General features: G+C 41.6%; 1 long non-coding RNA gene and 2 other non-coding genes across 4 annotated transcripts; 1 reads left to right on the top strand and 2 right to left on the bottom strand.

Moving 5' to 3' along the window:
• Positions 1-41,941: 41,941 nt before the first annotated feature.
• LOC112446897 (U6 spliceosomal RNA) lies at positions 41,942-42,048 on the bottom strand. The gene has a single exon (XR_003034975.1). It is a non-coding gene; the product is annotated as a U6 spliceosomal RNA (small nuclear RNA).
• Positions 42,049-73,743: 31,695 nt separating this feature from the next.
• On the top strand, positions 73,744-219,404 carry LOC101902701 (uncharacterized). Of its 2 annotated transcripts, none has more exons than XR_009494562.1 (4): positions 73,744-73,937; positions 142,492-142,550; positions 172,919-173,014; positions 217,719-219,404. It is a non-coding gene; the product is annotated as an uncharacterized lncRNA (long non-coding RNA). The 2 variants fall into 2 exon arrangements; XR_234627.5 differs by lacking the exon at positions 73,744-73,937 and adding an exon at positions 125,656-125,917.
• Positions 219,405-241,024: 21,620 nt separating this feature from the next.
• On the bottom strand, positions 241,025-241,130 carry LOC112446839 (U6 spliceosomal RNA). Its single transcript, XR_003034931.1, has one exon. It is a non-coding gene; the product is annotated as a U6 spliceosomal RNA (small nuclear RNA).
• Positions 241,131-288,358: the final 47,228 nt, after the last annotated feature.

The following is a 288,358-nucleotide window of genomic DNA, read 5'->3' on the forward strand; positions in this document are numbered from 1 at the left end:
ATGAAGTCATTTTAAATTTAAGAAATTTATTCAGAGTGCTTCACTGGGGAATTGAAGGGAACTTTTAATATGGCCATTCACTTCTTTCTTCCCTAACCATCTTTCTACAAGCATCCTACTTCAGACTTCTCAAAAATGGCCTTTGTAGCTTCTCTCTACTCCTATTTTTGTCGCTTTTATCCTACTACACTTTACTATTTACTGTCTTCAGTGTGAGGGGTGGAGAGATGATATTAACCTCTATTAGTTAAAAAATTATTTATTTAGAAAGAAAATCAATTCAAATAAAACTAAGTAGGAAGTTAGAGAATATGCTACTTCCAGTTTGGAACATTTCAATTGCCCTATTAAGTGACAGAGTTAATAGGTAACTGGATATAATAATTAAAGATGTAGACCTAGCCCACCTAGAATTCATTAAGAGCATTCTGATTTTCTCTGAAAAGTTACCCCTTTCCCACCCCAGGAGCCTCATCATTCTCCATGTCTTTCATCTTCCCATGCTTATCTCTGTTTGTTTGTTTTATTTGTTTATTGCTTATGTCTTCTTACGGAATATAAACTCCATGAGCCTATTGACTTTGTTGTCCACTGTTGCATTCCCAGAACCATGAGCAGCACTTGGCAAGTAGTAAGTGCTTCATGTATGTTAAATAAATCAGTGCCAATTTGGTCAAGGTTGACCTGACTTCTACCTTCAGGGGTGGTGATGTAGCTAAAGCTTAAGAAAAGTTGTCATATTCTACTTCATTGGTGACAACGACTAGTTTAGAATGGAAACATAAACCACCATGGCCCCAGAACTGTAAGCGTGTGCTTTTGGAACTTCAAGGGGCTTCACAGAAGAACCTGGACTACAAAGTCAACTCAGAAGGAAGCAGTGCTAAGAGGCAAAATGATGACATTCCTTAAGATCCTGGGTCAAGACAAGCACATTACACTGAGACTAGACATTCAATCTTTTGTTTGATTTTGTTCAGATTTGCTTAAGTTGAATTGCATTTTCTGCCACTTATAACCAAGAGTCCTGATGAATACAGGTTGTAACTGAAGTGTTGTAAATAGATGACATCACATGGACAGAATAGATAGTGTGAGAACAGAGCACTGAAAACACCTTATTTATGGGTGAACAGAAGAAGGAGGCTAAAAAGAAATGTCAGAGCAGTATTAAGTTCACAGAAACCAAATAAAGAATTTTAAGGAAGACAAGACGTTAGCAGTATTGAGCTCAAACTCAGCATATACACTAGAGTCACATAGAGGGCTTGTTAAAGCACAGATTGCTGAACACCACCCCGGAGTTTCTAATTCAGTAAAGTCTGTGTGGGGCCCAAGAGTTCAAGCCTTTAACAAGTTCCCAGGTAATTTCTTTTGCTGGTCTAGGGACCGCCTTTGAATAACACTGCTATAGAGATTTTGAATAAGGCAAGATTTGATAAGGGGAAAGGAAAACACTGTGTCTGCATTGTGGCAGGCACTAGAAGGTGAGGGGAATTAGGATTGCAAGGAGTGGAAGCAGTGAAGTAGATGGTTTTTTTCAAGGCATTAAATTATTAAAGCAATGAGAGAAGGGAACAGCTAGAGAGAGTGGCTGGGAAAGCCTCTTTATTTAAAGACAGGAGATATTTAGGCGTGTTTATTTGCTGAGGACAAAGGGTTATAATGAAGCCTGGACAAGCTGAAGATACAGGGAGGGAACCCTAGAGTGATGAATTGGAGAGGACCAGAGGAAACAGCTGGGGTCCTCAGGTGGAGAGGCTAGTAACTGAGGAAAGGGAATGGAAGCAGACGTGGAGATGTTTGTGGATGTAGGATCCCTGTTTGGATTGCCTCGTTTTCCTTCTAAAATAGAAAAGAGGTTAATGTGCTTAAAGCAAGGAGAAAAGTAGAACAGGAAGTTTAAAGAGGAAGGAGAAGATTTAAAAGAACTGTAGGGAAAAATGAGAAAAAGTTTACTGTGGACAAGTAGAAGTTTTATTCAGAGCATCAGGGGCCCAGCTGTGGTTGGAGTCCATGATCATAGAACAGAGGGACTTCCCAGCAGAGCTTGGCAGCCCTGGTTTAGGAGCAGACGAGGCAGACTGTGGCATTCATCCAGGATAGGGGTGACTTTCCTTCTTGTTCTTTTAAAAACAATAATACCTCCATTAATTTGTGCTCCGGGAATAAAGCTCTTTACTATGAAAACAGGCAGCCTGAAAAACAAAAACATGTCCATAAATCACAAAGGCAGAACATTTGTAGCCTTATGACAAAATTGCTCAGTACACAGCTTCTTTTTGTCCTGGACCAGACCCTTGTCTAGATCAACATGTGAAATCTCTGAAAAATATCCTCTGTCCTAGGTCCCCTTGACCTAATTCAAGGGTCTGACATCTCCTATTCTCTTCAACTCCATCCCCTAGCAAACCTGGAAAGGATGTGATCATCACTCTGCTTGTTGCCCTTTGCAGATTGTTGGATCCCTTCACTTTGCGTGTTGCTTTAGTCAAGATTATGCACATTCAATGCTTTTGCTCCAGTTGTAGAAGAATATTGGACTTAACTTTAAAAAAAAGATGTTTAGATGTCACTTTAAAAGAGGAGGGGTGCAGGTGATGGTGATGAGATGTCTGATCTCCAGGGCTCTGTATTGCATCCATTTAGTAGAGGCTTGTTGAGCATTTTCTCAGGTGGGCCTGGCACAGAAAATGCTCAACAAGCGTCTACTAAATGAATGAACAGGTGATTAAATAAACAACAAAACTACTGGTGAGTTGGAGTGGGGGTGGGATTGAGGTGAGGACGGGAAACAAATTGTTGGTGGAAGTGAAAACTATCACAACCTTTGTAGAGGGTACCTTTTAAGGGAGTTTCCCAGCAAGTCAACTCTGAGACAAAGATTTGAGGGCAAGTGATTTGAGATGTGGGTCTAAGAAATATATATACTTATGTGTGCAGAAAGTACCATTGGGAGGGTGAAGAAGAAATTGGAACAGTGATTCCTCTGGCATGGAAATTTGGGATGAAAGAAAAGGCAGACAAGGTGAAAGGGAAATGTGTATATATATATATATATATTTTTTGTTTTGTTTGTTTTGTTTTGTTTTTTTTTCCTTTTTACTATAATCTTTTGTATTGTCTGGGCTTCCCAGGTGGCACTAGTGGTAAAGAACCTACCTGCCAATGCAGGAGACATACGAGACTCGGGTTTGATCCTTAGGTTGGGAAGATCCCTTGGAGGAGGGCATGGCAATCCGCTCCAGTATTCTTGCATGGAGAATCCCATGGACAGAGGAGCCTGGCAGGCTACATACAGTCCATAGGGTTGCAAATTGTCGAACATGACTGAAGCAACTTAGCACGAAACATGCACTCACTGTCTAATTTTTAAATATGTTCATCTAGAACATATTTTAAGAAATTAAATTTTCAAGCAACTTGTAGTTGTGTGTGTATGTGTGTGTAGATAGTAGTTAATAAAATAGAAACCTCTTCGCCTACCTCCATTCCCTCATTCTAATCTCAAGGGAATTGAATCTCAAAGGATTCCAGTAATTTTCTGGGGCTCTTAGATGTTCTCATGTTGGTATGATTTCATTTCAATACCATCATAAAAGTGACTTAACCAGGCGTTATTTTTCTGTTGCATTTTTCACAGGTCTCTGCATTCCTGGGAACCAAAGAAATGGTGGTTGATGAATGTTTTTAAGACAAACGCAAACAACAAATAAGTTATGGCCCAAACCAGACTAGATATTCTTGATAATACACTGCCAGCAGAAATGTTATCATCTTTGGGAAACTCTTTTGAGTGGTCATGATACTCTTGGGCAGGGAAGTCAGTCCTTAGTGGCACTCGAATGTCTCAATATTTGGCTGGGCTGTGCCATGTCACAGAAATGTCTAATTAACATAAGTCTTCATTTTGAGGAACTGGTGCTGTTTCTGTGGGATAGGGATAGAGGAACTAGGGTAGGGTGGGATAGAGGAACTAATTTGCCCCCATGAAACTGCTGAACCATTGATGTTTCTTCTGTTTTCTCAGCCTCTCGGTGGAGAAGAGGATTAATCAGCTAATTGCTCAATTTAATCAGTGACAGGCAGCCACATTCAGAATAGACTGCCCAGATGAAATGGTTTAGCCTTTGGCAGGGAGTTGGGGAAGAGGTACAAAATTCCCATTTCTCTTAGTTGGAGCCATTGAATAATAATAGAAAAGATCATAATTTCTCATCAAGATCATAGCAACAACAAATCCTAAATGCTCTCCCTGTCTCCAGTCTTTCTACTTTTAAAATCATCTACCAAGATGTGGTCATAGTGATCTTTTTAGAATGTGGATATAGCCCACATTTCATTTCTTGAAACTTTTTCATGACTCCTATAAAGTAAACCACATTCTACTAACCAGGATGCTCAGTCTTTCATGGTCCAGCCCCTGCCAAATTTTACACCTACATCACCTACCATTTCTCACCTGTGTTTGTATTTTCAGCAGTGCCTATGGATCTTTATATGCTGCTCTTGAGAAGGCAACGGCACCCCACTCCAGTACTCTCACCTGGAAAATCCCATGGACAGAGGAGCCTGGAGGGCTGCAGTCCATGGGGTCACTAGGAGTCGGACACGACTGAGCGACTTCACTTTCACTTTTCCCTTTCATGCATTAGAGAAGGAAATGGCAACCCACTCCAGTGTTCTTGCCTGGAGAATCCCAGGGACAGGGGAGCCTGGTGGGCTGCCGTCTATGGGGTCGCACAGAGTCGGACACGACTGAAGCGACTTAGCAGCAGCAGCAGCTTGTTCTGTATTTCCAAGCCCAGAGACACCTTTCCCAGCCCTTTGGGTTCCCGTGGCCCAGTTAAGATCCTACTCTATTATAGTATTTATTATGTGATATTGTAATTTCATATTTCCTTATCTATAGCCTTTATTAGGTGGTAAAATTTTCTAGATATAGACAGTCCCTTATCTTTATATTCTCATGTAGTAGTCGTTCAATAAAATTTGTTTACATAGACTAACTGCCCTCTGTCCTACTCCCTTCAAGAGCCTCTACTTGAATACTTCAAGCTTACCACCTCTGTAGATGTTGAATTCTACTCTTACTATTTTAATGACTGTTAGGAATAGTGTTAAGGAGCGGAAAGGGAAAAGAGAGAAGATGGGCTGTGGTGCAGCAGCAACAGGGCCTTAAATGACCCCAGAGGGAGTCCTGAAGCTGGGGTGGCCCTTTAGAGTTGGCCCAAGTTGAGGGAAGGAGGCTGAGGTTTTATATCCCTGCATAAGCCAGATGTTGCATGCAGGCTGCCCAAGGAGGGAGTCATGACCTTGGGGAAAGTGACTATTTTTAGCCAAAGACAATTCCTTTAGAGGCCTAAGAGCTGAGAGCTGTTGGTGGGAAACACTCCCAGCATTGGAGTGAATATACCTTTCAGTCCTGTCAGGTGATCTGGGCAGGGTGTAACATCAATTTACACTCCCACCAACAGTGCAAGAGCGGTCCCTTTTCTCCACACCCTCTCCAGCATTTATTGCTTGTAGACTTTTTGATGATGGCCATTCTGACTGGTGTGAGGTGATATCTCATTGTAGTTTTGATTTGTATTTCTCTAATAATGAGTGATGCTGAACATCTTTTCATGTATTTGTTAGCCATCTGAGCCTGGGTTCAAATGTGAGCTCCATCATTTGCTAAGTGTTCCAATGATCTGTTGCTATATGACAGACCACCTCTGAATTTTCTTTAATTTTATTTTTAATTGGAAGATAATTACTTTATTATATTGTGATGGTTTCTGCCATTCATAAACATGAATAAGCCATAGATATACATTGTCCCCTCCCTCTTAAACCTCCCTTTCACCTCCCTACCCATTCCCCTCCCCAGGTTGTCACAGAGCACCAGTTTTGAGTTCCCTGAAACTACTCCCAAACTTAATGGCTTCAAAAGCAACCATCATTTATTTATAGCACATATCTGCCAGGTTGGTAGCAGTCAGTGGGGACAGCTTGGTTCTGCGGTACATGGTGTTAGCTGGGGTGGCCCATCTAAGGTTGAAAGTGCCATTTCCAAAATGGCTCACTTACATGGCTAAAAATTTCAGCATGGAACTCTCCACTGGGAAGTGTGGGCTTCCTTATACAATGGCGGTTGGATACCCAGGAGGAGTTTTTCAAAATAACTAGGCAGAAGATCTATCTGCTTTAACAACCTAGCTTCAGAAGCCACAGGTTATCACATTTTGATAGAGGATGGCAATGCTACACTGTAAAAGAAAAAGTGAAATTGGAGCTATTATTAGGGCTTTTTTGGGAAAATACAATCTTCCATAATCTAGCTTTTAGGTACAATATGATTCATATTCATCCTTTATGCAGAATATTCTTATACCCCTTACTCAGAATCCAAGTCTTATCCCATTATGGCATTGGGTGCAACCATCTGAGTACCATTCTGAAGACCTGTGACTAAAGCAAGTATAATTTGGGACAGGCATTGAGCATACAATTTTGGAAGGCATCGAACAACCTCATAGATATTTCCATTCAAAGAGTGAGAAAAATAAGAGACATGTAACTGTTTGGGGTCATAATAATTCTGGAATCCAGTCAGAGTCATATTCTTAGATCCTTGATTAAGGTTCATCCTTCTTCCTGGAATGATTTTCCACAGCACTTGGGTCTACCCTCTGACTCTTGGTTCCACCTTCTGAATTACCCTTTATCTTCTGTAAACTGTAGCCCATGTATATGGCTGAGTCATTTTCTTAGTCCACATCCCAGTCCAAAAGTGTCTTTTAATTTTATATAGTTACTGTCCTTTTTAGCAATGCTTCCACCAGAAAAATTATCATAAATACACTGTGGATTTTCCATGAATCACATTAATGTTTACCCACTAGACGAAAGTTACACTAAAAACCCATTTTAGACAGGTGCTTAATCTTTGGCTCCCTCTAACATTCAGAAAACTAAGATCATGTCATCTGGTCCCATCACTTCATGGCAAATAGATGAGGAAACAGAGGGAACAGTGTCAGACTTCATTTTTTTGGGCTCCAAAATCACTGCAGATGGTGACTGCAGTCATGAAATTAAAAGACGCTTGCTCCTTGGAAGGAAAGTTATGACCAACCTAGATAGCATATTAGAAAGCAGAGACATTACTTTGCCAACAAAGGTCCGTCTAGTCAAGGCTATGGTTTTTCCAGTGGTCATGTATGGATGTGAGAGTTGGACTGTGAAGAAGGCTGAGCACCGAAGAATTGATGCTTTTGAACTGTGGTGTTGGAGAAGACTCTTGAGAGTCCCTTGGACTGCAAGGAGACCCAACCAGTCCATCCTAAAGGAGACCAGTCCTGGTCATTGGAAGGACTGATGTTGAGGCTGAAACTCCAATACTTTGGCCACCTCATGCGAAGAGTTGACTCACTGGAAAAGACCCTGATGCTGGGAGGGATTAAGGGCAGGAAGAGAAGGGGTCGACAGAGGATGAGATGGTTGGATGGCATCACTGACTCATGCACATGAGTTTGGATGAACTCCAGGAGTTGGTGATGGACAGGGAGGCCTGGAGTGCTGCGATTCATGGGGTTGCAATGAATTGGATACAACTGAGCCACTGAACTGAATTGAAGTCTTCTGAAGGATATTGCCCTTAAGATTATTGGAAGGCCTGTCATTTAATGAGACTGTCTGAGATACATGACCCTCATATCCTTGTGTGTGTGCGTTAGTCACTCAGTCATGTCATGGCATTGAATACTGGAGTAGGTTGCCATTTCCTTTTCCAGGGGATCCTCCCAACCCAGGAATCAAACCTGGGTCTCTTGCATTTCAGGCAGATTCCTTACCATCTGAGCCAATGGGGAAGCCTCTTCATATCCTTCATAGTTTTTTTTATCTGAAAGGATCTCTGAGATGCCACCTTAACTGTTCCTGAAGTGTTAGTGAAAGGTCACAACTTAAACAATTATCACACCCTTTCTTTAACTATCTTTGGCTCAAAACTGTTTATAGATTTGAAAATCTCAGAAAGGCCAGCAATGAGAAGTGATTTTATTTTTCAAACCTGGCAAACCCTGGCTCATTTGTACGTATATTCTTCAGCTTATCTCTCTCCTCTCACATTTTATCATCAGCATTAAGAAGAAGCAAGATGACTGACTTGTCAAATTTTCTGCCTCTACCTAATATAGAAATTCTTTCCTCCAGTTTCAAAACATTTTATTCATTTTTTTTTTCTGATACCACTTGAGACTCATTCAGTTCTGTTCAGTTCAGTTCAGTTGCTCAGTCATGTCCGACTCTTCGCGACCCCATGAATCACAGCACTCCAGGCCTCCCTGTCCATCACCAACTCCCGGAGTTCACCCAAACTCATGTACATGAGTCAGTGATGCCATCCAGCCATCTCATCCTCTGTCAACCCCTTCTCCTCCTGCCCCCAATCCCTCCCAGCATCCGGGTCTTTTCCAATGAGTCAACTCTTCGCATGAGGTGGCCAAATTACTGGAGTTTCAGCTTCAGCATCATTCCTTCCAAAGAAATCCCAGGGCTGATCTCCTTCAGAATGGACTGGTTGGGTCTCCTTGCAGTTCAAGGGACTCTCAAGAGTCTTCTCCAACACCACAGTTCAAAAGCATCAATTCTTCGGTGCTCAGCCTTCTTCACAGTCCAACTCTCACATCCATACATGACCACTGGAAAAACCATAGCCTTGACTAGACGGACCTTTGTTGGCAAAGTAGTGCTCTGCTTTTGAATATGCTATCTAGGTTGGTCATAACTTTCCTTCCAAGGAGTAAGTGTCTTAATTTCATGGCTGCAGTCACCATCTGCAGTGATTTTGGAGCCCAAAAAAAATGAAGTCTGACACTGTTCCCAATGTTTCCCCATCTATTTGCCATGAAGTGATGGGACCAGATGCCATGATCTTCGTTTTCTGAATGTTGAGCTTTAAGCCAATTTTTTCACTCTCCTCTTTCACTTTCAACAAAAGGCTTTTTAGTTCCTCTTCACTTTCTGCCATAAGAGTGGTGTCATCTGCATATCTGTGGTTATTGATATTTCTCTTGGCAATCTTGATTCCAGCTTGTGCTTTCTCCAGCCCAGTGTTTCTCATGATGTACTCTGCATAGAAGTTAAATAAGTAGGGTGACAATATACAGCCTTGATGTACTCCTTTTCCTATTTGGAACCAGTCTGTTGTTCCATGTCCAGTTCTAACTGTTGCTTCCTGACCTGCATGTAAGTTTCTCATGAGGCAGGTCAGGTGGTCTGGTATTCCCATCTCTTTCAGAATTTTCCACAGTTTATTGTTATCAACACAGTCAAAGGCTTTGGCATAGTCAATAAAGGAGAAATAGATATTTTTCTGGAACTGTCTTGCTTTTTCCATGGTCCACTGGATGTTGGCAATTTCATCTCTGGTTCCTCTGCCTTTTTTAAAACCAGCTTGAACATATGGAAGTTCATGGTTCATGTATTGCTGAAGCCTGGCTTGGAGAATTTTGAGCATTACTTTACTAGTGTGTGAGATGAGTGCAATTGTGTGGTAGTTTGAGCATTCTTTGGCATTGCCTTTCTTTGGGATTGGAATGAAAACTGACCTTTTCCAGTCCTGTGGCCACTGCTGAGTTTTCCAAATTTGCTGGCCTATTGAGTGCAGCACTTTCACAGCATCATCTTTCAGGATTTGAAATAGCTCAACTGGAATTCCATCACCTCCACTAGCTTTGTTGGTAGTGATACTTTCTAAGGCCCACTTGACTTCACATTCCAGGATGTCTGGCTCTAGGTGAGTGATCACACCATCATGAGTATGTGGGTCATGAAGATCTTTTTTGTACAGTTCTTCTGTGTATTCTTTCCACCTCTTCTTAATATCTTCAGCTTCTGTTAGGTCTATACCATTTCTGTCCTTTATCGAGCCTATCTTTGCATGAAATGTTCCCTTGTTATCTCTAATTTTCTTGAATAGATCTCTAGTCTTTCCCATTCTGTTTTTTTCCCTGTATTTCTTTGCACTGATGTCTGAGGAAGGCTTTCTTATCTCTCCTTGCTATTCTTTGAAACTCTGCATTCAGATGTTTATATCTTTCCTTTTCTCCTTTGCTTTTCACTTCTCTTCTTTTCACAGCTATTTGTAAGGCCTCCTCAGACAGCCATTTTGCTTTTTTGCATTTCTTTTCCATGGGGATGGTCTTGATCCCTGTGTCTTGTAGAATGTCACAAACCTCCATCCATAGTTCATCAGGCACTCTGTCTATCAGATCTAGTCCCTTAAATCTATTTCTCATTTCCACTGTATAAGGGATTTGATTTAGGTCATACCTGAATGTCTAGTGGTTTTTCCTACTTTCTTCAATTTCAGTCTGAATTTGGTAATAAGGAGTTCATGATCTGAGCCACAGTCAGCTCCTGGTCTTGTTTTTGCTGACTGTATAGAGCTTATCCATCTTTGGCTACAAAGAAAATAATCAATCTGATTTCGGTGTTGACCATCTGGTGATGTCCATGTGTAGAGTCTTCTCATGTGTTGTTGGAAGAGGGTATTTGCTATGACCAGTGCGTTCTTTTGGCAAAACTCTATTAGCCTTTGCCTTGCTTCATTCCGTACTCCAAGGCCAAATTTGCCTGTTATTCCAGGTGTTTCTTAACTTCCTACTTTTGCATTCCAGTCCCCTATAATGAAAAGGACATCTTTTTTGGGTGTTAGTTCTAAAAGGTCTCGTAGGTCTTCATGGAACCGTTCAACTTCAGCTTCTTCAGTGTTACTGGTTGCGGCATAGAGTTGGATTACTGTGATATTGAATGGTTTGCCTTGGAAACAAACAGAGATCATTCTGTCATTTTTGAGATTGCATCCAAGTACTGCATGGCTACTCCATTTCTAAACTAAAATGGACTGGAATGGGTGAATTTAACTCAGGTGAGACTTGTTAGGCTTTCACTAAACTCTTTAGGTTTCTCCACACTGTCCAATCCTAAAGTCAATGCCATATATATACACATACATATACACACATTTTTTTCCATTCTCAGTACCAAACTTTCTTTATCTATTGCTCCATAACATACCATCACAAACTTATGACTTACAATAAAACCAGTTATTTATTTCATTCCTGAATCTTCTACCTGGTCAGTGCTCAGCAGGACCATTTCATCTCTACTCCTCCTGGTTGGGGTTGCTCAACTGTTTTGGATGAGCCACTTCCAAGATGCCTTATTCACATGACTTGCAGTTGGGTGCAGTCTTCCACTTTCTCTCCATATGGGCCTCTCTGCAGGATGACCTGGGCTTCCTCAGAGCACAGTGCCTAGGTTACAAAGGCAAGTATCCCAAGAGAACCTGGTGGAAGCTGTATTTTTTTTTTTTTTATGTTTATCGTTTCTCAAAAATCACCCAATGTCACTTTATATGCGTGCTCAGTTGCTAAGCTATGTCTGACTCTTCGCGACCCCAAGGACTGTAGGCTCCTCTGTGCATGGGATTTCCTGGGCAATAATACGGCAGTGAGTTGCCATTTCCTTCTCCAGGGGATCTAATGTCACTCACTGTACCATAATCATAATTTTACCCAGAGCTGAAGTTAGAAAGTGTGGGCCCCACCTCTTGAAGAGAAGAGTGTCAAAGTCGCATTGTATGAAGAGTGAGGATAATGAGAGATATTGTTATGGCCAATTTGAAAAATATAACCTACTAAGGCATGTTATATAACTGTTCTGTGCCTTGGTATTTTCTAAAGTTTAGTACCTGGGAGAAGACACATTACTAGAGTTCTGACTAGTATAGAGTAGAAGGAATTACCTGTTCCTTTTATCTTTTTTTGTCTTTTAAAGTTTTTTTTTCTTTTTGGATATGGACCATTTTTAAAGTCTTAATTGCATTTGTTAGCATATTGCTTCTGTTTTATATTTTGGCTTTTTGGCCCCGAGGCATGTGGGATCTTAGCTCCCTGACCAGAGATTGAACCTGCACCCCCTGCATGGGGGGAGACAACATCTTAATCATTGGACTACTAGCTAAGTTCCTCCTTTTATCACTTATACCAGGATTCTGCAAACTACAGCCCAAGGTCCATCTAGCCACCCCCCTACTGCCACCCCACAACCTATTTTTGTTGATTAAGTTTTCTTGGACCACAGCCACACTCATCTGTTTAGGTATTAACTCTGGCTGCTTTCACATTATAAAGGCAGAGTCTTATGCAGCAGAGACCATACGGCCTGAAAAGACTAAAATATTCACTCTTTGCTCTTTTAGAGAAAAAGTTTGCCAATCTCTGCTTTCCACCCTACTCAGTCATAGAGAGCTGGAACTGAAAGGCACCTTAGAGATGATCATGAGTGAATTCCATTCTATGGATGAGGATGCTGAAGCTTAGACAGCATTAAGTGACTAATCAGAAGTAGAGTCTTGATCATTCTTTTACTACTCACTGTGTTTCTAAGCATTTTTACAAACATTCTCTCCTCTCATCTGTCAGGAAGGGTCTATTTTCATTCCCAATTTATGCCTAAGGAATGGGAGAACTCAGGTTAAGGAATTTGTTTGACTCATTGCACCATACATGTTCTAAACTGAAGTCTTGACCCTGGCTATATACATCAGAATTACCTGAGGGGGTAGTTGAGAACACAAGTGCCTGCTAAAAATACAAAGGTTGTCTTAGTCTGTTCAGGTAAAGAGGAAACTCGGGGGAGGAAAATTTGGCAGCTTCCGTGGAGCCAGGGTCAGCTTCCAGCCAAAAACTATGATGTTGAGCTTTTACCTGCATCTCTCATCTACTTCAATATTAGCACATTTGCAGGGGATCTAAAAACGGGAAAGAAGTGCTCATTTAAGCTTCTTTGAAATAGTATAACAAGTGTATCTCCATTTTTACACGTGGAAGTTGGGTTTTATTTACAAGAGATATGATTTCCACATATATATTACAGGTCTGGTGAGTTACATAATTGGCAGGGCAGGGATTTAATCCTTGTTCTTTGGGGAAGAGAAAAGCTTTCTAATGAAGGTTTTCACATTCACAAATAATAAAGCTGTATTACAGCCTAGGAAGTGGCTTTTGAGAAATTATAGATTCTTCAAATGTGGGAATAAATGGGTTTTTTTTTCTCATTTTGCTCATTTACTCTGTTACAAAACTCAACAATGTTTTGCAAAATTTGACAGTCTCTTGGATTTTAAAAATGTATTTTGTAACCTGAAGTCAGATGAGGTCTCCAGCTCCCGTAACTGCACGTGTTGCCCTCAAGTGATTAATTACTTTGGTTTGCCCAGGACTGAGGGGTTCCTGGGACATGGGACCATCCTTTCTGAGAATGGGAAAGTCTCAAGCAAACTAGGTTGAACTAGGACAAGTCAGCCTACTGGTGGCCCCAACTTGGATACAGAACTCAGCTGTTCCATGGACTTCACATAAAGCTGTCTACTCACTATTTGTGACCAACTTTTCTTATCCATTTCCTCTTTTCTCATCCTTCCCTTTATAAAGAACAAATACAATTCTCTTTTTGCACAGAGAAGAATTGCACCCACTTTCTTGAAGCATTAGCACCAAGCATTTCATGGCCCCAAGGCTTCAGTTTCTAGTCCAAGTAAGCTTATCATAACTTTCCTTGAAACGAACACTGTGTGAGTGGAATGCTGTGAACACAGTTTCATCTTGTCCTGTTACTCTTTTTTTATATCTCACCTTATTCCAAATGGATAGATTTGTGAAGGGTCTTTCTAATTTGTGATAATCTTTTCCCATTCATCACATGAACACCTGTGTACTTGCTACATAGTGCCATGTATAAGAACATGACTAGCTCTTCAGCCTAGGACAAGTTACTTGACTCCTCTGAGCTTGGATGCCTCACCTAGAAAATGAAGTAAAACAAACTGATTTCTAAGATTCCTCCTGCCCTGACCTTCCAGTGTACTCTTCACTGTGTGTGTGTGTGTGTATGTGTGTGTGTGGTGTGTGTATGTGTTAGTTGCTCAATTATGTCTGACTCAGTTGTGTCTGATGGTAGTCCGCCAGGCTCCTCTGTCTGTGGGATTCTCCAGGTAAGAATATTAGAGTGGGTTGCCATTTCCTTCTCCAGGGAATCTTCCCAACCGAGGATTCAAACCCAGGTCTCCTACTTTGCAGGCAGATTCTTAACCATCTGAGCCACTTCACTGAGTTGAATGCAACTGGTCATGATCTTTTTTACATGTAGCCTGGAAATCTTACTACAACATCCTTTAAACATGCACTAATATAAAACATGGAAATACCAGCAAGGCTGTTTCTTAAATCTTTCATAATGATGATGTAACAGTGGCCATTTTGTCTCCATCAGTTCAGAAGTTCCTGCTCCCTGCCCTGTTCCCCCATGGTAAAGTGCGATTTTTCTTTTTTAATGGCTGTGAGGCATGTGGGAGCATAGCTCCTCAACCAGGGATAGAACCTACATGCCCTGTATGGAAAGGTGATATCTTAACAACTGTACCACACGGGACCACTGGACCCCCTAAAGTGAAGTCGCTTAGTCGTGTCCGACTCTTTGCAACTCCATGGACTGTAACCTATCAGGCTCCTCCGACCATGGGATTTTCCAGGCAAGAATACTAGAATGGGTTGTCATTTCCTTCTGCAGGGGATCGTCCTGACTCAGGGATTGAACCCAGGTCTCCTGCATTGCAGGCAGACGCTTTACCCTTTGAGCCACCAGGGAAGCTGGTGGACCCCCTAAAGTGCTATTTAAAGAGTTGTTTTTTAATTAACTACTTAGAAACAAAAAGATACATCTCTCCCCTAACCCTCTAGCTTCAAAAGTATTTTAAGGACTTTATATAGATTGCAAGAAATTTGGAAAATATAGAAAAGCACAAAGTATGACAAAAATCACCAATAATCCTCCCCTATGGACATAAGGTGGAGAAGATGATGGCACTTCACTCCAGTACTCTTGCCTGGAAAATCCCATGGATGGAGGAGCCTGGTGGGCAGCAGTCCATGGGGTTGCTAAGAGTCGGACACAACTGAGTGACTTCCCTTTCACTTTTCACTTTCATGCATTGGAGAAGGAAATGGCAACCCACTCCAGTGTTCTTGCCTGGAGAATCCCAGGGACAGGGGAGCCTGGTGGGCTTCTGTCTATGGGGTCACACAGAGTCGGACACAACTGAAGTGACTTAGCAACAGCAATGGACATAAGGACTGGTAAACTTTTGGTGTATTTGGTATTAAAAACAAAAAACAAAAAACCACTGTGCTGTGCTATTTTATAATCAGCTTTCTTCAGTTAGCAATGGATTGCACTTTCTCATTTTATTGTGAGATTTCTGAGGGCCCAATTGTATTATATTTTATAGGTAATCACACCTGATTTAATTAAGCCTCTGACTGGATATTGAGGTTTCCTACTTCCCTGGTGGCTCAGACGGTTAACTGTCTGTCTACAATGTGGGAGACCTGGGTTCAATCCCCAGGTCGGCAAGGTTCCCTGGAGAAGGAAATGGCAACCTACTCTAGTACTCTGGCCTCGAAAATCCCATGGACGGAGGAGCCTGGTGCAGGCTACTGTCCATGGGGTCAAAAAGAGTAGGACACGACTGAGCGACTTCACTTTCTTTCTCAAGTTTTTATAAACAAACATCTAATAAATTACTTTCTCACCAGATATTCATTTTTATAAGCTTTTAATTTTATATTGGACTATAGCTTATGAAGCCCAACAATGCTGTGATAGTTTAAGGTGGATAGCACATGGACTCAGACAAACATATGTATCAATTCTCCCCTAAACTCCTCTCGTCCAGGCTGCCATATAACATGGAGCAGAGTTCCCTGTGCTGTAAAGCAGTTCCTTGTTGGCTATCCATTTTAAACATAGCAGTGAGTACACATTGATCCCAAACTCCCTGACTATCCCTTCCCACCTCCACCTCCCTGGCAACCATAAGTTTGTTCTCTAAGTCCATCCCACCAGATATTCTTAATGGTGAATTTATAATATACAAGTTATATACATTTCTGAGTTTTTAATGGGACTTTTAAATTGTCTTCCAAAAAGTGTTCTCAAGTTACACTTCCTCAGGCTGGATATGAGAGGGACTCTTCCTTGCAGCTTTGCCAACGATTAGTCATGATCAGTGATAACACTAGCCAAGGGCTTTGGGCAGTGGCAAAGTCCAGTGTTACAGCAAAACTCTGACACTGCTCTTTGATATTGGTGTGTTTATACAACATCCAAAAATAGAACAAGAAAGCAAACAGAGACGTTGATCATTTGGGGTCAGAGTCATCCACCTAGTATTGAAGCGTCTAAACATACATCAGGAGCTCTTAACCTGGAGTCGATGAACCTTACCCCAGACATTTATCCAACTTAATATGTCTGTTTCAACTTGAACAAACCAATGGCCTTTAAACCAGAGGGCATAGCTGCTCTGAGGAAACTTGAAAATAAATAAACGGTTTATGAGAAAAGGAGTGAAGGGAACTTGCCCATAGTGAGTGTACTTGCCCTGTGGATCAACTTATTTCATCCTGAAAGTATGATGTGGATATATTTTTAGACCCATTTAATCAATTTTTTTTAGACCTTATTGACAAAATGGGTCTAAAAAAATACCCACATCATACTTTCAGGATGAAATAAGTTGATCCATGGGACAAGTGCACTCACTGTGGGCAAGTTCCCCTCACTCCTTTTCTCATAAACCTTTTATTTATTTTCAAGTTTCCTCAGAGCAGCTATGGCCTCTGATTTAAAAGCCATCAGTTTGTTCAAGTTGGAATAGACATAATTCTATTAATGAGCAGGGGCTTCCAAGGCAGTGCAGTGGTAAAGAATCTGCCTGTCAGTGCAGGAGATGGAAAAGACCCGGGTTATATCCATGGGTTGGGAAGATCCCCTGGAGTTACCCCACTCCAGTCTTCTTGCCTGGAAACTTCTATGGGCAGAGGAGCCTGGCGGGCTGCCATCCCTGGGGACGCAGAGAGTCAGACACGACTGAGCGATTGAGAACACATATTAGTGAGGGACTGGAGAACTCAGAGAAAGCCTGAAACTTCCCCCACAGTCATCCAGCTAATTAAGAACTCCCCTGGGAGCTGAGCCATGGGTTTTTTGTTTGTTTGTTTGTTTGTTTGTTGTTTTTACTCTAAACAAGTGCTGTTCCTCTTACAACACAAAGGCCTTCCTTGAAAGGAAGACTAAGACTGAGATTTAAAAGAAAGTGTAAAGAGAATATGAGGTTAAAAGCATAACACCTAGTGTACAGTACGACTTTAATGCATTTGTGCTGAGGGAGTGAATGAATGACCAATATTTCCTTCTGATCCTTGGTTTCAAGTGTCCTAAGCAATAGCAAAATGATTGGGAAGGCTTTCTCTTCCATCGAGTTTTGTCCCAGCCTTCACCCTTTAATTATGGTCCATATTTTCTTCACTCCAAATTAGTTCAGGACAGCTGACAATAGTTTCGTGTGCCATGTCTGGGTGGGAGAAGCGAGCCGAGAGAGGTGGGGCTGAGTGACATAAATCTTCTATTTTTGGTAGGTAGCAAACCAGCAGTTTCATGTGGTTAACTTAATAGTTCAAAGCTAAAATGCTGACATTTCTTTTCATTTAAAGTGTTTATGTGAGCAACAGACCCACTTCCTCTTCCTTTTTAAGATCTTGGGGACACCCTGCCCTGTTTCCATGGAGGAGGAGCAGAACAAATTTGCTTGTTCTTGGTGTAACAGCCTTTAACGTGACCTGTCATGCAGGCACTGGTCACTTTGGACAAAGGATCAGGGGAGAGGGATGGGCAAGACTTTGATGGGAGACATGGGATAGATCCAGAAGAAGCTCACCAGGTTGTAGCAGCAGCGTGGTCCTAGCACAGGGCCTGGGATAAGGCACAGGACTCTAACTCCTAGGGTGGGAGGGTGGGAGGAGAGTGGATAAGAATAAACCAGATGGAGAAGCAGGGAGAACAAAGCAGAGTCCATGTATGACCTGAGAAATAATATGAATATTTAGGTCCAAGAATAAGTCACAGCCTTGGGAGTTAAATCCTGGGCAGTGGTGATAGATGGTGACAGTGTTATAAAGCAAATACCCAGGTTGATGGAATGGAGTGTAACCAGGGGAGGGCCATTTTAAACAAGGTTGTCCCAGAGCAGTTGATCAGAGAGCTGAAGGGTGAAGATACACAAACCTTAGGAAGAGCTGCGAAGGAGCAGGCCAGGCAGAGGAAGTAGCAGGTGTAAGGGCCTCAGATGGGACTGGGCTGCAGGTTCTGCGGTCAGGGGAATGAAAGGAGGCCTTTGTGGGAAGAGGGAGGCTAAGAGATGAGGCTGGAGAGATGTCCATGAGGTGGGATGGGCAGGAACTTGAGGATCCCAGTTCAGAGTTTGGGCTGTATTTTAAGAACAATGGAAGGACATTTAAAACGTTTTCCGTGATAGAATGGCATGATCAGAATTTCTCTTGACAAATTTAAGCCTGGCTGCTGTCTGGAAATTGTAGAGGGGCAACAGAGCATCCAGGTAAGAGACTTCAAAGCTTTTTGGGGAGATCAAAGCCATTCCTCAACTCCTTGTGAGATATCCCAGAAGAGGCAGTTGGCAAAAGATCACACTGCTCTTCACAAATATCTAAGATTCATATTGGGATGGAATCATGGACAGAATCAAATAAGAACTATTTGGACACTCTTTTATGAAGATGTATATATGTAAAGGAGATGGAGAAACATATGTTTGGAAAAGTGCCCAAAATCCATGCATCTTTTGATGAGGTTAATTAAGCATTCACTTCATTCACTTACTCTTCCTTTCATACAGCAAATCTTTGTCAGCTGTCTGTTCTGTGCCAGGAGCTATGCTCTATCCAGGGAGTTCAGTGGAGAATTAATAGAGAAGATACCTACCTTCCTGAGGCATGTGGTCTGCTCTAGGTAACTTTCATAGTTTCCAAGTTCTTAGAGAACTGATTCATGTGGAAACATGGGGAGGACTGATGGAATTTTACATGGAAAGACACTTGAGTTCTTCCAGGAGTGGGAGCATGATGAATATTTGTTGACAAACAGATGATATTGAAGAAATCATTAAACTTCCTTGATCCTGTTTCTCCCTTTGAACAGATTAGAAAAGCTGGGTAGGGGGTCATACACTCAGAGTGGCTTCAGTCAGTGTTGAATTCCTATCACGTAGAACCTGGATGGAAGGATTGGGTGACATCACCTGAGCAATCATAACATTATTAAGAGTAGAACAGACATTACTGGCCTCCTGAATGGGCACAATGAGATCTGTGTTATACTCCCCATGAAGTCATCTTGCCAACAAACTGGACACTAGTCAAGTGTCTCCATCTACCCACCAGCTTTCCAGAAATAGTTGGAGGAACATGTTTAGTGCTCCCCAGGGAACAAGTATGAAAGTGAAGGTGTTAATTGCTCAGTCATGTCTGACTCTTTGTGACCCTATGGACTGTAACCCTCCAGGCTCCTCTGTCCATAGAATTCTCTAAGCAATAATACTGAAGTGGATCTTCCCTACCCAAGTATCAAACCCAGGTCTCCCACATTGCAAGCAGACTCTTCACCATCTGAGTCACCAGGAAGGCCCTGGTGTTCCCCAGGAAACAAGTATACAGCCAGACAAATTAAATGCAGGCAATTCTATAGGACAAATGACCTGGTTTCTTTCTCTAACAAATGAATGGCACAAAAAAGTGCTAGGTTTTGGGTGAGAGGGCACTGCTCTTTTAAGTGAAACTTATCATGTTAATGTCATATTAATTTTGTAAAGGATGAAAATAGTATTGGATTTTGCTACAGGCAAAATCCTCAGGCATTTTATGCTACAACATGGATGAAGTTTGAAGACATTCTGCTAAGTGAAAGAAGCCAGGCACGCAAGAGGACAAATGTATGATTCCATTTATTCTGGGTACCTAGTGCAGTCCACTCCAGTACTCTTGCCTGGAAAATCCCATGGATGGAGGAGCCTGGTAGGCTGCAGTCCATGGGGTCGCAGAGAGTCAGCCACGACTGAAGTGACTTAGCAGCAGCAGCAGCAGCAGTTTAGTGAAATTTCCAGAGACAGAAAGTAGAATAGAGGTTGCCACAAACTTGAAGAGGTGGGGTTGAAGAGTTGTTATTTAAGTGGTACAGAGTTTCAACTGGAGAAGATGGAAAAAATTTCTAGAGATGGATGGTGGTAATGGTTGCATAACAAAATGAATATACTTAATGCCACTAAACTGTACACTTAAATGGTTAAAATAGTAAATGTTATGTTACATTTATTTTACCAGAACAAAGTAAGTCCTAAGGTGTTAGAGATAAATGCTAGAGTAGTTACACATAAATAATATAATGATTGGGATATGCTTTGAAACAATTGAGTAAAACAAAATGAATAGAAAACTTGGAAAACAGAGAGGAAACAGGACTGAGAAAATGTGTCTAATTGTTAAGTTGGGTGATGGATAATGGGGGCTCATTATACTGTTCTTTTCCTTTTTTGTACATTAGATATTTAATACAAAGTTTAAAATATATCTATCATGTTTTAGAATGGTGGGTTTAATTTTCTGAGATGTTCTGAGCATTATACATATTTTAAGAACTCAAAGAAAAAATTCCCATTGTCCTAAGCTGTTGTGGTATGAAATTGAGCATGAAATAGACCCAAGCTCGAGGAGGCGGTGATGGGGGTGGCTTTTTAGTGAGCAGTCCTCTTGTGTTATGCATGATATTCCTGCCACTCTGGTCAGATTGCCAGGAAGAATAAGCACAATTAGATATATGGGACCAAAAGAAAGCAGGAGTAGCAATACTCATATCAGATAAAATAGACTTTAAAACAAAGGCTGTGAAAAGAGACAAAGAAGGTCACTACATAATGATCAAAGGATCAATCCAAGAAGAAGAGATAACAATTATAAATATATATGCACCCAACACGGGAGCACCACAGTACGTAAGACAAATGCTAACAAGTATGAAAGGAGAAATTAACAATAACACAATAATAGTGGGAGACTTTAATACCCCACTTACACCTATGGATAGATCAACTAAACAGAAAATTAACAAGGAAACACAAACTTTAAACGATACAATAGACCAGTTAGACCTAATTGATATCTATAGGTCATTTCATCCCAAAACAATGAATTTCACCTTTTTCTCAAGCGCACATGGAACCTTCTCCAGGATAGATCACATCCTGGGCCATAAAGCTAGCCTTGGTAAATTCAAAAAAATAGAAATCATTCCAAGCATTTTTTCTGACCACAATGCAGTAAGATTAGATCTCAATTACAGGAGAAAAACTATTAAAAATTCCAACATATGGAGGCTGAACAACACGCTGCTGAATAACCAACAAATCACAGAAGAAATCAAAAAAGAAATCAAAATTTGCATAGAAACGAATGAAAATGAAAACACAACAACCCAAAACCTGTGGGACACGGTAAAAGCAGTCCTAAGGGGAAAGTTCATAGCAATACAGGCACACCTCAAGAAACAAGAAAAAAGTCAAATAAATAACCTAACTCTACACCTAAAGCAACTAGAAAAGGAAGAAATGAAGAACCCCAGGGTTAGTAGAAGGAAAGAAATCTTAAAAATTAGAGCAGAAATAAATGCAAAAGAAACAAAAGAGACCATAGCAAAAATCAACAAAACCAAAAGCTGGTTCTTTGAAAGGATAAATAAAATTGACAAACCATTAGCCAGACTCATCAAGAAACAAAGGGAGAAAAATCAAATCAACAAAATTAGAAACGAAAATGGAGAGATCACAACAGACAACACAGAAATACAAAGGATCATAAGAGACTACTATCAACAATTATATGCCAATAAAATGGACAACGTGGAAGAAATGGACAAATTCTTAGAAAAGTACAACTTTCCAAAACTGGACCAGGAAGAAATAGAAAATCTTAACAGACCCATCACAACCATGGAAATTGAAACTGTAATCAAAAATCTTTCAGCAAACAAAAGCCCCGGTCCAGACGGCTTCACAGCTGAATTCTACCAAAAATTTAGAGAAGAGCTAACACCTATCCTGCTCAAACTCTTCCAGAAAATTGCAGAGGAAGGTAAACTTCCAAACTCATTCTATGAGGCCACCATCACCCTAATACCAAAACCTGACAAAGATCCCACAAAAAAAGAAAACTACAGGCCAATATCACTGATGAACATAGACGCAAAAATCCTTAACAAAATTCTAGCAATCAGAATCCAACAACACATTAAAAAGATCATACACCATGATCAAGTGGGCTTTATCCCAGGGATGCAAGGATTCTTCAATATCCGCAAATCAATCAATGTAATACACCACATTAACAAATTGAAAAATAAAAACCATATGATTATCTCAATAGATGCAGAGAAAGCCTTTGACAAAATTCAACATCCATTTATGATAAAAACTCTCCAGAAAGCAGGAATAGAAGGAACATACCTCAACATAATAAAAGCTATATATGACAAACCCACAGCGAACATTATCCTCAATGGTGAAAAATTGAAAGCATTTCCTCTAAAGTCAGGAACAAGACAAGGGTGCCCACTTTCACCATTACTATTCAACATAGTATTGGAAGTTTTGGCCACAGCAATCAGAGCAGAAAAAGAAATAAAAGGAATCCAAATTGGAAAAGAAGAAGTAAAACTCTCACTATTTGCAGATGACATGATCCTCTACATAGAAAACCCTAAAGAGTCCACCAGAAAATTACTAGAAATAATCAATGACTACAGTAAAGTTGCAGGATATAAAATCAACACACAGAAATCCCTTGCATTCCTATACACTAATAATGAGAAAACAGAAAGAGAAATTAAGGAAACAATTCCATTCACCATTGCAACGGAAAGAATAAAATACTTAGGAATATATCTACCTAAAGAAACTAAAGACCTATATCTAGAAAACTATAAAACACTGGTGAAAGAAATCAAAGAGGACACTAATAGATGGAGAAATATACCATGTTCATGGATTGGAAGAATCAATATAGTGAAAATGAGTATACTACCCAAAGCAATTTATAGATTCAACGCAATCCCTATCAAGCTACCAACAGTATTCTTCACAGAGCTAGAACAAATAATTTCACAATTTATATGGAAATACAAAAAACCTCGAATAGCCAAAGCGATCTTGAGAAAGAAGAATGGAGCTGGAGGAATCAACCTACCTGACTTCAGGCTCTACTACAAAGCCACAGTTATCAAGACAGTATGGTACTGGCACAAAGACAGAAATATGGATCAATGGAATAAAATAGAAAGCCCAGAGATAAATCCACGCACATATGGACACCTTATCTTCGACAAAGGAGGCAAGAATATACAATGGATTAAAGACAATCTCTTCAACAAGTGGTGCTGGGAAATCTGGTCAACCACTTGTAAAAGAATGAAACTGGACCACTTTCTAACACCATACACAAAAATAAACTCAAAATGGATTAAAGATCTAAACGTAAGACCAGAAACTATAAAACTCCTAGAGGAGAACATAGGCAAAACACTCTCCGACATATATCACAGCAGGATCCTCTATGACCCACCTCCCAGAATAATGGAAATAAAAGCAAAAATAAACAAATGGGACCTAATTAACCTTAAAAGCTTCTGCACATCAAAGGAAACTATTAGCAAGGTGAAAAGACAGCCTTCAGAATGGGAGAAAATAATAGCAAATGAAGCAACCGACAAACAACTAATCTCAAAAATATACAAGCAACTCCTACAGCTCAACTCCAGAAAAATAAACGACCCAATCAAAAAATGGGCCAAAGAACTAAATAGACATTTCTCCAAAAAAGACATACAGATGGCTAATAAACACATGAAAAGATGCTCAACATCACTCATTATCAGAGAAATGCAAATCAAAACCACTATGAGGTACCATTTCACACCAGTCAGAATGGCTACGATCCAAAAGTCTACAAATAATAAATGCTGGAGAGGGTGTGGAGAAAAGGGAACCCTCTTACACTGTTGGTGGGAATGCAAACTAGTACAGCCACTATGGAGAACAGTGTGGAGATTCCTTAAAAAACTGGAAATAGAACTGCCTTATGATCCAGCAATCCCACTGCTGGGCATACACACTGAGAAAACCAGAAGGGAAAGAGACACGTGTACCCCAATGTTCATCGCAGCACTGTTTATAATAGCCAAGACATGGAAGCAACCTAGATGTCCATCAGCAGATGAATGGATAAGAAAGCTGTGGTACATATACACAATGGAGTATTACTCAGCCATTAAAAAGAATACATTTGAATCAGTTCTAATGAGGTGGATGAAACTGGAGCCTATTATACAGAGTGAAGTAAGCCAGAAGGAAAAACATAAATACAGTATACTAACGCATATATATGGAATTTAGAAAGATGGTAACAATAACCCAGTGTACGAGACAGCAAAAGAGACACTGATGTATAGAACAGTCTTATGGACTCTGTGGGAGAGGGAGAGGGTGGGAAGATTTGGGAGAATGGCAATGAAACATGTAAAATATCATGTAGGAAACGAGTTGCCAGTCCAGATTTGATGCATGATGCTGGATGCTTGGGGCTGGTGCACTGGGACGGCCCAGAGGGATGGTATGGGGAGGGAGGAGGGAGGAGGGTTCGGGATGGGGAACACATGTATACCTGTGGCGGATTCATTTTGATATTTGGCAAAACTAATACAATTATGTAAAGTTTAAAAATAAAATAAAATTAGAGGAAAAAAAAAAAAAAAAAAAGCAAAAAAAAAAAAAAAAAAAAAAAAAAAATAGATATATCAGTGTTGCTTCCTGCTGCCTCCACCTTAGAGTCTTTAGGGAGCTTTTATTTATTTATTTTTTAAAGAATTTATTATTTTTTTTTTAATTTTATTTTATTTTTAAACTTAACAATATTGTATTAGTTTTGCCATTTAGGGAGCTTTTAAAAATACTAATGCTCAGCCTCCATCCCAAACTAATTGAGGTAGACTCTCCAAGGGTGCGCCCCAGGGAGGAGTGTTTTTAAAAACACTCCCTAGGTGATTCTAATGTGAAGTCAAGGTGAAGAACCCCTGGTCTATAAACCACCTGGTACCTAGTTGGTGCTCACAAAATGCTGATGGAAAATGAATATGGAGCTAGTTACCTGGTATTACATGTTTCAGTCATTTGAAAAAGCCTTTTATGGAAAAGAATTTATATACAAACTTTTCTCTCTCCGACCCAGGAGATCCAACTTCCAGAGGCCAGATACTTATTTCTTGATTGTCTACTTAAGTAGGAGCACTGATACCGAAAACAGTATTGCGGTGGCTGTTAGCAAGAGCCTGGAAAGATAAGAACAGTTTCAAAAATGTTTTTTGGGGCATCACAAAACCCCCATTGTAACACAATGCTCTTTGGAATAACATTAAGGAAAAGTGAATTCTGCCCGTTTATCAAAGGGAAAATGAAAGCCCCTTGGACACAAATTTTATTTTGAAGCTGAAGCCTTTAATCAAATTGACATTAAAGATAGGGTCCTTCTATGAACCGAGGAATGATAAGCAGCATTTGTGATCCCAATGTGTGGCTGCTGGTATTTAACTCTGTGTTTCACCTCTGATGGATTGAAAATGGACAGATTTTCACTAGAGAGAGTTATACAGAAACAGATGGAGATCTTCCACTGATTCAGTTAACTGAATGTGGTGGAAACAGCTCTTGCCTTCCCTTACCTCTGCATCTTGGGATTTGGAGAAAATATTTACAGGGCAAACTATTCAAACAGACTTACCAAGAAATTAGCTCTAAACTTTCATTGCTGGTAACATTCATGAAATGATAGAATAAATGATCCTTAGTCTTAAGTGTGCATGTATATAGTGTGTGTGTTTGGGAGTGGGGCCTCATCTTTATCTTTTGTCAAAGCCCACCAGGGTAAATAGAGGAGTAGGATTGTTAGATTAAGCAAATAAAAATGCACAATGTTAATTACATTTGAATTCAGACAAAAGTTTGCAACTATTGCTTGGACTGTGCTTATCCTTAAATGTTTTTTTTTTTAATTTGAAATGCAAATTAAACTAGGCATCCTGTATTTTATCCTATACTTTTACAGAAAAGAAAAGAGAGGTCTTCTTAGATATACTGAATCTAAATATTTTATTCAAGGATGCCCAGGATGTTTTGGAGGTACAGGTAGTCAAGGAATGTCCAAGAATATGGGCCAGGAGGGTGATATTGGAAGCCAGTTTAAAGAAGTCAGGAAGTTAGTGTATCAGTTAGCGACTGCTGCATAACAAGTCACCCCAAAATTATGTGGCTTAAAATTATCATTTATAATTGCTAATGCTTTTGCGGGTTAGCTGTGATTTATCCTCCTAGACTGGACTTGGGTGAGTAACTCCATCTCTAAGTGAAGGTCTGCAGTTAGATTGTGTTAGCTCAGTCTCAGGCTGTTGCAGGTACAGGAGAGAGAACTGACACAGTCTCACCCATCTCAGGGGACCAGTAGGATAACTTCTGATGATAATAAAGCCATAATAGTAAATGGAAACATGAGAGTCCTCTTAAGGCCCAAGCTTGGAACTAGCACACTGTTATTTCTGCCTACATGCTATTGGCAAAGCAATTCATAGAGCTAAAATCAAGGTTGAAATGTAGGGAAGTACATTGCGCCCATGAAGAAAACATGGCAAGGTTGTGAGTGAAGGAAGTGTGAAGAATTGGGGTGAACAATTCTGTTTACTATAGACAAGCACAGTGAAACCCCTGTCACCTTCAAACCCAGAAAGGACTCAGACGTAAGGGGAGGAGGAGCCAAAGTCAAAAACTGGGGAGCTGGGCTACAAAAGTCACAGGGATCCAGATTCGAGGATTATTTGATTTTTAATTTGACCCCATGATTCCAACATTTCCATGTTTTCCACCAAAAGTTTTCATGCACTAAAGTGGAGATTTAATGATTTCAGCTGTGAAAGTTAGAGGACAGGAGTATAGTTTGAAGTTCTCTTAAATTTTATCCATGACTCACATGTATTCCTTGCCATCATGCCCACCATTAATTACTTCTTTGGTTGAAGAGGCAAGACATTGAAGCCATTATAAAATGACAATTTTAATTTGCTTCTATCAGTGCTAGTTTGTGGTCAGTGTTTTTCCATTCAAGTAAGATAAATCTAACTTGAACTAGCTCAGGCTGAAAAGGGAAATTACTAAAATAACTAAAAAGGCTGGAAAGACTAGATTCAGGCAAGTTTGGATCCAGGTGCTCATATGATGTCAACAGGAATGTGTTTCTCCATTCCTAGGCTCTATGCTGGCATCATTCTGAGGCAAGCTGCTGCTTCATGCTGCTACAATGGTTGCTGAAAGCTCTGAATTTACTCTATCAACTTGGCAACTCAGATAGAAAAACCATACCTCTTATCCTTTAGCTCAGCAAAATCCTAGAATTGAATCTCAGGCTTAACATGGATGCAGTGCTCACCTCTGAGCCAGTCACTGTGACCAGGATAGTGATTTGCCAGACATGAGTGTCTAAACCTGGATCATGAGGTTTGATCAACACCACCTAAGTCATGTGGACTAAGAGTGGGGGAGAAGTGGGAAAATTGAAGTGTGATGACAGATGGAAAATATGCTGGGCAGGTAACAAAGCAATAGTTATCTCTGTCCAATGGCTCCTTGTTGTCCTTAGAGAGATCCTATACCATCTGCCCTCCCCATATCTCATTACCTCATCTCCCACTGCTGGCCTCCATTTCATTCGGCTTCAGCTGTACTCTCTCTTGCAGAAGTATTCCAGAGTCACCTGTCTTAAGGACTCTTGTGCCACCTGTTTGGTCTCTCCCTGAGACCTATCCTAGACACTGTATTTTGATAGCAATCTGACCTCTCCTCCATCACTTCTGATTTCTTTTATTCTGATTTATTCGTTTTTCATTTTTTCATAGTCCTTCTCATACTGTATAATTTAGCTTATTTTCCATGTTTATTGTTTGTTATCTGTATCTATCTTCACTCTTCCCCATGCTCTAGCCCAGTAGAATGTCAGCCGTGTAAGGGCCAAGGTCTTTATATCATTCACTAAATTATCTCAAAGCCAACAGTAGTGTCAAGGACATAATATGTGCTCAACAAATATGTGTGGAATGAGTGAATGAATGAATAAATGAACCCAATACAGTTCCTGAGAGTGCTAAATATCACATTAATTTGATAGGAGAAGAAAGATTTGCTAGGGTCGCAAGTACACAGAACCCAACTCTCCAGTTATGTACCCATGTCAGAAACATCAGTGTTTCCTCTTGAATATGAACAAGACTCACCAATCAAGCACTATCAATCAATGAAGGGTGTCTGGAGACTAGAAAAACACAAGATGGAACTTGGGATGTCAGTCCAGGTGTGGTACAAATGCAGAGGACCAGGTACCTTGTCTGGTGATGCTGGTGGCAGCTGGGGGGTTGAGTCTGACTAAGGAAGTAGATGGCACTAAAGTGGAGGTGATGGACGTTGAAAGAGACACAGAGCTGCTGTGTCCAAAACAAGATTAGACCTTAACATTTTCTACTGTATGGAATAAGGGAAGGAGCTGCCTTAGTTATCTGAATCAAAACCAAAGGGTGGCTTCTGGGCTCATTTTTGTTGTTCAGCTGCTCAGTTGTGTCTGACTCTTTGCTTCCCTATGGACAGCAGCACACCAGGCTTCCCTGTCCATTACCATCTCCTGGAGCTTGCTCAAACTCATGTCAAACTCTGGGCTCATGCTATGTATATAATTATGAGGCAGCTTTATTGTGCTTGTTTTGCACCAGCTTGTTGAGTCTCTTACTTGTGAGCCAAAGAAACCTCTCAGTCACTGTCCAGTCAACACAAAGTCATGGAGTGTTCCAGACGTGGGCTTAGAAGTCTTCTTCCACCTATCTGAGCTATTGCTGTGCTTTTTTCTCAAACGTGAGCATCGCTGATTGAGCTCTGGAGAGATCCACTGTCCACTGCCCAAGTTCCATTTGGCTTTCTAAAGATGAATACTTAGAGTGATGCTATTGAAAAATATTGTAGAGAGAGGGAAAGTGAGCTAAGATTAGCAGTGGGTGAGGTTATGTGCCATCTCTAGCCAGAGCAAGCATTTGGAAGCAAGTGTATTTGGAGGGCCCTGTCAGAAAGGTTACTTCCTAAAGTTTTTCTGGGAGAGCTTCACTCGAACTTGAACAGCAACAAAAATATAAACAAGCTCAGGGTGAAAGCAGAACGGGTAGCCTTCCAAACTGGGACTGCATTCATCAGGGATCTTTTGGAGAGCTTAGATCTTTGGCAGGGTCTTTCTTTGCCAGTGACCTCGTGTTTATTTAACTGTCCAGCTAAAGTTTCACTCTGACATTTCGGCAACGAGGCGGAGTCCATGGATTTGGGGTGACTACTCAGAGGGGAGAAAGAGAAAACTGCTCAACAGGGCTGCAGGGAGATTCTTCAGGAAATTTCTGCTTTTTAGGATGTTTTCTTTTTTGATCTTTCTTTTTTTCTTTCTCTCATCACAAGGTGCTCGTCTCCAAGTTCTCATCTTCTCATTCATGATTGTGTCTGAGATGACTTGACTGTATTGAAGCTGGCAAATAAGTGGTTACTGCCTTCTAGCAGGGGGCAAAAAAGCCTGGGGGGTTGAGGGGAGGTGGGAAAGACTCAGAAAAGGGCAAAGGATGGTTTGTGTCAAGAGAGTGTTGCCCTGAAAGCGGGAAAGGGGTTGGAAAATATGATTTAAGGGAAAAACTACTTTTTTTCATATGCAAAGGGAATTAAAGCAAAAAAATTTCCAGAAATTTTTAGCAGTTGTTAACCTTACAGAGCTGGACAGGACATCTAGAAAGGGACAAGCAAGTGAGGGAGAAAAGACTTCTGACTTTCATTTTATCATGCTCCACATTGTCTTGTTAGGTTATCTTATGTGTCTTCTGTTTATTAATCCAAGTCTTTAGAAAATAATTTAATCCAAACAAACTAAACCATAGGGGCTTTGTCTATCCTACCTTTATTTACTATGATCTAGGGGAAAAGGGCCTCATTTACCAGATGTGTGTATGTGTTAGTTGTGTCTGACTCAGTTCAAGTCCATGGACTGTAGCCCTCCAGGCTCCTCTGTAACCTGGAATAATTTTCCAGGCAAGAATTCCAGAGTGGGTTGCCATTCCCTTCTCCAGGGGATCTTCTCAACCTAGGGATTGAACTCAGGTCTCCTGCATTGCAGGTGGATTCTTTACCATCTGAGCCACCAGGGAAGTCAGATGTGTAGACTTAGGCAATTTATTTAGCCTTTCTGTGGTCCATTACCTATCTGGAAAATAGGCTTAATAACAGTGTCTGCATTGCACAGTGGCTGTGAGAGTTCAGTGCTAGAAGGTGTACAAAATGCTAAGCCCTGGGTATCACAAGCTCCCAGTCATCTTGGCTATCATTACTATTGTTCAAATTCTGTCAGCAATCTGGGTTAGTTTGTCCTAAAGAAAGTACCCAATGGTCATGACAAGTGACTAAGACAGCTGTGGCTGTGATGGGTGATGATAGTGATGATAATGATGGTGGTGGTGGTGGTGATGGGTGATAGATGTTTTCTGAATGTCTAGCACATCAGAAGTGGGGGAAGAAGCAGCTGTTTGGAGCTGGAGCTGTAAGAACAAGCAGAAGGCAAGGTTGATGGGATCACAAACACACCTGTCAGCATCTTAGTAAAATAAATTGTCTGCTTTCGCCATGCCCTGAATATATCTGAAATAAATCTGACAGGAATATAAATTGTGGAGAGGCCCAAGTGGTAAACAAGAAAAGAAGTACTCTTTAATGTGATGAAAAGGTACTCTTCCCCACCATCTTCTACCAGCACTCCTTAAAATTATTTACATTTCCTTTTAATATGTCCAGGGCTAGAAGGATCTTAGCTCCTTTAGATCTTATGACTTTAGAATCATAAAATCATTGAATCCTTAAGGACTGAAAGGGACCATACAGATGAACTGGAAGTCTCAAGTATCAAGCAACAAAAAACACATTCCAAGTGAACTTCTAGAACTAAGACATTTATTTATCTCATATAATAAGAAGAGTTGGACATGACTGAGCACACACACACAATAAGAAGTTAACAGTAAAGACGGGCTTCAGGTTCGGTTGATCCAGTAGCTCAATCATAAAATTCAGGTTCATTCTCTCTCTCTCTCTCTCTGCTATACCACCGTTGCTGTGTGAGTTGTGTTTTTGGACTGCTTTCTTCATGTGGTCATAAGGTGTTGTCAGTGGTAGGTAGAGCACCATGCTTTCTTGTTTCCAGCCAATGGTGAGGGAGGGGGTAAGGAAAAAAGTGGGAGAGAGAGACACTTCCTTCCAGCCATGGAAAGAAAAGTCCATCTGTGCAATCAGATTGAGCCAATTCAGGATACACATGCACAGTCTTGGACCTATCATAGTGGCCAGGAGACCGTTGTGCACTGCAGGAGTTTTAAACCAATCATGAGGGAGGGGGATGAAAGGATGAGTTAGACTAGGACACTGGCTCTATTGACTGTTGAGGATAATTCTTCATTGCAGGAGCTATCCTGTGCACTGTAGGATGTTTTCAGCATTCCTCATCTCTATCCACACAGTGCCAAGAACAAGGGGCAGAGTGGATAGAGGTGAGGCTGGGAGGAGGGCAGGGACTAGATGAGGCAGGATCTTTCAGGGCATATTAAAGATTTCAACTTATATCCTGAAAGTGCCAGGAAGCTACCAAAGGGCATTAAATAGAGGTTAATCTTAGCTGTGATCTGCAGAAAGAAAAGGAAACGCCTAGGAGGAAAAACATGGGCACCAGTTATTGCAATATTCAGTCAGTCAGTTCAGTCACTCAGTCGTGTCCAACTCTGCAACCCCACGAATCACAGCACGCCAGGCCTCCCTGTCCATCACGAACCCCTGGAGTTCACTCAAACTCATGTCCATTGAGTCGGTGATGCCATCCAGCCATCTTATCCTTTGTCATCCCCTTCTCCTCCTGCCCCCAATGCCTCCCAGCATCAGAGTCTTTTCCAATGAGTCAACTCTTCGCAGTAGAGCAGGTGATAAATTATGGCATTTCAGCTGGGGTGGTGGAAGTAGAAGCAGATAGAAATGGATGTGTGTGAGCATTATTTAAGGAGTTAAACTAGATCGAACCTAGTGCTGGAGTAGACATGGGGGTGAGGAAAGGAAGATACAAGGATGACTCAGGTTTCTGATTTGCTTGCTTCAGTAGATGATATTACCTCTCAGGAATTGGGGAGCATTGGAAAAGGATCAGATCGTAGAGGAAAGATCAGGTTACAATATGTTTGATGCCCATGTCAGTTATCCAAGTTGAGATGTCAAGTGGACAGAAAGAGGTACAAGCATGAGCCATGGGTGTGATGGGCTCACCTTGAGGGACTCTGACACTCACAGGTAGGACAGAGATCCTTGAGTCAGGGTAGGGAGGATTCCAAGAGAGGGCTCCGTTCCTTAGCTCCTAGCAGGACTTTTTGAGAGAGAGGGCCGAGGGCTGGATAAGCAGTGATATATGCTGTTGGGAGAAGATGGAAGATGAGGACCCAGAGGTTGGCCTTTGTATCGAGTAATATGGAGGCCATTGGTGACCCTAGCAAGAACCATTTTAGAAGTGGTTTGTTTTGGGGTCAGAAAACAGATTGGAAAGGCCTGGAGAGCTTATGCGGGAAGACGTGCTACAGAGTTGTTCCTCCTGGAGACATCTGGCTGTGGAGGGAGGAGAAGATAACTGAAGAAGGAAATGAGGACCAAGGAGAGTTCTTCTTTGGATTGAAAGACACTTTGGTGTGTTTAAATGGTTTACGGAGGAAGGGAGCAGAGGTTTAGAAACACAGGAGAGACGAAGATGGAGGTAGAGAGAGAAAGAAATTAGAAATGGATAGTGTACGTTTCCTGAAAAAGCAGGAGGGCATGGAAGCCAGGCCCATGAGCCTCAGAAAGGAGGAGAGCCCCTCTGCTGTTGTAACCAAAGAAGAGCAGGAGGGACATGCGTGTAGGTGGATTTGAGGGGCTGTGGCAGGAAGTTGATAGCGTTCCTGTTTGAATCCTTTATACTTACTGTGAGGGCTTCCCAGGTGACACTAGCGATAAAGAATCTGCCTGCCGATGCACAAGATGCAAGAGACAAGGGTTCAGTCCCTGGGTTGGGAAGATCCCCTGGAGGAGGAAATGGCAACCCACTCTAGTATTCTTGCCTGGGGAATCCCATGGACAGAGGAGCTTGGCGGGCTACGGTCCAAGACGTCGCAAAGAGTTGGACACAACTGAGTGACTGAGCACATTGTATACCACATAGTTACCATAAAGCAGGAAATTTGGGGCCTGTACAAAGGATGGGGGAGATTTTCTGCAGTTAATTATATTAGGGAAATGCTGTCTAAAGGTCAGGCAATTATCTTCACCAATGGACTTTTCAGGGACATTTTCACTGTGAGTATCCAAGAGGAGAATAAACAGCATTTTCCATCGGACCACAGAGATTTTTATGTGCACAGTACCTCATGAAATGTTCTAGAAAATACTGACCAGAATCAGTACCTTCATTTTATGATAGAAGAGCTTAAAACCCAAAGATGGGAACGGACTTGTAGAAAATCTCTTGGTTGGATGAGTAGGCACGTGGGATTCGTGCACAGGGAACTCCCCAGGCCTTCACTTCTGTGAGCACAGCCCTGTCATTCATGATGGTCCTGTGAGACCAGGACCCCCTGCCATACTGGGACACTCTGCTTCTACTTGGAAATATGAGATAGAGAGATGCCATTAAACTTTGATAAGTGAAATGCAAGGATACAAGGCAGGGCTTGAATCTATTGGCTCTGAGTTCAACCTGCCTGGAGTCCATTACAGAACTAGCTATGTGTTCTGGAGAAAGTTAACTTGACTTCTCTATGTCTCAGTTCTTCATCTGTATAAAGGGAGAAGTTACGGCATCCTTACTATAAAGTATCATGGTAATGATTAAATAAAATAATACTTATACAGAGCTTAGAATAGAGTCTGACACAAGTGAGTGAATAGCGCACGTGGGCACGCATGCTAAGTCAATTCCATCATGTCCAGCTTTTTGTGACCCTATGGACTGTAGCCTGCCAGGCTCCTCTGTCCATGGGATTTTCCAGGCAAAAATACTGGAGCAACTATTGGCTGTTGCTGGGAGGGGCAGCTATGTTCCCTCCCATAAACAGGGCAGCAGATAAAACTACTCTGGCAAAGCGAAGAAAGATGAATAGATGTGTCTAGCAAGGTAGAGAAGAAAAAGAGAGAAAGAATAATCTTTCCAGAGGCCCAAATCTGTCTTTGGGACCCATGAGACACCCGTATCTCTCTGATAAATTCCCCTATTAACTTAAACTAGCTCAATGACTTACAAACTAAGAGACAGAATGAGTACAGTGGCTGAGGCAGGATTTGAACCTTAGTCTTCCAGTTTCTAGTCCTGTACTCTGATTATTCTCATATGCAGTTTGTTTAAGACCTGGGTGTAACTCAGCGAGAAAAGTCTCCCAGAGGATGAAAGCATACCCTTGCAACCAGCAGCAGATTGTGTCTGAGATCAAATTAAATGTTGCTGGTTTCAAAAGAGGCAGACTTTGACCTTCCAGCTGCTTCAGCCTGTGTGTGATTGAAGAAATTAAAGATGTCACAGAAACTCAGGGTATCAAGGACTTAGAAATTATTTCAGCCCCTTGTTTAAGATTTTCAACTCAGTAGTTAGCGCATGACATCATCTAGAAATTGATGGGTAATTTTGCTTTGTTGCGGGTTCTGAGTTAGCCATGAATGTCCATAACCCCACACCTTGGCTTGCACACTTCTCCCTGCCTGGAATGTTCTTCTTTCCCTTTTCTGTCTGTGAAGGGCCTCCTCTGGTGGATCTCAAATTACTGAGGGCTGGAGAATCACCTGGAGGTGTTTGTTAAGCTGCTACTTCTCCGGTCCCTCCCGGGATTCTGACTCAATCAGCCTGGGATGGAACCCAGGAGCCTGCCTGGAGACAAGCGCCCTAAATGATCCAGATGTTGAAAATTCAGGCATAGCTTGAAAAATGCTCCATGCTATTTTATTCAGACTTTTTGAAAGAATTCGCAGAATTGAGGAACATATGGAGTGGGACTTCTAAAAACAATTCTGATGTGGGGACTAGTTTTTTTTTTTTTACTATGGGCTCAGTATCCTGGTCTGTAAATAAAGTTAATCATAGAGACATTTCTCTCTTGAGGTTGTCTTGCAGCTCAAATGAGCTCAGTGCAAAACAAGGCAGTTTGTTAGCTGTGACGTCAGTGGCAGTAATTATTTTGCATCAACACACAAATCTCTCTGGTAATCTAACGTTTCAGTTTTCAGTGGAAGGCCGCTGGGGCAGAAACATGTCTTATTTGCCACCATATCCCCTGACCTAGCTCAGAGCCCAGTGTGTAACAGCAGGCTTCGTTTTTGTTGATAAGGACCCAATATTTTTTAAGCTTTTGAATGCAAATGAGTCATCACCCAACATGCTGATTGGCTGACACCAGTTCTCTTTGGTCGAATACTGAATAATGAAGAGGAAAAAACTGGCTATTAATGCAGAGACTCTGGGAAAAGGCAGTGAATAGCAGCACAGAAATAGCCTCAATAATTATAAGTCTTGCAAACCCCGTTGCGACGTACTTTATGAGTCAAAAATGAAGTGTTTGTGACATGAAGTGAATCATGAAATGAATGGTGAATAAGAGAAGCAATCTTACTTATTTTATGTGTTTTGTCAGAAGTGATGGATTTGTCTGTATCCAACATAAAATATGTATCTAATACATCTTTACCTAGTATATGTCATATATGCAAAATAACATATCTAATATAAAATAGAATTCTTTCTGTAAAAATATCATGATAATTCAGTATTAAGCTGGCTCTAGCACCACATTAATAATGAAAAAAAAGCTACAAGACCCTTAAGTAAGTTAGCATGTATTGATCAGCTGCTTTCCCTTTGGGAATATGTGGTTAGCATCTTTCTTTGACTTTAGATTTGGATGGATGGGAATAAGAAGACCATATTTTTCCACTTAGCTTCTAAAGCAGCCTCTCAGTATTGTGATATGCTAATCTCATATATAGCTGCTTGTGTTATATACCAAAATGTTTATATTTTAATACTCATATTATCTGTAATTGTTTCTAATATTTTTATTGTAAGGGGGAATGGAAGGTGTTTCTTTGGTGTACTGGTACCCTGCTTCTGGAACAACACTGAGGTAGATATACTTAGGTTGCCACCTCTACTGATATGCTAAGGTATGTTGAAGGTATTGGGTTTCAATAAATAAATCTCTTCTTCCACATCTAATTTTGAAACAACTGGGAGCACCTCATAAGAGACAGGTCAAGAAGGTCCAGATGTTTCCTCCATGATTGATAAACTGAGAACATGGCTCTAAACCATGGCCAAATGGGCTTGTCACGATTTCTCTTACGAATTAGGTAGCCAAGACTGCTAGTGCTCTAATATAAATTCATCTTTCTTTAGTAAATGAATTCCCATACTTTAGAAATGATTCTGTGACAGTTCTAAGGCTAACCTTCAGAAGGCTTGGATACATCCATTTTTGTCCTCTTAGGAGCCCTGTGGTTTAGTCACTAAGTTGTGTCTGACTCTTTGGGACCCCATGGACTGTAGCCCCCAGCCTCCTTTGTCTATGGGATTTCTGAGGCAAGAATATTGGAGTGGGTTGCCATTTCCTTCTCCAGGGAATCTTCCTGACCCAGGGATTGAACCCACATCTCATGCATTTCAGGCAGTCTCTTATATTGCAGGTGATAAGTCTACCAACTGAGCCATGAGGGAAGCCCTTACTTTAGTGGGGCACATAGTCACCTGGAATAAAAACCATATTTCCCAGCCTCCTTTGCAGCTCAGTATGGCCATATGCCTAAGTGTAGTTCAATGCAATTTAAACAGTGTTTGCCCTTAAGTGATATGTGTTAGGAAGTGTCCTTAAAGGAAAGTCTTTCTTTAATCCTTTTGTTCTTCCTGATGACTGAAAAGTGGAGGTGCTGGCTGGAATTCAAAAAGCCATATTGCATCCTTAGGTCCTAACTATATGCTGACAATGAAAAACAATGAAACAACAAGAAAAAGAGTCTGATATTTTGATTGTTAGTTTTATGTGTCAATTTTACCAGTCCATGAAGTGCCCACATATTTGGCTAAACATTATTTCTGGATGCGTTTGTGAGGGTGTTTCCAGATGAGATTAACACTTGAATTGATGGACTTAGTAAAGCAGCTTGCCCTCCCAAATATAGGTGGGCATTATCGAATCTGTTGAGGGCCTGAATAGAGCAAAAAGGCAGAAGAAAGGAGAATTTGATATACCTGCCTGATTGATAGAGCTGGAACATCTGTCTTCAGACTCCAGCTGGGATTTACACTATTGGTTTCCTTGGTTCTCAGGCCTTGGAACCCAACCTGGGACTACATCGTTGGCTTCCCTATATCTCCAGCTTGCAGATAACTTCTCAGACAATGTTCTCTCTTTCTCTCTCTCCTTCTATGGCTCTTTGTCTCTGGAGAACCCAAACTAATACAGATTTTGATACCGAGAATGATCTAGAAGTCAAGACTGCTGCCCCAGTGGGTGTGTAAGGCAGAGCATCAAGCTGAAGATGATTATTCTTGAGTGTATAAGATTTCATGGATTTTGCCCTAAGCTTTGGTCTTGCTTGAGACGCATCATCCCTCCCTCCTTTCCCATTTCTCTTGGAATGGAAATGTGTATCTGATGCCTGTCCCACCACTGGATTTTGGAAGCACATAATTTGTTTGGTTTCACAAGTTCACAGTTAGAGAGGAATTTTGCCTCAGGATGAAATGTGCCCCAAGTCTCATCCATGTCTGATTTGAGTGATATTTAGTTGAGGCTTTGGATATTAGACTTTGGAGTTGATGCTGGAATAGACTTTGGGGGCTCTTAAAGGATGGAATGAATTTATTTTGCATGTGAGAAAGGCATGAATTTCACAGGGCAGAGGACTGAGCGTTTGAGTCCTCGCCATATTCACATGCTGAAGCCCTAATCTCCCACCTCAGTGGTATTTTGAGATGGGGTTTTGGGGAGGTAATTAGGTGATGAGGGTGGAGTCCCTCATGAATGAGATTAGTGCCCTTATAAGAAGAGACATGAGAGAGGTGCTCTCTCTCTGACATGGGAGAACATAAATGGAAGGTAAGCATCTGTAGATCAGGAAGAGAGCCTTCCCCCAAAATTGAACTGGATCTTGATCTTGAACTTCCCAACCTCCCAAACTGTGAGAAATGCACTTCTGTTGTTTAAACCACCCAGCCTATGATATTTTGTTATAAACAGCTTGAGCTGATAAAGACAGTAAAAAGTACCATGCTAGTCCCAAACTGTTCACCTCTGTATTTCATTGACTTAAAGAATCCACTTCTAGTTAACTTAAACTTCAGTCATTTGGGGTTTTCTGTCATTTTAAGCCAAACTTAAACTTAACTGACAGGTCTCTCCCTCAGAGATAAGGACAGAGGCATCCTCTGCAGACACTTCCCAAAAGAGAACACTCCAAGGGGGCTGAGCCACCGATATCCTGTTCCTTCTTCCAAACACTAATCAGATTGGTAGTCATCCCAGGGGAGAAATGACCAGAGGCACCCAGAGAGACCAAGAATGTTAACTGAAGAAGCTCCTCTACATAGAAATATGAGACTGAGAGAAGACAGGCTCTCCTGAATCCGAGAAAGAGAAATACATTTTAGATTGCAAATTCTGCAGGTCAGTGGGGAGAGGTTCAGGAAGAGGGTGGAGGTGGGAAAGGCATTTATACTAGATAACATAAGACAACATCTTATGTGTGCAAAATAAGGAGAAAAGAAGTTTGAAGGCAGGAACAGTTACTTTGGCTGAATGGGATGTAAAATCCTAAGTGTTATGAACAGCACCTTCAAGACAGCCTCTGGTCCAATAATCTTCATTTTACTGATGAGGACCAAAGTGGTTAAGAGAAACTTTTTTGCTTTATCTATTACCATTTTATTTGTTTTTGTGGGAAACATTTTTTAAAAAATTTTTTGTTAGAAGAGAATTTTTTACAAATTGGTAGCAGAATGCCATGAAACGAACCAGGACCAGAGCTCTAGTCCCTCCAAGGTCTGCAACTTCCCACTGGGACTTTGATACACTGGAAGGAGAAAAGGGTCAACCCAGGTGGGCAAGAAAGATGGGAACAAAGGCTAAAATATAGGATTGCCAAAACATGTTCCACAGACAGTTAAGTAGATGGTTGTGGTTACAGTGGGCGATTCATGTTGCTAAGGAGTGGGAAAAGCAGGGCCATGTATATGGGTTTTTAAGTACTAAATGGAAGGACTGTGAGTCTTTCTTTTGGCAAAGATGGAGCCACGTAGGATTTTGGAGCTGGTTATTGTTATGTGACTCTTAATTAGGCTCCACACAAAGAATATGTCACAGGACTCTGGGCCCATTAAGCACAAGAGGAGTTGGCAGAGGCATCTTCCCAACAACTTGCAGTCCAGAGCTCCAGCACCTGAGTACTCCAGGGCTCTGACCTGACTCCCACCTAGCTACCAGACACATCCCTTGCCATTCTCTTCCTTGATTTCAGACCCCAGCAACACCAGGATGCTTTCAGGTTGATGCAATTCATAATTCCATGTTTTAGTGGATTAAAGCAAAATTCACTTCTAATGCGTGCCACGTGTCAGTTGCAAGTCAGCAAAATGACTCTGATCAGTGGTTCAGCCCTCCAGAATGATCAAATTTCCATCTCAAAACATGTTTCATGGTGGCCAAGGCAGCGAAAGAGAGACCAGCAAACCATGAGTCCAGAGTTTTAAAGCTGCTGCCCAGAGGTACCACATTACTTGTTCACATGTTACATGCTATTGGCCAAAAAAAAGTCACATATCCAAGACTGCCTCCAGGGAGCAGGAAAAGATATAATCCTCCTTAGGGAGAGGCAGGTAACACAGTTTACTACAGCACCACCACAGCCCCTTCCCCAACACACACACACCTCAGCCCTGTGGAACTTGGGTTCTGTGCTCCTTTAGTGCCCCAAACACACTGGTATTCTCCTATTTGTCCTCTTCCTGGTCATCAGTCTATCTGCCAGGTGCCAGGCTAAATGTTTCCCATCCTCTCATTCAATCTTCAAAGTGACTTTATGGACTCAGTGTGGTTATTAACCCCATTTTACAGAGAAAAACACTGAGGTAGAGAGATTATTAGTTCTCTCTAAATTCTTCCCTCTGTCCTCTTCTTTTGGATTTGTGCCAGGTACAAGTTTGCTGGGGAAAGCATAGAACTACCTGTAGGCAGGCCCAGGAAGGGACAGGTGTTCCTTAAGTGCTCTTACATGGGAGGGGCTTTTTGTCTGCTCTTCCTTCTTTGTAACTAAGAATCTGGGCCATGCATATGATGGTGATGACAGCAAGCATCCATGTGATTTATGGCACTTATATATGGGTCAGATGTCATTTTTAGTTCTGTACATATCAATATATTTAATTCTCACAGCACTCTTGAGAGGAAATGCTATGATTATACCTACTTTACAGATAATGAAACTGAGTCATAGAGGTTAACTTGTGACTTACTCAAGGTGACACAGCTCGTAAGCAGCAGAGCCTGAGTTTGATCCCAGATAGTCTGTCTCTGAAGTTTACACCCTTAACCTCTATAACAATTATGAGTGCTTGCTATGGGCCAAGTTCTGTTCTTTTTTTTTTTTTCTTTTTTTTTATTGAAGGATAATTGCTTTACAGAATTTTGTTTTCTGTCAAACCTCAACATTAATCAGCCATAGGTGTACCCCTTTTTTTTTTCTCTCTCATCGCATTTCCCCACTTCTGGGCTTTTTTTTTAAATTTTATTTTATTTTTAAACTTTACATAATTGTATTAGTTTTGCCAAATATCAAAATGAATCCGCCACAGGTATACATGTGTTCCCCATCCTGAACCCTCCTCCCTCCTCCCTCCCCATACCATCTCTCTGGGTCGTCCCAGTGCACTAGCCCCAAGCATCCAGTATCGTGCATCGAACCTGGACTGGCAACTCGTTTCATACATGATATTTTACACGTTTCAATGTCATTCTCCCAAATCTTCCCACCCTCTCCCTCTCCCACAGAGTCCATAAGACTGTTCTATACATCAGTGTCTCTTTTGCTGTCTCGTACACCGGGTTATTGTTACCATCTTTCTAAATTCCATATATATGCATTAGTATACTGTATTGGTGTTTTTCCTTCTGGCTTACTTCACTCTGTATAATAGGCTCCAGTTTCATCCACCTCATTAGAACTGAATCAAATGTATTCTTTTTAATGGCTGAGTAATACTCCATTGTGTATATGTACCACAGCTTTCTTATCCATTCATCTGCTGATGGACATCTAGGTTGCTTCCATGTCCTGGCTATTAGAAACAGTGCTGCGATGAACATTGGGGTACACGTGCTTCTTTCAATTCTGGTTTCCTCAGTGTGTATGCCCAGCAGTGGGATTGCTGGATCATAAGGCAGTTCTATTTCCAGTTTTTTAAGGAATCTCCACACTGTTCTCCATAGTGGCTGTACTAGTTTGCATTCCCACCAACAGTGTAAGAGGGTTCCCTTTTCTCCACACCCTCTCCAGCATTTATTATTTGTAGACTTTTGGATCACAGCCATTCTGACTGGTGTGAAATGGTACCTCATAGTGGTTTTGATTTGCATTTCTCTGATAATGAGTGATGTTGAGCATCTTTTCATGTGTTTGTTAGCCATCTGTATGTCTTCTTTGGAGAAATGTCTATTTAGTTCTTTGGCCTATTTTTTGATTGGATCATTTATTTTTCTGGAGTTGAGCTGTAGGAGTTGCTTGTATAAAAATATGGAACGCTTCACGAATTTGCATGTCATCCTTGCACAGGGGCCATGCTAATCTTCTCTGTATTGTTCCAATTTTAGTATATGTGCTGCCGAAGTGAGCACCAAGTTCTGTTCTAAGTGTTTACATGTATTAACCCATTTGCCATATGCAACAAGAAACTTTCAGATGTATTTTATTAATATATTGGAGTATTGTTAGTTTCAGGTTTACAGCAAAGTGATTCAGTTACACACACACACACATATATATATATATTCAGTTTACATATTGTTATATGTATTGTTATTATTGTTGTTAATAATTGTTATTATTATACAACATATTATTGTATGTTATTGTTATAACCTGAATTGTTATATTCAGGTTTATAGCAAAGTGATTCAGTTACATATATATATATTCAATATATATATATATTCAGTTACATACACACACATATATATATATATAACCAACTCACAAAGAGTCAGTTCAGTTCAGTTGCTCAGTCGTGTCCAGCTCTTTGTGACCCCAAGAACTGCAGCACACCAGGCCTCCCTGTCCATCACCAACTCCGAGAGTCCACCCAAACCCATGTCCATTAAGTCAGTAATGCCATCCAACCATCTTATCCTCTGTCATCCCCTTCTCCTCCTGCCCTCAATCTTTCCCAGCATCAGGGTCTTTTCAAATGAGTCAGCTTTTCACATCAGGTGGCCAAGGTATTGGAGTTTCAGCTTCAACATCATTCCTTCCAATGAACACCCAGGATATTCTTTTACAAATTATTTTCCCATTTAGATGATTACAGAGTATCAAGCAGAGTTCCCTGTGATATATGGTAGATCTTTATTGGCTATCTATTTTAAATATATCCGTGTGTATATGTCAATCCTTAACTCCCAATCTATTCCTCTCCCCCCTCAACTTTCCCACTAGTAACCATAAGTTTTTTCTCTAAGTCTGTGAGTCCATTTCTGTTTAAGTTCATTTTTATCATTTTATTTTAGATTCCACATATAAGAGACATTTGATGTAGGTATTCTTATTTGCATTGGACACAAAGGAAGCTGAGGCACAGAGGTTAAGTAACTTGTCCAAGTTCACACAGAGGTAATTGGCAGAGCTAGAGGTTTAAACACAGAAAGTCAGAATCCAGAGCCAGCACTCTCAGGTACCATGCACTATTATCACAGTACTGGTTCATATAACTTACTGGACACAGAGCTCTCTATAATGGGACCAGATAGGTATAAGTCTGGATTGAACAAGGACAACACTGTTTCTTTTATCCCATGGAATAAGCTCTGTATTGTTCAGTGAGTAGATGAGTTCATACTTATTTATTAAACCCAATGAAGTACCAGGGAGAAGGCAATGGCACCCCACTCCAGTACTGTTGCCCGGAAAATCCCATGGATGGAGGAGCCTGGTAGGCTGCAATCCATGGGGTCGCTAAGAGTCAGACACAACTGAGCGACTTCATTTTCACTTTCCACTTTCATGCATTGGAGAAGGAAATGGCAACCCACTCCAGTGTTCTTGCCTGGAGAATCCCATGGATGGAGAAGCCTGGTAGGCTGCAGTCCATGGGGTCTCACAGAGTCGGACACGACTGAAGTGACTTAGCAGCAGCATTAAGTTCCAGGCACTGTTGTAGATACCCAGGATATAAAATTGAGCAGAACAGTTAGATTCTTGCCCTGTAGAGTCTACATTGTAATGGGGAGAGTCAGATAGTTCAGTTCAGTCTCTCAGTTGTGTCCGATTCTTTGCGACCCCATGAACCACAGCATGCCAGGCCTCCCTGTCCATCACCAACTCCCGGAGTCCACCCAAACCCATGTCCATTGAGTCGGTGTTGCCATCCAATCATCTCATCCTCTGTCATCCCCTTCTCCTCCTGCCCTCAATCTTTCCCAGCATCAGGGTCTTTTCAAATGAGTCATCTCTTCGCATCAGGTGGTCAAAGTATTGGAGTTTCAGCTTCAACATCATTCCTTCCAATGAACACCCAGGACTGGTCTCCTTTAGGGTGGACTGGTTGGATCTCCTTGCAGGCCAAGGGACTCTCAAGAGTCTTCTCCAACACCACAGTTCAAAAGCATCAAATCTTCTCTCAGCTTTCTTTATAGTCCAACTCTCACATCCATACATGACCACTGGAAAACCATAGCCTTGACTAGACGGACCTTTGTTGGCAAAGTGATGTCTCTGCTTTTTAATATGCTGTCTAGATTGGTCATAACTTTCCTTCTAAGGAGTAAGCATCTTTTAATTTCATGGCTGCAATCACCATCTGCAGTGATTTTGGAGCCCCCCAAAATAAAGTCAGCCACTGTTTCCACTGCTTCCCCATCTATTTGCCATGAAGTGATAGGACCGGATGCCATGCATGATATTAGTTTTCTGAATGTTGAGCTTTAAGCCAATTTTTTCACTCTCCTCTTTCACTTTCATCAAGAGGCTCTTTAGTTCTTCTTTGTGTTCTGCCCTAAGGGTGGTGTCATCTGCACATCTGAGGTTATTGATATTCCTCCCGGCAATCTTGATTCCAGCTTGTGCTTCATCCAGCCCAGTGTTTCTCATGATGTACTCTGGATATAAGTTAAATAAGCAGGGTGACAATATATAGCCTTGATGTACTCGTTTTCCTATTTGGAACCAGTCTGTTTCATGTCCAGTTCTAACTGTTGCTTCCTGACTTGCATACAGATTTCTCAAGAGGCAGGTCAGGTGGTCTGGTATTCCCATCTCTTTCAGAATTTTCCACAGTTTATTGTGATCCACACAGTCAAAGGCTTTGGCATAGTCAATAAAGCAGAAATAGATGTTTTTCTGGAACTCTCTTGCTTTTTCCATGATCCAGCAGATGTTGAAAATTTGATCTCTGGTTCCTCTGCCTTTTCTAAAACCAGCTTGAAGATCTGGAAGTTCACAGTTCACATATTGCTGAAGCTTGGCTTGGAGAATTTTGAGCATTACTTTCCTAGCCTGTGAGATGAGTGCAATTGTGTGGTAGTTTGAGCATTCTTTGGCATTGCCTTTCTTTGGGATTGGAATGAAAACTGATCTTTTCCAGTCCTGTGGCCACTGCTGAGTTTTCCACATTTGCTGGCCTATTGAGTGCAGCACTTTCACAGCATCGTCTTTCAGGATTTGAAATAGCTCAACTGGAATTCCATCACCTCCACTAGCTTTGCTCGTAGTGATGCTTCCTAAGGCCCACTTGACATCACATTCCAGGATGTCTGGCTCTAGGTGAATGTGAATGATCACACCATCATGATTATCTGGGTTGTGAAGATCTTTTTTGTACAGTTCTGTGTATTCTTGCCACCTCTTCTTAATATCTTCATCTTCTGTTAGGTCCATACCATTTCTGTTCTTCATTGAGCCCATCTTTGCATGAAATGTTCCCTTGGTATCTCTAATTTTCTTGAAGAGATCTCTAGTCTTTCCCATTCTATTGTTTTCCTCTATACCAACAAATAAGTGAGTGATAAGTGCTAGGGAGAAAAGTTAAGTAAGGAAGGGAGACAGAATTAAAGGGAAGGGGAGTTGCTTATTTGGACCGGGAAGTTAGAGATAGAGTCTTGAGAAGGTAAGAAGGTGAACTGTGCTGGTACTTGTGAGCGAGAAAAGCATGTGCAAAGGCACAGTGGTCGGGGTGAGAGTGTCAGGCTTGAGGAGTATCAAGGAAGCCAGTGTGGCCACAGCAGACTGGGTGAGACAGAGAATGCTGGAACAGAAAGGACAGTGGGAAGTGTGGCTGGAGGGATCGTTTAGGGCCTCAAAGGCCATCATGAGGCCTTTGCATCTCATTTTAAGTGAGAGGGTGCCTCTGGAGGGCGTTCAGCAGTCGAGTCACAATCTGTGAGTGGCATTTCAGCTGCCATGTGGAGCACAGGAAAACCGAATGCTCACCAAGAGGGGGTGGTTGAATAAATTATAGTACAGTCAAACCACGGATTAAGCCATTACAGAGATTGACTTAGAGCTTGCTGCTTGATTTGGAGGGAATTCCAACGAAGAAATGCTGAGTGAAAAAGCCAAAAAGCAGGAAAGCATGCACAACATCCTATTTTTGTAAGGCTTTCACCACTTTCCATATGCAATATAAACATACATTTCTCAATACAATTATGGATGCATGGAGGAAATGACAGGAGACACACATTAGATTGTTCACAGGGGCTGTGCAGTTAAGAGTGTGATATTTGCAAGGGAGAGAATAGGAAGGAAGATGCCAAGTTAAAAAGATGATTGTTTTTAAAAAACAGTATGTACAATACACAAAGCAAACAACAGGGACCTACTGTATAGCATGGGGAACTATATTCAATATCTTGTAGTAACCTAAATGGAAAAGAATCTGAAAAAGAATATATGCATGTGTATGTATACAAAACTGAATCTCTTTGCTGTATACCTGAAACTGTCAAACTTTATAGATCAACTGTACTTCAGTGGAAAAAAAACACAGTAGGTCAATGTGAATGTATGTAATGCCATCGAGCTATATATATTTAAAAATGGATAAAATGGTGAATTTCACAATTGAGAGGGGAAAGAAAAGAAAGGAAGCCCCGTGTGACTGTAAATCCACTATTCATAGTGGTCGGGGGCCCGTGAAGACTGTATCTGGGAGAACTTGCCCAAGTGTATGGCTGCCTCTCTTGGAACCCTTACTCAAAGTGGTCCACGTCTCACCACTTCAGTTACCCTGGTGTTCCCTCCACCATTCTGATCTCACAACCTAGTTAAGTGTGCCCAGATGTGGAAGCTCCCAGGGCAGGATGGATGGTGGTGGCCATTGGGCACAGAGACAAGGACATGAAGACAGCCTCACTGTGAAGCATCACCTTCAGAGGGAAACTGGCAGAGCCAGGAAAATGCTAGAAGCATGCTCTGGCAGAAAGAGGGGTGACGAAGTCTGATGAGAGCAAAGGCAATAATCCCACTGGAATTTCCAAAAGTTATCCAAGACTCCACTCCAATGCCAGTTGCATTGAACCTTTTTTTAAACTTTTCACCTTCCTTTCTTAAGTCTGTTTGAGATAAATCTGTCTCCCCAAGGAGGAGAGACACTCATCTCACTGGACCAGAAGCAGCAGCACGTCACCAAAGCACCTGAGCTGCAGTTGTCTGCCAACCTGGTCTGAGACCGTGGTCTTCAGTTAGGAGAAATCTTTCCTGGTTTCATTTCAAGTGCTTTATTAGGCACGGGGCATCCTCTTTCTTACTCATCCTTTCTCCTTAACCAGCCTCTTCCATCATGTCCTTTAAAAGAAGAGGGAGTTCCATGGGTGGCATGCGTGAGCTCTTGGCAGACACCTGGTAGCACTGACTATACTCTTGACACAGGACTTCACCTGCAGAGACCAACATGTCTCCACAAGGAACCCGTCCTCTGTCAGGGCAATCAATGCAGGAGAGGAGTTGGTGCTGAGGATCCAGGCTGATGGGAGGAGGAAGAAGCAGTATCATGTCCATAACTTGGTTCCATTCCCCCTGGAGAACTGTGTGGCTGGAAAGAAGTTACTGCTTCACTTGTGGTCGCAGTTCAGTTGCTAAGTCATATCTGACTATAGAAACTTCAAGGACTGTCACCCTTGCAGGAAAGACTTACCTGTGGGCCAGGGCAGGTGGAAAAGAGCCACTTCTAAATGTGATGGAGCAATTACAGTTACAAGTGTTCTGTCCCTTGACTATGTGGGGACTCCCAGCCCTGACTCTGCCTGGACCATGAGGATGAACAATGGGTCTTCAACTGTTCTCCTGGTTGGGCTCCCTCGTACTTCTGACATGCAGACATGTAGCTGAGTTCCGAGCCTGCTCTTTCCATGAGGTCCTGACTCTGCCTTGCTCTGTTACTCTCTCTCCCTGCCATCAGTTCCTTAGCCAGGAGCCAGACCACCTGGGTTCAAATCCCACATCCCGAGGCCTGAGGGTTGACCAAAGAGGAGAGGCTGGGTGTGCTCTGAGGCCCCCACAGCACTGGGCAGAGATGGGGCCATCTCACTGCATCATCTGGGAGTTGACCAAAGTCTGCTTGCTGTTGATTTCCAGGGTTGGCTTCGTTAATTCATCCCACATGTTTCTTCCCTGATGATAGGGAGCTCCAGTGTCAGGTTGCGCCTGGACAGAGTCAGAGCGGCTTCCTCTGACATCTCTGTGATCCTGGGCAGATGCACGTCTAGGGCAGGGCAGCATGACCACCAGGCCACAGAAAGTCTGCGTCAGAGAGAAGCATGGACATGTGGGCTGATGGGCTCGACAGGCACCTTTGGAGGGGCATGCTCTGGGTGTTAAACCTTCTAGCATTTGAGGATGGAACAGTGCAGGCCTTGTCATCCATCTGCAGCACCAGGGGCCTTTGCTCCTGGTTTCTCCCTTCTGGTAGTGAGTACGGATTTTTATGAGTCCCATCAAGCGCAAGTGCAGCTTTACACATACTGCCATCTCTACCACTATGCTCACAGAATCTTGCAAAGTGGGTGGATAATATCCTCATTCAATCAAGAAACCGACTGATATCCTGATTCTGAGAAGTCAGGTAGCTTGCATCATCACCTAGCCAGGAAGCAGCAGAGCCTTGAACTTGGAGGACTGTGCTCTTTCCTTGTACTGCAGAGATGCAAGTCAATTTTGCAGAGCCAAGAGAGGAGGAGAGAGGGAGTCAGAAACCAGGGCAGAGAGAGCACTGCAGGATCCAGGGTGGTGGTACAGAATCTCTGCCTGGCTCTTGCCTCTGTCCATCTGGCCTGTCCTCACCTGATCATGCACCAATTCCTGTAGAAACGTCAAAGCCCAGTGCAGTTTGTCACCGCTGCTGAGAAGCCTTCCTAACCACAACCCTGTGCTTTAGCTTCCCCTAAGTGAAATTCATCACACCACTATTGTAGTTTGTTGCTTTTATAGTTGTGATGTTTTGGGTTCATCTTGTTCAAGGATTTACCTTCTCTACCAATATGTCCACCTCCTGAGTGCAGGGACTAGGTCTTTATCACTTTCAATTAAATAGTACCTGGTAAAAAACTGGTATATAGCAGACACTCAATCAAGATTAGGGGGAAGAAGGAAGGAAGGAATCCAACCTATTGGCTTTTTCTGAGTTACAAACAAAGGAAATCTTCAAAATACCTGTGCCAGTCAGCAGGACTGCATCATGGTCTGATGAGATTTTTCTGGCCTTAACAATCTGCCCTCCACTTCTGCTACACACACACAAACGTATACACACACATTGTCAAAGCTTCACCTCTGAGTAACACAACCAATTTCAATAGGTCTCATTAAAACTTACAGAAATTTAGTGAAATTCCCTTTTAATTTCTCTTCATCGAATCTCATGGGTGACATTTCAGTTATTCAGGCCAATTTGTATGTGTATAACCATCACTCCTCTCTTGTTGTTTCCTCCTTTGGGAAGATGTGCTTTTTGTGCTTAAAAGCTGTGCATAAGTGTGTGTAGCATAAAGAAATAATGACTTTTTTCAAAACTGGTTTCTTAAAACATCTTTGAAACTTTTCCCTGGTTATTTATTTTCTAAAATAGAAGCTGTGGTCAAAAACTGCAAGAGAAATAAAATCCTTGGGATTAGAAATAGTGCTAGATATAAGCACATGCTGTCATTTCTATAAGTCATGTCTCAAGACAAGCTCAAATGGATTTGAATGTTTATAGAAGTTCTCATGCTGGCATTTAAATCCATCTATCCAAAAGTGAGTAGAAAATATTGCCTATTTCATGATCATACAGTTTCAACAGTCTATGTTCTGGGCATTACTATGTTTTACTGCTGTGATAAGGTAGACACAGTCATTGGGTTCATGATATTTTCATTTTGTGAAGAGAAAAGAAATATTTGCAAAAACAGAAATAAGCAAAGAAACAAATACTGGCAATAATTAGGAAGCGTGGTAAGTGCTACGAAGAAATCATTTGAGGACCAAGACAGAAATAAGATAGACGGAAGGCTGCGGTAAGCTGAGGCCAGAAAGATATGAAGAACAAGAGGAAGAGAGTTTAAGACTCAGGAACAGCATGTGCAAAGGGCCCAGGGTATAAAAGAGCTTAGTATGGTCTAGAACTTGGCAGAAAGCCAGTAAGGCTGTAACCAAATGACCATAACAGAGATGGCATAAGGTGAGGTGAGGGAAAGATGAAGTGGCCAGGTGGTGACCTTGCGGGCTGGGGCAAAGCAGCGGGATTTCATCCAAAGTTAAGTAGGACACCCTTGAGAGTCCTGAACCAAGGAGTGACATGGCCCATTTTATATGTTAAGAAGCTCAGTGGTGAGTGGAGGGCATAGGCAAGATGGAAGTTAGGAGGCCTACTAGGAGGCTGAAAAGAGAATCCAGAGGAGTGTTGACCTAGAAAGACGAATGGTGATGAGTACAGCCCACAGGTGCACAGCACTTGCTCTGTGCCCTGTGCTGAGTACGCTGTAGATACTGGTAGATTTCATCTTCGTAACGCTCCTGCGAGATCAGCTTTACTTAAGACCTCCATTTTACAGACTAGAAAACTGGGGCACAGAGAAGTTAAATAAACTTGCCAAGGTCCCACACCACTTAGTACTTTTAGAGTAGGGATATGAATGTGGCAGCCTGGCTCACAGCTCAGGGCTGAAGAGTGGAGGGGTGAGAGAGGATGATGGTTGGAGGGAGCACCGAGCCTGTGCAGGGACTTAGTGGGAAGTGGGGGGTCAGTGGTAAGGAGATGGCACCCCACTCCAGTACTCTTGCCTGGAAAATCCCATGGACAGAGGAGCCTGGTGGGCTGCAGTCCATGGGGTCGCTAAGAGTCGGACATGAGTGAGCAACTTCTTTCACTTTTCACTTTCGTGTATTGGAGAAGGAAATGGCAACCCACTCCAGTGTTCTTGCCTGGAGAATCCCAGGGACGGGGGAGTCTGGTGGGCTGCCGTTTATGGGGTTGCACAGAGTTGGACACGACTGAAGTGACTTAGCAGCAGCAGCAGCAGAAAGGTAAAGGTGGTGACTTGGACACTGGGGAATGTGGTGCTAGAGAAAGCACGAATCCATCTTTTGTCTGTGCTGCAGACAGGCCAGCAACTTAGACAGGCCCATCCTACCACTTGTGTGGCACTGAGAGAACCCGTGGAAATCTTGCTTCCCAGTTTTATCCATGCAGATCACGGTTTCCCAGCCAGGGTTGGCACACATCTCTGTAACGTGAAGATTTCCCTGGAATGTCACAGGGATTATGACCCTGTCCTTCTGACCTCCCAGGGATACTGTGAACATCAAATGAGATAATGAGAGGCAGCCTGGCAGACTGGGAAGCCAGAAGGCTTAAGTTGAAGTTCCTTTGGTGTGTTTGAACACTTGTGGGAAGTTAGCTAATGTCCTTGTACCTTGGTTTCCCCATTAGTGAACTAGGAACCAAAATACCCTATCCAAGAAACAAGAAGGCTAGTGTCTCAACTGCTGTGAGCGAGGGGAAGAATGATAATAAATGAGTGATCATATATAGACCAGATCATATACGACATGTAGAGTTTAACTTTATTCTAGGTGCAAAGAAGCCATGGGAGGCTTTGAAGCAGAGGATGGCATCATTTGAATTTACTTCCTGATGATCCCTCTTGTTACTGGCTAGAGATAGAGTTGAGGTGGAGCAAGCTTGGGGAAGACAAGACCAGTTAGAAGTCTGTCATCCAGGCCAGAAATGCAGAGGAGGTAGAAGTTTGAGACACCCTTTGAGGACAAACCTACATTTTGACCAGATATAAGAAAGCTCTTAAATGAAATAAGCTCTCTGCTTCAGATTCTCACAAGTCTGAGTTGTCTTGTGAAACTGAAATCAACAGGGACCTTTCATATGTCCACTCCAGAATAGTTCAGCATCAACATCAGCGAGACCTATTCAGATCAGGGGTTTGGGGAGCTAAAGATGGACCAAGGAAATAAGAAAAGTTGTGGAGTCAAAGTGGGGAGACTGTTCTGGCTTCTCTTCCTCTTGTCTTTTCATTGAGATGATTACTGACATCTTTTCATATCTTTAGGCAAAGCCAGAAGTAAAGAAAAAAGCCCTGAAATATTGGTCTTTACATCCATTTCAACTTCCCTTCCCTAGTCATTTCCGAGAGTACCCCTCAACCATGCGGGGTCGTGGAGGAGCGATGGTGGAGAAACACAAGGGCAAGTAGGAGAGGAAGCCAGAATTTACACTCAAGAGAGAGCAGAGGAGAGAGGGTATTGATTTCTTTATGCTCCTCTTCCAACCTCACATATCCAGCTTGGGATTACTCTTCCATCTACTACGGATGGCCAAATTGAAAGGTGTGCACCTAGAAGAAATGCTGACATGAAAAGACCCCAGAAATTCATCCCTCCAGCCTTGCAGCTCTGCCCCAAGTTAACCCTGAAACAAGAAACCAGGCTTAGTAGAGCAAGGTTTCATAATCTATTCGACAGCAGCTGGTGGTACAAAGTGTGGAGTCTACTGGATCCGATTATTCAACAGATGGTTCTGTTTTCAAATTTACTCCAAATGTTCAGAGATGCTCTTTCTCTAAATCATATTTCCCATCTGATACTACCCCTGGGGCTGAGCTTTAATCTGGGTTGTAGTTTGTAAGTTTTTAAAATTTTCTTTGAATCTCCCAATAGAAAGAGAATTCCCAAACACCAGAGGCATCCCACGGGCCAGACAATGACTGCACTTGAATACAGGAAGATTGTTTCCCGAGGCAAGTTTTTTCTCCATCCAACCTCCTGTCAGAGGTGGACTCAGATATGCCCTATTTGGAGAAGCCTCAAAACCTGGTTCAAATGATCCTGAGATTTGAACAGGGTGTTCCTTTCTTGGGGCAGCACAAGTTAGCACATTGAAATTCTTAGTAGCAAATTAAAACTCCCTTAGCAGAGCATAAAGGCACTAAGTAACTGTGTTACTGGCCCATTATGTGTCTCTAATTGTGTCACCTCGCTCCTCAGTGGGGTTTTACATTCATTATTTCCAGGTCCTTTCCCACTGCTGCACAGTAATGGTCTTCCTATTCTTTCCCTCCATTCCAGCTGCCTACAGCTGTCAGCCACCCACTCTGACTCTGCCTTTCTAGTGTTTTCATTTTCCTGCCAGCATTAGGAAATTTAATTCAGAACAAAGACATTTTTCCCTGAGCCTCCTTTTCTTTATGGATTTCTGGTTTCCCTCATCATTTAGAATCCTCCCCAGTTCTCTGGGTACCTGTACCTACACATGTCCAATATGACATTTGCTCTGCCCGAGTGCTCTTTCTTGCAGACACAGGAAAGAGAACAAAAGCTTCAGAAGGCAGGATGTGTTCCAGAGCTAGAGTGGTGCTGGGGGAGAGCGAGTTGGTTTGGAGACCTGGTTCTGAGTTATTAGGTTCTCGTTGCTAAGAACCACTGAGAGTTAGTTGCACAGTCGTGTCTGACTCTTTGCGATTCCATGGACTACAGCCTGTCCTGCTCCTCTGTCCATTGAATTCTCCAGGCAAGAATACTGGAGTGGGTTGCCATTTCCTTCTCCAAGCGACCACTATTCACAGAGAAAATAAGGTGGATATTGACTTCTGTGGCTCTAAGGTAATGAAGCTGGCCCCCTGGGGTTGAACAAGGCAATGGCCTTCCCACCAATGAGCTCTGAGCTCTGGGACCATTTACTTCTCATCTCTGGGGTTCCATTTTCTCATCTGATAAAGAAACTTTATATGTAGTGATTACTAAGGTCATTGCTGCTGCTGTTTCCAAGCCCATTGTAAGGGAAAGACCAACTCTCTGTTCCCTGTGTGTGTACTTCTTATCTAAATATTGGGCAGAAACAGCTGCATAATTTGTGGGGTGCAGTGCAAAATAAAAATGTTCAATGACTATTAAGGATATTTTTAAAGATTTCTTTTGATGTGGACCATATATTTTTAAGTTATTGAATTTGTTACAATATTGCTTCTGTTTTACGTTTTGGTTTCTATGGCCACGAGGCATATGGGATCTTAGCTCCTGGACAAGGGAGCAAACCCATTCCCCCTGCATCACAAGGCAAAGTCTTAACCACTGGACCACCAGGGAGGTCCGGACTATTAAGAATTTGAAGATGGGAACTACTGAACATTAAACGAAGTATGGTGCTCTTCTGAGCTGGGAGCCTGTGTGACTGCCCAGGTCACGCACACATGAACCTGGTCCTGATATTGCCGCTACCCTGGGACCATATATAGATTACTGGGGACAGTCATGCCCACTTGAGAACCCACTTGAGAAGGCCTGGCTTTCTCAGAAGGAGGGATTTCCTGAATCAATCAAGAGAATCCTCAGATGGAAAGCCAGATTACTAAAAGATACCCCTTAAGCTGGGAATCCCTGGTGGCTCAGTGATAAAGAATGCAGGAGACTGCCTGGAGGAGACATAGGTTCAAGCCCTGGGTCAGGAGGATCCCCATGGGGAAGGAAATGGCAACCCACTCTGGTATTCTTGCCTGGAAAGTCCCATGGACAGAGGAGCCTGGAGGGCTACAGACCATGGGGTCCTGAGAGACACAACTTAGTAACAAAACTACCACCACCACCTCCTGAGCTTCTTCATCCTGTTTGCAGTCCCCTGGGTCTAAATGTCAAGGGATTTGTGCCACTGGAAGCAGATGGTTTCTACACACTTTCCCCCAAATACAGGCAGACCAGAAGTTGGATAGAATCAGGTCTATGACCACTGAGGGCAGGCAGTATTTGCAAAGTAGATTCTCTAATTTTACATTATTTTCTGAGTTTATTTCTCTACAATGCATCAGAAGTGTTATTCAGCAGAATTATCCTTAGAAATACACTATACCATGTGAAAGGAACCCTTCAATAAATACACAGAGGTGGAGGATGAAATTCCAAGCAGACGTTCAAATAGCAGAAGGTGGTTGCTAAAGTGCTCTGCATAATACATGGAAAGGAACTTATGCAGCCCCTTAGGGGATGAAGGGTTGAGAGACCACAAGAAGGAGCAAGGAATGAGAGGTGAGTGAAGGAGCCTGGGCACGGCTCCAGGGCAAGATAGAAAGATGCCTGCTGGCGCCAAAGTGGGTAGGCAACTCGGGGATAAAAAAATGTTCAAGAAGGGATTTTTGCACTTGCTTGAAAATGTGATGTAAGCCCTCATTTCCCCTGGACTCCTGTAGAGAATCTTTAGTAGTCTGGGCAATGCTGTGCTGTGTGTATGTGTGAGTGTGCACGCTCTTTGGGGAATGTGAATAGATGCTGATTTCTGTGTTTTGTCTGATTCAATGCAAAAGCAGAAGCATCATCTGCGAGCAGGACACCTGGGGCAGAAGAGACCTGAGGCTGTAGGGTCCTGACAAGTTTCTGGACTTCCCCAGGTTGTGATAATTGGCAACGGAGCAGGCAGAGAATGCAGTTTAAAGGAATTTCTTCTAGAACAAAAGGATAGGGAGAACTTCAGCTTACATCTGCATTTTCTTTCCTTTTGTTATTCCTGAGCCTTTAGAAAAGTCTTGTTTAAACATTCCAGCATGGTTTCAAGTGGCAGAACGGACTAGAAGGGAGGCTCCTGTGTCTGCACTTGGCCCGAAAGTGAAATGGGGAAGAAGCACCCCTTTCCACCTCCTTGGGCAAGCACAGTAGTGGCAATTGTTCTTAGTGAGAGAGAAGTTCATGGCGATGGTGAACTTTGGATATAAGCATCGTGGTTACAAAATCCGACTTCCGTACTCACACTCAAATGTAGAGATTGTCACTTCACTGTCATCCTTGAATCATTTAGGGTTTTATTTTATTTTTTGGGGGGGAGTATTTTATTTAGAAAAGATATCTAATGTGCTTGGATCCATCCATTGTGTGTTCATCTACCACCTTTTTGCAGTTTTGGAATCATAATAAGGGCTATATTTCTGGGCAGATATATTTCCTAGCGCTCTGGAATTCCATAAATCTTAAATCACACCATGATCCATGTCTGAGGAAGCTTCCCCCTAAAATAGAAATGCTGTTAGAGATCTCACAGCATTAATATTTTAAAAAGTTGATAAATGAGTAAAAATGCAATTTAGTCATTAAAATTTAAGGAACTCTGCTCGTGCTTCTTATCTACCCAGTTATGTCCTCAGAACTCATTTTCACATTGTATTTAATGTGTGCTTTGTGGAAAGCTTTTTCCATTTGTGTGAGATTCTGATTTCAGGGAACCAAATGAATGGACTCTTTGGTGTAGGGAAAAGTACCTTCCCTAGTAGGCAATTTCTTAAGAAGGGTACTTCAATCAAGGTTCTCAGAATGCACAGAAACAAGTTCAAATATAAGGAGAAATTGGACGAACCTTCAAAGATAGGAAATGAGTTAAATCATTGTACCTGGACATTGGGAATGGGGAGTCACAAACTGAGAACAGACCCCTGGAATAATTCCTTCTGTCTTGCATTGGGTTGGATGAGAAGAACTACCTTTCAAGTTTCTGTCTGAGTGTCTCTATTTTTTCTCTGAATCCTCTTCTCTTAGACAGCATCATGTCTCTGTGTTTGTTCACAGCCAACAACAGCATCACAGGTATGAATTACCTATATGATGGGTGCTGAGGGGACCCCCACGCTCCAGGGTTCAGATTTGCTTGGGGTGGTTTCACCAGGAGGTGGTGGGGGCAGAGTTGAAGCTGTGCACCTTAAGAGGTAGAAGAGTTTATTAATTCTTTGGAAGATAATGCAGGAGATGCCCAAGGAACCCAAATGCCATTAGGTTGAAACTAAACAGAGACAGAAATTGGAGAGGAGAGGATTTTTGGTTTTATGTACTATGAGCTTTAAAAGGGGACTTCATTTGGGCTTTAACTTTTAGGTTTCTTCTTTCACTAGGAATTGAATAATTAGAGACAGTCTCTGTTACATAACATTGGAACAGTCCTCACTGTATCATCTGGGTTCATTGTATAAGCTCTGAAGGGCTCCATGGGATCGGGTGTCTGGGCATGACGGGAGATGGGTAATGGACTACAGGGTGATTCTTTGGCCTGTGAGGAAATTGGTCTTAGAGGTAATGTGTCCTTTTCCAGCCTAGAGCTTTCTGGGGGTAACAGCTGACTGGTTCAGAGATTCATATTAACAGTGACTGAAATCAGAAGGCAGGGTGACTAACTGTCCTGGTTTTCCCTGGGTGAGGGGGTTCCTGGGACGTGGGACTGTCAGTGTTAAATTCCTGAAATTTCCAGATAAATCAGAACACTTGGTTAACCTAAGGAAGGGAGCAGACTGGCCCAGTAACATGGCCAAGCTTTTCTCCTGGAGAGTGGTGATAAGGAAAATGGGGAGGAGACAGCCTCCCCTGGTCCACAGATCTTGCTGCCTGTCAGCATGGTGGTCTCAGGGTGGTTGGGCTTCTGAGATGGTGGCTGCTTTTTTTTAAAGGGGAAAGAAAAAGCTGCCAGTTGTCCTAAGGCCTAGGCTTGAAAGTTCCAACTTTCAAAACATGACTTCTGCCACATTCTTTTGGTCAAAGCAGAGATGTGACCACCCTAAATTCAAACGGAGAGGAAAAAGTCTCCAATTCTAGATAGATGGAGTAACATGTGCGTGCAACATGGGAAGACATGAATGATGGCCATCTCTGGAGACCGTCTGCTACAAATACGATTTTGGAAATATCGAGGCACGCAGGAGTGTACAATGTGAATGTAGGGACACACTATCTGCCAGCTCTATCTATCTGGAGGGCTTCCTAGGTGGCTCAGTGGTAAAGAATCCACCTGCTCATGCAGGAGACTCGGGATTCCCCTGGGTTGGGAAATCCCCCGGAGAAGGGAATGGCTACCCACTCTAGTATTCTTGCTTGGAGAATCCCATGGACAGAGGAGCCTGGTGGGCTACAGTCCATGGAGTCTCAAAGAGTCAGACATGACTTAATGACTAAACAACAACAGTCTACCGGGACGTAAGTGAGATAATTTGTGTCCTTAAGAACTTATATTCTAGAACGAGAGATATACACATGCAACAACATAGCACGATTTTATGTGTGTACACACACACTTATATACATATATATTTACATACCTACATGGATTTACACATACATACATGTGAGGCACAGAAGTATATAGAAATTAGTGATTTTTAAAATCTATTTGGGGGTAATAGAAAATGGCCAGATTTCACAATCTAGGGCATTTGAGGGATGAATAGGAGTTTATGTGGTACATAAGAAGGATTAGAACATACCAGGCACAGAGAAATAATGTACAAAATTTCAGGAATTCAAGAGTACATGGTTTGTGCTTTAAGACTGGAGTATGAATTTGTGCCGGGTGTGAAATGGAGATGAAGCAGCAAGTAGGGAGCATAACACTTGTCTGCCACGTTGTAGAACTGGAGAAGGCGATGGCACCCCACTCCAGTACTCTTGCCTGGAAAATCCCATGGATAGAGGGGCCTGGTGGGCTGCAGTCCATGGGGTCGCTAGGAGTCAGACACGACTGAGCAACTTCACTTTATTTTTTCACTTTCATGCACCAGAGAAGGAAATGGCAACCCACTCCAGTGTTCTTGCCTGGACAACCCCAGGGATGGCAGAGCCTGGTGGGCTGCCGTCTATGGGGTCGCACAGAGTTGGACACGACTGAAGTGACTTAGCAGCAGCAGCAGCAGCAGTGACTTAATTAATTTTAGTTATTTTAAAGTTTACTCTGATGGCAGCAAATATTGTAATAATAATAACTAATACTTAATCAGCATATGGCTTTACCCAGGCACTATTCTAAGTAATTCAAGTCATTTGATATTACAAGAATCCTAAAAGGAATGTTACCATTATTATAACCCCATTTTACAGTTGAGAAAATTGAGGCATAGAGAAGACATATCATTTGCTGAATATCACACACTTGGTAAAGGGCTGAGTCTAGATTTGGACAGAGGCAGTCCGGCCCCTTAACCACTATGTTCTACTGCATTTTCCTTATGGAAGATGGGGCTTCCCTGGTGGCTCAGACAGTAAAGAATCTGCCTGCAATTCAGGAAACCTGAATTCATTCCCTGGGTTGGAAAGACACCCCGGAGAAGGGAATAGCTACTCACTTCAGTATTCTTGCCTGGAGAATTACATGGACAGAGAAGCCTGGTGAGTACAGTCCATGGGGTTGCTAAAAGTCGGACTCAACTGGGTGACTAACACTTTCACATCATTTAATGGCAGAGAGTTTGGTGTCAGGGATGGCTGGAGATGTTCCCTACTATTGAAACAATATGGATGAGGGTTATAAAAGGGGTAACAATAGTGGAAAGAAATGACCCAGATGAATCTCAAAGCAGTTAAGGGAACACAGATCATGGAATTCAGAGAACAACTGAATATGGGGCATAAAGGAAGAAAACTCAGGGATGACTTCCAAGTGTCTGCTATGAGTGAACCAGTGGGTGGTTCATTATCAAGAGTGAGAGACAGAAGAGGAAATAGACCTGCATCTCGTTCTACAAAACTTTATAGGAAAAGAATTCTTGGCCTCCCATCTGTAAGGACTTCTTCCCGTATCTTTCACAATGGGCATATTTTTTCCTTCAGATCACACAGATTTTTACCATATCCTGGAATGCTTTCTCTGGAGCTCAATACTTAATAGAAATGGAATGGGTAATAAAGTTTACATTTAAAAGCACTTTTAAAAAAGAAATAGGACAGTTTGGTTTGGAGGGAAAAACAACGAGCTCGGTTCTGACACTGATTTTGAAGTGCTCATGGGGCAGCAGAGCAGAGGCGAGTGGGAGAGAGCTGGACGTGAGGACAGAGTCAGTGGAAGAGGAGGGCAGGAGGCAGAACTCCCTGGTGCCAAATGCCTGAGGAAGGTCAAGTAAGGTGAGGCATGTGGAGCTTCCATTGGGTCTGTAAATACAGAGGTCAGCGTGACCTTGACAAGAAGAGAGTGAGTGGAGAGGTGGCTGGACGCCAGCCTGCTGTGGGTGAGGAAAGGAGGAAGTGAAATCAGCAAGGGGTGGCCTAGATTTCCAAGAACTTGCCTGGGAAGGGAGTGGAGGGAAAGAGCAGGAGCTAATGGAGATGGAGGGTGGAGGGGGCATTTTGTTGGCCTGTTTGATTTTTTTTTTTTAAGTCTATGTTTATTTTCTAAAGTGAGGGAATCAGAGAGAGAGAGAGGCTCAATATTTAGGAAGAAGAGATTCAGGAGTGACGGATGTCAGTGCCTGAGCAGACCAAAGGCAGAGATAAACAGAGCACAGGTGGAAGGGTTAGCCTCTGGGGACGTTTCTCCTTTTAAAATGGGAGGGGAGAGAATAAGAATATTGAGAGAAATGAGCATATTTTCATCTGTGGGGGTAGGATGGGAAACTGAGAAATTTCATCATAATCTCTAATAAGTATTAGCAAAAGTCATTTGCCCAAGGAGGAAAAGAGGGCTAGGGACCTGGAGGAAGACAGAGGTGGGTAGAAGAGCACTTTGGTAAACAAGGTGATGGGAGGAAAATCACCTACATGGAGAATTCATTATTTGCCAGCTATGCACTGGATCTTTTTTCACAATAATAGCGGTAATAATTAATAAAGAATAGCTGGAGTTCGATCCCTTTAAAGTTGTACAAAGTTGGTATTCCATAAATACTTTGACGATTGCCTTTTGTGGTTCAAGTTTGCACGTAGATTCCCTCCTCTAATTTGAATTAAGGAATATTAATTAACATCAGGTGTAAAAACCTGATGCTTAGAAACAAGGGGAGATCTCAGGAAGTTAAAGAGAGCCCCTGTTTTAAGGGGCCCCAAGTCCCTCTCTTGGAGAGCTTCCAGGCTAAATGCTGAGTGAAGTAATTGTATTAGAAACATTAGCTGTCTCTCTCCTTCCTTTCCCAGCGTCTCAAGAGCCTGCGAGCCATCTAGCATCTGGAATGGAATCCCAGAGGACTTAGACTGCAGTTCCACTCTAGTGGCTCCCGGTTCTAAGATACTAGCTCCCAGCCATGGTTGTGGTGTTGGCAATGCTCCTAAGCCTTAGCCCATTGGATCTCAGTGTGGCTCCTGAGGCCCAGCATCAGGATCTCCAGAGAAATTATTTGCAAGGCAAATTCTCAGGCCCCACTCAAAGCTCTGAGGGTGGGACCCAGTTATCTGTGTTTTGTTCTTCCTTGTTTAAAAAAAATATGGTAAAACATGCTCATAACATAAAATATACCATCTTAACCATTTTTAAGTATATAGCCCAGTAGTGATAAGCATATTCTTATTGTTGTGCAGCCAATCTCCACAACTGTTTTAATCTTAGGAAACCAGCATTCTTTACCCATTAAACGACTTCTCGTTCCCTTTAGCGCCAGCCCCTGCTAGCCATTCTATTCTCTGTCCTCTAAGTTTGAGGACTCTCTCTCACACATATTCTGCATTGTGTTTATCTATTCATCTACCCGCGGACACTTAGTTCAAAACTGTCTCCACCAGTTGGCCATTGTGAAGAATGCTATCAATACTATGACCATGGGTATGCGAACACCTATTCTAGGCCCTGCTTTCAAATCTTCGAGGTATACACCCATGATCCACATTCCCCACGCTCTCAGGTGGCTCCGATGCTGACTCAAGTTTGAGAACCACTTCTGTGGAGCATGGCTGTCACACTCTTGTCCTGACCCCACCTCACTATAGGGACCACTCTCAAACTTTGGATTCCAGTATTCGGCAGTCCATGTTCCTCAGAATCACTATACTTGGTCAGAGTGAGCATATGGGTGTGTAGGTGTTGAAAAAGGAGGTACCAAGAGGAAGACCAGAGGTGGGAGTAACTCTCTCTCTCTTCTTAGGTACCTGGGGCTGAATGCAGATCGGAAACTTGGGCTAGGAAGGTGCACACACTACTCAAAGTGGGATTGGTCTTGGCAACTACCTGGATCAGTGGTTCCTAATTTTTTTGGACTTCTAGACCTCTTTGAGAATAATATCATTAGTAATAATTTTATTATCACAGTTATTTATTGAACAATTATGATGTCCCCAACACCATGTACTTTACATATGTGATCCCATTTAATCCTTATCAGTTGGTTTTAGTTGATACCCATTTTCCAAATGAGAAATATAAGATTGAATAGCTTTCCCAAAGTCACTCAGCTAGTAAGTGGTTGTGCTAGGATTCAAACTGAGAATTGTTTATCTCTAAACTCTTAAGTCACTAAATTAATATATTAATTATATATTTTTATTATATATAATAAATATTTATTATATAAATATATTAATTATAATATTTTATATATTATATAATATAAAATAATTATCATAAATATATGATAATCGATTGTCTTTCTATCTCAGAAAATGCCCTGCTTCCTCTCTCTCTCTCTCACACATACACACACACAATTTTATCAATGATTTAAATATTGGCCTAATTGATGGCCATTACCTATCTTAGTGGGGCTTCCCAGGTGGCACAGTGGAAGAGAATCTGCCTGCTGATGTGGAAGACACAGGAGACTCATGTTCGATCCCTGGGTCAGAAAGATTCCCTGGAGTAGGAAATGGCAACCCACCCCAGTATTCTTGCCTGGAAAATTCCATGAACAGATGAGCCTGGAGGACTAGAGTCCATGGGGTCACAAAGTGTTGGACATGACTGAGCGACTGGGCATATATGTACCCATCTTAGTGGGATTCCCAGGTGGCTCAGTAGGTAAAGAATTTGCTTGCCAGTGCAGGAGTTGCAGGAGATGTGTTTGATCCCTGGGTCAGGAAGATCCCCTGGAGTAGGAAATGGCAACCCACTCCAGTATTCTTGCCTGGAAAATTCTGTGGACAAGGGAGCCTGACAGGCTATAGTCCACAGGGTCACAAAGAGTTGGACACAACTGAGTACAGCACAGGGCAAGGCTGTGGGATCTCTGCTTCTTCTGCTTCTTCTACCCATCTTAGTAAGAGATTCCTGTCAACTTAAGTACACAAAGGCTGTTTCCTAGAACCCATTCTTCCTCTAAGTACTCTCCACATTTCCAGCAAAATGCATGAGTGTCACTGGAAAGCACAGGTTACAAGACAGCACAATGCATCCATTTCTCTCCAAAAGGTTGCTCTCATCTCTCTCTTTTTCTCTCCCTCTCTCTCCTCCTTCTCTCCCTCCCTCGTTCTCACTCTCCTCTTCCTCTCCCCTTCTCTCTAAACAGTTGTCCCACTCAGTTTCTTAAATGGGCCCATCACATTTCACTGTCAGTACAGTTACTTTTGCAAGAAGTGAACTCGTGAACACGCTGTGAACTGAGTACAGTGGAATTCTTCTCCACAAAGAAAGTGGGCACAAATCAGCTCTGTGACTACACTCTACACTGGCCTTGCTGGAGGGAAGATACTTTCTGGAAAAAGCAGCCAGATAAAAAGCAGTTTATCCCACTTTGGCAGCTTTCCTTTCTCACCAAGCCTGCGGTTGGGTTGCCAGAGTTCAAGGACCACTGTGAGCCTTCTGTGCATCTGTGACGGTGGTGGTACCCGAGGAAGCTGGGGGCTGCAGTCAGCACCTGCGCAGAGTGATGCTCTAAAGCAACTGGGTGGCTGGTGGGGTTGCTGGCTGCCCAGGGCTTCCCAGGGCTCTCACTTCTCTCTTGGGCTGGAAGTACATTCAGGGCAAAGGGCTTGGACTTTTTTCCCCTTGTGGTGTTTGGCTGTGCTGAGCTCAAATCCTAGTTTGGCCCTGGCAGGGCTGAGGACTGTATAAGTGAAAAATAGTGGAATGAAACCTCAGAACACGTTATGACCTTCAGGAAGGTTTGGTTTGGATTGGGTTCTAGAAATGGTCTGAGTTTTTTGGTTGCAGATTTTTTTTTCCAGAACACATTTCTAACCTCTTCAGAAAGCTGTTCATGATCTCTGAGAGGCAGCTGAGGCCCTAATGGGCCTGACCTAGCCCCTTCCCGAAACCCCACCCTCAACATTAACACTGGGGATAAAGGACGGATAATACCAGGAGTTATTAAATGAATGTCATATATCAGGAACTCAGCTAAAGAACTTTACAACCATCACTCCCTATAATTTTCATGTCTCCCAGAAGAGAGGTATAGGGGGCTCATTATCTATGATGAAACTAACAAAGACTCAGGGTATCTTGACTGTGTTCTCAAGATAATGGGATGTGTGATGTGATCATCAGGACATTTGACTTCAGGATATGGCATTATGAGCCTCTGTATCAGGCTCCTTTGCTTCCCTTTTCCATCCTACTTCTTTCTACTGCCTCACTCCTCTTCTCTCCCTGTTTCCTCTCCTCTACTGCATTCACCAATGTTTTTGGAGTCCCTGCTATAGGCAAACTACGCTATCATGCTCTTTAGATAGTACAAAGACAAAGAAGACACATCAGTGTCAACTGAGGAGAATCTGAGGGGTTAAGAAGATGAAATTGGAGCTTGGCCAGTGACCCAGTTCTTCATAGGATATGTCCTTCAACTCAGTTGAGTTTAGGAATATTCCTGCTCCCTTTGATTTGTGGTGCTCAAAAATGTCTAATTCTTAGACCCTAATTAATTGACAAGAGAAAAGAGTGATGATACTATTGTACATGATTGCTTGTGATTTCATGTTTGTGATGGTCACTGTGTAAGTCGGACAATGTGGGACTGAAATTTGTTTTATTCACTCAAGGTTGGTGATGTGAGTCCAAGTGAGGCCAATCAGAGGTCTCCACTGAACTCTTACTGTCATTTTAATAAAGATGCTTCCTCCTTCTCTTGGGAACAGGCACTGTAAAGTCATGGTAGGCTTAGGGCTGCCAGCAATCATCTTGCCACCATACAAAAAATACCTGTATGAAAGTGAGGCCAAAAAGAGGTGTCCAGAACTGAGAGAGAGAGAGAGAGAGAAAACTCCTTAAAAAAAGCATTGGAATGCTGGATCTAGCCACGCCTGAAGCTGACATGTTACTTATATGAGCCAATAAATTCCAAATTTTGCTTAAGCTGGCTTAAATTGAGTTTCAGCACTTGTAAGCAAAACATTCTAAACAGGTGTAGGCAGAAGAAGATATAGACTAAAAGATGACAGGAGAAAGGAACCTGGCCATGGACTTCCCTGTCTTGCTCCCCGGTTTATACCCAGCACCTACGACAATGCTTGGCACATAATACATACTCAGTAAATATTGGTTGAATGAAAGATAGAACTCAGGTTGGATCAGACAACTTGCAGATCAGATTTAGCTATTTTCAGCTCAGAATACTATAGTGGTATGTTTTGCCAATTGCCATGTTTTTGTATATTTCTTTCTGTCTCCCCTTAGTAAAGTTCTTTTTAAAAATTCAAACTTGTCTCTTTTGACAAAGGGACAAGATGAGAAGATTTATCGAGGCTTGGGATATAAAGAACAGAGTGGAGGTTGTGTATGGTAAATGATGTAAAGAAAGGATTTATGATGACACATGAGAGAGATGGTGTGGAAAGATGGTCTAAGATCAGGAGAGAAGCTCTCCCTCTCCCTTTCTCATCTTTCCAGTGGAAGGTTTTGTGTTATTTGCTGGGATGATTCTCCCTCGGTGAGCCCTATGTAGTTCTCTTTGTCCTCCTTTCTCTTATTTTCTGCTTCTCTCTCTTCTTTGGACTGTCTTTATTCTTATCCATTAGCCTTTTCCTTCTCTCTCTGCTTCCTTTTTTCTTTCTTCCATTTTGCCCAATCATTATTCCTCAATTATTGATCTCAAAGCTACATGACTTTCAAAGGCTGGTCCCTGTGGCTATACCTCTCCAAGTTTATTCCAAGCCCCTCATCTTCCCTCTACCCCACCATTATTCCAGATCTTGGATATGTTATGGAAAAATGTGACAAAGAAGCACATGTCATAGAACAGAAGGACAGAATCCCTGGAGAGGGTACCAAGATTTGTCAACTCTCCAACAGCAGTCCAGTTGTTTCAGGGCTGAAAGGACTTGAGCAGATGGCCAGAGCATTCTGCACAGTTTGCCACCAGCTGCCTCTATAAAGGCCACCAGTGTCCACCCACTAGGCAATTAGTTGGGGGCACTGTGGGACAATGCAAAAGGCATAGTGGATCTCACAGGCAGAGAAGTGGTGTGAGTGCTTGCTCAGTTGCTTCAGTCTTGTCTGACTCTTTGGAACCCTGTGGACTGTAGCCCACCAGGCTCCTCTGTCCATGGGATTTTCCAGGCAAGAATAGTGGAGTGGGTTGCCATGTCCTCCTTCAGGGAATCTTCCCCACCCAGGGACTGAACCTGTATCTCTTACATCTCCTCCATTGGCAGGTGGGTTCTTTACTACTGGCACCACCTGGGCTAAGACAGAGCAACATGTGGACTCCTTGGAGTCTCAGATTTTCAACCTAATTTTCATCTACAGAAGACTGGATTTGGCCAAATGGCTTAACTTCTTTTTGAGTCTTAGTTTCTTCATTTGTACAACCTAGATAATTGTGATATTTACCTACCAGGGTTTTTGTGAGGATGAGAAGATTCAGCATATTTAAATTGCTTAATATTAATAATTATTCTCCTTCTCTTGCTGCAGAAACAAAGCATAACCCTTGTCTTCAAGAAAAAATTGCCTGCAACCCCCAATAGATTCCTTCAAGAAGAAATTACCACCGCCAATAGATCTGTCATAGTTTCTCAGCCTTATAGCAGGGGTCACATGAAAGGTAAATGAAGGAAACTGGTTAGGTTCACTCAGGGGGAAAGGGAGTGGTGGGGACTGTGGGAAACTGGAGAGTGTGTGCATCACACAAGAGGCAACCTTATCCATCTCCTGTCAATTGTTTCCCTGTGGTGTTGTAGATGCAGAATCGCCACATTGTGTTTACTTATTTTTAAGAAAAGCTAAAAGTCTGAATGAGGTCTGCTGAATTTTACAATGTTGTCAAATTCATTTAGATTGAAAACAACAAGAAATGAAAATAACAGAAAAACCCTGTGATTGATCAAAATACACATAAAGCACATTTCTTGGCTGTTTCTTGGCTGTCTCTTCGGGAACTATGGCTTATCTATTGGGGACCCTTTCCACTTGGGTTTCTGCATACAGAAGCTGCTCCTCCACTGATTTCACAAGTCCAATAATCTCACTGAGCATGAAGTGTGATGAGAGATTTAGATGGGAAATTGATGATCACAGAAAAGTCACATCACACCACTTGTTTCCCTTGCCTCTTTCACCTACATTGCTCTCCCTTTCCCCTCTATTTCTTCCTCCAATACATTAGGATCAATTACATTCTTTTTGTCTTATATGGATTTGCAAAACTCCTTTCTTGCAAGCTTTGGCACCAGCTGGCATGTATGCCCCCTGGAGACTGATCTATTGTAAGATGATTTCTCAAAACATTTTCCTACCAAAGATTGTCCTTCCTCCTAAGGAATCCTCTGACCAGCTCCATATAGGAAAAAACCCTCCATCTTATTACAGATGACTAGACCAATCAGCAGGGAAAGCATGGTTTAGTAAGTGTCAAAGGATGTAGTCCATGCATCGAGTGTCATTCATTATGGAAACGAGGGTTCCTGAGTCTGCAGGTGGGCTTCTCTCCCAGAGGATACTTGATCTTCTGCGGCCAGTCCACAGTGACCCACAGAATACTGGCTGAAACACATCATAGCAAGTGGTTTGCCAAGTCTGTGTGTGAAGAGAGATTTTCTAAAAGTTTTGCAGAGATGCGAATGGCAGACCTAGGGACTAAGGATGGAGGCTAACACCAGAGATGGCAGACTACAGTGGTTATGAGCAGAAGCTTGGTGTGCTATGCCTGCTATTTGCAAGTTAACACATTTTGTGTGCTCTCTTTAAGCCTGTTTCCTTATCTACAAATAGGAGAAGATGATAATGTTTCCCTAGGGTTGTTGCAAGGATTTCATGCAAAACCATGTATAGCACCTGCTCATTTTAGACACTAAGAAAGGCAAGTTTCCTTCCTTCTTAATTCCTACCCACTCTTCAAGGTCCAACTGGGGCATCACCCCTTTCAGGGCGCTTTTCTTGCACTGCCCTTCGTTCCTTCCATGTGGGGCCGGGTTTCCGCTCTTCTCTGCGTCCTAGATTTTCAGGCATACCATTTGTATCATCCGTATTGCATAGTACTGAATGGCCTGTTTTTATTTCTGGATCTCCTTGAATGCCAGGAACCGTCTCACATTTACCTTTGTCTCTCCAGCTCCTCGTACCGTGTTCTATGAATAATAGGCTCGACAAATGGATTTGTTGAACCTGGGGCTCTGAAGTGAGACAAAATTGTCTTAGGTAATCAGATCAACTTACAGGTTAGAAAAGCCTTCTAAAAACTCTAGTTCTGAAAAGATTTCTTTTCAAAAAAGGCACTATATTTGTATCTTTATAGCTATACATTTTATTACACAACATCAGTGCTCGATCAAGCTTTAGCACTTGACAAAGGTGCTAAAAGGCAAAGCATAAAGTTTAACCCGGTGTCAACCTAAATGTTGGGTCGAGATCTCAGAGAGAGAGAATTGAGTGGGAAGAAGAATGGCTCTTTCCCTTGTGGAAAACGTCTTTGAGGGAAGGCGATTAAAGACCCAGTGTACTTGAAAGTGTCTCTTCCAATCTGAAAATAAACTGTGCTTCCTGAACTGCTGTTGGAAAACCAAGGCTTGGAGGATTTTTCTGACTTTCGTCCTGCCTGCATCAGCATTTGGAAGAGAAACAAGGAAAAAATAACAATTAAAAGAAACCGACTGTATTAGCAATCGGTAGATTGAGGGGAGAAGGAGACAGAAAGGCTAATGACTTGAACTTTTTAATTGCGTGAAGCCTAAAAAATTAGGGAATTACCTAGAACTTAAGCTTTTCATCTTTTTTCATTTGATCTCTAGCCAAGTAACTACTGTAAAATAGTTTAATATTCGCTGGGTCGTCAATAATAAGGCTTGCAATGTGATAGTTAAATGCACTTGAAATTTTGATGAGATCATTAATAATATCTCTTGTCAGTGACTTAACTCTAGTTAATAACTTCCTTGTGACTTTCGTCAAATAGATTTTCCTGGGGGATATTAATTTCCAAAGGTTTATGGATGTCCTTCAATTGTTAGCCAGTGACAGAAATAGCTTTTCTGCTGTGGCATGTTTTGAGGTTTTGCCCTTACTTCTAAGAAAAAGGCGATAATTGTGTAAACCAACTACTCATCTGTGTTTGGCATCAAGCTTTAACCTAAAACTTGAAGTAATATTTTCTAAAAAGAATACTTTCATGTAATTTTCACAATAGCATGCCAACACCAACTATTCTAAAATGGCAGCCTGTTATTTTACCAGTTATATAAGTCTAATAGAGGAGAAAAAGTCCTCTTACCACCTCTCTTTGGGAACAGTTTCTTAGAATTTTCCTGACTAATACGGGATCACGTCAGTTTGCTCATTTCTCATCTTCTGTAGCTCATGCCACACAACCAATCCAAACCCACTCCCTTTCTAAAGCCAACCCAAGACTCTTCAAAGTGAACTGTATTTGTATCTGCTCTGTGGTGGAGAGGAAACGCTTGGGCAAGGGTCAACAGAGAATTGCTCATCAAATTCTAGAATGGTTGGGCAGTGAGACACTCTGTGAAGTTGGAAGGAAGCATCTGAGGGTAAATAAGAGAGAACGGCATCGTGTATTGAATAGTACTCATTTGGAATTGGTCACTCCTCATGGAAACCTGGAACCCCAATGCCAAACCCATACACGTTTGTTGAATGAATGAATGGAATAAATAGGGTGAAACAGAGTTTGGATAAACTCACAGATGATTGATATGTAACTGATTAGAAAAGGAGATTCTATTTCTTTTAGGCTATGGACCCTCTACTTCTTTCTCCTTTCCCCTTCCTCTGTTAATTATGTGAATGACAAAGAAAGAGATACTCTTACCCCTGAAAACAGGAGAATCTCTTTCACTATTATATTCTTAGAAGACATAAACATATTCTTTGAAATTTCTTCTTCTAAAAAATGATTGAAAGAGAACTTTATACATGATCTTGAAGATCCTTTAACCCTAAAAAGAGGTCTTTTCCACTGTATGTGTCAAAAAGGGCTGGATTAAGAGATCAGAGCCTCCCTGGACTTCATGGTCCTGTTGGGGGACAGGACATATTCAAAAATTGAGAAATAATGACACAAATGAGTTTATGCTGAATTCCCAACAACTGTCCTCAGGAGACAAGACATTCTTTAATTAAGGGAGACATTGGCTCTGGGCTCCTGCTCCATTCCACCCCTTTCTTCTAGGCCATTATTCCACCAATTTAATCCTTTCTCTGTGAACCTAGAACTTACATCCTTTCTCTCTTAATATTCCGCACCACCCCCCCACCCCCGCCCCCCGTCTTGGAGATTTCTCCTTGGCTCATAAGTATTTCCTATACTCAAAATTTTTATATTCTAAACAAACACCCAACAACCTCAATTTGAGCAACATCTCACTCCAACTACTGGCCTTCATTTATCCTATCTTCTCCAAACTTCTACATTTATTACTTCTACTTTCTCATCTGTCTTTCATCCCTTAACCCTCTCAACCCCTGGTTTTCACAACTCCCTGTCCTTAGAGAAATTCCCTCTATGATCTACGATGGCCTCCCTACAGCAGGTAAGAGCACTAGCCCAATCTTTTAGACACTTTCAGTCCCTGCTGTATTGGGTGGACCACTCCTTTTCACTTGGTACCACTTCAATGATCCACCTGTGATCCCTTTAATATTCTTTGCTCCCTTGGTTCTCTGCTTTCATTTTCTCCCTCATTTTCATTCTTTTCACCATCTCCTCTGTGAAATATGCATTCCTCTGATCTTCTTTTAGATGTTGGTGTTCTTCCCTCCTTTAGTCTACTTCTCTTCTCTCTTGGGCCAGTTAAATTCACCTTATGGTTTTACCTAGAACTTACATATTTTTGCCTCATTAACCTGTATCTTCTTTGAACATGAGACCTATATGTTCAACTGTCTACTCATAATGTAGTTTTATATCAGGTGTGATTGGCGTGGTGTTATAGCCTACGGGCTTTTCAAGGGCCTATGACTCCTATGAGACCTAAATAAATGAATAATTAACTCCCAAATATGAAAACAACACTGAAAAAGCCAAGTTAATATGCAATTTAAAATATAGAAGCATGTCAATTTCATTACAAAAGTAAATTTACTACTTTAAAAGGTCAATTTGTAAACAACTAAAAAAACATAACCAGTCAAAAATTAAATGAATTGCAAATAACTTAAAAAATCAGAATTATAAAAATCCTCTCACATTTTTATTGAATAGTTAGATCTAATGTGGGATGTGGGTAAAGTTTAATGTATTTGCTATGATGTGGGATGGGGCTTCCAGAAATAAGAGTGCCTGGGACTTTGAAGATCTTACAAACAGCCCTACTTCCTGTATTATCTCCATCTGGATATTCCACAGGCATCCAAAACTTGGCACGTCCAAGGCCAAATTCATCTTCCCACTCTGGTATCCCCTATTTTAGTTGGCATCACCCAATCACCCAAGCTGGAAGTCATCCTTGGCTTCTTGATCTCATCCAAGACTCCTCATATTCCCCCACTCAATCAACTGCCACATCCTATTGGGTTTTATCTACTAATTATGTATTAAATCCATTCATTTCATCCCTTTCTCTCGCGCTATGGCTCCAGCCCTGATCAACCCTCATCTTAACCTCTGCAATAATTTTGTAAGTGGTCTCCATACAGCTATTCTGTCTGCTCTTTCCTTACAGTTGACATAAAATTCACATCCGACTCTTATCACTTCTACTTAAAATGCTTTGGTAGCTTGCTAGTGATTACAAAGGAGAATCTGAGAGTCTGAGCTTCTGAGCAAAGCCACAAAAGGCCCTGGTGACCTCTTCTCCAGTCTCATCTCTCACCTCTCCCTGCTTGGCATTTGGCAGCTAGTCAGTTGCCTTCTAGGCAACATCAGGGCTCTCCTGTCTTCTGGGTTTACTCAAAATGACCTCCTTGCCTGGAATGCACTTTCCCACTTTCGTCACTGGATCACAGTCAGTTTATCCTTTAAGATTCAGCTCAGGCATAACCTGTTAAAGGAAGCCTTCCAGTTATACCTCAGTCCTGGACAGAATTCCCTCCCCTGGATCATCCATACCTACATCTATCACAGGCTTACTACACTGTGTTGCAGAAATTTAACACGTCCTTCTCTGGTCACTCAATGGTAGGTCACAGGATGTCAGGGAGGCTGCCATTCTTCTTTTCTTAATATTTATTTATTTATTTGGCTGAGCTGGGTCTTAGTTGTGGTATGTAGAATCCAGTTCCCTGATGAGGGATTGAACTGGGCCCCCTACATTAGGAGCATGGAGTCTTAGCCACCGGACCATCAAGGAAGTCTCTGCCATTCTTATTTTCAAATTTCCATTCCATACTGTAAGCCCTGAAACAGTCTTCTGTTAGGGAAGCTCTTTCCCAAATATTAATCTGGGAACCCACCTCTTTACTGGATTGTTCAGGTAGAACCTAGTCCCACTTAGCCCAGAAATCTATCTAAGATAGTCCCTGTAAAGTGATTCTTTAAAGTTTAATGGAGAATGAATGGCTATGTTCTTTGGAGTGGGAACTACATCTAATTTATGTAATGCTAAACACAAACAATCATATATGACCAGGGAGACTATATTGCAGATATTAATTTATAATTACTCCTAAGAATTAGCTAAAATCCCTTGACTAGGTGTGTCTAAGAATTTTCTCTGTTCTAATCTGGTCCACATATATTTTTCCTTAATTTTCTACTTTCTGCTGATTTTGTTATGGTGTTATATGTTCTTATGGTCTCTGATATTTTCATGCAAAACTTATTCCCTCTAGTGCTAAGTTCACTATTGAAAAGAAGCCTCATTCTCCTCATCTTCACTTGTTCAATGTCCATGTCCAAGTTGAAGGAGGTTCTTTTTCTCTAGCACATTGCCAAACGCTCTCAAATAGTTTCTGATTCTCAGGGCTTTTCTACCCCTTTCCTACACAACCACAGCAAAAAGTGGACAACAGGTAAAGGAAATGAGTGAGAAGACATTTGTTTTCTAATGGCCTCTTAAGTGTGGTTGCTGAATCTAACAAACAGAACCCCAGATGCCCAGTTACATTTAAATTTTAGAGAAACTATAATTTTTTTTTAAGTATGTCCCGTGCACTATTTGGGATATATTAAAAAAAAATCTGTTATTTATCTGAGATTCAGATTTAACTCATGTCCCATGTTGTATCTGACAATCCTACTCATAACTTGTCCTGTTAAATCCAGACACACTTCACTTGCATATTCAACATATAAGAATGGTTTTCACTTACACAAGGAAATGCCCTCATTCCCACTTTTCCTAAAGCAAAGGTGACTTATTGTCTATCTCTAATTTCTCTGCATGGAACATGTGTCCATAACATAGTTGTTTTCTTTAGAACTCTACAGATAGAAAATGACATCACAATTACTACTGGTACCTGGCATCCAGCTCCATATCTAGATGGTAGGGAGTTAGGAGTGTTGCTGTTTGTGGGAAATCAGAGGATACGAGTTTGCTTGACCTGAAGGGGTGCCACATTGCTCAGCTCGTGTCGCCATGTGGGAATACATTTTCAGTATTTTTTGAGAGTTCATTTTTTTTCCTCCCAAAAGAAATACCAGATTGGTTGATTTAACATGAGAACTCCAGAATTTTAAACATCAACAATTTAGGCAAATCGTCACTTTGTTCAGCTCGTAATGAAAACAAAACTAAAACACGAACACATGCACATGCACATGGGCACGCACATGCGCACACACAGGCACTTACACGCACCCGCGCACGCAACAAGCGCATGCGCACACACGCTTCTTGGCCCTTCCGGTGTCCCGCGTGCGCGCATGCTTCTTGGTCTCATTCGGGTGTTCGGCCTGCTGCTGCTGCTGCTGCAGCCTTTCACGTTTATCATGGTGTCTGAGTGTAGGGAGGGAACCCATCATCTCTGAAAGAGGCAATTTTGAAGAGATTCTGATGGCAGTGGCTCCAGTTCTCGGTTGGATAGAAACACAGGTGCCGCGGCAGCGAGGTAATCTTCTGAGTTTTCTCGTTTGCTGACCCTCAGTTAAGGCAGGCGGAGAATCTTGCTTCCCAGGACTCAGGCAGGTGTGTGACAGGGAAGAAAAGAATGCAAACAACGACCTTTTCCTGGCTTTTGTTTTCAAAATTCTGTGCCCTTGAAGAAATTTTCTAAGGCTGTAGTTTATAGCAAGTTTGAGCAGAGGGGGAACGGCCCTGAGGAAATAGTAAGGCGTGAGATTCTCCCAGACTAAAAGAAAAACAGTTCTCAGACTGGAGGAAGGGGTAGAGGCTTGTGGTTTCTGTAAGTAGGCGCTTTCTCGCCATCACTCCCTGGCAGTGCTCCAAGGAAGTGGCCTGATCCCAGAGGGGACAGCGGCTGAGGAGGCCAAGAGTAAACACCGAGCTCTCTGGATCCCACGACCTGAGGGGACCATCTGAACAGAGAAAAGACAAGTCAGGACTAACCGATCTCCACAGTGATTGGTGAATAAAGGGGCTTCCCTGTGTCAGAGTGCTCCTTAATGACCTGGAACCCACCTAGTGCTGGTTATGAGGGGAGACCCCAAAATGACCATGATGAGTACACCAAATTCATAGTGTAATGGAGACTCAGAACTGAGACTAGTGGATTTTGAAACACAAAAGAAGAGGTACAAAGGAATAGGAATATTCACCTGAGAGTATATAGATGGAGGTTCCTACCTGCTCTCCCTTAGTACTTCCCCTACACATGTTGTTGTTGTTCAGTGGCTGAGTCATGTCTGACTCTTCGTGACCCATGGACTGCAGTACTCAGGCTTCCCTGTCCTTCACTATCTCCTGGAGTTTGCTCAGGTTCTTGTCCACTTAGTCGGTGATGCTATCTAACCATCTCATCTGCTGCCAGCCTCTTCTCCTTTTGCCTTCAGTTTTTTCCAGTATCAGTCTTTTCCATGTATATGCATGTATAGAATGCGAATAATATTTGTACCTACTCCTGTGGCAGCAGCTCAGAGATTTATTGGTTAGACATTTATTCTCTTTTGGCATATTGGGTACACTTAGTTATGGTTGGGCTTTTTCATAGACTGAAAGATAAACATAGATGCTCTTGAATTACTTGGTATAATAAATGTTTGTGCTTTTGTCCAGAAAATCCTAAGTAGCCACACTAGGCAACTCACCTAGATTACTACTTGCAAAATGCCTGACCTCCTATTGCATATTTTCCCAAACCCCTAGGTAGTGTTGGCTGTTTTTAGTAGGTGCTTATTGCATAGCACTTACAATTAATCTTTGTAACAAAGGAAACTATTATACACTAATATCAATAATTACTATAATGTGATGGTAATAACAAATATTATTTTACAAGTGAGGAAACTAAGGCACAAGAGATTAAATAACTCATACATAGTTACATAGTTTATAAGGATTTGATTATTTTCTGTCTTCCCTTAAATGGTGAGCACGCATGGGATACTGTGAAGGCTTTGTCACTGAGGCCAAGATGGCTCACTGTTTTTCCAGGCCCATTCTTGTCTTTTCCACAGTGATAGGCTCATAGCCAGGCACGTGGCTGACCAGCTGTCTTCATTGTCCAGCCTCCTTTGTAGTTACATGTGGCCAGCCTCCCTTGTAGTTACATGTGGCCACGTGATGAAGTTTCTACAAAGAGAATGCAGGCACAATTGATGGATATCACTTTTATTCCTGCTTCCTGTTCCTGCAACTGTGACCCAGTGTCTACCATGCAGAGGATGGATGCCAAAGTCGCGGTGGACAGCAGAAAATGAGGGAAGAAATCAGAGTCTCCAGACAACCAAGTGGAGTAGAGCCTAAACCTTACCTCGAATTGTTACAAGAGAAAGGAATTCACTTCAGTTTTCTTCAAACCACTGAATTTTTTTTTCAGTCCTCCTTGTTACAGTAGCCTAGCCTCACTCTGACTCACCAGCTGCATTTCTGGACTCTGGCGCCGAGCAGGGACTTAACATCTGTCTGTCGGGTAACCAACTGAGTCTGTTGAGTGACCAGTGTGAGCAAACCTCCTCCTCTCTAGTCTGTGCTAAGAACTCCTTGAGAGTTGGAAATGTGTCTTCCACTTGTTTTCTTCTACACCAAGCACAACATTGAACGTACGGTAGCTGACGTTCCTTATAGGAAAAGCAGTTCTACCTGAAGTTCATGTATGAGGTACCTATATGTAGATTGTCAAGTCAAAGTAATTGGAGAAAGGCAGAGCAATGTGCTATGCTTAATAGACATGGAGTTGGGGAATCTAGGTTCTAGTTCTGTGTTTATGTCTGTGGACTTGGACAGATCAGCTAGTTCTCCAGACACGTGTTTGCCTGTTATGTTAGCTGAAACAGATGAAAAGACTTCTTGGAGTTTTCTTCCTTTCTAAAAGTCCATGATTCTATATATGCCAGACTTTTTATTTTCTGCAGTGTCTCGACTCATGCTCCTTAGGTGCCAATTCCTCTTAAAGATTGTTCTGTGGTTCATAGGAATGATTATTTTCATTTTTTCGTTGCCACATGTGAAGCCTTACTCCATCTAGCCCAGACACTGCTGTGCGTGTCAAGTGCATTTAATGTTCAGTCGCTCAGTTGTATCCGACTCTTTGCGACCCCATGAATCGCAGCACACCAGGCCTCCCTGTCCATCACCAACTCCCAGAGTTCACCCAGACTCATGTGCATCGAGTCAGTGATGCCATCCAGCCATCTCATCCTCTGTTGTCCCCTTCTTTTCCTGCCCCCAATGCCTCCCAGCATCAGAGTCTTTTCCAGTGAGTCAGCTCTTCGCATGAGGTGGCCAAAGTACTGGAGTTTCAGCTTTAGCATCATTCCTTCCAAAGAAATCCCAGGGCTGATCTCCTTCAGAAAGGACTGGTTGGATCTCCTTGCAGTCCAAGAGACTCTCAAGAGTCTTCTCCAACACCACAGTTCAAAAGCATCAATTCTTCCGTGCTCAGCTTTCTTCACAGTCCAACTCTCACATCCATACATGACCACTGGAAAAACCATAGCCTTGACTAGACAGACCTTTGTTGGCAAAGTAATGTCTCTGCTTTTCAATATGCTATCTAGGTTGGTCATAACTTTTCTTCCAAGGAGTAACCCTATATAATGAAGCATTGCTATCCCATTTAATGGGATAAGGTGAGCAAACTAAGGCTCATGAGTTAAATATTTTCCTAATGTCCCATAACTAGTGAGTGCTGGGTATAGGTACCAAATCCAAACCCATTTTTCAGTCACTCATTCATCCATCCATTTATTCAGCAGCTGTGTATTGAATATCTATATGTTAATATGAGTCACTGTTTGAACTGGTAGAATTCAACAGTGAACAAGATACACATGGTCCTGCCCTCCTGAAGCTTAAATACTAGATTCTTAGCTGGAGGTGGTGCAGATAATGAACAATTGAAGACATAAATAAAGAAATTTCATATAGTACTAAATTATATGAAGGAAATAAAATGCATCAGTATGATAAGGGTGTGAGAAAACCAGAGTAGAAATGAATTTTAATAGGAGAACCAGAGTTCTATTTTAGGGACATTAACTTTGACTCTTTAACATGACTCTATGATGTCTAAGAGAACGCATTCCTATTGCTATTATTGGTAACAATTGCTATCATTATTGAGTATCCATCATGTTCTTAAGGCTGGTATATATTCCTTAAATACATCAAATTATTTAATCTTCAAAAAAATCCTAGGAGGCATTATCCCCATTTGAAGGGAAAAATGAGGAAAGAGGCTCTATAAATTCTCAAAGTTTTGAAGCACAAAGGTAGCGGAGTAAGGATTTGAACTCAGGCACTCTGGTTCTGTGGGTCCCATGCTTCCTTCTATGTTACATTATCTCTCTGGCTAGAGAACTGTTAGGTAGGTGAGTGAAAAGTCCACAGACAAAGCCAGGACGGGAAGAGTCATCACCCTCTCTATTAAAACCACAGGACAAGACCCAGTGACCACAGGACAAGACCCAGGACAAGACAGGAAGGCAAAGAGAGCTTGGCCTGAGTCTTGAGTCATGCCAGGATTGTGAAGCCAGAAGGACAGCCCAGGAGATGGTGGAGAGAGATAGCCTGGGAGACAGTGGGGTGAATAGCAGCCCAGAGATACTTCAAGCAAGGAAGTTGGTCCTTATGTGTGGACTTTAGTGCTGAAATGTCAAATGACAGGGAGGTGACCACGTGCAGGATGGGGTGAACTTGATGGAAGTGACCTCAGTCTGAGGGGACAGAGACTCACTGGGGTTCTGGAGAGAATGTGAGATGAGGAAGTGGGGTGTATGTGTAAATACCTGTCGGTAACTCTTGAGAGAGTCATGCTGTGAAGAAGATTTACAAAACAGATGAAAAGAGGATGTGTGGCCCAGAGAGGCACATTTGTGCTTACATATATTCCTACCTACTCACAGGCGTGTTACAGATGGTGTCACCAGAGCATGTTTGGTTTATCCAATTCCAAAATCGATACTCACCATCTCCATGCCACACTATCCCCACAATTACGTTAAGTGGGAAGTGAGTAAGTGGGCTTATAACTTTGAAATGGACTCCAGATGTGATCAAAAAGCAACAGAGCTATAAAGTTACTTCACTTATGTAAAAAAGCAGTCCTCAGGGCTGTCAGTTTCTTCATCTCTTCACCTCACTTACTCATCACATAGACACAGAGGAATTCAGGGAGGGGCCAGGGCCTCCAGTGCATTGGAGTCAGTTTATCTCTAGGATGTTTGTTTTTGAACCAAGTCTTCAGCTTCAGCCTTCTCTTAGCTGTGTGACATCTGCACTTGGGTAGTTTGGAAAGCCAAGAAGTTGCCTCATTATTTGAGAACTGGATTCTGTGTATGCACAGTCAAGCCCTAGTCAAAATAGAAATAAGGCTCTGTTTATGTATACATGGACATTAGACTGTTCATTCAGTCATTTATCCAGCAAACATTTGTCGAGTGTCCACTCTCTGATAATCCTTGATGATAAAAAAAACAAAGAAGACACAACCCCTGCCCTAAGGACCCCTCAAGAGTGGACTTGGGAAGAAAGTTGGTGATGTTACAAAGTTGTGAGTGGATGCAATTTATGTGGTGTTTGTATGTGTGTTGTCTGAATGTACCTAATGAGGAAGGGAGGTTTGAGCAGGGTCCTAAATGGTGATTACAGATACACCTGGCATAGGACACAGCATCAGCAGAGACACTCAGTTGCATCAGAAACTGAGACTGGAAAATGTAGGTTGCCTCAGATCATTCATTCATTCATTCATTCATTTCCCCATTCACTTAACAATGATTTCTGAGGGCCTAATAGGTACTAAGGACCTGTGTTTGTTGTTAAGGACACAGTGGGGAGGGAAAATGCACACAATCCCTGTCTGTATGGAGCGTTCAGTCCAAAAGGTAAAGGCCGTTGGCTGCTATGCTAAGTTAGGACTTTGAATTTTTAAGAACTGTAGTAAGATGATCAGATCTGTGTGTTGAAAAGACATGCTAATAATCATATGGTCTTGAGAAAATAGAAGTGGTACAGGGACAGTACTTGTGAGGCTGGTGCAGTGGGCTCAGAAGGGAATGAGGAGGAGGGAAATTGGGGTACTATCACTGAACATGCTGGCATTCTGCCATTTTTGATTATTTTATTCATTCATCTGGGAAATATTTTTTGATAGACAGCTAAGTGTAGCAGTTAAGAGCATGGGCTTTGGAGCTGGATCTTGGCTTTGCCATCGATTGTCTGGGCGAACTTGGAAAGGGATTCCATCTCTGTGTCCATATCTTCTCATCTCTAAAGCTGATACAGTAACAAGCTGGCTTGCTTTGTGTGCCCCCAAATTCATGTCCAGCCAGAACCTAAGAATGTAACCTTGTTTGGAAATAGGGTTTTTGCAGATGTACCTGATTAAATTAGTGAAAAGTGAAAGTGTTAGTCACTCAGTGATGTCTAACTCTTTGGGACCCCATGGGCTGTAGCCCGCCAGGCTCCTCTGTCCAGCCGGGCTCCTCTGTCCAGGGGATTCTCCAGGCAAGAATTCTGGAATTGGTAGCTATTTCCTCCTCTAGGGAATCTTCCTGACTCAGGGATTGAACCAGGGTCTCCTGCATTGGCAGGCAGATTCTTTACTGTCTGAGCCACCAGGAAATTAGTTAAATTAAGGGAATCGTGTGAGCTTTAGTCCCATGACTGGTGTCCTTACAAGAAAACAAACGCTGTGGGTGTGGGGAGACAGAGGGGGTACCATGTGACAATAGAAGAAGAGACTAGAGTCATACAGCTGCAAGCTAAGTACAACAGGAATTGCCAGCAACCATGAGATGCTGGAAGAGGCAAGGAAGGATTATCCTTTACAGATGTCAGAAGGAGCATGTCTCAGCTGTTGATCTTTTGTGACTCTGTCTGACTGTCTGACTCTTTTTTGACCCCATGGATTGTAGCCCACCAGGCTCCTCTGTCCATGGGATTTCCTAGGCAAGAATACTGGAGTGCGTGCTGTTTCCTTCTCCAGGGGATCTTCCTGACCCAGGAATTGAACCTACATGTCCTGCATTGGCAGGCGGATTCTTTACACCTGAGCCACCAGGGAAGCCCTCTATTGACACATTAATTTTGGGTTTTTCAGCTTATAGTCTAGCCTCTGGACTTGAGAACTGCAAAAGAATAAATTACTGTCACTTTAAGCCACCCAGTTTGTGGTAATTTATTATTGAAACCCTAGGGAATGGTGCATAGGTGATAGTGAAGGTTAAATTCATTAGAACATGTTACGTGCTTAGAGCAGTGGCTGTCCTATAGTGTGTGCTCAGTAAAATACAGTATTAGATGCTTGACACCTTTCTGTTGCAGACATCTGGCTGGGCTCGCTGGAACAGGAAAATATCCCATTGGAAAAATTGTTGATAATTATGTGTGAAAAGTGCTTGGATGGGTGAAAGTGATGTTGGGCAGTATCCTTGTTAAGCAGAACTTTTTAGAGAGATGGCTCATTTCACTGGGCATCACATGCTTCTGAAATTAGCCTCAATATTGTCTGTCATTTACTCAACATACTTCTGTCCCCTCTCTGGCACAAAGGTTCCTATTTCTCTACTGTATCCCCTACTTCTTGTGAGTTTGAGCAGGCTCCGAGAGTTGGTGAGGGACAAGGAAAGCCTGGTATGCTGCAATCCATGGGGTCACAGAGAGTCAGACACAACTTAGCGCCTGAACAACAGTCTCCTGCTTCATGTAGGAAAGCAACAGCATGAGTTTGTTAGGGCTGCCACAACAAAGTAGCACTGCCTGGGTGGTTTTAACAACAGACATTTATTTTCTCACTATTCTGGACGCTAGAAGTTCAATATCAAGATGTTGGCAGGTTTGGTTTCTCCTGAGCCCTCTCTCCTCAACTTGAAGATGGTTGCCTTTTCACTGTGGCCTTTTGTGCACACATCCTTGGTGTTTTGTTTTTTATGTCTCCACATTTCTTCTTCTTAGAAGCACCCAAGTCAGTTTGAATTGTTGCTGTTGAGTTGCTGAGTTGTGTCTGACTCTTTGCAACCGCATGGTCTGCAGGACGCCAGGCTTCCCTCTCCTTCACCATTTCCTGGAGTTTGCTCAAACTCATATCCATTGAGTCAGTCATGCTATCTAACCACCTCATCCTCTGCTGCTCCCTTCTCCTGCGCCTTCAATCTTGAATTATGGCCTACTTTAAAATGGTTGGGTTTCTGTGGTAAAGAATCCACTTGCAATGCAGGAAACCCACCCAGGTTTGATCCGTGGGTCCTGGAGAGGGGAATGAAAACCCTCTCCACTATTCTTGCCCGGAGAATTCCATGAACAGAGGAGCCTGGCAGGCTGCAGTCCATGGGGTCATAGTGTTGGACACCACTAAGCAACTAACACTTAACTTTTCACTTGAAATGGTAGGTACCTCACTGTAACTTAATTGCATCTGTACAGGCCCTGTCTTCAAGTTCAGTCACACTCTGAGGTACTGGGGGTTGTTGCTGCTGCTGCTGCTGCTGAGTCGCTTCAGTTATGTCTCACTCTGTGCGACCCCATAGATGGCAGCCCACCAGGCTCCCCCGCCCCTGGGATTCTCCAGGCAAGAACACTGGAGTGGGTTGCCATTTCCTTCTCCAATGCATGAAAGCGAAAAGTGAAAGTGAAGTCGTTCAGTCGTGTCTGACTCGTAGCGACCCCATGAACTGCAGCCTACCAGGCTCCTCCATCCATGGGATTTTCCAGGCAAGAGTACTGGAGCGGGTTGCCGTTGCCTTCTCCTACTGGGGGTTAAGACTTCAACATATGAATTTTGAAGGGGTATAACTCTGTTTACAGTAGCAGCCTAGGACAGGTCAAGTTCTAAGACTCAGTTGGTTGGAAACTGCTCATCTTCTGAAGCTCTTGTGACCCAGGAAGGCTTGGGGCAAATATGTCAAATCCTCTTCGTGGATTGGCAGGAAGTGGGATGTGAGCCTGAGGGCCTGGTGTAGTTTCTGGGGTGGTGGGAGTTGGGGAAATGCCCGGGGGCTGTGTGTGAGAGATGGGACCCTGAGCAGACCGCTTGTTGTAACTGCCTGTTTCTTTGTCTGCATGCCATCTAGACTGTTAGCTTTTAGAGGGCGAGGACCATTTCTATCTTGTGTGTGTGTATTTAGTTGCTCAGTCATGTCTCACCTTTGTGACTCTATGGACTGTAGCCCGCCAGACTTCTCTGTCCATGGCATTTTCCCAGGCAAGAATACTGGAGTGGGTTGCAATTTCCTTCTCCAGGGGATCTTCCAGACCCAGGGATCAAACTGGCATCTCTTGAATATCTTGCAGATTTTTTAACTCTGAGGCACCAGGGAAGCCATTTCTATCTTACTTGTCTTCAAATTCCCTATTGCCTGGCACATAGCTGGCATATTTGTGAAGTGAATGATTCACTTTTGCAGCCTTTTCCTTGTGTGAAAGTTACTTTCCATGTAATGACAGTAAACTCTTTTTGCATCTAGAAACTTTCAGCATCCCCCAATACTGACCTCAAGAGGTCCTGTCTTATTTTTCCTCTTTGGAAATTCTGATGCCCATAGATGTAGTTGGTGCCATTTATGGAAGGTTTACTATGCCCTGGCACAGTGCTAAGAACTTCACAAATCTCTTGTTTAATCCTTTTGGCAACCCTGTGAGTTACTCCATTCATGTTATAAGTGAAATATTCATCACTCAGAGAGGTGTGCTCCATGTCCCATGTTATTCAGCTGATTCAGGTGACTGCTATGTTGGGTTTCAAACCCAGGTATTTTGGCTTTAAAGCTCAGGTCCTTAACCTGAGCTTAATCTTCAACTAAGATTAAGATATATCTGCCTCAGATACAGAATTTCCATCTCAAAGTGGATAATTCTTGTAGTTCTTCAGAATGGATTTCGAAAGAGACACAGGCCTCCAAAGGATTTAGGTCATGTGACTTTGGAAAACTACATTTCATTCATGAATGAGTCAAGAAAGGAGATATCAATACATTGCTCAATCATATAATAGTAACACTTTTATAAAAACCTTTGCTTGGTAGAAATGAAATCTCCAAATTGCATCAAGCTTCATCTTCCCTTTTTTTCAGCATTTGGTGCAGTGTGGGGGTCGGACAGAATGTTTAGGTCCACACTGAGATGAAAATTTACAGAAGAAATGTCAACCAGACTTGAGCTACAAGATTCTTTCCTTTCCTCTTCTTTTCTTTTTCCTCTTCTTCAACGAGTTTGACTTACTGTCTTGGTATTGTGCAGCCACAGCCCTGGTGATCCCCTCTGATGAGCTGGGCATTCTTCAAGATCTAAACACAGTGGGGTGACTTAAGGACAGAGGTTCAGCTTTGCTTCTGACTCTCCTCGGTTTTGTGGGTTTAAGTTAATGTTATTTGAAAGTTTTTTTGTGTGTGTGGTTGAATATATACTATAACTTGTTCTTTTGTGACAACAAGATTTATACTGGCGGTGTCTCTCATACCACTGGAAACTGGAAGGAAATCTACCATGTGAACCTCCGACAGTTTTAAAAAGACAGCAGCCATTATTCAGTGGTGATGGCTTCAGGCTGCCTTCAAGCCTTGTTACAGGCTTGTTCTGCATCCTGGCTCCCTGGCAAGGTCAGCAAGCAAATGGTCTCTCAGGTATTTAATACATCACGTATGCATGTAGACCAATTCCCTGCCTTCTCCTTCATGAAGATTTCTTCAGTGAGTAAGACGTCAGGGGAGAAAAAAGGAGCTGATGGAATTGTATTAAATACCAGTTTACTTCCCAAGTTTCTGATTTTTTTTTTTTTTTTTTCACTTAAGATATCTTGGCCTGAAAGGCGAGGGAATTTGAACAAAGTATAGAAGCTGGCACTGCATTTTGTATATCATTTTGGCTCCAGGGAGCTGCTCCTGGTAAAAATGAGCCTGTGAGATGTAGCTGTTTTATGCAAGGGCTAACAATGCTGGCCTTTTATAAATCATAAATCCTCTTAACCTCAAACAGTTTGGAGCCACCAACTGTAATCTATAAGGTTTCAATTCACAGGGGTTTCATTTCTTCTCAGTGCCTTTCAAGCCATTAGGCAAATATTTATATGAAGTTCTCAGCTATTAGGGGATTTAACATAATTTTGTATGGAATAGAAATTTCTTGTCGATACCTCCTCGGTTAAACGGTTCAATATAAACTGTATGCTTTTCCTTTTGTTAAATACTTTCCATAATTGTTGACAGCCATTTGATTTAGTCTCTTTTAGTACAATTTGTGATAAACAAACCTTAGCCGTCGTCGTTTTTTGGATGGAGAGAATGGTGCGGTAGGCAAATTATCATTACATAATTCTTACGTTGGTGGTGTTTTTTTGCACCATGTCTGTTTCTTTTCTTGAAAATAAATAGGAATCAGAGACAACAATTATTTGATACTCTGCGGCAATTAGGATCCTTTGGCCTAAACAGTAATAAACAACTGTAGGCAACTTTGTCTATGAGAAGAAAAGGAATTTATTAGAGGGATACAGAAGGACACAAGGTACTCACAGAATCAGAGAGAAGTCTGGGATATTGGACTCTGAGGAGCAGAGGAATCTGAACCAGTCTGTGGGGTGAGTTGTAAGAGCCATTGAAGGGATTCATCATGCCACTGTTTAATGAGACGACCAGTGAGCACCAGCTGTTTATTTCCTGTCTGTGTCCTGTTGCTATCATTCTGATCAGTTTCACAGTAGTGATCTTGCCTGGGAGGCAGGATCTGATCAGCTTGGTCACATGCTTCATCCTTGTCTAGGGCAAGGTGGCACCTGTGTTTTTGGTACACCCCAAATCTCCAATTATCCATATAATGGAATCTTCGTGAAAGGAAAGAGGACACTGTTAGGAAGGAGAACTGGATGCTGGGCAGCCAAAAACAATACCCATTTCTTGCTTAAAATCACACTTAGAGAAATAAGCAAAAAAAAAAAAAAAATTCCACTCTCTTTTCCAACCTAATGCAGGAATCCCAAGGGATTCAGTGAAGTCTCTGCAAATTAATTTTATGTCGCTGAGCAGAATCTGATCATCTTAGATTCGATTCAGTGAAACAATTGTGAAATCTGTTTGGCTTCAAAATACAGAGAATCCTGGGAACAATACCCTTGATTCAATTCCACACTGTAAGCTGGGCAGTTTGAAAGACTGTCCTGAGTTTTTCTCCAAGTCTTAAGGAAAATTAATGACGGAGACCTGAGCTACATACTTTTATGTAGTTGCTTATTATGAGCTATTTAACTTTTACAGCTTTATTAAATGTTTTATGGAAAGGTTTATTTCATGCTTTAGTACAGCTTTGTAGGATGGCCATGTTTGGCCAAGAAGCTGAACAGATGAGCAAAAATGTTTTACAAATATCACTGGTGAGCGGTTTCTGGGTAAAATCGTGTTTCCTTTGGATATTTTGTGGAGCTGGGGTGGGAATGGTTCTATTTAATAAAGCACAGTAGAGCTAGGTGATTATGAAAGGAGAGGGGTAGGGAGCAAAAAGGAAGAGCATACCCGCATTCTACTTTTTCAGATGTAAAAACTAAAAAAAAAAAAAAAATTTATAGAAATCCACTTTGGCTGAAAGTGAATTTATGAGTTAGGAGCTGATATTAACTGTGCTTTGTAAAACTAAAACTAATATTTTATAATGTATTTATTTCACCTTTAAAATAAACCTATGAGTTGGGTAAAAATAGTAGCTCTCACTACTTGTGTTATAAGCCTTGTTCTAAGCACAGTATGTGCCATATCTCGTTTAATCCTTATAATAAGACATCGTATTTGTGTTAGTTTCTCAGTCATGTCTAACTCTTTGCTACCCCATGGACTGTAGCCCACCAGGCTCCTCTGTCCTTAGAATTCTCCAGGTAAGAATACTGAAGTAGGTTACCATTCCCTTCCCCAGGGGGCTCTTCCCAACCCAGGTATGGAACCAGGGTTCCATCCTGAATCACAGGCAGATTCTTTACCATCTGAGCCACCAGGGAAGCCCACTAGGTGAAAACAGATAGCAACCCCATTTTACATTTTGTGGATGGGGAAACTTAGGCTTACATAAGTTTTCCAAACATTCTGACTCCAAGTCTAATTTATTTTACTCTCTCATAAGGACCTCACTGCCTGGTGGTATGATGTGTAGACCATTCAAGTTACTAATATCAATTGATCTTTGAAACATCCTTTTCTTATATTTCTATGGGCAACATAAGACATACACTGGCTGTTTGTTACCACAGTTTGCCTTGTGAATACTCCTTATGCTCTCCCCTAACTTCAGGTTTCTAAGCACTTGTGTCTCCAGATTCTTGGATCCCATTTGTTATCTTTGCTGGGAAATCTGGGATTATTTTTTCAAAACTTAAATGGATAAGTTCAGTCTCTCTTTTTTCCCTAGCTATTTGAAAATCAAAGCCTCATGCAAAGAATTCTGAAATCGTTGACTCCTTTTGTACTAAGAATCCAGTATTTGTTTTTTCCTCCCATTTAAAAATACGTTGCAATGAGGAGTACAGTCGAAATGCCATATATGGGTGAAAGCACCCATATATTCTCTTAGACAACTTGGCTTTGTGTAACATCTCATGTGTTTGAGTGTACACTCAATTATTAATTGAGACCTACTGTGTGTCAGAGACTGTGGGTAAGTACTTTATATATGTTGTCACTCTTTAATTTTCATTGTAACACTCAGTGGTATTATCATCTCATTTTTACACGTGAGGAAACTGAAGCCCATAGGATTTAAGAGGTAGATCTGAGCTTTAAATTGAGGTCTGCTTCCAATGTTCAGTGGTTTCTACTCTAGGTAGACTTTTTCTCAGGTGAAGAAGAACCCTAAAGAACCCTAAAAATGTCCCTAAGCTTGCAAGGGACATTTTCTGAAGTATGGTGATATCTGAGTCAGGGAGATATTTGTGAATGGGTGCCCTTGATTGCACTGTTTTCTGGCCTTTGACTTTATTAATAAGAGAGTCTCCTCATCTTACATTCGGACTTGCTGGCCTGGTCTCCCTACTGCAAGGTCTAAAGTCCTCCCTTCTGCCTTGCCTGAGGAGCAGTCTCAGTCCCTAGAGTGAAGTTCAGAGAATTCACCATGCACATTCAGGACCTGACAGCTGACAGGACTCTTGATCATTGTGAAACCTGGCATTTGTGTGTGAGTAAAAGTGTATTCAGTTGAAGGGGTGTGGGATAGGAAATGAACAGGAGAGACCTCCAGAGGGGTATGGATGTGTCTTAAGTGTCCATATGTACCTTCCTGTTAGGGAAAGTAAGTACAATAAAAAGGTGTGTGTGTGTGTGTGTGTGTGTGTGTGTCTAAATATAAAGTTTGTGTGTACATGGGATGATTATGCAAAGTCATATGTGTATTTATTTGTTGTCTGTGTGCATAAGTATAGAAGCATTGGAAAAGACTAATTGGAAAAGACCCTGACACTGGGAAAGATTGAGGGCAGGAGGAGAAGGGGACGACAGAGGATGAAATGGTTGGATGGCATCACTGACTCAATGGACATGGGTTTGGGTGGACTCCAGGAGTTAGTGATGAACAGGGAGGCCTGGCGTGCTGCGGTTCATAGGGTTGCAAAGAGTAGGACATGACTGAGCAACTGAACTGAAAAGATAACTGTTTGAATTCTCCCTGTTGTTGTTCAATTACTCAGTTGTGTCTGACTCTTTGCCACCCCATGGACTATAGAATGCCAGGTTTCCTTGTCCTTCATAATCTCCTGGAGCTTGCTCAAACTCATGTCCATTGAGTTGATGATGCCATCCAACCATCTTGTCCTCTATAATCCCCTTCGGCTCTTTGCATCAGCTGGCCAAAGTATTGGAGCTTCACTTTCAGCATCAGTCCTTCCAATGAATATTCAGAACTGATTTCCTTTAGGGTTGATTGGTTTGATCTCCTAGCAGTCCAAGGAACTCTCAAGAGTCTTCTCCAACACCACAGTTCAAAAGCATCAATTCTTTGGTGCTCAGCCCCCTTTATGGTCCAACTCTCACATCCATACATGACTACTGGAAAAAGCATAACTTTGACTATGCAGACCTTTGTTGGCAAAGTAATGTCTCTGCTTTTTAATATGCTGTCTAGGTTTGTCATGGCTTTTCTTCCAAGGAGCAAGTGTCTTTTAATTTCATGGCTGCAGTCACCATCTGCAGTGATTTTGGAGCCTGAGAAAATAAAGTCTCTCACTGTTTCCATTGTTTCTCCATCTATTTTCTATGAAGTGATGGGACCAGATGCGATGATCGTATAGGACTTCCTATTCAAGTAGAAATGCATCTTATACTCAACATTAAGGTGCTGTAGATTGAGCATCATATGGAGTATTACAGGTCTGTTTTGGATACTCCCCTGAGGAATTAGGACAAAAGGAACAGCATCATAGGGTGTTACTGCCATTGAGACAAGTCTAGAGCTGTCTAGACATGAGCTAATTGTATCTATTTATCTTTCCTGATTTCTCAAGAGTGGGTTATCTCTCTGATAACTGTTGAGCCTTTTAATTGCTGTTAAGATACTGGTTAACAAGGGAAATGGCTGGAGCACAGAATCAGGAAGCAGGTCTCTCACTGACTAATTTTGAAAACAAAAACAAGGAAAATCACCTAGACTCTTTGGACTTCAGGCTTCTTGTCAGCTAAACAAACATAAGGGCATTTGTCCCACCTACTTTCAGGGCTGTTTTATGAAACAAATGAAAGGATGTGAAACCCTCTGAATAGCACATATAATGTAAACCAAATAAATTGTTACCAATAATGTCGTTGTCCAGGAACCAAGTATTTGAATGTATTTGTTTCATGGGTTTCTTTGCTAACGGATAAAGTGAAATGAGCACCTGATTTAAACACAGAAGGTGAAGATTTGAGCTTGAGTATTACGTTCATGACCTTTTGGCATTCCATAAATGCTTGATGAACAGATCTATTAGTGTCTAGATATTAAGTTTGATGATATAAAGACAAATGTACTTAGATTGGTAAAAAATGTACTTAGATCACTAAAATTGGTGATCATTTTACTTCTTGAGCCTTAAAAGTGTCTGTAAAGTAGGTTTATGATACTCTGACTCACAAAATTGTGTTAAAAATTACATGGGATATGAAAGCACCTTGTAAACTTTAAAATGTTGTACAGAAGAAGAGGGTATTTATTAGTATTTCCCTCACGGGCTACTGGAAAAATCCATTTTCTCTTGTTGCATGTGACAAAGAGAAGGCTGAAAAGCTTTGCCAGTACACACACATTTAATTACCTCTCTGTCTCCAAGCACATAATTTATAGCTGACTGGTATTCATGGATCCAGATGTATTATTGTGAGTTAGGATTAAGATGCTGTTTAACTCCTCAGGCTTCCTGAAAATTAGTTGATCGTGTTATACCAAACAGTTAGCTAGTGGATTAATTAATATTTAAATAATGACTTTCAGTTCTTTTACTAATCTAACTACATTTGTCTTTATATCATCAAGCTTAATATCTAGACACTAATAGATTTATTCATCAAGCATTTATGGAATTCTTAACTCGGTGCCTAGTAGAAGCTAGATTTGTTGTTGTTCAGTCACTCAGTCATGTCCACCTGTTTTACCCCATAGACTGTAACCCGCCAGACCCCTCTGTCCATGAGATTTCCCAGTCAAGAATACTGGAGTGGTTTGTGGTTTCCTTCTCCAGGGGATCTTCCTGACCCAGGGATTGAACCCAGGTCTCCTGCACTGCAGGCGGATTCTTTACAAAGATGAAAAGTACATGGTCCCTGTCTCCACAGAGCTCCCAGTCTAGTAGAAAACAGACAAGTGAAAAACAAAAAAGGAATTCCACCAAGATGCGTTAGGTGCATTAATAGAGGTGCTTGGGGGAAGAGAGGATGGGAATCTGACGTTGGAGATTTTGGTGGACCTGCAGCTACCAGGCCAGGTGAGATTTTATCATGCAGACAGAAGGAGGAGGGGGAAATGATTTGAGGGAGAGGGAACGACACAGGTCATGCAGACATGGTAGTGTGAGGGTACACACATACAGTGGAACTGCAGGTAGATTGGCATGACCCATCAGGTGTCTATGAGGATATAGTTAAAGTTTCTGTCCTAAGAGTGGGAGAAGCAGGGGCCAATTTATTAAGGTCTTGGACTTCCAAACTAAGAAACTTGAATTCTCTCTGCATTCAGGGACACGTTAAAGTATAGTCAGCAGGCAGGTAGATGACATGGTCAAATTGGCATTTTAGAAAGAGTCAAATTAAAACCTTTACTGAACATCTACTGTATACTGTATGAAGCTCTGACAAATTAAAGATAAAAATAACTTGAGGATTCTGATCTTCTGGAACTGTGCGTGTTGGGGAGTATAAATGTTTCTCCCCTTGACTAGTTTAAGGAATAAGTGGGGAAGGCACTAGGGTGGATAAATTCATCTCTCAAACACCAGAAGAAAGCCAAATAGACAATGATGTTTGGGCAAGAACTTGTTTATGTCAATTCATGCTCCCTCCCGTAATATTTTGATAAGGGGGTTCCCTTCCACACCTTCATGAATAGACACAAATGTAAAACATATGTCCTCTATTAGCAAACACTGGCTATAGATTTGTCCTCTTTTCAGGTGAAGAAAAGAGAAACTTCTGAAGAGTATGAAACTATATAAAAGAGAAATCCTCCAGGCCTGTGAAAATTTATTATAGAAAAAAGGGAACATGCTTTGAGGATTGGAAGATACAGATCATTATCTTCAAAAATTATTTTTCATGGTAACCAGAATAATTTTTAATAAGATGCAAATAAACACTGGCTTTTTAAAGATAAGAGTAGAGAATCATGAGAAGAGAACATTCTGAAATCAAAATATAATAAAATGAAAGATAAAGACAGTAAGTTGAGCAGAAAAAGGAACTGGGTAACATGAGGATGATGAAACAATTCAGTTAATTTACCTGCCTGTTCCTCTTCAGAGTGGGCTCTCCTGCACTCTCCATTCTCAGAATGAAGAAAGAGCACAGCGTTTACCCCCACTCACAGCTGATTGGACTAAGAATGGACACATGGTCCAAACTTGGCCAATCAGTTTCTTTCTCCTAGAAAATTGGAATAGAGATCCGGGAGTGCTATGTGGGCTCAGATGATGCTGAAAGAGAGAGGGTAGGAAGAACTGCCTTGGGGGCCATTTTCATTCCTGTTCACAAATAGAGCTCTAGACTGAACAGAGGAATGAATTAAGAAGATGAACAAAGAAAAGCAGAGACTAGAGACCACAGAGTCTGGAGAGAGATAGACACAGACAGAAAGTAGCTATCTTGGTCTCTGACAACTTTCCAGTTCCTCATTCCAGTTTCCCATGAGGCCTCACTAGACTTCCTGACTTTGGGTTCTATGAATTGCACTTGTATTATTTTAAAAACATTCTACTTTTGGCTTACCCCAATTTGAATAGGATACTATTATTTGCAACCAAATGGTCCTTGACCAAAAAAGAAGGATTGCAAGAACGCTAAAAACAAACCAAAACAAAAAACCCAGTTCTAGTGTAGACTTCTGTTTTGAAAGTCAGCTGGAGAAGAGCTTCTACTGCAGAATTTCTTGATTTCCCACAAAGATACATATAAATTAAAGGATTTAGAAACAACTCAGAATAACATTGAGAATCTAGGCTGGTAGTCAATGTAATTCCAGAATCAAGAGGGTTGATTTAAATACTTACTTGGCTTACCCTCTGAAAGGACATTTGTCTCGATGGGCTATTCCCTCTTCCTTGAAATGGTCTCTTCCTTTGATTCCCATGATTATATGCTTCTGATAGTTTTTATATCTCTCTAGCAATGTCTTCGGATAAGGCAATGGCACCCCACTCCAGTACTCTTGCCTGGAGAGTCCCATGGATGGAGGAGCCTGGTGGGCTGCAGTCCATGGGGTCGCTGAGAGTCAGACATGACTGAGTGACTTCACTTTCACTTTTCACTTTCATGCATTGGAGAAGGAAATGGCAACCCACTCCAGTGTTCTTGCCTGGAGAATCCCAGGGACGGGGTGCCTGGTGGGCTGTTGTCTATGGGGTCACACAGAGTCAGACATGACTGAAGCGACTTAGCAGCAGCAGCAGCAATGTCTTTGTCCATTTTCCCTGTTCCTCCTTCTATACTTGACCCTTTAGTAGTTTTTTTTTTTTAAGGATTATTCCTGGGCCTTCTCTCTTAGTCTGTTGATGTTGGTCCCACTCATGACCCTGGTTTCTGTTATTACCCTTATACTGATGATTCTAAAATCTATACTCTTACCCATAGCTCTAGAGAATACAAACATCTTCCTACTAGAAATTTTTACCTGGATATAAGAATACTTCCATGTATGTTACCCAGGTCATCCTCTTTCCAGCCAAATCTGCCCCTCCTTCAATAAATACTACCTTAAGTATCTCCATCTGAATCATCCACATTAGAAAAATTTGGGAATTATCCTAAAGTATTGCCTCTCCCTTTCTCTTAGTGATTTCCTAAGATGATTGGGGGAAAAAAAAAACCTAGGATCCCCACTGACATTTGATTTAGTGCCAGAACCTTTAAGCTTCACCTTTCTCCCATGTTCCTCACCTCTGGTGCAATTCCCATAGGTTGGTACTCTTCTCCTATTCAACACACACATTCTGGTAAAATGAAAAGTCTGTATGTGGTATGTGTGTGTATGTATGTGGCAGAGGAAGCAGATGCTGAAGTAAAGAACTCTAATACAACAGATGATGGACATTGAGATTTAAATAAATATGAGTTCAGAATATCAAAAGCAAGGTGATAAGTATAGGGGAAGAGATGTGTTACGTGAAATTGTGATAGAACCTAGGGATTGGATAGGAATGAAGCTCACTGACTTAATCTCACTACAGCTTCACCTTCTCTCTCATACCCACACACTGTATAGATGCAAAGGAGGTTTTTCCTTTAGATGACAGAGCATAAGCCCAAGACAAACCATACACTCTGTCTGAAAACACCTTTCCATTTTCAAGATTGAATAAAGGAGTGGGAGACCACTATGGAGATTTATGAAAAAGGATTGTTGTTGTTCACCTTTTTTTTGTATAGTTCTTCTATATGTTCTTGCCATCTCTTCTTAATCTCTTCTGCTTCTGTTAGGTCCTTACCATTTCTGTCCTTTATCATGTTCATCCTTGCATGAAGTGTTTCCTTAATATCTCCAATTTTCTTGAAGAAATCTCTACATTTTCTCATTCTATTGTTTTTCCTTATTTCTTTGCATTGTTCATTTAAGAATGCCTTCTTGCCTCTCCTTGCTATTCTCTGGAACTTTGCATTCAGTTGTATATACCTTTCCCTTTCTCCCTTGCCTTTTTCTTCTCTTTTTCCTCAGCTATTTATAAAGCCTCCTCAGACAACCATTTTGCCTTCTTGTATTTCTTTTTCTTTGGGATGGTTTTGGTCACTGCTTCCTGTAAAATGTTATGAACTGCCATCCATAGTTCTTCAGGCACTCTATCTACCAGATCCAATCCCTTGAATCCATTTGTCACCTCTACTGTATAATCATAAGGAATTTGATTTAGGTTGTACCTGAATGGCCTAGTAGTTTTCCCTACTTTCTTCAATTTAAGCCTGAATTCTGCAATAAGGAGCTAATAGTCTGAGTCACAGTCAGCTCCAGGTCTTATTTTTGTTGACTGTATAGAACTTCTTCATCCTTGCCTGTGAAGAACATAATCAGTCTGATTTTGATATTAACTTTGTGATGTCCATGTGTAGCATTGTCTCTTGTGTTGTTGGAAAAGGGTGCTTGCTATGACCAGTGTGTTCTCTTGACAAAACTCTATTAGCCTTTGCCCTGCTTCATTTTGTATATCAAGGCCAAAGTTTCATTCAGTTATCTTTTGACTTCCTACTTTTGCATTTCAATCCCCTGTGATGAAAAGGACATTTTTTTTTTTTTTGGTGTTAGTCCTAGAAGGTCTTGTAGGTCTTCATAGAACCATTCAACTTCAGCTTCTTCAGCATCAGTGTTTGGGGCATAGACTTGGATTACTGTGATGTTGAATGGTTTGCCTTGGAAATGAACAGAGATTGTTCTGTCCTTTTTGAGATTGCACCCAAGTACTGCATTTGAGCTCTTTTGTTGACTATGAGGGCTACTCCATTTCTTCTAAGGGATTCTTGCCCATAATAGTAGATACAGTGGTCATCTGAATTAAATTTGCCCATTCCTGTCTATTTTAGTTCACTGACTCCTAAAATGTGGATGTTCAATCTTGCCATCTCCTTCTTGGCCATGTTCAATTTAACTTGAATCATAGACCTAACATTCCAAGTAACTATGCAATATTGTTCTTGATGGCATCAGACTTTACTTTTACTGTCAAACACATCCACAACTGAGTGTCATTTACACTTTGGCCCAGCTGCTTCATTCTTTCTGGAACTGTTAGTAATTGCCCTCCACTCTTCCACAGAAGCATATTGGACACCTTTCAACCTGAGGGGGCAGTACTTATCTTCTGGTATCATATCTTCTTGCCTTTTTATACTGTTAACAGAGTTCTTGGTGGCGAGAATACTGAAGTGGGTTGCCATTTCCTCCTCCAGTGGACCACGTTTTGTCAGAACTCTTCAATATGACCCATTTGTCTTGGTGGCCCTGCATGGCGTGGCTCATATTTTCATTGAGTTATGCAAGCCCCTTTACCACAACAAGGCTGTGGTCCATGAAGGGGATGCAAAAGAATACTGAAGAAAAAAAAAAAGAATACTGAAGAATAAAGGTAAGGGACAAGTATCAAAAGACTCAAAGGGAGAGCCTATTTCAGAAAATGATCTATTACAGTATACTACTTAAAGTATAGGCAAAACTGCTAGAAAAAAATACAACTGAAAGTACAGTGTTTCGAGAAATTCATTCATCTTTCGTAGACATGTCTAAAGGCTGAGTGTTAAAGGACAGGAAAGGAATAAGGAATGCTGAGGGCTGCAGTTTCCTTCTGTCCTGTTACCCTGCATACATTTAGAGCAATGAGAGTGTGGTTCAGAACAGCACTAATTTGGGGACTGCTTATCACCAGTCAGCAGTGAAACAAGTACAGAAGTAGTGAGTGTTTCTCTTATCTCATTGTGTACTAATAACAATTTAGAGGAAAGCTACTCATCTTATTGCTGACAGGTAACAAAGTTTTCAGACTGTACCTGCGTATATACCACACTTCAGGTGACACTGCCCTAGGGTGCTGTCCTCATTGTTATGCTTAAAACTGGCTAACTAGCACCATGCTGCATCTAAAGAGACACAATAAAATCCTTCTGGAAGAGCAGGCAGCAATTAAAATGTACCAAAGTGAAATTAACAGGATAAAGTGAAATATAACAGGATATGATAATAAAATTAAAAAGAGAATAGGACATGAAAAAGGAACTGATGAGATAAAGATTGAAACTACATTAAAAACCTTAAAGTCTAAATTAGAGGGAGTAGAGAGCATAATCAATCTGTGCAAAATCCAGTAAGTGATTTAAGAGTTAAATTTGAGCTCTTTTCCTAGACTGTAGGAATAAAGCTCAAAGGAATCTAAAAATTGAAAGAGAAGATGACAGACATGCAAACCAAAACCAGAGAGCCAAAAATATAAAAATAAATTTTTCTCCTGAAAAAAAAAAAGAAAAAACCCACAAATAGAATCAAATTATAAATTAAAGGTGTAAGACAAAATAACCTTAATTGAGGTGAAGTGAGGCATGTTTAATGATTTAAAGGCTCACTCCTTTCCAGGAGAAAACCAGTGAAAAGCTAAGGTTTCTGGACTAGGAGGATAAAGAAAAATTCATTGACCATCCAGGCAGCAAAAGCAATAATGGAACAAATCTAAGCTTATTCTTCGTCATAGAAATAAATTTTATATTTGAAAAATTTTGAGGGAAAATAACTATTGACAAAGAATTTTATGACCAACCAACTTACCTTACTCTTTTCATATGCTGCTGGTGGTTAGTCACTCAGTTGTGTCCAACACTCTGTAGCCCCATGGACTATATTCTGCCAGGCTCCTCTGTCCATAGAATTTTCCAGGCAAGAATACTGAAGCAAGTTGATATTTCTTATTCCAGGGGATCTTCCTGACCCAGGGATCGAACCCGCATCTCCTGTGTCTCCTGCATTGGCAGTCAGATTACTTACCACTACTGCCACCAAGCAATCTTTCATACGGGAAAGTACTAAAATGACTTTGAATTAATATGTTGTGTAAATATAGCCATGCTTATTAGATGTCAGGGCTTCCCCTGTGGTGTAGCCTGGCAGGCTACAGTCTGTGAGGTCACAGTCAGATGCAACTGAGTGACTGAGGATGCATGCATTAGATGTTAGGATAAGCAAGATGTGTGTGTGTGTGTGTGTGTGTGTGTGTGTGTGTGTGTGTGTATGTGTACACACTGGGAAAATGGACTAACCATGCACCCTCTTGAATATTTATGTATGAAAATATTCTCTAAGCTACTGATGATGGCATCACAGATTCAATGGACATGAGTTTGAGCAAACTCCAGGAGATAGTGAAGGACAGGGCGGCCTGGCCTGCTGCAGCCCATGGGGTTGCAAACAGTCTGACACTACTGAGCAACTGAACAATAAAACTACTGAAACATGAAGCAAAGCAAAATTATCAAGTCTGTTAAAGTAAATATATGAAAGTTTTGGGCATAGGAATTGAAGCCAGTGAAAGTAGAAAGCAGATAAGACCAAAATATTGTTAAATATAAATATGACTATAGTCAAAGTCAAATTCAAAGTCAATTTCAAATTTTTTTCAGAATTGAAAATATGAAATGACCAGTATTATTATGTTACAAATAACTTAGATTTGAAATGCAGGATTTTGTCAACAAAGACCATGAAATGGTCTGAGATAAAAAAACTGAGATAAAAGAAACTAGTGGTTACAAAATCATTTTGATAATCTTATAAGTATTAATTTATAGAATTAATAAAAGAAAACCAGAATAATACAGTATAAGATTATATAGTTCATACATGTATGTTATTTATGTACACAGGTATTTATGAAAAGAAAATTATCCAGTCCATCCTAAAGGAAATCAGTCCTGAATATTCACTGGAAGGACTGATGCTGAAGCTGAAACTCCAATACTTTGGCCACCTGATGTGAAGAACTGACTCATTTGAAAAGACCCTGATGCTGGGAAAGATTGAAGGCAGGAGGAGAAGGGGACGACAGAGGATGAGATGGTTGGATGGCATCACCGACTCAATGGACATGAGTTTGAGTTCTCTGGGAGTTGGCGATGGACAGGGAGGCCTGGTATGCTGCAGTCCATGGGGTCACAAAGAGTCGGACATGACTGAGCGACTGGACTGAACTGGCCAACAAAATTGTGGATCATATATGATAGTTTTAACTGAAAGCATCCATGGGCAAATTTGCTTTGTTAAAAGACAGCATGTCAAGCTAAATTTTATGAAGCTAATTATTTGTTTCTTGATAGGGAACGTATGTAGCACATCTTTTAAATTGTAAAAGCAAAATTATAAGCACTGGTAGATGTTATTACATAAGAAAGAAAACAAGGAAAAGCATTACATGTTACAAATAATTGTTTTTAACACACAAAAAAGATATCTCATGAACCTTTTCTAGCCAGGTACTTACTATCATATTGAGCTAGATAAGGTGAATATAGAAATACAAATAAATTGAATAATAAACTGAAATCTTCTTGGCCTAAACCTAAAAAAATGAAATAGAAGACATACTTAAATGTTAGAATAATACAATTGTATTTCAAAATGAGGGAAAACATTAATAGTCCAGAGGCCAGTCTGTAGAAGAAAACAAGAGAGTGGAGGTGCCAGCACTAAACTACGACTGCTTTCTCAGTAAGAACCCAACTTACAAGCCACAGCCGGATGGACAACACTTAAACCTGGGGCACAGGGATAAGGGTTCTATTGCAGAGGTTGAACCCACAACTGGAAACTACCAAACAGATGAGAAACAACTGTACTTCAGCAGGGAACAGCAAACCTAACAAATAGAAATACTATCATCTTAAGAAGTAGAGTTAGTAAACCAAAAAGAAAAGAAATTCAAATAAACAAGATCTTTTAAAAGATGTAGGGAGAAATCTTGAGATAAGAACAGGGCTTTTAAACAGGGACAGATGGAGAGATACCTGGGAGGAAGTGTGTGTGTGTGTGTGTATGTTGATGTGTGTTTGTGTATACACAAAATAATTTATTTGGTATAGTAAATAATGTACTAGGTAAAACTGAAGCATAAGCCAACAAATTGAGATAAAAGCAAAATTTTATAAATTAGAAGAAATTCACAAATACCAAAAGTAGTTGATTAACAAAATCAAAAGCTACTTCTTTGAAAAGTGCTGTAAAATAAACAGTACTCTAGGGAAAAATCAAAGAAAGAAAATACAGATACACAGAATCTGAAATGAAAATAGAGACTTAAACAAAAATGCTTAAATTATTTTTAATTATGAAAATTTTATGGGCAACTTAGTAACAAGGAATTTGAAACCTAAATAAGTAGGGTGTTTTAGGAAAATATAAATTATCAAAATAAGCTTAATAAAATAGGTGAACAAACAAAAAAAGTATGAGAAATAGAAGCCAAAGATTTTTCTAAGAAAAGGCACCAGACCCAGATAACTTTATGGGTGGGTTCCAGCAAACCTTCAAGGAACAGATAATTCCCATCTTATGTAAACTGTTCCAAAAAATATTGAAAGGTAGGAAACCATCCAACATATTTCGTAAGGCTAGCTTAATAGTGATATCAAAACCAGGCTATGTTCGTAAGTGTGATTTGGTGTATACTTTTTGTTGTTTTTGTGTTCATTCATAGGTAGTTTAGAGTTTTGTTTTTTGCTAATGTGAACGGAAACTTTCATCCTATTACTTGTCCTAATTGGTTATCACTGCTTCAAATAAAATTCCATTTAAAATAATTCTGAAATCAACACAACGTAGTGGAGTTCGGTGAGAAGGGGCTTTGTCCTTGAAAGAAGAAAGTGAAAGTGAAGTTGCTCAATCATGTCCGACTCTTTGCGACCCCGTGGACTGTAGCCCACCAGGCTCCTCCGTCCATGGGATTCTCCAGGCAAGAATACTGGAGTGGGTTGCCATTTCCTTCTCCAGGGGATCTTCCTGACCCAGGGATCAAACTTAGGTCTCCTGCATTGCAGGCAGACGCTTTAACCTCTGAGCCACCAGGGAAGCCCATTGTCCTTGAAGGGACTTATTTGTCCTTGAAGGGACTTATTTAATTTCATGTATGATTTCAAGAATTCTCTCATAACTTCAGGTTTATAGTAATTTATATAGTGCAGACATACTGATTTATGAATATCTTATTTGGAAAGGAAAAAAAGGATGAGAAGACAGCCTCTAAGGTCCAAACCATCATACATCAAAATTCCCTTTCATCTTCCTACATTTTACAGATACCTCTGTATATAAGCTATTGAGAACTATACAGATGTTAGCCATTATGAGAATAGTTACGCTACTATGACAGGGTTGGGAAACAATTTTCTCTCTCATCTCAGGGAAATGTTTTCTCATTATAGTTCCTTCTGTTTACTAATGTTTTCTGAGGGCATTGCTGGAAAGACAGCAGATATTCAAGTTGTCACATTTACTGCTTCTGAGTTAGTGGGAGATTGAAGTGGCTGTAGCCGGGGGCACACACATTCTCTGAGCTCCCACCACCTTTTGTTGCCATTTATTGGCATCCACTTTCCTATGGGGGTTTCCCAGATGTCTCAGTGATAAAGATGCCACTTGCCCATGCAGGAGACATAGGTGTGATCCCTGGGTCAGGAAGATCCCCTGGAGAAGAAAATGGCAACCCACTCCAGTATTCTTGCCTGGGGAGTCCCACGGACAGGAGGAGCCTGGCGGGGTACAGTCCATGGGGTCACAAAAAAAGTCAGATGTGACTTAGCGACCGAACAGCCAAACTTTCCTATAGACTCAGTGCTATAAGTGGTGATGGAGACTGCATACACTTGTAAAGTAATAAAAAGAGTATGTAGCACCACTCCTCGGAGAAGGCAGTGGTACCCCACTCCAGTACTCTTGCCTGGAAAATCCCATGGTTGGAGGAGCCTGGTAGGCTGCAGTCCATGGGGTCGCTAACAGACATGACTGAGCGACTTCCCTTTCACTTTTCACTTTCATGCATTGGAGAAGGAAATGGCAACCCACTCCAGTGTTCTTGCCTGGAGAATACCAGGGACGGGAGAGCCTGGTGGGCTGCCGTCTATGGGGTCGCACAGAGTCGGACACGACTGAAGCGACTTAGCAGCAGCAGCAGCAGCACCACTCCTAGTTCAAACCAACTCCTGATTCCACTGTTGTAATTGTGTGACTTCAGGCAGGTTAGTTAACTTCCCAGTACCTCAAGCTTCCCATTTGTGAGATGAGATTATTAGAACTTTACACTCCAAGGTTGTGAAGGAGAGTGTATTACATAGCATATACAAAACTAACGACTTGGCACAACTTCTGTTATTTTATAGCCAATACTCTATGTATGTTGGTTCCCTTATACTTGATTTTTAGGCAAACTTGAACCCATATCACTTGATCATAGTGTTCTTTTGAAAATTTTGCTTTAAATTTCAAAAAACCCATTGGCAAGTGAATTTTAGAATGTTAAATAACCAGGAGTTGCCTGTAAAGTGCTTAGCACCATGGCAGTTAAGAATTAAAAAAAAAAAAATGTAGTTACTAACCTTCCTGTTCTTTGAGTAGCAGCTAAGTCTCCATTTGTTGGCTGTTTACATAGTAGCATGGTAAATCGCTTCGGTCATGTCCAACTCTTTGTAACCCTATGGACTATAGCCTACCAGACTCCCCTGTCCCTGGGATTCTCCAGGCAAGAATATTGAAGATTGCCATGCCATCCTCTGGGGAATCTTCCTGATCCAGGGATTGAACCTGCATCTCTTACATCTCCTGCATTGGCAGGCAAATTTTTTACTACTAGTGCCACCTGGGAAGCATATTTACAAAGTTGAGACTCATATTTAATGAATGAAGGTGACTGATTTATGTGTGTCTGCTTATTAAAAATAATTAACACAATTCAGCACTTACTAGTTTTTAAAGCTCATTAGTTATCACAATTTTATTTGTTCACTAAAGCCCAGGGAATAAAGTAAAAAAACAAAGTGCTATCATTCCTATTTTACAGTTGAGGAAACTAAGACTCAGAAATTTTCAGTGGTTATCTTAAAGCCACAGAGCTTAGAACACTGGTTTGCTGACTATTTCTTGCAAAATCTTGTTATTTTTCTCATGTCTCGTGCTTTGGGAAAGTGTGTGGAGTAAGCAGAGTAAGGATAAGAAGGTCATTTGAGAGTAATTTGGCACTATCTTGTGAGATTGAAGATGTGCAAACTCCATGACCCAGCAACTCTGCTTCTAGGTATATACCCTCAGGAATCTAGCTACAGGTGCATTGGGACACATGAACAAGAAGGTTTATTGCAGCATTGTTTGGTAACAGCGACGTTTGGAAGCAATTTCATGTCCATCTGTAAGAGAATGAATAAATAAACTGTGGTCTATTCATAAGATGAAATGCTATCCAACAGTTAAAATACTAGGTTAGTGCACATATATGTATTGGAGAAGGAAATGGCAACCCACTCCAGTGTTCTTGCCTGGAGAATCCCAGGGACGGGGGAGCCTGGTGGCCTGCCGTCTCAGGGGTTGCACAGAGCCGGACACGACTGAAACGACTTAGCAGCAGCAGCAGCACATACATGTGATATTGAGTGGAAAAGGAAATTTTACAGTGACACATGTAGCATGATAATATTTGTATAGCATTTTAAAAAGTGAAATACTAGGTACAGTTTATCTAGATATCAGATACTATTTATCTAGATAAATGTTTATGCTGGATACTATTGGTCTAACTTTTATAGGTAATATGTCAGTTTTAAGGGGCAAATTGTCTTCAATCTGGAAAGGGTCTCCCTTCCTCTCCTTTTGGTTTCATCAGACTGTCTTCTCTTCCCTACTCCTGTTATCGCTAAGCTCCCTTTCTTTGTGAAGTCAGGACGTTCTGTATTTATTTATTCTCCTCTTCAGCAAAGTGGCTATTAAGACAGATTCTTCTGAATGGCTGCAAAGTCATCAAATACAGATAGGCTCTGTCAAGACCAGCAAGTTTCATTTGATGTGTGCACTTTCCAAAGTCCTTTAAACAATTCTATTTATTTTTCAGAAGAATTTGTCATTTCCAGTTTGGGGCAATATCTGTGTCTGGTCATAGTGTTAAAAGCATGAACATGTCAGCGTTCATGCCTTATACCAGCATGAGGATCTGACTGGCTTAAGTCTTCCTAAGAGTATCTTAAGCCATGGTTTCCACTATACCCACAGTGGCTTGCCTATCCCTAGGAATTTCCCCAAGAGCCACTTCAGAGGGTGTCATTCATGTCACATAAATGCTGTAGTCTCATTTTTGCCCCTCTAACTCATCACATCCTATAAATCAGTTGTTTGAAGATGGGATTTCTGTGATTTCAATGAACTTGTTTCATTTTACTGAAGTTGTACAGATTTCTGATACAATGCTTGTTTTAGCCTTGGATGTAATCCTTAACCTGGGCTTTGAGCTATAGCCTGCAAACTGGGAATTAAGGGTTCTATTCCAGGTCCTGTCTCTGACCTTGGGTAAATTCAGATCTCCTGGACGGCAAGTTGTCCAGACAGAGAACATTTAGCTATGGTTTACCTTGGATTTGAAATGTTTCCCCCAGTGATTTATGTTCCTGACATGGTCTGATTTTATATAACCCCAAATAAAGCCTCGTTTGTTTCCCTTGGCCTTTTTGGAATCACCAGAGCTGCTTACTCCATATATTCAAATTTTGCAAAATTCCCCGGGATGTATCCCCTTATATATACCAAAGCCAGATCTGCTTTGTCGATTAGCTTGGTAATCTTCTGGGACTCTTTTGGGATTTCAGAACTTGTGTTCTCACAGTAAAATGTGCCAAAACTGACAGATAGAAAATATTAATCAATTTCTTAGAGCAGAGAGGGCTCCTGTACTCACTTCTTAGAAGTTGAGCTTTGAGCTCTAGGTCTTGCTGTAATGATCTAGGAATATGGCTTGAGCTATAAAATATTAGGGCTCAGAGCTGCAGTGACCCCATCCAAGGATACATAATTACCCTTGAAGTGCCAACTTCTTAGTTACAAAAGATACTGTTAAACCTTTTGTCTTTTCAGATTGATTTGTCTGATTGGACCATATTGTAAACAATATGTTGGTTCATGCCGTAAACAAACATGTTTGCATGTGCACAAGTCAATTCACATGTAATTTTCATCAAGCCCATTCCATTACCCATACTTTGCTATAGAGGAAACAAACAGAAGGTAGAACCCCAGTCTGTGTTTTCTAGGAAGTTTCAGTAAGTTTGGAGAAGCTTAACCACAGAAGACATTTAGAAGGTCAGTTAATATTATTTAGTGTTGAGATTTGATATGAAGAGAATTGTGGAGCTGCCAGGCACCTGAGGGTCCAATCTGAGTGTACCTTTAGTCTTTAGGTGACAAAAAATAGTGCTATACTTTGCTATAATCCATTAACAAGCTTCAAAAGAATTTTAACCGCATTGTCTGGTGTGTGTGTGTGTGTGTGTGTGTGTGTGTGTGTGTGTGCACGCGTGTGCATGTTCTCAGTTGTGTCTGACTCTTTGCAACCCCATGGACTATAAGCCTGCCTGGGTCCTCAGTCCATGGGATTTCCCAGGCAAGAATACTGGAGTGGGTTGACATATACTTCTCTAGGGAATCTTCTGACCCAGGGATCAAATTGACATTTCTTATGTCTCCTGAATTAGCAGGCAAATTCTTTACCACTAGCACCAACTGGGAAGCCTACTGTGTGTCCGTATTTGTGCATGGGTGAATATACTTCTGAGGTAAGCTAAGTATGGAAGAGATGCAAGAAAACTAGGTAATTTGGACCATTATGATACCTTCCCAGTACCTGGGTGACTGTCCATAAATGATGTATGTTTCTCAGTGCAGTGAAATTGTACTAAAATGTTGGGATATTTTAGTGACCCAAGACACAGAAAAGGAGGAGAAAAATGGCTAACATATTGGCTTTAATCATTAATTTCAAAGTTGATGTCACTCAGTTGGATTATCTGTTCTCTGAAAATTCAAATCCATTTGTGCCTTCTTGGCTGCTTTTAGAGAAATGCTTCTAAGATCGTTAATACACTGTGACCGGCTCCATCGTAGCCTCCTTCAAAAACTCCATCCTTGTTTGATTTTGGATGACTTTCTTCTCTAGGCCCAAATGACCAAACTCATTATTAATATTCTGGCAGATGCATTGCTCTCATTCTTCCAGATCAAATGGGATTTAACTGTGATCATTCAGGTAGTCTGATTTGAATTTGAAGGAGCTTGTTTCTACTTCATGGAGGTGGGGAGATCTGCACATCCTCAAGAATGACAGTAAAAAGCATTTCATATCACCCTTTGCTTAATGGTTGATGTCTCTGAATCTTTTAAAAATATATATCTTGGGTTTTATTGAAGAGGCCCATCTCTTTCCTCCAATGTCAATCTGTTCTTTCTCAAAGCACTATTTCTTGGAAAATTGTAATTCAGAACTGTTATACAGTCCACTGAAGTGGAGCATTTCAGATAATTCAATTAATAAATGCTATTTTCCTCATTTATCCAAATATTTTAGGTGAATATGCTCAAATGTTGGCTGTAATCATCTGGAACCCCACAAATTCCACAAAGAGCTCCACAAATTCTCCACATTATTTTGTATAAACACAAGGTGTATATATTTATTGTTAGGAGTTATTAACCATGAAAACCCCACAATGGAGTTTCAATTCACTTTTATTCTAGTTTCCTGTAGAAGGAGAATTTAGCAAAACTTTCTGTGTTCCTTCTTTACACTGTTATGTTCTCAGAAGCAGCTGCTGTTGCCTTGGCCACAGAACAGCATTTATTTGCTGATTTTGGGACATTTATGTGCAAAGTTGGCTGAGCTGTGGGGATGCTGAACTTCTTGGAATACGAGGCTACAAGTCATGGGTCATAGGTCTGTGAGGCACCTGTAAGTATAATACCCTTGCTGGTCTGTAACCTCACAGCCCTGACTCTCTACTGACTATAGCCTAAACCCAGAGGAGGCTCTGGTGCTTTTACCTGAGATGCGTAGACTAAAGTCCGGCCTTCACACACCTCCCATGAAGCAAAGGTTTTCTACTGGGCTTCCTCAGAGATCTCAAGACTCACTACTTAACACATGCTTATTTGTCTGACCAACTTTTTTTGCTTAACTGAGAAAAGAGGGACACAGTCCAAGTCAAGTGGACATTTCTGGAATCTTGCAGTCTTGAGAGTTTTGACCCAAACTCAGTTGACTTCCAGAGACTTACTGCTGGCCTCATAAGTTCAGAGTAAATGGTTTTCTATATCCCCGGGCCTAGGCAACTGCCATGGTTCAACATTATACTGTCCTGAGAACCTTGCTAAAGAACAGGAGAACTCTAATAATGATGTAGTGGTCAGTGCCACTTCTGATTTCCCTGTCCGTTGAAAGCCTTCAGAAGCTTGTGATCTAGGGGCCTAGTCCCTGCTGACCACCTCCATCGTATCTCTTATGACTCCTTACCCTGTGTCTTATATTCCAGCAATTCCAAGCCATGTAAAGTCCACATCCTCACCAAAGACAGCCATGCTCTTCTTACCTGTCTGTTTTTAAGTTTCTTTGAAATGGCCTCTTCCCAGTAAATGCTCATCACCCCCCTCCTGCACCCCACCCCTTTGTTCCCTGGCTTATTGTTAAGACCCTACACTGGTATCATTTCCTTTCTGAGCCCGGTCAGTCCAGTTAGAGGCTGTGCACACACCACACTGTTTCAGAACTGTACCAGTCATGTGTCTGCCTCTCCCATTAGATGGCAGCTTCTTTAGAGGAGATACCAAGACACTTTATCTTTATTTTTCTGATGCCTGACTCATGGACTACAGCAAAGTAGGCTCTCAAAATAATGCTGACTAAATTAAATGAATCCATAAGGGTTTCTGGATGGGTAGGAGATTATGGTTTTTTTGTCTAGAGTTTTATTCAAAGGCAGACAGAAGAAAAATGTCACAATAATAATAGTTATAGTGTATCTGAAAAACTATTATCAGACAAGTATTTTCAATATATGGACCCCTACAGTAATAATCTGAGGTAGATACTGTGATTATCCCTATTAAAATATAAGGGAGTAATTATGATGATGATAAATACTGCATATAGCAAAAATCAAGAATTTAGAATTAAGAGATCCACACAAGAGAGAAGTATCTTTTTCAGGCCACACATAGATATACACATGAAACCTAGGATTGCTATCCAGTGCCATTTGGAATATGCTTAATACATGACATCTTATTATTTGGAGGTGAATGTAGAAGCTGGCCATGTTGAAGACCAACTGAAATTGCCCCAAATTCCATGAAATTGAACTACTCTACTGGGAAAACTCTGACAGCAGAAGAATCAAGAAATACTCCATTCAGTCTGGGGCTGGCAGAATCTGTGTACACATGTACTCCAAAGGCAGGAACAGCTTGTTAATCTGGCATTTAACTACCAGAAATTACTATTAATCATTATTACTGGGAAGAGTTATTGATACATAATGATGGCCCTAGGGTATTGCTTAGTCATGAAGTACCTTCTGAATCATCAAAGAAAACTGAAGTTCTGTTCCGCTGAAGTTTAGTATTAAGTCTGCTTTATTGTCTTCAATTTTTTTAGGTGTTAGTAATCACTAAATAACATAGATACATCAAACTCTCTTAAATATTTTCTTAATAGTAACCAGAACCTTCCCCTAAAGAGAAAGTTTGATATTATTTCACATCTGTTTATTTTACTTGCAAAGATATGTAAATGTCTGTGTAATTTCAGAAATGCATATTTGTGAGAAAATACCAATTCATAGTAGCTTTTGGTTATTACAAAATTTTCAACTACTGGGTATAATTTGCTTATTTAATAGATATTTGCCAAGCATTTACCATGCAGGCAGGAGCTGTATTGAGTACTGGAGTTGCAGATGTGATTAAAATGGGTACAGTCCCTGTCCTCCTATAATAAGGAAATCCATGAAAGTTTTTGATGTTAAGGTAGGAATTCTGATTCTCAAAGATGAATGCTATCACTAGTAAGACTGAGAGTCCCAGGTTGAATTAAATAAGTATTAAAATTGAACTATAAGCACATTTCTGAGCATAGAAAAGAAGTGATCTGTATTGGGAACTGAGAAATAAGAGTGTGGTGATCTCTTGGGGGTGGACAGATAAGCAGGAGGCATATGGCCCTGTAAATGGAAACATTCTTTGGTCAGATTGTTGGAACCCAAGGAGTTTGGACTTTATCCTGTAGAATAAATGGAAAATAGACTTTGGTCTGTATGCAAATTCATTGGTACTGTCTACTTGAAGCACTTTTTGGGGAGCTTTATGAGGTCCCCTCTGCCTTTCAGAAAAAGTGCTATGAATGAATTTTGAGGTCCACTGATGATATTGCAGGAGGAATGACTACTCCAGTGCAATGAATGCGTTTGTCACCCTGTCTATAGAAAACAGGCAACAATCAATCATTCCATATTTATGGGTCATCTTCCATCCCTTGGATAAAATATTGCTTCAAACCAGACTCAGCACCTTGAGAAGGAAAGAGTTCTAAGCATCTAGGGTCTAAGTACCTCACGTATTAGATGTTGCTCTTAACAACGTAGCTACAAAGAAGCATATTCATGGTATAGTCAGTTTTCAGTACAGGCTCAAGGAGATATGAAATCCTGACGTTTCTTCATGTACCAGACTTTGATATATGGAAATGTGCTATTTTCTTACAGGACAATTCATAGACAAGGATGGAGAACTAGAGAGAGTGCTTGCATCTTTCCCTAAATCTCTGATGACAAGACACAATCAGGGCATAGGGGAAGGAGGTTAGCACCCTGAAACGATCATCCAAGCAGGGCCTCAGTAGCGTGCTAACCAACCAAATGCAGATGAAGTAGTGTGGGCGGTGAATTACAGTTTTAGGTCCCCAGTTCCCTTCTCACTAAGAATCTCCAAATCAAGTGTCCACTGCTTGAATTGGCTCTAGCTGTGGATTGGCAGTCCTCTTAGACTGCTGCAGTGCTGGGATTTATTTGCTTTAAAGTTTTCTCCAAAACATCTTTAATAGGCAGATGTAAACCTATATGTTCTCCTTCCAACAAGTCTTGGATCCCTGTGTTCCTTGATGCTTGTACTGCTTTCCCAGGGTGTCTTTAGCAACCTAATCTTCACTTTGCTGAAGGAGAAAGGCCTTTGGCTTGTATGTTTTCCCACCACCCTGTCAGTTATGACGTCTGTTTTCTTGAAATGGCTTGCTCCAGCTTGTTTATTTATGAAGGGCCTTGTGGTCAGCTGCAAACTTAGTTCTCAGTTTTTGGGTAACATTTATTGTTTTCAATCTGATTAAAGAAAAATACATGCCAATGTTTGAAAAATTTAAAACTACAGGGAAGTGTAAAAATGAAAATTGAAATCACTTATAATTCTGTCACTCACAGTTAATCACTGTTGACATTTTGGAATATTTTCTCTCAGGCATTTTTTCTTTTTTTTAAATGCATATATGTGGTAAGCATGTCTCTGAGTCTTTCAAAATAAAAATTTAATAGCTATATAATTTTGGTCAATTCTGATTTTTTTTGACCATTTTAACTAACATAGGCACCTACTTTTTTTCCATATTTCTCATTATTTATTTAGGAATAGATTCTTAAAAAATAGTTTCTGTTATGTAAATATATTTGGTAAGTATTGAAACAAATATACTGATTTAAATCTCGACAAGCATGATAATACTAGAGTTATTTCACTATAACCTTGCTACCATTGAATATTATTAACTTCAGTTTGATAATTTAGTAGACAAAAAATGGTATATTCTAATTTATATCCCATTTATAACTGGTGAGTTTTATAACCTTTGATAGAAAAGTGATTCCAGAAGACTTGGTTCTTATTTTTTTGCACTTACCATTCTATTGATGTTGGGTTCTATTTATGTTCTATTGATGTTGAGTTCCTTGCTTTTCTAAGTGAGCCTCTGTGTCTTTTTTTTGATCCGTAAGACATGTTAACCCTCTGTACTATATATTTTGTTTTTACTCAACAGTCATGCACTCAAAATATTTATTGACTATCATATTTCAGGCTTCTGAATCCATAGAGATAAATACATGAAAATTGAAAATCCTTGACCTCCAGAATTTCAAAATATAGAGACAACACACAGATAACAAGAGAAATAGAAAACAGTGTTCTGATGCTATGCAGTCAATAAATATTTACTGTTTGCCATCTACATTTCATGGATTAGGCTAAGCATTAAAGATACCCAAAATGAGTAAGTTAGACATAGTTCTTTTCTTTACAAATATTATTGGCTATACAGAATAGCATAAAGATTAATTATAATACAGTGGGGTAAGTTGAAAGCAGCTTAAAATAGTGGCTAAGGACATGGCTCTGAAGCTGACTGTCTGGGTCAAATCCTGGCTCAACCACTAATTAACTATACTCTGTGATTATGGGCAGATAAATTAGCCATTCTGTTCTTCAGTTTCCTCCTTGGGAAAAGAGAGGCAATAACTGAATTGTTTCATAGACTCTTGCAGAACATTTAGAACAAGACCTAGTATGTAGTGTGTGCTCAGTACCCGTTTTATTTCGTTGTAAGAATAAGATGTGGAAAGCACAGTCTGTTATTGAAATGTATAATAAGGGGCTGTTAATATAAAGTCATGAGAGCTACTTTTGGAGGAAGAAACCCCAAACAGCTGAAAAGTGAGGAGATAGTATGGCTCATTTGGGAGGGTGCAATGGAGTGTGAACATGTGTGAGGGCATAGTTTTCACAAAGAGGGAACCACATGTGCAAAATCCCAGAAGAAGGTGAAGGGCTTTCGAAGAACTAAATGACCTTCAGTGTGGATTGTAGGGTATGAGTATCTTTGTATTGCTGTGTAACAAACCACCCGAAAATTCAATGCCTTTAAAATACAAAGGTTAAGAGAACAATAGGTCAATTAACAGTGAAATTTTCATCAGAAACCAGAGTGACTAGAACAGAATGGAACAATATCTTTGCAGTGCTGAAAGAAAAGAACTATCAACCCAGGATTCACTATCCAGCAAAAATATCCTTCCAGAATGAAAATAAAACCTTCTCAGATGAAAGAAAATTGAGAGAATTTGTCACCAGCTGACCTACTCTAAAATAAGTGCTAAAGTAAATTCTTCAGACTGAAGAAAAATTATACCAGAAACTTCAAGAATAAAGACCAACAGAAATAGCAAATAGCTCAGTAAATATAATAGACTTTTCCTCTCATCTTAAAATTATTTAAAAATGTGTTGGAGAAGGCAATGGCAACCCACTCCAGTACTCTTGCCTGGAAAATCCCATGGACAGAGGAGCCTGGTGGGTTGCCATCTATGGGGTTGCACAGAGTCGGACATGACTGAAGCGACTTAGCAGCAGGAGCAGCAGCAGCATGACTGTTGAAAGGAAAATGTATAGCATCGTCTGATGAGATTTTCAATATATATAGATGTAACACATATGACCATATACATATAGTCAGATGTAACACATATGACTATATATATCAAAGAGGAGACTAATGGGATCTACTTGGTTGTAAAGCTTGTTTTACTTGAAGTGGTGATATATTAACTCTAAGCATACTGTGTTGGGCTTCCCAGGTGGTGTTAGAGGTAAAAAACCTCTCTAACAATGAGATGTGGATTTGATCCCTGGGTTTGGAAGATCCCCTGGAGAAGGGCATGGCAACCCACTCCAGTATTCTTGCCTAGAGAGTCCCATGGACAGAGGAGCCTGGTGGGTTACAGTCCATGGGGTCGTAAAGAGTCAGACACTACTGAAGCAACTTATTGTGCATGCATGCTGAAAGGTTATGCATGAATATTATAATCTCTATAGAACAATCACTAAAAGATAATAATGTCACACAAAGACAAATATCCAGGAAGCCAATAGAGAAATTGAAATAAGATAATAAATATTCAAAATTTTAAAAGGCAGGAAACAGGGAACTGAAGAACAAAAAAACTAGAGAGGACTCACAGAAAACAGATAATAAAATGGGAAATGTAAATGTGACCATATCCATAATTGCATTAAATCTAAATCAATTAAAGAATAGAGGCAGATTTAAAAATAAAGTTGCAACTATATGTTACATACACAAAACTTACTCTAAATATAGTTATGTAGATCAGTTCAGTCGCTCAGTTGTGTCCGACTCTTTGCGACCCCATGAATAGCAGCAGGATAGGCCTCCCTGTCCATCACCAACTCCCGGAGTTCACTCAGACTCACGTCCATCGAGTCAGTGATGCCATCCAGCCATCTCATCTTCTGTCATCCCCTTCTCCTCCTGCCCCCAATCCCTCCCAGCATCAGAGTCTTTTCCAATGAGTCAACTCTTCGCATGAGGTGGCCAAAGTATTGGAGTTTCAGCTTTAGCATCATTCCTTCCAAAGAAATCCCAGGGCTGATCTCCTTCAGAATGGACTGGTTGGATCTCCTTGCAGTCCAAGGGACTCTCAAGAGTCTTCTCCAACACCACAGTTCAAAAGCATCAATTCTTTGGTGCTCAGCTTTCTTCACAGTCCAACTGTCTCATCCATACATGACCATAGGAAAAACCATAGCCTTGACTAGACTGACCTTTGTTGGCAAAGTAATGTCTCTGCTTTTGAATATGCTATCTAGGTTGGTCATAACTTTCCTCCCAAGGAGTAAGCATCTTCTAATTTCATGGCTGCAGTCACCATTTGCAGTGATTTTGGAGCCCCAAAAAATAAAGTCTGACATTGTTTCCACTGTTTCTTCATCTATTTCCCATGAAGTGATGGGACCAGATGCCATGATCTTAGTTTTCTGAATGTTGAGCTTTAAGCCAACTTTTTCACTCTCCACTTTCACTTTCATCAGGAGGCTTTTTAGTTCCTCTTCACTTTCTGCCATAGGGTGGTGTCATCTGCATATCTGAGGTTATTGATCTTTCTCCCGGCAATCTTGATTCCAGCTTGTGCTGCTTCCAGCCCAGCGTTTCTCATGATGTACTCTGCATGTAAGTTAAATAAGCAGGGTGACAATATACAGCCTTGACATACTCCTTTTTCTATTTGGAACCAGTCTGTTGTTCATTCCATGTCCAGTTCTAACTGTTGCTTCCTGACCTGTATATAGGTTTCTCAAGAGGCAGGTCAGGTGGTCCGGTATTCCCATCTCTTTCAGAATTTTCCACAGTTTATTGTGATCCACACAGTCAAAGGCTTTGGCATAGTCAATAAAGCAGAAATAGATGTTTTTTTCTGGAACTCTCTTGCTTTTTCGATGATCCAGCGGATGTTGGCAATTTGATCTCTGGTTCCCCTGCCTTTTCTAAAACCAGCTTGAAGATCTGGAATTTCACAGTTCACATATTGCTGAAGCCTGGTTTGGAGAATTTTGAGCATTACTTTACTAGCGTGTGAGATGAGTGCAATTGTGCAGTAGTTTGAACATTCTTTGGCATTGCCTTTCTTTAGGATTGGAATGAAAACTGACCTTTTCCAGTCTTGTGGTCGCTGCTGAGTTTTCCAAATTTGCTGGCATATTGAGCGCAGCACTTTCACAGCATCATCTTTCAGAATCTGAAATAGCTCAACTGGAATTCCATCACCTCCACTAGCTTTGTTTGTAGTGATGCTTTCTAAGGCCCACTTGACTTCACATTCCAGGATGTCTGGCTCTAGGTCAGTGATCACACCATCGTGATTATCTGGGTCATGAAGATCTTTTTTGTACAGTTCTTCCATTTATTCTTGCCACCTCTTCTTAATATCTTCTGCTTGTGTTGGGTCCATTCCATTTCTGTCCTCTATCGAGACCATCTTATGTAGATAGATTAAAAATAAAAGGATAGAGAATATATATTATGTAAACTGATAAAAAGACAGCTAGAGTGAGTATATTGCAGAAGGCAATGTCAACCCACTCCAGTACTCTTGCCTGGAAAATCCCATGGACAGAGGAGCCTGGTGGGTTGCAGTGCGTGGGATCGCTAGGGGTTGGACATGACTGAGTGACTTCACTTTCATGCATTGGAGAAGGAAATGGCAACCCACTCCAGTGTTCTTGCCTGGAGAATCCCAGGGATGGGGGAACCTGGTGGGCTGCCATCTTGGGATCACACAGAGTCGGACATGACTGAAGTGACTTAGTAGCAGCAGCAGAGTGAGTATATTAGGTATACAGTCTACTTTAGAATAAAATTACTAGAAGTAAAGAGAAACATTACATAATGGAAAAGGTCAGTTCACCAAAAAGATATTACAGTACTAAATGTGCATACACCAAGTAACAGAGCTCTAAGATGCATGAAGTAAAAGTTGATAGAACTAAACGGAAAAATAGAAAAATTCACATTCTCTTTATCAATAATAGATAAAACAATTGGAAAGACAATCAACAAGACTAGAGTAGACTTGAACAACACTATCAAATGACTTGATTGACATTAATAGAACAGTCTACCCAGCTAGTATGGAAAATTTCAAGTGGACATGAAATAGTCACCAAAATAATATATTCTGGGTCACAGGAAGAATGAAAACAATAAATTAACACATTTAAAAGAATTGTAATCATCCAGAGTACATACTGTGACCATAAATAATTAAACTAGAAAATCAGCTACATAAAGATACCTGGACAATTCATAAATATTTTGAAAATCAAAACATTCTTCTAAATAACTTGTAGGTTGAAGAAGAAGCCACAGGCGTAATTAGAAAATATTTTTTAGCTGAGTAAAAGTGAAAATACAACAAAATTTATGGAATACTGCTGAAGCTAGTGCTTTTAGGGGAATTTTTAGTATTAAATAGAATTCCCTGGAAGCTCAGATGGTAAAGAATCTGCCTGCAATGCAGGAGACCTGGGTTCAGTCTTTGGGTTAGGAAGATCCCCTGGAGAAGGGAACAGCTACCCACTCCAGTATTCTTGTCTGGAGAATTCCACAAACAGAGGAGCCTGGAGGGCTGCAGTCCATGGGATTGCAGAGTCAGACATGGCTGAGCGACTAACACACACACACATAGTATTAAATGCTTATATTAGAAAAATACCAATTTTTGGTAATCTAGGATAATACATTAAAAATTAAAATTGAAGGGCAAACTAGACTCAAAAAAATTAAGGAAATTATAAAGAGCAGAAATTAATAAATTGGAAAAAATAGAAAAAAATAAATGAGAAAATTTTTTTCTTTAAAAAGTTAATAAATTTGGTAAACCTATAACTGAAATGGCCAAGAAAGTTGCACAAATTTCCCACATCAGGAATAAAGGAGGATATCACTACAGACCCTACAGGCATTAAAAAGAATAAGGATGCTATGCCATGAAATTTGACAACTTAGATAAAATGGACCAATTTCTTTAAAAAACACAAACTGCTGAAACTCATACAAGAACAAATATAAAATATGAGTAATTCTAAATATGAATAATTCTAAATCTGTTTTTAAAACTTGAATTTGTAATTAAAAGTCTTCCAGCAAAGAAACCTCCAGGCCAGATGGTTTCACTTGCAGATTTTACCAGACATCTCAGGAGGAGATAGTATCAATTTTATACAAACTTTTCTAGAAAATTGAAGATAATGAAACACTTATCAACTCATTTTATGTGGCCATTATTACTCTAATACCAAGATTAGACAAACACAACAAGAGAACCTGTTATAGATAGAACCTGTTATAGATCAACATCCCTTGAACATAGATACAAAAATCCTCACTAAGACATTAACACACCAAATTTATCTATCTATCTATGTTTCTGTACAAGCTGTTACTTGGATTAAAAAGCTCTGAGTTCTACCGTTTCCCAATTTCCATGAGATAAATGTACTCCAACCTTGGCAAATTTAATTTCAAGTGACCCACATAAGTCTATTAGTTACAGAGTTGGGAAGAGGTGCACAGTCAACTCTCATGAGCCAGTGGCACTGAATCAATTCTTCATAATTCATGTTTCAGAATTTGGTTTTTATCATAAGGAAAATGGGAGTGTTTGAAGTTTTTAAGCTGAAACAGTTTTGTGCCTTAGAATGCTCCCTCTTGCTTTAGACCAGAGAATGGATTGGAGGTAGGTCAGAATGAGCACCCATGAGCTGCTTATTGATATTACTAAGAAACAGTGGTGGTCTAAACCTGGGTTGTGGCCTCTGGGATGGAGAAGGTGGACATTTTAAAAATATTTTTAATATGTAAACTTGCTGAGGGGTCAAATTGGCTGTCAGGTATAAGACAAAAGCAGAGAAGTCACTCATCCCATCTAGGAAGGCCCTTATTGTTTGTTTGTTTGACAAGTAGGGGCATGCACAGTTGCTCTTTATGGAGCAATTTTTTTTTTTCTGGAATTCCTCAGTTCTATGACAATGAGTAGTTATTAGTCTAGGGAACAACATTAGTCATTTTTAAAGTTTCACTCAAAGTGAACTATCAGATCCTTATGCTTTTTGAATTAGTTGCATCTCTAAAATTCATTATTGAATGCCTTCTTGTGCCATGCACTGTTCTAGGTACTTGGACTATGTTGTTGAATGAAAATAGACCCCTATCTTTGTGGAACTTTAGTCTAGCTACAGGTTGAGGGGAAGGCAAGAGAGAGGCATTAAACATAATATAAAAGCAAGTTATATACTAATAGTATGGCAGAAAGTGAAGAGTATTTCATAAAATTTTTAAAAAATGTGGAGTAGGGTAACAGGAGTTCAGGAGTGATGGTAAGACAAAATTTTATAATTAAGTATGGTAGTTATGGGAGGATGCATTTAAGAAGTAACATTTGAACAGTCTTGAGATGGAAAAGCTACCAGCAGTGACTTCATTCCTGTCATTGGAAATAAATATATTCTCTCCCCGAGTATTTGTCCCAACCATATTTCTGGTCACTGTGCACAAAATCAAATTTCTTTCCTCAATCTCCCAGTTTTCCCTGACCTACTTGGGGAGGCAGGCATGAGGTACCTTTCCATGTTTGTGGTATTCTGAACCTCCCTTGACTAAAGCACTTGCCCCCAGGAGATTGTAAGTGCCTCTTACCTTGGTTTTTTCCCCACTGGACTGAGAACTCCTCAAAGATTTTGCTGATGCCACTTGCTTTTGTATTCCAGTGCCTCTGGCATGCCTGGCATAAAGGAGGTACCCTTTGTTGTTGTTCAGTTGCTAAGTTGTGTCGACTCTTTGCAACCCCATGGACTGCAGCACACCAGGTTACCCTGTCCTTCACTATCTCCTGGAGTTTGCTCAAATTCATGTCCACTGAATTGGTGATGTTATCTAACCATCTCATCCTTTGCCGCTTTTCTCCTTTTGCCTTCAGTCTTTCTCAGCATCAGGGTCTTTTGCAAGGAGTTAGCTCTTTGCATCAGGTGGCCAAAGTATTGGAACTTTAGCTTCAGCAGCAGTCCTTCCAATGAATATTCAGGATTGATTTCCTTTAGGATTGACTGGTTTGATCTTGCAGTCCAAGGAACTCTCAAGAGTCTTCTCCAGCACAACAATTTGAAAGCGTCAGTTCTTCGACATTCAATCTTCTCTATGGCCCAGCTCTCACATCCATACATTAACTACTGGAAAAACCATAGCTTTGACTATATGAACCTTTGTATACCTTTAAAACTTGATAAATCTAATATTCTAATGAGTTTCTCCTTAATGGGGAATTCCAAAATATGAAAACACATCTAATCATGGAGTGTGATAGGAGCTGAGAAGTTTAATTATCTGATTTCATTATCATCTCTTTGTCTTCTTCATGTGTTTTGGCTACTTCTGTGGGAGTAACTTTGAAAATGCAGATTAGAAATAGTATTCGACTCTCTACCTGTATGTAAAAAGCCCATTGTTGTGGATGTGTGCTGCCCAAAACAGCTTGTATATATACTGCGTATATATAGTTTCTTTGGCAAGAAAAAGATGAAATAAATAATTCTGAGTATCTGGGACACCAAAGTGCTAGGCGCTTCATAAATACTTTGATGAGAGGTAGGCTAGACCAGCTAAAAGTTAGAAACATTTTATTTTTATTTTCATTTTTTGTCTCATGACATGCTGCTTTTATTTAACACCAAATCTTAAATACTAATATTATTCATAATCAACATGAGTTTCTTTCCTCTCTGTTACAGATAATGCTACTCTAAACATCTTTGTATATAAATTGTTTTGCATAGCTCTGATCACTTCCATGGAATAAATTTCCAAATTGCATTTGTCATTAGGATAAATTCTTTAGATTAATTTTTATTGGAATATAGTTGCTTTACAATGTTGTGTTAGTTTCTGATGCTATGTATAAAATAGATAACCAATGAGAACATATAGTACAGGGAGCTCTGCTTAATGCCCTGTGGTGACCTAAATGGGAAAAGAAATCCAAAAGAGAGGGGATATATGTATATGTATGGCTGATTTATTTTTCTGTACAATAGAAAGTTAGAAACATTTTAAAACTAAAGTAGGCAGTGATATTTTTGTTTATTTTGTATGGTTTTTTAGGGGGGAGTTAGAGAGGAGTAAATAGCTCTTCAGCAATCATTGAACTACTTAGAGTATATAGGGTTCATTTTTGTATTTTGACTTTCAATGGTAGAAATCTAGCAGTGCTATCAAATGTCAGTGAAAACACACATACATGCATTTACACATATGCACACGTACTAGCAAGGACTAGGGAAGAAAATGTGAAAACAGGACAGCTTGAATGATAGCCACCACATACAAGTACACTGAGCAGAGTAACTGGATGACTGCGGGTCTGGTATCCGTTATCAGAGCATTTTATAGCTCTTGAGAAGGCATCCCTGAAGGATTCATGAGAGGCCAAGAAAGCATTTCTCTTGGAAGCAGAGATGGCATTCACTGAACACCTCTTGTCTTGTTAGAGTTCCAAAGGGATGAAAGCAGTATGAACAAATGAAGGAAGGTCTAGGAGTGCCACAGAAAATGATTCTGAATATTGATCTGAGGAATCAGTTCCAAGATGAATTCTGGAGTATTTGTTCTTGGGACTTTAATGGAGTTTCCATATCAACACTGTGACAGCAATTGAGATATCCATTCATTCAATCAAGCAGTCCTTACTGACTGATCTGTATTATCAGGCGCAAGGAACTGGGAAACACAGAGATGAACAAGACACATCACTGTCCTCTTGGCGTTTGCAGTAAACTGATGACTTACAATATAACAGTAGAGAGTATGAGCAGAGTGCATTGGGAACACCAAAAGTGGTAACCGCCTTTGGCTCAGGGCATCAGGGAAAACTCCAGGGAGGAGTCTGTACATGAGCTGTGTCTTGAAGACTGAGTAGGGATTGGCCAAGTGAAAAATGGCAGGAGGGTTTGAACTGACATTCTACACTGAAGCCACCTAGCTAAGGGCACAAAATGGTGAGAAATCCTATCCGGATCAAAAGAGTGATATGACATTAATAATGTCTTAAGACAAATGAGTAGCTAAGGGAAAATGGGATGGGAAAAGAGCAATGGAATTTAAAGGCCAAGGAGATGGACGGTATGATTGAGGAAGTCTAGTTTTACCACCCAAGGGGGTTGGAGTCTTACATGCTTTTGAGGCATTTCCATATTGACAGTTACCATTTAGTGAGCACTTATTTTTCTAAGCTAGGGCAGAGTTAGGTATGAAGGTAGAAGCAGACTAGGGAAAGGAGGGTATCAGAGGTCTGGAACCAGATAGAGTGATACCCACAGCCTGAAAGGTATTTGTGGAAGGGAGAGTACAGGAAAATCGGTATTGCCCTCATGAGCAGGACAGCAAGAGGCACAGCAAGTGGAATTAGGAAGCAATTGTAAAGAACAAGGCTGTGGTTCTTATTCTGTCAGATTTTTAATTTTAACTCCTTTGCCCTGCCAGGAGAGCAAGTTCTTGTTACTTTTAAAAGCTCTGCATCCTGGACTTCCCTGACAGTTCAGTGGTTAAGACTCTGTGCTTCCAATGCAGGGGGCATGGGTCCTAGTCGGGGAACTAAGATCCTGTGTGCTGTGTGGTGTGACCAAAAAAACACTCCATCCTTAGCATGCGATAACTGATAGTCATCAGAATGTGTCAATTACGAAGAGTTCAGGAATGGTACAGGTAAGAAAACTATGACCAACAAATGGAAGATTCTCTGCTTCTCCCCCCACCTGCCCTGCCCCAGTGGACTGTTCTCTGTGGCACAGATCTTATGCGCCATGCCTCCCAGAAGTGACTGAAGCCAGGTTGGTGTCTATGTGTCTGCGCCCTCTTCTCTCCCATCCCCCAGAAGGTGGGAGAAGGGAAATCACTCAAGATGGTGCTTGTCCACCTGCAATCAGAGCAACACTGAGGGATACAAGAGAATTTTTGTTTCCTTCATTTCAAGGATAACCTTGAACAAAATGATTTCACCAGTTGTAAGGAAAAACATCATCTTGTCATTGGTAAATCGGAAGTATGTTCATGAGAACAGAATTATCTCAAGTTCAGATTTTTGAAACTCAAGACCCTAGATTTTGAGGATCCTAAAAGAAATCCATGGGTATCTCTGTTTTCTCACCAGTGAAATGGAGGCAATAAAGTGTGTGCTTGATAATAAATATTGTTCAGTTGCTAAGCTGTGTCTAACTCTTTGAGACAGCAAGGACTGTAGCACAGCAGGCTTCCCTATCCGTCACCACCTCCCAGAGTTTTGCTCAAATTCATGTCCATTGAGTCAAGTCGGTGATGCCATCCAACCATCTCTTCCTCTGTGGCCCTCTTCTCCTCCTGCCCTCAATCTTTCCCAGCATCAGGGTCTTTTCCAGTGAGTTGGCTCTTCACATCAGGTGGCCAAAGGATTGGAGCTTCAGCTTCACCATCAGTCCTTCCATTGAGTACTCAGGAATGATTTCCTTTAGGATTGACTGGTTTGATCTTGCTCTCCAAGGGACTTCCAGGAGTCTTCTCTAGCATCACAATTTGAAAGCATCAGTTCTTCCATACTCAGCCTTCTTTATGGTCCAACTCTCACATCCATACATGACTACTGGGAAGACCATAGCTTTGACTATATGGGCCATGATTACTCACCTCATCAAGTTTGGATATTTGGGGATCTATTCTTGGACACAGGAGTTCCAGTTGTCTCTACAGCCTCTTTCTAAGCTTGAAATAGAGCAACCCTGTGCTTTACAAATCCATTGCCTTATTGCAAGATTAATAATTTTTCCTATGCCTGGCACATAAAAAGGACTCAAACATTGTAAATCACAGGTTTATCTGTTACTGTTATTACCTCCAAGACCTGCTTCTCTTTTGTACAGTAATCCCTCACTGTCTAAACTCTCATTACTCAAATATTTACTGCCCTCCTCCACAAAACATCCGTATATACATGGAAGCAAAATGGCTTAAGTCACGTGTGATTGTAGGTGAGAGAACACCCACAAGTGTGTTACAGCTGCATCTTGACTGGTTGAATGTAACTGCATCTCATTATTTCACCATGTTATGTGTTTCATTGTCATGTTCACCACATTGTGATGACGTTGCCTAAGAAAATGGAAAAGCTTATAAGAAGAGTTGATGGACCTGACATGCTTCAGAAAGTTCATTCATTGGGAGAAAGATTAGATCGGAAGATAAGAAGGATATTGAAAGAGGTGACTGTGTAAAAAACATATGTGTCTCACAGTTTTGTCCTTGTCTACGGCTCACTCAGTGCTTCCCTGGTGGCTCAGATGGTAAAGAATCTGCCTGCAGTGCCGCAGACCAGGTTTGATCCCTGGGTTGGGAAGATCTGGAGAAGGGAATGGCTATCCACTCCAGTATTCTTGCTTGGAGAGGTCAATGGACAGAGCAGCCTGGCAGGCTACAGTCCATGGAATCCAAAGAGTCAGACATGACAGAGTGACTAACACCAACATGAGAAAATTAGAAAACTTATTAAAATACTGTTGGTTTATTTGTGCCAAAATCCTTAACAGATTGCAACATTGCTACATAATGATGTTTGGGGAAACTCTTTGGGGTTTAAAGAAGGATACAAATTATTGTCTTTCAAAATAAGGGATTAGAGGCTCCTATAATCTGAATGTCTGTTATGCGGTAGGTTTTGAGGAATGGGCTGAAATCAGGTAAAGGAGTAGCTTCTCCTGACCTCTTGGGAATCGGAGTCCCAACTTGTTGCTGTGGGTGAGTCTCTCCCTTGTTAACCCAGCCAAGCTGCAGACCTCGCATTGTTTCCAGTCGCCTTCCAAGAACTATGGTCCTTGTCTCTGGTGGGTGGGCCTCTGCTCCCCACAGGCCAGCTGCCTCTTGCCTGTCTGCTGGGTTTCCTGGCATGGCCTGCTCTTGTATTCTGCTAATTCTTTTCGCTTCCTGTTCCAAATGTGTTTCCGTTGAAGCTGAGCGTGCCTAGGCAGAAGTCCCATCCGTTAGTCAAGCAAGTTCAAGTATGCATGCTTGTCCTTTCCCAGCATCCCCTTTCAATACGTCCCTTCCCTGGGTCAGGACATGCTGTGTTTGCCCTTGGACTTCGCCGATGCCCACTGCTTCACTGACTCACCGCCTGTGCCTGCTGCCATTCCTTCCATGTGTGGTTCTGCAGGTGGAACTGAACACCCTCACAGCTCCTGCATGTGGGCCTGTTCTCCCACCTGCCCTCCTCTCAGATGCCGGCTCTGATTCCAGGTCCCTGCATGCCCAACTGTCTGGACCACCAGCTGCAGTGAACAGAGCGCGGCCTAAGCAGGTTCAAACACACACAAGACTGCCCTTTTGGGATAGTGTTCATCTGCTGCCCTTTGTTGGAACATTTTAACCTGGTTTGTCAAATATACAACCTTGGATAGAGAAACAGGCAACCAGTGGGTAGCAATATGTGATGTGACTGTAATAAGCCACATGCAGTGAACTCTAGCATGACTAACTCCAGTCGTGGACCCCAAAGCATCTGTGATCTGAGGAGATGAGAGATCTCCTGTAGCCTTCCCTTTATACTTACTAGGTGTGTGATCTCTCTGAGCCTCAGTTTTCTCTTTTGTAAAGTGAGGAAGGTAACTCCCACTTTAGAGGTTGTTATGAAGATATAAAGAACCTAAAGTAGTATCTTGATTCGATGACAGCACAGTACCACATAACCAGGCCCATGCCTCTCACTGGCCCCAAGAATTGCCTTTGCAGCCCTTCCTTCCTACAACTGCAGTGGGCCCCAGGTTTGCAGAGGTGCCCTGTGGTTCTACCTTGAAGTTGCAGAAAGGAGATACAAAATGGAGCGCAAAGATGTGTCTGAACTAGAACTTATTCATAAGTAGGGAAAAGTTACCCCTGCCACCTCATCTAGATTTCTTTCCCCAAAAAGGACCTTTTCTTTCTCTTGTCTCCCTACTGGCCTCTCCCATATCCTGGTGTTATATGGTCAGTAAGCAAACTCTTGGTTTCAGCCTTAGCTTTTCCATCGCTCTCTAATTAATTCCTGTTTGGCCATCTTACCTTGCCAACTAGAAAGGATTTTTCTTGCCTTTCTACATAGGAAAGAAAAAATGAAAATGGGCTTCTAGAAGGAATACAGATATCCCCTGCTTTTCAAAAGTTCGCTTTATACCACTTCACTTTTACCTACATTAGTACCTGTTTTCACCAATGGAAAAAAATCTGAAGAGGATTTGTGGTTTTACAAAAACAAGGAGAAAGAACAGCATTTAATGTTTGTGTTATGGGAGCCTGAATAGAGGGAGCTCACACCCCCAGTAGCGAGAGTGACACAGCCAAGCTCTTTGCGGGGGAACCACACTCAGCATCTTAGCACCAGGCTGCCATAACTGCATCTGAGCTTCATCTTGATTTATTTTGCGCATCTGTTAGCAAGATGTGTCCTAAGATAACCGCTTCTTCCCTTTATGCCATCTCTGCTTATGAAAGGTTTCATAGGAACGCTTGAATAGCTGGGGAAACCTACACCAGAATCAAGGTCAGAAAACCTGATCCAGTCCAGGATCTACACTTTCACTAGTCACGTGATTCTTGAAAGGAATTTTACTTCCCTGTGTGCCGTTTTCCTCAACTCCCAAATTTTGAAGATTGAAGAATTCTGTGTAATTCCTAATTACTCCAAGTTATTTCACTTAATTGGCATCAGAATCTTGGGCAACCCTAAAAAAACAAACTCAGTTTACTCGTTGATAGATGAATTGAAGAAAACCTGTGATGTTCTAATCTACCTTAAGTAATTCAAGTTGAATTTTCCACATGAATGCGTGGACTGAAGAGGGGGCTAAAACATGAGTAACATGCCAGATTCAAGGAGTCCTGTCTGTTCATCTCAAAAAGTTTTCCTGGCTCTTTCCTTCCCTTTCCACGCACAGCTTCTTAAAAGTGGGTAGGACCTTTAGAAGCTTTGTTCTGTCTTTCTCATGATAGCTGTTCACCGCTTGATGTTTTTAGACCTCTGAAGTCTGGAAGGTGGGGCATGGTTTTCCAAGTGCCATGGACCAAGTGAGCCTTTTCAGTGACCTCTGTGGGTGAACATTTCAACTGCCTTTGGTCCTTGCCTGAGAAAGCCCCCAAGTGATCAATGTCTCCGAAAGGGCCACACCATTCTCCCTGAGCCCGTGTCCTTCCTCTAGCCCACAGCTCACTCTGCATCTACTCTGTCTCCTGCCTCTTCCATTCCCCCAGTCTTTTTCCACTTACCACGCCATTGGTGGTCTGGGGGTGTGCGGCCCAGATGTTTTCCCCAAGCGATTAGAAGATTACTTTTTCAAGTCTCTTCACAGAGCAGATGTTCCCCTCCAGCTCCCCCTCCCTCGCCCGGCAATTGCTGAAACCTTTCTCTGTCCCAGAGAGCATATGGTGTGGCTGCTGTGTTTGATCAGGGGAGCCTGAACAGAACAAGAGAATCCCACACTGATGACTGTTTGGCAGGCAAGCTTCTAGGTGTGTGTGTGTGTGTGTGTTCCTCCTCCCTTTGTTCCTACTTAAGTTGTGAGCAGATGTTCTCTACTGGCTGAGTGGCTGTCCTTTCTCTGGTCCCTGACACCAGTGCTTCATCCTGTTCCCCTGCTTCAGGCCATTCAGTGTGCCCGACTCTAGCATCTTTCTTGGCTTGCATACATCTGTCTTTACTTCATCCAGAGCTTTGCGCTCTTAGCCTGGGAAACCTGTTAGAAAAATAAGTTTGCTCCTATGCCTAAACTTGATTTATAGGTTGCTCCCTACCCTCTCCCTCCTTGAATCTATTATTTACCCATCCTCTGCTTCCCTTTTCATCCCACCCCAAATTCTGGGCCCACTCAACTATTGCAGACCAGTCATTCTCTCTCTCACCTCTTAGCCTTTAGGTGTGCCTTCCCTTCTTTCTGAAGCATCCTCCCTTTTCTTCTTTTCCTTTTTTGCCTGGCAAATTTCTGTTCATCCTTTGTGTCTTTGTTTAAGCATGATATTCTCTTCGACCTCCACGTCCCAGTCATAAATTACCATTGCGCTCCTATGTTAATACCAACCCTTATTTCTCTGTACTACGGTTGTGCTTTTACTTGTCTCTTCATTTTGTCATTAATTTATTTTTATAAATCTGAGCAAGAATGTTTCCACACTGTCAAACAAGAGTTAGATTCCAGATTCTTCTCTCTTCCTCTTTTTCTGACAGTATTCAATGAGCATGTACTCTGTATGAAACCCTCTATTAGATCTTGGAGTCATAAAAATGAGGGAGAGATTGTTCTTTCCCTCAACTAGAAAGTCCCCTATGTAGACTTCAAAAGTGATGCTATTACAGTGGTGAGATAGCCAAGACCACATGGAAAGCAGATATTTAGATAATTATCCAGCCCTGAAAACAACCCAGAAGGGATATGGAAAAGCCAGGTTAGTGTTGAAAACAAACTGAAAGTAAGAAATAGTTAAGAGCAAGGCAAACTGCTGGCTACCAGCCAAATCCAACCTGCTGCCTGTTTCGCAAACAAAGTGCTAGTGGAATATAACCAAGTCTGTTCATTTACATAAAACAATTTGCATATTGTTTACAACTTCTTTTATGCTACATTGGTGAAGTGAAGTGAAGTGAAGTCGATCAGTTGTGTCCAACTGTTTGCGACCCTGTGGACTGTAGCTGACAAGGCCCCTCCATCCATGGGATTCTCCAGGCAAGAATGCTGGAGAGGTTTGCCATTTCCTTTTCCAGGGGATCTTCCTGAGCCAGGGATTGAACCCGGGTCTCCCGCATTGCAGGCAGATGCTTTAACCTCTGAGCCACCAGGGAAGCCCCAACTATGGTAAAGGTGAGTAGTAAAACTGTAAACTACATGCCCTCAAAGCCTAAAATATTGTCTGCCCTTTTATAGGGAACGTTGTGCTGACCCCTGGCTTAGAGAGTAAATAATAAAAGTGGATAAGATGATTTTAGAAAATAAAAAAGGGTGAAATTTCTCAAAACAGATTTTAAAATGTAGTACACAGCTACCGTAATCAAAATAGTATGATACTGGTTTACTAAAAGACAAATAGCTCATTGGGAAGATAGTAAGAAGTCCAACATGAACCATGTATATAAATTTGATATGTGATGATATTTCAGTTCTATCAAGAACATAATATATTTAATAAACAGTATTAGGAAAATTAGCTATTTCTTTGGGAAAAAAAAAATTCCACTAGACTTTTTAACATTCTTCACCCACCTGCCTCTCCCTCCACAATAAGAAATATATCACTGTTTTTGATTAATACTTTTTTTTTTGGCTTACCATTGTATTTGGTTTCCATGTCTTCCTCCTAGATTTTATTTCTGGTTGCTGCATTAGAGTCTTCAGTAAATCTTTCTACTATGATATGTGACTAGTAAATTATCTGTTTTTATGTGTAAAAAAAAAATCTTTATTTTACCCATACTCTTGAATGATAATTGAGATAAATATAGAGTTTTACTCTCGCCAATCATTTTCCTTGTCACTTCAAAGACATTTCACTGTATTCTGACAAATTTAGTGCTGGTGAAAAAATTTTCTCTAAATCTAATTATAGAGCTCATTCATCTATAGAAAATCTATCTTTTGGTTTTAGTATTTTTTAACATGTTTTCTCTGTCTTTGATGCTGTTGTTTTCCACAGTGTGTTGGGATGAGTTTCTTATGTCTTTCTTCAATTCTAGAAAAACTTTAGCTGCTATTACCTTGATGATCACATTTTGTCCATTTCCTCAGTTCTCTCCTTATTGAGGTCTTGTTAGACATTTGTTAGAGTTTCTCACTCTTTATTTCATGTATTTTAACAGCATTGAATGGTTTCCAACTTAAGGTGATTTGCTCAGGCCTGTCTTCCAGTCTACACTGTTCAGTTGTGTCTCTTGTGTCCATGCTGTAGGTTTAAGTTCAATGACATTTTCCACTTAAAATTTTTATATCTTTCAAGAGAGTGAGAAATCAAGTCAGAGACTGAGAGAAAATATGTGCAAAAGACATACCTGTTAAAAAACTGTTATCGAAAATATGTAAGAACTCTTAAACCTTAACAATAAGAAAACAAACAGCTTGATTTAAAAATGGGCAAATGACTTGAACAGGTATCTCACTAAAGAAGATGTAAAGACAGCAAATAAGTATATTAAAATGTTTCACATTACGTATCATTTGGTTTTCATGTAAATTGAAACAATGAGATACCACCGCACAACTGTTGGAGTGGACAAAATGCAGAACACTGACAACATCAAATGTTGGTAAGGAAGGGGAACAATGTGAATTCTCACTGATTGGTGGGAATGCAAAATGGTACTACAACTTTGGGATATAGTTTGGCAATTTCTTACAAAAGTAAAAATACTCTGAACATATGATCTGACCTTACTACTTACCCAAAGGAATTGACAGGTTATGTCCACACATAATTTGTAGCAGCTTTATTCATAATTGCCAAAACTTGGAAGTAACTAAAATGTCCTTCCGTAAGTGAATGGATACATAAACTGTGGTAAAGCCATAAAATGGAATATCATTCAGTGCTAAAAAGAAATAAGTTCCCAAACTAGGAAAAGACATGGAGGAAACGTAAAGATTAGGAGCAAAGGAGATGATTAGGTGGAGCACAGAGAATTTTCAGGGCAGTGAAACTATTCTGTCTGTGCATGCGTACTCAGTCACTCAGTTCTGTCCAACTCTCTGTGACCCCATGAACTGTAGCCCACCAGACCCCTCTGTCCATGGGATTCTCCAGGCAAGTATACTGGAGTCGGTTGCCATGCTCTCCTCCAGGGGATCTTCCCAATCCAGGGATCAAACCCGAGTCTCTTAAGTCTCCTGCATTGGCAGTGGGTTCTTTACCACTAGTGCCACCTGGGAAGCCAGAAACTATTCTGTTTGATCCTATAATGATGGATACGTGTCATTGTATATTTTGCAAAACCCATAGAATGTGCAGCATCAAGAGTAAACTCTAATATAAACTGTGGGTGATAATGATGTGTCATTGTGGGGTCGTTGATTGTAACAAATGTACCACTCTGGTGCGGGATGTTGATAATGTAGGAAGCTTGTGCGTTTGTATGTGTGAGCAGAAATTTTTATTCAACATGATAAGAGGTTTCAGGGTAAGAGGTGCAGGGCTGTGCTGCTACTCAAAAATGTTCCCAAATATCCAGGTCTATTAGGTCTTCTTGCTCCATAAATTTTTGTCCTCATTTCCCAAGATGGGTGTGTGCTTCGAAGCATCATGCAAGCATTCCAGACAAGAAAATGTGTGAAAGTCAAAAGGGCCTTCTGTCAGTGAGGTTTTCTTTTTACTCAGGGGAAAAATGTCTCCCCAGGAACTTCTGCTTTAGTCTCTTTGTCCAGGAGAGTGCCACATGGCCTCCTGTCGCTGTAAGAGAAGCTGGGAGAATATTTCTTTTTCTAGCTTCCTTAGTAGAAGAAGGAAAGTAAAAGGGAGGTTAAGGAAGTCAATCTACAGTATTTTCTACAGTGGTCTTGCACATCATTAGATTTCTTTAAGTATTTTGAAATACTGATATGTAGGTTCTTTTTGAGTGGATTGATTTTTTTTTTTTTATTTTAGATTTTCATCTTGGGCCTTCATTGCAGAGTGCAGGCTTTCTCTAGTTGTGGTGTGTGGGCTTCTCGTGGCACAAAGCTTTCTCTTTGTGGCGCCCAGGTTTCCCTAGTTGCAGTGTGCTGGCTTCTCTGGTTGCCACACGCAGGCTTAGTTGCCCCACAGAATGCAGCTCTTAGTTCCCTGATTAGGGATTGAACTCATGTCCCCTGCATTGGAAGGCAGATTTTAAACCACTGGACCACCAAGAAGTCCCAAGTTTGGGGGGAGGGTGGTGTTTTATTTCTCTCTCTCTCTCTCTCTCTCTCTCTCTGTGAAATCACTCCTCCTTGTCAATGGCCTCAATCTGTTCCCCAGCCTACAACTTAAAAGAAGTGGGTCTTCGAGTGTTGGGACAGGATTCTATGTTGCGGTATTACTGCAGTCTTCACTTATCCGTCACCAAGCTTGGATGGCTGTTTAAATGTTTGTACCAAAGTTATGTCTATGCCCTCTTTCTTCCCTTGAACCTAAACATCCTATAAGCCTAGCACAGTAGACAGCAGTAGCCAGCAAGTTTCTTTGGAGTAACTATTATATTATGAGCTGGAGCCTAACTTTAGTTCCTCCTTTGACACAGTGCTTTTTTCTCAATCTTAGCCTGCAGGTGCCACACTTCTGATTACTGTTATCTGTTTCTAGACCCAGAACCAGTATATCTGTTTGTTATTCGGTGTTATTGTTCCATTTCAAGTTCTCTGAAATGATTTTCTTGTTTAAAAACATTTTTTTAAATTATTTTTTTGCCATACTGCATGGCATGAGGGATCTTCTTTCCCCAACCAGGGACTGAACCCTCACCCCCTGCAGAGGAAGTGCAGACTCTTAACCAGTAGACCACTAGGGAAGTCCTGCTTTCCTTTGTTAAATATACAGTTTAACCACATCTCTTTGGTTTTTCTCTTCTTGTATTTTGACCACCATGTCAATGTGTTTGAAATAATGTGTTAATGTGTGAACTAACCAAGCCAACTGTGACTTAAGTTCTTGATCACAAAACTCTTTTGTATGGTTTTCTGTTTGTTTGTGCAATTAAATCATCATAGTACATTTATGAGATATTTAAAGATGCAGACAGTGTACTTTTATATTCCTTAAAAGGCTTAATGGTACTCAGTGCTGAACTGTAAAGATAGATGCATAGAGGTGACAATCACTGAAATTATGGGTAATAGAATATTGGGTTCTTGTTAACTCTATTGAGAGTTTTAGAGAATTTCCAAAATATCTCAATAATCACCTGACCTAGTGATTTAAAGAAGCAGCTGTGGAATCAAACAGACCTGAGTATAAAGTCTTGTTCTGCTATTATTAGCCAGTATGAATGTGGAAAAGTTTCTAAAATTCTCTAAACTTCTGATTCCTTACCTAAAAGAAAATGGATCTAATAATAGTACTGACCTCATAGAATTGTGACAGAAATAAATGAGACACAAGTAAAGCTCTTAGCACAGTGCCTGGCGTGTAGCAAATCAGTTACAGAGGCTACCTGTTACTAATTTACTAGAATTAATAAATTAATAGTAATGTATTTATAACAGGTAATCTCTATAGCTGTTATTTTTCTGGCCATTCACAAAAAGTTAAATTATATTCTTTTCTAAATTTCTTTTTTCATAATGTAGATCCAGTATAGCCAAGGTCAACATGGCTAACCCAAGATAACCAGCAAGTCAACTTTTAATTATAATCTGCGCCAACAGCACATGCCTTCTTTGTACTTTTGACTATTGACTATGACTTTATTGCAGGATTTTCTGAGAACTGCTACCCACCTAAGGTCAAATTCTTATCAGTGTTGTGCAATTAATAAGTCCCATGATCATCAAATTAGAAAGGCCAGTTTTAATTTCTTTTAACTTGTCAATCATTGTAGACTCTCTTCTCCCATCTCAGCTTTGCCAGTTCTCTGGTTTCTGGCACTTTCCATTCTGTGTCATCTGAAAATGTTGGATGCCTGGTCAAGAAAAACAAGTCTTCACTGAATAAAAAAAAAATTAATTGTACTGAAGCTGAAGATTAATGTCTTTCTTCTCCACTGTACTCCCCCTCCAAAGTGTTCAAAACCTTAGTTAGTCACTTCATGCACAAGTCATGCATTCTGATCAGAGACATGCAGTGGGCTGCAGGACTTTGACCATGATGTCATCCCATAATTCTAAGCAACTTAAAGAAGCATTATTATGTAATTTGCCTCCTAGCTATCACAATAACACTTTACTAAGAAGCAGAAATAACCATTTGTTTCTTTTTTCCCCATCATAGTAGCTATCATCAAAAAATCACAGTAGTTATGAAATAATTGGCAAGTTATTTCTGTCAAGTGTGAAAACTGAGTAGGCAATGCAAAATGAATCTTTTGGGGGAATTTTTAATTTATTTTTCAGTTAAAATATATGAAATGGTTTTGAATTGATTTTGAGAATAGAAAAATCTAGCTAGGTACCTAATAAAGGGATAAAATAATTTCACTATTTTTTTTTTTTTTGACAGGTTTCCCTACATCTGAGTTGAATTAATCCTTTTGATTATTTTAACCAGTTACATCAGAAAACTTGTCTTTGCCATTCTGCCTTTACTCATTCCCACCCCCACCCAACTCTGTGATGACTGTCCATGTACAGACTAGGCTTTTTTAAAATGGTGCTGTCATCTGCTGCATTCGTCTGTTCAGTGGGTTTTTCATATACATATTTAACTTTTTGAACCCAATCCCAGTAGAGGGACTGGGGGTATTTCCAGCACACCAAGCAATTCACCAAACACACCAACTGGATGTCCTACAGTTCAACAGAATTCTGACACAATCTACCTGGAGATGGCATCAGGCTCCACGAGTTCAGGGCTCAGTCCCACCAGACTGTCCTCCACTTCAGGTGCCAATTGCAAGTCCAGCCTTCTGACGTACAGGCTGTAAATCTGAATTTCCCACAAGGCCCTCCTGGGGGTTGATTAATTTGCTAGAATACCTCATAGAACTCAGATAAATATTTTACTTATTGCATTACCAGTTTATCATAAAAGTCATGTGTTAAAAATGGCTATTCTTATCCCAGCCTTGGAAGTTCTAGTTTAGTACACCTGGAAGCACCCCTGAGTGAATTTGAGCCTAGAGTCTTCATGCAACCCTTTGAGAAACACTGTCATGGTGTCCATCAAGAGATTAGCAAAGGATAAGCCAAGGATAATTCCCAGGGAGAGATGACTTAGTGGACTGTCAGCAGAGATGCTCGTGGCCATTGTAAGACTACTGAAGGGGAGATCCGGGTACCTCAACAAAGCAATTCACCTCTTAAAATATCAGATCCTTTCACTTCTGCTAGTAAGTTCTCCTCATATGGGAATAGCTCCTGTCAGGATTCTGTTTTGCCTTTTATTCTGGGAAAATTTACAAGAGGAACATCAGTGGGATGAAATTATAACCACCCTGCATCCTGCTTTAGCTAGTCTTGACACTGCATCCAAGTACCATCTCCCTCCTCTATCAGCCTTTCGAACTGAATTCCTCTCACTTTGCACTTTTGCAAGTCTAAGTAACTTACCTGGAATGGTGACTCAGACCATCTTCTTTGAGTGGTCTGATCCTCTGGCCATAATGTCCCTCTCAGGCTTTGCTTTCCCCATCTGTTTAATGACAAAATTGAATGAAGGAACCATGAGAGATGCCCTAGTGGATCAACTAGATTGCCAAATCTGTTCTTCCTGGTCTCACTATATAACTGTAGTTCTTCCTCTTTCTAATCAGGATAATTATTCCTGACAGTATGTTGATTCCTGTATTTGACTGCAGTTCTCTTGGTACAAGTGTGCTGAAATGACTAGACAGCAGCCATAACTTAAAGTTTAGTGGGATTCAAGTCACATCCCCTGGTGGGAGCCTTCTGATTCTGGTAACAGACTCCTCTAGACACAAAGAACCTAAAATTGGAGTGTTAGAAAGCACAGAATTCTGGGGAGGGATCAGTGGGAATGACAGTAAGTGGGGCTGTTCCTTCTTCCATATCCTGGTTCTGAAACCTTGTATTCTATCTATTGGAAACATAGCGCCATACAATAATTGATATTTTTGATTTAGGTTAGACACTATGATAATCACATGCACCACCTGGAGTTCTGGCCCTTGAGGGGGGTTTCTTTTATCACCGTCTTTTAGGACTACTCCTGAGTGGAGCTGTTATGCAATCACAATCATTTTGGCTTGCACCCACATATAAAGTTGACCAAACCATGAACCTAGTTTGGCATTTTTTTCCCTCCATTACTTGGTCAAAATGAAAGCATCATTGTGAGCTGAGAGAGAGGCACTGGAACAGTTGATGCTGGCCATTCCTGGGAGACTATCAAGATGAGCCATCAGCAGCCACACTTCCCGCAACTGGGGAGTCTAGAATGATAAGCCATACATAGCATTCCCTCTGCCATCATTCTCACCAAATCTGTTCCTCCTTCATGCCTCTTCTTTTGGTGACACCATCATCCATCTAAGTAAAGTGGAAGTCATTCTTGACTCTTCCATAAATTTTGCCACTCCATCCTAAATGCATTCAACCACCAATTGCTTTTTAAAAATTATTTTATTATTATTTTTATCGGAGTATAGTTGCTTTACAATGTTGTGTTAGTTTCTGCTGTACAACGAAGTGACTCGGCTCTGTGTGTACATATACCCCTCCCCCTTGGCCCTCCCTCACATGCCCCCCCCATCTAGGTCACCACAGATCATCCGAGCTGAGTTTCCTGCACTCTACAGGAGTTCCCACTAGCTGTCTGTTTCACACATGGCAGTGCACATATTTCAGTCTCAGTCTCCCAGTTCATCCCACCCTCCTGCCCCGGCCTGTGTCCACACTTCCATTCCTTCCTTCTGCATCTCTATTCCTGTCCTGCAGATGGATTCATCTGCATCATTTTTCTAGATTCCACATACATGCATTGATAAGAGTCTATCATGCAGAGTAAAGTAAGTCAGAAAGAGAAAAGCAACCACCAATTATTGATTGCTATTTCTCTAGATGTTTATACACTCTGTCCCTTCTTCTCTGCCTCTGGCTGAAGCAGTTGGAATGTACAGATCTGAACTTAAAAAAAACACTACATCCTCATTTTAAAAAGCAGATTAATGGGGGGGGCGGGGGGCGGCGCGGGGGGAGGGCGGGGCAAGACAGGCAGTAGAAAAAATTTAGAAAATTAATGCAATAAGAGAGATAGTAGAAGCTTGAAGGTTGTTACAAGTTGGAGTATAGGGAAGTGGCTAAAATACAGCAATATTAATAAGGCAGACTTGACAACCTGGGAGTGAGTGGTAGAGGAATGCAGAATGACTAACTTCTAGGTGTCAACTTGAACAAGGTGGAGAAGGAAAATAACGCTTACTGAATTCTAGGCTCTGTGCTAATTATTTGCACATGTGATCACAGGTGATAGCTAGAGACTTGTATTTCTTGTATTTCACTCATTTTAGGAATTAACTGGCTTGGCTTTGGATTTCTGCATCTAGCTGTCTATCTGGAAAAGAGATGTTTAATTTGGCTGTGAATAAGTATCAGTCTTGCAGATAGCATTCTTTAGTCAACATACATTTTGATTTTTTCATTTATTCTGTATCTGTAGAATCTAATCAGTACCTGGCACACAATAGACACACAATAATTATTTGCTGCACTGAGTTAAACCATTTTAAAAAACCAGTGTTTTAATTGAACTATTAAATATTTACTAACTGATACCATGGACCATTTGCCTCTATGAACCATACATAGGCTGTTAGGAAGCTGAATAGGCAATGTGATCAGGGTACCATTTGGTTCATATCCATCTCCACTTTCCACCATGTTTTCTGGGTTGGAATAAACTCTGAATGTCCAAAGTGGAATCTTAATAACAGCAAAACAGTCACTTAGATTGCTTGGAAATTAGCTTGGATAATTCATCATTGTAGAAGACTTGGTCAGAACAGGCGAAGAGAAATGGAATTTGGCTCCAACAGTTCCTAATAATCTTCCTTAGTTTAATAACATTGCTTAAGTAGAGCCATGGAATGCTAGAATTGGAAAGGGCCTTAGAGACCATAAAATCCAATCTCTTCCTCTTACAATGAGGACACTGAGACCTGGTAAGGCTAAGAAAAGTTATCCAAGGTTTCATAGCTACACAGTGATAGTGTGGGACTCAGAAGCCAGTGCTCTATCTAGGTCAGGAAGCATAAATTGAATGACTAATGCATTTCAGACACTTTGCTACTTTCTGTTGCTACAGAAATCAATCCCCTGACCACTAGTCTCTTATCTGATGGGAGAAAGACACACAATCAGATTTTAACACAACAGATTAAATGGTAGAATATAGATGCAATCATATCTAATTGTTATCATTTGTTGAGCACCTACTAAAATCAGGAGTTGGCCAATTATTTTCTACAGCTTTGTTCATTTAATCTCCCCATGAACTGCTTTATCTATTAATTCCTTTCCACCTCCAGGCTCTGGACTGGAAATATACACTGAGAAGATTTCTTCAAACCAAAAATTCATGTTCAGAGTCCAGGCTGTTCCCTTTGACCCCAAATCTGAAGATATGTACTGCCCAGATTGTGGGAGATCACCAGACCTTTCTCCCATAAATAAGGCCATATGGGAATAATAAACAGCTCTGGGAACCTTCAGTAGGCCAGTATTAGGGGAAAGATCTGCGATCATCCTAGTAGGTGGAGGGACAGCTCACCATGTTTATGATTTCTTTGGGGATCATATAGAAGCATTGTAAGACCAAAAGTTCACATTTAAAGCTATTAAAAGGCCTTTTAAGGTTTACAAGGCACACATTGGTTGGGGTTTCTGACACCCAAGCCATGAACACTGCTTTTACTGCTTCATGGGGATTGACTGCTGAAAACCTATGACAACAGCAGTTTACATTTTGACAGTTCCCTAAATACATCATCATTCCCATGTCCTAAAATGCTTTACAGGAAGGCTGGGCAAATTGGCTGTTAAAATCAAGGAATGTCAATGAAAACAGAATCAAAAAGCCAAGATTTACTCTGTGATTTTTACTGATCCACATGGGGAAAATGTCTTCCTTGTATCCTCAGCCATTCCACTGAACTGATGTCATCTCAAACAAGAAGGTCTCAAGAGGTTGCTGTGTAATGGTTTGCATAATTTTAGTGCTTATCTCCCTAAAACTTTTGCTACCAACACAAGAAATTTATTATATAATTAGCTAAAATGAGTAGCATCTTTAAGAACTTTTATTGTAAGTTCTCCCCTTTTTCACTTGATCATTTATTGTTTCAGTTCAGTCTCCCAGTCATGTCTGACTCTTTGTGACCCCATGAACTGCAGCATGCCAGGCTTCCCTGTCCATCATCACCATTTATTGTTTACTAAGCACTATTTTGGGGCTCCTCAGGTGGCCCTAGTGGTAAAGAACCTGCCTGCAATGCAGGAGACATAAGAGACATGAGTTTAATCCCTCAGTTGGGAATATCCAACTGAGGGATATGGAGGAGAGCATGGCAACCCACTCCAGTTAGTCTTGCCTGGAGAATCCCGTGGATTGAGGAGCCTGACAGGCTACAGTTCATAGGGCTGCACAGAGTCAGACATGACTGAAGCAACTTAACACACTCGCACACAAGCACTATTCTAGGTCCTGAAGAGAAGAAGCAAAGAAGAAATAGTCATAGTTCCTAACTGCTGCTAAGTCACTTCAGTCGTGTCCAACTCTGTTCGACCCCATAGATGGCAGCCCCCCAGGGCTCCCCCGTCCCTGGGATTCTCCAGGCAAGAACACTGGAGTGGGTTGCCATTTCCTTCTCCAGTGCATGAAAGTGAAAAGTTAAAGTGAAATCGCTCAGTCGTGTCTGACTCTTAGTGACCCCATGGACTGCAACCTATCAGGGTCCTCCATCAATGGGATTTTCCAGGCAAGAGTACTGAAGTGGGGTGCCATTGCCTTTTCCAGTTCCTAACTAGACGGTACTTAAGATTCTACTTATGAAAATGAGTGGGTATGGAAAACAAACAGTGATTCTGGTAGTAAGTAAGGTAATGAAGAAGAGAGAAAGGAGGGTAATGGAGTAAAGAGAAGTGTGTGTGTGAATGTATGTGGGGCAAGTGGTGGTGGTGGCTTAGCTGAAGTGATTAAGGAACACCTCTCAGTGATGGAGATTCTAATTCAGAGGAGGGCACAGTTCTATGAGATCTGGGGCAGAACACTTCAATTAGAAGGAATAGCAAGTGCAAAGGCCCTGAGACTAGAAGCAGGAAAGCATTCTTTGACTTTTAATTTTAAGATTGTAGGTTCTTTTTCAACAATAAATATTTTGAAGTTCTAAAGATGTATTTTTGTATAAATCTGACATCTGGAAAGAAGTCATATATAAATAGAAACAAAACCAGAGTAGCTAAGATGTATTAATGGGTTGTAGGGGAGGTGGGGCTAGAGGGCAATTAAGAAAGAAGCAGCCAAAGCTGCATCATAAGGCTATCTAAGGAATCAAGATTTCACTCTCGTTTCACTCAAAAGACATTGGAGGACTTGAGCAAAGAAGACATTGACTTGTTTTATAAAAATCATATGGTTGCTATGTGGATGCTGTGGGGTGACAAGGGCAGGTCAGGGAGGCCATTGAAAAGGCAGGTGAAGGTCCTCAAGTAAGAGATAATGGGAGGTTGGGGTTAGTAGATGCAAACTATTACATATAGAATGGACAAACAACAAGGTCCTACTGTGTAGCTCAGGGGACTATATTCAATATCCTGGAATTAAACCATAATGAAAAAGAATATAAAAATGAACGTATATATGTGTATAACTGAGTCACTTGGCTGTACATCAGAAGTTAACACAGTGTATAAGTCAATTGCATGCATGCTCAGTCACTAAGTCCTATCTCTTTGCTACCCTGTGGACTGTAGCCCACCAGGCTCCTTTGTCCATGGGATTTCCAAGGCAAGAATACTGGAGTGGGTTGCCATTTCCTTCTCCAGGGGATCTTCCCAACCCAGGGATTGAAACTTCATCTCCTGTGTCTCCTGCATTGGTAGGCAGATTCTTTATCACAGAGCCACCTGGGAAGCCCTATAAATCAACTATACTTCAATTAAGAAATGATATCTGGAAGTTAGTCATGAGTTGTAGAACAAATCATTTGGCTTTAATAATAATTCAAATATATTGAACTATATATACACTTTAAAAGGGTGAGTTGTATGGCATGTGACTATCTCAAACTATTAATAAAAATAAAAGTTCAAATGCTAAAAATAAGGTTAATAATAACCCTTTAATAAATAAATAATGATTACTTCCTCAGTGCAGCTGTCCCTGACACTGCCTTTCCCTCCCCCTTCCCTACCAGCAGATAAAACCAATCCCTTCCCAGTGTTCGTGAAGCACTTTGCAGGTGCCTCTCTTGGGAACTTATCAGTTGAGTCATGATTAATGATAAGTTTACTTGCATGTCTCCATGTAATTTACAAGTTATTATAACACAAAGATGTGTCTTATCTGTCTGGGTCTCCTCAACACTTAGTTGTGGACCTGATTTATAACAGGTGCTCAATAAATATCTTAAAGTAATAAATGTGTGGATAAATGAATGAATAAATGTAGTGGCACTGTGTTCAGTATTCTACAAACATGATCCCATAGCTGATTTTAATCCACATACTGTGTAGACTGTCCCAGATTATTGTGGCAAGTCTTTTATTAATTTATTGATTTAATTAATGCAGAATGAGAAGGTGGCAATATAAAGCAGTTGGATATGTATGTTTCCTAAAGATATCATTTTGTCTGAGGGATAATTTTGTAAGCTGAATTTTAAATCTCTGATTTATGGGGTAACAAAAATGCTGTATATAAAGTTATGGATCACCAAAGCAGAACATACTCATCTAACTAGCTGCTATCCCATTGCCAGCAATCATTCTGGAATCCTAAAATGCATCCCTGTGTCACATCCTTGTGAAACCCAAGGTGGACTCTCAGGTGAATGGGTAGCCCAGTGTTGGAAGTGAGACTCAAACCCAGAATTCTCAAAATCTCCAACTGTCTTCAGTCATTTTTAGAAATGGGGATGCTGGCCAAATTCATGCCTTGTTGTAATTCTGATCATTCTTGACAGTATTTAAAAAATAAAACTTTTTATAGTGTAAAACTCCCTATCTCCACTTCTCAACAATAAAAGGGAAAAAAAATCTCATGGGTTGGATTTAAGCAATTCTAGATAAGAGTGGGGTTCCCCAGACATGTGTTCTTATGCAAACCACTTCACAGTGCTGAGATTCATTGCTTCACCTGCAAGGTGAGAATAGTAATGGCTATCTTATAAATTTCAGAGAGGGTTAAAAAAAATATATAGAAAATACTTTGGCTATTGCCTGGCTCTTGAGAGAGAGCTAGTGAATGTCCATCTTCCTGCCCTGCTCTCAACACTGCACATCATGGAAATCTCTCCACACACCTCCAAGCGTAAGCATTCCCTGTGTCCTCAGTTGCATCTTACTCTTGAGCCTGAGAGACAGTGTGGGTTAATGAAAAGGCAATGGACTAGAAGTGGTAACGTTTGACTTGTAGTTCTAACTCTGCTGCTAACCAGTTCTGAAACATTGAATAATTCACTTTGTAAAAGTGAAAGTCGCTCAGATGTGTCCAACTCTTTGTGACCCCATGGACTATACAGTCCATGGAATTCTCCAGGCCAGAATACTGGAGTGGGTAGCCATTCCCTTCTTCAGGGGATCTTCCCGAACCAAAGATCAAATTGGGGTTTCCTGCATTGCAGGTGGATTCTTTACTAGCTGACCCACCAGGGAAGCCCAAGAATACTGGAGTGGGTAGCCTATCCCTTCTCCAGTGGATCTTCCCAACCCAGGAATCGAACCGGGGTCTCCTGCATTGCAGGTGGATTCTTTACCAGCTGAGCTACCAGGGAAGCCCAATTCACTATAAATTTATTTCCTCATTTGTTAAAAAAAAAAAAAAAAGTGTATTGGTGATGGATGGAAAGTAAATTTTTGATGCTGAGCTCCTTGTAGGGTCTATGGAAGTAGAAATGCAGTATTGTATATATGAAACTTATATGATGTTATAGCTCAGTGTTACCTCAATTTAAAAATTATTTTTAAAATAAGTTTATGGGGCTGAATTAATTCTAAGGCCTCCTCCTTGATCTTAATAAGTGTCTGCATTTATGACTACAGTGTCTAACAGAACTAGGCAGCAAAATTTCACTGGAAGTTGTTGGCCATTCCTTTGCTGATCTTCACTGAGAAAATTCCTTAAGAAACTAAACAAAGCAAAACAGAAACAACAGAAAATTATTTTTTTTGCCTTATTGATCATTAAATTTTGTGGTTCAGCTAAGTAGGTTTCCCTTTGCCTAAGTATACCTACAGGCACAGACATATTTATTAACAATTTGAAGTCACACTAAGATTGGATTAGGACTGGCTTATTATTATGCTTGGTTTCACAGTTGCTGACACTAAGTAAGCAGGATTGATGACATCTAAGGGCAGGGTGAGTCCTTGAAATCCAGTTGTGATTCATTCAGATGCCATGTCAGTGTGCTGATAATGGCAGGGAGAAAATTAAAATCAGGAATTTATTCATACTTTAGTTACCCATGGAATTTTTTTTTTCTTTCTTAATATATTGTGGCTGTAAAACTTGTGGAGAAAATAAAATCCTGCTTTTATTTTTAATTTTTCTTCTTTTTTATTGAGGAGTAGTTGATTCATAAAATCCTGCTTTAAAAAATTACTAGAATTAGAATCAGTAAGTTGAATGCAGGAAGTTATTGAAAATAAGGTCAATACATAAGAATTAATTATATTTCTGTATTTAAGATACAAACCAACTGGAAAATGAAAAAATTCAAAAGATATTATTTGGATAACATGAAATCAGCAGTCCCCAACATTTTTGTCATCAGGAACTGGTTTTGTGGAAGACAGGTTTTCACAGACAGGGCAGAAAATGTTTCAGTGGATTGGTACCAGTCTGTGGCCCAGGGGTTGGGGACCCTTGCATTAAATGACATCAGATGTCTAGAAATAAATCTAGCAAAAGATGTGCAAATATTTTTAAGGGATTTTAGAGAAGACCTAACAAAGTAGAGGGATACATTCACAGGCAGATAAGTAGGTAAAAGGAACACAAAGAGAAGCTCCAGACAAAGACCCACACATACATTACCATAACATATGACAAATGTAAATACTGTATATAGTGCAGAAATTTTCAATAACTGTCACTGAACCAAATGGCTATACATATGGAACAACTAAATTTTGACTTCTCCACCTCACCCAATACATAGATATCAGTTCCAGTTAAAATATGTATCTAATTGTTAAGGATAAAGTATGAAAAAAAATGAGAAAGACTAGAGATCTCTTCAAGAAAGTTGGAGATACCAAGGGAACATTTCATGCAAAGTTGGGCACAATAAAGGACAGAAGCAGCAAGGACCTAACAGAAGCAGAAGAGATGAAGAAGAGATGGCAAGAATACACAGAAGAACTTTACAAAAAGATCTTAATGACCCGGATAACCACGATGGTGTGATCACTCATCTAGAGCCAGACATCCTGGAGTGTAAAGTTAAGTGAGCCTTAGAAAGCATTACTACAAACAAAGCTAATAGAGGTAATGAAATTCCAACTGAGCTAGAAGATAACTGTTAAAATGGTGCACTCAATATGTCAGCAAATTTGGAAAACTTAACAGTGGCCACAGGACTGGAAAAGGTCAATTTTCATTCCAGTCCTAAAGTAAGGCAATGCCAAATAATGTTCAAACTACCATACAATTGCTCTCATGTCACATTCTAGCAAGGTAATGCTCAAAATCCTTCAAGCTAGGCTTCAGCAGTATGTGAACTGAGACCTTCCAGAGGTACAAGCTGGGTCTGGAAAATTGTGTCAGAGATCCAATTGTCAACATCTGTTGAATCATAGAGAAAGCAAGGGAATTCCAGAAAAACATCTACTTTTGCCTCATTGTGCTAAAGCCTTTGACTGTGTGGATCACAACAAACTGTGGAAATGTTTAAAATAGATGGGAATACCGGATAACCTTACCTGTCTCCTGAGAAATCTGTATGCAGATCAAGAAGCTGCAGTTAGAACATTACATCGAACAGCGGACTGGTTCAAAATTGGGAAAGGAGTATGTCAAGGCTGATGTACAATCCAAATACATACAATAATATAAGAATGGATAAGTTACTTGTGTGATAATATTATAGTATATTATTCAATAATGAAAATAAACTACTGCTCTGTGCAACAGTATGGATGAATCTTATAAACATAAGTTAAATCCCAACACTTAGGAGTACATGAAGTTTAAGAGAGACTGAACTAATCCATGTAGTTAGACTAGTGCCTGCCTTTAGGAAGAAGAGATAGGTGATGACCTTGAGGAGAAATGAAAGGAGCTTCTAGGGTGTTGATAGCATAATACTTCCTGATCTTGGTGGTAGTTGTCTGGATGCATTTGCTCTGTAGAAGTTAATCAAAATGTCCACATGTGATTTGCCTACTTTTCTTGATCTATGTTATGTTTCCACTAAAAGTATATTTAAACTACTGGAAAAAGACCGCTTTTTTCAGGGAAGCTCACATAATAACTTACCAAAGCAATTTATGGTTGAAAAGAATCTTGGAGATTATCTAGTCCAGGGATCAGAAAACTATAGCTCTGTTTCTATACAAAACATTTGCTAAGAATGTTTTTTTTTTTTTTTTATATTTTACAGATTGTAAAAGAAGAAAGAAGAGGAGGAGGAGGAGGAATGAAATGTGCAACAGAGACCAAGTATGGCTTTCAGAGTCTAAAATATTTACTGTCTGTCCCTTTAGAGAAAAAAGTGACTGCACCACCTCTGGTTCAACACCTTTCTGTTGTACAGATGATGAAACTGAGGTCACACAAAAAAATGACATGTCCAAAATCATCCAGCAAGTTGGTAGGAAAATCAAGACTAGAAGTTATTATTATTTTATTATTATTATTGGATTACATGGTACTTACTAATGTGCTTAATTTTTATCTTCAACCCAGACCTCTCACTAGACCTAGGTACCCAACTTCACAAGCAACTTAAACTCAACTTAGCATCTTCCTTATCTATACTTCCCCTACCACCAGCCTTCTCTTCATCCTTTATTCCTATCTTCACATCCACCTCCCTATCCAGTCACCATCCAGGAACCAATGGGGTGTTTTAAACAACTCTTTCATGTTCCATAGCCCAAATTTAATTGATCGCTAAATTTAATTAATCACTGAATTGTCAGTCCTATGTGTTAATATACCTCAAAACCACCCTCTTCTCTATTCCAACCACTACTGCCTTTGATTAGAACTTTATCTTCTCTTTTCAGAACAATTGATTAGTCTTTACATTGGTTTTCCTGTCTTATTTTCTTTCAGTTTATCCACAACCAGGATAATCTTCTTAAAGAGGAGATTTGGTAACCTATTTGTCTGTTCAAGCAATGGATTTTAATAGTGGATTAATATCAAGATCTCCCTCCTATTTTTTGATTTAAGCCAGAATTAAGCTTCAAGATCATGAAGGATCATTTCAATATATATAATGGCACCCAGCATTGTTCCTCTTGGTGGTAAAGTTTGAAGTATTTCACTCCTATCAGTTTCTGGAAGTATGTCCTTCCATACTCATTTATTCATTCATTCTATTCAAAAACATGTACTGAGCAAGGTATTATGATCCTTTCTGACCAGGGGCCAGAAAATGATGTGCATGAAAAGACTGTCCATGCCCACTCATTTACATATGGTCCATGACTGCTTTCACTCCATCTCAGTGTGTGAAAATCAGTTCACTTTCCATCACTTAAAGGAATTCAGTTCCGTAGTGATTAGCCACATGTGGCTATTTAAATTAATGAAAATGAAAGAAAACTAAGAGTTCAGTGCCTTGGTTATAATAGCCACATTTTAAGTGTTCAGTCACCATGTTGGAGGGTGAGTATCATATTGGCTTTACAGCTGTAGAAATTTCCATCATCCTAGCAAGTTCTTTTGGATGGCACTGCTGGTAACTATGGAAGAAGAGTTGTGCTCCTTAACATGACACATAACTTCTTTTAGGGTCTGATCCTGCCTTGTTCTTCAGTCATCTCCTGTCACTCCCCTCTAGAGCTCTACATTTCAGTGATAGTGAAGTGTTTATAATTTCCAGAACATAATGCTGTTTATGTCACCCTACCTTTGATCATGTAATATTGTTATCCAGTCCAAGATGTCTCTCCTCACCACATGTCAGGCCAATAAATCAGAGACGAGGTGTTGAGTCAAAGAATAGGAGTTTATTTAGAAAACCAGCAGACGGAGAAGATGGCAGACTAATGTCTCAAAATGACCATCTTGTTGGGGTCTGGATGCCAGGTTCTTTTATAGAACAGAGAGGCGGGGAAGTGAGTAAGTAAAGTAAAAAGCCATTAATCTTGCAGATATCTCCTGGAATGACCAGCCTTGGGAAGGCATGTGTTAATTTCTTCTTCCTGGAGCAATCCACAGGTGGACACGGTCTAGAACAAAGGCATTTTGGTTTAACATTCAGACAGTGGAGTAGAGTTCCCTGAGGCAGGCCATTATGTCTGGACAGTATTGTTTTAGTGAACAAAAGCAATGGGAAGCAAAGTTAAAGTAAAAGAAACAGACCCAATATGGAGTTAGATTTTGTTCTTCCCTGTAACAATATCCTCTGCCCAGAAAGCCGTCACCTATGATAAACCTCTATTCTTTCAAAATGGAACTCACATGTTACCTCTTCTAAGAAACCTTTCTTACACCTTACCCTTCAGTCCTCTCTCAGTAATTTCAACACCTTAGACATATTTTTGTTGGTGCATAATATTGCACTGAAATTTGTTTTTATCTTTTTTCTCCTGTGGACTATGAAAAAATCCTTAAGAGTAAGGCCCATGTCTGGTTCAGGAGTCAGTTAACTTTTTCTGTAAAGGGCTAGATACCAAATATGTTTGACTTTGAAAGTCATGTTGCATCGAGTGTGATTATTTTACTCTGAAGTTATCATGTGGAAGCAGTTACTGACCAAATGTAAATGAGTGGCCATGGTCAGCTTTATCCAAAGCACATCATTTTCTGACCTCTGGTCAGGAATGATCATAATACCTTGCCCAGTACACATTTTTTAGTAGAATGACTGAACTAGCGAATGAATGAATGTGAAAGAACAAATTATTACAGTGGTGGAATGCTTAAAACTCTACAGGAACAATGCTGGGTGCTGTTATGGTAATTATTGAGATTAATTTTTCTGATCTTGAAATTTAATCCTGGTTTAAGTAAAAATGGGGGTGGTGAGACCTTGTTGTTTAATTCACTGTTAAGCACGTATATGACCCCATGACAAATTTGATTTTTCAAATCTTTGATAACTATTTAAATATTACTGGCCTTCTTTGTAACCTTATGCAATTTATTTTAAGCATTTTTAAAAGGGGACAGAGAAGTGAAAGGCCTCTGCCTGTCTCTGGGTACCGCGTTCCTGGAGCGCACAGAGGGAGGGACTGTCTAGACTGGAAGGGATGGTGGTGCAGCTGTAGTTGGGGAGTCCCAACTCAGCCAGAGGAGCCCCCTGTGGTGCCGGAGCAATTACCAAACTAAGAAGCTGCCTGCTGGAATCCTCCCCACCAAAGAATGCTTGGCGGCTGTCTGGGTGTCTGTCTGGATCCAGATCCTCCAGGGATGGGAAAACCTGCCATCCCAAACACTTTCCCCTTCGTTTGCCACAGAGTGAGCTAATGGGACCAGGGCTCTACCTGAAGGCTCTTTTTAGCTCCATTGTGTGTCTGAGCCAGCGGGTGGGTGAAGAGGGAGAAGCTGTGGAGCCTCAGGGTTGTGTACATTGGCCAGAGCTAAATGTGCATTGATGAATACCAGGGTAAGAAGTTGTGGCCTGAGACTCTATGCCTGAGTGGATGCTAATTATATTTTTTCTCACACCCTGCCTCAGGCCAGAGCTCAGCCTGCCAAACCTAAGTGTGGGCTGGAGAACCTTTTTCTTGTTATTGTTTTCAAAAGCCTTTGCATGTTCAAATCCTTTATAACACAATCGAATGCACATTGGGTGAATTAAATCAACAAGGGACTGGCCAGGGATGAATCTCCAGAAATTCAGTTACCCGATCCCCTATAACCAAGAAGGCTTAAATTGCTGCTCAGAGAAGACAGACCCCCATGCTCTCAAGTCTACATATGCCCAACCCATCAAGTTATCCAGGCCATGCTTGTGGATTGTGTTAAGAATCAGGCTGAACTGGGTTTAAATTCAAGCTCCACCATTTGCCAGAGATGTGACCCTTAAAACGATGACCTAATCTCTGTGAACTTGTGTCCTCATGGGTAAAATGAGTGTTATAATACTTGCCTCATTTACCAAAGACACAGGAGAGCAGAGGTGACACATGCCAGGTGTAGTGTAGGTTCTTAAATGTTTTATGTTGGGATCTTCAGTTTTTGCTAATGGAGGCCCATGGCTTTCTGTTGGGCAGGTACAATGCAGGAACCTCTCATCCTTGTCCTCAGAGCATCAGACCTGCAGTGGGGCCATCTCATAGTAAACACACAGTAGCTACTTGATCAAGATTGCTTTCAGTTCAGTTCAGTCACTCAGTCGTGTCCAACTCTTTGTAACCCCCTGGATTGCAACACACCAGGCTTCCCTGTCCATCACCAACTCCCGGAGCTTGCTCAAACTCATGTCCATTGGGTTGGTGATGCCAACCATCTCATCCTCTGTCGTCCCCTTTTCCTCTTGGACCAAGAAAGGAGCCTTGTAACCAAACAGACCCTCCTTGTATCATTTGTCCTTACTTACCACATATTATTTATTCATATTCTGCTACTGGCCATTTTTATCATGTAGGTTATCTTCCTTGCCTCTCACCTCTCCTCACCAGTTCTGGAGACATGCAGGTCTCTTTCAAGCAGAGTGGCTTTGAGTGCATGTTAATATATTCACAGTTTGGTTAATTTCTTCACCAAGGTAACTGCTTCTTATCACATTCAGTGACATCATAAGATATCTGGACTCTTGATTAGGCCAGGAGACTTCCAAGTTAAAAACATTTTTAAGGATTCTGTGAGTTTTCTTCCTTGTGCTTGAAGGAGATTGAAATACTTAGGTGAATTACTGGGTTCCAGGAGCATCTCCCAAGGTTGGGTTTAAAGGTGAAATTGTAGAAGTGTTTAACCATTTATACAGCAAAAAAGTTACTGAAATGTAAACCCACACAGCCCGCTAGAATGCAGGCACTCCAAGGACAAGATTTGTGTGGTTCATTCATTGCTGTGTCTCCACTGCTTTGAACAGTGACCAGCTCAAGGAATTTTTGGTGAACCAATAAATGAGATCCCTGGGGTTCTTATTTATTTATGTAGCCATGGGGCTACAGATGTACAAATAACTATGAAAAAAATGGAAGCATGGAAGAAGGAAGATCTTAGACAGCATGAGGGGGTCACAAAAACCTCCATAAAGAAAGTGACTCTTGAGCTGAGGCTTGAAGAAAGCTCAAGAATTTTCAAATGGATAAATGATGGAATTTCAGAGAGAGAAGCTAGTGGGAACAAAGGAGACACAGAAGTAAGATAGCATGGTATGTTCCAGGAATTATAAATAGTGGTGGCTAGGGAGTGTAGGAAATAATTGGGCAAAATGTCAGAAATCAGATCATGGATAATAACTCTCTGTGACCTGCTAAAGAGTCTAGACTTCATCCTTTGGGCAATAGGTGAGCCACTACAGAGATGTGAGTAGGAAAGTGGCAGGAGAGGTTTAGAGAGGTCTCTCTGGAGGACAGATTTGAGAGGGTAAGATCGAGGCAGGAAGACATAGGTCATTGTAGTGGCTTAGTGAGTGGGAAAGGAGAGGTGTGTAAGGCAGGGCAGTGCAGTGGAATGGTGAACAGGTGGTCTTGATATATTTTTAAGAAGTAAAATTTATATAACTTGGGTATAAAAGAGAGTGAAGGGCTAAGAGTTTCTCTTAGGTTATTGATTTGAGCATCTAGATCAATGGGAAGGAAGGGGTTTGCTGATGAGAAGATGAGGAGATTAATTTCCCATGTCTGCAGAACATCTAACTGTAGATGTTCAAGAAGCACTTGAGTACTCAAGTCCAGAACTGGAGAGAGCTTGGGATGGAGGTGTGACTGGGAAGAGATCAGCATGGTAGTGACATTACATGGCTCACCATGGAGAATGGGAAGCAAAAGGGCCTGTGAACAGAACCCCAGGAAACACCAAGATTTAAGTGACAGGCACAGAGAAAAGAAGGACCAGGAAAGAGGAATACCATAAACCAAGGAGAGGAGGTTTTGAGAATGTGTAAGCCCTCATCAGTGCCAAGTGAATATAGAGATCATTGGATTAGGAACCAGTTGAAGGTAACAGGTGGTAAAACAAGGGACACCAGACAGGGTCCAGTGGGTCACAAAGGAAATGAATGGTTTTAAAATGAAGGCAGCAGGTATAGACTCTTTGTTGTAGATATTCAGTTGGCAACTGTGAAAGCAGAAGATAGAATGGGACTTAGAGAAATACATAACCTTGAGAATTTTTTGTTTGCTTTTTGTTGTTTTTCATTAAAGGTGGAACATACCTGTGGGAAGGGAAAATAATTAGGAGAGATAGAGAGTAAAGATATAGGCAAGAGAATTTTTAAAAGTTCTTTTTAATGGAAACAAGTTATAGGATTTAGTTTAAAGAGAGAGGGATTAGTCTTGGAAAGAAGGAGGATCTGAGGGCATGATGAAGGTTGATGTAGATAAGTAGCCTAATGGGATTTGAAGCAACTAGATTTGTTGCCTTAGAGTAGATGGCTTTTCTGACACGATTCAGAAAAAAAAAGAGAAAATGTCTTAGGAACCACAGATTCATGAATGTCTCTTCATCCTCTTCCTTCTTCAGCCTAGAGATGCCAGCAGAAAGCATGGGCTTTGGAACTCGACCCCTTGGGTTTACAAGATGGTTATACTATTTACTGCCCATGCAACCTTGGGGAACTTTCTTCACTTCTGTGTACCACAGGTTGTTTCATCTGAAAAGGGGATATAATAAGCAACACTAATTACTGTATAGAGTTGAAGTGAAGTGTTAGTCACTCAGTCATGTCCAACTCTTTTCGACCCCATGGACTGTAGCCCACTAGGCTCCTCTGTCCATGGGATTCTCCAGGCAAGAATATGGAGTGAGTTGCCATGCCCTCCTCCAGGGATCATCCCGACCCAGGGACCAAACCCAGGTCTCCTGCATTGTAGGCAAATTCTTTACTGTCTGAGCCCTGGTGGCTAACATATAGAGTTGGGTGAGGGATAAATAATATACAGGTAAAACACTCAGATCAGTGCTTGGTAATTGTGGGCACAAAATAAATGCTAGCCCTTATGATCTGGGGAACGCTAGTAGGCTCCCCAGGCATGGAAAGCAAGCACAACTCAGGGAGGAAGACACCAAGATTTATAATATAGAAAGGAAACTTCTATAAAGCAAAGTCAGTGTTAAGTGAACAGAAGTCTAACTTGAATCGTAAAAACAGAAAGTTGCAGCCTCTCAATCAATTCCAATTCTTGAGTCAGTTTACAGAGATCCTTGAATGGTGGGGGTGGGAGGGACACTGGGTCCCAATGAGGAAGAACCACAGGACACCACCCAAAATTTTGCTGTTAATCTTATCCCAGTTTTTCTTAAAGGGACCTACAGCTTTTTACCACGGTAACTACACCAGGGAAAATGAAATATTCAGAGGACTTAGGGACTATTGGATACTGATTGATTCCAAGCTGACACTAATTCCAAGAGACCCAAAAGGTTACTGTGGTCCACCACTCAGAGTAGGGGCTTATGGAGGCTAGGTGGTTAATGGAATCTTAGCTCATGTCTACAGCGCTTGGGTCCCTGAACGCAGCCTGTGGTTATTTCCTCAGTTCTGGATACATAATAGTAATAGACATGCTCAGCAGCTGGCAGAATCCCAACCCCTACCCTGGTTCCCGGCCTGTGGAGTGAGGCTGTTATCATGAGAAAGGCTAGGTGAAAGCTGCTCATACTGATTCTATCAAGGATAGTCGTGGTTTAGTTGCCAAGTCTTGTCAACTCTTGCTACACCATGGACTGTAGCCCTGCCAAGCTCTTGTGTCTGTGGGCTTTCCCAGACCAGAATACTGGAGTGGGTTGTCTTTTCCTTCTCCACTACCAAGGATAACTGTAAACCAAAAGCAGTACGGTATTCTTGGAGGGTTTCCAGAGATGAGTGCCACCAACAAGGACCAGAAAGATGCAGAGGCTGTGAGCCTCAGCACATCCCCATTTGACTTGCCCATTTTGTCTCTGCAGAAGACAGATGGATCTTGGTGAATGTGGATAATAGTGCAAGCTTAACCAGGTGCTGACTCCAGTTATAGCTACTGAATCAAATGTGTTGTCATCACTTGAGCAAGTAACACACCTCCTGGCCCCTGGTGTGTGGCTGTCAACCTGCAGGTGCCTTTGTGTCTGCCATCTCCACAGACATGCCAGAATCCCAGAATCAGTGTGCTTTCAGCTGATAAGCCCCACAGCACACCTTCACTGTCCTACGTCAGGGCTTCAGCGGCTCCCCAGCTCTGTGTTTTATGTAGTTTGCCTTTTCCTTCCACAAGGTATCATTACCTGGATGACATTATGCTGATTGGACTTGGCAGACAAGAAGTAGCAACTACTGCAGACTTATTAGTAAGAAATGTATATGTCAGAGGATGGTAAATAAATCAAACTAAAATTCAGGGGCTTTCTATCTCTGTGAAACTCCTAGGGATCCGGTTGTATGAAGCATGTCAAGGTGAAAGATAAGTTGCCATGTGGCCCCTCCCACAACCAAGAAAGAGGCACAATGCCTAGAAGGCCTTTTTAGATTTTGGAGGCAACGTATTCCTCCAGCCCCATGGTTGAGTGAATTGAAAAGTTGCTTGTTTTGAGTGGGGCCCAAACAAGAGAAGGCTCAGCAATGGGTCCAGGTGGTTAGAAAGCTACTCTATCATTCAGACCATTTGAACCAACAGATCCAGTGGTGCTTGAAGTGTCAGTGCCAGACAGGGATGCTGTTTAGAGCCCTCTTCCTAGGTAGCACTAGTGGTAAAGAACTCACCTGCCAATGTGGGAGATGTAAGAGACACAGGTTCGATCCCTGAGTTCGAAAGATCCCCTGGAGGAGGGCATGGCAACCCACTCCAGTATCTTTGCCTGGAGAATCCCATGGACAAGAGGAGCCTGGCAGGCTACAGTCCATGGGGTCGCAAAGAGTTGAACACAACTTAAGTGTCTTAGACACACACATGCACGCAAGCCTCTACAAGTGCATCACAACACAACGTGGCTATTCTCTGTGGTCCTTCTGGGGAACAGCTCTTGACCTCCTACCTTAGTAGAGACTGAACAGTCAACCATGGCTCACCAAGTTACCATATGACATGAGCTGCCCACCATGAACTAAGTGTTATCTGACCCACTGAGGTATAAAGCTGAGTATGCTTGAAAGCACTTTATCATCAGATGGAAGTGGTACCTACATGATCAAGTCCAAGCGGTCCCTGATGGCACAACTAAGTTACATGAGGAAGTGGCATATGTTCCCGCAGTCCCCACTCCTGCTGTCCTGTCTCGTAGGAGTTCCCTACCATCAGCTGACAAGACTCAGGCCTGGTCCACAGAAGGTTCTGCACGGTATGCAGTTACCACCCCAAAGTGGACAGCTGCAGCACTCCAGTCCCTTCCTGAAATCTCTCTGAAGGACAATGGTAAAGAGGAATCTTACTGGTGGAGGAACTCTGAGCAGCGCACCTGGTTGGTCCCTCTGCTTGGAAGGAGAAATGGCCAGGCAGACAATTAAATACTGACATATAGGCTGTGGCCAGTGGTTTGACTGGATGGTAAAGGACTGGAAAGAATTCAATGGGGAAATTACTGATGAGGAAATTTGGGGATGAGGTCTGTGGAGAGACCTCTCTGAATGGGCAAAACACAAAACCTGAAGAAATTTGTTTCCTAGCCTAGGGTGAATGCTCACCAAAGGATGACCTCAGCAGAGGAGGATTTTAATCATCAGGTGGATAGAAATACTCATTCAATGGCTACTAGTCTGTTTTCCCAAATAGCCTGTCATCGCCCAATAAGCTCATGAACAAAGGGGCTCTGGTGGCACAGATGGAGGGTATGTGAGGGCTCAGCAACATGGATTCACCAAGGCCAGCCTGGCCACAGCTGCTACTGAGTGCCCATCTGCCAACACTGAGTCCTGGCTATGGCGCCATTCACCAGGGTGATCAGCCAGCTGTCTGGTCAGCTGCAGGTTGATTACATTGGACCTTTTCTGTTATGGAAGGGGCAGCATTTTGTACTTACTGGAATAGACATTTACTCTGGATACAAATTTGCCTTCCCTGTGTGCAGTGCTTCTCGTAAAACTACCATCTGTGGACTTACAGAATGCCTCCCCACCATCATGCTGTCCCACACAGCAGGGCTTCTGATCAAGGATCTCACTTCACAGCCAAAGAAGTGCAGCAGTGGGCCCCTGCTTACTGGTGTTACCATGTTCCCCGCTAGTCTGGAACAACTGGCTTGAATGTTGAAATGGTCTTTTGAAGACTCAGTTATGGTGTCGGCTGTGTGGCAATATGTGGCAGGGCCAGGGAAAGGCTATACATGCTGTGAATCAGCAGCCAATATATGCGCTGTTTGTCTGAGACCCAGGATCCACAGGTGGAATAAGTGGTGGGAATGGCAGTGGCAGCACCCCTAGTGATCCACTAGCTACATTTTTGCTTCCTATTCCTACATCCTTATGCTCTGCTGGTCTAGAGGTCTTAACTCCAAAAAGAGGAAGGCTTTCACTAAGAGATGCAACAAAGATTCACTGAACTGGAAGTTAAGACTGCTGCCCAATGCCTCCGAATCAACAGGCAAAGAAGAGAGTTGCTCAGCTGATTTGGGAAATAATCCTGACCACCAAGAGGACATTGGACTGGTATTCCACAATGCAGGTAAGGAAGAGTATGCTTGGAATTTCAGAGATCCCTCAGGCCATCTCTTAGTATTACCGTGCCCTATGAATAGGTCAGTGGAAAACCAGGACAACTCAATCCAAGTAGGACTAGTAATGGCTCAGACCCTCTAGCAATAAGTTTAGATCATCCCACCAGCTGAAATTGGTGCTGAAAGTAAAGGGAATATGATATGGGTACGGGATAAAGGTAGTTATAAATACCAGTTACAACCGCATGACCAGTTAAAAAACTAAGGGCTGAAATTGTCATGCATATTTACTCTTTATTTTGTTATAGTTATGTGTGAGTGAATTTGTTTTCTTCCCTCTCTTATCTCCTTATCATTAGTATAAGATGCATAGACTTTATATCATAGTGTTTTAAGTGTTGTTAACCTAAGTCATAGTATTTTAGTTATGAGCTATCAAGGGGAAGAATAAACATGACCCAAGGATTTTGATCTCCTCTTCGAGGGAGGGGATTAGTGCATTTTAGGTTGAATGCAGGATAGTTACATTGGGTGGAATTATGATTTTGTTACTGATTTCATTTGGAGATTGTATGGTTTAAGGAGATGCATGTGGATGCCGAGTTGACAAAGGGTGCAGCTGTGATGATTTCACTTGATCGGGCCACAGGATGCCCAGATATTCAGTCAAACATCCTTCTAGGTATTTCTTTGAGGGTGTTTTTGAATAGGACTAACATTTAAATTGGTAGACCGAGTAAAGCAGATTGCCCTCTCCAATGTGGGTGAAATTTGCAAATTATCTTTTATCTGAATTTGCTTTGCTTTTTCCTCTCTTGGATCTTACCTTGGGTAAGCTGTGTCTCTCTCTGTCATGTATCAGTGACTTCAGGCTAGCATTCATGGGAATGTAACCAATACATAAAACATTCAGGAGACTTCCCTGTCAGCATAAGATTGTCCAAATGCATGCAGGGGTCCCCCCAATAGGCACACTGTCCTCACAACACCCATTCAGCTGTTGGCTGGCGACAATGTTCAGATTCCTCTCTTGACCTATTCCCAGATGGTTCTAACCAGTCCTTTTCATTTCATTTGTATATTTGTATAATGCAATGAAGCATATCCTTGCTGGGACTGCAGAGCAAATTGGTGGCATGCCTTCTGAGAGTTCCAAGGTTGTCATGGGCATGATACTGTGCTATGCTATGCTATATGCTAAGTCACATCAGTCATGTCTGACTCTGTGCGACCCCATAGACGGCAGCCCAACAGGCTCCCCTGTCCCTGGGATTCTCCAGGCAAGAACACTGGAGTGGGTTGCCATTTCCTTCTCCAATGCATGTAAGTGAAAAGTCAAAGTGAAGTCGCTCAGTTGTGTCTGACTCTTAGTGACCCCATGGACTGCAGCCCTCCAGGCTCCTCCATCCATGGGATTTTCCAGGCAAGAGTACTGGAGTGGGATGCCATTTCATTCTCCGGATAGCAATACCCTGCTGTAACTAAAAGTCAGTTCTAAACTCCCCAGGGAGTTCCAGAGGATGCATGTTCTTCATTCTTTTGGATACATAGCAGACACCCAGAGTGTCCTGAGGTGCCCTAATAACAAAATCTCATTCTCTTCACATACCAGGGGGAGAAGAGGACCAGGTTGGTTCTGTATCTTTAGTGATTCGATGAAATCACTAAAGAGAGCTCTGATTGAAAGTCATCTTTTTCATAACACTGAAAAGATGTAATATTAGCTTAATCATTCCCAAATGAATCCTGAAAAATATTTGGAAACAGTACATTTATACAAAATCATTTCAGTGTTACTAGAAAGTTTCAGCCATTTGCTATAAACTTGTACTTTTAAGTGGCGACCATGTGGTCTGCCTTCAGAACATCCAGTTCTTTCTTTTTTATAGAATTAAAACCCCTGACACGTGTTTTAAGACCTTAAGAAAACCTTTAGTGCTTAGCAAAATGCAAAACCTGGCATGGCCATAAAGAAGATATATTTGATTTTACCCCTTGAAGGCATTAAAAAAAAAAAAAAGACACAAGATACTGTCTGTAAGAAAACTAAAATGGCAGCTGGAACTTCTTCCCAGAAGTCTCTGGGAAAAGACATCTAAGGTCACTCCTTATTCTCCCCCAGGGTACCAAGAAAGCAGCTTACCCACCCTCCCCCTCCCCCCTCAACTAAAGCTAAGAGCCGTGGGGAGAGATCGAACTCCCAACAGAGCCTGTCTTGATTGAGGAAGTTAACACTTCAAGAAAAGGAATTCTGTCTTCTTGCAGGGCTCTTGAAAAGGATCCTTGCCAAACGCAACCCCAAATTAGAAAAACTCCTTTTCCTAAGACTTAGGAATTAGTCACCAACTTGTATTAGCATTCGGACCTGTGAAGAATTGCATCAAATCATGCAGCCTAAGAGGCCTACTTTCAAAAATACAACCAATTTCAAAATGAGAGTCTACACGGGAAATCAAGAAGGTTCAGGTGCCAGGGAGAGATGGTGAAATTCACATTGGATGTACCACACTGGAATCTAGCACCTGTGAGATGATGAACAAGAGATGCTAAGAGGGTAATTCTCTTTTGGGAACATGAGGGAGATAGATTTTCAGTTCCAGGATTAAACTCAGGGTTTAATCCTACATTGAAGGGCATCATTGATGTGTCATTAGCAACATATTCCTACCAGTCTGGCCTTAGCTTCTCTGGATTTGGGGAAGTGTTTGAGGAAAAAAAAAAAATGGTTGTTGGGGTGGGAAATAGTTGTAGAATGATTTAAACAACCTCCCTTCACATAACCTCTGTTGTGTGTTGGTTTTTGTGTGTCCAGTAGACTGCTTTGCACAAAAGAAACACTCTACACATACTCAATGAGAAGACTCTTGAGAGTCCCTTGGACTGCAAGGAGATCCAACCAGACTATCCTAAAGGAAATCAGTCCTGAATATTCATTGGAAAGACTGGTGCTGAAGCTGAAACTCTAGTACTTTGGCCACCTGGTGCGAAAAACTGACTCACTGGAAAAGACTCTGATGCTGGGAAAGATTGATGATGGAAGGAGAAGGGGACAACAGAGGATGAGATGGTAGATGGCATCACTGACTCGATGGACATGAGTTTGAGTAAGCTCCAGGAGTTGGTGATGGACAGGGAAGCCTGGCATGCTGCAGTCCATGGGATGGCAAAAAGTCGGACACGACTGAGTGACTGAACTGAACTGAATTTTGTATTTATATAGGCTCATGCATTGGCCAAAAGTATTTTAGTGCAATTTGATTCCTTTCAAAGAAATTAAAAATGAGCAAATGTGAGAGGAAGATTGATCTAATTTGGACACATGATATCATTTTAAAAGTATCCATGCCTTTCTTAATTACTAGTCAATTTAGTGATCCAAGGGACAAAGGAGCTGTATACCGTGAAATGAAGCAAAGGCGATTCAGGCTGTAACAGGATGTTGAAATTGAAGTTATGACCAGGTCCCAACATTCAGTCAATGGAAAAATTCCAAAAGGAGATACCACCAATTGAATGTTTACAAAGGAAATGATCCTGAAGAATGGTCAATGAATTTTTTACCTCTCAGCCAGATCAAGACTATGAAAAGGGAGGAGTGGCAGGTGATCTATTATTTCTTTGCCTCTAGAGAGAGACTGGGAGGAAAGCATTGTGTAGCTGGGAGCAGAGTCTGACCCTTTCCCAGGGAACCTGTAAGATGATGAAGGTTGTCCATCATTTTCATGCTGGGTAAGGAAAGAACTCCCTAATGGGATTAGCCTGTACTCCCAGGGCATGTTGGCGGAAAGGAGGCAAGAGGATTTTCTAAGGACCAAACATTCACTAACCAAGAGAAAGAGATGGGTTGTTTCTGATCCTAGAGGTACAGGGGGATCCCAGCAGCAAGAATCTGGAGGTGGGCACTTTGGTGAGGGAGGAGTTAAGAGCAACCACTCAGTGAAAGTCACTCAGTTGGGTCTGACTCTTTGTGACCCCATATACTATAGAAGAGCAACCACTCAAAAGAGATGTATATTGTGTCCACATCTGCCAGAATCAAAGGAATTGCAGGGAGAGGAACCCAGTGCAAAACATCTTGTGAACCTATTGAAATACCTCCATAGAGACAGAATCTGCCAGGCCCAGAGAACAGGAAGCCACCCAATGCAGTTCCATTAAGGCTTTTCTTCACCACTCCTTTCTAACCTTCGAGGGGGCAAAAACGGATGGCCAGCTAGGAAGTGGGTGGAGAAGAAATGCATACGGTAGAAAAATATAGAAGAAATCAACCAACCTTCCCCTATCTGATTGCAGTTTTCCAAATATACTCAATATATATTTCTGAACTATATGCACACTAAAGAAAGAGGAAGCAGCCCTATGTCACTTTAGGATGTGTTAATGATACCTTAGACTTATTAAACTTTCTAATCTGAGACTATGTTCTCAATTTAAAGTAGTGGTACAACTGCTCATTACCTAAGTGTGTACAGAAAGTTCATGGGGCGTAACCACAGGCAGATTTTGGTTTGGGGGAGATGCTCATTAAGAAAAATATAAAATTGTGCTTATAGGAAAAGAAATCACAACAAATCACAGATTTTTAAAAGTTGACAAATAACACATATATCACAAAGAAAAATTTTTGTTAGCTGGCTGGCACATTGATATAATATTTTTTCTAACTGAGTTTTGATTGAATATTTTTTGATAGTTTCTTCATATGACAATGGTAAATATTATTTATTTTCTGAAAAGAGAATGGAAAAAAAATGTACTGATAAGCTTTATTTATAGTAGCAATACAGGTTTGTACTTAACAAGAAAGAGGTGTAATGATAAATATTATTTCCTTTGTTTTCCCATTTATAAAAAAAAGAAAAATAATAAATGCATGTGACATTTATAATTATATAAACTGCATTTCCAAGTTTGTTGTGAGTAAGGATCTCTGAGAACTGAATCTTTTGCTTACAGCCTTATGTGTATGTGATGATTAGAAAAGTTTTCAACAGACTAGTTTCTGGTTCTGTATGGTCATACCTAGTTAGCTCTGTCCTACCCAGGTACTGTATGACATATTCCTATCTAGATAATGTCTGGTTTGAGTCATTGTTGGAACACCAGTTAGTCAGCCTGGCAAGCAGTAGAAGCAAAATTCAGACACTGTCCTGCCTTCATGGAGCTTTCAGCCTGCTAGGCAGAGACAGAAGAATCAATTGACCACATGAAAAAGATGGGAGATGTGTTTCAGAGGCAGGGAGAATTGCTCTCTAAGAATGCACAAGGAAGGAATTATTCTTTGATAATCATTATGTAATGCATGGTGGATTAAGTGTGAAACAAGAGACCCAGGTCACACGGGCAGTCACAGAAAACCTGTCCAACTCTATCTTAAAGCCCTCGATTGAATAATGGAGGCCCTCCCCTCTTCCTGAATCTCATTTCTCTCTCTGAACTTTGTATTGGTCTTTTCTCCTTAGTGTCTCATTGTCAGGCACTACTGGGATTTACTCTGTTCAGCTAATAATGTTGTAAGCAGGGGGAACACAAGAAAGACAGAGCCCCATCTGGCTTGGGTCTTAGAAGACTCCGTTGAACTCAAGCTACTTCTTGGCATCTCAGAGCCCTCTTGCTGGGCTTCTTTACAAATTGAACAAGCTTTCACAATCACCTTCTAATTCTGTGCCCTTATCCCATCGCTAAAACAACTTCCACCCCATAATACATCATGGGGGATGGGCATCATCAAGAGAGGCAGGATGAATGAATCAACAAAGGAACATTTGCCTTAAATTGTGGTGTGTTCCCACCCACCCCCACCCCCCGCCGGAGAATGTAGCTTGCTCTTGTGAGCCCTTGGTACACTTGACATTCTGTAATTCCAGGTAACCAGTATTTACAAACCTACTTCTCTGTGTGCAGCACATCAGCTGCTTCATAAGTATCTGAGGTGCTTGTTTAAAATAGATACCGAGCTTCACTCAGGAACAACTTCTCAGTGAATCTGGGGACTGGGACCTGGGAATATGATGCTTGTTTAAAATACAGATACCAAGCTTACTCTGAAACAACTTCTCAGTGAATCTGAGGACGGGGACCTGGGAATATTAATTTTTACTTAGTCTTTCAGGTGAATGTTTTGTAGATTAAAGTTTTAGAATAGCTACCCTAGGATAGTGCATAGATGACCTTCCCAACGTCCAGCATCAAGAAGGCACTGGATACCCAGACCATATGACACCAACATGACAACTATAGACAAGGGAGAAATCTCAGCCCCATAAAATAATCCATGGAGGAAACTATAAAATATTCTAAATTAAAAAGGCAGCAGCATGAATAAAATGGCACAGGTACAAGTTGATTCTTTACAGTGTTTTTGAAATAACAAGTGTCCACATACAAGGTTCGGATGAAGCAAACTATAGCAGTCATGAAAAGAAATACTGTGCAGTTTTAGAAAAGAATAGAAAAGTAGATACTGTTTAGATTTGTTATTAAGTTAAAAAGGCAAAATCCCAAGTATATATATGGCATATATATGATATTCAGTCTTTCACATGAGAAAAGAGGGAAAGTAAAATATATGTTCATATTTGCTTGTGTTCCCATAAAGAGGATAGAGAAGAAATCAACAAAAGTGCCAAGGCACATTGTTTGCAGTAACAGCCTTATCTGCTCACACTTCTCTTTATCTACTCTCCATGAGTTGTGCCTTCCACACTGTCTCTGGACGTGGCCATATAATTTCCTTTGGCCAATATGAAGCAAGCAGAATTTGGGAGCTGCCTTCTCTAGCTGCTCGTGCAGTACCGAGTGCTATGTGAAAAAGCCTGGGCTAGCATGATGGATGGTGAAAGACATATGACCCAGCTGCCTACCTCATATCCCAACCCCTAAACTAGCTAGCAACATGTCAACTGCAGAGTGGCATAGAATGAGAGACTTACTGTAGGGTTTAAATGTTGTAAAACTGGAAGTCATTAGTCAAAGACCACAAAGAAGAGCTAATAAACACTATCGAATCCTGCTGCTTTTCTATCTGATGCTATTCCTGAAAGTCATCCAAGGTCAGCAGCGTAGATTATTCAAAAGAAAAAGTGAACCCAAAGCAAGAGAGATGGAGGCCAACCTGGAAGCCGTGTCTGTCTTCCATTCCATCTACTCCCTTTGCTGTGGAGCCATGCGTGTGCCTGGCCCAGGCCTTAGGGAGGCAGAAGGAGGGGATCCATGGAAGCTGTAGGAGCTGTGGGTCTTGCTGCTGCCTCATAGCAGAAGGCTGAGCCTGTGGATCTGTGACAAAGCACGTGGGCTAATTGGTCCCTCAGGCTCTGTACCAGTGTTCCAAGCATAATGACTCCCACTTCACTTCCACCCCCAAATATCTTGCAAATATCCTGTGTTGTCACTGGGACGACCCAGAAGGATGGTATGGGGAGGGAGGAGGGAGGAGGGTTCAGGATGGGGAACACATGTATACCTGTGGCGGATTCATTTTGATATTTGGCAAAACTAATACAATTATGTAAAGTTTAAAAATAAAATAAAATTAGAAAAAAAAATAAAATTTAAAAAAAAAAGAATTATACAGGGAAGGGAATTCTAAGACATGTAGTTGCAATTCACCTAAGCGAATACAGTATGACCACACTAGCCTAGATCACCACTTTCCACCATGACCCCAGAAGCACGGAGGGTACTCAGGTCCACCAAGGTCACCAAGCCCCCAAAAAACTGTTTAGTTCACAACAGAATCACAAGCTAAATTGTTGCTTTAAGCCAATAAGTTTGTTGCACAGAAAAGCTGATATAATCGGATATCTAAAAATGATGAGATGAGTGGATAACTGTAGTTAGAGACAGGGTAGGAGCTAGACCTCTCAATGTATGCCTTATTCTATAAGACATCATTTAGGTTTTTGAACCATGTAAATGTACGTGAGAAAAAAGTTAATTTTAAAACCATCTGAAGGGACTGTAGGATGCCAGTGGGTACCTGTTGCACAAGACACTATTTAAAGGGGTGTAGGTGTAATTCAGAGAAACAGAAGAGGTGTGTATAAGTCAGTTGAGGCCCGCCAGTCATGTACATCTCAGATACAGAGCAACCATCCACCCAGCTCCCTGTCAGCAGTCTTCTCAGAATCAACCTGTAATCTCTTTTTCGTCCTTTACTCCAACCTGTGATCAAGGCTTTGGTTCCATCTCTGAGTATCTCTGAAATATGCTGTCTTCTTTTTGTCTCCACCACCATCACTGCTGTTGTTCAGTCACTGAGTCATGTCTGATTCTTTGAGACCCTATGAACTGCAGCGCATCAGTCTTCCCTGTTCTTCACTGTCTCCCTGAATTTGCTCATTTCCTACTCACACTGACTCATGTCTATCGAGTCACTGATGCCATCCAGCCATCTTATCCTCTGTTGCCCCCTTCTCCTCTTGCCCTCAGTTCTTCCCAGCATCATGGTCTTTTCACATCAGTTGGCCAAAGTATTGGAACTTCAGCTTTAGCATCAGTCCTTCCAATGAATATTCAGGACTGATTTCCTTTAGGATTGACTGGTTTGATCTCCTTGCTGTCCAAGGAACTCTCAAGAGTCTTCTCCAACACCACAGTTTGAAAGCATCAATTATTTGGCACTCAGCCTTCTTTATGGTCCAACTCCCAAATCTGTACATGACTACTGGAAAAACCATAGTTTTGACTACACAGACTTTTGTCGGCAAAGTGATGTCTCTGCTTTTTAATACACTGTCTAGGTTTGTCATAGCTTTTCTTCCAAGGAGCAGGTGTCTTTTAATTTTGTGGCTGCAGTCACCATCTGCAGTGATTTTGGAGCCCAAGAAAATAAAATCTGTCACTGTTTCCACTTTTTCCCCATCTATATGCCATGAAGTGATGGGACCGGATGTCATGATCTTTGTTTTCTGAATGTTGAGTTTTAAGCCAGCTTTTTCACTCTCCTTTTTCACCTTTGTAAAGAGGCTCTTCAGTTCCTTGTCACTTTCTGCCATTACTGTGGGCCAGACTATTCCAACAGCTCATATCCCTGCTTCCATATTGCCTGTCTGCAGTCCATTCTCTGTATTAATAGGAGGAATAGCCTTAAAATAGAAACTGAATCATGTATTGGGTATTTAGCAGTGAGGATGGCAGTGTCCTAAGCTCTTTCACATCCAACTGGAGAGGGGAGGAGACAATATATCAACAAACAAATCACACAGTTTCAGATGGTGATATGTGCTGTACAGAATATAGAAAAGCGAAGTCACTCAGTCGTGTCTGACTCTTTGCAACCCCATGGACTGTAGCCTGCCAGGCTCCTTCATCTGTGGAATTTTCCAGACAAGGATTCTAGAGTGGGTTGCCATTTCCTTCTCCGGGGGATCTTCTCACCCCAGGGATCAAACCCAGGTCTCCTGCACTGCAGGCAGACTCTTTACTGTATTAGCCACCAGGGAAGCCCACAGAATATAAGACAAGGTGATACAATAGAGAGTAACTGGAAGGGTATCTGAGTGGTCAGATAAGGTTTCTCTAGATTGGACTGTGGACTAAGTGAGAGAGGATTCCCAAGCAGGGGGAGAGCAAGTTCAAAGGCCCTGGGGTACACAGCCAAGGGACTGAAAGGCCAGCACTGCTGGAGCAAAGTCCTCAATGAAACCAGGAAGATGACACCTGCCCCCAAATTATTATACTGTTATGTTGCAAAGATGGGCGAGGTGCATTTGGGAAAGAAAAGCCCAATAAAAATACCATGGGTGTGCTGTTTGATTTTTGTTGCACCATCCTAATGTAATTCAGTGACAGAGACCAGATGAAGCCCCATGACATCCTACTGACTTGGCTGTGGACCCCAATCACTACACCATGGTACCCTTGGAGAATCTAGGCCTGAACTTTCCTGGTGAGTACTGGATAGACTTTGCATGGATGCAGTTCCTGATACCCTGTAGGCACTCAGGATTATCTTTTGAATACATGAATAAGTGGTGTCCCAGAGTGTGGCCTATAGTAGTGATTCTCAGCCCTGGCAGGCTCATTGGAATCATCTGGGGCTTTCCTGGTGGCTTAGCAGTAAAGAAACTGCCTGTCAGTGCAGGAAACACAGGTTTGATCCCTGGTCCAGGAAGATCCCACATACCTAGGGGCAATTGGACCCATGCTCGACAGCTATTATTCAGCCTGTGCTCTAGAGCTGGGGAACCACAACTACTGAGCCCTTGGGCCACCACCACTGAAGCCCTTATGTCCTAGAGCCCATGGAGCAGCAAGGGAAGCCACCGCAATGAGAAGCCCAAGCACCATGACTAGAGAGTAGCCATTATGCCACTCTACTAGAGAAAAGCCTATGCAGCAACAAAGACCTGGCACAGCCAAAAGAAATACACAAAATGATTTAAAAAAACAAAGAAAAATCATCTGGAAGGCTTTTTGAAAAACAAGGCATTTTGAAAAATGCCCAAGGCCACCCTCCAGAGATGCTCATTTAACCATGTATCAGATCTGGGGTGGGGTCCAGGCTTTTGTAGATTTAAAAGATACCCAGGTGATTCTAGTGTGTTCAGGACTGGGGACCCTGGACTTTCCAGTCCTTTCTGATGCAATTGCAGTTCTCCAGGAGGAAGATTATGGTGATGAGCACCATAGTGATTACAGAGGAGGTGGTGAGATGTGGTTGAACTTGAGCTAGACAGGATATACAGCTGAGGCCAGCCTAGTGAGAATGTGCCTGAGATCATAGGCTTTATCAACTTACTTAAACAACACACATTTTCTAATTGCAAAATAGCATAGCTCTCTCTCTGGGCTTTCCTGATGGCTCAGATGGTAAAGCGTCTACCTGCAATGCAGGAGACCTGGGTTTGATCCCTGGGTTGGGAAGATCCCCTGGAGAAGGAAATGGCAACCCACTCCAGTACTTTTGCCTGGAAAATCCCATGGCCAGAGGAGCCTCGTAGGCTACAGTCCATGGGGTCACAAAGAGTTGGACATGACTGAGTGACTTCACTTTACTTTCACTTATAGCTCACTTCTTAGATGCCTCATCAGTCCATGATATTATAAAAGACTCTATAGAAATCAGTGCATGAGTTTTCACTAGCTCCTCTCTGAACTTAGCATTTTATTTAAATGAAAGATCTGCTCAAAGATAGATGTTTCTGGACATAGGCCTCTTCTCATTGTTTTCCTGTCTTCCTCTGTTCCTTCTGCTTCAGTTCTCTTCCTTTCTCCATTTCTTTTCCTCTATAATCTTACCACTTTCTCTTCCCCCAGTGCTTTCTAAAATGCTTCCTCAAATATTTGAAAGTTTTTTGTGTGTTTTGTTTTGTTTTACTCCAAAACTTGGACACTTCTCTGCATAGCATTGTGGGCAATCTATGGATAAGAAAAAAAAAAAACCTGTTCATCCAAACATTCCATCTCCTCCTCATGCAAAGAGGCCACACAGATTACGCTTGGCCACAAATCCCAGATGATACTCTTGTCTTCTCAGACCAGAGAAATGGGGAGAAAATTGGAGTTCAGGCATTTGACCCTTCTCCAGACCTTGGAAGCTGCAAAGTCCCTGTGAAAACAATAGACTATCAAGGTATTCTGGGCATTTGGGGAAGATAGGTCATATGAAATTTTGAGTTTTGAGAGCCTCTAAACAAATCCCCTCTTCTGTCAATTAAACAATTGATTTATGAGGAGTGAAGTTGCCACGTGGTTTGGATACACCCTGCTCTGGGGATGAAAAGAGAAGGAAATGTGATTTTTTTTGGAAGACCTTTTAAACTGTTGGCTGTCTAGCACGGAGAATGAAATCTGGGTGCAGAAAGGATGGGGAGGGGATGGCGCTGATGCAGAGTGAAAGGATGGATTGGCCAGGATGCAGTGTCTGGCCCTAAGTAAAGCATTACATTGCTTGCAGCTGTGGGATGGTTTGGAGGTCCCATTTTCCTAGATTCCTTCAGGGTCTCCTTTCTTTCTGATGAGGTTGTAAGGAGCCACGGGGGCCTTCTTGGCATGGGGGTAAGGTAAGGAGCCTTCTTGGCACGGGGGCGTGCGTTTTGTGTTTCTGGGTGTAGATGTGAAACTCAGCAGACCTGACACTCTTCTGTGAAGGGAGGGTGAAGGGAAAAGGCCAGGTGGGACATGGCATGGCTATTACAATGACCACACAGCACACTCTGTCCTCCCCTGATTCAGCACTTCACATTTCTCCAGTGAAAAATTAGTGGGAGATGCTCACTGTGTCTGGCTTTCCTCATGATTTAAATGCTCTATGCTTCACCCAGGACACCTGTGTTTGTTGAGCAATAATAGAGGAGGCTTTTGAGAGGTTTGCCGAAGACCAGGCAGTGAAAGGGATGAGTAATGTAATGGAGGTTCCCCGTGGGGTTGAAAAGAGCATGTGGGAAGATGTCTCTGGGAGGAGGGGATAGAGAAGGATGGGCAGTAGGAAGAGCTAGCCTCTTTATTCACCCATTCAGTGATACTATGTCTATTTATTGAGCACCCTTGTGGCAAGGTGCTTTCCTTGCCTAGTGAGTACAGCACAGTGAATTCGGGAGACCTTGCCTTCCCCATTTTGCTCATCATATTCCTACTTATCTTCCTTGGAGATTTCCTGACTCCTAGGTGGGCATATTGCCCCCTCCTTTGTGCTCCAGTGGCCCTTCATGCAGACATCCCTCTGGTGTGTGCTAAGTTGCTTCAGTCATGTCCAGCTCTTTGCTACCCCATGGACTGTAGCCCACCAGGCTCCTCTGTCCATGGGATTCTCCAGGCAAGAATACTGGAGTGGGTTGCCATGTCCTTCTCCAGGGGATCTTCCTGACCCAGGGCTTGAACCCACATCTCTTGTGTCTCTTGCGTCATCTTCTTTACCATTAGCACCACCCGGGAAGCCCCATCCCTCTGGTACCCACCATATTTGAAAGTGAAAGTGTTAGTTGCTCAGTCATGTCTGACTCTTTGCAACTCCATGGACTGTAGCCCACCAGTGTCCTCTATCTATTGGATACTCCAGGCAAGAATACTGGAGTGGGTTGCCATGCCCTTCTCCAGGGGATTTTCCTGACCCAGGTCTCTAACTCGTGTCTCTTGTGTCTCCTGCATCAGCAGGGGTGCTCTTCACCACTAGCACCACCTGGGAAGTCCCATCCCTCTGGTCCCCACCACATTTATTATACTCTCATGTTCTGTTCACACATCTGTCTGCCTCATGAGATTCTGAGTTCTTCAGACAAGAATCAAGAATGCAAGAATCATGCATGTCTCCTGCTGTAGAAGTTGCTCAATAAATAACTTGATTAGTGGATTTGACAAACAGTGTTTAATTTGGAAAGGTAGATGGGTCTTCACATATTTATAAATATGATGATGATGATTTAATTCTCCACTCTGTTCCAGGCACTGAGGAGGCAGGTTTGAAAATGATATGTTTAGATGCATAGATTTTCTATTTTGTTCTCCAGTCAATCCGTGATGTCAGAACTATCCCATGGAGTATTGGCGGGTGGGTGAAAATCAGTGGTCATTATTTAGACATGGTCGATGCACTTTTTTTTTTTTTATTTAGTGTGATCCTTCCCTGATTCATTTTTCTCTCTTTCAAAGAGAGAGCCAAACCATGCCCTCAGCATGTGCCACATCTGGGAAGTACTCAACTGCGATGACAATGATAATAACAACTGGTATTTGGTCTTTCCATGTGTCAAGATTTATTCTAAGAGCTTTGCATATTTCATTTCATTTATTCCTCATGCAATCCCATGAGGCTGATAATACTATTATTCTAAAATGAAGAGACTGAGACACAAAGAGTTTAAGCCACTTATTCAAGGTCACACAGCCTAGGGGTTGGGTAGAAGCAGGATTCCTGCCAGGACAGTCTGCCTCCAGAGATTCTGCTCTCAACTTCCCTGCAAACTGTGTCCCCTATTTGGCTGTTGACCCTACGGGGAGTTTTTGCACAAGGAGGAATCCAAACACATCACCTCTTGTGTTGAAGATCTGTTGTTAAAGACATTTCTTGAATTGACTTTCCCTCACCTACTCTAAATACTTGGCATCACCCCATCTCAAAAGTCATCTTTGATCTCTTCCAGACTTAGCCAGATGTTGCTTTTGTATTTTCACAAAACCCTTTGCTCTTATTTTTCATGTGGCATCAACTGTGATGGTCTAATTTCTCGTCTGTTTCCCCCTAGAGTCTGTGAGTTCCTTAAAGACAGAAACGTATCTGTCAGTGCCTAGAGCCTATTGCTCAACAAATATTTGTGTAATTAATTAAGAAAAAACTGCAGTTTACTTACAACTTCTCAAGAACCTTACTAAAAAGAATGCTGATTTCTAGCTGTATTTTTTCATTCATTATTTTATCCAATCATTTATTCATTTTTCAATAGGTGTTTATTGAGACAGAGTCTTTCTAGGGGTTGAAGTGATAAGATATACATGATTCCTGTCCATAAAGGGCTACTACAGGAGGTCTGGACATTAATCAGAATTGTCTAATTACAAAATTAGGATATTTCTGTGGGAGATAGGCACAGAATGCTATGTGAAAATATACAAGTAAACATAGAGGTCCCTGAGAATCAAAGAAAACCCATAATCCTACCAAAGGATCAAGTGGGTCATCCTTTGACTCTCTGGGTTGTGCCCCTGAGTCAGAAGCCACCACTGATGATTGCAGGACAGTTAAGTTCAGTTCAGTCACTCAGTCGTGTCCGACTCTTTGCAACCCCATGAATCTCAGCACGCCAGGCCTCCCTGTCCCATCACCAACTCCCAGAATTTACCCAAACTCATGTCCATCAAGTTGGTGATGCCATCCAGCCATCTCATCCTCTGTCATCCCCTTCTCCTGCCCCCGATCCCTCCCAGCATCAGGGTCTTTTCCAATGAGTCAACTCTTCGCATGAGGTAGCCAAAGTATTGGAGTTTCAGGTTATTAGCATCATGCCTTCCAATGAACACTCAGGACTGATCTCCTTTAGAATGGACTAGTTGGATCTCCTTGCAGGCCAAGGGACTCTCAAGAGTCTTCTCCAACACCACAGTTAAAAAGCATCAATTCTTTGGCACTCAGCTTTCTACACAGTCCAATTCTCACATCCATACATGACCAATGAAAAAACTATAGCCTTGACTAGATGGACCTTTGTTGGCAAAATAATGCCTCTGCTTTTGAATATGCTGTTTAGGTTTGTCATAACTTTCCGTCCAAGGAGTGTCTTTTAATTTCATGGCTGAAATCATCATCTGCAGTGATTTTGCAGTGATTTTGACCAAAAAAATAAAGTCAGCCACTGTTTCCACTGTTTCCCCATCTGTTTGCCATGAAGTGATGGGACCAGATGCCATGATCTTTGTTTTCTGAATGTTGAGCTTTAAGCCAACTTTTTGACTCTCCTCTTTCACTTTCATCAAGAGGCTTTTTAGTTCCTCTTTACTTTCTGCCATAAGGGTGGTGTTATCTGCATCTCTGAAGTTATTGATATTTCTCCCAGCAATCTTGATTCCAGCTTGTGCTTCTTCCAGCCCAGCTTTTCTCATGATGTACTCTGCATATAAGTTAAATAAGCAGGGTGACAATATACAGCCTTGGCATACTCCTTTTCCTATTTGGAACCAATCTGTTGTTCCATGTCCAGTTCTAACTGTTGCTTCCTGACCTGCATATAGGTTTCTCAAGAAGCAGGTCAGGTGGTCTGGTATTCCCATCTCTTTTAGAATTTTCCACAGTTTATTGTGATCCACACAGTCAAAGGCTTTGGCATAGTCAATAAAGCAGAAATAGATGTTTTTTCTGGAACTCTCTTGCTTTTTCCATGATCCAGCAGATGTTGGCAATTTGATCTCTGCTTCCTCTGCTTTTTCTAAAACCAGCTTGAACATCTGGAAATTCACAATTCACTTATTGCTGAAGCCTGGCTTGGAGAATTTTGAGCATTACTTTACTAGCGTGTGAGATGAGTGCAATTGTGTGGTAGTTTGAGCATTCTTTGGCATTGTCTTTCTTTAGGATTGGAATGAAAACTGACCTTTTCCAGTCCTGTGACCACTGCTGAGTTTTCCAAATTTGCTGGCATATTGAGTGCAGCACTTTCACAGCATCATCTTTCAGGATTTGAAATAGCTCAACTGGAATTCCATCATCTCCACTAGCTTTGTTGGTAGTGATACTTTCTAAGGCCCACTTGACTTCACATTCCAGGATGTCTGGCTCTAGGTGAGTGATCACACCATTGTGATTATCTTGGTCATGAAGCTCTTTTTTGTACAGTTCTTCTGTGTATTCTTGCCATCTCTTCTTAATATCTTCTGCTTCCGTTAGGTCCATACCATTTCTGTCTTTTATCGAGCCCATCTTTGCATGAAATGTTCCCTTGGTATCTCTAATTTTCTTGAAGAGATAGCAGGACAATTAAATGCAAATTTGAAAAGTCTGGACAAGTCAGTGATTCCTACAAAAAGTCTTAGAATGGTTGAGTTAAAGAAAAACTATAACAATCATGGAAGCCAACTTCCTGTACACTGGAAAACCTCATTTTAAGATTCCAGGTAAACTGATTGTGCAAGAAAAATGTGAACCGGTCCCAGTTCATGGGGATTTATTCAATGTCCTAACACTATTTCTGGTAATAAATAGAGACCTGTGTCTACCTAGAAATTTTATGAGGCATTTAGGGACTTATTTTGATGTTCTCAGGTACTGATACTTTCACACAGAATTCTGAGTAAATCATCCTGAACCAAATTTGAATTTTGTCAGGGATTTATTACAAATTCGTTTTGGTGCTACCCTCTGGTGGGTAAAACCAGATAGCAAGGATCAACCGTCTAATCCCAGGGAACATTCTGATAGAGTGAGTTTTTGTTTTATTTAGAGGAGGGCTCATAAGATATTATTAAAACAACTTGAACATCTGGTTTGGGGATAAAGTCATTTTCTTGTGTGACTGCCAAGCCACAGAGCCAGGCTTACCAAGAAAGCCTCCTTCTCTCTCAGCCTTCCGAAAAGCTTAATACCCAACTATAATAATGTGCCCCCTCCAACACAAACGAAGAGTACAGGGGAGCAGAATGAGGTCTTCAAGACACAGGGAAACTTCACCTGTGGTTGGAAAATCTGAGCAATAAGGAGCAGCTAGGATCCATTTTAAATCTTTTCTCAAGCTGATGGCCTCCTATTCAAACTCTCAGTGAAAGCATTCAAGAAAGAAGCAATATCCAAATGAAGTGTTCACTGAATCCCAGGGAAATTCCTCTTCCCATCATTGCTGTACTCTCCTCTATCAAGTTAAGAGCTGACATTCAGTCTCAGAGAAAATAAAAACCAGTGTTAGCAAGTACCCTTAGACAACACGTGAAATAGGACTGTTCTCTCTATATGAGTCCAGTGCTATTGCGGTCCTCTCCTTTGGTTGTGCTATCGCTCTAGACAGGCCCTTAGTATACAGACCCATATTCATTCATTCAAAAAATGCTACTGAGTACCCGTCAGGTAACAGGCTTTGTACTGGGCATGGGACTTTATGATCTGATGGTACTTGTATTTTAGGCAGCCTAGATGCAATTAAAAGTTTCACAGAAGGATTATTAGCTGTGAAAGAGCAGGAAAAGAGACAAATGAGGCACTAGGGATGTAACTGCCTGCCCTCCCATGGAAGATCTTGTAGTCATTTACGCTACCCTTTCCCACATTTCAGGCAATCAACACAGCTAGAACAGATTGGTAAACAAAGTGAAGTCTACTTGCTGTCCCCAAACTTGAGTTTTCAGACAAGGGCAATGCAGCTCCCAAATAAGACATAATTATGTTCTGTCTTTCTATTCACAGTATCAAACAGTTGGAAAACAGCCCAGAGATTTGTTTTGCTCAAGCCCCTTGTTTTGCAGTGACACCCAGTGGGGCAGTAACCTGCCTCAGCCTCGCAGCTCACCAGTGACAAAGCCCTGGCTGGAGACCCAAGTCTCATGACTCCAATTCCAGGACCTTTGCCTGTTGTCTTCAATGGAGATTGTTAACATTCTTATCTTATCCTACTCGACCGTCTCTCCATTCACTCATTGTGCTTTCATAACTCAAAGAACCTAGAAGAGGGAGGAAAGTAAAGCCGAAGGTTAGCAGTTAGCTACATTTTGTGGTTGGCAAAATGAAGTCATGAGCAGTAGGTTGTAGAAGCTTAGAAAGGAAAAGCATATCAGAACCCAGGAACTGAACAGAGATTGGGTTCTTTCTTTCTTAACTGTGTGAGAATATCCAGGTGTGGAGAAGTCATCCTTCTTTTGAGTCCTTTAGGTTGTCTTTTCATGGTGGGAATCTGGGAAAGAAGGGAGGGGGTGGTAAAGGAGAAGTGGGGCAGGGACTAGATTCTTCCTCTTGTATTTGCTACCTGCTGTTGCTTGACCACCTACCTAATGCAAATGCTGAGGATAATTTAGTATATGCCAAACCTATGACACTTTTTTTTTTTTTTTTTTTGCATCTGATAGCAGTTTGCCAGAGGCAGTCAACTATAAACAGGCTTTTAGGCTGACAATCCAAGGCTCCTCACAGAATTGACTCAGCGGATATTTTGTCCAAGGTACATAGAGCAAGTTTGCTAAGTCTAGGTCATTCTGATAAATTCTTGAAAACAGGGACCCCAGACTGCAAGGGGAGAACATCAAAGATCTCCTGGGGCTGTAACTAAGAGCTGGCAACTGGCCTATGTCCTCACTTTACTCCAGCCTTGGAGCCTGTAGCAAAGGAAGCTTACCAGGCAGAAGTTCTCTTCTGTCTTCTTTTTTTATAATTTAATTTTTATTGAGATAACACTGGTTCAAAACATTATATAAGTTTCTTGTTGTGCACTGTTCTATTGGGTTGACCTAAAAGTTCATTCAGATTTTTCTATAAGATATTATGGAAAACCCTGAATGAACAACCCAATATTTTTATTTCTGTGTACACTACAGCATGCTGCTGCTGCTAAGGAGCTTCAGTCTGACTCTGTGCGACCCCATAGACGGCAGCCCACCAGGCTCCCCCGTCCCTGGGATTCTCTAGGCAAGAACACTGGAGTGGGTTGCCATTTCCTTCTCCAATGCATGAAAGTGAAAAGTCAAAGTGAAGTCGCTCAGTCATGTCCAACTCTTAGCGACCCCATGGACTTCAGCCTACCAGGCTCCTCCATCCAAGGGATTTTCCAGGCAAGAGTACTGGAGTGGGGTGCCATTGCCTTCTCTGACACTATAGCATGCTTACCACTAAAAATTTAGTTTCCATCCATCACCATGCAATTAGTCCCTTTACTCATTTTGCCCTCTCTCTGGTCGCTCCCCCTCTGGTAACTACTACTGTTTTCTGTTCTCTGTCTACATGTTTGCTTTCATTTGGTTTGTTCATTTATTTTTTGTTTGCTTGTTTTTTATATTCTACATATAAGTGAAATCATGATATTTGTCTTTCCCTAGCCGAGAAAGACAAATATAATAATAGAAAGACAAATAATAATATCTATTATTTATCATAATACCCTCAAAGTTCATCCATATTGTTGCAATGGTCAGATTTCATCTTTTACGATGTCTGAGTAGGATTCCTTTGTAATATATATATACACCATATATTCTTTATCCATTCCTCTGTTGATGGGCCCATATCTTGGTTATTGTAAATAATGCTGTAAGGATGGTTCAACATCTGCAGATCAATCAATGTGATATACCACATTAACCAAAAAAATAATAAAATCCATATGATCATCTCAGTAGATGCAGAAAAGTATTTGACAAGATTCCATACCCATTTATGATAAAAACCCTTAACAGAGTATGTATAGAAGGAAAGTACCTCGCCATAGTAAAGGCTACAAATGATAAACCCAGGGCTTCCCAGGTGGCAGTAGTGGTAAAGAACCTGCCTGCCAATGAGGAGACGCAGAGACATGAGTTCAATCCCTGGGTCAGAAAGATTCCCCTGGAGGAGGGCATGGCAACCCACTCCAGTACTCTTGCCAGGAAAATCCCATGGACAGAGGAGCCTGGCAGGCTAAACTCCACAGGGTCGTAAAGGGTCAGACACGACCCAAGCAACTTAGCACACAATGCATGATAAACACATAGCTAACTTCATACTCTTCTTCTTTAAGGCCATCTGCTTAGCTGTGACTCCCCTGAAGAATCAGAGCTTCTTGACTTGAAAAAAATCTCAGAAGATTATCTAGTCCACCCCTTACTCCAAGGAGGTAAGTTAATAATGTCATTAATAAGACTATATTGTAGGTTTTCATGTGGAGGGAAGAAGAATTAAAGAACTGAGTGGGCAGAGAGTCCCAGAGCACCCATTGGGAATACAAGGTGTTCCTGGCTCAGGCAGGAAAATAATAGGATATAATGGATTAGTAGCCATCACCCTTTTATGTGCACCAGGATCACCTGGAGGCCTTTTAAAATAGATCACTGGACCCCTCACTCTAGAGACTCTGACTCTAGTAGGTTTAGGACTAAAGATTTTATCATTCATAAGAGGTTCCGATTCTACTGATACTGCTGGTCCAGAAACCACACTGCAGGAACTGGTAATAGGTAAAAAGAGGGAAAAGCCATGGCCACTGCCCCTTGCCTTTTGGAGGCCCTAGAGAGGGAGTTCATGAGTAGGAATTGTCCATAGTTAGATAGGCTAATGTTATTCTTTAGAGTCGTGTTATTCTTTTCCGTCTATTAAATGTCATACTTGAACTTTGTAAGAAAGGGAGTCCTGAGCCAATTGATATAGGCTACAAAAATCATTCCCTTAAGTAATTTTACTTAAGTTGTTTACTTAAGGGGAGAATTCACTTAAAAATGAAAAGATGTAAAGCTAGCGCTACATGCAGGTGGTATGGCTGAGGTACAGGAATAATGAGGGACTTCCCTGGAGCTGGTGATCTGGTGAATGGAGGTGAGCGTGGGGAAAGAAAGAGGGAGAGGGAGACCAGGTCTCCTGTGTGCTGCTACTCCTTCAGTGTCAGCCTAAGTATGCGGTAGGTTGCAAATTGTAAGTTGTTTTGTTTCCAGTTATGCTAACTTGTATTCATATTTAGGAGACACTGCCCTGTGGGAGAAGGAGCCCCAGACCAGGAAGTTGGCAGGGCCCAATATGGTTGGTTTGTGATGCAGGCAAACCATCTTAGCCCTCTGCATCTTAGCTTCTTCATCTGTAAATGGAAATAACAATGTTTGCCCTGTAATCCTGCTGAACTTCTTGAGGGTCCAATGAGAGCAGGTGTAAAGGCTCTTTTCAAGAATATAAAGTGTTGTAGAAACGGGAGAAATTATTATTCATTCATTCAACCAAATTGCATTGGGTGTCAACCATGTGTTAACCCCCAGGGGGTACCATGAGGAACAAAATAAAACAAGGTCCTTGCCTCTTTGTGGGGAAAAGAGGAAATAGAAGCTTTCTTTTCAGTCGGTTGCTTCTTCACTCCTTCACTCCCTCCCCTCCCATTTTGCCACTACTGAGAAGACTTTTCATGGGAACAGCAGAGATTAATAAATGCAACTTGAGAAGTTCTCTGGGAGAGAGTCTTCTGGTGCCCTTGCATGTCCTCTCCAGAACACTGCATATTTTCATCTCTAAGCTGGTGGAGATCAGCCCTGGGATTTCTTTGGAAGGAATGATGCTAAAGCTGAAACTCCAGTACTTTGGCTGCCTCATGCGAAGAGTTGACTCATTGTAAAAGACTCTGATGCTGGGAGGGATTGGGGCAGGAGGAGAAGGGGACGACAGAGGATGAGATGGCTGGATGGCATCACTGACTCGATGGACGTGAGTCTGAGTGAACTCTGGGAGTTGGTGATGGACAGGGAGGCCTGGTGTGCTGTGATTCATGGGGTCGCAAAGAGTCGGACACGACTGAGCGACTGAACTGAACTGACTGAACTGAAGCTGGTAAATGTGGGAGACCTGGGTTCAATCCCTGGGTTTGATCCCTGGGTTCTAGCCCTGGGTTGAGAAGATCCCCTATAGAAGGGAACGACTACCCACTCCAGTATTCTGGCCTGGAGCATTTTATGGACTGTATGATCCATGGAGCCACAGAGTCGGACATGACTGAACAACTTTCACGTATCATATATGTGAAATATATATATATATATATACACACACACACACAAAATGACAAAGGAAAGAGGGCAGAGGGCCAGCAAGGTGGGTGGAAAAGACCCTCCAGTTGAGTCACTGGGTCCCAAGCCTATAATCAATTTGTGGTTTGGGGGTGAAGTATTTAAAACCTCTATGGACCCATTTTTATCTGTGATATGGTGATAGCTCAGGACCAAGATTCAACAGTCCTTGTTGTCTAAACATTGAAATAATTCTGTTCCAGTTGATGAAAGTTCCACACTCCAGCAACTAGGAGGTAATGCCTAGCATGGTGAGTGCCTCTCATCCTGGGCTCCAGTGCAGCTTCCATATCATTCTGTTTGGTTGGTAGCTGTGCCAAAAAAGTAAAAGTAGTGAAAGTGTTAGTTGCTCCATCATGTCTGTCTCTTTTGCAAACCCGTGGATTGTAGCCCGCCAGGCTCCTCATTCCATGGAATTCATCAGGCAGGAATACTGGACTGGATAGCCATTCCCTTCTCCAAGGGATATTCCCAAGTCAAGGATCAATGCCAAATCAATCATTAAATATATGTGACCATCACTTGACTATCCCTTGTCTATTCAGGTTTTGTGATGATCACATAATGGTCCAGTAAATGAATGCCTTGGTTGCTACTATAAGTGGATGCTCAGTAGTTTGATTTCCTTCTGGGCAGGTTTCTTCATGATGAAGGATGGGTGGAGGTGGTCAGAAAGGAAAGGAAGGCAAGAAGTTGGTAGGGAAGGAGCAGAGAGTGAGACTGTGGTAAGTGGGTGGGGAGGCACACTTCTCTCTGGACCTGGGATGCGCTTAACCAGTGCCCTTCCCCACCCCCGGGGTGAAGTCCAAAGAGAAAGCAAGAGTCTTGTCAAAGGGCTTGGCATCCCTTGAATGGAGCACAGAGTGTTATTGTTATGTAGTAACAACTCAGGCCCACATTGCTAATTTAATCCATTCTAATCTCCCCTTCAGTGGGGAGACAAAAGTCGGATAGCTCTCCCTTGCACAGCCCTGCAACCTGCCACTGGGAGAATAGTTTCCTTGTTTCCATGGGCTCCTCTCACATTTGCTCTTTCTTGGCAAACCTGCTCAAAGGTATCAGAATCTGCAGGCACACCCCACAAAATGATATGTTTGGAATTTAATCAAGCGCCCCACAAAATGGGACTATTTACCTTGCCCCTGGAAGCGCTCACTTTAAAAATATTTAAAAGTGATCAAAATACAAATAATGAGGGCTCTGCCCTTCACAATAGGCTTTTTAGGATTTATGTATTTTGATACACATACCTCACTCTTCCCAAGAAGCGAGGTCAGGCATTTCTCTGGTTCTGACATGTTAGCGGAGAGAGAGGTAGAAAGATGGCCGGGGTCCAGTCCTATTTTTTTTTTTAGTGATACTTCTTTGCCTTGCTCCTTGGCGTCTCTTTTCTTTCATGAGGGACCTGGAAAAGCCTTTCACTGCAGTGTCGGGTGGCATGGTCCAAATGCTTGGAATTACCAAGCTACAAGTGCCAACCCTGCAAGTGGCTTTGAAGTCTGGTAGGGAGCAGTTTCAGGCCTAAAAGTGAGGGCCCACAGGAACCCAGAGAGAAAAAAAATCTTTGCCACTTAGCAGTCATTTCGTTCCTTTATGTTTTCCTCCCATTGCAGCCCCCGACCCGCACCCAAGGGGTTGCGTAATGCTTCTCTGTGATTCTCAAGCCCTCACTCCCACCCTCCCAGCTGACTGTCAACCGCTTCATTGAGAAGATTCATCTTCCTCACTCACTATTCCTCTCCTCCTTTAAGATTTGTTCTCTTGTCTCTGTTTTTATCTACTCTCCTCCTTTCCTTCAGCTGACAAAACCTTTGCCCTCCTTGCTAAGTGGAAGGCAACCCCTGGGCTCATGATCACCCAATGGTCTCCTCTCTTGGGTAATTAATTTATCCTGTCTTGGGCAGCCTCATGCTTTCCAAAAGCTCCTTTCCTCATTTTTAAAAAGGACCCTCACTCCCTCTCAGCATGTAAAATCAACACATATACCTCTTAACCTGGAAACTGGCACCACAGTCCTCTTGTTTCCTTCCTCATTAGAGTTGTTGAACTGATAGTCTCCACTGGTTGGCTCCTCTTTCTCAATCCCCCAAACCATACATCCTTTCAAACTGACTTCTGCCCAAATGACATCATTTGAATCTGTCTTAATAATGCTGCCATACTGACTTCACTTTCGAATCAATTCCTCAAACAAACTTTTTCTTTCAAAAAAAAAATTATTTGTCTGACTGTGCTAGATCTTAGCTGCGACATGCAGAATCTATGATGTTTATTGTAGTACGAGGAATGTTTTAGTTTGTGGCATGTGGGATCTAGTTCCCTGACCAGGGATTGAACCCAGGCTCCCTGCTTTGGGAGTGTAGAGTCTTAGCTACTGGACTACCAGGTAAGTCTCAAACCAGCTTTTTCTTCTGTCAAATCTTACCTTCACCTTTACCCACTCCAGGGTTTAAAATGACCCTGTTGACATCCTCTTCTTCTTGAAATGACTCCTGTACATTGTAATAGCAGTAGTTCTCCTCCTGCAACAAAGAATAGTCTTTCTCAGGTTTTCTAAGTGACTCCTCCTCAGCTGAGGAAAAGAAAAAGAAAAACATTCTCAAAGAGTCTTTCCCTCGGCTGTCTTTCTCTCCTCCCCTTCCCCCACCTCTTCTTCTCTCTCTCAGTAGTGTTATCCACTGCTGTGGCCTCAGTGACCACTCCTTACCTCTATAGAGCTTCCCTCCAGGACTCTCTTGCCTCCTGGATTCCATACCTTTAATTCCAACAATCTGCTGGACTTCTCTCTTTGTCTGTACTGCTGGCATTGTAGCATAAATGAGTTTTCAAAACCAAAATCACATTTCCTTTTTGAAACCTAGTCAGCCTTCTGACTTCTTTATTCTTATAAGTGCTACAAATATTACATTAGCAAACTGAAACTATATGACTGTCTCACTCCATTTATTTAACTCACTTTTTATATTTGTTCTCTGAGTTTTCTCTTGCCTCTGCCCCCTGCATTTCCTTCCACATGTTTTCACCTCAGTTTACATTACATGATCTCTTCTTGCTTGGATTCCTGCAATACCCTGTTAGGCGGTTGTCTCCTTGATTTTGTGTTCTTGTTTTGTTTTTGTGATTTTGTGTTCTTGTTTTGTTTCTGTCTTGTGCTCCTCAGCCAAATCAATCTTCTTGAAGCCCACTTCTGAGGACTCTTTCACCCTTTCACCTCTCTTCTCAATTAAATTTGCAGTCTTCAAAATGCCATACAGGTCTTTCCACAAGTTGATCCTAAAGATATTTCCAGGCTTAACAGTAGTGTCCTATGCGCTCGTGCATGCTTAGTCACTCATTGACTAGTCACCGACTGTTTGACTCTGTGTGACCCCTCAGACTCTAGCCCACTAAGGCTCCTCTGCCCATGGGATTTTCCAGCCAAGAATACCAGAGTGGGTTACCATTTCCTTCTCCAGGGGATCTTCCTTACCCAGGGATTGAACCTGCATCCCGCATCTTCTGTATTGGCAGGCAGATTCTTTACCACTAGTACCATTTGCAAAGCCCCTACAGTCCTATAATTAACCTATTTCCTAGTCAAACGAGATGGAAGTATTTCCTAGTTATGCCCAGAGTGATTTCTAATCTCTGTCCCTTTGTTTATATTCTTTCTTTTGCCCAACACCCTCAAGAGCATGTTCACTCAAATGCAGTAAGGGCTGTTTCTTCCCTGCTGCTGCTAAGTCAGTTCAGTCGTGTCCGACTCTGTTCGACCCCAGAGACAGCCGCCCACCAGGCTCCCCCATCCCTGGGATTCTCCAGGCAAGAACACTGGAGTGGGTTGTTGTTTCTTTCTCCATGTCTCTTCCCTATATTCCTACAAAGCTTAGTCTGGGCTTTGTTGTGTTCCTGTCCACTGTCAGCTTAATATTGCCTATTTTGAGAGCTTGACATCCCTGCTTCTCACTTCTCCAGTTCCCAAGAACTTTAGGGGGAAAGAATATATCATAGACCTTTTTAGAATCTTGCATAGCACCTGAGCCAATATCTTCTACATAGTTGTCTCTGATACACATTTTGGAATGTTGAAGGTTTTTTTTTTTAAAAAATCACTGTAATTTTATAAAACTTTAAAATCAATTTCTTCTGTTTTGGAAAGTTTTTTCTTCTATTTATTTTTTATTTTAATTAATGACCAGAAATGCTAGAAACTAGTCACCACACATAAACATTCTCACCACAAACTCATTTATACTCAAAAATACCACTCTCACCAACATTTTTAGAGTGATCATGAATTCCTATTTAAATAAGTAAATGGAAAAAGAAAATATAAAAGTACAATTGTAGTATACCCAGAAGCTTTTAGGGCCAGGATGTTATGGAACTGATACTTCTTATTTAAAAAAAAAAATGCCCAAAGCTTTGTATGGAGAAGGAAATGGTAACCCACTCCAATATTCTTGCCTGGGAAATCCCATGACCAAAGGAGCCTGGCCAGCTACAGTCCATGGGGTCACAAAGAGTTGGACATGACTTAGCAACTAAAAACAACAAAGCTTTGTAATAATGAGACTTCCAAGGTGACAAGCACAAAGTCCTCTAGACTCTCTCCCAGCACCCAGTTCTCTTCCCCTACATTCTGCCTGTAAGAGGATTTAAGGAAAGACAAATAAATGAAGTTTCTGTACCTCACTATGGAACCATCAGGAGATCCCTTACTGGTCTTTGTTTTTTCATGACCTTATACAACCAGAAGCAAACAAATAAAATTCAGTCAACTACCTGGATATTAGTTCTCTAAATTTAAAAAAATAGAATATTTGGAAAATATCCTTAATAACTAACAAAAAAGAGTTGGCTGTTGAGTGTAGGAACTGTGTGTCAGTCCCTTGTTTGTTTCTCCCACAAGATTAAATCCTGTTCTTAGCACATAGTGCCTGACCAATCAATTCTTGTTGATTGATTATAGATGGCTGAGGCGATGGCACTCCACTCCAGTACTCTTGCCTAGAAAATCCCATGGATGGAGGAGCCTGGTAGGCTGCAGTCCATGGGGTCGCAAAGAGTTGGACACCATTGAGCGACTTCACTTTCACTTTTCATTTTCTTGCATTGGAGAAGGAAATGGCAACCACTCCAGTATTCTTGCCTGGAGAATCCCAGGGATGGGGGAGCCCGGTGGGCTGCGGTCTATGGGGTCACACAGAGTCGGACATGACTGAAGCGACTTAGCAGCAGTAGCAGATTTACTTTTAGGGGACTCTTTTGGAAACTTTCCTTGATCCCTCAACTCAGGTAAAAGTTGATGACCTGTATATCTGTATCCAGTTCACGCATTGGCTGAGAACGACAAAAAATTTTGTCAAATGGCTGTTGACAAAATTATATCTTTATTAAATGGAGAAAAATGTGGTTGGCTGGTAGGATCCAAATCTTTTAAAACCATGCCTTAAACCACATATTTGTGTGTGTGTGTGTGTGTGTGTGTGTGTGTGTGTGTGTGTGTTGTTTCTAGATGCATTTGTGTGTAGTTCTTTTCCCCTGACCGCACAGTGGAAACAATAGTTCGATCTCACTCTTCAGCAGGTAGACTCCTCTAGCCATCTTGGACCACTTCTGTGCCACAGGCAAAGTTTTCTTCTTCCCAAGCTCTATTTTGAAGCAAGTTCAAGGAAATTCAAAACAGCAGGGTTGGGTGAAAAAAATAAGAAGTCTTTTGTTCAGCATGTACAGTTTGAATCGTGTCAGGAAATATTGCTACTTCCATTTCATTACACTTTACTTTGGAGGAACCACTTTTTTTTTTTTTTTTAACAAAGTCAGGAGAACTCTAAGTCAGGAGGCTGTCCACAACTGAGTCTCATGGACAGATGGCCGGCTCAAACACATAACAAAGGTTCTGTTGTGATGTTGCCAGTTCTATTTCATGAAATCTTTTTTGGTATAAACTGGAGAAAGCACTTTGTTCAGTTAAAGATTTTTTTTCCTGCCAGCTGTCTTTGCCAAGGTCAATGTTTCTGTTACATGGGGGAAGTATACACTCCCTCTGGCGGCTGATTTAACACATTTTTCTTTACCAAAAGACCCATGGATCTCAGTAGCTAGAATGTCTTGGTGTGATGTACATTCATTTAACAAATATTTATTGAGGTTATGCATCAGGCACTGTACTAAGTGGTGTAGGAAAACCCAAGTCTTGCTCTGGGTCTGCCCATGTTAACTCACTGTTGGACCTGTTCATGAGACAGACACTTAACCTCTCTCTGCTTCATTTTCTCAGTGCCATATATCAACACACTGCTTATCTCAAAGCATAGTATTGAAGATCCAAAGAGATAAAATAATGGTGAGTGATCATACATTGTAAATTAGAGGTCACACCATGCTGAAAATAATTTAGTACCTTCCTGTTGCCCTAGAAATAAAACCCAACCTTCTTTCATGGACTCAAAGACCCAGAATAATCTGGTCTCTGTCTTTTATCCCACACCATTCTTCCTCTGGAGAATATCACACAACCATCCTGGCCAACCAACATTTCCCTGAAAGCACAATTTCCCCCCCAAAGCCTTCATATGTATTTCCTCCTCTACCTGATAAGCTGTTTCTCCTACTCTTTACCTGCCGAAACTCTTATTTATTCTCATTTTAAAAGCCACTTTTTCAGAAATTCCTTTGCTAATCACCAGCTCTAAAAGTGATTCCCTTTGTTATTTTCTTTCATAGAATCCTATTTTCCTTCATAACATTTATCCTACATAGAAATGTATTTATTTGTCTTTTAAAAAGTTACTATCTTCCCTATTAGAATAAAAGCTCCAAGAGAGCATGTGCAATGCCTGTATAATACTGGAGTGGGGTGCCATTGCCTTCTCTGTCATTTGTATACCTCACATCATTTGGAATTTGGAGAATGAATGAATGAATGAATGAATGAAACTTGTGAAGTACCGTAGAAATATAAATTTGTTATTATATAAAAATGAAATAATATGTAAAATTTAAGAAAAAAGGATTGTATATTTAATAAGTATTATTGGGATATGATTTTTTAAAATTATTTTAATTGTGTACTCAGTTATGTTTAATGCCATATATTTCATGATTGCCTAAGCAAATAGGATTCTAGAAATTCTAAACCCTCATGATAAAACTGGGTCCAGAGATATGAAGTGATATGTATGAAGTCACAAAGGGGCAGACACAGGACTAGAATGTGTGTCTCTGGTTCTTGATCCAGAGTTCTTTTCACTACATTGTGCTTATTCATGTATATCATTATTATTATAAAACCTCATTTCTTAAAGCTTAATAGATTTATTAAACTCTTGTATTATTTCTAGGCCGTACTGTGCTTAGTTGCTCAGTCATGTCTAACTCTTTTTGACCCCATGGTCTGTAATCCACCAGGCTCCTCTGTCCTTGGGGATTCTCTAGGCAAGAATACTGGAGTGGGTTACCATGCCCTCCTCCAGAGGATCTCCCCAAGCCAGGGATGGAACCCAGGTCTCCCTCATTGCAGGCAGATTCTTTACTGTCTGAGCCAGCAGGAAAGTCCTAGGCTAGAGCAACTATAACCAAATTGTTTAATATTTATCAAACATATTAACATATTATCTTTCATCCTGAACTCCTAGGACTAAAACAGACATAGCTCTTAGCTCAATCCCTCCCTCCTTTTTTTTTTTTTTGTATGTTTCCATTACTGAGGGCATTTTGTCATCCTTTGTGCTCAGAGGGTCTTTTGCATCTGAAACTCATATTCTTCAGTCCTGGAGAATTTTCTTGAATTATTTCTTTTATTATTTCTCCCCCTGCCCCATTCCCCATGTTTTCTTTTTCTATAACTGTATTTTCCCTTAAAAAAGAGACACTGGTGTATAGAACAGTCTTATGGACTCAATGGGAGAGGGAGAGAGTGGGAAGATTTGGGAGAATGGCATTGAAACATGTAAAATATCATGTATGAAACGAGATGCCAGTCCAGGTTCGATGCACGATACTGGATGCTTGGGGCTAGTGCACTGGGATGACCCAGAGGGATGGTATGGGGAGGGAGGAGGGAAGAGGGTTCAGGATGAGGAACACATGTATACCTGTGGTGGATTCATTTTGATATTTGGCAAAACTAATACAATTGTGTAAAGTTTAAAAAAAAAAAAAACCTTCTATTGAGTTTTTCATCTGCTATCATAACTTTAATTAGCAATAGCTCTTCAGTGTTTTTTGACTCTTTTTTTAAAAAACAAGCTGATCCTATTTCAAAGGTACAACATCCTTTCTTAAATTTCTGAGAAAAGAAATGGCAGAATTTTTGAAATTATTATTTTCTTTGCATCCTTTTTTGGTCTTTTTGTCCCTTTTCTCCCATTTGTGTGATTTAGTCATTGTCTTTGTGTTGAGGCTTTCCTCAAATATTTGGTGATTCTTGGCTGCCCATTCTCATTTAAGAGAGGATAAGGTTGCCAGATGAGATACAGAATAGTTTAATTTGAACTTTTCATAAACAATGAATACATTTTCAGTATATGTTAAATATCACATTTTTTATTTGCTAAATCTGGCCATCTTAAGAGAGAAGCACAGAGCAGCTGAGGAAAGATCTGTGTACATGGATAAGGCTTGTTGACTCCTATGTGTCACTAAGCTGATCTAAATGGATCAGCTGGATACCTGGCCATCAGTATCTTTAAATCTTAATGTTGGGCTGGGTCAGAGTTCCCAGACCAGAGTCATTCAACCTTTAGCCTAGGGGATTATGGCATGGCTGTCAGTTCCAGGAACTAAGCTGAGACAAGAGGCTGAGATTCTCATCATTCAGAATGTGTGCTTGTAATGAATCCCTTGTTGTCAGTTGGATATTCCTAGTTTCAGTCATGCCTGTCATTCTTTGGTTTGGAATCTTACTGATAACAGCCTTACTGGAGAGTCAGTCTTCAGTCTTCTGCCAGAGGGTGAAGGGACCACTTCTCAAACGCAGTTAGCAAGTCCTATATCAGCTTCGGCTGCACACCCACTTTCAGAGGTATTTCTTGCTGCTGCTTTCTGAGACTTTCTGGTATTTTGCAGTGCAAATCAGGTTGCTTCTGGGCTTCCCCACTGTCAACTTAAATTTCAGCTTCATGGGTCTGCTAAGCCTGTTGCCCCTCAACCATCTGCTTTCTATCTTCCAAAATGTTGTTGTTGTTGTTTTCCTTCTTATTCTTTTTGTCCTTATGGGTTAATGTCTTTAAAATCAATCCTTTTATTGTCTTTTTTAGTGAGTTTGGGAGATGGAGTGTAATGTAAAGCATATGTTAAATCTGCCACCTCTACCTAGAAGCACAGCTATGAATTTTCAAAGTGACTACAGGAGAGTCATTCAGTTGCTCTTTTCTCAATGTTCTTTTTGTAAAATGAGAAGACTAAGAGAGATGATTGTTGATGGGCCCCACACAAAATTTTATGATTGTATAATCTCCCACATTATCATTCTTAACTGAGACTGTCAGGTTACAGCTTCCTAAACCTTCAAAATAAATTCTGTGTTCAGTCTTTTAAGGAATAGACAAAGACATTGTCTACATTTTCAATTATATTGAGCCTCCCAACTCTGCCACTTGCTATGATGGGAATTTCTCTGAAGCCTGGACTTCTGTGAAATTTATTTCCCCTCAAATGTAGACAATAATAGAAACTTCTTCATAAAGCTGCTGAGATGAGCAAATGAGTTAATCCATAGGAAAGTGCTTCACATATGGAAAACTGCTACACAAATATTAGTTGATGTTTTGGGGGAGGATAGTGCATCTTCTTAACATAATAGTTCTTGGCCTTTAAAGCCTTCTGATTGGGAAATCATAGTATTTATCTTTAGTTGCCTGGACTTAATAGGTGATGCTACTAGTCCTTGAATGTTGCCAGTGAGTTGGTTCCTATAGAGCACTGAGTCCTCCAAGACATTAATAATACTATTAATACAGGCCATTCTTAATGGAAAACTATTAATATGTTAGGTAATCCACAAAGTACTTTATATAAAGTCAGTCCTCTGTATTCACAGTGCAAAACTACAGTTCAGGAGGGTGGAATGTAAGGGACTTAGGATCCAGTGGATTTTGTTGTCCATGGATACCTGGTATCCTGGAACACTGGATACCAAAGGACAACTGTATCTGCAGCATCTCTAATCTTTATAGCAGTCCTGCAAGATAAAGTCCTATTGAACTCGTTTTGCAGATAAGAAAAAATGATGCTCACAGAAGTTGTCATCTGATCAAGTTCACTTAGTAAATAGTGGAGTTGGGATTCAAACCAGGTCTGTCTGGCACCAAAGTCCATGGGCACTCAAAAGAATGCTCTTAACTCTTCAGAAGCCACTAATAAATCTTATAACATTGTGAATGAACTTTGAATAAGAGCTGTAATTTGGTTTCTTCTAGTCTCATTTCTGGCATGGTCTGCTTTCTCATCTCTATTGGTCTATTGGTCCTGCTTTCTCATCTCTCCCCTTTTGTATTCAGTGACTGTCTACTCAGCCTGCAGGATTCCATCAAGGTCCAGCTTCTTCATGAAGTTTTTCTTTACTTCTCCAAGCAAAACCAACTGCTTCTTTCTCTGTGTTCTCTGACCACTATAATTTGTATCAAACAAAACTGCCTCTTCTTAACCATTTTTGATTGACAAAAATGACTTCAAATGACTTCACATTGTTTGACCAAATATCTCTTTATCCCATTGCATTGTAGTTGGGGACAGGCTCTGTCTGTCCTCACCCCACCCCACCCCCAGATTATAAGGTCCATGACAGTTAATTATAATAAGAACTGTCCTTCTGAGCACTTACAATGGGGCAAAACTGATCTACACACTTTACATGAAAAAGCTCATTTAATCCTCAGAGCAACTCCATAAGAGTTGCATATATATGCATTATATGTAAAAATATTATATATTATAATATATAATATAATAGTATAAATAATATTATAATACTAGGTAATATATAAAAACAGTATTATCTATACTATGATACAATATATTGCATAATTGGAAAAGACCCTGATGCTGGGAAAGATTGAAGGCAAAAGAAGAAGGGGGTGGCAGAGGATGAAGTAGTTGGATAGCATCACTGACTCAATGGTCACGAATTTGAGCAAACTCCAGGAGATAGTGAAGGACAGGGGAGCCTGGCATGCTGCAGCCCATGGGGTCACAAAGAGCTGGACACGACTTAGCTACTGAACAACAACAAGAGCAAATATTATATATAAGCTAACGTGCTCCCAGATGTTATGGTTGTAGGCACGAACAAAACTAAAGCTCAGCTCTTGCCCTTGTGGAGATCAGGGCACTGCGAGGCCCTCTGGCAAACAGCACAGAAGCGATAATGAGGAGTGATTGCTGGACTGCAGTGATGAACCTTAGGGGAGGTATGAATGAATGACCTGCTGAGCACCTGGTGGAAAGGAGGAGGTGACAGAGGAGACAGTCCAGTCCTGGGGGAGAAAAGGGGTATTATCCAAGTGAATAGGTATTCAAGGTCAGTGCACATGTGTTCCAGGCTGACAAATCTGCTTATGCAAAGGTCCTGAGTGGGGATGGAGTGGAGGGGGAGGAGCAAAGCAGCTGGTGAGCTTTCAGAGCAGAGCAGAGTGGGGCAGAACTGGAGGCTATGGGACCAGTGGGTTGGATGTGAACCCCAGCTCTATCATATATTACCATAGTGATGTTGGGCAGATTTCTTAACCTCCTTGCACCTCAATTTCCTTTCCTGTAAAATGGGTGTGGTAATAGTACCCACTTGGTAGGGTGGGAAGAAAGATTACCCAGGTTAATACTTGCAAAGCACTTAAAATAGTGCCTGGTTTGCAGAAAATGCTGAAAAATAATTGTTAAGTAATTAATTTTCCTATGTGTAGAGTTAATGAAAGAAGTTTTGCTTCAGAAAAGTGAGAAGGTTATGATTAGAGCCGTAACTGGGTTCTTATAATCATAAAATAATTAGAATAATAGCCAATACATATTTATCGTGTGATTAATATTCATCCCATGGCATGCTGACTTCAAAACAACCTTGGGAGAAAGGTACTGATGTCATATTATTCATGAGTTCACTGAGGCACAGAGAGGTGAAATAACATTCTCACACTCTGAACAAGTTGGAGAGACAGGTTTTTAAACCAGGCATTTGCCTCTGGAGTCCTTGAGCTGAGCCCCAATGCTGTAATGTTTTTCTGGCATTACACAAGATTAATAAAAGTAAAATGTGTTAGGTCGGTAGATTATTCTTGTTTTAATGGGGTTGGCTATTTCAAAACAAAAACAACACAAAGGAATGAATATATACTTACATGACATATTCTTGTTGGTTTCCATCTTTTTAAGCTTTTTTCAGTGCACTGATGATGCCTCAATCCCCTTGAGAAAACTAAGACCATGCATAGAGCTCAAAGTGGCCCCTTTGAGATGCCCAAGAATTAATGATAAACCAACTTAAAAAAGCAAGACAATAAAAAGGGATAATCGATGGAGTTTTCTCCCTTCTCCATCTTTCATCTTCTCCTTTAAAAATTTTAACCTAAGCCAAAGATTTCATCTAAGGTCTTGATTAAAGTCTTCAAAAAAATATTTTTAAAAGGGAAAAAAAAATCAGAAAACCTGAAGTCACTGGTGGAATTATACATAATTTTAGAAAACAAAGCGGTAGGGTGTGTCTTCAAAAGTAAAGATTTTGGAAGCTTATACTAGTGAACCTATATGAGACTTTCCAGAACTTCCAGTGGTAAAAAAAGAAGTTAAGGGCAAGGACCTACCTTGAAACCTGTGACCTTTGGTAACTTATTTAACTTCCCTGTGCATCAGATTCCCTTATCTCATGAGTGGGGATGATAGTAATACTTGCCACAAAGGTGATGACATGAAGAGTAAGTGAGTTAATTCATGACAAATGGTTTGTACAATGGCTGGCAGACAGTCTGTGCACAGAGTTACTTTCCTGAGGTCATCCAACAAGTGAATGTCCAAAAACAGAATTCTCACCCTCAATCCTGTTTTCCAGGCAAGCATTTGTTTTTTTTTTAAACAACGGATTATTATGAACGCTCTCAGCATAACTAATATTGAGTCCCAGAGTGTGTGTTTGCTTCTAGGAACTGGGTTCATATTCATTTCCTCCTATTCCCTTTTCTTCTGGTATTGTAATATTAACTCCTTAGGTAAGAAAGCCCTTTGATAAAGTTCTGAGCAATAATAATAGCCTTAGGTCAAAGCTGGGCAGCTGAATTTATGGTAAGTATCATTTTAAAAGTTATCATAATTTACAGGGAAAAAAAGCAACACCTGATGTTAAAGCTCAAACGTTTGTTTTAGCTAAAAAATCCAGACAAAATGACCAAAATATTAAAAAAAACTTCAGAAATTCTTGTAAATGGAGCTATTAAAGTGACAGCGATGCTGGCATCTCAGAGTGATATAATTACTAGTCTTTAAATTTAGCATCTTTTTGTTTTTCAAATTAAACCATTATAGAAAAACACAGACTCAAGTTATCCAGAGCTTGTAGAGTCAGAAACAAGAGAAAAACTTGTCTCTTGCTCATTTTGTGTTATGGAGGACAAAGTTAATTTGTGAAATTTCGTCATGGGTTGGGGAGATGTGGCCATTCCTCCCATCTTTCTCTTCTGAGGGGCTGACTGAGGGGCTTAGGAGAGATTCACAGTGGAGGGAATAAGGATTAGGGGGCTAACTGTATTATGAGAAAAAGCATGTAATTCGAAGAGGTCATCAGGAAATCATTTCCCAAGGAGGGCCCTTGTCTTTGAAATCCTTTCTCACTCCTGGTCTAACAAAGCCCCAGTTCATTGAACCTCAAAGGATGATCTTAAGCAGCTGGTTTTGGCTGGCCCGCTTTGATGGCTGGGGTGTTTGAACTGCAGTGGGGGTTAAAATGGTCTATTTCAGTTTAATTATTTGTGTATCTGCTCAGGATTCCTCTCAAGGAAAAATGGGCTTCATCCTGTGGGAAATGAACCTTTGTGACTACTATAAAGTCTTAAACAAAACGAAATAACTATTTCAGGAGCTCAAGTTGATGTTTTGGTGAATTTATTCATCCTATAACTTGATGCTTCTGTGGTCCATTTGGTTTGAGGGAGAAGAACCTACACTTTCACATCTCTGTGATTTTTATCTTCTGCAATCGAGAAGACTCCTTCACACCTTCACACTTTACTAAGTCCTGCTCTTTCTCCAGAATTCCCTTCTGTAAGCTTTCCAAATCATTTAACTTAAAAGTTCAAAATTCAAATAGGATTTGAACATCCTTTGGTGTCCTGGGGAAGGAGCAGAGGGACCAGTGCCCTCTGGACTTGGCTTCCTTTAAGAGAATATTATTAAGAGAATATCACAGGAAGGAGTTTTCTAATTTTAGCCTTGTCTTTGAGGAGAAGGGTTAATTTTCTTCTATAGTTTATGCCTTCCTCTCTGGGCTGAAGAGTTGTTGAATTAGATCTCACTAGATTCTTCCACTAGTGTCTAAGTTCCAGGAAGCCAAGCACTGGCCTAGTTGTATTAAGAGGGCCTAAGACAGTGTCTGGCACAGAGTGGGTTCTTATTCATTTAAATGAGTAAGTGACTGACCCAGTATAACAGTCAGGGTAGGCTGGGTTGTGCTGCAATAACAAGAAACCTTCAAATCTTAGTGGTTTATTTCATGTATATTGCAGGTCATCTGGGGGCTCTGCTCCACACTATACCTCCTCTCTGTGGAACCAAGGCTGAGAAAGCAGTTTTCATCTTGAATGGTAGAAACAAGAGAGTTCTAGGTTTCTAAATCACAATGGCATATTCTGGCCTGGAAGTAATATGTGATCCTTTCACTTACAGCACAACGGGCAGATTTAGACATATGGCACTTTCCAAACCACATGGGGGTAATGTTTACAGTCTTAACTGCATGCTCCAAAAGCATTGGTAGCAGTAATGACTACTACATTGAGAGTGGCAAGATTTAACTGAAGTGTTTGGGGGAGGGATATTATCCCTTATTAGAATTTTGGTGACACCATGAAGCAGTCCCATTTCTCAGAATGAGTTTTAAAGTCGTAAGTCTATCACTTTAAACACAGGCAGTATTACCCAAGGATGTGAAAATTGGTCCTGCACTTTCATTGCAGGCCACGTTCATTAAAGTGGTCCTTTCTTTCACTGTATCTACTGTGCTCTGCAATGTCCTCAGACCTGTTGGTATAAAAGGTCTATAATCAGGACATTACTAATATTAGTTGTTGTGTTGTTCAGTCACTCAGTCGTGTCCAGCTATTTGCAATCCTGTGGATTGCAGCACACCAGGCTTTCCTGTCCATCACCATCTCCCAGAGCTTACTGAAACTCATGTCCATCACCATCTTCCAGAGCCTGCTCAAACTGATGCCATCGAACCATCTCATCCTCTGTCAGCCCCTTCTCCTTCTGCCTTCAATCTTTCCTATCATCAGGGTCTTTTCCAATGAGTTGGTTCTTCTCATCAGGTGGCCAGAGTGTTGGAGTTTCAGCTTCAGCATCAATCCTTCCAGTGAATATTCAGGACTGATTTCCTTTAGGATTGACTAGATTAGGATTGATCTCCTTGTGGTTCAAAGAACCCTCAAGAGTCTTCTCCAACACCACAGTTCAAAAGCATCAATTCTTTGGCACTCAGCTTTCTTTATGGTCCAACTCTCACATCCATACATGATTACTGGAAAAACCGTAGCTTTGACTAGATGGACCTTTGTTGGAAAAGCAACGTCTCTGCTTTTTAATATGCTGTCTAGGTTGGTCAGAGCTTTTCTTCCAAGGAGCAAGTGTCTTTTAATTTCATGGCTGCAGTCACCATCTGCAGTGATTTTGGAGCCCAAGAAAATAGTCTCTCACTGTTTCCATTGTTTCCCTATCTATTTACTGTGAAGTGACGGGACCGGGTACCATAACCTTCGTTTTCTGAATGTGGAGTTTTAAGCCAACTTTTCACTCTCCTCTTTCATTTTCATCAAAAGGCTCTTTAGTTCCTCTTTGCTTTCTGCGATAGGGTGGTGTCATCTGCATATCTGAAGTTATTGATATTTCTCCCCTGCAGTCTTGATTCCAGCTGGTGCTTCATCCAACCTGGCATTTCGCATGGTGAAAGTTAAATAAACAGGTTGACAATATACAGCCTTGATGTACTCCTTTTCCAATTTGGAACCAGTCCACTGTTACATGTCCAGTTCTAACTCTTGCTTTTTGACCTACATATAGGTCTATACAGTCCACTGAAGTGGAGCATTTCAGATAATTCAATTAATAAATGCTATTTTCCTCAATTATCCAAATATTTTAGGTGACTATGCTCAAAAAATGTGGGCCGTAATCATCTGGAACTCCACAAATTCCACAAAGAGCTCCACAAATTCTCCACATTATTTTGCATAAACACAAGGTGTATATATTTATTGGTAAGAGTTATTGACCATGAAAACCTGCATTGGAGTTTTAATTCACTTTTATTCTAGTTTCCTGTAGAAGGAGAATTTAGCAAAACTTTCTGTGTCCCTTCTTTAACCTTTACAAGACTTGTTGGAAGGAGAACATATAGGTTTCAGTTCAGTTCAGTTGCTCAGTCGTGTCCGACTCTTTGTGACCCCATGAATCACAGCATGCCAGGCCTCCCTGTCCATCACCAACTCCCAGAATTTACCCAAACTCATGTCCATCAAGTTGGTGATGCCATCCAGCCATCTCATTCTCTGTAATCCCCTTCACCTCCTGCCCCCACTCCCTACTAGCATCAGGGTCTTTTCCAGTGAGTCAGCTCTTCACATGAGGTGGCCAAAGTATTGGAGTTTCAGCTTCAGCATCAGTCCTTGCAATGAATACCCAGGACTGATCTCCTTTAGGAAAGACTGGTTAGATCTCCTTGCAGTCCAAGGGACTCTCAAGAGTCTTCTCCAGCACCACAGTTCAAAAGCATCAATTCTTCAGCGCTCAGCTTTCTTCACAGTCCAACACTCACATCCATACATGACCACTGGAAAAACCATAGCCTTGACTAGATGGACCTTTGTTGGCAAAGTAATGTCTCTTCTTTTTAGTATGCTGTCTAGGTTGGTCATAACTTTCCTTCCGAGGAGTAAGCGTCTTTTAATTTCATGGCTGAAATCACCATCTGCAGTGATTTTGGAGCCCCCCAAAATAAAGTCTGACACTGTTTCCACTGTTTCCCCATCTATTTCTCATGAAGTGATGGGACCAGATGCCATGATCTTAGTTTTCTGAATGCTGAGCTGTAAGCCAACTTTTTCACTCTCCACTTTCACTTTCATCAAGAGGCTTTTTAGTTCCTCTTCACTTTCTGCCATAAGAGTGGTGTCATCTGCATATCTGAGGTTATTGATATTTCTCCCGGCAGTCTTGATTCCAGCTTGTCCTTCTTACAACCCAGCGTTTCTCATGATGTACTCTGAATATAATTTAAATAAGCAGGGTGACAATATACAGCCTTGACGTACTCCTTTTCCTGTTTGGAACCAGTCTGTTGTTCCATGACCAGTTCTAACTGTTGCTTCCTGACCTGCGTATAGGTTTCTCAAGAGGCAGATCAGGTGGTCTGCTATTCCCATGTCTTTCAGAATTTTCCACAGTTTATTGTGATCCACACAGTCAAAGGCTTTGGCAGTCAATAAAGCAGAAATAGATGTTTTTCTGGAACTCTCTTGCTTTTTCCATGATCCAGCAGATGTTGGCTATTTGATCTCTGGTTCCTCTGCCTTTTTCTAAAACCAGATTTACATCTGCCTATTAAAGATGTTTAGGAGAAAACTTTAAAGCAAATAAATCCCAGCACTGCAGCAGTCTAAGAGGACTGCCAGTCCACAGCTAGAGCCAGTTCAAGCAGTAGACTCTTGATTTGGAGATTCTTAGTGAGAAGGGAACTGGGAAACTAAAACTGTAATTCATTGCCCACACTACTTCATCTGCATTTGGTTGGTTAGCACGCTACTGAGGGCCTGCTTGGATGATCGTTTCAGGGTGCTAACCTCCTTCCCCTATGCCCTGATTGTGTCTTGTCATCAGAGATTTAGGGAAAGATGCAAGCACTCTCTCTAGTTCTCCATCCTTGTCTATGAATTGTCCTGTAAGAAAATAGCACATTTCCATATATCAAAGTCTGGTACATGAAGAAACGTCAGGATTTCATATCTCCTTGAGCCTGTACTGAAAACTGACTATACCATGAATATGCTTCTTTGCAGCTACACTGTTAAGAGCAATGTATCATATGTTAGGTACTTAGACCCTAGATGCTTAGAACTCTTTCCTTCTCAAAGTGCTGAGTCTGGTTTGGAGCAATACTTTATCCAAGGGATGGAAGATGACCCATAAATATGGAATGATTGATTGTTTTCTATTTTCTATAGACAGGATGACAAACGCATTCACACTGGAGTAGTCATTCCTCCTCCAATATCATCAATGGACCTCAAATTTCATTCATAGCACTTTTTCTGAAAGGCAGAGGGGACCTCATAAAGCTCCCCAAAGAGTGCTTCAAGTAGACACTACCAATGAATTTGCATACATACCAAAGTCTATTTTCCATTTATTCTACAGGATAAAGTCCAAACTCCTTGGGTTCCAACAATCTGACCAAAGAATGCTTCCCATTACAGGACCATATGCCTCCTGCTTATCTGTCCACCCCCAAGAGATCACCACACTGTCTTATTTCTCAGTTCCCAATTCAGATCACTTCTTTTCTATACTCAGAAATGTGCTTATAGTTCAATTTTAATACTTATTTAATTCAACCTGGGACTCTTAGTCTTACTAGTGATAGCATTCATCTTTGAGAATCAGAATTCCTACCTTAACATCAAAAACTTTCATGGATTTCCTTATTATAGGAGGACAGGGACTGTACCCATTTTAATCACATCTGCAACTCCAGTACTCAATACAGCTCCTGCCCGCATGGTAAATGCTTGGCAAATATCTATTAAATAAGCAAATTATACCCAGTAGTTGAAAATTTTGTAATAACCAAAAGCTGCCACGAATTGGGTATTTTCTCACAAATATGCATCTCTGAAATTACACAGACATTTACATATCTTTGCAAGTAAAATAAACAGATGTGAAATAATATCAAACTTTCTCTTTAGGGGAAGGTTCTGGTTACTATTAATAAAATATTTAAGAGAGTTCGATGTATCTATGTTATTTAGTGATTACTAACACCTAAAAAAATTGAAGACAATAAAGCAGACTTAATACTAAACTTCAGCTGAACAGAACTTCAGTTTTCTTTGATGATTCAGAAGGTACTTCATGACTAAGAAATACCCTAGGGCCATCATTATGTATCAATAACTCCTCCCAGTAATAATGATTAATAGTAATTTCTGGTAGTTAAATGCCAGATTAACAAGCTGTTCCTGCCTTTGGAGTACATGTGTACACAGATTCTGCCAGCCCCAGACTGAATGGAGTATTTCTTGATTCTCCTGCTGTCAGAGTTTTCCCAGTAGAGCAATTCAATTTCATGGTATTTGGAGGAATTTCAGTTGGTCTTCAACATGGCCAGCTTCTACATTCACCTCCAAATAAGATGTCATGTATTAAGCATATTACAAATGGCACTGGACAGCAATCCTAGGTTCCACGTGTATATCTATGTGTGGCCTGAAAAAGATACTTAACTTCTCTCTTGTGTGGATCTCTTAAATTTCTTAATTTTAAATTCTTGATTTTTGCTATATGCAGTATTTATCATCATCATAATTACTCCCTTATATTTTAATAGGAATAATCACAGTATCTATTTGAGATTATTACTGCAGGGGTTCCATATATTGAAAATACTTGTCTGATAATAGTTGTTCAGATAGACTATAACTGTTATTATTGTGACATTGTTTATTCTGTCTGCCTTTGAATAAAACTCTAGACAAAAAAACCATAATCTCCTACCCATCCAGAAACGCTTATGGATTCATTTAATTTAGTCGGCATTATTTTGAGAGCCTACTTTGCTGTAGTCCATGAGTCAGGCATCAGAAAAATAAAGATAAAAGTGTCTTGGTATCTCGTATCTCCTCTAAAGAAGCTACCATCTAATGGGAGAGGCAGACACATGACTGGTACAGTTCTGAAACAGTGTGGTGTGTGCACAGCCTCTAACTGGACTGACCAGGCTCAGGAAGGAAATGATACCAGTGTAGGGTCTTAACAATAAGCCAGGGAACAAAGGGGTGGGGTGCAGGAGTGGGGTGATGAGCATTTACTGGGAAGAGGGCATTTCAAAGAAACTTAAAAACAGACAGGTAAGAAGAGCATGGCTGTCATTGGGGAGGATGTGGATTTACATGGCTTGGAATTGCTGGAATATAAGACACAGGGTAAGAAGTCATAAGAGATACGATGGAGGTGGTCGGCAGGGACTAGGCCCCTAGATCACAAGCTTCTGAAGGCTTTCAACAGACAGGGAAATCAGAGGTGGCACTGCCCACTACATCATTATTAGAGTTCTCCTGTTCTTTAGCAAGGTTCTCAGGACAGTATAATGTTGAACCATGGCAGTTGCCTAGGGCCGGAGGTATAGAAAACCATTTACTCTGAATTTATGAGGCCAGCAGTAAGTCTCTGGAAGTCAACTGAGTTTGGGTCAAAACTCTCAAGACTGCAAGATTCCAGAAATGTCCACTTGACTTGGACTGCCTCCCACTTTTCTCAGTTAAGCAAAAAGAGTTGGTCAGACAAATAAACATGTGTTAAGTAGTGAGTCTTGAGATCTTTGAGGAAGCCCAGTAGAAAACCTTTGCTTCACGGTAGGTGTGTGAAGGCCGGACTTTAGTCTATGCATCTCAGGTAAAAGCACCAGAGCCTCCTCTGGGTTTAGGCTATAGTCAGTAGAGAGTCAGGGCTGTGAGGTTACAGACCAGCAAGGGTATTATACTTACAGGTGCCTCACAGACCTATGACCCATGACTTGTAGCCTTGTATTCCAAGAAGTTCACCATCCCCACAGCTCAGCCAACTTTGCACATAAATGTCCCCAAATCAGCAAATAAATGCTGTTCTGTGGCGAAGGCAACAGCAGCTGCTTCTGAGAACATAACATACAGGTTTCTCATAACATACATGTTTCTCAGGAGGCAGGTAAGATGGTCTGATATTCGCATCTCTTTAAGAATTTTCCACATTTGGTTGTGATCCATACAGTGAAAGGCTTTAGTGTAGTCAATGAAGCAGATGTTTTTCTGGGGTTCTCTTGCTTTTTCTGTGATTGAATGGATGTTGTCAATTTGCTTTCTGGTTCTTCTGCCTTTTCTAAACCCAGCTTGAATATCTGGAAGTTCTTGGTTCACATACTGTTGAAGCCTAGCTTGGAGAATTTTGATTAATATTATGAGCAGCAGTAATTTCATAATCAAGGCAAATTTCATCCCCAGGACCATCATTTAGGATAACCAAGCCAAATCAAATGGGCTCTTTGCTAAATAATGGACCTATTGGTGTTCTTACTCTGGTATTTTTTGTCACATGACTTTTGGAAATTTAAATCCCCAACTCACATTGGTTAGTTAAACACTTGTTGACTTTCAGTGAAAAGCCTTATTATTAATAGAAGGTAAAAGAAGCAAAAGATCCCTTTTTTAATTTCTTAGTAAACCTAGGTTAAAATTGTTCTTCCATCTGTTTCAGTTGCACCTTGAGCACTTATTCACCAAGAGACTTTCTTCAAATTGCATAATTTCTTTGTGCCTTCATTTCCTCATAGGTAAATGAGAATAATGATAGTACCTATCTCATAAGGTTGTTTCAAGTATTGAAGAAGTAATTAATGAAAATGCCTCTTGGACAGTGTCTAATATATAGTAAGTCCTAGATAAATATTTGTTATTGCTAGCTATGTTACATTATTATTATTGTTAATACTCATACATAATCCCAGTCTTCTTTGGCATACATTATCTCTGTCTTTCTGCAGCTCCAGAGACTTTGATTAGGTGTGTGTGTGACTCAGTGAGCTCTAAATGGAAGTTGCTGAATGGGAAAGCTGTTTCAAAGAACTGTACCCAGAAAGCATGGTTCTTTAGCATTTATTTCTTCCACCTTCTGTTAATCAGCTGAAATGCTGGATTTTATTCCTGTTGGTGAAACAGCCACCCACCAGGACAGCAATAATGATGCTGTTCCTTTAAAAGCAGTGCAACAGAAGGAGAGAAAGAGGTTAAATCTATGACAGCATTGTTGGGCAACTGCATCACCCTAGACAGACTTCCTTTCTGCTTCTTGATATGTGAAAAAAGCAAATGCTTATGTGTTGAAATGACTGTTTTCTGTTTTTTAACAAAGGAAAGAAAGCACTTGAAGTTGATATAATATTTTACCTATTTGAAAATGTTTGTGTAAATCTGGACACTTCATAAAAAATGAATGGAAAATGAAAAGTATGTATACATTTATAAATTACTGATAAGAGTCATATTACTGGAACATAGTAGAAATGAAAAACATTTTTGAACCCAAAAAAGAGGAGAGTGAAAAGTTGGCTTAAAACGCAACATTCAGAAAACTAAGTTCTGGTCCCAAAACTTCATGGCAAATAGATGGGGAAACAATGGAAACAGTGAGAGACTTTATTTTTGGGGGCTCCAAAATCACTGCAGATGGTGACTGCAGCCATGAAATTAAAAGACACTTGCTCCATGGACTGTAGTCTACCAGGCTCCTCTGTCCATGGGATTTTCCAGGCAAGAACACTGGAGTGGATTGCCATTTCCTTCTCCAGGAGATCTTCCCGACCCAGGGATTGAACCTGGGTCTCCCACATTGTAGGCAGACACTTTACCATCTGAGCCACCAAGGAAGGCCTATCTAGACTGCATATTAAAAAGCAGAGATGTTACTTTGCCAACAAAGGTCCATCTAGTCAAAGCTATGGTTTTTCCAGTAGTCATGTAGGGATGTGAGAGTTGGACCTTAAAGAAAGCTGAGTGCCAAAGAATCGATGCTTTTGAACTGTGGTGTTGGAGAAGACTATTGAGGGCCTTTGGACTGCAAGGAGATCCAACCAGTCAATCCTAAAGGAAATCAGTCCTGAATATTCATTGGAAAGACTGATGCTGAAGCTGAAACTCCAATACTTTGGCCACCTGATGAGAAGAACCGACTCATTGGAAAAGACCCTGATACTGGGAAAGATTGAAAGCAGGAGGAGAAGGGGCCAACAGAGGATGAGATGGTTGGATGGCATCACCGACGTGATGGACATGAGTTTGAGTAGGCTCCGGGAGTTGGTGATGGACAGGGAAGCCTGCTGTGCTACAGTCCATGGGGTCGCAAAGAGTTGGACATGACTGAGAGACTGAACTGAACCCAAAAATTATAAAATATATGGATCACTCCATATGACACTATGCAAATAACAATTTACCCACATTACTGTTTTTTTAAATAGTGTTTATGTATTTTATTTTTATATAGCATGACTGAGATATAATTAACATAAAATTGTATAAATTTAAGATGTACATGGTAATGATTATACACACACACACACAGTCTTCATTATCCATGAGGTATTGAATTGATGCTGGGAGGAGCTCACATAGATAAAAAAATTCACCAGTGCTTAAGTTCCATGGCTCCAGTCCTCAATCTAGGGCTGCTTTTATCCAAGGATGTGGAACCTAAAGATAAGGAGGGCAAGAACACTGGAGTGGGTTGCCATTTCCTCCTCCAATGCATGAAAGTGAAAAGTGAAAGTGAAGTCACTTAGTTGCGTCTGACTCTTCGCGACCCCATGGACTGCAGCCTACCAGGCTCCTCCGCCCATGGGATTTTCCAGGCAAGAGTACTGGAGTGGGTTGCCATTGACTTCTCTGGATGTGATGGGACCAGATAACATAACCTTAGCTTTCTGAATGTGGAGTTTTAAGCCAACTTTTTTGCTCTCTTCTTTCACTTTCATCAAGAGGCTCTTTAGTTCTCCTTTGCTTTCTGCCATAAGGGTGGTGTCATCTGCATATCTGAGGTTGTTGATATTTCTCCCGGCAGTCCTGATTCCAACTTGTGCTTCATCCAGCCCCAACATTTCACATGATGTACTCTGCATATATGTTTAATAAAGAAGGTGACAGTATATAACCTTGATGTAATCGTTTTCCAATTTGGAACCAGTCTGTTGTTCCATGTCCGGTTCTAACTGTTGATTCTTGACCTAAATACAGATTTCTCAGGAGGCAGGTCAGGTGGTCTAGTATTCCAATCTCTTAAAGAATTTTCCACATTTTATTGTGATCCACACAGTCAAAGGCTTTGGCATAGTCAATAAAGCAGAAGTAGGTGTTTTTCTGGAACTTTCTTGCTTTTACTGTGATCCAACAGATGCTGGCAATTTGGGTTTTTTTAGATTCCAAATATAAGTGGGATCATATGGTAAAAAGTTCTTAGCTAGGTTCTGTTCCTTACTTCTGCTGGAGGAACCATTTGCAGCCTCCTATCTCCGTGTGAACAGCACAGAGTTTTGGGGAAAATCACCAGCTTCTTTGGGCTGCTTTCTTCTGGGGCCAGCTAGGAGGTAAGGTGACTGGCTCGATATGTAGGTTTAGGGGCTACCTGTGGGCCCAGTTCTCATTACAGTAAGTTTCAGGTATGGATTTAGAAACAGAACAGAAATCTCCTGATTTCCATGGGCTTCCCTGGTGGCTCAGTGGTAAACAAAATCTGCCTGCAATGCAGAAGCTGCAGAAGATGAGGATTTGATCCCTGGTTAGGAAAATCCCCTGGAGAAGGGAATGGCAACCCACTCCAGTTTTCTTGCCTGGAGATTCCCATGGACATTGGAGCCTGTGCTACAGCCCATGGGGTTGCAAAGAGTCAGACACAGTGATGCAACTGAGCATGCTCGCATGTATCTGATTTCCACATTTATTGGGTCATTGATAAAGTCAATATTTTGGTTACGTAGAAATAGTCTTATGCTCTGAGGAGATGTCAAGTCAGCATGCCCGGGCTCAAATATATTGGCTTAATGTACTTAGCAAGTCATTCAGCATGCCTGAGCCTCACTTTCCCCAACTGTGAGGTGGGGATAATATATATCATCCTCCTCCATAAGGACTGAAAGATACTCTGTGTGTTTAAAGTTCACCTGGCCAGACCAGTAGTAGGTTCTCAAGCCATATGAGCTGAAAAAGAATTATAGAAAAGCCAGGGACTATTTACCTCTTAAAATAAGAACCATTGAAAAATGATAAAAGAGGAAATCAGTGCAGGTCCTCATTTGTTGCATTTAGAAAGGGCAGCTTATTTAATTGAATGTCATTTGTTCCTCCTTCAGTTCAGTTCAGTTCAGTTCAGTCACTCTGTCGTGTCCGACTCTTTCCAACCCCATGAACCGCAGCACACCAAGCCTCCCTGTCCATCACCAACTCCCAGAGTCTACCCAAACTCATGTCCATTGAGTCTCTCTTGCTTTTTTGATGATCCAGCAGATGTTCACAATTTGATCTTTGGTTCCTCTTCCTTTTCTAAAACCAGCTTGAACATCTGGAAGTTCACGGTTCATGTATTGCTGAAGCCTGGCTTGGAGAATTTTGAGCATTATTTTAATAGCGTGTGAGACGAGTGCAATTGTGTGGTAGTTTGAGCATTCTTTGGCATTGCCTTTCTTTGGGATTGGAATGAAAACTGACCTTTTCCAGTCCTGTGGCCGCTGCTGAGTTTTCCAAATTTGCTGGCATATTGAGTGCAGCACTTTCACAGCATCATCTTTCAAGATTTGAAATAGCTCAGTTGGAATTCCATCACCTCCACTAGCTTTGTTGGTAGTGATGCTTTCTAAGGCCCACTTGACTTCACATTCCAGGATGTCTGGCTCTAGGTCAGTGATCACACCATCGTGATTATCTGGGTCGTGAAGATCTTTTTTGTACAGTTCTTCCATATATTCTTGCCACCTCTTCTTAATATCTTCTGTTTCTGTTAGATCCATACCATTTCTGTCTTTTATCGAGCCCATCTTTGCATGAAATGTTCCCTTGGTATCTCTAATTTTCTTGAAGAGATTTCTAGTCTTTCCCATTCTGTTGTTTTCCTCTATTTCTTTGCATTGATCGCTGAGGAAGGCTTTCTTATCTCTTCTTGCTATTCTTTGGAACTCTTCCCCCTTAGAGTATCTATTATTAATTGAAGACTTTGTGTCAAATACCTTACCCACATGATCATATATATTTAACCCTCACAAAAAAACCCTTCTGAATTCAGTGCTATTTTAAGCAGTCTCATTTTATAGATGAGAAAACTGATGAGGAAGTTTAGAGAAGTGGTTAAACGTCAGGACTGGAGTTGGACTGGGGCCTGCCTGGCTCCAGAATCAGTCCTCGTAACCACTGCTCTGTTTGGTGGGTACAAAGGAAAACTGGCTCAGTCCCCCCACCACATGACTGGACTTTCCCAAATGGTGGAGGTGAGCGAGTGAAAGTGAACTTCCCCTGTGAGCAGTGGCTCAGAATTCAAACCAAGTCTGTCAGCTGCCACACCTGAAATCTGTGATGCTGGGCACCACTGCCTCCCATCCTAGATTCTGGCTAGCTTTTCCGCATGGTGGGTGTGGTCCACATTCTGTCATGGAGGTCAGATGGGGCCCTACCTGGTCAGGCCACCTGGATATGAAATGACCCCCAGACCTTGTCAGGGTGCCTCTTTTTGCTTACTGTTAGTTGGCTACATATGTGGTACTGAAAGTGGGTCAGGGTCCTGGTTTCATTGGGTGAGCCTGGCCTCTACCCAGTCTGCTGAGTGTGATGATACCTCTTCTGGGACAGAGCTCTTTTGAATAAGCAAGCTGTATTTCACCCCAGCTTAAACACAGGTCACATACTCAGAATCTCATCTCTTGGCAATGGCGGCTCCCAGCATTATTGTGATTGTCATGCATTCTAACCCTTTCTTTACCAAGCCAGGTAGTTTCCCATGAAAAGAAATCTTGGTCTTGTCACTGGAAGTTGTTCCAGTAGAAGTTTTCCTAGTACTGGCTACAGGAACCGAGTGGGAAGATAACACTCACACTAGAGGGATCCTGGCAAGGGTGTGAGGGTGGGGAGGAGGAGGGCTCAGCCTAACTGTGGGGCCTGCACAGGGCTGCCACAGACATGCTCTCCTGACCATACACTGTGGGCCTGGCAGGGATGCATCTATAAGGCTAGGGAGGAACTGTATACCTTGTGTATTTGTGTGTGTGTGTTGGGCGGGGGTGGCGGGGGTGGGGTGGTGATGGAGGTGTGCTCTCATTAGATGCCCTTTTAGAGAGTGTTTTAGACCCCAGATGTCATCCTATGAAGAACTTAAGCTTCTCTCCAAGTTGTCTCTCTTTTATATCACTCCTTAAGTTCTGACTTCAGACTTTTTGGTATCTTAAGAACTGAGTTTTCATTAAATTGGTATGTGAGGATAATGACAATGTCAATTAATTTATAATCATTCATTAGAAAAGGACCTGATGCTGGGAAAGATTGAAGGCAGGAGGAGAAAGGGACGACAGAGGATGAGATGGTTGGATGGCATCACCGACTGGATGGTTGTGAGTTTGAGCAAGCTCTGGAAGTTGGTGATGGACAGGGAAGCCTAGCGTGCTGCAGTCCATGGGGTCACAAAGAGTTGGACATGACTGAGTGACTGAACTGTACTGATATTCACTCATTTATTAGGAATTACTGGTCAAATGCTTATCATGTAAAGGCAGTGTGCTAGGTATTCCAGGGCAGGGCTGCCATGCACAACCTGCATCCGTCTGCAGCATTCCTGCAGTAGGGCACATAAAGATATCTATGAGGTATAGTTCCTGCCCTCAGGAGACTTACAGTCCAGGCCCTAGAGAGGACTTAAATGACAGCTGGGGGGAGTGAAAGATTCTTTTTAGCCTGGGGGGTTGTGACATTTGAATTGGGTGTTAAGGTGGATGTAGGTTTGGGACAGGTGGGAAGTGGGTGCAGGGAGTGGCCTTTGAAAAGGAAAACAGAGTGACCAGTTGTAAAGGGACATGAACTGGCTGACTGTGTATAGAGCAAAGCTTATGTAAAGAAAAGTCGTAAGAAATAAGGTTGGAGATAGACTAAGACCTTGAAGTCCAAGCTAAGTTTGCTTTTCATGCTGTAGGAAGTCATGTGAGTGAGTGATGTGGTCTAAGTATGTTTTAGGTAAATTAATCTTGCAGGAACATCAGTAAGGAAAGAGAGTATGGTCAGGGAGACTGGGTAAAAATGTGTCATTTGACTGCTCTTTATGCTTTATTCAAGTTCTCAATTTTGTATATTTTTACATAACACTCATGCTTTTTAAAGCAAATAGTTCCAAGTGAGCCATGCTTGCTGTTAAGCAATTTCATGTACGAATTAAGGTTCAATCCCTTATGAGTGAATTTATAGATAACTGACATTTCTTACCTTGTCCTTGCTTTTTAAAAAAATAAACAATTAAAAATAAACACCATGCCATGTTTGAGGAATTCTTAGCAATGTTGTTACCAGTCTCTTGATTCAGTGGTAACAGTCTTGGGCTACTCCTTAGCTATGGCCACCTGTTTGAACTGAGTAGGAAACTGATGGTGCTGGAACTTCCTTCCAACCATGCTGAAGTTTTCTGGCACTAGGGCGGAGCTCTACTAAACGGAGCCCTCCTAGATCTTGTCCTGTTTCTTTCTTCCCATGATGGAAGTGGAGTAATTATTCTTATTGGTGAGTTTGGGAAAGGAGCTGTATATTCATAGTTCAACCAGGCCCTTTTGGGTGTGAGCTGCCTGGAGAAACAGGTGTTTCATTCGCTCTGTGCCTCTCTGCCCTAAGTTTTCCTTGGGCAACCCCCCTCCTGGAGAGACCAATAGAATCCGTACTGCTTGGACAGGTGGATATGTGACTGCATGCTCAGTCATGTCCAACTCTTTGTGATCCTATGGACTGTAGACCACCAGGCAGGCCCTCTATCCATGGAATTCTCCAGGCAAGAATACTGAAGTGGGTTGCCACACCTTCCTTCAGGGTATCTTTCTGACCCAGGGCTCAAACCCATGTCTTCTGCATCTCCTGCATTGGTAGGCAGATTCTTTACCACTGAGCCACCTGGGAAGCCGTACAGGGCAGATAAATCCATCTAATTATGGAATTTAGTGGTAGAAAGCCCATTTGCTTAGTGCCTCAAGCTAAATTCTGAAGTATAATGATAAAGGTGATGTTTTGAGTTCTCTTCTTCCTTTCTTGCTGGTCTACTTTCTTCACTGGCTCAGAATTTAGGCAAAGAGAAAAGGTACTCTCCTTATCAAGTCTGTGTAAACTTAACAACGTTGTTAAGTGAGGGGAGAAGGAGGTTAATTGTATTTTCATGGCAAGTCTGAGGGTATTCAGATTTCGCACAGAAGGGAGTCTGTTTCTGTCTGCAACTCCAAGGAGAAAAGTACTGACTCTGCCAGATAAGTTCTAAGATGCACATCCCAGCTGAGCATGCCCATGGAAAAGACCAGGTCCTGAAAGTACACACAGCCATTTCAGAGAACTCAGATTCAGAGTGGACTTGTGTGAGACAGAACTGGAGCATGATACAGCCCCTCTCCTTAACAGCTAAAGCTGGCAGTCAGCTTTTGGAGAGAAGAGCAGTGTCTTCTATAGGAGCTCTTAGTGATTAGTATCAGCTACTGTGGTAGGCTAAGTCATGGTGTCCTGAAGATGCTCATGCCCTCACCTTCAGAACCTATGAATTACCTTACTTAGTAAAGGAACTTCAAGGATGAGCTTTAATTAAGAAGGCTGAGATGAAGTGATTATTTTGGATTATTCTGGTTTTCCCAATGTAATGATGATGTAATCCTTAAAAAAAGGAGGCAGGAGAGTCAGAGTCAGAGAAAGATGTGATGCGCAAAGCAGAAACCAGAGCATCAGAGAGAGATATGGAGATGCTATGCTTCCGGCTTTGAAGATGGAAGAAGGGGCCATGAGCCAAAGAATGCAGAAGGCCTCTAGAAGCTGGAGAAGGCAAGGAAGTAGATTCTCCCCTGAAGGCTCTGGAGGAACCAGTGCAGTCTATACCTCGATGTTAGCCCAGTGAGACTGATCTTTGACTTCTTGCAGAACTATACAACCAAAAGTTTGTGTTTTTATAAGCTAGCTCAACATTCAGAAAACGAAGATCATGGCATCTGGTCCCATCACTTCATGGGAAATGGATGCGGAAACAGTGGAAACAGTGTCAGACTTTATTTTTTGGGGCTCCAAAATCACTGCAGATGGTGACTGCAGCCATGAAATTAAAAGACGCTTACTCCTTGGAAAGAAAGTTATGACCAACCTAGATAGCATATTGAAAAGCAGAGACATTACTTTGCCAACAAAGGTCTGTCTAGTCAAGGCTATGGTTTTTCCTGTGGTCATGTATGGATGTGAGAGTTGGACTGTGAAGAAGGCTGAGCACGGAAGAATTGATGCTTTTGAGCTGTGGTGTTGGAGAAGACTCTTGAGAGTCCCTTGGACTGCAAGGAGATCCAACCAGTCTATTCTGAAGGAGATCACTCCTAGGATTTCTTTGGAGGGAATGATGCTAAAGCTGAAACTCCAGTACTTTGGCCACCTCATGCGAAGAGTTGACTCATTGGAAAAGACTCTGATGCTGGGAGGGATTGGGAGCAGGTGGAGAAGGGGGCGACAGAGGATGGGATGGCTGGATGGCATCACTGACTTGATGGACGTGAGTCTGAGTGAACTCCGGGAGTTGGTGATGGACAGGGAGGCCTGGCGTGCTGCGATTCATGGGGTTGCGAAGAGTCGGACACGACTGAGCGACTGAACTAAACTGACTGAAGTTCACACTAATCATTAGAGTATCATTAGGGAACTATTACAAGTACCCTAAGCAAGAATTATAACCTGACAGAATGTCACTTTTAACTTAATTGTTTCATCAACTCTGTTTGAATAAGATAGTTTGATTTATAACTCACAAATCCATAGGATGGGTATAAGTTTGGTTTGATTTTCCAGGCTGCCACAAAATATTAGGTACCACACCCACTTGTTTATGTGTTGGCTACTTTTACATTATATTAATAACAGCAGAGTTGAGTCGTTGCAGCCGAGATCATATGGCCCACAGAACCTAAAATATTCACTATCTAGACCTTTACAGAAAAAAATTTGCTGACCCCTGTGGTAGATGCTGAGGCTGTTTAGTCACATCATTTTCCTGCTCTCAAAGAGCTTGCAAACTAGGGTAGAGATTGGAAAAGAAAACCACCTAGTGCAGTGAAGATATTTTTTCTAATTGTGTAAACCATGGGAATGAGATTATAAAGAAGGAAATGATTAGTTCTTAGCATGAAAAGTTTTTTAAAAGGCTTTGAAGAAGAGATGAAGTTTAAGTCGAACATCATAATATGTATTCACTCAGTGGGTAGATGAAGATTCAGTGTGATAGAAGGAGGTGGGAAGTAAACAGAAAGCCTAGGAATCACTCATTAAATTGCCCTGGTGGCTCAGATGGTAAGCAGTGCAGGAGACCTGGGTTTGATCCCTGGGTTGAGAAGATCCCCTGAAGAAGGACATGGCTACCCACTCCATTATTTTTTCCTGGAGAATCCCCATGGACAGAGGAGCCTGGCGGGCTACAGCCCATGGGGTTGCAAGAGTTGGACGTGACTGAGTGACTAAGCACACAGCACAGCACAAGCAATTGTAGCATCTGGTGTGTGGGGGGAACAGAAGGAGTAAGGGAGGCTAGTGGTGGGTGGGTCCTGGAGACAGAGAGAGGGAGAAAACCTCCCAAACTCTTTAACTGTAACGTGGGAATCCCCTTGCTATCTCATTGCAGTCTTCATCAGAGCTGCAGCTTTCCAGATGAGTCATTTTTTTTTACAACTGATACTGTCATCTTTAACCACGTAAAGATGGAGAGAGTAGCAGGGGCGGATCAGGTCATTGTGACATTAGCTTCCTAATTGATGTCTTTGTAAAGATGTTTTCATAGCAAAGTTAAGTTTTATAATTGGGAAGATATGAAACGCTTCTGAAATTGCTGGCTAGTCATTGTATTGAGAACAAGAATCCCATTTTTCAAAGCACAGTGTGGACAATACATGAAAGAGAGTACAAAGGTTAAGGGGAGAGATATCTTGAGAAGCCCCCCTCATAGTCATATAAAAATGACAAGTGTGTGAAGGTGGGAAAGAAAATTCTTTTTGTAGAAAAGGTCACTCCAAAAATGGATTTTTCCCTGGGCAAGCTGTGCCAGTTGCCCCTCACACGGTGCATGGTGCATGGGGAAGGTGCTCTCCTTTTCATCATTCTTTTGTCATTGAAATCTGCCTTCTTGATTGCCCCTTCCTCTAAGTCTGGATTCAGGTAAGGGATGAATTCAAACTCTACCATGTTCTGTTGAGAGAAGAAAGGTTAAGTGAAAAGTGAGTGCACTGAGAGAATGTGGGAGAAACTTTTATTAGGGACCATAAAATTATAAGCATAATTATGCCTCATAGAGTTCCAGCATTTTGTATCTAAACTGCATTTGACTAGTTCTTCGTATTACTTATATTTTTTATTACAAATTGATCCTGAATAATAGCAATTTAATAAAGAATTGCAGAGCTGGATCTATTTCATTACCTAGCTGTGTGGCCTTTGACAAATTCTTGTGTCTTTCTGAGTACAAGTTTCTCTAAGTGCAAAATAACAATGCTTGAGACGTGGTCACGGAGGGGTGGAAGAGCATTGGATCTGAGGCCAGAGAAACCTGGGCTTCCCGAGACAGCTTTAACTCAGTTGCCTCTAATTTGCTACTCATTTATTCTGTGATCTTGGACAAATGGCCCTTCTAAACAATAGTTTCCTTATCTGTAAACAATGAGAATGATATCAGAATGCCAAAATGTGGTTTGGGTTTTTACGAACTTTTTGGCCAGCTGACATAGACATCTTACGATGCTACTAAAAAGATTAAAAAGTAAAGGAGAATTAAAAACTAGTCAAGAAGACTTCATCTACTTCTGTAGTTTGTAAAAGATCCAGAAGAATTTAAGAAAGGTAAGATTCTGAGTTTTAAATATGCTTGATCAATTGTTTTTAATATATATTGAGAGTTTTAATCATAATCCTACCTCCTACCCAATAATCTCCCTCTTGTAAATCTTTCTTAAGAAAAATAATATTTGGGATTATTTTTTGATAGCATAAATTATAAATATTTTATAGTGAATATTTAACTAATGATTAATAAAATAGGCTGCCATTTTTTGGATTATTATGGGGTTTATTTATATGGGTTTATGATTCTATAGCTCCTGATGGAGTCTCTTCCAACTTGTCTTTAAAAACACAATGACAACTTATACAATGTATTTAAAAATCACAGCATTAGTATGTGATATGATTTTTCTTCCAGGAAAAAGACATGAAAGTTTTATGGTATTGTACCTGGAGGGAAAAAAATCACAACACTAAACATTCCTACTGACACACAACCTAGAATCTTTGATAATTTTCTGATCAGTGGAACTGGATTGATAAAAATCAATCAGTGGCATACCCATGCATCATCCAGTCAAGACTAAGAAAGCCTGGACTAATATGGGGCAAGGTGGGATAATATTTCATTCCTTTCCCACTCTCTACCCTCTGGTTCTGTGACTCAGGATCTTTCTTGTGTTGTTCAGTCACTAAGTCATGTCCGACTCTGCGACCTGATGAACTGCAGCAGGTCAGGCTTCCCTGACCTTCACTATCTCCTTGAGTTTGCTCAGATTCATGTCCATGGAGTAGGTGTTGCCATCCAACCATCTCATTCTCATTAGAAAACCAGGTAGCCATGTTGAAATCAGATAGGTTCTGTGCTTTGAGGAGGCCATAGTTGTCTTCTACCTTGTCAGCTCTGGACTGAAGATTTGTCTTTTCCCCAAAATTCAAGTTAAAACCATAATATGATGGAATTTGGAGGTTGGCCTTTGGGCAGTAATTAGGTCATGAGGGTGGAGCTATTACAATGGGATTAGTGCTCTCTCCATTGGAGAAGGAAATGGCAACCCACTCCAGTGTTCTTGCCTGGAGAATCCCAGGGACGGGGGAGCCTGGTGGGCTGCTGTCTATGGGGTCACACAGAATCGGACACGACTGAAGTGACTTAGCAGTAGCTGTGCTCTCATAATTGGCAGGTGGGTGGCTCAGATGGTAAAGAATCTGCCTGTAGTGCAGGAGACCCATGTTCCATCCTTGGGTCGGAAAGATCCCCTGGAGGGGGAAATGGCAACCCACTCCAGTATTCTTGCTTGGAGAATTCCATGGACAGAGGAACCTGGTGGGCTATAGTCGCAAAGAGTTGGACATGACTGAGTGACTATCATATTACTTTCAGTGCCTTTATAAGAAGATAGAGAGTTTCCTCTCTCTTCTGTCTACCATGTGAGGATATACAGAGGAGATGGCCATGTACAAGTCAGAAGTCCCTCACCAGACATTGCTGGCACCTTGATCTTGGACTTCTCAGCCTCCAGAACGATTAGGAATGAATGTTGGTTGTTTAAGCTACCCAGTATGCAGTATTTCGTATAGCAGTCCAAGGTGTCCTCTGCTCCATCTTTCAGTATCATTTTGCAAAGTGTTCTTTCCAGAAAGCAGGGTCGGACCTGGTGGGACAGGGATGATGGTGGTGGTCATCTGGTTACTGTTGTGCTTTTACATTCTGGGAGTAGAATTCCCTCAAACAAAGTACTCTAGAGGAGATGGTAACAGATACCCAGCGGTTGGGGTGACAGCTCGAACTGTGCAGTTCAGAGTTTCAGAGAACCGTGCCATAAAGGTGGGACACATTGTGGACCAGGAGAGCTATCCTAGATGAATTCCTGCTCAGCGCTTGCCAGTAGCTCTGCGAATTAACTGCAGTCCAGTTCTGCTTGAAAGTGAAGATGATGGATACAGAGGGCAGTGAACAGTGGGCAAGCTAAAAGTAATTAAAACTTTCTTTACCTAGAAAAAGTCTTAAGCCCTTGATTCCAAAAAGCCCACTAAACTCCAAGTAAGCAAATATAAAAATAAACTCCAAGGGAGTGAACATTTTTAAAAAAATCATGTAAATAAAAATCTGACAACTATTGACAATAAAAACAATTACCTACTGACTAGTCATGAACTTGTTTGACTACCTAAAACAGAAAATCCAAATATTTGGTGATGGCCTAAATAAGATAAGGTTTATTCTTCTCGCATATAAAAAGAAGTTCAGTGACAGGCAGTTCAGAGCTGGAGAGGCAGCTCAAGGACCCTGGTTCCTTCTAGCTTTCTCCACTGCAGTCCTTAATGTGACCCTCTCAAGATGCTGCCAGGACTCCAGCCATTGCGTGGAGGCAGGAAGATGAGGGAAAAGGGACACTTGCCTACTGATTCTTCCCCATTTGGTGGCCTTTCTGAGAAGCCCCCCTGGTGACTTCTGCCTGTGATTAGTTCATTGATCAGAACCATGTTACACAAGCAACCTCCTCTGCAAGGTAGGTTGGGAAATTTAGTTTTAGCTGTGACTATTTCTACACCCAACTAAATCAAGACTCAGTAAGAAAGGAGAATGAATCAGCATTGGGCCAACAACTAGCAGTGTCTGCCATGCCTACAAAAAATAATAAATAAAGTCTATTCCAAGAATCAGAGCTGTAGATGGTTCCCAGTAAACCTCACCTGTGCAGCTCTAGGAAATCAGAGAGTAGTTCTGGTAGACAACTAGATCTTATAGAGAATTCCCAAATCAAAGTTAAAACCATACTAGCCACAGAATATAGGAAGTGGGTTGAGTGTAAACATTATTTACTTAACTTCTATTCTATAATTAGGAATCTAGTTATCATTCCATGTATACTGTCTGAAATTCTAAAAATTATAAAATAAAATAAGAATCATAACATATTAACTGCTTGGGTGGAAATGGCCAAGGGATTAACTGATTAAATAATGGAATTGTTACCTGTTCCTCTCCTTTCTTCATAATGGAGTGGAATTGAGGTCTACTCCCTCTCTCTTCCTTTTTTTTTTAACCCAATCCCTCTGTCTCCAGCCCTGAGTTTATAAAAACTCAGACCCTCGCAAGTATTTCCTTTGTTGGGCCACAAACCCTTGTAGGCAGGGGTTAGGGGCCAGGGAACCAAGCTGGGGGCTGGCCCCTCCCCAGTGTTTGGGGGAGGAGACGGGGCTTCCTCTTGTTAGAGTTAACTCCATGTGTGCCTGCAGGTTGCTCTGCAATTCTGTGCTTGGTACAGAATAGGCGTTCAATAGATATGCAGTTGAATGCAGCTTTTCACTGATTTGTGATAGCTTTACTGTTTTCTCACAGATTCTTTGTCTTAGATTTTATAATAGTCCACAAATGAGCTAAGCCACTGCAGGTAATAGAAAGTTGCATACAAGACAAAATCACTGAAAGAGCAAAATAAATACTATGCACAGGAAAAAATAATAACAAGCAAAGGAAGTAGTTCATCAAAGCCATCACCGTGGATGAGGTTCACTGGTGGAAATTTTCTGTATTTTCTAAAATGTTTAACCAATACACACTAATTTCATAATAAAAAACAGCTCCTTAAAAGTATTTTCAGATGTGTTTGCACTTTTGGGTGGATTTAGGATTTTGTTTATGTGATGCCATAAAGCTCAATTGATTTGGTAGTTTCTTAGACAACCAACAGATTTAATAGCAAAACACAAAACAAACAAAAAACCCACTCAGACTTGGAATTTGTGCCTAGTATGACTGAGGTCTTTACTTTATAGTTGTTCTATTCTCATATTAAGATGGTAGACAATCTGTGCATGACATTATCTCATGCATAAGAACAGTTAAGAGAACAGTAAACAGTGGTCACCAAACATCAATTGTGTGTCCCTCCATGCTCCTTGTGTTTCTAACTTATGATGCTAGTACAGAATTTATCCTTACTGTTGTTTGAAGAGTCTCTCTCCTTGTGAGTTAACCTGCAAACTACCTGAGACTAGGAACCATACCTTGCTCACACACCCTCCCACTTGGAGTAAGTTAAGTCCTCAACTGATGTCCTCCCATGATACCCTGGGCTTCCCCTTCTGAAGCGCTCATCAGAATAGTAAGGAATAGGTATGTGCTGTGTGTGCTGTGCTTAGTCACTCAGTCATGTCTGACTCTGCACCTCCAGGCTCCTTTGTCCATGGGGATTTCCAGGCAAAAATGCTGGGGTGGGTTGCCATGCCCTCCTCCAGGGGATCTTCCCAATCCAAGAATCAAACTGGGGTCTCCTGTACTGTGGGCAGATTCTTTACCAGCTGAGCCAACAAGGAATAGGTATAGTCCTCATCGCTTTGACTTTCTGTGGAAGGATCTCCACTAGAGTAATCAAGCTGGTCTCTTATACCATCTGGCTTTTTGTTCTTAGCCAATTGGGCTTACCCAGGGAATGGGCTCTTTCCTTTGGTGGAGAAGCCCAGAGAAAGGGCAGGGCCATCCTGGGTTAGCTCCTGGTCAGATAGGAGGTGAAGGTGGTCCCAGATTGTTGGCAGGGGGTTTTCTCAGGTATTGCAGTTGGTAAAGAATCCACCTGCCTGATATAGGAGACCAAGAGACATGAGTTCAATCCCTGGGTTCAGAAGATCCCCTGAAGAAGGAAATGGCAACCCATTCCAGTATGCTTGCTGGGAGAATCCCATGGACAGAGGAGTCTTGTGGGCTACACCATGGGGTCATAAACAGTCAGACACAGCTGAGCATGCATGCTATTGGCAGAGGATCTGAATGATTTTGGCTCTGTCTTCCTGCAGGGATTCTCAGTTAGACGATTAAACTACTGTACTCGCCTGTGAAGGAAGCCTGCAGTTTCATGAAAATTCAATTCAGGGGCATATTAGCAGGCTTAGGTGATTTAGCGAACCACATGCTCCAAACAGCTTTACCTGTCATAAGGCAGTGCATGGACTTTACCTGTCTGACTCCTTGTCTCTCTTAGGTACTTTAGAACTTGGATCTGGGAAAAGTGGTATAATAATGTGACATCCTAAAATGATAAAGTCATTTTCAATCTAATATCTGTATTGCCTACTAGACTGACAGGTTCATGGAAAGTGTAGCTCCTATATTTATTTGTTTCACCATTGTCCTCCCAGTGCCCATCATAGTGCCTGGTATACAGTAGGCAACAAATATATATTTTAGAGTACATAAGTGAATGTGTCTTTTAATTATTCTTTTAGTACAGCCCTTGTTTTACTGTGCCTGGGATGCTGTGACAAATCACTGTAGACTGGGTGGCTTATGTAACAGACATTTATCATCACAGTTCTGGAAGCCAGTAAGTCCAGGATCAAGGTGCTGGCAGATTTGGTGTCTGGCGAGGGCCTTCTGGATGGTTTGCAGACAGACACTGTCTTGCTGTATGCTCATGTGGCAGAGAAGGACAGACAGACAGAGGCAGAGAGAGCAAACTCTCGTCCTTTCTTCTGCTTATAAAGACACTAATCCCATCCTGGGAGCTCTACTCTCATGATCTCTGACCATCTTTAAATCTAATTAGCTCCCTAAGGACCCATCTTCAAATCCCATCCCATTGGGAATTAGGGTTTCAGCATATGAATTTTGAGGAGACACAATCACCAAGTCCAAAGTAGTCTCTGACGTGGAACTGGTGCTTATTAGCAAATACTGATTTGAATCAGAGCTACGATTTCAAAGATGGGGATGGTGGCAGGAGGCATATTCTGGTTCATTCTTCCTGGTGCTTTACCCCAGCACTCCCTGTTTCTGAGTGAGTACAAACAACCACTGAAGCCCACCCTGCATGTGTGCTACGTTGCTTCAGTTGTGTCTGACTCTTTCGACCCTATGGACTGTAACTCTCCAGGCTCCACTGTCTATGGGATTCTCCAGGCAAGAATACTGGGGTGGATTGCCATTTCCTATTCCAGGGAACCTGCGTATGTTATGTCTCCTGCATTGGCAGATGAGTTCTTTACCACGAGCGCCATCTGGGAAGCCCTTGAAGCCCACCAGAACTGGTTTGTTAGTTTGCTTTTGGTAGGGGATCTTAGTTCCCTGATCCTGTGCCAATAGCTCAGTTGGTAAGGAATCCACCTGCAATGCAGGAAACCCCAGTTCAATTCCTGGGTCAAGAAGATCCACTGGAGAAGGGATGGACTACCCACACCAATATTCTTGGGCTTCCCTCATGGCTCAGCTGGTAAAGAATCCACCTGCAATGCAGGAGACCTGGGTTTGATCCCTGGGTTGGGAAGATCCCCTGGAGAAGGGAAAGGCTACCCACTCCAGGATTCTGGCCTAGAGAACTCTATGGACTGTATAGTCCATGGGGTCGCAAAGAGTCAGACACAACTGAGTGACTTTCACTTAGTTCCCTGAGTGACTTTCACTTAGTTCTCTGACCAGGGGTGGAACCTGTACCGCCTCTGCAGTAGAAGCTTGGAGTCATAACCCTGGACTGTCAAGAAAGTCCCCCTACCTGAACTTTTCTGTGTTGCTTCTCAGCCTGGTGCCTGTGGTGGGGGTGGGGGAATTAGAGAGAGATGGGAACCCACTGATTTCCTGTTTGCATGCCTCACCTCAAGAACTGTGGAAGAGAATTTATATTTTATTGAAAAGTGCAAAATTTGAAGTGAAAGAGGAAATGAGGGCATCTAACAACAATAGTAATAAGATTGAGAATCTGTTCCACATTCCACATAGACAAAGAGCATCCATTTCATTTCCTTGCATGAGTGATTCTGTCCAGGCACTGGCCCACCTCCCACATCCATGGGTTTTTTTTGGGCCATGCCTCCTGCAGGGTGACTCCACCTAGATTCTCAATTAAGAACGGAACATTTTCTTCACTTTCACCACACAGAGGAATGATACTGTGTGTGGAACATCTGCAAATCTCAAGTGTGGGCCTCATGCAGTACCAGTTTCCCACACATAAATCTTTCTGTGAACTGAGGTCCACTGATACTTGCCTTTATAGGTGAGTGTGAGGCCAAGCACACATTGTCCTTTGGAGCAGAAAACCAAGACCCCACTTTCCAAAGGAAAAAAGTCTACAGTTTTAGGAGATTTGAACAATAGCTTACGATCCTGTTGCTTGTCTGCCTTTTCCTCCTGCCCTGCTCCACTTTAGGTGCCTGGGAGCTCACTCCTCAGGCAGCTGTAATCTGAGACTCTCAGAGTTGGAAGGTGTGGCCTCTTCACCCATCCAGAGCTAGTATTCCTCCTCAGCTTGTTCAGTCCAGCCTGTTTTCCCTTCTCTGTGGGCAAGGAGGTGGCGATGTCTTTGAGATCTATCTTCACTTCATCTTCAGACAGCTTGTATTACTCAGTCATGTTCGATTCTTTGCAACCACATGTACTATATGGCCTACCAGGCTCCTCTGTCCATGGAATTCTTCAGGCAAGAATACTGCAGGGTTTGGCCATGCCCTCCTCCAGGGGATCTTCCCAACTCAGAGATCAAACCCAGGTCTTCTGCACTGCAGGCAGATTCTTTACCATCTGAGACACCAGGAAAGCCCTGCTTAAATCAAGTGAATTTGCTGCTTAATGCCCTAGATGCCCAACTAGGGAATGGCTAAAAAACCAAGCAAATGAAAAACTGGTGCTTCCATGTGATAGAATGTAATGCAGCTATTAAAGATCCCATTTTAGGGAAAAATATTGAATCCCCTGGGAAGAGGTTTATGATATATTATTAAATAAAAAGAGCATGTTATAGGGTGATATGTATAGCACAGTCCAGATAGATAGATGATAAATAGGTGACTGAGTGAGTGAGCAAGTGGACTTGAAGAATGATGAGTCCTTTGAAACAGTTAACTCCACCCTAAGGAACTGTGTTTCTATAATCTTCCATTTTGCCCTTGTAGTGGTAGCCACTCAGTCATGTCTGACTCTTTGCAACCCCATGGACTATAGCCCACCAGGTTCCTCTGTTCATGGAATTCTCCAGGCAAGAATACTGGAGTGGGTAGCCATTCCTTTCTCCAAGGGATCTTTCTGACCCAGGGATCAAGGGTCTCCAGCATCATAGGCAGATTCTTTACCATCTAAGCCACCAGGGAAGCCCATATTTGGTCTTACACTATCTAGAAAGATTAGTAGAGACTTCTAGAAGGAAAACAATCTTATAGTTATTCAAACACAAAAATGCAGAGAATTCAGGGGATGGTGCCACACCATTGTTCCTTTCCAGTCCATCTACTGAGTCAGCAGTAATCACCAGGAACCAGCCCTTCCTCCACTGGTCTCCCTTCCCCATTGTTTCCTCTCTCTCTCCATGGTTTTTCCATCCTCGGACATTTCTGCAGCATCTCAGCTCCATCCTAACATGAACAGATCCTTATAGTCCTCTACAGAAGCAGGTATAGGGCTTCTAGAAGTATCAGAATGGGGCATTATTGAGATGAACTCTTCTTGCTGATATTCAGTCCATCACATATAATTTAAGGTATGATCTACATTAAAAAAAAAAAAAAAAAACCCTATCAAGATTATGGAGAACAGAAAAACTCATTAAGTTACCATTGACTTTTCCATATAATTAGGCAGATGTGATGATAAAATGTATTCACCTCGAAGAGAAAATTTCCGGTTTTTATGGAAAGCAGATGAGTTACCAAATCATAACCATGGTTACACTTGAAGTAGCATTTTCTATATCTTAAAGTACTCTCCTCTCTCTTTTAATGGTCTCTTCACCCATCTCTGTATTCCTTTACCTCCTGAAAAAAAAAAAAAAAATTCACCGCACCCTCTATTTGCATCACTTCTTAGAGAACATTTGACACATGAATGCTTCTTCTGTGCAAAGCAGGAGCTATGGGGTTTCTGATTCAGGTCAGAGTTACTGAAGCTGAAAAGAACAGACAGACAAGAAACTGGAGGAAATCAACGGGGCAGTGAGGTGAGCTCTCTAGCTTAGATCAGAGGAGGCCTTTGGGGGAGTAGGGAATATGGAATGGGTAGCTCATATGACCATGGAGGGCTGAAGTCTTGACCTGGTTCTGGAGCCCACTGGAAAGGCAACCACAAAGTTGGGACAGTAGGGGCTCCCCTCCTGCCCCTCTGCCATTATCCTGGCCCAGATTCTGTTCCTGGCTCATCTCCCTCTCTCTTTCTTAGGTGGGGTGCTCAGCTGTTCTGGACAACAGAATGGGAAGTCGCTTAGATGCCCTGGAGCCTTGCTTTTGTGGTTCTGATACAGAGCATTAGACCTAATTTAATTTGAAAATAATACAGAAAGATGAAAGGGAATCCCACTTGAGCTTCTCATTTTAAAAAGAGTTTAAAAAAAAAAAAAAGATGATGTGAGCCCAAGACCTGAACCTCAAAGGAGGCCCTCTGGTCAATGGAGGCAGACAGGCCCAGATGTTTTTCCCATCTGTGTCTTGTCCCTCTGGCATGAGGGCTGGATGAGGAAGGGAGGTTCACAGCAGAGGATCAGGCCAACTTGCTGATGCTGCCCTCTTATTTAGCTCATGGAAATTTCATAGCATCTAAGGTCTGGCTTTCCCCATGGATTTGAGGGGAAACCTCCTATAGCCCTCTTGAACTGGTTTCATGGAAGGAACTTCGATACTGTGAAAAATTTCACCCAAGATTAATTGAACTTGACATCCTGAATGTCTTTCGCATGATGTACTGAGGTAGTATTTTCGAAAATGTCAGTATCTGATACTCGGTGTGTGGTTTTTAGATGTCTAAAGTATTCCCACTTCTCAAATTTCCTTTAAAAAGTTTGGAATGCAATACATTTCTGGGTTTTCTTTGTTTCAGATGAAACTCCACCTTGCTACAACAGAGCTAAATATACTCCAGATCAACAGTTCATTACACACACACAAATACTGAAGGACATCCAGAGTGAGCGGCTGACCTCAACTGAACACAAACCATTCTCTACTTTCTGGGAAATTAGAATCACAGGCCAGCTTTACATTAAATGGAAAGTGTACGCTACCATCTTGTGGACAAAATATAAATAACACCGAAATCTGCTGAAGACTACATAACTGTTCTCCGTATTATGCTGAACATCTGTCTTGTCCTGGGTTCCCCCATGCCCTCATGATGACCAGCTCTTGCAGTTTGGAACTTTGGTCTTGAGTGATCTCTATCAACAAAATCAGGTATAATACAACATGAAGAAATGGGAGTTTGCTGAGAACATTGTGGAACGCAAATGCCTGAGACCTGGGTTCTTGACTCTAGCTTCTTCTCGTTTCCATTTTTCCAACTGTAAAATAACTCTTGTCACCTCACACAGCACACCCAGGTTTCTGGGTGAGGTTGACAGAGTTAGGTTTGCACAGTGTCCTGTGGAGCTGAATGATTTAAACCAAGATAAATTAGTTTATTAATCAGTTATTTTCTAATGAATGTAAAACTTGGTTATTTTTCTCCTGAATGGTTTTTATGCATACACTAACTCATTCAGTTAATCTTAAAGGAAATCAACCCTGAATATTCATTGGAAGGACTAATGTTGAAGCTGAAGCTCCAATACTTTGGCCATCTGATACGAAGAGCCGACTCATTGGAAAAGACACTGATGCTGGGAAAGATTGAGGGCAAGAGGAGAAGGGGTGACAGAGGATGAGATGGTTGGATGGCATCACTGGCTCAATGTATAGGAGTCTGAGCTAACTCTGGGAGATAGTAAAGGACAGGGAAGCCTGGCATATTGCAGTTCACGAGATTGCAGAGTCGGACATGACTTAGTTATTGAACAACAACAACTCACTCACAGACACACATTCCCACTTCCCATGCACTAAAGAAATGACATTCTAGAATGTGGAAACATGAATGGTGTCATCACAGCTGAATAAAGAAGAAGAGGAAGATGCAGAATTCCAGTGTCTTAGGGTGGACAAGCGGAGAAGGCAATGGCACCCCACTCCAGTACTCTTGCCTGGAAAATCCCATGGACGGAGGAGCCTGGTAGGCTGCAGTCCATGGGGTCGCTAGGAGTCGGACACAACTGAGCGACTTCACTTCCACTTTTCACTTTTATGCACTGGAGAAGGAAATGGCAACCCACTCCAGTGTTCTTGCCTGGAGACTCCCAGGGACAGGGGAGCCTGGTGGGCTGCCATCTGTGGGGTCGCACAGAGTCGGACATGACTGAAGCGACTTAGCAGCAGCAGCAGCAGCAGGGTGGACAAGAACCTCCAAGCTCATCACACCGTATCACTTTTATAATACTTGCATTACTTGTACAATGTTCAGCCACTCTATGAACATAGTCTTCCAGAATATAAGAAAGTACTGGCAATGGTAACCACATAAAAGACAGAAACAAATTCTGGTACAAATTTACATGGATAGAGGGGTGTTCAAGAAGGAGGGGACATAGGTATAGATATATATCGCTGATTCATGTTGATGTTTGGCAGAAACCAACACAATACTGTAAAGCAATTATCTTTCAAAAATAAATAAACTTAATTAAAAATTTTACATGGATACATTTTTGGTTAATACACAGAGAGAGATGACTGAAATTAAGCTAGGCACTAGAAAATCTCTAGGCTTCCCAGTTGGCACAGTGGTAAAGAATCTACCTGCCATTGCAGAAGATGCAAGAGACACATGTTTGATCCCTGGGTCAGGAAGATCTCCTGGGGTAGGAAATGCCACCCAACTCCAGTGTTCTTGCCTGGAAAATTCCATTGACAGAGGAGCCTGCTGGGCTATAATCCATGGGGTAGAAAAGAGTCAGATATGACTGAGCACACACACACACACAGGTTGTAGTCTATTTATAGTAAGCAAATGGCTCTCATGCCTGCTAGAGCTTAAAAGATCTAAAGTTAGAGGTTTCCAGTGTTAAAGGTTCTTTCATCTAGGGAAGGTCTTTCATTAGGAAAGCAAGACATCTACCATAAGCTGAAGGTGTTGTATCCCATTAATTTTTCCTTTAAGCATCATGTCTAAGTTAAGGATATATGTGTATATGTGTTCTATGTGTTTTTCTTACTCATAGGAAAATCACGGCTTTCAGATTGATCCTAGTGGAAAAGTACCACTTAGGAAGACATCATAATATTCATTTTTGTTGTGATCACATACTGTAACTGGTCTTTCATTGTTTTCCTAATTGTATAAAAGAAATAATGTATGTCTTCTCTGTCTCCCTTAGAGAGATTGCTAAGAATATAATATCGCTATCCCTGATTCATTTCACTAATCTCAGTATTTATATTTCTGTTACAACTTTGCAATAGAAGGCAGAGCCTATTTCTAAAGAAATATGTTCACCTTAACTTTATTTACTGTCAGTGTTGAAGCACTGAGCTTCTACAAATAGAAAAGTTCTGAAACCACAAGAAAATGACAACAACAGTAGCAAAGACAGACAAGGCCTAGGCGGGAACCTGTTCCCAGCACTGGCTCTAGGAAGGTCAGGGGAGAATTAAAATTTTACTCACCCTTCGAGAGTTCCAAGCCTTCTTGATCAATTCCACTTGTCTCTGCATTTTTATTTATTTTTTTGACCTCTCTCCTTGGGATAGGGAGTCTAGTCTGTTTGTTTGTTTTCACCTTGTCACCAAAAGTATAAATGTAGTCTCGGAGGGGAGGTTGTTACTTTAAAAGGTCTGCGGAAGCTTTAAAAAGAAAGGTGAAATAGACCATGCCTTGACTAGCTATGAAACCACCAGTGCTAAATAAAGTACCTTAAAATCAACAAGAAAATTTCCTGATTTGATAAGAAGGAACCTTCTGTATTGCATTGTTTTCCACAGTTTAGACATGGTATTTTCAATTTCTGTATATTTTTATACAAATAATGAATTTTTGAATGTTAATACTAGCATTTTATCACAAAAATTTCATGGTTCTTCTTGTGCTTCAGAAACTGCTACATTCCTAAATGTATTCTTACATAGTATTTATTACATATATCCCTACATATTTGGTATAGCTTCAAAGTTATTCTTGTCTCCAATGGAACATGTCTCCAAATTAATAGTGGAACTCAATAATAAAGCAAGGCTCAATGTCCAGAATGTTACCGGAGAGTCAGCTCTTTATGTGCTTTGTTCTGTATTTGAAAACTTTGTGTAACAGACATAAAAGATAATCTGAGAGTTGAAGGTGTTATATAAATTCCAAAAGAGCTCAAGGATAGGACGAAGGATGTTATTTATTGAGTGTCTGCAATGTAACAGGTAGTCTGCCAAGAGTTTTCCATTTCCAGTCTGACCGTCTCCATTCCAAGCTTGGTATGTACGAGTGGCTCACGCAAGTCAGAATTAGAAGTACTAGAGTAATATTCAAAGCCCACACCCTCTTTAGGCCGTGCCTGTGGTTCCTATATAAAGATTGAAGTGTGCCCTGGGTGAGTTTGGATAGAAGAGTAAATCTCACAAAGCAAAGCATCCACCTAGAAAATTTCCAATGAATATTTTGGCTAAATTAGATTGGATCTTGAGAGAGAAGTTGATACGGATTTCGTGGATCCCTGCAAAGATGCCAGGCCTAATGCTATGAGGAGGTGTGAGACCTCTGATACCGTGGAAAGAGCAGGTCACAAATCCTGAATCCAAGAGAATGCCCACCAGTAAGTGGGCAGGATGAAGAAAAGAGCCTTGGATTCACAACCAATCCAATAGGCAAGGTGAGGGGTAGTCTCATGACTCTTCCCCATTTCAAGTCAGGAACATGAAACCCAGTGAAATAAATTACTTATTCAAGGTCACACATCAAATCAGCCTCCAACCCAAGGTCATAAACGAGTCCCTGTCACCCAGCCCATTGTTTTTTGCTCCACAGTTTTAAAAGTGCAGGCTTTCTGTCTTTCCTAAGCCCTTTATTTCTCCCCAGTGGGTGTGAACAAATAAACAAATTCCAATGAGAGCACCCAACCCAGTCTGGGCTTCCATCTCTGTTGGTCTGACAGCTTTCTGGTCCCTAAATGAAATGATCCCATATTAAGCCTTGGTGCACGTGGAGGGAGGGAAAGCAGACAGTGTGGGAGAAGCAGGAGTCAGTATTAGTTTTCTCATTTAATTAACTGCATTCAACAGAGTGAATGCCATAGGCAAATAACTACAGGCCAGTAACACATCCCTTAAGGAATACTTGGGGCCCATTTTTTTCAGCCCATTAGTGACCAGAACAGCCTCATAACTCAGGTCTGCCAAAGCCAAAAGAAAAATGTGTATAATTGGAAAAAGGTTGAAAACAATCCTGGATAATAAATTACACTTACTCAGTTCCTTTGTCCTTCCAACTCTACAGCTAGCATCACATTTCATAAGGGAGCCACGGAGAAGAGGCAAATGCCGAGAGGGAGCCTGTACTTATTAGACACCAGAGGGAGGCCTCCGAGATTAGTGGAATCAGTTGTTTACTTAGAGTCTGCTAAGCTGAAGGGTGCATCAGGCCAAGGAGGCTTTGGGCTGCCTGCTCCCCTCAAGATCCAGAGCACACATGGCCCCACGGCTTGACCATTATCTATAGGAAAGTTGGCAGGAAGAGCTTAACCAAATCTCTTCCAATTAGGTGTTCTGATAATCTAAATTCCCCTGTGCAAATGCCAGCTACCTACCTCATCTCCTTGGACCGCCGGAGTTATAATCTTCCCTGACATTTCATGGATCTTCCTCTCCAGGAGATTGCCGTTCAGTAAAAGGAAGATGAAATGGAGGTCTCCTGCTTACTAAGTGCATTTTCTGTAATATGCAGATATATAAACACGCGTGCGCGCATACACGCTGGTGTCTCGTGTGGATCAAAACCAGCTGGAGTGCATTTGTCAGGGAGTGCCAAGCTTCAGTCGTCTCAGAACTTGAAATGGATCCTCCCTGTTTCCTGGGATGCCTCTTCTGGATGTTTGCTTATCCTGCTGCCAGTGATGCATGAATTTGATCATTTCGATCCTTGTCCATAAAGACATTGGTGGACTCATATTTTGAAGCCCCCCAAACTCCTGAGAGAGGCAGGGGAACCAAGGCAGCTTGACCTCCCTCCCTTCTGAGAAGCTCCCATTACTGTCCCCTGCGTGGACTACCACTTACTTATCCCGTCTAGCATGTAGACTAGCTTTGCCTGCCATTGTCCTCACAGGAACATATCCAACAAGAGCTGCCATGCCCAGCGGCATGGGTTGTATGGTGAGGGATGCTGGGGAAAGGATTTGCTCACAAGAAACATCCTCTAGAAGTGGCCCCTTTCCAACATTGTTAAGATACCACATTCACCTCACATTTACTATTATCTATTGAGATTGAAAGCAGGAGGAGAAGGAGATGACAGAAGATGAGGTGGTTTGATGGCATCACTGACTCAATGGACATGAGTTTGAGCAAGCTCCAGGAGTTAGTGATGGACAGGGAAGCCCAGCGTGCTGCCATCCATGGGGTCACAAAGAGTCAGACACAACTGAGTGACTAAACAACTGATTGTGAAAGCAAGGGCTTTCCAGGTGGCTCGAGTGGTAAAGAACCTGTCTGCCAATGCAAGAGACATAAGAGATGCAGGTTCGATCCCTAGGTGGGGAAGATCCCCTGGAGGAGGACTTGGCAACCCACTCCAGTATTCTTGCCTGGAGAATCCCATGGACAGAGGAGCTGGCAAACTACAGTCCATGGGGTCACAAAGGGCCGGACACGACTAAAGTAACTTAGCACAGCATGCACATTGTGAAAGCAAAGGTCAGTCTATTGGTTATTCTCTTTTTGAAAGATTCAGTAGTCAGACCATGGAGCTAGACAATGTCTGTTTATGCAAGGTCAGCCCCGTATACCTGTGGCAGATTCATTTTGATATTTGGCAAAACTAATACAATTATGTAAAGTTTAAAAATTAAATAAAATTTAAAAAAAAAAGAACCAAGATTTATTTCTGATTGTCAGAAAGTTGTTCTAATGTGACTTGAACAATCTCTGGCTCTTCCAGAATCCCTCCCACCAAAACCCTCCCAACCTCACCCCAGCAATTTTCAAAGCCCTGCTAATAAAGTAATTTCCTTGAAAGCGAGAATTTTACCTGTTCTATTCATCTCTGTGTTGGCACATCATATGCCCTAGACATACACTGCAGCAAGTTTAAAAGGAAGAAATGAGTAGAGAGAAAATTTTGAGCTACAGTCAGTGTTCAGAGAAGGAGAGTCTGTCCCTTTGACCATGAAGTCACTGGGGACTAAGCAGAGAGCAGGTCATGGGTGGGTAAGGTGTGGAGTATTGGATCTCTGGTGAGAGTAGCACACCCTACCTTAGTGTGTGCATGTACACACACACACACACACACACACACACACAGCCTTTGGTTTAACCAGTGGCAACATCTTACTGCAAGCATGGATGTTGTGTTTAGATCTCTATCGGGGTGGCCAGCTTATCCCAAGAATTTCTTGTAGGTTCTGCATCCAGGGAACTCTTCCATTTCCAGCACATCATAATGATAGGTCACTCTATAGCCTCCAGATCTTCCTAAAGGGACAAATGGTAGTTGCCTTCAACGGTAGTTTCAATGGGAGTTTCTGAGTATCTGCCTCTATTTTTCTTACCTGCAAAACAAAGATAGCAACTTCATATGGTAGTCGTAGGATTAAATTAGAAGCTATAGACATTAAGATTATCAAGACAGAGAAAATTTATATTCTAGCTCAGTAGCCCTGAATGGGGCTTCCCAGGTGGCTCAGTGGTAAAGAATCTGCCTGCTAATTCAGGAGATGAAGGTTCAGTCCCTGGGTCAGGAGGATCCCCTGGAGAAGGAAACGGCAACCCACTCCAGTATTCTTGCCTGGAAAATCTCATGGATAGAGGAGCCTGGCGGACTACAGTCCATGGGGACCACAAAGAGCCAAACACAACTTAGTAACTAAACAACAACAAGCCCTGGATGAGTGTTTGTGAACACACTTTGTGAAGAGATGTAATTGTGCATCCGAAATGCTGCTGGAATTAGGAGAGTATCTTTTTCTTGAATACCTCTCTGCCCAGTTTTGCTGAGTCTATGCAGCTCTGGGTGAATCAGTGTCTCTTCTGTGAAGCCCCTCAACTCACTCCAGCCACAGTGGTTTCCCTTGCTTTCTAAGAATCTTAAGTCATGTGAAGAAAATTGTTCAGAATCACCATCATTAAGAGTATGTGCTCTGGAGTCAGTGAAGTGAATTTTGGCTCCACCTCTTAATATTAAGGTGACCTTGGGCAAATTAGCTAACCTTGTGGGGTTCTATTGTTTTCCTTTACTAAGTGGGAGCAATTTGAATAGTATCTGTCTCATTTGTAGTTGGGTGTATCGAATGAGGTAATGTTAAATGTGTGCCTTACATAGGCTAAATGATTAGATATGTTAGTTGCCCTGCCTTGAAATATATTTAATATTTACATGCTTAGAATCTTGATTCTTGTAGGATCTCCAATTTGGAGAAGGATCCTTTTGTAGTCAGTCCTAAAGGAAATCAACCCTGAATATTCATTGGAAGGATTTATGTTGAATGCTGTAGCTCCAGTACTTTGGCCACTTGATGCAAAGAGCGAACTCATTGGAAAAGACCTTGTTGCTGGGAAAGATTGAAGGCAAAAAGAGAAGCAGGTGACAGAGGATGAGATGGTTAGATAGCATCACCGACTCAATGGACATGAATTTGAGCAAACTCCAAGAGATAGGGAGCATGGCATGTTGCAGTCCATGGGGTCGCAACATGACTGAGCGACTGAACTATAACAACCCTTTGTAGTTATAATCTTTCATCTTCCCTAAACTTTTTATGTGCTTAACTGTGTTTCCTTCTCCTGAATTGTAAGTTCCTTGAGGCTAATAATAATAATGTTATCTGTACCACTTCCACCAAAACCACAGTAGTTACAGCATTTGGAGTGCTTTTTATTGTACCAGGCACTGTGCAAAGCAAATTGCCATCAACGGGGGAGCCCTAACTATGAAGCAGATACTTTACTGAGGTCACTTCATTAATCCCCATAACATCTCAGTGTGGTAGGGATTATTAGCTCCTCTTTACAGATGATTTTAGATAAGGTAGATATTAAGTAACTTCCCTATCAGCTGGGACTCACTGAAAACTGTCTGGTTCCAAAGCTCGTGCCTTTCTATATTGCTTAGGTCCTAGGATCACCTAAATTATCTGGTGCACTTCCCCTCACACACAGAACAAAGTGATGCTTCTCAAACTGTTCTGTGGATACAAATCCCTTGGGGGTCTTAAATAACTTCAGATACTGGTTCTGGAAGTCTGGGGCGGGCCTGAGGTTCTGCTTTGCTAACAGCTTCCAAGTGCTGCTGCTGCTATCCAAGGACAGCAAGGCCACATAGCTTGGTAGATTAGTAGGCGAAGTCTCTAGGATCTACATTTTCTGAAATTCTTGGGGCTGGAGATGGGCATGGTGAGGAGGATGGCAGGAAAAGAATATTGAGTGAAGCTGAATAAGTGACCAATCATATTTAGGTATTATTCCTAACTAGAGTGATCATACCTTGCTGTTCAGTCCCTCAGTTGTGTCCGACTCTTTGCGACCCCATGGACTGCAGCATGTCAGGCTTCCCTGTCCTTCATCATCTCCCAGAGCTTGTTCAAACTCATACCCATTGAGCCGATGATGCCACCCAACCATCTCATCCTCTGTACTCCCTTCTCCTGATCATACCTTGGGACCACTTTTATCTGTTTCTCTTAAATTCTATGATATTTGCTATTCCTCAGACTCCTCTGATGATCAGAATCAACTGGGGCTCTGATGAACCATGCAGCTTCCCCCGGTGCTTTACCAGGGTGGTCTCCAGAAATTTTTAATTTTAGCATGTTCTTTAGGTGACTCAGTATCAGAGAATTTTGGAAAATGCTATTAAGTGCTAAAGAAATTGCAAAAGCAGGCAGTGAATGAGTGGTGATGGAGTGAAGGAAGACTTGATAGGGAGGTAGGTAGGAGATGAAGTTTGTCTTTAAAAAATGAAAGGCCAAGCCAAAAGGAATTCTTGCACATCGGTTTAGATTGGTATAACCATTTTGGACAATTGCTTAATGATATCTTCCCATGTTGAACTACATCTATCCTATAAGCCAGCACTTTCACTCCTAGATATAGACCAAATAGAAATTCATGCACAAAGGTACCTAAAGTCTGAACAAAAATTTCATAGCAGCGTTATTTGTAATGGCCCCAAGCTTGAAATAAGTCGTATCTTCATCAATAGTAAAATGGAAAGATTGTATTGTAGTCATATGGTAGAATATTACACAGCAATGAAATGAATTGACCATTGCAATAAGCAGACACAAAATATGCATAATATGGTTTCTGTTATATGAAGTTCAAAAATAGGCATTTTTAAATCTATGGCATTAGAAATCGAGATGTGACTATATGTGGGGAGTTGGAGGGCCCCATGTCTGGAAAGGGACTTAGTAGGGAAACTTAAGTACTGATAGTATTCTATTTCTTAGCCTGGGTAGTAGTTATATGGATATGTTCATTGTGTGATTATTTATTCAGAGGAACACTTAACAAGTGTGTACTCTTTTCTATACAAATATATGAATACCATGTTTCAAGAAAACACACACAGTCACACCCACAGGGTTTGAAAAAGAAGAGGAGAGACCACAGCCCAGGTATGCTCTAGGAGAGGTTTGCAGGGACTATATTTCTCAAGGCTCATCTCAGGGATATGACATTGAACTGGCCTTCAAGGATTTCATTCTCCCCAATCTTATCATATAAAAATAATGTTAGACATTGGTTCTTCCTAAACCAGATATTTCTGAAGAAACTAGCCAAGGGCCACATCCATCTTTCTCTTGGAGAGACACTTAAACATCACTTACCCTGTGGACTAGTTTTGTTCCTGATTGAAAGGAACAGCCAAGATTCATTGCTGCTGGAAATTTGCCGTAATCATTGGGCATTACAGAGAATTATCAATAAAGTTTGATAAATCCTGTGACTAGTCAACCCAGTAATCACATGTTTCCGCTTTCCATCTCTCCACCCCCTCCCGAGACAAACAGACATGCCTATTCTTCTGGCTTCTGTATCCAACCTTGCAAAATTTACCTTCCACAGCTCCCAAGGCATGAGATTTGCTTTTTCTGATTACCCAGCTGGCCCTTAGTCCTGGCTTTATCTTCAAGCCAGAGGCCTGGGTGGTCTTTGAGAAACCTGACAAGAAGGTCATTAACAAAGAATCATATTCCCAAGTTGACCTTTCATGAAACCTCAAACTAAAATCCCCTTGGAGCCTTGTCTTCTCCTGGTTGAAGGTGGTACCATGGGAACTTGGGCAAGAAGTTGGAAGGATTCTGAAATGATGCAAAAGCAGAGCAATCCAAAGTGAGTAACATTTTAATAAGTTAGTCAATAGACACCAAATGGGAGGCAGGCGGTTACTATGCAAATAACTAGAGTAAAAGGAAATGAATTATAATAAGGGGCCACTTGCTCAGAGGTCATTTACCTAACTTTCAGGCGATCTGCCTCGGGACCTCAGTTTTTAAAGTAGGAGCTGCAAACTGACAGCTGGAGGTAACAGTGGCCCTCAGATCAGTTTGGTTTGGCTTGAACAGATAAGTTTGGCTGAGCTTTAAACTCAGGAACTTCACACTAAAATCCATGCTTACGGCTTCTCTTTAAAAATGGAAAGTTCTGGCAACATTTCCACATGTTAACAATTGCTGGAGCCACCATCTCCCATTGCTCTGCACCAGCCTGCTGTACTCATTTATACTGCTTGTCTGTAGGAATCAGGTTTTCTACCCTGCTATGACAGTGTCTGTCTTCAGAAACAAGTCCAATGTCCAATGAAAGGAGGTTTATACCTGCCCATGGGCTCTGCTGACAGGGTGGGCTTAGGCTGCCGTATTTTCTCTGATGTCCCCTCTCCCTCCAGCCCACCCACGTCTCAACCATAGCTGACTTCACCCTGGATGGTACCTGAATCAAAGTTGGCCCGTCTTGAAGCTTGCCAGGGACTTCTGGCCTGACAAGGAAAAGCAGGCAAGGATAATGGCATCCTTCACTCACAGTGTTGGAATTAGAAAATTGAGCAACCCTTGCCAGCTAGTGGGGGAGAAAACTGAGAGATTACGAAATGCATTTAGCATCACAGCAAGACAAAGCCTGAGTGAGCTGAGCTGCCTGGTGGAGAAAATCCACTTAGGGAGGAGACTAAATTGTGTACCAAAGGAGGCAATGATGAGACATGAGGTGGCCCTGAGAGGTTGAGAGCACAGACTTGCCCCTTGATGTCACGCTCAGTTCTAGTTCTGGTGACCTGCTGTACTTGGTTTCTCCTCCTTGGGTGTTGATGAGCTAGGAGACAGTCACCCCACTTGTCCTATATCCACTGTGCTTAGGGAAATAATACCCTGAACTTCCTCTGGGGAACCACACTAGCATGAGAGAAAAGCCCATGTGAGAATGAAGCCAGGCACAGGAGAGAGAAGACCCCCCCAACCTAAATGTTTCAGATCTTTCTTATTTCTCCAGAAATGACTGGAGAAATGAGAAATGGCTCCCAGAAAGGCTCTCTGAGCCTTCATTCAGCATATGCCTATATTTAAGGCACAGTGGAGTAATGCAATCATGATAAAAATATATTTCATAAATGTTTATTGAGTATTATTTTCATAAACATGTATTGAGTACATCATGTATTGAGTACTGTTGGAGGCACTGAGTGGGAAACAGACATGGCTGAATCCCTACACTCAAGGAACTTATGATCCCTTGGAGAAGACAGAAAGCGTACATGAATTTTTATAACAAAACAGTGAAATAAACACTATAGTCAATACTTGCCCATCCTGTCATCCTTAGGGAAGAGAGGTGAGGAAGTGACTCTCTCACACTGGGGTTGGGGGCAATTTGGTAATCTGGCTTCCTAGCAAATGAGAAGGAGAGATGACAGATGGAGACCAGTTTACAAGGAGGCACTGACAGCTGGGCAGTGTTGATGGGCATGAAGGGAGGAGACCAGAAAGGAAAGCCCAAGAAGTGGAAGCATAGCAGGACAGAGAGATCTCCTTCCCGGGGACTTGAAGCGTCATTGAATGACAACCTGTAGCCGCCTATTCATGCTGGTGCTGCTGGTAAGTCGCTTCAGTCATGTCCGACTCTGTGCGAACCCATAGACGGCAGCCCACGCCTTCATAGTGGAACTAAAACTGAATATCATGAAGGGGCAGAGAAGGAAGAGGTCACTGTGGATTTGGATGGTCAGAGAATTCTTCCCAAGGAGACTGGCCTTCAAAGTAGGGCTTTGAAGTTTACATAGGGTTTAGAAGAGGGTGAGTTTTAATGGAAGCGAGGGGCACTCCATGTGGAAGGAATCTGGGACCAAAGGCATCGGAAGCTGAAGCAGCCATCCTCTCAGCAACTGTCCTCTCAGGGCCAGTACATGTGTGTCTTGGGGTAGGAAAGAGGGCGCAGACCAGCTTCACTGGACTTGATAATTCACAGTGGAGAGCGGTGGAAAAACACTGTTGATAAGGCCGTCTGGAGCCAGCCTGTGGAAGGCCTTGGATTTCAGGACAAAGGGTTTGGACTTGATCCTGGAGGCAGTGGAGCCAGAGAAGACTGGGGAAAGGGGTTGACTTGATGAAAGAGTTCCTCATTTGCTAAAGAAAAGCACCAACACAGCTCATTTTTCTCCTTAGAAAACAATCACAGAATTTAGCTTTAAATGCACCCCCCAACTCTATGAAAAGCATATACCAGCCCCTACAGGGCTCCCGGGGGGAGTTCATGAGTTCAGACTCAAAGCACAAGACGTGTTTTACTTGGCATTTAAGTCTGTCTATGGGTGATGCATGTCCTCAAATGAGGACAGACTGATATGATTAAACATTTTATATCAGTTACTTCGATTCTCCCAGTGTGCCTTCCCCCTCTGACTCCTCCAATTCTGGATATCCAGAGAAAAATAGCTGTAAGACAGATTGTATAGTTCGCTAGTAGCGTCTGTGGTGTAGATGCTCAGGATAAGGGCTTTGGTGACAGTAACTGAGGCTTTTGTGGACTTTGCAGGTCTCACTGGGGCCTTAGCAGTGCCTAGGAGCACCTAGTTTGGCACATGGCCGACACGCAACTTGAACCAACTAGTAACAGTATTTTTGATACATATGGTTTTCAATGGAAGCTTTTGATGTATTTCTTTTCTCCTTTCTTTCCCTCATCCTTCCTGCTCAGTGTCTCCTGACTATTTCATTTCCTTCTTCCTTTTTTAAAAAAAGATTTTCTGTTCAGCTCACTCTTTTCTCCCCCTGCCCCTTTCCCCCTTTTCTTTATACTTTCTATCTCCTCGTAACTTTCTTTTTCCTTACAGGAACTGGGAAAGACAAGGGTGTGTGGGCGGCCATGGCTTCCCTCCAAGGAAAGTGTGAGGCTTTGGGCAAAATAGATCTCTCATTTCTTCCAAACATAGGTCTAATCTGAACTGTCTCCAGGCTCTAGTCTCCAATCCAACTTCAGTGGTTTCAGTTGGACTCCACGAGAAGGGACCCTAGGGATGCCGTGTCGTTAGTCTTGTCTTAGAGAAATTCAGCTTTCTATGCGCCTACTTGTCTCAAAGATTGGGGCACCCACATTCCCTTTCCTCAAGTCACCAGAGCCCAAGAGAGACTTCTGAGTAAAATGCCTGGCTGAAGAGAAGCAGGACTTCATTAAGAGTTTGATTTATCCCCAAATGATCTATTGTTATGCATCAAATATGTTTTCCCTACAAACCAGTTGGCAGGGAGCATGCAGATAAATTACTACAAGATGTAACCAGACAAGCTGTTCAAAAGGGAAATGGCTCTGTGTGTGTGGGACGCAGGAGAGCACATCCATAAACATGTGTTGGGAAATCAAATCCATCTAAGTCTGCTGGAAGAAATAAGCTACTGCCCCCAAACTACCAGTTTGCTGTGATAGCTGACTGTTCTTTTGGGGTCATCTTCCATTGTCTCAGTGGCAAGAATCAAAAAGCAAGGTCAGGACCTATTCTGAAGTCTCTTCAGAGAAAAGGGGCTACTGGGTTATCCATAGGCAATTGTGAATTCTTTCCTTCGGTACATGTCAAGTTTGCTAATCTTGTTTTGCTAGAGAGAATGGGTTAGAGTATATTTTATCTCCATATAACAATATTTAGTTGTAATGATAGATTTCAAGGGAATAATAGTAAAATATAACATACTGTAACATAACATAAGAGCTTCCCTGGTAGCTCAGTGGTAAAGAATCTGCCTGCCAATGGAGAAGTTACAGGTTTGATCCTTGGCCTGGGAAGATATTCCCTGGGGAGGAAAATGGCAACCCACTCTAGTATTCTTGCCTAGAGAACCCCATGGAGCGTGGTGGGCTACAGTCTATGAAGTCGCAAGGAGTTGGACACGACTTAGTGACTGAACAACAACAACAACTTAACAGAATACAATGTAATATAATACAGTATAATATAATACAATATAGCACAGTGCTATATAGTTTGATGTGGAAGAAGAACCCCTGGGCATGACATCAGAGAAACGGGGATATGGATTCTGTCTGACCACATGCCACTTGCTAGCTCTGTGACTCTTAGAAAGTTCCTTAACTTCTCTGAGATTTCACCCTCTTTTTTAAAGGGGGAGGGCACATATGACTTGCCTTACAAGATTGTTTTGTTTTAACACATGCAACATGCCCTGCACCATGGCCAGTGACATTTAAATGATTTAGACTGAAAATAATTAAAACTTTAGTTCCTTACTCACACTGGCTACACTTCAAGTACTCAACAATTCCACGGAGCTTGTGGCTACTGTGTTGGGCAGCACAGATATAGAACATTTCCATTATTGTGGAAAGTTTTACTAGACAGTACTGTCTGAGAATAGGCCAGAGGCAAAAATAGGTACATTATATATAATTGTTGCTTCCTGCTTAATAGTTCAAAGCACATTTGCACATAGGACCTGATTAAAGGGCTGTCTATCCAGCAAAGCTGCCCTTTCTCTTAGATATCACTCTCTCTCTCTATAGTATTCTAACCTGACTCAAGTCTGCAAAGCATGGTGATTGCTGGAAAATCAGAGTGTACACAGAGAGAGGATTTCTGGGTCTTTAGTTGAAAGACACCAAATGCACACTTTGGCCACCCGATGCGAAGAACTGACTCATTGGAAAAGACCCTAATGCTGGGAAAGATTGAAGGCAGGAGGAGAAGGGGATGACAGAGGATGAAATGGTTGGATGGCATCACCGACTTGATGGACATGAGTTTGAGCAGGCTCTGGGAGTTGGTAATGGACAGGGAAGCCTGGAGTGCTGCAGTCCAAGGCGTCACAAAGAGTAAGACACAACTGAGCAACTGAACTGAATTGAACTAGGCCTTAACTCCAACCACAAAACACATCTCAGTAGAGATAACCGGAGTAGAAATGAAGTGGAATCAACAAAAATAACAACAAGAACAAACAAATCTCTAAGAATATCCACCAAATACTCAATGTGGTCTTAATGCTGATATGCATATGACCCTCTTAATGTTTCATTTAACTGCCTTAGAAACATCCCAATGTAGATGAAAGCCACCCCAAGGTGCATAGCTGAAGCTTAAGAAATGTTCTCAAGGTCAGAGCAGAGGGATCACAAATTGACTTTCATTTGGTTGAGGACAATTTTAACTTTCCACAGTAAAACCAACACATCGTTGCTGCACCTGATGGGGTTGCAGCATGAGAAGAAGGTCCCCATATTTCTTAGTAGAGACAAAGTAAAGTAAGCCCAGGGTAAGGTCACGCTTCACATTCAGGAATGAAAAGAACAAAAGCAATAGCTACGTTTGTTGGGTAAGCTTACTGTACACATGTTTTCTATTTGTATTATGCAGTTTACCTGATAATCTCCACCATAACCTTATGAAGTAGGAACCTTAATATCCCCATTTTATAGGTGAAGAAATGAGGTACTGAATGGTTAACAACTCACCCAAGGTAACCAGCTACTAAATGGTGAAACCAGAATTGGACTGGGTGGTTTAGCAAAAGTTCACTTTTGTAACCACAGTTCCCTGAGGCCTGTAAAGGTAAGTGATGTCTCTGTAGTTTCCTCATTTAAGTTTCAAAAAAATGTTGAATTCTCTTACAATGCTTAGAGTTTTCCTTCTGAAAATTTTCTGGTCACTGTAAGAAACAGCTCTAACTATTAGAATTATCATATTCAAGACAAAGATGAAAACACTTTGTTTTCTAGATATATCAGCTTACAGATTTATGTAAATAAGCATTTCATGAGTAATGAAGATAACAGATGCAAATGAGACAGTGAGACCATTTTATCTTTGAAGGTGAGGAAATACTGTTTCCCAGTGTTTGAGTGAGGAATATGTGAAGTGAAAAATGGGCACTTAGGTTGAAAGATCAACAGACCAAGACCTCCAGGCCAACTGCCTGCTTTCATCAACAGTTTTATTAGAATACAACCCCACCCAATCATTTATGGATTGTCTAGGAGTAGAGACAGTGAGATTATGGCCCACAAAGTCTGAGATATTTACCATCTGGCTCTTTCCAAAAAAAGCTTGCCGACTCCTGATTTAGATGGCAGTGAAAAAATAGCATATCTGACGTTGAGTCTTATCTTATAACAATCATTTTCAGTGGACTGAAAACATATGACTTCAGTGGTACAGTATTAATAAAATTTTACATTGTTGAATTTTACATAAGTGAAAACTGCAGATAAGGAGTTTACGGGTCAAATGGTAACTCTTTATAATAAAACACTGTTGCAGTCCTGAATTTGAAAGCCAAAGGCAGTCATTAAGTAAGGCAAAAGGAGGGGCTGTTCGGCGATCCTCCAACCTCAGTCTGTTCCTGTCTGACAACTCTGATCACAAGAGATCATCATGATTCTTGTTGCTTCACCTTTGCTGCCTGAGTTTCTTGAGGGCAGAAGGTGTGTCTTCTGTGGCCTGGTGCTTAGCACAGTGGTTAGTATTAGTAGGTACACAGTAGTAGCTGAATGCAGAGCCATGTGGCAAAGAGTTGAATGATCTAATCATAGGAGATTCAGGGGAGCAGCCACAGACAGAGGAGTTTGGGCAGAGTGCTCTCAAAGATGGGGTGAACCAGCAGTGAACTCACAAAAATCACAGTCTGTACCTTACAAAGTGAGAATACAACCAGGGTAAACCAGGTAATCATGGCCACCTTTTTATGATCATGTAGGATGTGATAAGAAAGAAAGAAAGGGAAGTCGCTCAGTCATGTCTGACTCTTTGTGACCCCATGGGCTGTAGACTACCAGGCTCCTCTGTCCATGGAATTTTCCAGGCAAGAGTACTGGAGTGGGTTGCCATTTCCTTCTCCAGGGGATCTTCCTGACCCAGGGATCGAACCTGGGTCTCCCACATTGCAGGCAGACACTTTACCATCTGAGCCACCAGGGAAGCCCAGGATATGCCAGAGACACACTCTTCTCAGCTCCTTGCAAACATTGATTATGTTAACTGTCACAACAACTCAAGGAAATAGGTTCTTCTCTTTATTTCATAAATGAAGAAACTGAAGCAGAGAGGTTTATTACCTGGGCCTGGAGTACAGAGTTAGAAAATGGTAGACAGTTTTAAACCCAAGAAGTCTGAATCCAAAGATTAAAATTTACGATTATGTTCTGTTGATTTCTCTGTGGATGCGTCTCTGGCCTCTTCCTCCTCAGTGCTTTTCAGGACATTCCATAAGGAGCTGTTTCCTGAAAATGTACATTTCCACTTTTGTAATGAAGACCAATAGCTCAAACCTAGTTTGTTGTATAGCTCTTAGTTTTACAGCAAACTTACTGGCCTCCGTAAAACAAAGCTCAGCATTCAAACAGGGATGGTCATACCATACCCCGTTGTCTTTGAGGAGTATGCTTTTCTGTTGTGCTTTTCTGTGTAATTAAGAAACATTATTTCAAATTTGGAAATACTGGAATGGTTTTAGATATAGGTCCTTGCTACTCAGGTTCCAGTCTGAAATTCAGTATCATCAACATCTGGAAGCTTTTTAGAAATTCTCTCAGGCCCCAGTCCAGACCTACTGAATCAAAATCTGCATTTTAACACAATGACGAGGTGATTCCTATGCACTAAAGTCTGAGTAGCATGTACTCTTCCACTTCAGTGTGATTATCATTGACTTCACAAGAGAGAATGCGGTAGCCCCTTGGTATCTGTTGGACAGTTGATTTTAGAACCCCCCATCCCCCCCCAACCCCGCCCCACAGACACCAAAATCTATGGATACTCACGTTCCTTATATAAAATGGCATAGTATTTGCATTTAAGCTCTGAGTGTCTGCCATGGACTTCTCTTTCTTTCCTTTCTTATTTGGCTGCATCAGGTCTTAGCTGCCGCACACAGGAATGATCCCTTGCATCATGCAGAATATTTTGTTGCAGCACATGGACTCTGTAGTGGCTCACAGGCTCTCTAGTCGTGTCACCTGGGCTCTACAGCGTGCGGGCTTCAGTAGTTGGGGCATGCGGTCTTAGTCACTCCGTGGCATGTGGAATCTTACTTCCCCAACTAGGGATCAAACCAATGTCCCCTGCATTGCAAGGTGAATTGTTAACCACTGGACCACCAGGGAAATCCCATGGACATCCTCCCATAGACTTCAGATCAGCTCTTTCTTAAAGTACCTAATGCAATTTAAATGCTATAAAAATACTTGACATTGTGGGGAAATTCAAGTTTTGGTTTTTGGAACTCACTGGAATTTTTCCCCCCTGAATATTTTCAATTTGAGATTGGTTGAATCTAAGGCTTTGGAACCCGTGTATATAGAGGGCTAACTGTATTCTGTATCTCTGGAGGTAATGGGTCAATTTGATAAGAGCTTGATATGCTAGGGGCAAAGGCCCCATCCTGGCTTTGAAAAGACTTAGAGGTTCACAGTTCTGATTGAACATAGGATCACCAGGGGAACTTTTAAAAACCCCAGAGCTACTCAGGGTCCTTTGTGGTTCTATACAAATTTTAGAATTGTATTTTCTATTTCTGTGAAAAATGCCACTGGAGTTTTGATAGGAATTGCAATGATTCTATGGGTAATATGGGTAATTTGGTAATATGAGTAATATAGACATAATAATATTAGCTTCTCTGATCCATGAACACAGGATATCATTCCATTTATTTTTATCTTCTTCAATTACTTTCATCAGTGTCTTATAGTTTTGGTGTTTGAATCTTTCACTTCCTTGGTTAAATGTATTCTTGTTTTATTGTTTTCAATACTATTATAAATGGGATTGTTTTGTCAGATAGCTCATTTTTGGTATACAGAAACACAAGTGATTTTTATATTTTGATTTTGAGTCCTGCAATTTCATTCTTTATTTATTTATTTTTTAGTTTTAACAATTTTGATGGGGTCTTTAAATTTTTCTGTAAACAAGATCACCTCATCTGTGAACAGACACAAGTTGCTTCTTTCCCAATTGAGTGCCTTTAATTCCTTTTTCTTTCCTATTTGCTCTGGCTAGGATTTCCACTACTGTGTTGAATAAGAGTGGTGCATGTGGGCATCCTTGTCTTGTTCTTGATCTTAGATCGAAAGCTTTTAACTTTTCATCATTAAGTATGTTGTTAGTTGTGGGTTTGTCATATACGGCCTTATTATGTCAAAGTATAAAGTATTATGTCAAAGTATTCCTCCATACCCACTCTGCTGAGTTTTGATCATGAAAGGATGCTGAATTTTGTCAAATACTTTTTCTGCATATATTCAAGTGATCATATAATTTTTATCTTGCATTCTATTAAAGTGGTGTGTCACATTTATTTATTTGCATGTGGTACCATCCTTACCTCCCAAAGATAAGAACTGGAGGCATCACACTCTCTGATTTCAAACTATATTATGAAGCTATAATAATCTAAACAGTGCAGTACTGGTGTACAAACATATAGACCAGTGAAATAGAATTGAGTGACCAGAAACATTTTTGACAAGGAAACCAAGAATACTCAATGGGGAAAATATGGTCTCTTCAATAAATGATGTTTGGAAAACTGAATATTCACATGCAGAAGAATGAAGTTTGATCCCTATCTTACACCACTTAAAAAATTAACTCTAATGGGTTAAGAATTTAAGCATCAACCTGATATCATGAAACTTATAGAAGAAAACTTAGGGGAAAAGCTCTTTGGCATTGGTTTTGGCAGTGATTTTTGAAAAAATATGACAATAAAAGCACAAGCAACAAGAGCAAAATATAAACAAGTGGAGCTACATCAAACTAAAAGGCTTATGCACAGTGAAAGAAACAGTCAACAAAACCAAAAGGCAATCCATGGAATGTGAGAAAGTATTTGAAAATCATATATCAGATAAGGGGTTAATATCCAAACTATGTAAGGAACTCATGTGACTTAATAAGAAACAAAACAAGATGAAAACACCCCAAGTGATCTGATTTTAAAATAGAGGACCTAAATAGACATTTTTTTCCAGAGAAGACATATAAATGGCCCATAAGTACATAAAAAAATGTTCAACATCACTAATCATCAAGGAAATACAAACCAAAACCACAACAAGCTATCACCTCATATTTGTTAGAATTGCCATTTCTACTAGGCAAGAAATAACAAATGCTGGCAAGGATGTGCAGAAAGGGGAACCGTAGTACACTTTGGTGGAACTACAAATTGGTATAGCCACAATGGAAGACAGTAAGGAGATTCCTCAAAAGAACAACCATATGATCCAGTAATTTTACTTCTGGGTATTAATCCAAAGAAAATGAAATTACTACTTCATCGAGATATCTACACCCCAAGTTTGTTGCAGCATTATTCACAATGTCCAAACATGGAAATAACCTAAATGACCATTGATGGATGAATGGTTGAAGAAAATATCATGCATGTATATATGCATATTTTCCCTTCACAATGGAATATTACTCAGCCATAAAAAGCAATCCTGACATTTGTGACAACATGGGTGAATGTTAACTTCATCATACTAAGTCATATAAGTCAGAGAAAGACGAATGCTGTGTAGAATCTGAAAAAGCCAACTCAGAAACAGCAGATTGGTGGTTGCTGGGAGCTGAGAGGTGGGGGAAATGAGGAGATGTTGGTCAAAGGATACCAATGTCCAATGTCCAGTCATAAGAGCAGTGAGTTCTGGGGATCTAATGTGCAGCATGGTAACTGTAGTTAACAATGTTGTGCGTTAGTTGCTCAGTCATGTCTCTTTGTGACACCATGGATTGTAGCCCACCAGGCTCCTCTGTCTATGGGATTCTCCAGGCAAGCATACTGGAGTGGGTTGCCATTTTCTTCTCCAAACAATATTGTGTAACAGCAATAACAAAATGGTAATTACGTGAGGTGAAGGATGTGTTAAGGAACTTTAGTGCCATGAACATTTCACTATATATATATATAGATAGATAGATCAAATCATTGCACCTTATACACCATTATATGTCAATTATATCTCAATAAATCTGGAAAACAAACAAAAACCCAACCCAGAGCTCAGACTGCTTGCCATACCAGTTAGTTCAGAACCTCTGGGGGTAGGACCTAGGCATCAGTGTATGTTAAGATCCCTGGGTAATTCCATTGTGCAACAGAGGTTACTCCCTCTCTGGAAATGGGGTGTTCTTTGTAGGAGAAGAGAGAATGTGTTTCTATTTGCCTTTCTAACCAGGCTTTTGTTGGCCTCCTCTGAGCCTTCTACTCAGCTGGACTGGGCCCTGGGCTTTGGTCTCTATCCTCATAGAGTCCAATTTTAGCTGGAATCCTCTGAAGTTGATTTAGCTGTACTCCCTCACCCTCGATATTTGATCACCCTCAATATCTGATCACCTCTCCTCATCCCCTACCCACCATTTCCCAGTGGTATCTAATCCCTCTGGCCTGCCCTCATCAAGAATCCTGTTTGGTTAGTTTAGCAAGAATTATCCTACCCTCTTCATGATTTTCCATCCTCTGCCCCCTGTGCTGCTCCTTGGCTATAAATCTCCACTCCCATGGTATTTAGAGTTGAGCCTGAGCTTTCTCCCCTTCTGCCAATAGATCCGCTTGAAGAAAAGTCTTCCTTACCATTTTTAACAAGTACCAGAATAATCTTTTCTTTAACACTACTACTCACCCTTAATGTCTCAGTTTAAGCCTTAGATGTTTTTCCCAGGAAGTCTGAATTAGGTGTCTCTTTTATGTGTTTGCAGCACTCCCTCTGCTCCTTCTATCAGTTGCTACTATAATTTCCTGCATGCTTTTCTCTGTGTCCCATTTGACTCAAAATGCCCTGATGGCAACACTGCGTCCATCTTGTTCCACGTGAACAGCAGCAGTGAACACTCACTGCATCACATCCGGACTGTGTGTCACTCCCTGTGCGTATTATCCTAGTGAATACCTGTCTCAGCACAGTGATCATCTCCATTTCACAGGCAACAATCTGAGAATGGGAAAATCAATTAACTTGCCTCAGGTCACACTGCTAGGAAGTCCTTAGCTAAATTAAGTTCCTGACACATGGTAGGGTGTTCAATAAAGGCTTGCTGAGTGAAAAAAATTAACACATGAGTTGCTTTCCTCTCTAGTTTGTCACAACCTCTCTGGTGGGATAACAACCACAGTGAGATTCCCTTCCCTAACTCTCATCCTTACTAGGGTTCAGCTTTGACCTCTTCCAAGTTTTCGGCCCTAAAGTAGATGGGCTGAGAGTTCTGACCTATTTATGACTGAACAGCAATAACTTCTGACCAAAGGGGTAGTATCCCAGCTCTTTTGACAGAGCATACTAAGAAAAAATGAAAATAAGAGAGGAGAGACTCTATGGGTACCATTTCCCGAACTTGTACTTTCAGCTTGAGGACCCAGTGTGGGAGGAATAGGGCATGGAATTGTTGCAAAGAACCCTTAAATCCTTAGACATGTTGTGCATTTTCTGAGAATGGAAATAAGCATGGTTTTCCACTTCTAGACATACTATTGGATTTATTATTGTTGCAACCAATAAAGTGTGAGCTCATCTAAGATTATTATTGAATCCATATTAGCTTCCCATCATCTTATTCAGTAAGTACAAACTGAAGCAATAAAATATTTTGTGGGGTCCAGTGGGATATTTTTCATTAAAAATATGGAATGCTTTACCAGTTTGTGTGTCATCCTTGCACAGAGGCCATGGTAATTTTTCTGTATCATTCCAATTTTAGTAGGTGTGCTGCCGAAGTGACTACTGATAGAATTTTTTCAGTTATTAGTAGTAATAAAAATTCTAAGCATTTATTGCCTGAGCAGTGTATTGTGGATGCAGAATATCTCATTTAATGCTCAATCAACCCTTTGCAATGGCTACTGTTATTCTCATTTTGTATATAAAGAGCACAGGATATCCTAGAACATTGATAATATTTCCTGCTTAATACTATGATGAAGACAGAACACCTGGAGGACTGCCAGGACACTGCCAAAGTGGCAGAAACAGGAAGGGTCCATGGAGGTTCAGATGCTTGGGTGGTTGGAGGGAGGATGCTAATACTTATATCTGGACATGGAGGAGGGGCCTCAGATAGACTGACCATGTCTAAAATTTAGGAGCCCATGATGATCCAAAAAAGAAGTGGTATATACCTAAAGATTGTATGTGTGCTGTGCTTACTCGCTTAGTTGTGTCCTACTCTTTGTGACCTCATGGACTGTAGCCTGCCAGGCTCCTCTGTCCATGGGGATTCTACAGGCTAGAATACTGGAGTGGGTTGCCATGTCCTCCTCCAGGGAATCTTCCCAACCCAGGGGTTGAACCCAGGTCTCCCACATCGAAGGTGGATTCTTTACCATCTGAGCCATCAGGGAAGTCCAAGAATACTGAAGTGGCTGGCCTATCCTTTCTCCAGGGGAACTTCCTGACCCAGGAATTGAACCGGGGTCTCCTGCATTGCAGGTGGATTCTTTACCAGCTGAGCCACCTGGGACGCAGGGGCTAACGTGGTTACCTTGGAAAACAGCAGTGTTCTGGGGTGAGATAGGGAAGATATGTAAGGATCTGGGACCTCCAATGCTGAGAAGAGTGGTGCATGGATACTCAGGCATTCATTGATCCCCTCCCATGTTCCAGACACAATGCAAGTGGCTGCAATACAGTTCTAAGCAAAAGAGATGTGGTTTCTCTCTTAATTCGAATTGTTTAGAGAAAAGTATTCAAATATTAGCATAATACACAATTTAAAGCTGTGATAGATACAATGAATGAAAGGTACAAGGTGCCATATAAGTGTACAGTAGGGGAATGTAGTCTCATTAGGAGGATCAGGAAAGGCTTTCTTGAAGGAAAAACTGGAGAGAAGGAAGGAGAGGAGACATCCCTGGAAGAGGAAACAGCTTGTGCAAAGGCCCTGAGGTGGAAGGAAAGGGATGCATTTGAGAAAATGAAAGAAAGCCAACATGTCTACAGCCCAGGGTGCTGAGGAAAATACCTCTGGGACTCTGGGAAGGCTGGAGAACAAGAGAAGGAGCAAGCCATTGAAACGCGCCTCCAAGCTAAGACCAGCTGGACTAAGGTTATTGAACTGTAGGTCTGAGTTTCCTCCACTGGCCCCATGCTAGAGATCTAGGTAGTCCCAAGGCAGCCTTCACCATGTTTCCTGGCAGTTTCTCAGATGACAAGTGCCCTGGTTAGGGGAGGAAAGTTAGGTTTGGCTATAGATCTGCAATACCTTTTTCAATTTGAAAATTCTGAAACTCTGCTGAGCCCTGTGGGATTGTGTGTCCAGTGGCTCTTATACTGGTTAAATCTTTAGTAGCACTGGTTTAGAGCAGTGGCCTTCCCTACCTTAGCTGCACATTAGACTCACCTAGTAGTCATGTATGGATGTGAGAGTTATACCATAAAGAAGGCTGAGAACCGAAGAATTGATGATTCTGAACTGTGGTTTGGAGAAGACTCTTGAGAGTCCCTTGGACTGCAAGGAGATCAAACCAGTCAATCCTAAAGGAAGTCAACCCTGAATATTCATTGGAAAGACTGACGCTAAAGCTGAAGCTCCAATACTCTGGCCACCTGATGCGAAGAGCCGACTTATTGGAAAAGACCCTGATGCTGGGAAAGATTGAGAACAGGAGGAGTGGGCAACAGAAGATGAGATGGTTGGATGGCATCACCAATTCAATGGATGTGAGTTTGAGCAAACTCCAGGAGAAAGCAAAGGACAGTGAAGCTTGGCGTGCTGCAGTTCATGGGTCACAAAGACATGAGTGAGCAACTGAACAATAGCAAGAGCCACCTGGAGAAATTTTAAAATCAGTGCTGCTATTATTCACAATAGCCAAGACATGGAAATAACCTCTGAGCCCATCAATAGATAAATGAACAAAGAAGTGTGGTAATATATATAATGGAATATTAATATTATTTGACCATAAAAAAGAGAGGCTCATACTATTTGCAGCAACACGTATAGCCCTTGAAGGCATTATGTTAAGTGAAATAAGTCAGATGGAGGAAGACAAATACTATATGATCTCACTTACATGAGGAATCTAACTCAATAAAAAGAAAAAACAAACTTATAGAAAAGAGATCAAACTTGTGGTTACCAGAGACAGAGGGTGGTGAAAGGGGAAAGTTGGATGAAGGTGGTCCATAGATACACACTTGCAGTTAGAAGATAAATAAGTACTAGGAATGTAATCTACAGCATGACGGCTATACGTAACACTGCTGCATGAGATACATAAAAAAATTTTAAGAGAGTAAATTATATGAGTTCTCAATACAAGGAGAAAAATTTTCCCTTTCTTCTTTTCTTTTTATTGTACCTATATGAGCAGGTGGATGTTAGCTGAACCTATGGTGATATGTAAATCACAATATCTATAAATCAGACCCTTCTGCTGCGTGCCTTAAACTTATATGGTGGTGGATGTTAATTATTTCTCAATAAAACTGGGGAAAAAATTACTGCTGCCTCAGCCTCATGCCCTTTGTTTACGATTTCATTATTCAGAGTAAAGCCTGGGCATCAAGACTTTTCAAAGCTCCCCAGGTGATTCTAATATTCAAACAAGTTTGAGAACCATAGGGTTAGACACTAGTTCCCAAATGCCAGTCCACAGATCAGCCAAATCGTTAAGTACCTGCTATCAAATCTGCTGTGTCAGCATTTAAGAGTGGCAGCACCTGGTGATTTTTTTTAACTTATCTAGGTTTGGGAGAGCCTGATTAGATGCTGGCCTCTCGAACTTTAATCTGAGTCAGTACGGGGTAGGGCCTGAGATACTGCATTTTTAACAAGCTCCAAGGTGCTGTTGCCTTCCGAGGACCACCCTCGAATAGCAGTGGTTCCAGGGGATGCAAATGAAAGAATGAGTGGCTTTTCTCCAAAACCTGCCAAGGGCTGGACCCTGAAAGTTATTAGCATATAAGAGAACTTATTTACATGCCCTTGCCTCCTTCCCAGATGGCTTTCTTCAGAGCAGGGATTGAGTCTTTGCCATGGCGCCATCTTTAGCATCTAAGCTCAGTGCTAAGCACAGTTAGAAGCACAATAAATGGGATCTGAATTGAATAAATACCATGATGTCCTCAGGGTCCAAGCTGCAGAGCCAGCTGAAGGTGAGATATTGCTCTAAAGCTCGGGCCTTCTGCCACTTCCAGTCATAAATTCCAATTGGATGGGATCCAATGCGAAGCTGTGTATTACTGAAGCCTGCTCTGTAGGGGGTAGGGTCAAAGCAGGCCTTTGGAATATTAATAATCCTGAGCAGTGACCACAGCTATGATATTTACAGACCCATGAAGCACAGGGGACAGCCTGAAGCTGCGCACACAGCTATAGACTCCAAGGATTTACTCTGCTCCAAATGGAGCATGTATATTGCCCGACACTGCCAAAAGCCATATGGCTCATTAGCTTTTACTATACCGAGAAATGCGCCAGGCCTGGTGCTAAGAGGACATGACAAAGCACATTTGACAGCAGTGGTCAAAGGAAAAAGCACAGTGGGAGCGGAACCTCTCTGTGGGCTGTGGCTCTTGTCTTTGGAACAGGAGACAAATACCTCTGCCTCTCCGTTTGGAGGCCCAGGCTGGTTGGAGTCTGACAAGGACTTATTACTTTAGAAACTTTTTTCAGGCGTTTGGTTTCTTCTCCTGGATTCTCCCTGCATAGTGATGGATGTTTTGTTCCTGAATTGCTATCACTATTTGCATTGTTTGTGAGTTACGTATTAGGAGGAGTTCCAGAAAGAGAAAGGAACAGAGAGAGAGCAGAAAGAGACAAAGAGACACAGAGAGACAAAGAGATAGAGAAGGGAAGGAGAAAAAAATCATGTAAGTAGATGGAAAGGAGTAGAAAACTGTAGAGAAAAGGGTAGGAAGTCAGAGAAGGCCGGAGGCTGGGAGGACCCCAGGCCAGGGCTCCCCCTTCGTTTTGTTTCTTTATAGGATGGTCTGAGTGGGCTTCCCAGCTGGCACTAGTGGTAAAGAACTAGCCTGCCAATGCAGGAGACGTAAGAGACGCAAATTCTATTTCTGGGTTGGGAAGATCCCCTGAAGGAGGGCATGCCAACCCACTACAGTATTCTTGCCTGAAGAATCCCATGGACAGAGGAGCCACGGGGTCGCAAAGAGTCGGACATGACTGAAGCAACTTAGCACGCACGCGTGTACACATGGTCAGAGTATCCTTCAAAGGGAACTCACATGCTACTGTTGTAGCCACGCGTTCCAGGAAACAAACTCACTCAGAAGGACAATGCAGATAGTGGAGTGCAGTTTATTACACTGGCGGGCCCAAGGCAGAGTCTCCTCTTAGCCAAGGACCCCGACCAGCATTTGTGAAAATCTTTTATATCCCGTGTGTGTGTGTGAACCCACCACTCCAAATTCCTTGAGACTTATGTAAACAAAGGAAGGGTAAATACAATCCCAATAACCCCATCATTCACGTGTTGTGTGCTCAAACAGTTAAACAATTGGCCAATGATCAATAAGCCCGAGGTTACACTCCGATAGTCACAGAAAAATTTATGGCCTGTCCGGAGCGGGCCTTATCCTTCTGTTGTCGTTTCCATAGGTACTAAACACAGAGTTCAGAGTCCACTGGAGAGGTGGCCGAGCATGATCAGCATGAACAGGCCTAAGATGGAGTCTAGGCTCTGTGAATTCCCTCTTCGCTACCACTCTTAAGTCCTGCAAGAGACACAGAGGGTGACGTTTTTTTGGTCTCATCTTTCAGCCTTGATAACTCACTGCTAACACTTACCATGATCTCTCACCCCCTGGTTTTGTTTTGTTTTGTTTTTTTGCCACCATCACTCTTTTATTTTCTATCAAAGCCTAGACTACCTGCTTCAGGGCAGTTACATTTTATGGGTTAAATTTTTTTTTAGTGGTTGGAATGATTAAGATCTAGTCTCTTAACAGGTTGGATGAGTATAATACAATACTGTTGTCTAGATTCACTATACCATGCATAAGATCTCCAGGACTTTTTTACTACTCATTGTAAATTTGTGCCCTTAAACAATACCTGTCTGAGCCCCCCACCCTGCATCCCCTAGTATTATAATTACCATATTACTTTCTGTTTTAACAAGTTTGGCTAAAAAGAAATGATAATTGTATAATGTAACGGAGGTGCTAATTGTGATGCAGTGACAATCATATTACACTCTATGAAAGTATGAAATCAACATGAGAACCCTTGCCGTTGCGTGTGCACACTCAGTCGTGTCCAACTCTTTGTAACCCCGTGGACTGTAGCCCTCCAGGCTCCTCTGTCCATGGGATTCTCCAGGCAAGAATACTGGAGTGGGTTGCCATTTCCTCCTCCAGGGGATCTTTCTGACCTAGAAAGAACCCACATCTCTTGTGTCTCCTGCATTGGCAGGTGGATTCTTTACCATGGTGCCACATGGGAAGCCCTGAGAACACCTTAAATTTACACAACATTATATGCCAAATATATTATTAAAAAAAAAAAAAAAACTTTCTCATGCTATTAGAACCCACCTTTATACCACATTAAAATCTCTGTACTCAACTTTCCATATGTCTCTGACCCTCTTCTCTGCACACAGACTGTGATGAGATATCGTTCTGGGCTTCTCACCTCAACCTCCGCATACTCCATCCCGAAGTATAGATTCCACATGGAATCAATGTTTCCCAAAGTGTGTTCCCTGGACCACCTGCTTTGGAATCACATGCTGCTGCTCCTGCTGCTAAGTCGCTTCAGTCGTGTCTGACTCTGTGTGATCCCATAGACGGCAACCCATCAGGCTCTACCATCCCTGGGATTCTCCAGGCAAGAACACTGGAGTGGGTTGCCATTTCCTTCTCCAATGCATGAAAGTGAAAAGTGAAAGTGAAGTCACTCAGTCGTGTCCAACTCTTAGCGACCCCATGGACTGCAGCCTACCAGGTTCCTCTGTCCATGGGATTTTCCAGGCAAGAGTACTGGAGTGAGGTGGCATTGCCTTCTCTGGAATCACATGGATGGGGGTAAAGTAGGAGGAAGAAAGGAAGTTTATGTTACAGATGGATTCCTGAGCTGGGTCCACCCAACCTACTAAACTAGACTGGGGAGTTGACTATGGAAAGCTACATCGAAAATCTTTGACCCAGTGGATTCTGATACATAGGACAGTTTACGAACCTCAGCAAAAGCAAGACCGCCTTCGGGGGTCTCAAATTCTTTCTCTTTCAAGACCCTGTTCAAAGGGTCAGAGACCACCCACCCCCAACACATGTCCTGTCCGGAGCCTGGGTCACACACTTACACAAATCATGGAAACTCTCCAACCCATCACTTTCTCATCTAAAAGCAGGGGGTGTGTCTTAAGTCATGAGGGGGAACAGGGACAGGTAACACACATGGAAGTACAGCTGGCTCAATGGAAGTTAGGGGAAGCTGCAGGCCCCATGCTCTGGTTAAAGGGGCAGCTGCTTCTCCATAGTAGTCAACTGTGGCTGGGAACTTCCCTGGTGGTCCAGTGGTAACGATTCTGCCTGCCAATACAGGGGATGTGGGTTTGATCCCTGGTCTGGGAAGATCCCACCTGCCACGGGGCAACTAAGCCCTCAGGCCACAACTCCTGAGCTCTTACGCCCCACCTACTGAAGCTCCCGTGCCCTGGAGCCTGTGCTTCACAAGAAGCCACCCCAAGGAGAAGCTCAAGCACCACAACTGGAGAGCAGCCCCTGCTTGTTGCAACTAGACACCCAGCACAGCCAAAAATAAATAAATATATATATTTAAAATTTTTTTAAAAAGTGCTCCAGTGGGGAGATCACCCAGAGGCACCAAATATTCTGAATTTGTGAGGGATGCTGGAAATCTGGACTTTAATGTAAATTTTTCTGTATATAAATTTTTCTGGCTTAATCTTTCTGTTGCTCACTGAAGCTTCTCTGCTGTTCCCTCACCTTTCCAGGAAAACCAAGGTTCTCAAAAGTTAGCACACATCAAAATCACCTGGTGGACTTGTTAAAATACACATTGCCAGGTCCTGCCCCCCAAATTTCTGATTCAGAAGCTCTGAGAATTTGCACTTCTAACAGGTTCCTGAAGGATGATGGTGCCACTGGCCCAGGATTAACACCTTAAAAATCACTGCTATAACACACCACTCACTACATATGATGTTTTTCTTCTTAAATCAGTACTCACTCCTTCCTTAGCTTCTCTCTCATTTCTGAGTCACTTCACACAGCAGTCACTTTGGGCCCTTCTAGGGTTGCTCACGTGATTGAATACATTTTGACAATCATGACTGTCATTTTTGAATGTTTACTATGTGCCAGCTATTCATCTAAACACATATAGTCAAAGCTATGGGTTTTCCAGTAATCATGTACAGATGTGAGAGTTGAACCATGAAGAAGGCTGAGTGCTGAAGGATTGATGCTTTTGGACTGTGGTACTAGATAAGACTCTTGAGAGTCCTTTGGACAGCAAGGAGATCAAACCAGTCCATCCTAAAGGAAATCAACCCTGAATATTCATTGGAAGGACTGATGCTGAAGATCCAATACTTTGGCCACCTGATGCAAAGAGCTGACTCATTGGAAAAGACCCTGATGTTGGGAAAGATTGAAGGCAGGAGAAGGGGATGACAGAGGATGAGATGGGTGGATGGCATCACCGACCCAATGGGCGTGAGTTAGAACAAGCACCGGGAGATAGTGAAGGACAGGGAAGCCTGGTGTGCTGCAGTCCTTGGGATTGCAAAGGGTCAAACACAACTGGGGGACTGAACAACAACAGCATTAATCTTCATCACAGCCCTATTCGGAAGGCATTGTCACCCCTGATTTCTACATGGAGGGAAGTGAAGCCTAGAGAAGTTAAGTAACTTGCTTGAAGTCACACGGTTAGTGAGTGGAAGAACCAGAATCCAAACCTGAAATGTCTGAGTCCTTAGAACTTCTGGACCAAGCTGGGGGTGCCTTTGAGAGTGAAAGGAGGCATTGTTAATGGTTACGCCCCAATGACAGATGCAAGAGTCCTTAGAACTTCTGGACCAAGCTGGGGGTGCCTTTGAGAGTGAAAGGAGGCATTGTTAATGATTACGCCCCAATGACAGATGCAAACCAGGACTATCATAGGCAAACCTAGAGGTAAGGTCACTCTGTGTCCTGCTGTTTCAGATGCCCTTCTTGGATGATCTACAACTTTGTGAAAAGGGCACTGATATTATAGCCAGTAGAAATCCAGTTTAATTGAGTCAAAGCATGGAAAAACCTAAGTCAGGGCCTGTTACATAGTAGAAACTCAGAAGATGTCTGTTTCTTTCAGTCAAGCTTCTGAGTCCTTACAGGGGCATAGAGGCCCTACAATATAGTTGATAAAATAGAAGAACATAAGCAAAAGCTCTTAAAAGGTCACACGAAGATGTTAATAATCCAGGGCTAAGCATAAGAGTTCAGGGCTAAGCATAAAAATTTAGATATGGAAACTCCTCCGGTTTTAATTTTTAAGGAGATACAGAGTTGGGAGTGAATCTTGACAACTGAGTAGAAGATGAGAAGGCCATAATTGGGCCTAACTAGGGAGACACATAGAATTCATGCAGAAACTAAACAAAGGCTAAGAAGCATCTCTGTGACTAAACTCTGTTGCATGCTTCAAGTCCACTCCAACCTTTGTAAGACTGAAGATAGGCTACAAGAAGGCAATCTCTTTATTTATTCAGTTCATTTTGTATACTCTGTCATGATTTTGTCCTCACCCGCAAACCTCTAGAGAACCCGGCTGAAGACTTGATCCTCCCAGGCACGCAAGTCCGGACAGAGAAACTTTTAAGAATTGTTGGCCTGGGGTTTTCGAGAACTTTTGAATTTAGGGATTTTGAACAAAATCCTGCCCATCACAATGGTTTTCACAGTAAGAGCAACAGCTGCTGGGTGCTTAGTCCCCCTGATTTATGTGAAAAGGAAGGCCAATTTCATCATACTTTTTCTTAGTCCCCAGTGTGGGAAATTCTAAACAGGCTCAACGCTGCCCTCTAGTGTGCAAAATGGACAGACGCGGGGATCAGAGAGCATTTGTGACAAAACCTCTGGAAGAAGATCGGAGAAGGTATGGGGAAAGAAACATTCCCGTATTTACAGAAGGTCCATGAATTAATAAGTATCCAATGACTGTAAAAATTAGACAAATATTTTTCTAATGATAAGGTCTAATATGGTACTTCTTGTAGAATATAAAGTTCTATAAATCACCAGTCCTATGTCATATTCCATTCACATACCCCTCCTAGGGCCCATGGTTAAAAAATTAGGAATTCTCTGTATGCCATGTTCCCCAAGCCCCCTTCGCAGAAGCAGTGTTAATGAAGGCTTCTGTAGTAAAGGCTCTGGGAAGTTATGCAATGATGAAATTCCAGTTCCCACACATATTTGACTGCTGAAACCTTTTCTGTTTTGTTTTCTCACAAATCCATGACGTCCCCTGGGACAACTGCTCCTGCGGCATACATTGGCCAATGTTAGTGGGCAAAACACACAGTTCTTACCTTAGGCTCTCATATGATGAAAGAAGATCTGTCTCATAGGGCTTGATTACTCCACTTTGCTTGCAAAGATAGAACTCAGTAGTAAACCAGGAGAACTAAACAAAGCACAAAAGGGCAAAAGAACAGGGTGATGACTGAAACAGAGTATCTGGTTCATGGCACCAAGGACTGGAAGATCTCATATGAGGCTAAGAGGTCATCCAGCTCTGCCCCACCCCACATCTCAACCCAGTCTTTAGGCAGGACGTGTGGTCTTCTTACAGTTCCCCTAATACATCATTCACACTCACTGTTGATCAAAGTTCAACTGAGGCTTTGTTCAAATGGCCCCTTCTTCAGATTTTCTCATGACTCTTAGTTCCATTGAGCATTTCCATTTCTGACCTTCAGTTAGACCGTTCTTTCATTTATTCATCAAAAGTATATTGAACACCTGCTCATAGGTACAACATGATGCTGGGAATGCAGACCTGAATAAGACAAAGAGCCTACTTTTGAGCAGCTTGTAATTTCTGCCACTGAAAGAAGATGTGAAGAAGGGACAATACAGGCTCCCCCGAAACAAGATGAAGATACAATAAGCCATAAAGACATTACCCGAACCATCCAAGAGGGTGTCACCACAATCTCATGAAGTTCCTCGAACAAAGCCTGGCTCATGGTAAGCATTCTGTAGACGTTATTACTACCGCTGCTATTGAAGATTACATTTATTTTTCATTACTTGGTTCTTATTTTAGTTAGTATGCAAGAAAATGGAAGGGTTAGATGCCATTTCCCCCAGGAGTGGTTTACTTGGCAAAATTACTCCTTTACTCAGTGGCTAGTAAATACCAAGGCCAGTGACGCTTTATTTCTTTGCCTGTAAAATGATGCTACTACTCTCTTTTCAGCTTATTTCATTGATTCATCAATTCCTTCCTTTATGTTTTTCAACTAATACTTACAGAGTCCCCATTATGTCCCCAGACTCTGTGCTAGGGATAGGGAATGTGGTAATCAACAAGACAGACATGGTTTCTGCCTTCCTGGAGCTGCTATATCCCAGGATTTGGGAGACAATTTAAATGAGATTATGTTATGGGAATGTATTTGTGACACACAGGGCAGGGGCTAAATGTAGAGCATTATTACAATTTAACAACTTACCAACAGGACTGCTGTCAAGCTTGATTGTTAGTTTCTGTAATGGAGAATATCATTGTGCTTACTTGGCACTGTGCCTGGTTTCATGACCTTCAGAAATGTCCGCTGAACAAATTAATAAGTGGCCAAATTAATTAGAAGCATTATTACTAAAATTCCATTTGTTACATAAATAATAATCATGATGAGAAAAAAGGGGTTGACGAGAATATATATGAATTAATGAACTCCTAGTCTGTGATAAATGACATGATGTATCCTCCTAGCATCCATGGTATTTGGTATTGTATTCTCATTTTAAGGGTGAGAAAAAAAATGAAGTTCAGAGATATAAAGTAACTTGCCCAAGGCTTCAAACCTGTATGCACAGATAGTAAAAAAATCAGTGGCCTGAGAACACACATTTTTCTTCTCCTTTAAGGGGAAGTTTCATTCTTTCCCCAGATCCTGTTTTTATTATTGGGGAACACGGTCTTCTTTTCCAGACTAAACTAAGTGGGGATGGATGAGGTGATGACTTCCCCCTAATATGTCACAGCTGGATATGGGTACCATGGCTATTAGCTGAAATTAATGCCCTGAAGGCAGTCATTACCAGCCCGTCTAATAGAAACCCAGAGCATCTCTGATAATGCAGTCTTGATTTCCTCCCAAAATTTTCCAAATAAAGTGAAACAAACAACAGATTTCCTTAACACCAAAAGGCCAGGAGTCTCTGTGCTGAGTGAACTTGATAGAGAACTCAGTCCCACAATAACAGGCCCAGAGGGGGCCTGAAAGTCACCTAGTTCAGCTGTTTACTTGACTGTTTAATCTCCCCTGCTCCATCCCACCAAGTGCTCTCTAGCCTGTGGGTTGGAGAGCTGCTTCACGTTTGTGGTAACCCATTGGAATGAACTGAGTCAGATCAGATCAGATCAGTCGCCCAGTCGTGTCCAACTCTTTGCGACCCCATGAATCGCAGCACGCCAGGCCTCCCTGTCCAACACCAACTCCCGGAGTTCACTCAGACTCACGTCCATCGAGTCAGTGATGCCATCCAGCCATCTCATCCTCTGTCGTCCCCTTCTCCTCCTGCCCCAATCCCTCCCAGCATCAGAGTCTTTTCCAATGAGTCAACTCTTCACATGAGGTGGCCAAAGTACTGGAGTTTCAGCTTTAGCATCATTCCTTCCAAAGAAATCCCAGGGCTGATCTCCTTCAGAATGGACTGGTTGGATCTCCTTGCAGTCCAAGGCACTCTCAAGAGTCTTCTCCAACACCACAGTTCAGAAGCATCAATTCTTCGGCGCTCAGCCTTCTTCACAGTCCAACTCTCACATCCATACATGACCACAGGAAAAACCATAGCCTTGACTAGACAGACCTTTGTTGGCAAAGTAATGTCTCTGCTTTTGAATATGCTATCTAGGTTGGTCATAACTTTCCTTCCAAGGAGTAAGCGTCTTTTAATTTCATGGCTGCAGTCACCATCTGTAGTGATTTTGGAGCCCAGAAAAATAAAGTCTGACACTGTTTCCACTGTTTCCCCATCTATTTCCCACGAAGTAGTGGGACCGGATGCCATGATCTTCGTTTTCTGAATGTTGAGTTTTAAGCCAACTTTTTCACTCTCCACTTTCACTTTCATCAAGAGACTTTTGAGTTCCTCTTTACTTTCTGCCATAAGGGTGATGTACTGAGTGGAAAGTACTATATGTTGAGCTAAAATCTGCTTCAGGCAGTTTCCACCCATTTGTTTTCACTTTTCCCCCTGGGGTCACCCAGAAATCTGATCTGCTTCCACATGGTTCGTGTTTCTATATTACTTCTATAGTACTCACACCACACATGGTGCTGTGTGCTCAGTCGCTCAGTCATGTCCAACTCTTTGCGGCCCCATGGACTGTAGCCTGCCAGGCTCCTCTGTTCATGGAGTTTTCCAGGCAAGAACACTGGAGCATGTTGCCATTTCCTACTCCAGGGGATCTTCCCGACCTAGGGCTCGAACGTGCTTCTCTTGCATCTCCTGCTTTGGCAGGTGGATTCTTTACCACTAGCACCACCTGGGAAGCGCCCCCCCCACCCACCCCGCCACACTCAACACTGTTACAAGGTTACTGTTTTCTCTTTCAACTTATTGTAACTGAAACACCTATTTTAATCTCAAAACTGAGCAATAATATCCATGAAATCATAGGTTTGATATGGTTGTTTTCTATTTTTTCTAATAAATATTAACTGCATTATCAGTATGCTATTAATGATATGAATTACTTGCATTAGCATATTACTAAATAACATTATTATTAATGTATTATTAATGTTTTGGTGATGGTATGACTATCCCATTCTGGGAAACACCTTACATGTTCCCTCTCTATATATGGTATTTGAAAAGAATGACAGCCTTCAAACATTCCCAGTACTTTCAATCATATAATATTATGCAAAATTAATTTACCATCCTATTTTTTTGCCTCTGATTTGTCTATATGCCCACTTAGGTTTGGGGACACCAGTTTCATATAAAATTCTCTCATTATATCTGTTCTGATTTTCCTAATACAATCTGTGTTTTCATTAGCTTTCTGGGCAGTTGAACTACTGTATGTGTTTCTAAAGAGCTCACTGGTCCTTAAGATCCATAAGCCTTTTTTATCCACATGAGCATTATAATATCCTTTCCCATCTTGTTCATTCCTTTTTTTTTTTCTTCCTAGTAGAGAATGTTGTTCCTACTCCCCAGCTCTGTTGAGACAAAACTGATGCATAATATTCTGTAAGTTTAAGATGGACATGTTGATATGACATACGTATTGCAAAATGATTACCAGCATAACATTAGCCAATCCATCACCTCACACACCTATCATTTTTTAACGTGATGAAAACGTTTAAGGTCACCATGAGCAACTTTCAAGTATATAGTTTGGTATTGTTAACGACGCTCATCATGTTGTACAGTAGGTCCCCAGAATGTACTCCTCTTATAACTTTATAAATGAAAGTCTGTAGACTTTGATCAACATCTTCCCATTTCCCCTCATGCCCAAGCCCCTGGAAAACCACCATTTTTCTCTCTGTTTCTATGAGTTTGGCTTTTTTAGATTCCATGTAAGTGATATCATACAGTGATGTTGTACACTGTTTTCCCCCTTCTTACTTATATCACTTAGTATAATGCCAAATGATACTAAGAACACACAAATCAATGGAAAGGTTTCTTGTATTCATAAATTGGAAGAATTAATATTGTTAAAATTCCCATACTAACTAGAGCCATCTATAGATTTAATGTAATTCCCATCAAAATTCCAATGGCATTTTTCACAGAAATAGAAAAACAATTCTGAAACCTGTATGTCAAGAGACCATGAACAGCCAAATCAATTCTGAGAAAGAACAAAGTTGGAGGAATCACTTCCTGATTTCAAATTGTACTACAAAGCTACAGTAATCAAAATGTTATAGTACTGGCATAAAAATAGGCTCCTAGACCAATGGAACATAATTGAGAGCCCAGAAATAAATCCTGGCATGTACAGTCAACTAATATTTGACAAGGGAGTCAAGAATACTCAATGGGTAAAGCACAGTCTCTTAAAAGAAAGGTGTTAGGAAAACTGGATATTCTTATGCAGAAGAATGAAATTCTACCCCTCTTATATGAATGAGTGGAGAAAGAAATGGCAACCCACTCCAGTATTCTTGCCTGTGGAGAATTCTGTGGGCAGAGGACCTTGGTGGGCTACAGTCCAGGGGGTCACAAAGAGTCGGACATTCAAAAAATGAGGCATTAACAAAAATTACATGGAAAGAAGTTAAGGATTTAACATAAGACCTGAAACTTCAATACTCCTAGAATAAGCTATAGGGAGAAGATTCTTTCTATGACACCAAAAGGCCAAGCAACAAAAGAAAAAAAAAGTGGAACTCATCAAACTAAAAAACTATCATCAAAAAGACAATAGATAACAAGTGTTGATGAAGATGTAAAGAAAGTGAACCCTTGTGCACTGCTGGTGGAAATGTAAATTAATACAGCCACTGCAAAAAACACTATGGAGTTTCCTCTAAAAGTTAAAAATAGAACGGCCATTTGATCCAGCAATGCCACTTTTGATTATATATCCAAAGTAAATGTGATTACAATCTTGGAGAGATATCTGCATCCCCATGTCCTTTCTAGCACTATTCACAATAGCCAGGACATGGAAACAACCTAAGTGTCCATAGACAGATGAATGGATAAAGAGTATGTGGCATATGTGTTAACAATGGAATATTATTAAGCCATGAGAAAGGAGGATATCCTGCCATTTGCAATAACATGGATGGACCTTGTTCATTCTTGGTTCCAAAAGAACTTGGTTCTTTGGATTGATTGCATTGATCTTTACTATATTTCCTCTTGGCCTGTCAATTTAACTGTCAACATGCTTGTTGATTCTGATTCTGTTACCTAAAATATTCACTCTCTGTCTTAACCTCTAGCCATCTGCAGATATGATAAGCATGCATTCTGTATCTTACTCCAAATCATTGACTGGAATGTGGTCCTTGCTTCTAGGTTATTAATTCAGTCATCTTACCTTGGGTACTACTTTCTATTATTGAATCCATGTTTCTTCATTATTAATCTTCTAGAGACTTTTGTCATTTAATGTGGCTATGTAATATTCTGGTAATTACTTCTGACATACTTAAATAATGTTCCATATGCACATTTTTACTTTTGTGGCATTATTAATGAATTTCTTAAAGATCGTTCACTTCTGGATGCCATAGTAAGGTTTAGTTGTTGCTTGCATGCTCAGTTGTCCAACTCTTTGTGATGTCATGGACTGTAGCCCACCAGGCTCCTCTGTCCATGGGATTTTGCAGGCAAGAATACTAGAGTGGGTTGCCACTTCCATCTCCAGGAATCTTCCTGACCCAGGGAACGAACTGCATTGAGTATTTATCTACTCACTGAACAAAACACTTGACATATGCTGAGTATTTTTAATGTAATCAACTCATAATGGTAGGCATAACTGTCTCTGAGATACAGAGGAGGAGTTTCTAAAAGGTCATAAAACCATCAAGGCAACCCATCTAGTAGTTAGAGAAGCTGAGATCCAAATGCAGGTCTGTCTGACATCAAAGCACAGTCTATTTTTTTAAGATTTTTTTTTTATTTATTTGGCTGTGCTGTGTCTTTGTGGTGACACTTAGGATCTTTGATCTTAGTTGCAGCTGGGAAACTCCTAGTTGAGGCATATGGAATCTAGTTCCCTGACCAGGGATCAAATCCAGACCATGCCCCCTGCATTGGGAGCATGGAGTCCTAGCCTCTAGACTGATAGGAAGTCCCACAATCTATTTTTATTCTAAGATGGTAGACTCAGTATGGGAATTGGGTTTGGACAGATAGACATGTCTGTTCTTGAGTTTGCTCAGTAGGGTAACTGCATTTGCGAAGATAATATGTTAAAAGTTATCCTGGGAAAATATCAAATCTTCTGCTAAGGGCTTCGATCTGGAAAGACTGAAAATCTTAGTTACATAATGTGCACAGAAGAGAGGTTCATGTAGAAGTAAAGATGAGGCATACTTCATGGGAGTCTCAGTATGGAAGCTAGGAGCAGAGAACAACATCAGGAGGGGCGTATGCTTAATTTTGCCTATTACAGTCATACTTCTGAAGGTTGGTGAATTCCAGAAACTAGAAGTTTAAATGAGTTTATTTATGGTCTCTAGTCATGGCACAATTCCATGGGGAGAAGAAATAAATATCGTCTAGATTGATTCTCCTGGTCCTGCCACTGCTGTCACTATAGCTACCAATATTTTGCTTCCTCTGGATGAGTAACACAGTAATGCCATCTCTCCGGACTTCTCCAACCACATTCATGGACACAAAAGCAATTCCAGGTCCTTTCCCTTAAGAGTTTCTGTTCTAGAAATGGCATTGCATTCTTCATCCAATCCTACACAGGCTACAGAAGTCCAGGCAACATGGGAACCATTTCAAAGGAGACTAATGGCTCCCCAAGGAAAGACAGACCAGTGCTGTGCCACATGAACTTCTGTTCCTGGACATTCACCCCTTTGGGAGACAGTTGAGATGGCTGCTTTTCAATGGGTACAGCCTCTCTGCAACCTTGGCCCTATTTCTTAGCTTTTAGAGAGTGGGTAGCAAGCAAACTTTTCCAGTAGAAGGCTGTGTTTCCAGGTGCCAAAAATGCACTTGGCCACAGAACTGTTGCAGAAGGCCTCTAGGGGAACCTCTGTGTTTTTGCATGGTTGTGGGTTGCTAGGTCTGGGATAACCTGGGGCAGGCTGCATTGCTCACCAAATCCTGAAATGAAGTGCTTTAGCATGGGAACATGGGGCGAGCGTGCCTGGCTTTTCAGTCGGGGTTGGCAAAGCCAACTACGTAGCTGCCATGGTGAAGACCTCATGGAAGGTATGTCCAGCTGAAAGCATGGAATGGCTTGGTCAGACCAGATGGCTAGGCAGTGTGGGAGGGAGCCAGTCATCTGCCCATGCTTGTTTAAGGTAATCTGAAACATTTTAAAATAGTAATTTAATTAAAAAGACCTTTCCACCTGCCTCTCAGTAGCAGAGGAGCCAAGTCTATGTAATGAGAATTTCATTACAGTGGAAACTGTCTTGTGAATGTTGTTTTCTTTTGTGGTCTGGTCGCTATGCTCCCAACTGAGACCAGGCTAGGACTTCCCAGGGTGTTACTACATCAATGATGCCAGTGCCAACCTGATCCCCAGGGAAACTGAAATCTGACTTGATCTGTAATGTGATCTGCTTGATTGCTGAAACAAAGAAGGCATGCCTTCTCCCCCACAAGAGAAAGGCTTGAGTTGGCATCCCTCGGGTGTGCAGGGCATCTTCCCTGCTTTGAATGGTGCCACTGGGTTTCCCAGGCGGCCCTAGTGGTAAAGAACCCACCTGCCAATGCAGAAGAATAAGCGATGTGGGTTCAATCCCTGGGTCTGGAAGGTATTTTGGAGTAGGACATGGCAACCCACGCCAGCATTCTTGCCTGGAGAACCATGGATAGAGGAGCCTAGTGAGCTACAGTCTATAGGGTCGCAAAAAGTCAGACACGACTGAAGTGAAGTGTTTATTTCTGGCTGAAGTTCCCAGAATATTTTAACAGTGGCTAGCTGGCTCAGAGAATGTTCTATAGTTGGCCTATGGGGGTTGGCGTCTGGTGTTCCATGTCTGGTCCCAACCAAACAGCAAGGGAAGTCTGTCTCCACAGCTGCTCAGTATACCTTGATACACAAGAAAACACTAACGTGTACTTAGCGGGTGTCCACACAGAACACTGTGGGAGAATTGTGTTCCTTTTCAGAGTGACTGCACTAAGGCTCTTTCCCGTCTCTGGCTGGAATTTTTACCACAGTCTTCAGTGGCCTTCCTGCTTTCTCTCTTGTTCCCTCAGTCAGTTCCCCACACAGCAGCCAGAGTCATGCTGTTCAGACCTAGGTCAGATCACATCACTGCTCTACTCAGAGCCTCCCGAAGGCATCACACCTCACTCAGTAAATTAAAAGCCAGAGTCCTCATGATTACCTGTAAGACCTGATTGTAACGTCACCTACTACTCTTTACTTTTATCCACTCTGCTTAGCCACAGTGACCTCCTCACTCTTATGTGAACACATTTCTGCCTCAGGACCACCCCTCTTACTTTTTCTCTGCTATCCACATAGCTTGCTCCCGTATACACTCTAGGTTTGCTCCAATGTGATCTTCTTAAAAAGACCTTCTCTGACCCCTCCTAACCTACCAGCACCCTCTCCTTCACTTCCTTATCTACTGTTTCACCCTAACATTTATCAAAGTCTAACGTAGTATATGATTTACTTATTTATTTTAGGGCTTCTCTGGTGGCTCAACTGGTAAAGAATCCACCTGCTTTATTTATTTTTAATTTTTATTTATTTATTTAGGCCATGCTAGGTCTTCGTTGCTGCATGTGCTTTTCTCTAGTTGCACCAAGTGGGGGCTTCTCTCTAGTCATGGTGTGCGGGCTTCTCGTTGTGGTGGTTACTCTTGTTGTGGAGCACAGACTCTAGGACAGGCGAGATTTCAGTAGTTGTGACGTGTGGGCTCAGCAGTTGTGGCTCCCAGGCTCTAGAGCAAAGACTCAGTAGTTGTGGCTCACGGTCTTAGTTGCTCCACTGCATGCGGGATCTTCCAGAATCAGGGATCAAACCTGTGTCTTCTGCATTGGCAGGTGGATTCTTTTACCATTGAGCCACCAGGGAAGCCCTCACTTATTTATTTTATTTATTGTTTGTCTCTGCTGGACAATCTCTGGAAGCAAATATTTTTGTCTAATTTGTTCCCTACTGAATTCCCAATATCTGCTGCTGCTCCTGCTGCTGCTAAGTTGCTTCAGTCTTGTACTAGTATCTAAGCGTCTATAATAAGCACTCAGCAAATATCTGGCCAGTAAATGAATTATACCATTTAATCCTTTCAACAAACATGTGAAGCAGATTTTGCTGTATCCCTTTCACAGATGGAGAAAAATAAGGCTTAGAGATGTTAAGTGACTTGCCCAAAGTCACACTGACAGTTGTCAATGTTCCTTTGACAGTCACCAGTGATCACTTACTGCAGGGCATCCCTGTACTGCTTCTCCTGCATAATACGAAGTCTCCTCAAATCAGTAGCTTTCAGGTGTAGTCCAACCACTTCTATAATCCTTAGTCTCTTCCACACCAATTCCTACAGACTGAAGTTGTCGGCATTTACTGCATAATTTCTCTTAGGCTTTCCAAAGTAGAGAGCCATACTTTTCCATATTATAAATCATTCTCTGTCCACAGTGGTACCATGAGATGAGGAGTGCTCCTTTAGCCCAGCCTCGTCAGATACTAAAAAGAAATCCTGCAAATGAGAACACTGTAGGTAGATTTTCTGTAGCATTTTGGATATGACATGCACTTTATAATGCCTTATTATTGTGTGTTCATATTGTTCATGGGGTTCTCAAGGCAAGAATGCTGAAGTAGACAGACTTTATTTTCTTGGGCTCCAAAATCACTGCGGCCAGTGACTGCAACCATGAAATTAAAAGACATTTGCTCCTTGGAAGAAAAGCTATGACAAACCTAGACCGCATATTAAAAAGCAGGGACATTACTTTGCCGACCAAGGCCCATATAGTTAAAGCTATGGTTTTTCCAGTATTCATATATGGATGTGAGAGTTGGACCGTAAAGATGGCTGTATGCTGAAGAACTGATGCTTTTGAGCTGTGGTGTTGGAGAAGACTCTTGAGTGTCCCTTGGACTGCAAGGAGATCAAACCAGTCAATCCTAAAGGAAATCAATCCTGAATATTCCCTGGAAGGACTGAAAGATTGAAGGCAGGAGGAGAAGGGGATGAAAGAGGACAAGATGGTTGGATGGCATCACTGACTGGATGGACATGAGTTTGAGCATCTCTAGGAGATGGTGAAGGACAGGGAAGCCTGGCATTCTGCAGTCCATGGGGTCACAAAGAGTCAAATACAACTGAGCAACTGAACAACAAAAAAATGGTATGTTCTTCCAGGCCACTCCAGGAAAGAATGTTGACCCTGAACTCAGAAAGTCCTCAAAATTCAACTTTGCTGTGTGACCAAAGACAAGTGACTTAAACATCTCTTTGACAAGACTTCCTGACCACCACCAAATAGTTCTTACTGTAGAGAGTGATTGTAAGGAGTGGATGAAATTGTGTTTATGAAGCACTGGTAAATACTATGAGAATGCATAGAACTTAGATATGATAAGGAAATGGTAGTATAATTAATAAGGATCTAAAGAGGCCCACATGAGGTGAGTTGCTTGTCACCATCCCATCAACCCAAGTTAGAATTTGTGAATTAATCCATCACTGTGGCTAAAACCAATAAGAAATCTTAAAAATCCTCAATCAGTCAAAAAGCTTTAGTTAAAAAACTTCCTCTATGTTCTCTTCATTACTAGGTCCTGAGTTAAGAACAATTTCCATTTTATCTTGCCAATATATTAGTAGACTTGTGAAGATAAACATTTCTATGGGGAAGAAGAACTAAGAGTACTCTCCAGTAAGCAAGGAGGGCCAAAGACAAGGTAATGGTCATCAGCAGTAGAGGATTAGGGATCTTTCCCAGAAAACGTAGTCAAGGACAACTCAGAATGGAGATGGTACTTTGGGCTGGTCTTACATGTGAACTGAGTCTGAATAGATGGCAAGAAAGCTTCCCTGCTGGCTCAGATGGTAAAGAATCTGCCTGTGATGCAACAGACCCAGGTTCAATCCATGGGTTGGGAAGATCCCCTGGAGAGGGGAATGGCTACCCACTCCAGTACTCTTTCCTGGAGAACTGCATGGACAGAGGAGCCTGGCAAGCTACAGTCCATGGGGTCACAAAGAGACATGACCAAGCAACATAGGAAGAGGCTAGCTTAAAATATAAGGCTGACAAGACAGAATGGAGTCAGAAGCTAGAGGGCCTTGAACAGCTTGTGAAGGACTCTGGCCTTGATCCTATAATAAACGGGGGAGTGGATCAATGTTTAAGAATATAAGAAATGTTTAAGAGTCAAAGAGGGAAAGACACTTGGAATGCTGGAGCTAGGAGTTACTTCATCCAGTTCAGCCTCTACCTGGGATTGAGGAGGAAACCCAAGGTCCTAAGAAATGAAGTGACTTGCCCAAAAGACTATGTCAGTCAATCCATGATAAAACCAAGACTTCAACTCAGGTCTCTGGCTCCTGGTCTGGTATCCTGCCCAACCAAGGCCTCTTCAGAAACAGACAGCACATCTTAGGATCATAGAACCAAAAAAAGCCTTATTACATGTTTTATCCCATCTCCTCTTATGTGAATCAACCACAGTGCACACTTCCTATTGATAAATTTTAAAATCTGCATTAAATGATCTAAGAAAATTAATTCCAGTATTGTAGTGAGCAGACAAGAGGAACAAGAATTAACACAGGCATCTACACTTGCCTTTGCTACAGCCTGAAACCAAAAGACACCTGCTTTTTTTCCACATTTGCTCCACTTTCCCTTCAAATTCCACTTCTTCCTTTTGTGCCTGCTAGTTGCTTTAGTTGTGTCCAACTCTTCACAATGTCCTGAACTGTAGCCCACCAGGCTTCTCTGTCCATGGGATCTCCCAAGCAAGAACACTGGAGTGGGTTGCCATGTCCTTCTCCAGGGGATCTTCCCAACCCAGGAATTAAACCTGCATCTCCTCAGCACCTTGCATTGCAGGCAGCTTCTTTACCACTGAGCCACTGGGGACATCTACTTCTGTTTTATTGATTATGCCAAAGTCTTTGTGTAGATCACAACAAACTGTGGAAAATTCTTCAAGATATAGGAATACCAGACCACCTTATCTGCCTCCTGAGAAATCTGTAAGCAGGTCAAGAAGCAGCAGTTAGAACCAGACTTGGAACAATGTACTGGTTCCAAATCAGAAAAGAAGTACATCAAGGCTGTATATTGTCACCCTGCTTATTTAAATTATATGCAGAGTACATCATGTGAAATGCCAGGCTGGATGAAGCACAAGCTGGAATCAAGATTGCCGGGAGAAATATCAATAACCTCAGACATGTGGATGACCCACCTTTATGGCAGGAAGTGAAGAGGAACTAAAGAGCCTCTTGATGAAAGAGGAGAGTGAAAGAGTTGACTTAAAACTCAACATTCAGAAAACTAAGATCATGGCATCTGGCTCCATCACTTCATGGCAAATAGATGGAGAAGCAATGGAAACAGTGATAGACTTTATTTTCTTGGGCTCCAAAATCACTGCAGATGGTGACTGCAGCCATGAAATTAAAAGACGCTTGCTCCATGGAAGAAAAGCTGTGACCAGCCTAGACAGCATATTCAAAAGCAGAGACGTTACTTTGCCAACAAAAGTCCGTCTAGTCAAGGCTGTGGTTTTTCCAGTAGTCATGTATGGATGTGAGAGTTGGACCATAAAGAAAGCTGGTCATTGAAGAATTGATGCTTTTGAACTGTGGTGTTGGAGAAGACTCTTGAGAATCCCTTGGACTGCAAGGAGATCCAACCAGCCCATCCTAAAGGAAATTAGTCCTGAGTATTCATTGGAAGGACTGATGCTGAAGCTGAAACTCCAATACCTAGGCCACCTGATGTGAAGAACTGACCCATTGGAAAAGACCCTGATGCTGGGAAGGATTGAAGGCAGGAGGAGAAGGGGATGACAGATGATGAGATGGTTGGATGGCATCACTGACTCATCACTGGCCATGAGTTTGAGCAAGCTCCGGGAGTTGGTGATGGATAGGGAAGCCTGGCGTGCTGCGGTTCATTAATGAGTGACTGAACTGAACTGACTGGGGAAGCCCGTTCTCCCTCTCACCCATTATTTAATCAGAAGGTCTTCATTCCAGGCCCTGTCCACACCTTATCTGGGCCTTATGACCAGGTCCTGGCTTGCCAACAGTCAAGTATTTCCTTAAGAAACTAGAATTGATTAGGCCTTGATTGCAATGAAATTTGTTTTTATAGTTCACATCTTAAAAAAAAATTTAAACTTCTGTTGACGTATTGAGAGGAGCCAAATAATATACTGATAGAGAAATTGTTGTGCCTCCATACAGATCAGGAATCACTTGTCAGTGTGATTTGCCTGGACCAAGAGGTGATGATGTGCCTGACAGCGTGATGGGCTGAATGCTGGATCAAGCTCAGTCTAGTATGTTTCTCCAGAAATTGTTTCCTGGAAATAGAATTACCTCACTGTACTAACCCTTGGATTTGCCTTTGTTTGAATGTCTATAACATTAGGGTGGGTAGGTATGTGGACAAACTAGATGACAGGTTGAACTTTGAGATACACTGAAGTCCTATAATCATTTTATTCAATTTTAATCAAAATGACTCAAAGTCAGCTTTTCAGAATTTTAGTTATTAACAGAAAAAAATATATGCATTCTTGTACTATTCAGTGTCTTATGCCTCATGCTATATTCCATACTTAGAGATCAAAATATATTAGCTTATTAAAGGCCCCAAGAAGATTTGCAGTAAATAAACTTCTTAAACTTATTTATCATGGAATCTTTTCTTTCCTCTCAAGAAATCCCTAGCCTCAGTTCAGTTCAGTCGCTCAGTCGTGTCCAACTCTTTGCGACCCCATAAATCGTAGCACGCCAGGCCTCCCTGTCCATCACCAACTCCCGGAGTTCACTCAGACTCTTGTCCATCAAGTCAGTGATGCCTCCAGCCATCTCATCCTCTGTCGTCCCCTTCTCCTCCTGCCCCCAATCCCTCCCAGCATCAGAGTCTTTTCCAATGAGTCAACTCTTCACATGAGGTGGCCAAAGTACTGGAGTTTCAGCTTAAGCATCATTCCTTCCAAAGAAATCCCAGGGCTGATCTCCTTCAGAATGGACTGGTTGGATCTCCTTGCAGTCCAAGGGACTCTCAAGAGTCTTCTCCAACACCACAGTTCAAAAGCATCAACTCTTCGGCACTCAGCCTTCTTCACAGTCCAACTCTCACATCCATACATTTCCTAAATTTATTAGCAAGACAATAATGACTGAAAAGAATAATTACTGGTGAGAACCAGGCAAATCTCCTATCTGCTAACACGAGAATGAAGTGAAAGTGAAAGTTGCTCAGTCGTGTCTGACTCATTGCAACCCCATGGACTATATAGTCCATGGAATTCTCCAGGTCAGAATACTATTGTGGGTAGCCTTTCCATTCTCCAGGGGATCTTTCCAACCCAGGGATCAAAGCGTAGTCTCATGCATTGCAGGTGGATTCTTTACCAGCTGAGCCACCAGGGAAGCCCAAGAACACTGGAGTGGGTAGCCTATCCCTTCTCCAGCAGATTTTCCTAATGCAGGAATTGAACTGGGGTCTCCTGTATTGCAGGCAGGTTCTTTACCAACTGAGCTATCAGGGAAGCCCTTAACATGAGAATGTGATCCAGTAATTTGTGACAGCAGTCTACCTGCTAGTTTGTTAAAATAGTGTTGTCTCCAAAAGTCCAGCTATTAAGATAAATTACTGTATAATAAAAATACTGCAAGTAGGTTCAAATATCATAAAGGTTTCATGGCAGAAACACTAAAGTCATATAAACTCCTTGCAATATCAACAATCCCCATTTGCATAATCACATTGTCAGTAAATGCGATTTATATAATTCCTTATACATTATCCTATTTGAGTCACTCCATTATTCCAGTTTTTGTCTCCAGGTTATAGATAAGGACACGAAAACTCTGAGAGGCTAAGTGTAGTGGATGTTGTAGTGTGCTACCCAGATTCCCCTTAGCACTAAGACTTCCCCTTCCTCCTGCCAAAACTATAGGCTTTTGATGGTTCACCTCTGAGTCTGTCCCCAGGGAAGGGAGTTATCTTGCACAAAGTCAGACCTCCCTCTGGGGATAGTCCACATCAACTGACTTGTCAAGAAACTGGCACAAAGTTTCAGCCCCTTGCCTCAATTCAGGGTATCTCTGAAAAGCTACCCCAGATTCACAGTTTCTCAATCAGCATTAACATGTTCATCACAGTTTCTGAACTGCTGCCTTTTCCTAGTCCATGTTCCTTCCTTTCCCTTAGGTGTGGATCCCTGGGGCCTCTTCAGTTAACATTTTGCATGCAAATCTCAACTTCAGAGCCTGGTTCCCAGGAAACCAACCTAATGACTCTAACTTGACCAATGTCACCCCACTAGCAAATAACAGAACCAGAACTTGAATGCAAATTCCATGCTCTAGTCAGCACACCAATATGCCACTTAGCAGGTGGACCTCTGAATGGTGACCTCTATATCCACATCCCCTGCCACTAGGCGTCTCATATACTAGCTTCAGTCACAATGGCCTCCTCTGCCTTCCTGAACACACCAAACTCAATCCCATCAGAGCTTTGCACTACCACTTCCCTCTGTCTGGAAATTTCTTCCTCCAGATCATTACATGACTGGTCATTTCTTATCTATCAGAGCTCCACTACAGGGTCATCACCTCAAAGATACCTCCCCTGACCATACAGTGTAAGGTTACCTTCTTATTATAGTCTCTCTTCTGTAGCACACCATTCTGCTGTATGGTCATACATGTGTGCATGCTAAGTCGCTCAGTCGAATCTGACTCTTTGTGACCCTATGGACTATAGCTGGCCAGGTTCCTCTGTCCATAGCATTTTCCAGGCAAGAATACTACAGTGAGTTGCCATGTCCTTCTCCAGGGGATCTTTCCAACCCAGGAATAGAACACACATCTCTTATCTCTCCTGCATTGGCAGGCAGGTTCTTTACCACTAGTGCCACCTGGAAAACCAGTATACGTTCATAGTAGCACTTAATTCTCTGACAGTTAGCTTATGAATTTACTTGTGTATCATCTTCTCCCTCAAGGCTTGGCCTCCAGAAAAATATAATCCCCATGATAGCAGGTACTTTATAAATATCCTCAGTGCTTTGAACAGTAGTTCTCAAAGTATGGTCCATGGACCACAGATGAAACTATTTTCATAATAATCAGTTCAGTTCAGTCCTTCAGTCATGTCCAACTCCTTGCGACCCCATGAACTGCAGCACACCAGGCTTCCCTATCCATCACCAGCTCCCGGAGCTTGCTCAGACTCATGGCCGGTGATGAGTCAGTGATGCCATCCAACCATCCCATCCTCTGTCGTCCCCTTCTCCTCCTGCCTTCAATCCTTCCCAGCATCAGGGTCTTTTCCGGTGAGTCAGTTCTTCACATCAGGTGGCCAGAGTATTGGAGCTTCAGCTTTAGCATCAGTCTTTCCAATGAATATTCAAGACTGATTTCCTTTCAGACTGACTGTTTTGATCTCCTTGCAGTCCACGGGACTCTCAAAGGTCTTCTCCAACACCATAGTTTAAAAAGCATCAATTCTTCACCACTCAGCTTTTTTATGGTCCAACTCTCACATCCATACATGAATACTGGAAAAACCATAGCTTTGACTAGACCGACCTTTGTCAGCAAAGATCTGCTTTTTAATATGCTGTCTAGGCTGGTCATAACTTTTCTTCCAAGGAGCAAGTGTCTTTTAATTTCATGGCTGCAGTCACCATCTGCAATGCTTTTGAAACCCCCCAAAATAAAGTCTCTCACTGTTTCATTTTTTCCCCGTCAATAGATGGGAAATATGCCATGAAGTGATGGAACCAGATGCCATGATCCTAGTTTTTTGAATGTTAAGTTTTAAGCCAGCTTTTTCACTCCCCTCTTTCACTTTCATCAAGGGTCTCTTCAGTTCCTCTTCGCTTTCTGCCATAAGGGTGGTATCATCAGCATATCTGAGGTTATTGATATTTCTCCTGACAATCTTGATTCCAGCTTGTGCTTCATCCAGCTCGGCACTTCACATGATGTGTTCTGCATAGAAGTTAAATAAGCAGGGTGACAATATACAGCCTTAATGTACTCCTTTTCTGATTTGGAACCAGTCCATTGTTCCAAGCCCGGTTCTAATTGTTGCTTCTTGACCTGCATACAGATTTCTCAGGAGGCAGATAAGGTGGTCTGGCATCCCCATCTCTTGAAGAATTTTCAAGTTTGTTGTGATCCACACAGTCAAAGGCTTTGGCGTAATCAATTAAGCAGGAGTAGATGTTTTTCTGGAACTCTCTTGCTTCTTCTATGATCCAACGGATGTTCACAGTTTGATTTCTGGTTCCTCTGCCTTTTCTAAATCCAGCTTGAACATCTGCAAGTTCTCAGTTCATGTACTGTTGAAGCCTCGCTTGTAGAATTTTGAGCATTGCTTTGCTAGCGTGTAAGATGAGTGCAAATTAGAGATACCAAGGGAACATTTCATGCAAAGATGGGCTCGATAAAAGACAGAAATGGTATGGACCTAACAGAAGCAGAAGATATTAAGAAGAGATGGCAAGAATACACAGAAGAACTGTACAAAAAAGATCTTTACGACCCAGATAATCATGATAGTGTGATCACTCACCTAGAGCCAGACATCCTGGAATGTGAAGCCAAGTGGGCCTTAGAAAGCATCACTATGAACAAAGCTAGTGGAGGTGATGGAATTCCAGTTGAGCTATTTCAGATCCTGAAAGATGATGCTGTGAAAGTGCTGCATTCAATATGCCAGCAAATTTGGAAAACTCAGCAGTGGCCACAGGACTGGAAAAGATCAGTTTTCATTCCAATCCCAAAGAAAGGCAATGCCAAAGAATGCTCAAACTACTGCACAATTGCACTCATCTCACATGCTAGTAAAGTAATGCTCAAAATTCTCCAAGGCAGGCTTCAGCAGTATGTGAACCGTGAACTTCCTGATGTTCAAGGTGGTTTTAGAAAAGGCAGAGGAACCAGAGATCAAATTGCCAACATCCGCTGGATCATGGAAAAAGGAAGAGAGTTCCAGAAAAACACCTATTTCTGCTTTATTGATTATGCCAAAGCCTTTGACTCTGTGGATCACAATAAACTGTGGAAAATTCTGAAAGAGATGGGAATACCAGACCACCTAATCTGCCTCTTGAGAAATTTGTATGCAGGTCAGGAAGCAACAGTTAGAATTGGACATGGAACAACAGAATTGGACATGGAACAACAGACTGGTTCCAAATAGGAAAAGGAGTATGTCAAGGCTGTATATTGTCACCCTGCTTATTTAACTTCTATGCAGAGTACATCATGAGAAACGCTGGGCTGGAAGAAGCACAAGCTGGAATCAAGATTGCCGGGAGAAATATCAGTAACCTCAGATATGCAGATGACACCACCCTTATGGCAGAAAGTGAAGAGGAACTAAAAAGCCTCTTGATGAAAGTGAAAGTGGAGAGTGAAAAAGTTGGCTTAAAGCTCAACATTCAGGGAGAGAGGAGGGAGGAGGGTTCAGGATGGGGAACACATGTATACCTGTGGCGGATTCATTTTGATATTTGGCAAAACTAATACAATTATGTAAAGTTTAAAAATAAAATTAAAAAAAAAAAAAAAAGCTCAACATTCAGAAAACGAAGATCATGGCATCTGGTCCCATTACTTCATGGCAAATAGATGGGGCAACAGTGGAAAGAGTGTCAGACTTTATTTTTTGGGGCTCCAAAATCACTGAAGATGGTGACTGTAGCCATGAAATTAAAAGACGCTTCCTCCTTGGAAGGAAAGTTATGACCAACCTAGATAGCATATTCAAAAGCAGAGACATTACTTTGCCAACAAAGGTTCGTCTAGTCAAGGCTATGGTTTTTCCTGTGGTCATGTATGGATGTGAGAGTTGGACTGTGAAGAAGGCTGAGCGCTGAAGAATTGATGCTTTTGAACTGTGGTGTTGGAGAAGACTCTTGAGAGTCCCTTGGACTGCAAGGAGATCCAACCAGTCCATTCTGAAGGAGATCAGCCCTGGGATTTCTTTGGAAGGAATGATGCTAAAGCTGAAACTCCAGTACTTTGGCCACCTCATGGGAAGAGTTGACTCATTGGAAAAGACTCTGATGCTGGGAGGGATTGGGGGCAGGAGGAGAAGGGGACGACAGAGGATGAGATGGCTGGATGGCATCACTGACTCAATGGACGTGAGTCTGAGTGAACTCCGGGAGTTGGTGATGGACAGGGAGGCCTGGCATGCTGCGATTCATGGGGTCACAAAGAGTCGGACATGACTGAGCGACTGAACTGAACTGAACTGAAGATGAGTGCAATTGTGCAGTAGTTTGAGCATTCTTTGGCATTGCCTTTCTTTGGGATTGGAATGAAAACTGACCTTTTCCAATCCTGTGGCCACTGCTGAGTTTTCCAAATTTGCTGGCATATTGAGTGCAGCCCTTTCACAGCATCATCTTTTAGGATTTGAAATAGCTCAACTGGAATTCCATCATCTCCACTAGCTTTGTTGGTAGTGATGCTTCCTAAGGCCCACTTGACTTTGCACTCCAGCGTGTCTGGTTCTAAGTGATCACTCACACCATCATGGTTATCTGAATCATTAAGTTTTTTTGTGTAGTTCTGTGTATTCTTGCCACCTCTTCCTAATATCTTCTGCTTCTGTTAGATCCATATCATTTCTGTCCTTACTTAGACACTAAATGTCTTTTTCATTATGTTGATATTTTGCAATGATTGTATGAAGGCACTGGTGGGTAAAGCTGTTGGCTCCACAGCACAAGTCAAGCGGTGCCATCAAACTCCATGAATAAGTCATGTGTTCCTCGCTATAATGTCCTTGTAGGGGCGGGGGCCAGGGGGTGCAGAAATCCAGTTTCATTAAAGAATGTCCTTGATGAAGCAAGAAAAATTATTGTTTTAAAATTGTGACCCTTGAGTACACATCCTTTTAACATTCTATGTGGTGGAAAAAAAGCAACCTTAAAGTATTCCCCTTGCATGACAAAGAACGTTTTTGCTGAAGAAAAGCATTTATGTGATTGTTCGGTATAAGCTCAGATGGTAAAGAATCTGCCTGCAATACAGGAGACCTGGGTTCAGTCCTTGGGTTGGGAAGATCCCCTGCAGAAGGGAATGGCTACCCACTCCAGTATTCTTGCCTGGAGATCTTATGGACAGAGGAGTCTGGCAGGCTATAGTCCACAGGGTCACAAGAGTCAGACATGACTGAGTGACTTTCACTTCCACTTAGGTTTTTGGCATGAGCTGTACTAGGTGCGTTTTTCATGAAACACCATTGTTACTTGAAAGAATGACTGATAGTCAAACTATGGTTATTTATATCTGAGGATCCAACAGACATCTTCCCAAAAATGAATTAAAATGTCACTTCAAGGAAAACAGCTGATAGTGTAGTTGCCCTGTGATAGAATTGAAAAGTGAAAATTAGAATGTTGGAAATTTTGCGTCTGCCATCCTCATTTTGATAGTTTCCCAATACTTTGAGACACGTTCTGATGAAATTGGTGATACTAACAAATGTGTGATTTAAAAAAAAAATAGAATATATCATATAACGCAATGTGTCAACTTTTAGTCTACCTGAATAACACAGGGAACTGTCATTTTCATGGTGGACAATGCATGAAGTTACAAAATGATGTTAAAGGATACATTCTAAGTGCAAGATAGACCAATGGATTTTAATGAAATAGAGTATGAAAAATCAATTGATATGGTTTCAAAATCTGCTAACTTTTAAGAACTTACTACTAATTGAGTTTTAGTTTAGCATCAAAGAAGATTATACACAGTTATCCAAAAAGGCTATCATATCAGTTTCCCTTTTCCAATTACATAAGTATATGAGGAACAGATTTTTAAAATATACTTTAACCAAAACACATATCCCAACAGGCTGAATGCAGAGTGAAGGTAAAACTGTCAGATGAAAACAGGTACTAAATAACTTCACAAAAAGGTGAAACAATATCACTTTTCTCACTAGTTATTTTTTAAATAGAGCTCTTTTATTAAATTTTATCATTATTTTTGTTAATATATAATGGACTTTTTAACTTCAATCAACTTTTAATTGTCTTCATCTTAATTTAGAAATTGGTAAATGCTTATAGATATAACCCACATAAACAAAAGCTTTTGCAGGGTCCTCAAAATTTTTTGAATGTAAGGGGGTTCTGAGACCAAAATGTTTGGAAACTTTTGGTCTAGAATTAGTGCTGGCATAGATCTGGCATTCAAAAACTATTTAATGAATGTTCCAATATTTATAAAAGGAAATAGGTAATAAAAGCACTCCCAGTTGGGTTAAAGATCATGTCTCTGCATCATGCGAAAATAGAATAGTGTATCCATTTGAGTGAATGAGTACATTTTCCTAGTGGCTCAAAGTAGGTAGCTGTCAGGAAAGAGAGTATCCATCTCAAGTCTGATGGTCTTGTAAGGAAATCTCCATTTCCTACACACAGCCAAAATCTCAGGTATTTTTAGAATGCAGGAAGTCTGTCGGCTTAAAATTAGTTTTCATAGGCTTTGCCTTGTCTAGTAGTAGTCTTTACTTGTGGCCAAAGAACGTTTATAAAAGGGAATAAATCAGTCCAGTCTCAGACAGTTAATGAGTTCATCTATGCTCTACCCATCAGGCTGCCCACAGACATGGCGGCACATGCCTTTTGAACAGAAAATCTGCCTTGGAAACCTAGACACTTAAAGGAGCACCAAGCTGCTGCTCTTCCTTAAGCTCTCCTCTCAAGCCAGGGCATGACAACCAGAAAGAAGCAAAAGAAAAAACAACACTAAGATTATCAACTGAATTTGGCACCCTTTGGTAGTGCCAGTATTATGAAAGCTAAAATTAAGAAACACTGAAGTGAGAATTCTCAATACTGAAACTCAAAGATGACAATGAGGTTCTCCGCCCAGCATTTTCTGGAGCTGGCTCCAGGATTTTCAACAGTTAAAAAGCTTGTTCTACGTCTTGTTCTACGTCTTGCCAGATTTTGAGCAATAGTTCTGACCAGCTTTCGTAAGAAAAGTACAGGAGGTTTGCCTCAAATTTTGGAACAAGAAGATTGCTTATATCTGAATTACAGCAACATCTTGATTAAGTAGAACCAAAGTAATAGGACCTTTTCCATTAGACAGACACTTTTTGTCCTACATTAAAAAAATGACGTGATAAGAAAACCAAATGACATAAATATTTTCGTAAGGAGAAAAGACTACTTACAAAGAGTATCCAGGGCCAAACATCCTTTCAGCTCAGTCTTTTCTGTACTTTCAGCCTTCCATGCAATTGACATAATTAATAGCAACTATGGTTCAAAACGATGATTCAGAGCCATCGGAAATGCAGACACTCACCAACTCCTCATGCATCTTACGATTTATTGTTGAAACCTTTGCATCGTGAATTGAGTAACTGGGAAGTCTATGAGGTTTTACAAGGCTAGATTATAAACTACCGTGACACATTGCCCTGGAATGATATGGTCACATTATAGATACTACCAGTTAATAATTACTAAATAATAGCTGAAATATTGAAAGGGGATACAAGATCATCTTTATCATAATGAAACAGCTATCCCTGGACACCCTGAACTTCAGGTCCCCTCCTTGTTCTTCTTTCACTCTCTATGGTTAACTGTGTTTGCAAGTGGTTCATGTCTATCGTTTTTCTGTCTCCATGAGAAAAGAAGCTTCAGTCATGGAGGGTCCTGGTCTCATTTCCTGTAGTTTCCTTGTGCCTAGAACACAGCCTGCTGCATTTTGGGGGGCTGGTAACTTTTGCTGAATGAATCAATCTTGAACATTCCTCAAGTGCTTGCATGTTTGACCATAGGTGATAAGTTCCAGTCTCTCTCTTCCTTTCCCTGTCTCTGTCTGGGTCTGCCTTTCTCGCCCTCTCTTTCTATTTCTATTCTCTCTTGCTCTTTTTCTTGTATTCTGCTGTTTGTTCAGAGCCTAATCAGGTGCATGGCACGTATTGTGCTGTGTGCTTAGTTGCATATAATAGGAATGTCTCAAATACTGAATCGTCTTAGTTTGTTCAGGCTACTATAACAGAATACCATAGACTGGTAACCTATAAACAATAGAAAATTTTTTTTTACAGTTCTAGAGGCTGGAAGGAGAAGGCAATGGCACCCCACTCCAGTACTCTTGCCTGGAAAATCCCATGGATGGAGGACCCTGGTAGGCTGCAGTCCATGGGGTCGCTAAGAGTCGGACATGACTGAGTGACTTCACTTTCACTTTTCACTTTCATGCATTGGAGAAGGAAATGGCAACCCACTCCAGTTTTGTTTCCTGGAGAATCCCAGAGACAGGGGAGCCTGGTGGGCTGCTGTCTATGGGGTCGCACAGAGTCGGACACGACTGAAGCGACTTAACAGCAGAAGCTGGAAAGTCCAAGATCAAAGTGCCAGCAGATTCTGTGTCTGATGGAGACCCACTTTCTGGTTCATGGATAGCACCTTCTCGTCATGTCCTCACATGGTGGAAAAGCCTTCTTTTATAAGAGCACTAAATCCTACTCATGAGGACTCTGCCTTCATGACCCAGTACCTCCCATCCTCTAAAACCATCAACTTGAGGGTTAGGACTTTAACACATGAATGTTAGAGGAACATAAACATTCAGACAATAGCAGTGATGAAGGAATAAATGAATAAATTGCAGAGAAAGTTCTGTCTAATTTTAAGCATTAGCAAGTGGATAGAGAAAGGAACATTTCTGATATCCTTGGACAAATTTCCTAGAGACTACCTCTTGTTCTGCCCATGCTTGGGGCCAGGGATGATATTCAAACTAGTTAACAACTGCTCTGGGCTTCCCCGATGGCTCAAGTGGTCAAGAATCTGCCTGCAATGCAGGAGATGTAGAAGACTTGGGTTCAATCCCTGGGTCGGGAAGATCCCCTGGAGGAGGGCATGGAAACCCATTCCAGTATTCTTACTTGGAAAATCTCATGGACAGAGGAGCCTGGTGGGCTGTGGTTCATGGGGTCACAAAGAATCAGACATGGCTAAAGCAACTGAGCACACAGACATATTGATGGTGTCCAGGGCTTCCCAGGCAGTACAGTGGTAAAGAATTCATCTGCCAATACAGGAGACACGAGTTCGATCCCTGGGTTGGAAAGATCCCTTGGAGGAGGAGCTGGCAACCCACTCCAGTATTCTTGCCTGGGAAATCCCATGGACAAAGAAGCCTGGCCGGCTGTAGCTCATGGTGTCACAAAGAGTTGAACACAACTGAGCACAAATATTGGTGGAATCCACTCATGAGTTCTGATATCAGTGGTAGACTGGAGCAGGTCCCAGGGCCAGGTATTAACTCTCCAGTAACTGGATTCTAGAATGTTCTGGGACACCAGGAGAGCGACTGGATCATAAGGGATCATGTACAAAGCTTATAGCAGCTGCTCAGATTATTTATGAATTTTAACAACCAGTATGTCTGTATCTTGGCTCTTGGCTGAGTCACAGCCCTGCCTGGTGCTGCCATAAGTCAGGAGCCCTTCCTAGGAGCATTCACAGACACAACCTTGGGGGCTCACCTGGAAGGATGCACAACATCTTCTCTCTGAGCCTTGGGTTCTTTCTGTAAAATGGGAGCAGCTGCATGTGCTTCATATAACGCTTGGAAGACATGTAGCACCATTCCTGGCACATTGTAAGAACTCAGCAAATGTTCACTTACATGACGGCTCTTATTATCTCCTTCCTGACTCTGGGATATTTTGGTTGACTTACTCAAAATTTGCATACTGAATGATGAATTTATTGGTTGAGAGCTCAGACCCAAGTCTGTGCCTCTCAATCCTCTGTACACTTTTTCTATGCTGGCCGCATGTAGCTCTGCCACTGGGCTTCTGAAAGGACAGCTGACCTCACCAGAATTACCCACTGTTACCTAAAGTTACTAGATCTTGAACCTAGTGCTTGGAGGAAGGGCTGCTCCTTTTAGCAGTTTTCTGATAAACTAGGAGATTCACCAGAGAAGCCAGCACTGCCAGTCTTATAAATGATCCTATCAGGGGTCTGAGAGTCCCCTCCCCCTGCTTTGGTGACACAGAAGATGAAAAATGCCACTGAATTGTGACAGTTCTGAACCTGCAGTGCCAAGGAGAGTTACCCTGAACTTAAAACCATCACCATTCTACCCAACTGTGGCCGAGATGGACCTGTTGACAGGATCCCAGACATTGTGATACTAGGAGGTTAGCTGTAAACACTGTTTATCAAGCCCCGACACCAGCCACTTCCTTACTGTAATTTCTTTAGCCTAAATGTAAGGGAAAAAGAGAAAAAAGGTGTCTAGTTAAATAAAGGCATTTGCTTATCAAGTTTTACTTTTAGAGACTTACACTCATTCATACCAGGCAAACCACCCCTTTGTCTCCTTTGTCTGAATCGGCCTGAAAGAAGGAGTCTGTTTTTACCACTTGATTTTCACTGTGTGTGGTGACCTGACTTTTTCATTGATCTGTGAACCCCTCCCACTCTATCTGTACCCAAGGCTCTGGGTGAGAGACACGTGTGCTAAGTCGCTCAGTCATGCCCAACTCTTTGCAACCCCGTGGACTGTAGCCTGCCAGGCTCCCCTGTATGGGATTCTCCAAGCAAGAATACTGGAGTGGGTAGCCATTTCCTACTCCAGGGTATCTTCCCAACCCAGGATCAAACCTGTGTGGCTTAAATCTCCTGCACTAATAGGCAGATTCTCTACCACTAGCACCAGCTGGGAAGCCTTGCGAGACTCTTGTTGTTGTTCAGTCACCCAGTCATGTCCAACTCTTTGCAACCCCGTAGACTGCAGCATGCCAGGCCTCTCTGACCCTCACCATTTCCCAAAGTTTGCCCAAGTTCATGTCCATCAAGAGAGACTTTTAAGTTCATTTAAAACACTGGCATTTTTGGATCCCAGCTTGATGAGAGGTAAACGTTCCCATTGTTGAGCTACACAGTTTTCCATATTACTGGCACAGGCCAGCCCTGCTTGCCAGAGAGGACCTAAGCAGACTGATAGTTTATGAAAGAGGCTTGGAGGAGAGAGGGATGAGGCCAGGTGGCCAGAGGGTCAGTAAGAGGGCAAGGAGGGCTCTAGAATACAGCTCATGGCAGGGCTGACCAAAGCTCTTGGCTGGGGACAGCAGCAGCGTGAGCACAGAGTTCACCCTTGGCCTAAGAAAACCTTCACGGGGGCCTAAATAAAACGTTTTCACTTTAAAAACTTCTGCAGTAATGACTTCCAGCTGTGTGGCAGAGCAAGCTCCCAAGTCTGAATTGTTTCCCTAGAAAGAAACAATTGTGCCTGTCCCTGGCTCCTTAACTCTTTCATCCCCATCCTTGAGGGAGACATACCCCAAGTCTGTTCTCTGGTTCCTCGGAGGTGGGCTGGGCTGGGCAGCTTTGGTGGCCTTTGTGAGGTGGGGCTGGAGCAGGGTCCTGGAGCCTCTCTTTTCCCAATGAGATTCCTGCAGCCATCCTCTCCATCAGGTTGTAAACAGAGTCCTGCCTGTGGCTTGCTTTCTTAGAGTCCTGTTGGGACACAGCCATGCCTATTTGCTTATATACTGTCTATGGTTGCTTTCTTGATGGCTTAGAGTTGAGTAGTGGTGACACGAACACTATGGCCTGCTAAGTTATGTTTCTGGGCCTAACTCTAATGTGTGCACGTGTATGCACACGTGCTTGTCTGTATGTGTCTGTGTCTGTGTGTATGTGTGGGCTTCCCCATACCAGCAAGCAATTCTTGGACACCAGCAGGGTGTCTGAGGATTCAACTCAGTTTTGACACTGTCCACCTGGATATACAGACAGACTCCACAGGTAAAGGGTTCAGTCCCACAGGAGTGCCCTCCACTTTAGACACCAGTCACAACCCCAAGTTGCAAGTTGGAGGTTCCAACAACTCAGGAGGCCACTTGCAAGTCCACACTGTCACCTATACTTTTGAATGACAGGCTGTCGATCAGAGGCTCCCATGACACCCTCTTTGGGTTTTGAGTAATTTATCAGAACAGCTCATAGAACTGAGGAAACCTGTTTATTCCCTACATTACCAACTTATTACAAAGGATATTAAAGACTATGAATCAACAGCCAGATATAGAGATACACAGGGCAATGTCCTGAACAAAGACGCTTCTGTCTCATGAAGCTTGGGACCTCCCATGATGGGACATGGAAGTTCTCTGAGCCCCATACTTTTTGAGTTTGTATGGAGACTTCATCACATAGGCATGATTGATTAACTCACTGACCTTAGGTGCAACCTCTAGCTGCTCCCCTCTCCCCAGAAATCAGGTGGGTCTGAAAGTTCCAACCTCTTTTTCCATTTGGTTCCCTTGGCAACCAGCCTCTATCCTTAGGCACATGGCAAAGTCATTTCATTAGCATAAACCCAGTTATAGAAAGGGAGTAGTTATGAATAACAAGATACTGTTGTTTTACCTGTATGGCTCTGAAGCATTTTCAGGAACTGAGGACAAGAGAGCAAACATCATAGCAAAAGATATTCCCCTTGCTTTTATGGCTCAGGAAATTCCAAGGGTTTGGCTGGCAACCTGTGAGCCATTAACTGTAGATGAAGATTATGTATGTATGTATGTATGTGTATATATATATATATATATATATGTACACATATATATAACAAAACACAGTGCTACATCTGCCAAGCCTAAAATATTTACCACCTGGTCCTTTACGAAAAAAAAAAAAAATAAGTTTATAAAACCTGATTAAATATAATGTAGGCTTACTTGAGGCTTGCCTATCTATATTAGTATCAAAGTTTTGGTCTTATTTCCTCAATGAAACAAGAGATCATAGCATTCAATCCATTTTAGATAAGAAACTGATGTTCCCAAAGTAAAGGGACTCTTCAGGGTTGGGTAATGGTAGAATGGGGTTAGTATTGAGTTCTCCTCCCCACTCCCCTGACCCCCAGACCAGTGCCCTCTCCAACAAAGGGGCTCATCCAGGCAGCCGTGGATCAAAGGGATAGTTCTTAGCTTTCCATGTGCTGTGCTTAGTTGCTCAGTCATGTCTGACTCTTTGCAGCCTCATGGACTGTAACCCGCCAGGCTCCTCTGTCCATGGGATTTTCCAAGCAAGTATACTAGAGTGGGTTGCTATGCCCTCCTCCAGAGGATCTTCCCAATCCAGGAATCAAACTGGAGTCTCCTGCATTACAGGCAGATTCTTTACCAACTGACCTACCAGGGAAGCCCTTCACTTTCCATGGTCAGTAGCAAAATACCCACTTTGGTTTTCAGAGGGACTTTTTCTTAAGCTCTTTTTGCTATGTTTTGCATGGAAATACTTTAGTGTTTGGTAAAATAAGTTTTGTAACTTGTGTGTGCAGTGACCTGGTGTTTTAATAGTTGGAGTATTTATATCTGATGGTTGAACAATTGTTGAACCCAGGATAGAGCCAAAAAAATAAATTAAGTGCTCTCTGTTCATTCGATCAAACCCTCGGAACAGTGGCAAGAACTTGCATAGTGATTTTAATGGACTATTACACTTAGGACATGTACAGAGTAAGTTATTTTTCAGTTAAATTTTAATCTTATTTTTCTCTAATAATCTCTCAAGGATAAATTTTGACCCTGACAAAAAGTTCTGAGAGAGCAAGTAACAGATTTTTTTGAAATGTATGCATTCCTTTCAGCTTTTTTGGAACTTGAGTAATGCAATAACCCAATAGAGTAGACTCACAATTAACTGGAATCAATCTAAACCAGAGCCCTCCAAGAACTGAAATTTGGTTTTCGGGTCACCCTTCCCATCACTCAACATTTAGGGGAAAAAAGCTTCATAGCAACAAAACAAGAGATGGAAATTTAGTTAAAAATTGACAAAGCAACTTCTGGAAAATGTCTCTGGAGTCAGTACAGACATAGAATGGGGAAGATGAATCATTTCCTGGGGTCCTCACAATTTGTTAGGTATGTGCCTCTTGGGGGACTGGGCAGTGGATTCCAGGAAGCAGCAGGAAACAAAGGCGAAGTCACCAGCTAGAGCTAAAGAAGACATAAGGCTCATGTTCTTACAGGCAGCCCTGAGTTAGACCACCCAGGCCATGAAGGGTCCCCTTAACTCACATCCCAGGAGTCCTCCAGCTTCATATCTTACCACCTCCAATGCTCAGCAATTGCCAAACTGGGTTCTCTTAAACACAGAGTCAAAGCTATGATTTTTCCAGTAGTCATGTATGGATGAGAGATTTGGACCATAAAAACAGTTGAGCACCTAAGAATTGATGGTTTTGAACTGTGGTACTGGAGAAGACTCTTAAGGAAATCAGTCCTGAATATTCATTGGAAGGACTGATGCTGAAGCTGGAGCTCCAATACTTTGGCCACCTGATGCAAAGAGCCAACTCGTTGGAAATGACTTTGGTGCTGGGAAAGATTGAGGGCAAGAGAAAAGGGGAGCAACAGAGGATAAGATGGTTGGATGGCATCACTGACTCAATGGACATGAGTTTGACCATACTCCAGGAGACAGTGAAGGACAGGGAAGCCTGGCATGCTGCAGTTCATTGAGTCACAAAGAGTCGGACAGGACCTAGAGACTGGACAACAAACAATAAGCACCTATGGTGTCTCTCGACTGTGAACTCTGTAGATGGATTCTCTGGGTTCGAGCACTATGTCTGGTCTTTATCTTCCGTGGCTCAGATCTAGGACTCCTTATTGCCAAATTCAGACTGAAATTGAAAAAAGTAAGGAAAAGCACTAGACCATTCAGGTATGACCTAAATCAAATCCCTTATGATTATACAGTGGAAGTGAGACATAGATTTAAGGGACTAGATCTGATAGATAGAGTGCCTGATGAACTATGGACTGAGGTTCATGACATTGTACAGGAGACAGGGATCAAGACCATCCCCACAGAAAAGAAATGCAAAAAAGCAAAATGGCTGTCTGGGGAGGCCTTACAAATAGCTGTGAAAAGAAGAGAAGTGAAAAACAAAGGAGAAAAGCAAATATATAAGCATCTGAATGCAGAGTTCCAAAGAAAAGCAAGAAGAGATAAGAAAGCCTTCCTCAGTGATCAATACAAAGAAATAGAGGGAAACAACAGAATGGGAAAGACTAGAGATCTCTTCAAGAAAATTAGAGATACCAAGGGAACATGTCATGCAAAGATGGGCTCAATAAAGGACAGAAATATTATGGACCTAACAAAAGCAGAAGATATTAAGAAGAGGTGGCAAGAATACACAGAAGAACTGTACAAAAAAGATCTTCACCACCCAGATAATCACGATAGTGTGATCACTCACCTAGAGCCAGATATCCTGGAATGTGAAGTCAAGTGGGCCTTAGAAAGCATCACTATGAACAAAGCTAGTGGAGGTGATGGAATTCCAGTTGAGCTATTTCAGATCCTGAAAGATGATGCTGTGAAAGTGCTGCACTCAATATGCCAGCAAATTTGGAAAACTCAGCAGTGGCCACAGGACTGGAAAAGGTCCATTTTCATTCCAATCCCAAAGAAAGGCAATGCCAAAGAATGCTCAAACTACTGCACAATTGCACTCATCTCACACGCTAGTAAAGTAACGCTCAAAATTCTCCAAGCCAGGCTTCAGCAATATGTGAACCGTGAACTTCCAGATGTTCAAGGTGGTTTTAGAAAAGGCAGAGGAACCAGAGATCAAATTGCCAACATCCGCTGGATCACCGAAAAAGCAAGAGAGTTCCAGAAAAACATCTATTTCTGTTTTATTGACTATGCCAAAGCCTTTGACTCTGTGGATCACAATAAACTGTGGAAAATTCTGAAAGAGATGGGAATACCAGACCACCTGACCTGCCTCTTGAAAAATTGTATGCAGGTCAGGAAGCAACAGTTAGAACTGGACATGGAACAACACACTGGTTCCAAATAGGAAAAGGAGTACATCAAGTTTGTATATTGTCACCCTGCTTATTTAACTTCTATGCAGAGTACATCATGAGAAACGCTCGGCTGGAAGAAGCACAAGCTGGAATCAAGATTGCTGGGAGAAATATCAATAACCTCAGATATGCAGATGACACCACCCTTATGGCAGAAAGTGAAGAGGAACTAAAAAGCCTCTTGATGAAGGTGAAAGAGGAGAGTGAAAAAGTTGGCTTAAAACTCAACATTCAGAAAATGAAGATCATGGCATCTGGTCCCATCACTTCATGAGAAATAGATGGAGAAACAGTGGAAACAGGGTCAGACTTTATTTTTTTGGGCTCCAAAATCACTGCAGATGGTGATTGCAGCCATGAAATTAAAAGACATTTACTCCTTGGAAGGAAAGTTATGACCAACCTAGATAGCATATTGAAAAGCAGAGACATTACTTTGCCAACAAAGGTTCATCTAGTCAAGGCTATGGTTTTTCCAGTGGTCATGTATGGATGTGAGAGTTGGACTGTGAAGAAAGCTGAGCCCCGAATAATTGATGCTTTTGAACTGTGGTGTTGGAGAAGACTCTTGAGAGTCCCTTGGACTACAAGGAGATCCAACCAGTCCATTCTGAAGGAGATCAGCCCTGGGATTTCTTTGGAAGGAATGATGCTGAAGCTGAAACTCCAGTACTTTGGCCACCTCATGTGAAGAGTTGACTCATTGGAAAAGACTCTGATGCTGGGAGAGATTGGGGGCAGGAGGAGAAGGGGACGACAGAGGATGAGATGGCTGGATGGCATCACTGACTCGATGGACATGAATCTGAGTGAACTCTGGGAGTTGGTGATGGACAGGGAGGCCTGGCGTGCTGTGATTCATGGGGTCGCAGAGTCGGACATGACTGAGTGACTGAACTGAACTGAGCCTTTAGCAGGTTACCTAATTTATCTGTGCCTTTCTTTCCTTATCTGTTAATTGAGAAATAATAATAGTGCTCTGCTGATAGGATTGCTCTGAGATTATATGAGCTAATACATGGCAGGTACTGAGGACACAGCCTTTTACCTCCAGGGATTTGCACATGCTGCTCCTTCAGCCTGGAGTCCCCTCATGCCACCTGGGTAGGAAAGTGACTTTTGCTGATTTTCCTCACTCTGTCTGTTCCCATGTGAGGCTAGGTTACATTTCCTGCCTCTGGGTGTCTGTAAAACCCTACACTGCTATAAAGGTCTGAAGAAGGAAATGGCAACCCACTCCAATACTCTCACTAGAGAATCCCATGGACAGAAGAGCCTGGCTGGCTACAGTCCATGGGGTTACAAAGAGTCAGACATGAATGAACAGCTATACATGCACGCACTATAGGGTCTGATTCTCCATGAGACTGAGTTCTCAGAAAGCAGAAACTGGGCATGAAGCATCCCAGTGTCGGGCACACTGTCCAGCACAGACTAACCCCTGAAGTCTAGTTTTTAAAAATATGTTGACTAAAAAAAAGATGCACAACTTGAGAGTTGTGAGTTAAGTTTTATTGGGGGCAAAATAAGGACTACAGCCCAGGAGACAGCACCTCAGTTAGTTCTGAGAGACTGCTCCAAAGAGGTAGCAGGGGAAGGTCACTATATAAAATTTTGGTGAAGGGAGAGTTCAGTGCAATCAAGTGCTTACTTTACAAGATTTTCTGCTAGTCACAAAGATCAGATGTCATCATGAAGGAATTTAGTGCTCTTCTACCTATGAGGAGATGCAAAGATTGGGATCATGAAATCAGTTCCTGAAAACATCCAACTGTCTAAAGACCTGTCCCACCAGATTCCTGGTAGCACAGAGTAACTCACTCCACCCTCAACTCCCTCAGGGAGTGTTGAAGGTCAATAGCTGCAGCAGCACAGGGTTCAATCTTAACAGAGGCAGATGGCAAACGCCCTTGTTGTTCAGTCTTCGGCAATGCTCTTGACAAGTGCTAATTCATAGTTGACAGATGCATAATGCATGGGTGGATGAACTATGAGTAAATCGATAAAGACACAAATGAGAGGCAAATTTCTTTTCCATCTCTTCCATCTATCTGGACCCTAGATTGTGTGCATGACAACTGTTCACCTATTCAGCTTTGAGTGAATAAGATTAAAAAGGAAAAACCCCCCTTCTTCAAAAAGCTGTACCTCCAGGTCTCAGAAAATTATCAGAATTCACCAATTTTTTTTAGAACACAACATTTTACTGTCATCATCCAGGAAGCTTTCTTGATGAACACATGCATCTACAGTGCCTAATCATGGGAATGGTACCACCTGGGGTTGTACAGTGTCCAGTCTGCATGGAGATGGTAGCCCTGACTATGCTTCTTAAGGCAGGAAGCCAGACTGATGGATTTAGAAATAAGTGTTTGTGTGCATGCATGATAAGTTGCTCCAGTCGTGTCTGACTTTTTGCGACCCTATGAACATAGCCTGCCAGGGTCCTCTGTCCATGGGATTCTCCAGGCCAGAATATTGAAATGGATTGCCATGCCCTTCTCCAGAGGAAATGGCAACCCACTCCAGTGTTCTTGCCTGGAAAATCCCATGGACTGAGGAGCCTGGTAGGCTACAGTCCATGGGGTCACAAAGAGTGGGACACGACTGAGAGACTTCACTTTCACTTTCACTTTCTCCAGAGGATCTTCCTGACTCAGGGATTTAACCCAAGTGTCCTGCATCTCCTGCATTGCAGGCAGATTCTTTACCTGCTGGGCCACTGGGGAAGCCCCCCAAATGAGTGTTTAACTACCTCTAGAGCTCAGAAATCAGACCACTCTGTGAACCAGAATGGATATTTTGCTGTGAAAGTCTGCTAGTCTATCTGATGGCACCGAGGGACCCACCATGGCATCAGTCCTTTTACTCAGTTCACCCTTCTTCCTCAGTCATCCTTACCCAGGAACCTCTGTAAGCTTTTCCTTATAGCAGCGATGTACACAATTAAAAGGGCATGAACTGGAAGCCAAAAGACATAGGTTTTATTTTCAGTTCTGCAGCCAATCATTGGATGATCTTGGGCAAATGTCTTAACTAATCTGAGTCTTCGTTCCCTCCTTAGAAAATAAATAGTAAAATAATTTGATGACCCCAAGACTCTGCAGAGGTGCAAAGGTGAAGTGTTATCATCACCATCATCATTAATAATTATTATTATTACTAATAGTATCATTTAGTAATAATAATAGCACTAACAAATCCACAAGGAACACCACATTTTAAATAGATTCTAGCATTTCATAAATTAGATGAGATTGAACATTAATTCAGTAAGAAGTTAACAAGAATTTAATTATGTAATAATGCCATCCTCATCTCAGAACAGAGAGCAATAGCCTAGGAAGAAGTGACTGTCAGTAAGTGTGGATTAGTGAGTGAGAAAGACATTAGGAATGTGTGCTGCCTGCAGAAGAGTTTAAAACAAGGTAACAGGAAGCTTGGGGATGCTTAAAAAGAATTGAGAATCTTGACTTCCTAAAAGCCTCGTCACCAAGTTTGGTACGAGGACTGCACTGAACACAGAATTCATAGTCCTGTAGTGGTTTCTAATGGATGACTTGCAGTTATACTGTGTCCTATAATTTGCACACTTGTTTGTGAACCAAACACTGAAATGACCCCATTGGCATTTGATGGGTCAATTCTAACTCTGGCTAAGGGAGAGGGGATCAGGTGGAAATTGTTTAGACAGAGCTTTCCCCCTGAAGGTAGAAAACTCCAGATTGTAGTGAAACTAACATGCTTTGAGGTTCAGGACAATGTTGCTGTTAAGTCACTAAGTCATGTCCAACTGTTTTATGACCCTATGGACTGTAGCCTGCCAGGCTCCTTTGTCCATGGGGATTCTCCAAGAAAGAATACTGGAGTGGGTTGCCATGCCCTCCTCCAGCAGATCTTCCCAACCCAGGAATTGAACCCCAGTCTCCTGCATTGCAGGCAGATTCTTTACCAGCTGAACTACCAGGGAAGCCCAGATTTGTCACTACACACCTGTAATACAGCAATACAGACTGACGTACATGGGGGAGACAGAAAGACAGGGAATGTGATGGACCAAATGATGACATTGAAAATTCTACACTGTCAGGGTCTCTAAAACTGCTGTCAAGGGTGGGATCAGGTACCGAATTCCAGCCAATGCCAGCCCTCTTTCTCACCTCTCTTCCCCACTTGTTATTTGGGAGATGCATTCACCACTGAGCAGAGGTCCTCTCTATCACCTAGGTTTGCATATATGCCTACAAACGGGAGCTCACCACACTGCTAAGTGTGGCTTACAGCCCGCCAGCCAGATGGAGTGGCAAATGTGGAAGGTGAAAGAGACGGAAGCCATCATTTCCTTCTGGAAGGATCAGCATGTGATGTTAAGTAAGCACAGGAGGTTTTGAAGTTGTCTCTTGACATTTGCATGCCTCAGGTCCATGGAAGGAACTGGTTTCCATGTTCTGGACAGCTTGCAAAGTTCTATGGCTGTTGAAACCACAGCTTACAAACTAGTGACAGCCCATTTCTGACTCTTGCTCCCTTAACCTTTCCAGTGGTTTTTTTTTTTTTTTTTTTAATCTGAGTTTCAGCTTCTCCAAAAGTGTTAACCCAGGTACAACAGGTGGTGCTGGCCACAGACACTGCCTCATTCAGCTAAAAGATAATCAAGGGCTGTCCTGTTATCAGGAACAACTTTGACGAGGGTCTAAGGATCTTTGTTGGGCAGCTGTGGTCTTAGCAATGGAAACTACAGTAGCTTCAAGAGTTAAGGAGATGTTTGAGGTCATATTCCCATTTATCAGTTAATCCTAACTGGAAAAGAAGGGCCCTTCCAGTGGTTTTGTATTTCCCTGCGTTACATCACTTTTTGCTTGACAAACCTAGAGTGATTTAGTTTTCATGACTGAATTCTGCCTGACAAAACAAACCTGGCACTCATCATTGTGTGATTTTGGGCAAGTGACCTCCACATTCTGGGCCTCAGCTTCCAGGCTATAAAATGACAGGTTTGTAGGATGACCTCTCAGTTTCCTCTTGATTTTAATGTCATGTTAAAAAGCTCCGTGAAACTATCAGTTCTCTCTCTCTTACAGGTTTGTAAGCAAACAAGGAGGAGAAAGGAAGGGAAACTAGCCTTTTGATCATCTAGATATGTCCTGCAACTGAGGGATGTAGTGCTCTGAGTAGACACAGAATTTCTCTGGTAGCTGAAAGGCAAAATTCCTAACATGAATGGGTTTGATAGAGGCTAGTTAATTTCTGGTCAACTTCTCGCCTGTAAAGAATATTGGCTGCATTATAACTCTGTTATAAAAGTAGTGCTCACCTCACCCAAAATTCCAGGAAAGCCTCCTGCACCTGCCATATTTAAATGGAGACTCATCTGTCCACTTCCGCCACCAAATCTCAACTTCCTCTTTTGTCTTCCAACTGGATAAGAGAAGCATTCATTTGTGTTAAGACATTATCCCATTCAAAGTCTTCTTTAGAAGTCAGGTCCCTTTAGGAGGGTGTTTATGGTGGATGTGATCATCCATTTCTCCATCTAACAGTTAGGTTGGCCAATGTGGTCAGTGGCCCATCTTCAGCTTTACCACTTCACTATGCCCTGGTAACTTCTGACTGTAAATATCAGCACTGCTTGTCTGAGTGCTTTCTCCAAAGTCAGGGAAGGCCAATCTGCTCATGTTCAAGGAGCTTGAAAGTGCCAGAGAATTAACAGGGCGTTGAAAAGCAGAGACATCTCTGTCCACAGAGGTCCATATAGTCAAGGTTATTGTCTTCCCGGTGGTCATGTACAGTTGTGAGAGCCAAACTGTAAAGAAGGCAGAGTGCAAGAGAATTGATACCTTTGAACTGTGGTGCTGGAGAAGACTCTTGAGAGCCCCTTAGACAGCAAGGAGATCAAACCAGTCAGTCTTAAAGGAAATCAACCCTAAATACTCAATGGAAGGAATGATGCTGAAGCTGAAGCTCCAGTATTTTGGTCACCTGATT

The sequence above is a fragment of the Bos taurus genome, chromosome 5 (genome assembly GCF_002263795.3).
Source record: "Bos taurus isolate L1 Dominette 01449 registration number 42190680 breed Hereford chromosome 5, ARS-UCD2.0, whole genome shotgun sequence".
In the NCBI taxonomy this organism is placed as follows: Eukaryota; Metazoa; Chordata; class Mammalia; order Artiodactyla; family Bovidae; genus Bos; species Bos taurus.